We start from the raw sequence: 288,358 nt of genomic DNA, 5'->3' as shown, positions 1-288,358 counted from the left end.
GTATTCAGGACGCCAGACCTTTTGGCATTAGATGGGATGCACCTGTCCCAGAGGGGGAAGAGGATCTTGGGGCAGGAGTTAGCTGGGCTCATTGACAGAGCTTTAAACTAGATTTGAAGGGGGAAGGGGGCAAAATACCAGCCCATCTGAAGTGCATGTATACCAATGCACACAGAATGGAGGAGCTTGAAGCCATGATGAAACAGGAAAATTATGATGTCGTGGCTATAACAGAAACATGGTGGGATGTCTCCCATGACTGGAGTGCACCAATTGATGGCTACAAGCTCTTTAGAAGGGATAGACAAGGAAGGAGAGGCGGTGCGGTGGCGCTGTATGTTAGGGACTGTTATGATTGCTTTGAGCACAAGTGTAGTGAAGACAGGGTGGACTGTCTTTGCGTTAGAATCAGGGGGGAGGCCAACAGGGCAGATGTTGTAGTAGGAGTCTACTACAGGCCACCCACCCAGGACAGATAGGGGGATGAAATATTCTATAGGCATTTAAGAGAAACCTCACAATCACTTGCCCTTATTCTTGTGGGAGACTTTAACTTCCCAGATATCTGCTGGAAATACAACACAACAGAGTGGGATCAGTCCTGGAGATTCCTGGAATGTGTGGAAGATAACTTCCTGACACAGCTGGTGAGTGAACCTCCCAGAGAAGGTGCCCTGCTAGATCTCCTCTGTGTGAACAGAGAAGGACTGGTGGATGATGTGGCGGTTAGAGGCCAAGTAGGGCACAGCAATCATGAAATAATAGAGTTCTCTATTCTGAGAGAGGCCAGGAGAAGGGGCAGCAGAACTGCCATCCTGGACTTCCAAAGGGCTGACTTTGACTTGTTTAGGCACCTGCTTGACAGGATCCCTTGGGAGACAGTCCTGAAGGGTATAGGGGTCCAGGAAGGCTGGACACTCTTTAAGAAGGAAGTGTTAATGGCTCAGGAGCAGGTAGACCCCAGGTGCTGTAAGAGAAGCTGGCGGCAGAGAAGACCACCCTGGCTGAACAGGGAGCTTTGGCTGCAACTCAGGGAGAAAAGGAGAGTTTACAGCCTTTGGAAGAAGGGGCTAGCGAGTTACAATGATTACAAAGATGCTGTGAGGCTATGCAGGGCGAAAATCAGGAGGTCTAAATGCCAGCTAGAAATTAATCTGGTTTCAGCAATCAAGGACAACAAGAAATGTTTATATAAGTATGTGAGCAGCAAAAGAAAGACCAGGAAGAAACATGGCAACAAGTGACGAGGAAAAGGCCGAGGTGCCTTCTTTGCCTCAGTATTTAATAACAAGACTAGTCGTATTGTGGGAGTCCAGCTGCCTCAGCCAGAAGACAGAGACTGGGACAATGACCCCCCTGCAATCCAGGAGGAGGTAGTCAGTGAACTATTGCATCACATAGACATACACAAGTCTATGGGACCGGATAGGATACACCCAAGGGTGCTGAAGGAGCTGGCTGGGGTGCTCGCCAAGCCGCTTTCCATCATCTTCCAGCAGTCCTGGCTGACCGGGGAGGTCCTGACAGATTAGAAATTGGCCAATGTAATGCCCATATATAAGAAGGGTTGGAAGAATGATCTGGGAAATTACAGGCCTGTCAGCTTGACTTCGGTGCCTGGGAAGCTGATGGAGCAGCTCATCCTGAGTACAATCACACAACACGTGCGGGACAACCAGATGATCAGGCCCAGTCAGCATGGGTTTATGAAAGGCAGATCCTGCTTGACAAACCTGATCTCCTTCTACGACAGGGCGACCCGCTTATTGGATGAGGGAAAGGATGTGGATGTTGCCTACCTTGACTTTAGTAAGGCCTTTGACACCGTTTCCCACAGCATTCTCCTGGAAAAACTGGCTGCTCGTGGCTTGGATGGGCACACACTTCACTGGGTAAAAAACTGTCTGGATGGCCGGGCCTAAAGAGTTGTGGTGAATGGAGTTAAATCCAGTTGGCGACCAGTCATGAGTGGTGTCCCCCAGGGCTCGGTTTTAGGGCCACTCCTGTTTAACATCTTTATTGATGATCAAGACGAGGGGAATCGAGTGCACCCTCAGTAATGTTGCAGATGGCACCAAGTTGGGTGGGAGTGTTGATCGGCTCGAGGGTAGGGAGGCTCTGCAGAGAGATCTGGACAGGCTGGAGCAATGGGCTAAGGCCAACTGCATGAGCTTCAATAAGGTCAGCTGCCGGGTGCTGCACTTCGGCCACAACAACCCCCAGCAGCGCTACGGGCGTGGGGAGAAGTGGCTGGAGAGCTGCCAGTCAGAGAGGGACCTGGGGGTGTTGATTGACAGCCAACTAAACATGAGCCAGCAGTGTGGCCAGGTGGCCAGGAAGGCCAATGGTATCCTGGCTTGTATCAGAAATAGCGCGACCAGCAGGGACAGGGAAGTGATCTTACCCCTGTACTCGGCACTGGTGAGGCCACACCTTGATTACTGTGTTCAGTTTTGGGCCCCTCACTACGAAAAGGACATTCAATTACTCAAGCGTGTCCAAAGAAGGGCAATGAAGGTGGTGAAGGGTCTGGAGCACATGTCGTACGAGGAGCGACTGAGGGAACTGGGGTTGATTAGTCTGGAGAAGAGGAGGCTGAGGGGAGACCTCATTGCCCTCTACAACTACCTGAAAGGAAGTTGCAGAGAGCTGGGGATGAGTCTCTTTAACCAAGTAACAAGCGATAGAACAAGAGGTAATGGTCTCAAGTTGAGCCAGGGAAGGTTTAGACTGCATATTAGGAAGTATTTCTTTACTGAACAGGTGGTTAGGCATTGGAATGGGCTGCCCAGGGCAGTGGTGGAGTCCCCATCCCTGGAGGTGTTTAAGAGTCGGGTTGACGTAGCGCTTAGGGATATGGTGTAGTTGGGAACTGTCAATGTTAGGTTAATGGCTGGACTAGATGATCTTCAAGATCTTTTCCAACCTAGAGGATTCTGTGATTCTGTGAAATAAACATGTTTATTAATGAAGAATTCAGTGAAAGAGCCAAATTTAGGTAAAAAGGAATATTGCTATCATTGCAATGCATTTTATGCTTCAGGACAAAAATGAAAACAAGATCTCTTCCCTGATGGCCTGAGGAGTCATGGATCCAGCGAGCCATAAATTGTTCACCCTTATGTTGCCAGTTCAGATCTACTTGAGCCACCTTAATCTTAGTAGCTTGATCCGCCTGTAGGTTGTTCTGATGTTCTTCAGTGGCCCGGCTCTTGGGTACATGAGTGTCTACATGACGTACTTTCACAACCAGATTCTCTACCCAAGCAGCAATATCTTGCCATAATTCAGCAGCCCAGATGGGTTTGCCTCTGCGCTGCCAGTTGCTCTGTTTCCACTGCTGTAACCACCCCCACAGCGCATTTGCCACCATCCATGAGTCAGTATAGAGGTAGAGCATCGGCCACTTTTCTCGCTCAGTGATATCCAAGGCCAGCTGGATGGCTTTCACCTCTGTGAAGTGACTCGATTCACCCTCTCCTTCAGCAGCTTCAGCGACCCGTCGTGTGGGGCTCCACACAGCTGCCTTCCACCTTTGATGTTTCCCCACAATGCGACAGGACCCGTCGGTAAACAGGGCACATCGCTTCTCATTATCCGGTAGTTTATTATATGGTGGGGCCTCTTCAGCACGTGTTACCGCTTCCTCTGGCACCATTCCAAAATCTTTGCCTTCTGCCCAATTTGTGATCACTTCCAATATTCCCGGACAGCTGGGGCTTCCTATTTGAGCCCGTTGTGTGATTAATGCAACCCATTTACTCCACATGGCATCAGTTGCATGATGTGTAGAGGGGACACTCCCTTTGAACATCCAGCCCAGCACTGGCAGTCGGGGTGCCAGGAGGAGCTGTGCTTCAGTCCCGATCACCTCTGAAGCAGCTCAGACCCCTTCATATGCTGCCAGTATCTCCTTTTTGGTTGGAGTACAGTGGTCCTCGGATCCTCTGTATCCTCGACTCCAAAACCCCAGGGGTCAACCCTGAGTCTCCCCTGGTGCTCTCTGCCAGAGACTCCAGGCAGGGCCATTCTTCCCGGCTGCAGTGTAGAGTACATTTTTAATATCTTGTCCTGTCCAAACTGCATGAACTATTTCCTGTTTAATTTGTTCAAAAGCTTGTCATTGCTCTGGGCCCCATATAAAATCATTCTTTTTCGGGGTCACTTGATAGAGAGGGCTGACAATCTAACTGTAATTGGGAATGTGCAGTCTCCAGAAACCGACACCTAAGAAAGCTTGTGTTTCATTTCTGTTAGTCGGTGGGGACATAGCTGTCATTTTATTAATCACCTCCATTAGAATCTGACGACATCCATCTTGCTATTTTATTCCTAAAAACTGGATCTCTTGTGCAGGTCCCTTGACCTTACCACGCTTTATGGTAAAAACAGCTCAGAAGGATTTGGATTATTTTCTCCCTTTTCTCAAAAACTTCTGCTGCTGTATTACCCCATGTAATGATGTCATCAATGTACTGCAAGTGTTCTGGGGCTTCACCCTGTTCCAGTGCAGTCTGGATCAGTCCATGGCAAATGGTGGGGCTGTGTTTCCACCCCTGGGGCAGTTGATTCCAGGTGTATTGGACACCCCTCCAGGTAAAAGCAAACCACAGCCTGCATTCTGCTGCCAGAGGGATGGAGAAAAATGCATTAGCAATATCAATCGTGGCGTACCACTTGGCTGGCTTCAACTCTAGCTCATACTGAAGTTCTAGCATGTCTGGCACAGCAGCACTCAGCAGTGGTGTGACTTCATTCAGGCCACGATAGTCTACTGTCCATCTCCACTCTCCATTAGACTTTTGCACTGGCCATATGGGGCTGTTAAAGGGGGAGCGCATCTTGCTGATGACTCCTTGGCTCTCTAGCTGACGAATCAGTTTATGGATAGGGATTACGGAGTCTCGATTGGTGCGATATTGCCGTTGGGGCACTGTTGTAGTGGCAATTGGCACCTGTTGTTCTTCAACCCTCAGCAATCCCACAACAGAAGGATCCTCTGAGAGACCAGGTAACACAGACAGCCATTTAATTTCCAACGTAGCTATACCAAAAGCTCACTGATACCCTTTGGGTCCTTAAAATACCCTCTCCTGAGATAATCTATGCCAAGAATACATGGAACGTCTGGGCCAGTCACAATGGATTGTTTTTCCAACTCTTTTCCACTTAGGCTGACCTCGACCTCTGTGGTGGTTTAGGCCTTGAAGGGACTCGAGACCGCGCTGCCGCTGTCCCTCCCCCACCCTCGTACCGGACGGGGCAGGGAGTGAAATACAAACCCCGGAGTTGAAATAAGGAAAGTTTTAATACAACAGTGCAACAACGACAAACCGAACAACAACAATAACAATAGCAATAATGAACAGAACAAGAGGTATACCGCAAGGATACAGCTGTGAGGGGACCAAACCGAACAAAGGCCGTCCCTGCTCTTTCCCTGCTCTTTTCCCACGCTTGGGCACCCAGACGTGATGTCAGCATTGTATTGAATAACCCGGCTAGAGCTTCCTCCCCACTGCTGGGGAAACTTAACCCTATCCTAGCTGAACCAGGACAGCCTCCAATACAGACGAGCTATTGAGAGCCCCCTGTCACTCCTGAAATACAAATGGGTTCTGCCCCTTTAAAATTTGATGGCATTAGGGTGCATTGAGCACCACTGTCCACTTATACTGCCGGGGGTCAGATGTGCCAGGTCATCAAATCCACACGGGCCAATAAACTTGATTGTCCCTGTCCTCTGCCTGGCTGGAGGCAGGGCCCCTCCAATGTTGGTCGTAATACCCGTTAACAGAAAATGGGTTAGTGTGGTGTGCACGGGTTTCAGTCTCATCTTGATCACTCTCTTCTTTTGAATACAAATCAGAAGTTCTTCTCATAGGATTGTGAACAAAATTGACCTTTCTGCTCTGTTTGGGCACTTGACTACTGGAAACAGAGCAGCATTTCTCCTAAAAGAACACTGTTCTGTAGTTGTTTTTCCTTCCAACTCACATAGCCGCTCTTCTAGGAGGTAGGTAGGTTTTCCATCCCATTTCTTCATGTCTTCTCCATAGTCACACAGGTGATGCCACAGCTTCCCCTGCCGTGTATACCAGTTCTCTTGAGTAGAGAAACGACTGCTCCTAATAGCTGAGATTCTAGTCCATGCAGGTGGGGAGTAGGACATGTGCTCTTTAAGTTGCTGGAATTCATGAGATAATTTCTCTACAGCCGTGATGAGAGGGGGAGACTTTCTTCATATTGCTGGAGTTGGTGAGCCAGTTCATTCACTGTTGGTCCCTCTTCGTCTCTCCAGTCCATTACTGCTAATGCATTGACATATGATGATGGTGTGCTCTGTACAAACTTCAGCCACATTGGCCGGGTGCATTGGACTTCATCTGGATCTGTGGGTAGCTGTGCATTATCTGGGTCATAGTAAACTGTCTCCTGCACGGCTAGCTCCCTCAAGTATTGAATTCCTCCCTCCATAGTGGTCCACTTACTTGGATGACAACAAAATCTTCCTTGAAGGGATACTTCTCCCTCACACTTGACAGGAGTTGCCTCCGGAGACTGAGATTTTGTGTCCTTTTTCCAATGGCTTTGTCGATGCCCCCTTCCCTAGACAGTGATCCTAGCTGTCTTGCCTCCCTACCCTCTAATTCCAAGCTACCGGCCCCGCTATCCCAGTATCAGTGCAGCCAGGCAATGAGTTGCTCACCTGGACAGCGACTGGAATATTTTTGCATGTCTCAACTCACTCAGGGATAAGGATCGCGTGACTGTCACTGGCTCTGCCTCCTCCTCCTGTTCTTGTGATGGGCCTGGTTCATCATCACCCTGTACACTGCGAGGGGATTTTCTTGTGTACTTCTTATGTATGGGAGCAACTGACACCGTCATGGGTTGGTGCTCTGGTTCAGCTGCAGCACCTGTCCTCAGGCTTGTAGTGGCTGCAGTTTCTGTTACTTGGTTACCAGATCCAGAGCCCTTCTCTTCCTTTTGAGGCTGCTGAACAGTGTTTAATAGCACTAGGCAGGTGTGGGCTAGGCCCCAGCATGTTGCAGTGAGCTGTGTCCATCTGGAATTACCCAGGTGACAACATACTTTTTCCAAATATTTCACTAGTTCTTCAGGATTCTGCACCTGTTCGGGAGTGAAGTTCCCATACACCAGAGGTGCCCACTGTTCTAGGTACTTGCCCGTGCTACTCCACACCCCCAGCCACTCACAATTCTCCAACCTTGGGGTAGATTACCAGGTGATACTCTTAAATAGTTACTTAACCCTGAACAGAACCTGAACCACATGCGGGAACACACATAGCTCCTAGCAGTAAGATGACCATGTTAATGTCAACATTCCAAGGATATTTGAAATTCCTGAATTTCTCAAACACAATTGTAAATAGCCCCAGGACCGATGACTGCACCCTGTCATAGATCAGCATTACACAGTACAGCAAAACCAAAATCTTAACCCAACTCACAGACAGTGAGCAACAGCATGGGGAATACATACGATGAGTGAGGTGATAAAAGCTTAAGGAGGCAAGCAATCAACATTATTACCCGTTCTGTCATTATCGCAAACCTCAAGCCCCACTTTGGGCACCAAAAAGACTGTCGTGGTTTGAACTCAGCCAGTAGCCAATCACCACGCAGCCAGTCATTTACTTCCCCCCCGCCCCCCCCCCCCGCCCCCGGTGAAATAGGGGACAGACAAAACCAAAGAAATTCATAGTTTGAATAAAAAAATTTTAGTAATAGTAACAAAACAACTGTAACAATAGTAAGTCCAAACGGGTAAAATACAGCAGTGGCTCACACTTACCGGTGAGCAGTACGCAGCCCGCCCCCAGCAGCGATCCCAATGGCACCAGAAATCCCGCTGCGCCGAGTGGGAAACCGAAACCGAAATGGGCATGAGACAGCACACATCTGTCTATACTGAGCATGACGTCACATGATATGGAATACTCCAATGACCAATCCAGGCCCGGCCCTCTAGCTGTGCTCCCTCTCAGCCCAAGGAAAGTTAACTTTATCCTGGCCAAAACTAGGACATCTTCATATCTCTATATTAAGACATTTTTGCACTGTAAAGGACTATTAACTACATTTTATAATAATCTTTTCCTAAGCACCATTAATGTAATTAACAGTGTGTTAACCAAGACATTAGATGTTCAGCATCACATAATAAATTATAAGTCCACAGCTGGTAGGAGACCCTTCCAAGAGAAAAACTGCTCAGCAATACAACAGCCAGAACTGTGAAAATCTGTTCAGTTGTGAAGAACTTCCAGCATCATTAAAGAAGAACAAATGTCTGACTCAAATTGCTCAAAAAATGTACTTAAATAAATATCATGCTAAGGAGCTGCACTTCCACCAGCTCCATCAAATTTGGTCAATTATTCTTTTAAAGACTACTTCCTTAAAGAACATAATTTTGCTACAACAGCTATATATTGGGTCATTAACTACCCTTCAGCAACAATTCTGTGATGTTATGGTGAACTATTCAGAGAAACTTTAAAGCAGAGAACAAAGATCTTGCTGGACATTAAGAAGCAGGTAAGGCAAAAGCTATCATGTCCATCCCTCTTGAGATATCTTGAGTAAATAATCTGCTAATAGATAGTATCCTAAAAGTTTCTTTAATATTGTGAAAGTGAGTGTAATAGTCAACAGCTATAATTCTCATGCTGGGTTTGCCATGTAAGTCTAAGTTTATGAATTTTAATTTCCTTCCCCCCCCATTTTAAAACACTACCACACTGTCATAACATAATGACATTAAAGGAACATAGCTCAAGACTCTTTTTCACATACACCAGTGCCTTTTCTTATTTGTCTGGGGAACGAACTGCTGTTAGACCAAATTAACTCACATGGTGTGACACACCTCCCTCAGCCTTTGCCACAGGAGCTGCCACAACAAAAGTTACTGTGCCTTACTTAGGAAATTGGCACAGAAACAAGCAGCATAGTGGCACCGTTATGGGGAACGTTATTAAACTGTCAACCACTTAGACCATTTTAGAAAAGTCTGGGGGCTACATGGATGCCAAAATGATTGCCACTATGTTGTCATAATGTGCTAGAGCAAGACAATCAATATATCTTTGTAAATTTGAGATGAAGAACTGCAGTGTCCATCCTGAGCTTTCCAGTAGACACAGATTCTAACATTTCTCCTGCAAGAAATGATTTGAAGAAATTCTATGTATCAAAAAATACATAATTTGCCTTTAACCATTCTTTTCTTTCCCAGTCATTAAAACAATCAAATTCTGTGTCAATCCACAAATGAGCTGTTTTACATGAAAACTTTTTTTGCTCCTCTCCTGAGCTGTCATGTTTCTCTGTTGTATGTCTTTCATTTATTTTAGCCCAGTTAAGCAGTAAGTAAGCAAGTAAAATTACCAGATTTGCTGGGGCTCGTTTGGTTGGCTTTTTGCAATCACCCAGTGTATAAGCAAACAAAGAATGAATGCAGAGAACAACAACAAAATGAAGGTGGAAAAATAGAAAATGTTGCTTTGCTCTTTTAGTTGCTGAATTTTCTTAGGCAGTCATACTCTTGGTAACTGAACACCATCATTTTGCTAAAAGCATAAAAAGGAACAAGAGCATCTTCTGCTTTGAATCTCAGCTCAGGTCTCCTTACCCATGTTCTGCACTCCCAGTGCTTCTGCCATGGGGTTCTTATGCATCCACTTTTCTTCCAGAAGCTTTCACCCTTTCTTCATTGAGCAGTAAGGAACAAAGCTTTAGCTTCAAACCTGGAAGACCCTCCTCAAGACTCACTTTGTAACTATTATGGACTCTGCAGGTGTGACAGCACCTAACACAGCTAAGCAAAATCCTGATCACAGCCCCCAACACCATCATAACAGCAAACCTAACACATCCATGAACTAAGAACTACAAACCAGGAAGCATATACAGCTAAGACTATACTGTAATTTACTTCAAATTTGTTCTCCAGTATTAAAAAAAAAAAAAAAAAAAAAAAAAAAAAAGCAAGAGAGTTACAGATAAACTGAAAGCACAGTACTCTCAGCCATCACATTTCAAAAGAAGTCAGAGCACAAGGTTCCCAACAGGCTGCAGAGCAGGGAGCCTTTCATGTTACTAGGGCTGTGGATTTGCTAACATCTTTAAGGAAATCATGCAGATCCTATCTGTATATGTTCCCTGATGGTTGCAATCTCATATAAAACTGCAGATTTGTGAGTTAAGCCTCTACCCTCTCCTTGCTCTTAAAAAGCAGGGAGAGATTTTAATACTTAAAGGGATTCAAGGAAGTAAAATTGTTTTCCCCTGTTCCCACATTTCTTAGTCTGAAAATCCAAAACATTTGTTACACTTTCATAAATCCTTCTTCAGGATAGGAATGGAGGATGTGAAGGAATAAAATTTGTAAGAACAGACAACTTTTCTGCTCAAACAACCTGACACCAGATACTGAAACCCCAAGGGTCTGGACCTGCTCTCAAGTTTGCTCACGTGAATGCTGCTCAGTTCAACACAAGATACTATAACAAGGTAATCTGAGGCACATCTCCTGAGACACAAGGCTATGGAGCAGAAAAGCCTAATGAAGAAGGGAAAACTTAGGATGAAACTTATGTTTTGTGGGTTTTTTTCAGAATTGCTTCTTCCATCCATCCTTCTGATATGCAATTGTGTTAAAATTAATGCACACTCCAATCTCTATGGATAAGAGTCAAGTAGATTATTTAGCCTATATTTTTGGTACAACATAATGAACACACCATTCTCTGCCTTGTAAATAACCACAAAAGCACTCATTTTTCAGATTTTCATCACAAATATTATTGTGTCACTTCAGTCCACCTATCTTCCGAGAAGACAAATAATTTGATCTAACAGGGAAAGAATTTGAACATAAACCAGAGTTCATGCATGCAAGGGAAATCACTAAGGAAACCAAATTCATGATCACTGTATTGTGAATAAATAGCTCTTTGCCACATGCTATAGAATGATATAAAAATATCAACTAGTTTGTTAATGCTTACTGCACAGGTAAATACAACATATGCTAAAAAACTGAATCCTTACTGAGGACAAAATATGATTTACCATTAACATGCAGCAAATCTGTCTGTTGAAGCTGCATTAAAATATTCTTACACATCTTGACCTATAGTGATCTATCAAAGTGGTCTATAAATCATTATTTCTTGATCATGATACTATGGCTAGACCATCCATTTCACTGATGTTATCAGTGGTGGAGATTGGGGTCAGATCCAGAGCAGAAGATTCTCACTGAAAACAATTCCCAGCTGAACTGGGTGATGCACAAAGACAGTGAGAGTCTTCAATGATCAAAACCAACACCCTGAGCTGCACTTTTAAGAGGCAGCAGGTCATTTAGGGTCTGATATATGAAGAGTAGATGCTGACTGTAACAAAAAACATAATTTCTGGGCAGGCTCATCCATTGAGATGACAGCAGCCGTCACTCTGCTTCCACAGGCGTGGGCTAACATGGAACAGGATGACTAACTCCCTTACCCTTGGAGACCACACAGTTTCCCAGGAGCAATGTACTGCTCCCACAGCCTCGTGCTGCTCTTCTTTGGTCTCTCTTTTCAACAGGAAAGAAAAGAAGTGATGCCACTTTTGCCCTAGGGGGCAATCACAGGTGCTTTCTCTAGTGAGGGAGTAGGTAAGGGGTAAACTCTCTCCTTGTCCCCTGTGCAGGTCCCAAAGCAGAGCCTGGCAGAAGCACTGATTTAGGACCACAGCTTGGACATGCACTGCTCTGGCACTGCCATATGCCACCCCAAACTCTCTGGAAGGTCCTGGAAGAAAGGATTCACTATGTCCCTGGGAACTCATGAAGTTATGTGAAAATTCAGCTTTATCATAACAAAAAAGCTCAACCAACCAACTGAAAAAGTTTTAACTTGGTATCCTTTATGCTTGTACAGTTTAAATATCGGAATGCAAAACTGTAGAAATCAATTTTTCAAATGCTTTAACATAGCGTGACTTGGGGAGCCAGACTCAGGTTTTTGAACATTTGGGTGTGCACATGGTAGAAAACAGGGCAGTGGCTTGGAGTTTGCCACAGGGAAATTTATGCTGATATTACTGAAACAGAAAATTCATTTGTGTGGAAGCAGTGCTAGGATGCTGTTAGAAGAAGCCAGGGGCTCTGACAGACCAGTAAGTGTGGCTGAGGGCATTATCACCCCATCTGTCCACTCTCCTTTTCTCTCCAAAGTCAGCGTTCCCATAACAGAGGCATCAGAGGCAAATGTACCTGCTGCTCAGCAGAGATCACACTCTGAGCTCATCAACGCTTCAAGCCGCAGAGCCACCTGACTACTGCCACGACAGAGCAGATCACGGTGGCTTCTGTCACCCTGCTCTGGAGTAGCGGCTCCCAGCAGCACGGGGCAGAGGCGATCTGAGGGTGGTAACACCTTGGATCACGGCTGCTCAGTCTGACAGAGCCCATCTGTCAAAACCTGAAGTGAGAACGAAAGATAGATTACACAGGAACTGTGGTTGTATTAAGGGGATATGTAAAGTCACACTTTCCCAGGAAAAATTATGTAATTAAGTCAGTTACCGTGCTTGATATTTGTGCACAGTATCTGTAGCAGCACATTCAATTACAATTAAATAATAGAAAATAAATCTCAGCTGGAGCACTGCCTGGATAAGTGCCCAAGCAGGAAGTAGAGTTGTATTGTCTGAACGATCTATGTTTATAAGCAATTCATGAAACAGATTTTTCTGTTTACTCTGCACTTTTTGCTGATAATTATGGAACATTTTTGGGGTAACGAGCTGCCACTCTAATTGAAACAAATTTTCCACTCTGAACAAAGAGGAGGCAAAAATAACCCTGTATCTTATCAAATTTTTGAGGAGAGAAGAGTGTTTAAAAATTCATTGTCTGTTTCTCATCTATTCTGAGGTTTCTTTTGGTGTTATAAATATGATTTATAATACTTTAAAGTGCACATACTTTGAAGTCCCTACCTATTGCCAGAATGGATGAAAGAGACCCTTGCATAAAACACAGCTTTGACTGTCAGTGCATATTTTTAAACAATAGTGGTCTATGTAACATAGAGCCTGGCACATGCATTCTATTTTTTACACAAGATTTTTACATAAACCTGGGCAAGCCATATCACCTCTTACTGCTTTGTCTGTGAGGGTAGGAAGGTATGGAAAGTCAATATACTCCTTCCTTACATTAGCAGGACACTGAGAGGAGAAAATATGAAGAGTGGGCACATATTCACATATGGTTACGTCTATAGTAGTAAACTAAAGTAAACTAAGCAAGGTCAAGACACAGGCCAAGTTCTGGTCTGCAGTTCTCCATTCAGTTAGCTGTTACTGCAGTCCCTAACTCTGGTTTTGGCTTTGCTCTCTCAGACATTGCCTAGGAAGGGGTCAGGGGTAGTAAGGGCAGGGACCTCTCTTCACTGGCAGCCTGGGCATGGCAGTCTTGTTTTATGGGGAAGGGAAGCAGAATTCCTTCTGGCTGGACACATACCTTACAGCACTTACTGGCCTCAAGACTGGAGACCTGCCCCTGCTTGTTTTATTTACTACTATAGACATAGCCTGTAAAAACCTCTGATAAAGGGACATAGCTTCTGCTTACAGACAATATAAACCTTGATTAATGGTAAGAGTCAAGCACATACTGTTGTTTGTCAATTAAGACCTGCAATTAGATCCACACAGACAGTTTCTTGGCTGCAGTCTTCAGGAAATGAACAATGTTTTGCAAGTACAGCCATAGCCTTTGCAGGGTCTGATTCTGTTGATACATGCTTTTCAAATGATTTTCTGTAAAGACTAGTCTCAGGATTGATGACCTGAAACTCAACAGCATGACCTCCTTCTCTCTAGCAATGTATATGCTGCTGTGAGAACCTCTCCTACTTGTACATTGGTGTGAGTCAGGCAGACCAAACTACCAAGAGGTCCTGCAGAGCTGCAATCCAAACACATTGGACTGGGAAACACATGGACTGGGAAACCTCTTCTCTAGCAAAAACCCAAGGAACAGGCTGGTGGAAGAACTTTTGGTGAAAGATACAGTTGTGTAACAAAGCACTCCCCAAAGAGAGGAAGAGTAAAACTGCTTTAAAAAATTCCTGATGGAAAATTCTGTCCTACTTAAATCAAAGTGCTTTTGCAGGAATGTCTCCATCTGTAGATTTTACAAAAATAGTCTACTCATTCCTTTCTGATATAGCTGAAACATTTCAAGAAATCCTGAGCATTTTCCTTCACTGCTAGTGATACTGTGTTTTATTGCAGAGTCTCTCAGAACTGACAGTCTGGGAGTTGTCTGAAGACAGCAATTGACTGTCCATTCCTCTGCTTTTTAGGTACAATCAACTTAAATACAGTATACTTGGCAGAGCTTTGTATAGTCTAGCTTCAGAAGACTTTTTTTTCATGTGTTTCATCCTGCATAACAGTCAAAAATTTATTCCTAATATCTATTTACCCCCTAATTTTGGAAATATTATAGAAAAATGTCATCAGTCATTCCTTCCACCTGAATATGCATAGAATAGTAGGACAAATAGCATCAAATTAAAGTGTTTGATCCTTATTGAAACAAAGCACCTGTATGTTGTAAAAAAAAAAAATTAAAAATTGTCACTTTTCTATACCCTAAACATTTTTTCAGAATGTTTTTCACAAGCAGGATCATAGTCAGATGCTAATTTCAGTTTGACACTAAGGGGTAATCAGAATTTCCTGCAGAAGGGCCATCTTCCCTTCCAGCTCTGTATTGTCTCTTTGTGATTAAATGTGCAGGATTACCTCAGTGCACATCTGCAAATGTAAGCAGAGGCCATAGGGTGCTTCTTCAGCTTTGTCTCAACCAAAGACAACCTTGGGTGAACTCTCAAGTATGTCACAGGCTGAGCAGGAAAGTGACATCAGGAGGGACCACAAGAAAAGAATGTTACAGAAAAGTTTGAAGTGTTCTTAAATCATGAAGATCTTATTACCATACCAAAAGTAGGGGCAGTGAGAACAGCAGGGAACTCTCTGCAAATAGACCTGAATCTTGGCATGGGGAGATTTGCTATTTACGTGCTTGTAATATAGGACATTGCTGCCTTTTCCTTTTTGAGTATCCACTGGGAGTGCTACATTTTCCAAATTAATGAAAATCAAGAGTTAAGTTAAATGACATAATAAATTCCAGACATTGATTTTTATGTTAGGAGTCATCTTTATGCAAAGCATAATGTATCATCCTAAATGTCACTCATTCAGTAATACTATTATAATGCCATTCCTTGGTGATGGCCAGGAAGAAGGTGTCCAGGGCATTCATCAACACTATCACTATGTCATTTTTTTGTCTACTCTGAAACCTGACTGTAAGAGATCTCAGATATTGGTTGAAAGAAAATCTGGGAGACAGTTGATACCAGAGCTGGTTTAGTTGTGTCTGCTCCATTCCTCACTCTTCTGTGTGCTCAGATATATTTCACCTCTAACAATCAAATAAAGGCAAATAGGGAGTTTTGGGGCCAGAATACTAGTAAAGGGTTTTGTAACTGGCACCTGTAAACAATGCTGATTTAGCACGGAGTGTATCACCACTAGCTCCCAGAGGTGCCTTACGAAATAGTGCATAAACGTTTACAAATGGGGTTTGCCATGATTGGGGGCTCTAAGCTTTATGTCCCTTTCCCAGCTCCACCCCAGCTCAGCCTAGGCAGGGACTAGGCAGACTCTGAGGGAAGACTGCCATCTACTGAACCACAGCCTTTTTCTGGGCTGCTCACCCAAACACAGCTTGTCAGCCTGGGAGTCCCATATGTCCCCACCTGCAGCCTTCTCTGCCCACAGGAGATGGCCTCTCCCCTCTCTGGTCTTCCTTATATACAATGCAAGCAGTAGAAGTCTATAGAAATACCATCAAGGTACAGAAACAGAAATCAGTTCCCTCTTGTATTTCCTGCTTTATAAATTAATTTCTTATATATAGCAAGAAAAATATCAGCTAAGCATACCTGTGGTGATTGGACTGTTCTGGGGGTGATTAACTCAAAGATGTAAACGTCCACATCTCTCAGCAGCACTGCAAAGGAATCATCCTTCTTCATAAAGAATAAGAAATTGATCTATCCTCTTCTAAGACTAGAAAGCATTACATCTGCTGAGCAACGTCCCTGTTCATCAGAACAGTAACCTGCTGTTACATTATCTGGGCCACAAGGGTGCTACTGTATTTTTTCATTTCATTATAATAAATTCGATGCCTGGCTATTAACATGCTTCATGTTTAAGGGAGATAGTCACCAGCTCCTAAAGAATCAGAGCCAGACCGCTACGTAAACTGTCCCAGAGTTCATTTAATTACTGTAGTGCCCAAGTGTTTAAATGAAACTTCCTCCTTCAGATATGCCCCATCAACACAGAGTGAAATCAATAAGGCTCATTTGAAGCAATTTACCCACCATCGTCTATATTCCAGGCAGCGCTTGCATTCATCTGGGTAGTATTAGTTTATCATATGTCTCTGAAGTATTTTCCTGTCAAACTTTCTCATTGCATGCTCATACAGATGAATGAACAGTGTCAAAACAATTTCAATCTGTTTTATCTTTGCAAGAATTTCAGAGCTGGGGGTAGGAGATGGAGGTGATTATCTAGGTCCGTGAGGGCCATGGAACAAGGACAGCATCCTTTCTGATTGTCATGGACACACTTTAGTTGTTATTCAGCCTTCAGCCAGATCACCCTAAAGAAGAGAAAATGGCAATTTACTGTATCATCCCAACAGCCTTTATGGGCCTTTGCTCAGTCAAGGCAGTTGCCTCCTCAGAGTCTTTGTGCCATCTGAATGATATACAAAGAAAGCATATTCCCTTTTGCCTCACTATGTCAAATAACAGTGAGAAAATTGGGAAATGCTGTTGCAACTTGCCTGAGTATCAGTTTGTTATTGTTCAGTTACTTCAACTCCTTCTTTTATTCAGCAATTACAAAATATGCAGGAGATAGGAAGCTGAAATCATCTTTATCAGCAATCTTAATCTGAAAGAAAAAGACATCAGATAATAAAAGAGACAAACTGAAGTTTCTTAGTAGTCTGCTTGACTCACAGAGATCAGAATGAAAGAGACATCTGTTCCCAAGTGACTATTTAACAATTAACCTTTAAAGAGGGCATTTGCTGGATTGAAAAGAAATGAGAATTCATTTCTTATAAAGACGTGGCCTAAACTTGTTCCTATTCTCCTGGCAAGACATCTCCCTTAAAGAGGTTTCCTTTGACTTTCAGATGATTAGCTATCATTCAATAAGACCAATACACTCAAACACACATTTACTAACAAGAGTTGTCTCTTGCCTCCAATCCAGGCATCACTGGCTGTCCTACAGACTTAATATAATTCCAGCTGAGCAAAAAGCTCATTTGAATTTCAACAGCCTGTGGCCACATCAAGAAACAAGCAATTTCAGGTTTCCAGGAATTTCTGGACAAGAAGCATGTTACAGCTGTATAATTACGGTATAGCAATATGTAAAATATGCAGCTAGCTGAGTATTTTAAATGATGCTTGTAACTCAAACTGATGCATCCACTTCATATACAGCTTGACTGTCAATAAGATGGAGTAGATCAGACAAGAATATAGCTGCTTCTGTCTATAATAAGAAAAAAGGTATGGAAGAATTCTTTCAGTACCATAGAGACACTGCCAAGAGGGTCTCTTTCTATTGCATTAATGTATGCACAACAATTACGGAGAGGCTTTTTGTTTGCTTGTTCCAGCTGCAGAATGCAATGCAACACTTCTGCTCACACCACTGTGTTCATGTCTACTGTAGAAGATAAAGGTTCTTTGGAAAGAACTCCTAAATTCATATAGAAGGAAATCCTGTCTTCATATCTCAAGTAAGCATCTGCATTGTGCAGCTAAGGTTACAGTATTCTGATTACATTTTTCTGTTAAATTTCAAATGAGAAAGTAGATGGTCTTATTTTGGGCTGCTTTTCATGCCTTTCTTTTTTTTTTTTTTACCATGAAAATAGATTTTTGCTTCTTGAACTCCTTCACAAACACAGGCATGCAAAGAGTTGAATGTTGATTTTGATCAGAATGCACTCAAAAGTAGACCCTGGTCTTGTAAAGAGATCAGTGCATAAACATCCCTGTGCTTGGGGCAAAAACAGAAACCTCTTTCAGAGGGATATTAGGTAAATCTGCTGCTCCTTTGTTTCAGAGAACAGTGAATAAATGCATTTCCAGGACATTGACTTCCTTACAATTTTGTATGGAAGTGGGCAGTGCACCTGGTTTGTGAGATTATCCTTGGTCTGTAACAATGAGATGTTTTCTAGGCAAAAATATTCACCCCACAAAAGGTGTGCTTGGTTGAGAGATATAGTGGTAAGAGAAAGACCCATCCAGTTCCTGCGTTGGAGCTGTGAAGCCCAGAAATTCCCATAAACCAAACAGCTATGGGCAAGACAGGCAAGGAAACCTAATCACTTTCTTATATAGAACTTCTTCCGATGACTACAAGTGAATTAAAATGAAACAAAGGGAAGTCCATCTTGTGCGCTGCTGAATGACCTTCCCTCCAATTAGTACCCTGGGAGATAAGGATGCTCAGCATCTCATATGTTTCTTGATTTTTGCTACAGTTCATGTGTGGAACATTTTAAAAAAGAACATGACCTTTGCATGCTAGTAGTATGAGCCCAGGACCTTTCCTGAGAATGAGATTCACTTTGAAAAAACAATCACAAAACACCCACTGTTCAACAGTTCCTATACACAGTGGGGTGGACTGAGAACAGTGTGTCAGCTTTAATTTTAGATGTGTCTGATTTTTGTTTCTCATATCATATTTTCCTGGCTATTTATATCGTATTCTTTTCATTTTTCTTGTGCTTGTGCCCTGATTTTTAATTTCTTTTTCTTATTAAAGTCCATGAGAGTTGATACAGTCACATCATAATGTCAAGCATTTGCAAATAAATATTTATGGTATTCAAAAAATTAAATTATGCAAATGTAGTTCAATAAATTGTGGAAAGGTATATTATTGTCCACACTGCATTGTGTGTATCTTCTTTAAAAAAATTCTTTTCAATTGATATTATGAGCTTGATAGAGCATAACACTTTCACTGGAACCATCACAGTTTAATTACGTGGCACCATATGTATTCCAAGTATTTCTAAAATGGGTAGAATTTGCAATAGAAATGCATATCAAAATAGCTATGTGACCTGTGCAATAGCCAGTTTTCAGAGCTATATAGTAATCCCATCCAGAAAACATCAATATGTTCTAAAAAAAAGCTGAGACACCATTTGTGCACATTATGCTGAAAGAAAAGTACCCAGCACATGCAGGGCCAAACATCATCTGCCCACAGTCCTCATTACTCTGAAAGGACCAAGTGGCCTGCAGCCTGCATTGCATCAAGTCCCGGAAGAAGATTTCAGTTTTTGCAAGACAAGAGGAATTTTAAACAACAGGAATGTGGATTTTAAAAATGGGGGTGTTTTATAAAGTATGTACTAATTTCAAAACAGCTTGTCTTCAAGGTATGTTACAGTGATGCCAACTGATACCTAGATGGCATGAATCTGTTAAACATTGAGTAGAGCATAGTTTTTAAATTAGAGAAAACAATAAACCAAGACTACAAAAAGGTGTGGGGTTTTTTGGCTAGAAATCTATGCACGCTGCCCATACTCTTCAAAAGATATAGCTGGCAGCATGTTTTAAACCAAGTCATGTGCCTGACTTCATGTTTAAAGTGGACCTGTTTTCAGAAGAGATCTGTACAGTTTTACCAATATCAGCAAAGAAGCTGAGAATAGGCAAAGAAACCTATTACTCTGGAAAATACAGGCCATTATATATCTCCTCTAAAAACTGAATTGCATAAAAAAAAGATCTTAGCTAATCAAAGTCATACAGGAAGCCTGTGCAGGGTGACTCATGCCTTCCTCTGCATTGTGCTGGCAGAAAATGGAGCTGGTGGAGGCAGTGCCTTCCCTGTCTCAGTGCAATGTACTTATCTGGCAGCTGTGGTGGACTCTGTCCACCCCGAATTCTGGCAGGGGAACAGGCAGGGTGTGCCAGGACCTCACTTTGGACAAGCCAGAAAGTGACAGTGGAAGTACTCCAGCAAGAAGCAGTTATGATTTTCTACAGGGTACAGATCCTGTTACCTACCTCTCTTCTCTTGATTCCTACTAGACATTTTTCCTGGCAGAAGTTGAATACCTCATATAGCCATGTCCATTTTGACACAGATTCTAAAAGGCATACACTAGACTTGTATCTATAATAGATAAAAAACGACCTTCATAGTCAGATTATGAACGCCATGATAATCATAGTGCTCAATTATACAACTGTATATGAAATACCTAATGTTCCAAGAAGTAACATTTTTTAACATTAAATTAAGGTTGTTAGAAATAAAGTATACTTCCTGAAATTTCTCTCTATATGTCAGAATAGTAATGCTGTATTTATAACAAAGACAATGCTGCTATTAAATATTTCAATCAACTAGGGACTGAGAGAATTGACAAAATTCTTTCCACTGTTATTTAGTTGGCTGGCTTTTAACCACAGATAAATTTTACAACAGTGTTTCTCCCCCACCCTTCTTTTATTTGATGTTATTATATCTGTCAATCTTGAACAGAAAGATACACAGAGAATTAAAAAAGTTGGCGTTTGTCTGATCATTCTGAACCTTGATATGCTGGCAAGTATGAGGAACTGATGAAGGCATCTAAGAAAGAAAACATTACAGTTATGACTGATGGAATAAGAGTTATTTGTTAGATCTCACTATGGCAGGTTACTGATCTTTAGTGGTTTGTTACCCTCACTGCACCAAAGACTGTTTTCCATCTACCAGTCCACAGAAGAAAATATGTCCCTATGGCACAGGCACTCAATGTAAGGTCAGCTGTCTATGCAGAAGAGTTTAGCTGGAGATGCAGGACTATGCACAGACATTATTTGGAGAAGAAGCACATTTTGTCCCTGCCAGCTGTGTTCATGAGCAATGGCTCACAAAGGGGTAAAGCAGAAAGTTTAAGCTTGTGGTATGAAGTTTATCAGGATCTTTTTGCTCTTGTGCCACATTTACAGTGGAATTCATAGCAGTATCAAGGCCTGTTTCTTGGGAAATAATTTGCAGGATAAAGGGTTTGGATAGGCTTTTACAATTGTAAATCATAAAAGGTACAAAAAGGGGTGCATGATTTTTCACTGATTCTTTTTCTGGACTATTGAACCTCCTGCAATGCAGCTGTTTTAGCCTGTACACTTCTGGAAAGAACATGGGAAAACATTTTACATTTTCACATAACAGTGATTGTAGGGGAAAATGTTTACCTTTTTCACAAAAAATGATATGCAGGAAGGGATTCATCTCACCCAATTTTAGCCATTTCAAATTTAGTCATTTACTCTAAGTAAGGTGTAGATTCACCCTATAACCAATAGAAAGACAAAAGAATCTCCAGACAGAGATTCCCCTATCCTAACATAATTGGCAAGGATGACTAGTGCAGAGTTAGGTGATTTTTCCTATTAGGAGCACAAGTGGGAGGTAGGAGGATTTATATTCTGTTTTAATGTTTTCATAAGGTACAAATCTTCACCATAAAAACTATTAAGAGAGGCCAGCTAGAAACATACCCACTTAATATTTTAATACAGATTTCCCCAAGAGGAGATGTTTCACCGCCATTTAAGAAATTTGAAAAATGCTTGTTTGAAAAGAAACATTAGGATGAAAAAAAGTGATTTTGTGATGTATTTCAGTAATACAATTGTTAAGTAATGGGATAAAAAGATTGACTGCACACACACAGAGGAGCACAGAGGCACAAAGGTAGGAGGGTGAAGTTCAAATTACACCCTGTCCCACCTCATCCCAGGTCCACCCCACAAAAGCCCATCTCCACATCCATGAAGGAGCACAAGGGGCTCAAGGCAGGTGAAGGAATCCCAGTAACCCAGTCAGAGAAACAGCCCCTGCCTGGCTCCTCCAGGACTGCCCCAGGAGACCCTCAGCACCATGGGCTGGGGACACCCATCACCATGAGGCAGTGGGAGCTGCTCTCCAGCTCACCTGTCACACTGAGTGTGGTGACTGCCTAGGGGCATAGGACACACTGGTGGATGCAGAGGAAGAGCATTTCAGCACTGCACAGGACTGATTATGGGATGTTTAGGGCAGGAAGCAGAGGTGGGAAAAGGGAAGGATCAAGGTGATGTGGGGAGGAACATGCATAGGAAGATAGAGGAGTAAGGGGATAAAAGGGATTGGTCATGTATGAACAGGTGCTGGCCAGTACACATGTCTGGCAATGCCCTGCACCCAATTAGTGCAATCTGTCCTGTCTTCTTGCCGAACATCTTTATAACTCTTTTTTTGGGTGAGGGACTCTCTGGGATGGGTGTGTGGGTGTGCGTATGCGTGCGTGTCTCTGGGAGTGAGGTGGGAGGGAGGGGAAAGTGATGACCCAGGCCAGCTCCTGCATGGACTGTGTGACTGAGTGGAATTTACAGGAGGGATGCACAGTGCTTGTGTGTGAGTGTGTCAGTGCGTGTGTGTGTGTAAGAGGGTCTGTACCAGCGGATGGAGTAAGGCTGCAACCTCGGAGGCTCATGTGTCCAAGTGCCAGAAACTCAGGGGACTGGGATAAAGGGACAGCTACTGGGTGTCAGAGCCCAGCTGCTGGAGAGATCCACATTGCACATATTTCCACCAGCACACCTCCATCCTGCTCAGCCAGAGAGGTGAGGAGAATGAGGAAAGAGAATTAACATTTTAAATTTTATACAAACAAGATATTAACTGACTCAAACAAACTGCGGAATTTTGCTTTAAAGAATATCTTCACACTGTTCTAAATGGGTTTTTCCTTCTGTTTTGAAGGACAGTATTCCCTATGATACCAATGATATGCTTCTATTTATTGCCTTTAGAAAAACTTACTGGTACAGATTCTAAAAGTATTCGCATCAAGAGTAGAAAATGTCTGAATGTCTTTCTGAAACTACAGGTTTGGAGAGTAGTTCAGAAACCACACAGGGGAAATTTTATGGCCTCAGTAATGCAGTAGGACAGGTTAAATGATCATGATGTTCCCTTCTGGCCTTAAAATTTATTAACTTCCTCCCATTTTTCCTGTTGATAGGTTCAGTGATACTTTCCAACTACACAGCTCTCTGTGGATATTATATGGTAGCTGCATATAATTACTTCCATCTTAGAGCACAAAAAACTGAGATTCAGAGGAGTTAAGTGACACAATCATCATGCAAGAGTGCACTAGAACCCACATTAGACCTTAGATTTATTGAGTGGCCTTATCCTACGTGTAGTCCATCAGCCTCCCAGTCTCTGACAAGTTAGTTAAGTCCAGTGTTCCTTTTTCTCCCCTTCAATAAAATAAGGGCAATAACACCATCTTATTTCTATTTACCTACAAACTGCTGTCAAAGGTGATTTCAGTTCATGTGGAATTTCTTCAGCTATTTCCAAGCAAGCTACCTTGGGCAACGTTAGCTGTGTAGCTGAAGTAACATTGCAAAATAATCACCTTAGCATTTAAAAAACATATTTTGCATCCTCTGCTGTCATATCTTGTACAATGATATGAAACCTGTATCAAGTACCTGTACCAGGGTGCTTAGTTTAAAGCTAACAGAGGCATTCAGAGGGGATTCGAGCTATAACTACACACCATTACAGTGTACAGGTACCCCAAGGGCGGCTGTCAAGATCCACTGCAGTTTGTTTTACTTCATGTGTACCTGACATCTGTACTCGGAAGCTTGTGGATTCTTCAGGAGATGTGATCATAACTTGCATATGCACCAATCTTATCTTTGATTGTCATTCTGGGTAAAAGTATTTACATTTTAAATGATGCATACTCATACAACATTTAATACACATAACAAATAATTATGACAAATACTCTTCCTAATAAATAGTAGAGGCAAAAACTCCTTAGAATTTGCGGTTTGAGATATAAAGTAAATTGGATTTTAATACTTAATTAAGTTGTTAAAAATTGAAGAACACTTTTTACAGCACATTTAAAAAATATATTCCATGTGTAATCTCTCAGAAGCAACTTAAAAAAAACATGGAATGGAAACACCCTGCAGTGGCTCAGGTTTCTCCTATCCAGCTGAATTCAAGGGCTGATTACAACGAGCTGTTTTCCACACCAGCTCTGCCCTTTTCTCCATTTTACTCAGTACCTACAGAACATTTAAGAAGAGATGATAGGATAATGTACATAGAATTGATAGCACTACGCAGATGACAGTGAGTACCATGAACCGTTCTTTCAATCAGCTCTCCCAGCAGCAGCCTGTAAGCAATGCCTAAGCAAAGATGCAGAAATCAAAAGAACTGAGAAAATACACTAAAGAACTTGCCTCTGTCATATCAATGCTAAATACGAAGTGCATCCACCCCCAGAAAATGCATTCATCACACACACAGCCCTGGACTGTGTGACAAGTAACACAGCTGTAAAAATGTTGTTCCGTCCTCCAGATAAGATGTTGCCCATCACTGCTTTGTACATAAACCCAGGGTGCTCTGCAGCCTGCCTCAGTCCTACCAGACATCTTAAATCTTGCTAAGTCCCAGACAGCAAACCTACCTACCAACCTTCCTAGCCCCACTTAGTTCTTTACACTTGTTAGGTCCATCTCCACTTCATATTAGATATGCACGCTCATAGGTGCCTTTTGAGGGGAACTGAGTGTCTGTTACCTAACTGGGAACTTGTACATAGATGAACAGGCACTTGGTTTCTGTCTAAATCCCCCAGAGAACGCAAATGGTTAGAGGTGGTCAGAGATGTGACTAACTTTACATCACATCCTAATGACAACTTCCTGCCTAATAGTCTATACATAACAGCATTTACCATATCCCTTCTCAGGTGTCTCTTTTGACTTTTTCCAAGGTCAAAAATGTTAGGCTACTTATCTCTTCTTATCATTCTCTTCCTCTACTTATTTTTTCTGATAAGTTTTGGGGAATGTTTTTTTTTACATGCTTCAAATTATATACTATACTAAAGTTATTCTGAGATCTTTTTTAGTATATACTTGTGCATTTTCTACGGACTGAAAAAGGAACACATAGTGATTTCAATAACCACAGCAAGTACAAAAACAAGTAACTCATCCACTGGTTTCAGTTTTGTTCTCTTACTTTGATTTCTTTTATTATTTTTTTTCTTATTTGTGCTCATTTTTCTTTTTAGTCCACAATCATTAGCTTCTGCTAGGGTGTACTGATCTGTAAGGGGGATATGTTTTGCAGCTGTCTGATACAAAACTGATGCCAGAAGAGGCAAGGAACTGTCTTCTTTCACCCAGAAGAGACAAAGTACTAAATACAGCCACTTGCCTTAAGTTTCTCTGGGAAAATACTTTCACACAAATCCTACTACATTAAGTTAGTATTGGTCTTACAAACCATGGAAAGAAAAAGTATGAGATTTGCTATTATTCCCATTTTTAAGTATACGATATGCTTATTTTATGGAGATGTGGCACTGAGACATATGAGAGAAGAAGGAGAAAAATCTAGGCTGGCGGAGGAGGAAAGTGGATTCTGGGTTGTAAATAGAATATTTAAAGCTTTTATATATGTTGCAGTTTTTTTCTTTCAATGAAGCAAGCTTGAGCTTTGCAAATTAATGATTTTGTGAAGGATTTCACAAGGTGAGAGAATTAATGTGAAAGAATTTTGCATTTAAACCAGAGGGCTTTTACCTCTACCAATATATGAGTTGATGGCAAATTAGACCAAATATCTGCATAGAAGTTATTCTGAGGAAGCAAGGAGAGGAATGGCACAAAGTATTTTGGCAAGTCCTAGTTGCTTGGGAAGACAGCACACTCATCTGACAGAATTAGTACATGTATCTTAGCACAGAAACTTTGGTTGCCTTTTTCAGTCAGGTTTTTTGCCAGTTGTCTCCTCCTTTACCCACAGGGGTGAAAAAAATCTTCAGTATTAACGTATTTGTTGAATGAGGCACATAATTCTGTCTTTCACTGTATTCCATTTCTCATAAGGCACATAAGCTATTCTCAGAGTTCCCAGATGAATGCAGCTCTGAGCTTGTGGAAAGGATTACAGAATTTTATTTGAATAAAAGCTAGTAGTTGCGTTTTGTGCCTCGTACAATTACTGAAATCACAATGTGTTCCTTTTTATGTATGGAGTAGATTTATACCAGTGTATACAGTAAAGGCTTTCTCTGCCATTGGCAGAGAAGAATATCAGTTGGAGCATCTCCTAAGGCCACACAGTTGAAGTACACCTGTTATTACATGTTGTAGTCTTCCTCCACTGCAATAGAACACAAGATCTACATATTCTCATGTGCATAAACTAATGATAGATGACTCATATTCCAAATTACTGTTGTGGAAGCCAAGCCCCAGGCACCAACTCATTTTCATGCAAGCATGCCAAAATGAGATAATATCCTTGAGCCAAAATGGGATTAAAAGCCCCTTAAAAACACTAATAACTCTGACTTAATCAATGATTATTGCTCTTTTTAAATGGAATTTAAAATTTGTGCAGTGGCTTTGATTTTCAATTTTTGTTAAATCAAGCACTGCTTTTGCCAGTATGGAAAATCTGCCACATCGCACTAACACTTCAGGTGCATAAGTACAGTTTAAAAATTGGGCAAGTGTAACTTTTACATGGTGATGGGAACTAATTGTTCTTCTGGTGTAATCTGGGGAAGCTAAAGGCAATTTGCATTTTTGTGTGTCACCCAACAGTTTCAACTGAACTAATCATCCTTCTAGCCTTTTTTCTAAGGCTGTATAAACCCCTTGAGTGTGACAGCCCAGCAGAATTCAGGTGAAGATGGTACGGACAGATGAAATTCATGGAAGAATCATTTATTTCAGAAATTATGGTTTGGTAGGGTGGATTTAACTTGACAGGACATTCCAGAAGAAGATATTTCTATAGAAACCTCTCTCTTTCTCTTGCCATGCCTTTTAATTCAGTCTGAAGCCTTGCATGGCTGTAATCAATGTACACAAAATAAGTAAGCAGGCAGCTGCAAATACAACTGAGGGAAAGAAAGGATGTCATGGGTTTCTAAACAAAGATGTGACAGATTTACTGGAGGGAGAAGAAAATAGAAAAAGCAGAAAGAAACATTACAACCCAACAGGATTCTCTGATTTTACATTCTTCTTCTCTTTTACTTTCATTCCACTAGAACATGGGATAGATGCCAGAGATGCATCAAACTGTCCAAGTATAATTTAAGTAGTCAGGGAACAGATGTTCACAACAGTTTCTGGTCAGTGCAGGGATTTTATTACCTGCCCACAAGCTTCTACCCACTGTGAAAACTGTATTTCTTGAAGATGCACTATATTAGATTATATCAAATTATGTGTATTCTGTAAGGTTGAATGACCCTAATCAACTAACAATGCAATACAATATCTTCTCCCTTCCTTTTATACTTGCTTTCTCCAAGACTGGATAGAAGTTAGTTACACCAGTCTATATTATAATGTGGGCTTCAAATGCTCAAATAGTTTAGGAATTTGACTTTGAACATTAGTGACTTCCTACAGCGTGAACAGGTGGGAGAATGTTGGAAACTGAAGGTGAGCAACAATTCTCCTTCCCTTCTCCCTTGTACGTGCAGCAGAGGTCACTACTCTAATCCACCTCTTACACTTTCAGAGGAAGAATACAATGTGCCAGCTCCAGAAATCTACAAAAACATTTTTCCTTTTTTATTTTTTCCACAAAAAGTAAGAAAATGTTCATTTCTCTAAGTTGATCATCAAGGTATATTGATTCTTCTCATTTAAGAAGAAAAGGTAACCAAACATGCTGATGGGATTTGAACGTATCAGGATTTACATACAGAACCTAACATATATTGACATGAGTGAAACTGGTAACAGAAAGAAGAAATTACTGGAACCTAGAAAAGGATGACTGGAAAAACGCCAGTCTGTGAATCAAGTATATGACTTCAGCAGCATAAAACATTTACTGTGCATTAGGGATAAGCTTACACAACAACTGTAGCCCATACATATACACTTTTTCTAGCTTTACATGGGTCAGCACCAGTGGAATTTTAGTGGTAAAGTATTTTAGTGGACCTTTGTATCTAAAGTTTTTTCCCAACTTCCCTGGAGCCCACACCAAGAATGTGCTATCACAACAGCACTGCCAGCAAAATCCAAGAAAGGCAGTTTTAAGCTAGCTGAGGTTTCTCTAAACATGTCACAGCATAGTTGTAGCCTCAGCCTTCATTGCAGATGGGAGAATTCAAGTCTCTGTCATCATAATATACTTAGTGTGTTTGGGAGGTATATTTGATTTTTTTGTTTTCAACAGTTTCTTAAAGAAGGAAAGTGTTTCTCAGCTAGGTCAGGAAGAACTTCTGGAAGAATTAAAAGATTGGACATTTCCTTGAAGAGTTCTCTGCATATTTGGGATGAAAAGGCTCAAGACATTGTACGCTATGACACATGAACGAATCAGAGCACAGGAGACCTCAGAGACAATGGAAAGGAATTTCCTGAGACCAAAGGGGACTCAACAGTTTTTTATAAGCTAACATTACAGTGTTAACTGTGGTAAGGCTTAGAAGAACTCGTTGGCTGGGACACAGTGGACAGGGTAAGAATTGTATGTAAAACTATTATTTTTCTTGGATTTAACTTCCAGTCTGTGTTCCCTATTTGCTTAGAGCCTTATTTTAAAAAGTGAAGTTCCATTCAAATAAAACAAAATTTTATTAATTTCAAAAACTTCCTGGTCTTTGGAGAGCTGACTTGCAGCCAGTCTGAGTATACTGACATCAGAGCTGTGGCTTGCTTGTGGCACCATCTCGGCTATCCAAGAAAAAACAAACAAATTAAGACTAATAGCCTACCTAGGCAAACAACATTTCTCCATAGAGTGGTGAGGAATACTTCTTTCAACAGAGGTGAAAATATTTCTTTCCCTCTTTTACTTCTTCTCCCACAGAATTTTCAAGCTATGAAAAAAAATGTATATTAGAAAACTTTGTAATTTTTATATATCCTTCACTGTAGTAGAGACAAAGGTTGTACACTTGCTCCTTAAATGTTTATCAAATTGTTTACGAGTGGAAGATCTCTTTTGTCAGTCTGTTATTTTGAACAGGACAATATAATATTGCCTTATGTCATGAGGGTTCATGTGGTACATATGTTCATTCATGTCTAGGAGATCTCTTAAAATAGTCCCAAAACAAGTGTTCCAACCACTGTCATATCACACTAGACCTCTGTGAAGAAACAAAATAAGCATGGTAAATGAAGCTTTCTCTATTTTTTGACTGTCATAAAAGCAACAATGAGAAACTCTGTTCTTTCTTTGTTTAAACCAAAGTTCCTGAAGTGACTTGGAAAGATAAAATAAGGAATACACTAAGTAGGGTGTTTTTTTTGTTCTGGAAAAAAAAAAAAAAAAAAAAAAAGATCTTCAAATATACTCGTTAGGTAGCTAAGAATAAAAAATTTCAAAAAAGAGAGAAACAAAACATTAAGCAGGATCCTTCTTTCCCTGCTTAGAATGCACTAACATTCAGATGTTTTGTAAATGGTTCCACACCATCTGGCAGCTATGAGGAGAAAAACAAAACATCATTTGCAGGTACTGTACTTCTCACATTTTGAATAATATGTACCACAATGTACTACTAATTGTCATAACACGCAGCACAATATACAGAGAAGTTAAAGTGCAGTATGTTCCATCTCATTCACATTTATGCTATCGTGTTCAGGAATGCACTTGCGTGGTGTGCAATCACTATTCTGTGTATTGCCTGACTGCGTAGATTACATGTGATATACGGGAGAGAGTAGATTATACAGAAATGACATACTTTCCACAAAGCAGACTTGCACAAATGGGTGATAATCACAGCAACTCACCCTTCCACCATGACGATACAGGGGGGTTGTCACCACCTCCTAGCTTTCTCCAGCACTCTCAGAGACTGCAGCCTATCCTGCAATTGTTTTCACTGAATCCCTACAGATCTGCATGGACATCAGCAAGAGCTAGCTCCCTCAGCACTTGGCCAAAACCCAGGTTTAATAAGAATCAGCAGATCAGTTTAGGATGTGCTGTTCTCTCTCTAAGAAAATCCTGCATCCATTCACCTGCTAGAGTGATGTTGAATGTAGCTCCAGTAACCAGCACATATATTGTGCTCCATTCAGACACAGGGGGGTGTGTTTCTCTAATTGCCTTGCATGACTATTGCAGTCGCTGGAAGCACTGGTGTCTGTGGAATGACCCAGGAAGGAAGAAACCACAGTTTTCATAGTAGCTCATGCAGGGTCTCATGTTTGTAGCTCCCTGGTTGCTATTTTTGACGTCAGCCAGAACAGTAACATAGCCCTCCATTTCTTTGCAAAAACATGCCTGTTCTTACACAGTTCCACTGACAGGAGTTTAGAGATAGCAAGTAAAGGGCATTGTTTATGATCTAGAAATGATGACAAGCAGGACCTTTCCAGGACTTGGTCCTGTTGTAGTCTTAGAAACTAGATGGTAGCAAATTATTCCTCACAACCTCTTTAAGCATTTTTTGTAAATTTTAGTCTCTATCAGATGTAGTTAATTTGGGAAGGAACTCCTGAAGATTTCTGTCTTCCTGGTTGACTTCCAGTAGACCTCTTTTTCCCTAAGGAAGGCATCATTAAAATTTAGACAGCCAGACAAGTTAGCATGTGTCAGCCAGTCTGGGATAACTTTCCATACGTATCTTCTCAGCCCACACCAAGGCAATTAGTTATTTTAACCTGCTTTCTCTGAAAGTTTACATCATGGAAATGTCTTGCTCTATCAGTTGGAGAAATGCATACGGTAGCGTCTTCCCCAGCAGACTCTTACGCCTTCTGTCATCACAGTTTTTCTCTCATCTTTCTCTCCTCCACCACATCCAAAATTCATGCCTACTCCCTCTCTTTCCTCATCCGCTATCCATCCTACGCAGCTATGCCCCCTTCTTCAGTTCAGTAGGGTTTTTCCTTCATTAAGTGTGCATGCTACCAGGCAGACTCAGCCAGAGTGAAGCTGGCATCTTACAAGGTCCTGCCTCTGCCTTCTGTACATCTTCATTAAACTGAGAAATAAATTATCTTGTTAGTTAACATTATTACATTTTAAGTTGACAAGTAAATCTTATTATAAAAGTGTAATGATACAATAAGATATTTTATTCATGCATTTAGCCCCCTCTCTCTGACACTTAATTATATCTACTGCTGCATGGTGATCTGAAACATTAATTTGGCAAATCAACTAAAATCCTCCATAACAGACTGATTTCCTGCCCTGCTCTTAAGGTTCTAGTTTACTATATACTGAAATTACTTTAAACGTGTCCAGTGAACCTTTGAAGAGCTTGATGGAAAAAAAAAAAAAAAAAAAAAAAGACTGTAAAGGGAGTATTTCATTAAGAACTGTGGAAAGAATAAAATCCAGATTTTGGGTATAGGATGAGAAAATAAGTTTTGCAAAGACAGAAATGGGATCTTTCCTACCATGAGCAACAAAATGCCCATGTATCAGCTCCACCACAGTACAATGATCACAAAGAGTGTTATGCTATGGTACAGGGAAACTGAGGCTGCTTCTCATCTTTTTATGGAGCTTTGGCCCAGGGGACCTTCTTTCATATGCAGATGTGCACACAACCATGCATGTGCAGGTGCACACTGGCCAGGGAAGTTGTGGTGTGAGCTAGACATTCCACACGATAGAGCCCTGAGGACCCTCAGGATCCAGCATATGATATCCAGATTTTTCCCTTCAGGTAATCAGCATTCAGCCTGTGCTCAAGTTCCCTACAACTCCCTTCACCTTAGTGTGGATAGCACCAGAGTTGTCTTGGGTCTTGAAAGGAAAAGCCATGGATTATTCTCCCTGTTATCTAACCGTATGCCCCTTATTTCATTGTAGGAACTGATGGGGTAGTCACAGCTTGTTATTTTTATTGGAGCACTACCTTAATATAAATAATGTGAAAAAAACGAAGGACACATTTGCATCTCATAAACATGAAAGACCCTCTTTAACTAATAAAGCTGACAGATTTTCCCACTTAAAGTAAAGGAAAGTGGAAGAAAAAAGGCCAAGCCTTTCCCTGTGGTGAAGTTAGAGTTCCAGTAGAGTTCCAATAGAAGTTTCAACAGAGTTACTGCATAAAATGTATGAGAGCTTAAGGGACTTTGGCACCCAGCTTTCACTGAACATCAGCTGGAGGTGGATGACTAACTCTCCTGCACTCCTTCAAAAATCCTTCTGAAAATCATAGTCACTTCATCACCTCAGTAAAATTTTGTCTTCTGCTTGCATACCACATATCCCATCAAACTTGAGACTTGCCACTTTAACAGAAGACTTACTGTCAGTACACATGTCTTTTCTAGCCTGACTCCAGCATGACTCTATTCATCAGTAATAAACTCTAAGTATAAATCTTTTTTACTGTTGTACTTCTCTGTGTGTCAGAAATTCATGTACAGAATTGGTACAAGGCAGTCCAACTTCCTTTGGAAGATTAGGAGGCAAACTCCACAATGACAGAAAATTGTAAGTTATATATGATATAAAAACACTCAAGTGACAAAATATACCTATTTGTTATTCAGGAAGAGTATCAAGACAGCAATTCATGCTACACTTTTCAGAACAACTAAACCTCTATAGCTGGGACAAAGCATTCAAAAAATTTCAGATCTCACTAAGACACTGAAGGAAGTGATGAGGTTTTAATAGGAAGTCAGTCCACAGGATGTCTAGTAGGAGCTCAACATTTTCCTAAAGTCCAATTCCAATTGTGATCAACTCTACTGAAATTTCAAAAAATCTCATAAACTCTTTTAAAGATCTATTCCTTTAGATGACAGGAGGACATAAAAACTTTAAAATATACCTCTATGAGCAGTATTTAATTTCTTCTTTTTTTTCCTTAAAAATCCTTTATCCTTAAAAATTTAAGTAATTTCCTGTCCTCCACATTCACAAGCCTGTAAGCCACCATTTCACCCAATTTATGGAAAAGATGATATGGAGAGAAAAGCAGTCCAAACTCATGATTTGACCTGTATGTGCATACTGCTTAACCATAAGCTTGGCTGCAAGTTTACCATACAATCTGCAGAAGAGATGTACTCTAAGTCACACTGTTTCCTTCAGTATGTAATATTTAGGCAAAATGCCTGAAAGTGATGCTGCAAAGCTATGGCTCCCTTAGGTTCTCTTTAAGGGTCTAGCTCAGAGGGTCTCTGAAAATCAGCCATCCGCTGGCTGGGAATAGGTATAAATTAGTCTCATCACATAGGAACAAATAATTGCTTCTTAATACAGTTTTCTTGCACTGATTGTGCAGTAGACAGTAATTCTTTCTTCTTTAATGCTGCTTTAGGAAGTATCTTCAATTAAAGAGTAAAGGACCACTTCTAAACTTGAGAAAAATGACTAGTTCAGTTCCTGGTAGTCAAATTGTCAACTTAGGCAATTATTAAGGACCAATTAGTTGCAATGCAGTTCTGAAAGAAGCTCTTAAAAACACATATAAGAATAGAACTTAAATTCTACCAGTAATAAGCAGAAAGAATTTTATATAGGAATCATGATTCTATTTTTAGAGAATTATATAAAAAAATCTTGCTCTTGAATCTGACAGGTTTGAACAACATGTGTAGGAAAACCACATTTTTGTTTAGTAATCAAAAAACATCATTCAAGAATAATGCAACAATTTGTAAATATACACCATTATCCTCAGTAATTGGCAAAATCAATATCTTACTGCATGAGCTACAGTATCTGTTCCTGCAGGAACAATAAATTGAATCTACTTGGGAACAGCGGTGAATAGCACCCTAAACTTTCCTAGAATTCCATTTGTCATGTATGATTTACCACTTTTTTTTCATTTCATGATGCAAGTGTCACTTGTTGGTCTCATCTTCCTGGAGAAAGCAAATTGTTTTGATGAAGGTCCATTGTATGAGTTGGGAAAAAAAGACATACTGGTCATGATATTTCAATTAAACGGAAAACCATCCTACATGAATGCCATGACCAGTATCCTTCCTAATCAGAGTATCTTAATGCAGCGACCAGAGAAGGGAAACTCTCTCATCTCTGAGATTTACCTTAGGGATATTGAAATGTAAGTCAGAGTGGAGAAGACTGAGTACAGAGCATGTTTCAGCCCTCCTTCCTCAGAGAAATAGACTTTAAAGAAAACAGCTTTTTATTTGTATTGCCAATTATATTATTATGATAACACACAGAATTTTCCCTTCCCCTTAACCCTGTTAAGAACTTATTGTGTCAAATACTGGAGAAATCAATAGATAGAAGTCCTCATGAATTACAGTTCAATTGAAACAAAATACAAAGTGAGAAGGAATAGAGTAAGAAAGTTGGAAAAAAATCCCCGAGTTATTATCTTAGACTACAAACATTACAGAATTTTTGTTTGTAGGAAAGAGATGACGAAAGGGCAATGGATAAATAACCTAACTTTGGGAACCTCTTCTATATAGAATTGATGACATGGAACAGAGCAACATTTTCTGCAGAAGTGCTTAGACAAGTAGTGGAAATTGATGCTGTTGTCAAGAATGAAGGGTATTCACAAGAGACAATATGAAGGAGAAGCTATGACACCCTTTCAGGACAAGAACCTGTGATGTACCTTGACTGGCATTTAAGGTTCAGTTTTGTGGATACTGAAATTACAAGCTTCTTTAAAAGAGATCAAACATACAATCTCTCCTCCAAAGTTCTAGTTTTTTTAGGTAGGGAAAGAAATGTAAATGTTTCCTAAAAAATTAATGCTGTGAAACCTGTTTGTTTTTGCAGACGTCTCAAAGAGATTTGAACTCCACCACAAGTATTATATGCGTCTTCAAAATCCCACTGGGTAACATCAACTTTAGTAAATACAGTGTTCTGGGTGAAGCTAGAAGAGATCTGTATTTTTCACATATGTCTGGTATGTAGAGCTGCCACACGTGATATAAATCATCACATTTAATAAGTCTAACTACTTGTGCTCCCCCTCAGCCCCCAGATTATCTTGAATGGAAAAATTAGATGTTCTCCAAAATGTGAGCCTGTTTTATTAGTATGGTATTAAATCAATATCTCTCTCTAATGTGTTGTGCTACTCAATTTCATTTGTTTTTTTTTTTTTTCCTTTCCCCTCTGTTTTCCTATGTAAGTAATTGTTTTATTAAACAGATTTGATCACCACATAACAATCTCTGTCTGAGGTTGAACTACTACTAATTCAACCACAGATCTTTAGACCTTTCATGTCCTTTAAAAGTGAGCTAAGATGTCTCACCAGAGCAAACAGAATTTGCAAGATGAATTTGAGTGTCCATGTCAAAAAGAGGTAGCAGTAAAATGGAAGATGGATGCATGTAAAAAAGACTGAAGCAGATACTGTTTTATATTTTAGTTCAATACTTAAATCTCTTCTGTACTGAAAGCTGTTAAATCTTTTCCCTTGGTCATGATTTGTGAACATTTCACTTATCAGTTACACAGATATTTTTCATAATTCCAGAGGAAACAGAACTGTCCATATGCTATGATCATTCTGCAGACTTCTGGGCTGCTAATTTTTTTTTTTTTTTTTTTATATATATATTCATGTTATCCTTCTGGGTAACTGTCAGGAAGCAGAGAGGGCTGAGGGCTCAGTCCTGAGCTGAAATGGGGCCCTAGGACCCTGGGCAGGTGGCGCAGGTCGAGTCCTGGGTGAGGTCAGGGGTACTTGGGACCCTGATACTAACAATTTCAAAGGCTTTTCTCCACTCAGGAGTAGCGTATTATCTGCCACAAGAATACATGTGAAACTTGCTCTGTGTACTTGAGTCATCTTGCATCCTAAAGGCCATTGTTTCCCGGTCACTCCCTGGAAAAATTAAAATTTATGAAGCTGTCTAAGGCATTCTGTTAATGGTTTTGGTCCTGCACTTTTTCTTTCTCATTTTTTTCCTCCTGTTTTTCTCCCAGCACATACCTCCCAAACAGGGAGTATTCTCACGAGCTTGATAGAAACTGAAATGTTAAGTTAACTTTGAACTATTCAAAGAAACATGAAAGATTAAAACCACTTACACCTCCAGGTCAGCTGCTCAACTGCTTAAACTGCATTTGCAAAAGCGAAGAGAAGACAGTGCTGTGAGAGACAAAATGGTGCCTGAAGTCACACATTTCAGCTTTCAGGTAAACACTGGGGCCCTAGTTTCCGTGATGGCTGCAGTGTGAAAGAGGGGTGAGGAAGAGCACAGCACAAATTGCTGAAGCGATGTGACAAGCCTGTTTGGAAACAAACAGTTAGTGACTGGCTGGCAGAATTAGCAAGAATCAATCATGCAGTAAGTTCATTGGAAAAAGAAAATGAGAGTAACAAGGGATAAGTTAAACAGCAGGTAAATAAGGTAAATAAGGTGGAGAGGCAGAGTCTCAACAGACTGCTGAGAAGCAGTTGATGGAGGGTATTATAGCCACTGACACAGAATTACAGCAAGTGTTTAAGCATAGTGACACCATCAGAAGGCAGGTCTGAGCTGGGAAAACACTGCCGCTCGAGTGTGGGAATGGCTCTGGTCAGTGCTCATTGCAGCAGAGCACAGCAAGGGGTTGATCATAGCTGTCTGAATGCAAGAAGAAATCTGGTAGACTTAAATTTTTTAGGTGCTGTGCCATGTATGTACCCATTGCCTTGCAATAGAACATAGGTCAATAGTTTACAACCTTCAGGGGCAGAAGGACTCTCATATACATATTTCTGTGGCTCAGCATGAAAACTTATTTTTAACTGCCCAATACAACATAATTACATGATCTTATATCAATGTTTAACCCAGTTATTTCATCCACAATAGTCTCACCTGGTTCAAAAGACAGTAATCGTATAACTCTTAAAAGTATATATCCAAAGGATAACTTAGCCCATTTATTAGTAAGGAAACAAAAGGAAGATAGCATATAACCTAATGGCAAAATACAGATTGCAACTTCTGTTTATTTGCATTAAAATGCTTAATTGTTTTAATAACAGGCTCACTGGCAAACTTCTAACTTGGATCTATTATTTCCCTCATTAGAATTCCAGTGGCAGAGTGAGCACACAGGCTGCTTATTATACAGGAGTTCATTATCAAAATCTACCATAGATTGATTATCAATAAAGTGTTTTTCATTTCCTTAGAACTCTCATCACAGCGCTCTTTTATTTATTATCCTTCCACTCTCTTCTCTTTATCTAATCAGCCTGTGTTGAATCAGCTGCTAAGCATTCAAGAGCAAATGGTTTCTTCAGCCTTGTAACCATGAAAAGTCTGTAGGAGCTATCATTCAGACCAAATGTGTTATTGTTCCTCTAAAGATCCAGCTCTCCTTTCATTTTTAAATACCTATGGATCAAGAGTGTAATGATACCAAATGATGACCAAATGCTTTTTCAGATATATATAGAAAACATGCTTCAAATACAGAGTTTACCCTTCTGATCTGGGAAGTCAGAGTGTGTACATGCACATTGGCACCCTCTTCCTCACTAACCCTGGAGAACAAGTATTGCCTGTGCTGAATTTCTGCTGGGAGAGAACAGGGCCTGAGAAGCGACCCAGGCAAGCTGGAACACACTAACTAGATGGCTGAGGTTCAGTTGCATGCAGCTGGTCTCTCTGGGTGCCTTTCTGATTAACAAGATTGTGTTAGAAAACAACACATGGCATCTGAAGTTCCTGTTCATTTGCAATCAGTGAAACTGAATTACTCAAACCTCCTCTGGGGCTGTGTTTGGGGGGAAACAAGGGAAAAACATGGGTAATGTTTAAGCACCATCTTTTGTACAACAAAGTTGTCAAAGTTCATATAAATAAATTGTAGAAAGAGGCAGCTCTAGGCACTCTTTTCAGTGGAAAAGAGGGAAAATAATCCTGGAGGTTTAAAGGAAGACCTCAGAGCATCCTATGCTACTAAACAGAGCAAAAACTACATGCATCAACTATTTGGACTGAACATACCAGAGGGAACTGAGATGAGTGAAAAATTTGACTAACTCTGACAAAGTTCATTCATATGACAAGCTAGTTACATCCTTTGAGTTTTAGTATTAGTAGGTGGAGATGAAGTAAGAGAAATCTACCTCCATCTACAAGCTAAAGAGGGAAAAACCTAATTTCTGATCTATGATTTCCATCCAGGTATTTTTGTTTACCTAAAGTGTAATACAGCATGCAGTACAACATTACTCAGAACTTTTGTATTTCAATCTTACAAATTATGAAAGTTGAATGACTCAACTGATTTAACTGATAATGGTCCATAAACTGCTCAAAGCACACCATGGTGAGAGTCATAAACTGACTGTGGGCCCTCAGTCATTTTGGGAAGAAGACTTCAAGGGGCTCTGAGATGAATCCTGAAGTTTTCCAGCTGGTCCACAGGATGCTGTGATGGTTGGTTTTCTGGGACCCTGCTGTGCCAAGCAGACCATCCTTGGCTGGTGGAAGCCAATGGCTTTGCTGGCTGGAGAATATGGCACAAAAGAGCCTTCTCCTGACATCTGACAGGTGTTTCTCAGTTTTGACTTGTGAGTGAAGTTTCAAAGTAGATGGGACAGTAGTACCAGAGTGCTGGCCCCAAGCAGCAAAGCCACCTTGTAACTGGAAGATCATGGGCTTACGTCTGATGCCCTGCTGGAGTTTTACTCCTCTGTTTCAAAACAACAGTATATGGTTCATCTGTTTTGCTGAAAAAAAAGCACCTACATATCCTGTTCTCAAGCATTTTTTGACTGGGAGAAAGACAAAGCTGTAAAGACCATTGAGTAACTTCAACATTAAGTACCTAAAAAATGTGAGAGAAATATGTTTGGGAGTGGCATTTATTTAAGAAAAGTTCCTTGTCAAGTGGCATTGTGATGGATTCTCTCATCCCAAAGGCAGGAATTTTGAGGAGACAAAACTATTATCTAACTAAAACCTATCTAAATCTTTCTATCTAAAGCTGTCTTCTAAAGTTATCTTTCTAAAGGGACTGTCTCAGTCCCTGTCTCACCATCAAGCTTTACCAGAACTGACCCTGCAACACTGTCCTGTGTGTTTTCCTGCTGTAGATCTACAGAAATAACTTTCCTATCTATCAGAGAAGATGTTCTTGTTCTTGTTATATCTTGGGCCACAAATCCAGACAGAGTGGGTGAGAGCATCAAATTATTTAAGATTCTTAAGAAAAATATAAGAGAGTCACGTTGAGGAAGACCAAGGTCCACCAAGGCCAGGTGTTATTAAAACCAGTTCTAAAAAGAACCCCAGAAGAGTCATTGTAGTGGGTGACTCCATTCTGAGGGGTGTCCAAGGCCCAATATGCAGACAGGACCCACTTCATAGGGAAGTCTGCTGCCTTCCTGGGGCCCGTGTCAAGGACCTTAAGGCAAAACTCCCCGCTCTAGTGAGACCCAAGGACTGCTACCCTCTCCTTGTTTTTCAGGTAGGTAGTGATGACATTACCAGGAGAAGTCCTAAAGCAATGAAGAGAGATTTCAGGTCCTTGGGGAAAATGATTAATGGGTCAGGGGCACAAATTGTGTTCTCCTCCATCCCTTCAGTTGTGGGGATCGATGAAGAAGAATACCGGAGAACTCAACAGATGAACTTGTGCCTCCAAGACTGGTGTTACCCTCAGGGCTTCGGATTTTTCAATCATGGGTTGGTATTCAGGACGCCAGACCTTTTGGCATTAGATGGGATGCACCTGTCCCAGAGGGGGAAGAGGATCTTGGGGCAGGAGTTAGCTGGGCTCATTGACAGAGCTTTAAACTAGATTTGAAGGGGGAAGGGGACAAAATACCAGCCCATCTGAAGTGCATGTATACCAATGCACACAGCATGGGTAACAAACAGGAGGAGCTTGAAGCCATGATGAAACAGGAAAATTATGATGTAGTGGCTATTACAGAAACATGGTGGGATGTCTCCCATGACTGGAGTGCACCAGTTGATGGCTACAAGCTCTTTAGAAGGGATAGACAAGGAAGGAGAGGCAGTGCGGTGGCGCTGTATGTTAGGGACTGTTATGATTGCTTTGAGCACAAGTGTAGTGAAGACAGGGTGGACTGTCTTTGCGTTAGAATCAGGGGGAAGGCCAACAGGGCAGATGTTGTAGTAGGAGTCTACTACAGGCCACCCACCCAGGACAGAGAGGGGGATGAAATATTCTATAGGCACTTAGGAGAAATCTCACGATCGCTTGCCCTTATTCTTGTGGGAGACTTCAACATCCAAGACATCTGCTGGAAATACAATGCAGCAGAGCGGGACCAGTCTCAGAGATTCCTAGAATGTGTGGGAGACAACTTCCTGATGCAGCTGGTGAGAGAACCAACCAGAGAAGGTACCCTGCTGGATCTCCTCTGTGTGAACAGAGAAGGACTGGTGGATGATGTGGTGGTCGGAGGCTGACTGGGGCACAGCGATCATGAAATAATAGAGTTCTCTATTCTGAAAAAGGCCAGGAGAGGGCTAAGCAGAACTGCCATCCTGGACTTCCAAAGGGCTGACTTTGCCTTGTTTAGGCACCTGCTTGACAGGATCCCTTGGGAGATGGTCCTGAAGGGTATAGGGGTCCAGGAAGGCTGGACACTCTTTAAGAAGGAAGTCTTAATGACTCAGGAGCAGGCGGTCTCCAGGTACTGTAAGAGAAGCTGGTGACAGAGAAGACCACCCTGGCTGAACAGGGATCTTTGGCTGCAACTCAGGGAGAAAAGGAAAGTTTATGGCCTTTGGAAGAAGGGGCTAGCCACTCACAGTGATTACAAAGAGACTGTGAGGATACGCAGGGTGGAAATCAGGAGGTCTAAAGCCCAGCTAGAAATGAATCTGGCTTCAGCAATCAAGGATAACAAGAAATGTTTATATAAGTACATCAGTAGCAAAAGAAAGATGAGGGAGAGTATCCATCCCCTGCTAGATGCAGGAGGAAACATGGTAACAAGTGATGAGGAGAAGGTTGAGGTGCTTAATGCCTTCTTTGCCTCAGTATTTAATAGCAAGACTAGTTGTACTGAGGGAATCAAGCCTCCTCAGCCAGAAGACAGAGACTGGGAGAACGACCCCCCTGCAATCCAGGAGGAGACAGTCAGTGACCTACTGCATCACATAGACACACACAAGTCTATGGCACCGGATGGGATACACCTGAGGGTGCTGAAGGAGCTGGCTGGGGTGCTCACCAAGCCGCTTTCCATCATTTACCAGCAGTCCTGGCTGACCGGGGAGGTCCCAACAGATTGGAAATCGGCCAATGTGACGCCCATCTACAAGAAGGGTCGGAAGGATGATCTGGCAAATTACAGGCCTGTCATCTTGATGTCGGTGCCCGGGAAGCTGATGGAGCAGCTCATCCTGAGTACTGTCATACAACACATGCGGGACAACCAGATGATCAGACCCAGTCAGCATGGGTTTATGAAAGACAGGTCCTGCTTGACAAACCTGATCTCCTTCTACAACAGGGCGACCCGCTTATTGGATGAGGGAAAGGCTGTGGATGTTGTTTACCTTGACTTCAGTAAGTCCTTTGACACCGTTTCCCACAGCATTCTCCTGGCGAACCTGGCTGCTTGTGGCTTGGATGGACACACACTTTGCTGGGTAAAAAACTTTCTGGATGGCCAGGCCCAAAGATTTGTGTTGAATGGAGTTAAATTCAGTTGTCAGCCGGTCACAAGTGGTGTCCCCCAGGGCTCGGTTTTGGGGCCACTCCTGTTTAACATCTTTATTGATGATCTAGACAAGGGGATCGAGTGCACCCTCAGTAACGTTGCAGATGACACCAAGTTGGGTGGGAGTGTTGATCTGCTTGAGGGTAGGGAGGCTCTGCAGGGAGATCTGGACAGGCTGGAGCGATGGGCTAAGGCCAACTGCATGAGCTTCAATAAGGCCAACTGCCGGGTGCTGCACTTCGACCACAACAACCCCCAGCAGATCTACAGGCTGGGGGAGGAGTGGCTGGAGAGCTGCCAGTCAGAGAGGAACCTGGGGGTGTTGATTGACAGCCGGCTGAACATGAGCCAGCAGTGTGCCCAGGTGGCCAAGAAGGCCAATGGTATCCTGGCCTGTATCAGAAATAGCGCGGCCAGAAGGGAGAGGGAAGTGATCTTACCCCTGGACTCGGCACTGGTGAGGCTGCACCTCGATTACTGTGTTCAGTTTTGGGCCCCTCACTACAAAAAGGACATTGAATTACTCGAGAGTGTCCAGAGAAGGGCAACGAAGCTGGTGAAGGGTCTGGAGCACATGTCGTACGAGGAGTGGCTGAGGGAACTGGGGTTGTTACTTCTCCTCTGGAGAAGAGGAGGCTGAGGGGAGACCTCATTGCCCTCTACAACTACCTGAAAGGAAGTTGCAGAGAGCTGGGGATGAGTCTCTTTAACCAAGTAAGAAGCGATAGAACAAGAGGTAATGGCCTCAAGTTGCGCCAGGGAAGGTTTAGACTGGATATTAGGAAACATTTCTTTACAGAACGGGTTGTTAGGCGTTGGAATGGGCTGCCCAGGGAGGTGGTGGAGTCCCCATCCCTGGAAATGTTCAAGAGGCGGGTTGACATAGCGTTTGGGGATATGGTGTAGTTGGGATCTGTCAGTGCTAGGTTAACGATTGGACTAGATGATCTTCAAGGTCCTTTCCAACCTAGATGATTCTGTGAAAAATCTGTGAAATTCTGTATAAACATAAAAACAGAGAGAGGAAAGATCTTGTTTCAGAGAAAGTGCATAAAATTAAATACTTTTTTTCAATTGTTTTGTTTATATTTAGGTAAACCAGGGAGATTTTTTTGTAAGCAGATGTTTTCTCAGCATTGAAAAAGGCTTCTCATATAATATGCAAATAAGCTACACAATATTTCTTATCCAAAATGTTGGTAAAATTCAACCAACATTAAATACACCTGCACATAAAGACCATAGGTACTTTATACTAACTGAAATAAGAACTGTAAACTATGTAAACTAAAGCCTGAGGGCTCAAACTGATCAATGCTGGAAGCCAAGGAGGATTTATATCCCCTTATATAATACTGTATTCCTGTCTAGGTATTTTGTGAGCTTTTTCTGCCCTCTTTGACAAGCTAGTAGGCTTGATGAATCATTGTTTGTTTTCTGATTTGGCAATTCCCATGTTCTTATAAAGAAAATCACATATGACAAGGTCAAGAATATGAACACAATTATAAAAGAGGCTTGACAGATCAGATAAAAGTTCTGGGGTATAAAGGGAAAGAAGTAAATAAGAAGTTTGAGAGTGGACATTAGTGTGGATAGTAGGAACACAAGCAGAAATAGACAGCTCCAGTCCTGGAAAGGCACAGCAGTCAGTTATTTGTCAATAACAGAAAGAAAAAAGGGGAGAAGTAAGCATCGTTACCTGGTGGCAATCTAAGTCATGAATGGTAAGGCATAAGGGGTTTTCTTTAAAAAACAAAAAACAAACAAACAAAAAAACCCCCCAAATTTTAATGAAAGAAAAAGAAGAACAAAATTCTGAGCTGGCGTAAATGAAAGTAAATAAACACTGATGGCAGCCTACCTACAGGGCATGCTTCCTGCAAGGATCTGGTCTGGATACACCTCAATCAGTGTTCAAAACTGCATTCAAGCCAAGAGTGCAGGGTTCATCAGGAAAAGAAAGACTGGGATGAGTAGATTCAGAATGGAGAAAAACAATCAGAAACAGCATATCAGATTTCAGGTAAGCAAAGAAAAAAAAGTCTTCTTGAATGAAAAGCAATTTACAAGTGAGCAGAAGAAAAAATAAGATCTGAGGAATATCAAGTCTTTGGAACAAGAGGAGACAAATTCAATAAAAATTAAATGCTTTTGATATAGATTACAGAAAATATAAAAGAATTTGGTCTTGCAGTAAGAGGTGCATACAGGAACAAGATGTAGAAGAGAGAGAAGAGCTGAGGTGGAAAGAGAAGGTATTGCAGCCCAGGTGCTTGGGTGGGACTGTGATGAATCGCATCTGTTTAATTTTCTGTTTTGCAATTAGCGTTTTTTATGTTCCTTTGAAAAATCAATGGCTGGGCAGCAGGTAGGAAGACTGCTTGTTTGCCTTGCCTTGCCTTGACCACTGGGCTTTGGCAAAAGAGGAATATTTTACAGACAGGGCAGTTGCTCCTTTTCTGACAGCAACTGAACTTTCTCAACAGGGAAAACGGTGCGGGAGACCAGAGCTGGGCAGCTGGGAAGGGACAGACTTGGCAGCCAGGGAGCTGCTAAGGCACAGAAACAGGCAGAGGGGAGAAGAAAACAAACACAGTCCAGAGCTAAAGAAAAGATAATTTTCCGAGATACCTGGTGGGATGGTGGAAGTTGATCCGAACTAGAAAGCTAGACTGAGAACAGGGCTGGAGAGAAAAACCTGCCCAGCCCAGTACAGAAGGTAGAAGGTTTACAGTTTTTTATTTTCAGCTCTTTCTGAGTTTCTCACTTTAAAAAAATACTTACTGTTCTAATCTGTTCTAATAAAAAATAGCATTAGAATTTCAATGTAATCTGGTATTTTTTGCAATAGCCGCTTTAAGACAAAGAGGCAGACAGCTGCTTCTCTTCTTTCTGGCAGATTCTGGCCACTACTATCACAGGGTGAGGACATTTTCAGTTCAATTTCTAGTCCCAGAACAGACTTTTTAGGTAATCTTGTAGAATGGTCTTTTCATTTCTCCTTCAGTTCCAAGTTTCTGATATATAGATGATATGTAGTCAGCATATGACAATAAACTCGTGCGCAATTCTGAAGTTGTACATATCCAGATAAGTCATAAGAAATTACCCTTGCATGTCCTTTAAGAATTTTTACAGTTTGTCTCATTTGACACTGCTGCAAAAGCTTTTTCATTAACAAAATACAAAGATGTCCTAGATTTTAGGTGTAGTATAGTACAATATACTATATAGTATTAGTGTAGGTATGCAAAATAGAAAAGATTAAACAAATTAAAAAAAAGAAAAGTAGGATATCTGTGGTTTAATAAACATAATAGTTTAGGCAACTGTGGCTATTATGTATGTTTGTACCCTACAGTAACAATATGAGAAACATCAAGTGTCCGCGGTTCTTTGATTAGACTCACAGTTCTGAATTCACTCCAAAACATGACTGTAAGCTTTTGTAACACAACACCACCAGAAACCTGGAAACCTCCAGGAAGGTTCTTAGGCTGATCATAAGACTACATCCTTGAACAGAACTGGGATCTAACGCTTAGCTAGGTAGTCTACACTAGCTCAGTCTTAACTCAGGTACTGCACAGCTGCTTTGCAGCATTGCCTTTCTCTACATTTTCTTTAAAGAATAACAGCCTAATTTTCCACAGTTTATCCAGATGAGTAGTCCCAGTGATTTCAGCAGGAATGCATGGGAAAATGAAGTGCCTCAGACTAGGACTAAATTTTAAGAAGGGGAGGGAGCACTGGAGATGGAGTGGCTGTAGCTATGTTGTTTCTGCCAGTTGGAAGTGTTGATTCCTGCAGACACATGACCCTGTCAGCACAGAAAGCAGGGAAGAAACAACATCTGTCATGAGTTTACCAAGGCCTCATGTCCTTCCCATTCTGAAAATCCAAAGGAAGATCTGCTGCTTTCTTCAGCTCCTGCATTAGCAGACCACTGAGCTTTGCTCTGAGCTCTAAGTCATCTTTAGCAGAAAGAGAGAAAAAAATTATTAATTCCTAATCTCTCTAAATGAGAGCTACCGCCAGCATGCGTGTCCTGGCTTATGGACCTGATGCACTGGAAGACACCTAACCCTGAGGCTGGAGGTCTGTCTGTGAGAATGCCTCTCCGGTCAAACAAGAAGGGGACATGACTAAATCATGATGTGGTTGTAGTTTTATAGACTGGTTGGCGATTGGAAAAGGGACACAAGTCCTCAGACTCTGGAAGTGGCTCCTGTCAAGCATGAAGAAAAGTTATCCCTTCAAGGAAGATGTTATATGTCACTCAGGCAAGGGGACCACCATGGAGAGAGGTATCCAGTACCCGAGGGAATTAGCCATGTTAAACATTATTTATTATGACCTGAAATACATGCAGTTACCCGCAGATCCAGACAAAGTCCAATGTGTATAACCCATGAGGAGAAAAGTTGTACAGAGTACACCATCACCAAATGTCAACTCATTAGCCGTAATGGCCTGGAGAGATGAAGAGGCACCAACAATGGATGACATGGCTCACCAACTCCAGCAATATGAAGAGAATCTCTCTTCCTCCCTATGGGCCTGCATCCTGGCTGTGGAAAAGCTGTACAAAAAGTGCAAAAAACTGTTCCAGGAGTTCCATCAACAAAAAGAGGATAGGTTCTACTCCCCACCTGTATGAACCTGTATCTCAACTATTAAGAGCAAGCTTTCCTCTGGTCAAGAGAGAGAGTACGCGCCATGGGATACCCTGTGGTTTTACCTGCAGGATCATGGAGAGGACATGAGGAAGTGGGATGAAAAACCTACCTCAACCTTAGAGGCACAGGTACATGAATTACAAGGAAAAACAATCACAAATGGGGGTTCTTCCAGGAAAATTGCTGCTCCAGTCTCCAGTGGGCAATTCCCCAGACAGAGTGAAAGGGCTGATCTTACTGCTGATCCAGTGGAAGGCAATTCTAATCTGCTTTTACAAGAAGTGAAGAATCCTATGACCAATATTAGAAAGGCCCTGCCTCCAGCCAGGTAGATGAGAGGGACAGCCAGGTTTACTGAACTGTGTGGATCCGATAGCCTGGCACGTCAGACCCACAGGAATATAAGACTGTAGTATAATCCAGTGCACAGTGTACCCTAATGCTATCAAGGTATAAAGGGGCAGAACCCATTTGTATTTCTGGTGTGACAGAAGGATCCCAACTGCTAACTCTATTGGAGGCTGAAATAAGCCTAACTGGGAATAAGTGGCAAAAACACCCTATCGTGACTGGCCCAGAGGCTCCATGCATCCTTGTCATAGACTATCTCAGGAGAGGGCATTTTAAGGACCCAAAGGGGTATCAATGGGCTTGCCTTGGAGACAGAGGAAATTAATCAGCTGTCTACCTTGCTTGGTCTCTCAGAGGACTCTTCTGTTGTAGAATTGCTGAGGGTCAAAGAAAAACAGGAGTCAATTGCCACCACAACAGTGCACTGGCAGCAATATCGCACCAGCCAAGACTCCCTGATTCCCATCCATAAGCTGATTTGTTGACTGGAGAACCAAGGGGTGATCAGTAGGACTCATTCACCCTTCAATAGCCCCATATGGCAAATGCAAAAATCTAGTGGAGAATGGAGACTAACAGTAGACTATTGTGGTCTGAGTGAAGTCATGCTGCCACTGAGTGCTGCCATGTTGGACATGCTAGAGCTTCAATACAAACTGGAGTCAAAGGCAGACAAGTGGTACGCCACAAATGATATTGCTGACGCATTTTTCTCAATCCTTTTGGCAGCAGAGTGCAGGCCACAGTTCGCTTTCACTTGGAGTAGCGTCAAGTACATGTGGAATCAACTGCTCCAGGGGTGGAAACACAGTCCTAGCATTTGCTGTGGACTGATCCAGACTGCACTGAAACAGGGTGAAGCTCCAGAACACCTACAATACATTGATGATATCATGTATGGGGCAACACAGCAGAAGAACTTTTTGAGAAAGGGAAGAGTATAGTCCAAATCCTTCTGGAAATCAGTTTTGCCATAAAACAAAGGTCAAGGAACCTGCACAGGAGATCCAGTTTTTAGGAATGAAATGGCAAGATGGATGTCATAAGGTCCCAAGGATGTGATCAACAAAATAACAGTTATGTCTCCACCAACTAAAAGAAAGGAAACAACAAGCTTTCTTAGACATTGTGGGTTTCTGAAGAATGCATATTCCAAATTACAGTCAGATTGTAAGCCCTCTCTATCAAGTGACCCAGAAGAAGAATGATTTCAAATGGGGCCCTGAACAAAGACAAGCCTTTGAATAAATTAAACAGGAGATAGTTCACACAATAGCCCTTGGGCCAGTCCTGGTAGGGCAAGATGTAAAAAATGTGCTCTATGCCACAGGCAGGGAGAACAGCCCCACCTGGAGCCTCTGGCAGAAAGCACCTGAGGAGATTTAAGATCGAGCCCTAGGGTTTTGGAGTTGGAGATACATAGGATCCTGGGCCTGCTATACTCCGACTGAAAAAGAGATATTGGCAGCTTATGAATGGGTTCGACCTGCTTCAGAAGTGGTTGGTTGCTGCCCTGAAAGACTGTTATGACAGATGGAGCCCAAAGTCATGGACTAAATGAACTCAACAGACATTTTATGGGGATGGCCCACAGACTAAGCGAATGAGATCAGTGTATATATATATCAAGAGACAGGAAAGGTGGTGGTGATTAATTCAGATATATTGAAATTGTGGGACCTGGGCATGACCTAAATAGTACAGAATAAGGGGTAGATATTGTCCTGGTTTCAGCTGGGACAGAGTTAATTTTCTTCCTAGCAGCTGGTAGAGTGCTGTGTTTTGGATTTAGGATGAGAATAATGTTGATAACACACTGATGTTTTAGTTGTTGCTAAGAAGTGCTTATACTATGTCAAGGATTTTTTGGTTTCCCATGCTCTGCCAGCAAGCAGGGGCACAAGAAGCTGGGAGGGAGCATGGCCGGGACAGCTGACTCAAACTAGCCAAATGGATATTCCATACAATAGGGCATCATGTATGTAAACTGGGGGGAGTTGGCCAGGAGGGGCTGATCCCTGTTTGAGGACTGGCTGGGCCTCAGTCAGTGGGTGGTGAGAAACTGCATTGTGCATCACTTGTCTTTTCTTGGGTTTTCTTTCCTTTTTTTTTAGTTACCTTCATTATTATTATTATTATTATTATTGTTGTTGTTATTGTTATTATTATTACTATATTTTGTTTCAGTTATTAAACTGTTCTTACCTCAACCCATTAATTTTACTTTTTTTTTTTTCCCAATTCTCCTTATCCCACCAGGGATGGAGGGATGAGTAAACGAGCATCTGCATGGTGTTTAGTTGTTGGTTAGGGTTAAACCACAACAACTATGAAACCTAAACTTCATTTACAGGGGCACAGCAAAGCAATGCGCTTTTTCAGAAGTCAACATATATACTCATGAGCTAGTGATCACAACAGTGATACCTATGGTTAAGATGATAACTGGCACTGAGGCGAGCTAAAACACAAGATGCTGACACATCATGGTGTGATTTAGCCAGCCATGGAGGTGAAACAACTAGAGGTTGTTTTCTGTGTTGAAACACAGTGTGGACATTTCTTAACCTATATCCTTGTAGTAGAGTTCAACCTGTTCAGTAACAAAACCATTTAAGGAGGGAAAGCTGTTATTTATTTCATGAGATCCTCATGTAATTCTATTACTTGGATGTCTCCAGCTCTGTTTTGGTGCGGATGTTGTTTAGGAAAGAATTCTGATAAGTAGGCTGAAGAAATTCAGCAGATCAGTATGTTAAGTGTCATATTAAATTACGTGTACATTGCATTAGTGGCCACTGTCTTCATATTACCAGGCAGCACCATGTCTGCTTTGTGAGTTTTTTAGTTGACCAGTTATAAACACAGGGAGTAAAAATTTTAAAAGGTGAACCTGTATTGCACCAATAAAACAGGTAATTTTGTGCCTAACAGGCCATACAAATGCACTCTCATGCTCTTGAGGATTTTCTGAGCACAAACATTATTATGGACCTAACTGAGACTGAAGTAACAAATGGTGCAGTCTGAAGCCGTGGTTATCTATTTATAATAATAAACTTTCTCTCTTGAAAGCTGTATCCAACCTGTGACATGATTTCAAGGTAAAATTAAAGAAATGTGTTTCTTCAAATGGAGTTTGGGTCAATGCAATCAGAGTTGGCTGGCTAAAAGCTAGTCTAAATCCTTTGCTGCAGTCTGAATTTCCAGGGAAACACCGTGCTTTGAACCTAAGACCTGTGCAGCTGGAGAATGGAATAAAGAGGCTATAATAAATTGTGTTACTCTATCAAGAGCTAAGAATCTATCAAGAAGCTACAGCAAGTGCCTTACTTTTTAATTATGAAATTTACCATCTTTAAACATAGAGAAAAACTTTGTTCATGATTTGTCCTTCTGCCATAAAAATGTGCAGTATTGCTGGAATTCCAAGGTACATTATTCTTAATGATCCATTTCAGGCCACAAGTTCACAAGTGTTTAAGCTAGCCTGTGCCAACATTGCCACCATGAAAAACATCCTGCTGGCTTCCTCCACTTCTCCTGCCTGCTGTTGTGCTTCTCTACCCCAGCACAAAGGTACATGCAGCTGAGTGGCAGACTGGGACAGGGGATTGATACAAGCTAAATCTGAACTGGGAGTGAGAGAGGAGACAGAAGGATCACTGCACTATTGCACGAGAAATTTAAGCACAAGGGTGAAAGCAATGAACTAACAAGGTCAGATAGAAGCTGCTGGGGAAGGGTGTGCTGCAAGGCTGTTGCTCTGAACACCAATGCCTGCTCATAGCATTAAGGCATGCAGTTATACTGTTCTCTACAACAGACACTCAGCACCCTCCTCCTTCCCTTTACCTCTGACAAATCTTCAGATGCTGAGAGGAGCAGGCTGGACATAGCCCTAACCATGTGAAAGTTGCCTCAAGTGTTTCTTAAATCATTTATGGGTACTCCCAAAACTAGAGAAACTGTAATATACATCCTCCAGAATTTTCTTTTGTACACTGAAAACAAGCCTATTTGCTTTAGAACTGTCCAAGCAAAATATCAGTTATTTAGTGTTAGATTTATGTTAACTCTGTCCTAGGAACATCTTTTCTGCTCTCCTGCAAGACTAACTAATTGGGAAATCATAATACAACTTTGGTCTAGTCTAAGAGCTGTGTGCAATGTGGGCATGGCCTATGTTGCATCCTGTGCTTCCATAGCAAAGCAATTCTACATCCTGAAATACAGTCTGTTCAGAAAAGGTATCACATGAATGCTCTGTGGACAATATTTCTCGCTTTGTCTCCCATCCCAGCACATCAGAGCAATAGCTCTGCTAAGGAATTGTATATCTAAGGAGGCAAAGCAGGATTTCTGATTACCATTTTGATAAATATTCTATTTTACAAGATTTTTTTTTTTAATGGAGATGAGTTCAGAAGAGAGTGCCTTATTCTTCTAGGAGATGAAATAGGAGTGGGAGGAAATATTCATCAAAAGCTGATAGGTGATGATATGCCTTTTTTGGAGTGAGGAGAAAGGAGAAAGGCCTTTGTTTCTTTAGGAGGGAAGGGGAAAACATGTTCAGTGAAACAGAAAACCTGCATGATCATTTCATTATGTCAGGTCAGTGATCCAGTTAGATAGACTGGGATAGTTAGTGCCAGCAAATCTTCTGGCTAAACATGTAAAGGAGCAGGTTACTCACTCTTCCAGGCCTTTTAAAAATGACTGCAGGCATTGCGGATCCTTCTAAGCACAGTTAAAGATGGCAGATGTCCTTTCTGGTCACATAGTTAGGCAACTTGTTGCCTGGAAACATATCCCAATGGTTTAAACACTATAAAGAGTCAATTAAAAAGCTGTCTTTGTTCCAAATTTTAAGCATTCTCCTGTCTTCAGCTTTTGTCTTCTTTAAGGCAACTGTTCTGTATTTTGTAAATTAGCCATAATAGACATTAAACTGATTAAATTCCTTAATGCTTCCCTTAGTAAAAGTAAACAATGATAGGAATGAGTACTTGAAACAGCACAGCTAACTCAGCAGAGGTGTAAAGGAGTGAGCATCCTTTTGTCCATCCCATTTTGATTGACTGAGTAGCAGAAAGATGTGGGATAAAAGAAAGATCACTTTAAAGTGCCCAAGAGGTAAAAGTGAGGAAAATAAAATAGCGATGGAAAGCTATTAAGGGAGCTGTCTGTGGGCAGCACACTTGTGTTTGCATGGGGCCTGTCCTTCAGACAGCATTGTCAGCGTGTTTAGCCCTTTATAGAACATCAGAGACTCTGAGGCTCAATTTAAAATAAAACCTGATCAAACACTGTATGTAATCTATGCCTACCCTGAAGTGAAGGAAAACACTCCTGAGGAATGAGCTATATGCTGCTTCTGAATTACAAACACCTCAGCCCAGATCACAAAGAGACAAGGTACTCAGTCTCACAGTCCCATTTTTAGGAACTTGGCTCCCTATCTGAAAAGGTGCCTCAGGAAAGGATCACAAAATAAACCTGCCGAAGGGGAAGCCGCTTACCAAGCCAAGAGGAGACAGAACACGTTTTTCCTTTGCTCTCCCTGTTCTCCTTTCTTTCCATCTCCTCCCATCTGCAGGAGTCTGCCTGGGATACTTACTGCCCAGGGGTAAATCTTTCTTCCCTGAAAGCAGCAGGCTTCATCCAGTCCTTTCATGCTGTTGCTTAGTGTTTAACTCACCTAGGATGCAGGCCATTTCACTCCCTTCATCTCTGCGTATTTTGAAACACTGTAATTTCAGAACTACCTCCCTGGAGGAGACTAAACTGTTGGCCAGGCTGAGGACAGTCTGTTGCCCTTGTTGAAGATGGGTCACGGTGCAGCATGGCTGCAAAACTAACCAAGGCACAAAGAAAGCTCACAGCAGTGAACCTGGATTGCTACCTTCACTGCAAGGGAATGTATTGGGGAAGGGATGTCCTGCATTTCAGATCCTGCTGTAAGCATTTTACAGCCCAATTAGCATTTTACTCAGATACTGCATAACATATCAACAGTCCTCAGAAAAGGACTGAGACTCAGGATTTTCCTTTCCCCTCTTTCAAATGAGGATCCTGATTTCTGATCCAGGAACTAGGCTGCGAGCATGTCTAATGCACCAAACATCCATGCTGAGACAGATGGCACAGCATCCACTTTGTGAAACCTGAAAGCACTCAGGTGTAACACAGATGCCAAAATGCTCAGTATTGTCAAATATAAGGCATCTGTGAGCACGCACAGAGGCGAAGTTTCATGTTCCTACAGTATAAGGGTTATGTAACAGCTGAGCAAAATGCTTTGGGATTTAGGCATCAAATTGTACTTACGTCCTTCAGAGGGATATAGGATTTGATCTTCAAACCCGTGAGTGGGATTATTGTTTGATACTTTGTCACTACCCCATCTGGAGCCTGCCATTATGGCTCCCTCCGGGAACTCCCATTTTTAACATGTGGAATCTGTCACTATAAAAGAATTAAGCTCATTTAATTTGCAGGATTAGAAATCAGTCACACAGGACAGTGCTTTGTGGGGAAGGGATAGGTGTAGTACAGATTCCAAAGTAACAGAAAAGCCTACAAACTAGTTGCAATATAGGGAAATTAATTAGTAGCTATTAGCTTATTATCTGGCTTATTACGCACTCCAGACTGGAGTCCCAAATGGATTTGGGTATTCCCCGACTCAGTACTGCTACATTTTATGCCCCAGACATGGACTCCCTCTTCTGCACACAAGGAGGAAATGGGTATCTCCGGCTGGAACTGCTGCAGCAGCACTGGGAGTGCTGGGGGCAGGTCAGCTAGCAAGCAAAAAAGAGCTGCTGAAGTGAAACCTGTATCTGAAATATTTCATGCATAACTGCAAAAGGGGGCTCCAGTGCCTGGAAACTTTTCTTAGGGTTAGGTGCTTACATCAGTCTTGATATACAGACAATTGTTTCACCTGTGTGGTTTTTGTTTGTGTGTTTGTTTGTATCTGATAGGATAAATCCAGGTGGGAAGGGAGCTCAGGAGGTCTCTAGACCAACCTCCTGCTCAAAGCAGGGTCAGCTCTTAGGTCAGACCAGGTTACTCAGGGCTTTATCCAGTTGAGCCTTGAAAACCTAGCAGGATGAAGACTGCATAAACTCTCTGAGCAACCCACGCCACTGCTTCACTGCCCTCATGGGAAAAAAGGTTTTCCTTATATGCTGTCTGAACCTCTCTTACTTCATCTTATGCCTGTTGTCTCTAATCTTCCTTCCATGCCCCACCTTCTGTTCAGCCCACCAGAAGCTATCCCTGCTCCAGACTGGACATCCCCAGCTCCCTCTGCCTCTCCTCATAGGTCAAGGGCCCCAGTTCCCCACCATGGTGGTGGCCCTCAGCTGAACTCATTCATGGTTGAGCCCCTGCCTGGGGCTGAGTACCCAAAACTGTTTCCCCTCTTTTTCAGAGTACCCACACCGGATGATGCAAATAACCAGGAAATAGAAAACTCCTCTTCAGTGCCTTCCTCCCTTTATAGAGCCAGCTCCCAAGCCACATCTCAGTGCTCATAAAAGGGCTTCTAGGTAACTGGTGCAGTAGGATGGGAAGGTGTGTGCTCTGCAGATACACCTGGCCTGTACAGCTGGGGATGGAAGGTTAATTGAGCCACTGTGTCTGATTTTTATCTTCCAGTCATTTGGGAAAGGGGGAAAGAAGGGTGAGTTTTTTCCTGCTGCATTTCTTTGTTTTAGCTTGAACAGCTGCTTCATTCAGTTGAGTTTTATCGTTTCTCATCCAATATGATTTTCTTCTCTGGCTGTTTTGCATGGCTCTAAGCCTTAAGTTTCCTTGTTAAGATGAATTTAATTTTCCAACTATTGATCTTACCTTTTAAATTTTTCATTCCCTCTTTGAAGTTGCAGCCAAATAGAAATGTTCCTATCACTGACTGTGATTTTCTCACATGAAGATTAAGCTCAGTGCATACTGGTATGTAAAGATAAAGAAATCAGATCATCATCTGAGAAAAATCAAAGCCTTTACCAAGTAACTTTTATGAACTTATTCACTGTTTTCCTGTACAATGGAGGGCCATAACCTGTATTGCTGACCTAGGTATGGCACTACTCAGATGATAAAGATATTCTGATTCCATATAACTTCTTAATGATTCTGTTTACTCTCATAGATTCACTTTCAGTGGATTAATGATTGTTTTCTTTCTAGAGAAGATGATTCAGTAATAATCTTTTTGGGTCACAAAGAAAAACTTACTGGATAGAATTGCTAATGTTTAGGTGAAATATTGCACAGGACAGAATTATAAATTAATGCCACATACACATATCTGAGACGCCCAAAATTCAGCTGAGAGAATTGTTTGTACATTTACTCTGCTGTGAATGTGGGGAAAGTATTTACAGTCAGGTGATGATCATTAGTCAACTATTAGATTAAGAGGTACGAAATGTTGACTTCATGGACCCACAGGGCTTTGTAATTAAATTTTCTCCTATTTTTAATCAGCGTAACCCTAATTATAAATTCATAAACAAGCTTACCGACCAAACTACTCCATGCAAATTGTTTCTGTGCATAGCGCCTCAGTTGCAGGAAGGATGTTTGTCATAGAACTGAAGAGATGAGCAAGAGTAAAAAAATTTTTCTAGAAAACATTTCTTCAGAGTTCTATTTTATTGCAGTTAAGACAAGTCTTACTTATTACAGGAAAGACATGTCAGCCACACTTTCTAGGAATCTAGTCTAAGCTCTGAAGCCTGATGCAGTACCTCCTGGATCCATCCTGAGGTGGCTGTTTCAGTGTTCCCATAGTCAGTGGAGACCCCTAGAGAACCCAACACCTTTCCCAGAGAGTGGCTCAGGCCAACAGCAGCTCGATGGTGGCAAATGGTTTAGGCACAATAAATGTGATGCCACCTGGAGCCTGCCAGTATCAGAGCATGGGCACTGTGGTGTCTGAGGAGTACACTCAGCACTTGTTAGAGCCCGGTCCACAGTTGTGGATGTCACCTCATGTTCCTGGAGCTTGGGAAGCAAGACTGGTGGCTGCTGAGCTGGGTGTCAGAGGGGTGACACTTCTGCCCCTGCTGGGTGTCTCCACATGGGCCAGCCATGGGGCAAGAAAGGGACAGGCTCTGCCCTGCAGCTGCACAGCAAGAGCATGCAGCTGGGGCTGAGCTGCTCAAGGGCCAGGAAGGGGGGAATAAATCAGGTTCTGGTCTCCAAAGTCAGATGGGTGCAGGACTTATATGGATGGCACCGATTAAAATTTCTCCACTAGCAGAACTTTGTGACAGGAATGCTGGCTATCCTCTAGCACCTCCCAAATTTCAGTTTTCAGCTATCAGTTTTACATGGAAGGCACTCAGATTTCTCAGGGATGGAAAACAGTATAAAACAAGCAAACAAACAATTATATATCATCTTCATCCTCTCCTAATCATGTTAATCACTGTAAATGTTAATACAGCTGTGAATCCTCCATTTAATAATGAAGAGATCTGTCTCAAAACCTGTCTGACTTTTATCAGAAAGCTATGATACTACAATGCGCTGGCCATCCTTTGATCTTAGACACAATGGGACTTTGAAAAGCAGCAGACTGTCCATTTGAGTTTTGGAAATCTCCTCTCTGATCACAGTGTTTTTGTCTGAACAACCCCACTTTTATGCTGCACTTGCAAACAAAGGTCCTGCCTTCTTTCCTCACCTCTTCACATCTTTCGGGACCTATTTCCCACCAAAACTTTGTTCTTTTCAGAATGGTAACTAAGAAAAATTTGCAGTTTTCCTTCATTGCCTTTTTTTTCTTTCCCTTTTGATGCCATTGTGGTGACATGCTGAACTTGGGACTCTGCTGTCAGTACTCCCTTCCTCCCTCTAGCTCAGTTCATGCCATCCCTCCCCACCTTCCTGAGTTCCCTCCTTTTTATGCTATTTGGTTTATGATCTCAATGAATATAACTTTTCTGTTTAGGAAAAAAAGATAATTTTTTCTTTTGATCCACTTCCAGTGTTCATTGTACTAACTCTTATTTCATTCCTTCTACAAAAGTCATTGTCAAGCCCCTTTTTTCCAAAGTATATGCCTTTTTTTGGATTCAAAAATCACTACTTCAATACCTTTTCTTGAGAAAATTTCTCAGTGCTTGTATCTTTTGTGAACTCCCACCACATTTTCAATCTCCCTTTCCCTCAGTATGATCCCTGAAGAGGTATGTTTTATTTTTCTTACCTCTCTTCTCCTCAGTGCTCATTTCAACCAGGTTCCCATGTTACAAACAGCACAGTTGCTGTAATCCTTCATATTTTTGGACAAACTACAGATTTTGTCTTCTGAACATTAGTACATTGAAAGTTGTTTCATGTCTGCAGTTCCAATTCATAAATGTCATGACTTTTTGCTCTGCAGAAACGAGTGGTCATGCAAGTAGTTACATTCACCCTCCACTAATCTTTGGACACAGTTTAAGGTTTTCCCCTTTTAAAAAATGCACATGTTGTGATTTTCCTCATATTTGCGAGGTATTTATTTTCCAGACTGAAGATTCAGCATCTTTCTGACCCATGACTTATTTTTGTGCCATTGTCCCAAGCCATTTAGAGCTCAGGTTTGCAGGATACTAAACATAATGCTGCTTCAGAGCACTTAAACATCAACTTACTGTTCAGCACATGTGCAGTCCTCTCCAGCTGTAAGCACCTGTTCACATATTTAAATTTAAGTAAGAAATTAAGTTCTCAGGTGGATCAGGGTTCATGGGCTTAGTCGCAGAGCTGAGCCTTATGTTTTCCTCTGGCATCCAGAGGTGTTGCTTGGCGCAGAACAGTGTCCACGTGGCATCAAGCTCTCCAGAGCCAGATCTGAAACACAGTATTTTTTGTAACACCAGTGTGTGGGGACTCTGTGCCCTCAAGTGCTGACATTTAATTTCAGTAAAACTGAAGATAATACTGGCAGAAATACCCATCTGCCAATCGTTAAAAAGTAGCTGTCTATAGATGTATCAAGCCACCTTACCTGTCTTCCGTTGAATAATTCCCCCATGCTATTCAACCAGCAACCCAGATACTCCCCAAATTAAACCAGATTTCCTACACTACTGTTGAAATAATTTTCACATACATCCTAGACTGCTTTTCAGTACAATGATCTGTTCCTTGTAACACAGAAGGAAATACAGCCTGAAATATAAATTTGGAAATGAATAGAGTCCAAGTAATTATAAAACCTGATATTGGAATATATTATAGTTATGAAAAGCATACCAGAGAAATTGGAATAAATTGAAAACTGGATGGAGAGAGGATATTAAAAGGACATAAAAAAAGTACAGTACAGGGATTAAATTTACTGATGTGAATATCTGAACAAACTCAAAAGTCATATTGCTACACATACTAAATGGTTAAGAGAATTTTAACAGGAAATAAAAATAATTGTGTATCTCCTACAAAGCTCTCCCATTTTCTGTTTACAAAAGCAGATTATTAGTGTCCCTTGAATATCAACTTTTTAACATGCAAACTTGACAAGGAGTGATTGAGTTTCAGTAAGTTATCCCCAAACCAGGCTTTCTTGTAAATTTATCTCATCTAGTTGCATTCTCTATCTAAACTATTTCTGCAAATTTCCTGAGAAATTTCTATTTTTACTCTGGGTCAGGATATTAAATTAAGCTTTCTAAACTATGTCCCCTTACTGAAAATGTAAAATAAAAAGAGACAACCACACAAAGTCCAAACCCACTCATTCTATCTTTTAAATAATCTGCTATCTTGCAAAGAATAAGTACCAAAAGCTAAATCTAATCTTCAGAATTATGTGTTCAGTTTTACAGCACTTCCAAAACACTAAAGCAACTGAAGGTTGAATAATGCATTTAAGTAAAAAATAATATTCTGAAAACTGATTGCTTAAGAGCAAGTTTTGGCTAGCATTATTTTTAATCCTTTATAAAATTCTGAAAGGATTGGAAGGTGAAGCATGTATCGCAGATTTAAATAATTAAGATGTAGATAGACTAAGGGACTGGATTACTAACCACTGGTGGTTGAAACTCCCAAGTTAAAGTAATACCTACAGCCATGCACTGTTGCCTCTGATCCTGGAATTACTGAAGTTGCTCAAGTTTCCACCAGTAACATACCCCAAGCATCTGGTGGTTTTGTACATCACAAAGTTAGAAGCCTGACTTAGGCATCTGACTCCAGAAAAATAAGAAGCAGATTCAGTCTTGCATTGACTTCCTCCAGGGTCCGGTCCCAGGCAGCAGAAAGAGTGGCTGTAGCTGTGAGCTTCTTTAAAGGTTTCTTAAAATTCAATTGAGAGCTTGGGCACATAGCTCACAGCTGAGTTAGGAGTGATAAGGGCCTGAAAGTCTCTTTTGTGGACTTTTTGGACATGCTCCAAATGCACGTGGCTTCAGTAAGGCTCACAAGTTTAAAGCTACAGATGCTGAGAAATCTGTGGGCCCAAGGCCTACAACAGTCTTTTGGAAAGAGCTGTGGATGTTCAATCAAATAGCAGCCGTGGCCCAGCCCGCCCACCCAGCTGCAGAGATCCCAAGGCAAGCTGAAGAACCTTGTTAAGAAATGCTTCAAGCAAAACTAAACAGAGAAAATCATTGTAAGGAGACAAGGGGAACACTTCAAACGCAGCCTAAAATGATTATTCTGCAAATAAGTGCTGCTTTCAATCTCAGTAAAAATACCTGTTTACGTAAAGCCAGATACCGAAAAGAGCAGTGCATAATTTAACTTGTAAAGCAAGGGCAGAGACTCCCTCGGAGTTACACACCAGAGGGGCACAGCACTGCCTGGGAGGAAACTGCTTCCCTGCTCTATTTCCCCTGCACCATCCCCACAAAAGCCTTCTTCTGCATCTTCAGGGGACAGCTCAACTTCACCGGGACAGGCTGTGGAGAGAAGGGTGCTCAGTCTGCCCCCAGGGCTTTCCCTTGCCCTCATCCCCAGGTTGCTGCCCGGGCTTGCAGGAGACCTGCCAGCCTAGTGGGGCAGCCACCCGGCCGCTGTCACAGCCGCAACTATGCATGAGGTGCGGGCACAGGAACCCCTGCCTGACAGGCCTCCCCGGCCACAGTTACCTTCCTCAGCACCCAATTTCAAAAATAGGAACTCAGTTTTTCAAGAGAGTAGTTTAGGGAATAGTTTCCCAAGCTTCTTTGAAAACAAATCTTAGCTGAAATAGTGATGTAAATGTAAACCAGCCAGCCTGTATGACTAGTTCCTTCTTCCCTTATAGGCACTTTCATTCCTCAGCTCAGGGTGCAGCAGGATTGAAAACAGCCAGCCTCTTTCTTCTCCTGACTACTACCCACCACTGGAAGGGTTTTAGCACCACTCACCACTCTTTTATGAGACCAGGATTATATTGATGTTATCTTTCCTCTCCTTGGATAGTTTTGTTTGTGTAACTGACAGGAATGGAGGCTGAATTTTGTTAGGAGTTGCCAAATCCTATAGGCTGGTAGGGCCAAGGCTGTCACCACTCCCTGTTCCCAGGGCCTTCCCGAAGGGACCTGGAGTCCATGCTGCCTACTGGGGACACATGGGGCTCCAGGGGCCATTTAGACTAGAGCTTCTGGTGCCTCCAGTAGCCAAATCTCAGACTCTCTGGACTCTCCAATGCCCATCCCAGACTGGGGGGCTGTTTCCCTGACAGGGCTACTGGGGCTCACCTACTGCCTTCCCTTGTGTCCCCATGTTCTTTCATGTGTGTGTGGAGATGGGCTTTTATTCCCATAATTTAAAAACTTGGGTTAATATCTGTACTTTTTGCTGAATTGAGAATTTTAACTATGGAAACTATACTACTGGTGGGTATTTAAATTTTACTAGTATTTATGTGATCAGTAAAAATGTGTATCTTTTAGGAATGTCTTCATATTTCCACACTGTAGTCATAACTTGCTTCAGATGGGCTGAGATTTATCAGAAAGGATTAAGGAAAAGATCATGCTGTTTCTACAGCTGTTACCTTATGTCTCTGTTTTCTCTGATGCCTGGCCATGTATCCCCCAAACTAGAAAGAGCTGCTCTTGTAGAGCAATTGAAAATCTTGGGAATGAGATATATGAAGACACTGTACACCTAGCTTTATATTTCAGACATTTTCAGCCGATTCTTCTATTTCCGTTTGGTAGGTCACTTACAAAGAAAAGAACATAAATTATTAATGAAAGACAATAGGTCTTTTTTGGTTTTAATCATTCCTGCTGGGCTCCGATCAATAGAGTTACACCAGAGATGAACTGTACCACAAGCAGGTTTTTTTTACAGTCTACTTTGTACTAATCAAAATTCATAAGGCAAATGTTAATCAAATTATTTCAGAAGTTGCATCCTAGTGTTCAGTGGTTGTTCTAGCTCATTACTGCAAGGCCAGAATCAACTTTCAGGCTCTTGTCTTTCTTTACAGTTGTACAGGAAAAAAATAATGTTGATGTATTCACAGTAGAGATTTTGTGTCTTCAAATGTTACCTGTTTGTGCTGGCATATGTTATTGTTCTTAAATAATCATACCTTCAAATTGTATCCATGAAAGCTTTACCATGATTATTGGAGAAACATTTTTTGGAGCTAAAAACCCACTCTGAAATGCGAAACTACCTACCGTAGGTCTCAACTTACTGAATCCAATGGGACTTAACATAGGTCCAGTAAAGCCAGCAATAAAATTTCTGGCAAATTCGGGGAAAAAAGGATCTGTCTCTTTGATATTACACACCTCCTTTTCCTTCTCATCTGTATAGTTGAAAATACCGAGTTTGTTTCCAATTATCTTTTATTAAGCTTATATAATAAATTGGGGTTTTTAATTACAGAAATAGAAATATGAAAAGCAATTTGAAACACAGAATGATTCTTTCCACCATCAGAGGTGGAAGAGAATTACTACCACAGTAAAGTATTATTTCTAAAACACACCAGGAGAGAAAGAGCTTTTCAAAGTCACAAGTGGCAATTACACACTAACCTCTCCAGGAATCTACATGGCCACTGAGCACTATCAATGATTGTGTGAAAAATCCCCTCATAAGGCATTTCAGCATCTCTCCTTAGAATTAAGACAGTTTATAACCTGTTTTGCAAAACAAAACACTAGAACAACACTGGTAAATCTGCATATGCAACAGTTGACATCCACTGATTTGTGAAAGTCTAACGATTAAAAAAACCCACCACTGCTGTTGCCAGGTGAGCAGTGAAGGAAACATGTCTGTAGACAAGTTTTAATTGACTGTTATGTGGCCTCTACTATGGACTTTGTTGTGTGCAAGAAGCTAATAACTACTTAAAACACTAAGTGTGTGCTTGGAGATGCGTCTTAAACGACTGCCTTTGTGGAAGAAGGTGATACTGGCAATGGAAAGTGACAGTAAAAACCACTCTGGTGTAGACAAAAAGTTTAGATACTACTCAGTGGGAAGCCATGTGTGGTTCAGAAGTGCAGGGATATATTAGATTACAAGAATTAGTGCAGGCTAAGTAATGAAAAACATGCAGAAACACATTCTGCAGTTATGAATCATTTTTCTATCATAACTATCATTTTTATTAGCTACAAAACTAAATTAGTTTCTTTGCAGTTACTTCAGTTCATCTCATTATTAGCAGAAAAGGTATTAAATTGTGAATCAGAGCCTGTGGTGATCTCATGGAGGTAGGTTCATAATGAAGGACTAAAAGCACCCATTTCTGTAGCTATGTTTTGTGGAGCTGCAGGAAGAATTTACTGGGCTTTCACTAGAGATCTTCAGCTTCTGAATCTGACAGGTAAATGTTTACATGCCACAGGAAAATTGGGAAGGGTGGGAAGAAATATTGACATATAGGTACCAGTGATGGTTCCCATACTGCCATGACATTTTCAGACCCTTCTTAGGTGCGAGCTAGTGTACCACAGGCAGGAGCAGTGCCACAGGCCACTCAGCTGCCTTTCGCTACTTAAAGCCATGCTATCTGGTTGTATCCTCTGTCTGCAGGATTTATGAGCAGAGCTCCCTGCAAACCAGATGTCCCCCCACAAAGATGGCTCAGATCCTGAGCTTAGTTGGAGTAACAGGTCAGCATCAGTTTTTCTTTTGCATATAGCACAGGGGAATAGCTGTGTATGAATTCTCAGCATCAAAGCTCTCTAATGATGATCTGGACTTTTTTTTTTTTCTTTTTACTGTAAAATATTTGTATGCATTTGTATATATTTGGTTATTATTTTAAAAGCTTATCAGGAAGTGCTGTCAGTAATTGACTTTGGGGCTAAAAAGTGGGAGGAGACATGAAATGTTAACACTGGAATATCCCTTAGTATCTGGAAGGACTTTGCATGCAGTGAGCTGTAATGTTTGATGTCTCTGATCTCCAATCTCAAGGTTACCTGCTTGCTGGTCTGTTCATTGTGGACATGGCCAGGGTATTTATAAGCTTGGTTTATGCAGGTGAGGAGGAAAAGGAATTATAAGCTCCACTTGCACAAAGTGGTGAGGGAACTGAAAAAAGGTGACTTAAGCTGTAAAATGTCGTTAGTGTCACAGGTGGGCTGAACTGAATGGCTGCCAGGAAAAGACTGGGCACTAAAAATTTTGTAAGCAGCAGGGGAGTGAGAAACTGTCAGTGAGTTAGTTCAGGAACAGGATAGCCTCTATAGGTGAAGAAAACAGCCAGAATCAATGAATCAAATGTATTCCAAAGAGGAGGAGAAAGTCCGTGTGTTTGTCTGTAAGACTGATTTGTTACCTGCATTTTTCTTTCTGCAGAGCCATATGTTCTGTGTTTTGTTGTAGGGCATGTTCTTAGACCTCAAAGTCACAACAGACCTTACATCTTTCAGTCTGTGAAATTTCACCTAACATCTATTTGCATGGAGCAATAACTCTTTTGGGCTAAAACTGTGTCAGGTAAGTATTATGAGCTGAACTATTCAGCATTCTCTTTGACAGTTTGCTGTAAAACATAATCTCATTGTTGAAGATCAGAGCTCTAGTTCCTGTCTCAACTTCTCCAGCTTTGGTTCAAGGCAGTGGTTGCTCCCCATCTTTCTGTGGTACCAAATGTATTTTTCCTGGGAGGTACTTACACACTGAGCAAGTCATCTCTCTGTCTCTTTTGATAAAGCTTGCCATAGCAATCTCTTTAAACTTGATATTATTAGGCCTGTTCTCCAGCCTCAAATCATATTTGAAGTTCTTTTCAGCAGCCTTTTCAATTTTTCAGTGTTTGTTGTTTGTTCAGTGTTTGCCCTAGGACTATTTATATGTATTTGATGAATTTACAGAGAGAAAACCCCTTCTCAGCTTCCCTTCTGTTGAGTTAAAGAAGCTGAGCTCCTGTCTTCTAAAGCACACTTTCCACTCCTCCATCCTACTAGACTTTTCCTGCACCCAGTCAACACGGAAATACTCTTTCTTGAACAGGAGTTACTAAAAATACACACACACATTTTATTCATCATCTTTCCCCCATGACAATGATTTTTCTTATGGCTGCCTCAGAAGTCTCTGTTGTTTTTTTTCAGGAGCTCTTAAATACTAACATTTGTGCCTCTGGGCCACATAATTTTTTCCCAGTCTGAACTTTAGTGTTCCCTCTGTCTTTGGCAGTAGATAAGTTCTAGAATATTCAAGGAATACCTTTTTCAGTCATTCCCTTGTTGTCCATATCTGCTACCTGGTATCCAGTGATAACCAGCAATCCAAGCGTGCTGTTTGTGCCAGCAAGCCCTGCTGGGCACTTCAGATGGATGTGCTCAAGAATGAATGGGACAGAAAAGGGTTCTGCAGGGACTTAAGAAACCCCACTTCAGTTGTCATTTGTAGCTAAATAGAAACAGATTCTTACCTTCAAAAAAATTCAAAATAATAGTCATATTTATTCCCTCTCTTAGAAACTATTAACTAATTCTGCTGTTTAGCTCTCATTATTCACTGAAAGAGGGATCATTTGCTCAAGAACTGAAAACCTTGAGTCACCTTAGAAGTCTAAAGATCTGAGGTTCATGCTCTTCACAGACACAAGGAAACCTCTTTCTCAGGGATCAGCAATGGCACCTAATAGCCAAAAAGACTGAAAAATACACAGGAAGTTTATTTCTTGCAGTAGCTTTTTTCCAGGCTTCTGCATTTGAAGGCAGTCAACTTGTTATTCAGGGAATTAGTGGCATGGGATACGGCTGTTGGATAGTCAAGGTCATTTTGAAATGTGGTTGTCACCAATAGTAGCACACTCAAGCATCCATGGTGCAAAGTTGAGATCATTTAGTGTGACTTCCCAGAGCGCGCCCATTAAGGAATCTGTTTGACTTTTGGCCTCCCTGCGTTTAACTGACTGGTAGCTACTTACCCAAACAATAACAGCATCAGCTGTCAAAACAATTGCTGAGTTCAGCTATGTATTTCATTGGAGTGAAATTGAAAGTCCTGCCAAAGAAATGGAAGAGAGAAGAAGATCTTGTTTTACCATTTCTGTTAACTGTCCTCTTCTAAACAAAGAGAATAAAATATAATTAATACAATAAATCAAATTTTCAAATGAATACCTCTGTATTAACAGTAAACTAATATGTTCCAAAGGACTGTCAGAAGAAAAAAAATCTTACTAAAGAAATAGAAAGATGACATCTTATATGACTCAAAGTCTTAGACTCCTGTTGCAAATTAATGCCTAAGGAGTCATGTTCAGCAAGTAAAAGGGCACACTCCTGTACCTGTTTTTTCAAATATCCTATAGTATGACTTTGAAAGAACCCCTGCTGTGTAACATCTAGACTCAGTGCAAGACCAGCCACTGAGATCAATACAGACACTCAGAACCTTGCAATACTGATAGGCCATTACAGCAATTCTAAAATCAATGGAGTATTTAACAGGGTGCTAATGTAATTCCATTGAGACCAAGATAGTGAGCCTGTCCAAACATACTTGTAACAGATTTTTGTAGAAGTATTTTCAATTTCTGTGTATTTTTGAGAAAAGAATACTCCTGGGAACTGATAAATAGCAGTCATTGTTGTGCATGGCATCTTAAATAACAACCCTACCCCACCCGCAGCCTGCCCCCACTATGCATGGTGTTGTACTAATGATGTTCTGCCAGAACCAGTTTAACTGCTAAACCAGTCCTATCTAGCAGGGGTTCAGCAAGGCAGCTCACTACCTACACCCAGCATCCAACGTTGTTCTAGTAGACTGACAGGAGACGCACTATAGCTAAAGAAAGCAATGCTCAGAGCAACCTCTTCAGCTGAAGCCAATTATTTAAATTCATGTAGAGTGAGCTTTATAAGATATTTCTCAAAGGTCACTTCTAACTTAATGTAGGCCAGTAAACTACACCCTATTAACATCTAGTACACACAGCAGATGTGTGTGATATTGATGGAAAATTCTTTCTCCACATGGAAACGTGTGACCTGTAAATGCTGCTTTTTGTTACCAAAGTGAAAAAAGAGATGAGGGAACTGGAATGACATTGCTGTAATAAATCACTTCGGTCATCCAGTCTTGGGCAGTGACTAGATGTCAGTTCTCTACAGTGAAGGCAGTATAAGAAGTTCCCATTCTGTCCATCTTTCCCCACTGCAATTTTCTGTACCCATCAGTTGTGCAAGTATCTGTTGAAAAAATATTCTAAACTGGACCAGTAAAATGGCTGTGGTTTTTTAAAAAAAGACAAGAACAACAAAAAACCCACAATAACTAGCTAGCAAAAAAAATCAACCTTGATTCTATAGCACAAGTGGTTTCAGTCATGAACAACAGGCAATTGCATTAGTGAAACTGCAGGTTGGGTATGAAAAGTCTTGCACCCCAAAAGAAAATCTGCATGGAAATATACCCTGAAAAAGCATGTGATGATCATCATTTTAACCTGCAGAGCCCTTGCTTCTGGAGGGCTCAGAAATCTGTCCTCTCTTCCACCATGGTCAGCTAGTATAAGAATCTGTTGGAGGAAGCCACTACAGTACAAATTAAGATGTCAGCAGTATACTGATGGTCTGGGGAAAACTTTGGTTCACATGCAGGAAAAGCAGGATCTTTATTAAATCGCCTAATCTATGGAAACTGTTGCTTCAAAGTTTTTCCATGATGTGGCATTTGTACACAGGAATTAGAGACTGTAGAGAGAAAAGCAAAATTAGGAAGTCACTAAAAAAGATAGATGCAGCTTGCAGTGGATACTTCATGCTTTTATCTCAAGAACTGACAGTAAAGCAGAAGAACATGGGCTCCATATCCCCCTTGCAATCTGTATCTGAAGCTGTGGAATTGCACATGGCTCACCAAGAGGGAGATGATTTCCTTCTTTTTCACTCATCCATCTTGCCTTCCTCATTTCCTTTCTCCCCGATCCTAGTCACTTTTATCTGCTTCCTGCATTCTGTCAGCTTTCATTTGAGATGTTTTAAATTCACTGATCCAGTAACTTTTAAACATTTTTTAGGGTTTAGTCTTCTCCTGGATACATTTAATTGGATCACAGATTGATCTGGTGAATGCTAGATCCAGCACAAAGTAAAAGGTGCATAGCTAGGAACCACAGAAGTGGTGGTAAGTACCATCACATTTAAACCACTTTGTCTGGCTCATGATGCTGCATGCAGCCATGCGCAGGGTACCTAAACTCAGGTTCTTTTCAGGTGATGTTCTCAAGCTGTTTTCAATGGGATATGATGCTGCAGTCAGTAGTCATTCAAGGTAACATTGAATCGTGGTCAAATTCTTTGGGTCGTGACTTCAGGCACCTGGAATTATCTACTGCCTGGCAATAGAGACATTTCTGAAAAACAAGCTTTTTTTTTTTCTGGCTGCTATTATTAAATATTAGCATATTCTTAAAGCTTGGCATAAAGTATTTCTTGAAGATTGTTTTTATAAAACATATCCATCTGCAGTTATAAATCAAATAGCTTTATAATTAAAAGACATACTTGGCCTTTTTTATCCTGTGAAGGTTTGCGTGAAATTGGAGCCTTGCTGTGGGGTTTTTTTTTACATAATTGAACCTTTTCACAAATGACTTCTTCATACCTCTTAATTAAAATGTATAACAGCTTTTTATTTAAAGAGCACAAATTCATCAAAACAAATAACAGCCCAAATTGTCACTGAATTGTTGCATCTGTGTTTCCTTGTCACCTAGTTAGAGATCTGGAAAGTAATGCCGAGGTGTAGATGACATTTCATTCCTCTTCACTGGTGTCACTACAGACTCCCAGTGCTCCTCCACTTATTCTCCTTCAGAACAGTAGAAACAACAATTCCTTTGGAGCATTAGTGCCATTTGCAGCTCATTGATAACACCTTTCTACTGAGCTATTGTTTTACCTGCTCTTCACCATTAAAACTGTTTCTGCCTACATTAATACACCCTTTTTCTTCTCCAGAGGCCTAAGAATCATCTGTCAAAAGCATTTCTACTCAAACAGAAGAATACACAATCCTCTTCCTTGGACCACACGTTAGATTAAGTTATCTTTATCTCTCCTATCACAGTACTGCTTAATTTCAGAGTAAATTCATTTTTATTTTGTCATAGTCTCTAACCTTCTCATATTTTGCCTGCATCATAGCATGGTGCAGCACGTCTATGACAAAGCATGAATTAATTTTTTGTGGATGCAGGAAAAACTGTGTGTTTTATAGGCTGCAGTAATTGGCTGATCCTACTGGGACACCCTCATTGTCACTGCAGGATTTGAAGTGGCAGGTGTTTAGGTGTGATGCAGATTCATCCTCTCATGTCTGCACTGCCTAACAGCATGAAGGCAAATCCAAAGCTTTCAAAAGCCTGTAAAACTCTGATAATCCTGCTAAGATTTACTGCAACTGTTCAAGAAAGAGATACGAGCAAGTCCTGAGATTAGATAAAAAAGAAACATTTTTTTTTAAAGATAAGCAAGTCCACTCTGAAGGAAGAAAGTCTGTAATTCACCTTAAGTACTACCCAAGGAGGAACTAATTCCTTTCAGATGCAGGGTCAAGTTTTATGTGGAGCCATCTTGACCTGTAATCAGTTTGGCTATGAATAAACATATGTGCTCTGAGGAACCAGGGCATAAAGATAAAATACGATCACAAACACATCTAGTCCAACTCTCTTGGAGGTCTGTGGAAAGGCTGCCATTGATTTTGATGGGATTTGGATGTAATTCCATCATTCAGCATAGGTGCTTTTATTCAGGACATTTTGGTTCTCTCAGTGTCAGAACAAATGCAGCCCACATTATCATCAGAAGAAACCAGAAAAGCACAGTACTCCTGAGAATTAAGCTAGCAAATCTTTTGGAAAGAAGATGTGTTAACTCCAAATGAGTCCTTCTCTACTGGTGATGAACACAAGTTCAAGTGCTAGCTTAAATGGGAAAAGGGTTTTCAGCACAGCTGGAAAAAGCAGGTAGAGTTTTTTTGAAGCTAGAGGTTGCTACTTTTGTCATTCCATGACTGGCTCTTTGTTTAACATACAAATTCCGGGGCACTCATTGATGACAGCCATCACTAACCAGTGGATCTGCTTCCTAAGGCAGAGGGAATAAAAATACATAATTCCGGTTTGCAATAGTCAGTGCATTAACAAAAGAGTTCACAATTTCAGTGATTTCTATAACTACCAACATAATGTCACAAATAGCTGTTTCTCAGACACATCAGCTATAAAACTGAATTCATTTCACAGTACTGAGATTCATGGGCTAAGTTCTTCCTGGTGCAGAGTCATAAAAAATTCTAAATCATACTTCTGATTGCTAGAGCAATGGAAAAGACAAAATTAAAAAAGAAAATAACGTTTTCCATAACTTGAAATATTTGAATTTCAACTTCTGACTGGACCAGAAGTTACAGGGAAGTTATATGGCCCTTGAGGCAAGGGTAGAATCATCTGTTTAAAGCAGATCAAATATGACAGTCATGCTGATCCACTCTGTCCATAACATCATTGGACAGTAGATCAATGGTTGAGCATAACTTTGGCAGTCTATATAGGCTGTTGCTAATTTTCTGTTACAAAAAATGTGTGTCAGAAAACATTCAGCAAATGAAAGCAAAATTCCTTGTGGAAACAAGTCAATATTTATGACTCTTTCCACTGAGCAGAAACAAGGACTGCATAGACCCTTGTCAGTCAGACTGGATTCCACTGGCTTATTTCTGATTTTCAGCCAGCTTATGCTCAGCCCTCAGCAGGACAATGCCTTGGGGATATGCCCCAGCCATCAGTCCCTATACACCGTTTGAAGTACGTGACCTGGGGAGGCAGGAACGATGGGGATCCCCTGGCCGAGCAGCCCGGGTGTCAGGTCCCACCTGAACCACCCAGAACAGTCTGTCAACTCAGTGCAATGCCAGTTCCTAGTAGTACTGACACCCCTTGTTCCTTCATCCTTCCTGCTTTTCCACTGCATGTCAAATGCCTTTCTTGACTAGTGTTGGCCACTGAGGACCGTTCTTTCTCTTGAACCTCTGCACTTCACTGCTGGGAATAAGCATGGGGGTTCATGATGGCTGAAGAGGAACCTGCTCTCCTGTGCTTACCCAAAAATGATGGAGCCCTGCAGTTTTGCCAGTTACTCTGAAACTACTCTTAGGAAAGGGTAGGAAAAGCCAAAAGCAAATCCATATGCCAAATTCAAGCAGAGAAACTCTGCTTTCTGAGGAAACAGTTGGACAGAAATGAAGGGACACAAAGCATGCTTCACACGTGGCTGCTCTGTCAGCATGGTCCAGCTGAGAAGTTGCCAACTGCTCCCAGCTCTTCTGTTGAGGACACTTTCATCCAGCCTCATGTCCTCCATTTGTACTCTTGGAAGAGGATGGGGATTTAGGAAGTCCTGGTTTCTTTTACAATCCAGCTCCACCTTTGGGTGTAACTGAGATTTAGAACTCTCCCTGATTTGTTGTTTATTATCTCAAGCAGAAATATCTCTACCTCCCTCACACAAAATTATTGCCTGTTACAACCAGTTTGCACCAGTAAAGCTTAGTGCCACTCTCAGCTGGCCATTGCAGACCAGAAGAAACCGTGCCTGGCTAAGCCTTAATAAAGTGTTAACATACCATAAGGACTTTTTCAGTGATGTTAGCAAAGGCAGGAATAAACTTTTTAACATGTGTAAGGAACTGAAAGAAGTAATGCCTCAAACATTCTTCAACACAGAAAACCTCAAGGACAAGCTGTGGCCTTTGGATTACTCTCAGGAATGTCACCCAAGGAAGCAGGAATGTATCGAAGGATGCACCCCCCACTCCCTTGCAGTTGCATTGTCAAACTCCTTAGATAAGCCTCAAAGGGGGAGACATGGACTGAGCGAAACCAAATGTTTATCCCTGGCTCCACCATGCAGCCATTTGTGACTCTATTGTGTACACCAGACACCACGCATACATTGCTAATGAACTGGTAAGAGGTGAGCATTTCTGCCCCAGAAGCCAGATGATTGCTCAAGAAGCATGAAGTCAGCAAAAACCTGTGGGACCAGAGGAAAAACTAAAGGTAGGCAGATATGCTAATCAGCTGATACGATGAACTTAAAAGGCAACAGAAAACTTTGCTGTGTATGCACCCACCACCCAGGATTACCGGACCTGAAACAACACTGGATCCAGGGGTAGTGATCCAGATTCCCTTCCCTTCCCTTCCCTTCCCTTCCCTTCCCTTCCTTCCCTTCCCTTCCCTTCCCTTCCTTCCCTTCCCTTCCCTTCCCTTCCCTTCCCTTCCCTTCCCTTCCCTTCCCTTCCCTTCCCTTCCCTTCCCTTCCCTTCCCTTCCCTTCCCTTCCCTTCCCTTCCTTCCCTTCCCTTCCCTTCCTTCCTTCCCTTCCTTCCCTTTCCCTTCCCTTCCCTTCCCTTCCCTTCCCTTCCCTTCCCTTCCCTTCCCTTCCCTTCCCTTCCCTTCCCTTCCCTTCCTTCCCTTCCTTCCCTTCCCTTCCCTTCCTTCCCTCCTTCCCTTCCCTTCCCTTCCCTCTTCCTTCCCTTCCCTTCCCTTCCCTTCCCTTCCCTTCCCTTCCCTTCTCCTTCCCTTCCCTCCCTCCCCTCCCCTCCCCTCCCCTCCCCTCCCCTCCCCTCCCTCCCCTCCCCTCCCCTCCCCTCCCCTCCCCTCCCTCCCCTCCCCTCCCCTCCCCTCCCCTCCCCTCTCCTTTCCTTTCCTTTCCTTTCCTTTCTTTCCTTTCCTTTCCTTTCCTTTCCTTTCCTTTCCTTTCCTTTCCTTTCCTTTCCTTTCCTTTCCTTTCCTTTCCTTTCCTTTCCTTTCCTTTCCTTTCCTTTCCTTCCTTTCCTTTCCTTTCCTTTCCTTTCCTTTCCTTTCCTTTCCTTTCCTTTCCTTTCTAGATTTATAAGAGACCACATTGCTTATTACCCTTTTCCAAGTTTAAATTCTTCTGTACCACAAGTAAAACATTTACCTGGTCCTTTGGTGTCATTTCACCTTAATTTAACCCCAGGGGATCACAGAACTGTTGCGATTCTCTGGGCTTCCAGTCCGGGTCATGACAACATGTAAACTTCAAGCTCTACATATACATCCACCTTGTTAATCGTATTTAATAGGATGTCACAACCAGACACATGTAGTTTATTACCAACTGTCTGTTTAGACGTGATTGTAACCACTTAAATGAATTCGGGGATCTTCATATAATCCTCTCTCCTACAAGCTTGACTTTAAAGGTTGACTTTGAAGACAATCAAGTGGCATTTTTGTAGGTAACTGGGAATACTTTGATTTGAAAGCCACCTGCATTCATACTGCTGGAATGAAACATTGCAATATTTCAGTGGCACATTTTTAAAGTTTTCACTTGGTGTTCTTGTCACAGTTCTGAATATATTTTTACAAAATATCAAAAAATGATAGCAGGATGGCAGTTAAATTTCCTGGCCTCTGAAAGCAGACACTCAAAGGTTGGGTTTTCTAGGAAGCACCTTTCAAGCCATGCACAGGTATAAATGAAGCAGCTAACTCAAGGCATGGAAGACAGCAAATCTGTAGACACTGTCTGAAGTAGTTGAGGGAAGAAAAACTTTCAGCTGTCCACACTGGGAAATTATATTATTTGGTTTTCACAAGGTACAGAGACACCTGCATTGTTTGCTACTGAAAAATTATATTTACAGTCTGTTTAGGTGAAATAATGTACTTCAATTCATGAAATTTAGAAGACCTGGACGACCACTTTTTAAATAGTATTCTCTGTTGCCCAAAAGTTTTTACTGCAGAGTGTAAGACACAGAAGTAAATGTAGTCTGTCCAGAGCGTGAAAGCCAAAGTGGCAGTGCTGACATACGAAATAGTGAATAATACAATGAAAGTAGCCTGCTCTTCTTCTAATATGAGCTTGGAGATGTCAGTGCTGGTAGTCTTCAGAGTAATAACATTGTGCATTATTAAAGACAAGATCTCAACATCTGCTTAATGTTAATATAAGACCTCTGAACATATTCTAAGCAGCTCCATGTCAGTCCAATATAGGCACTGCAATTTTAATTTACAGTATAATTAACACCTTCTATTACACTCTGAGAGTTTATTTCCTGTTTTTTTCAGGCAATCATTAATCTCGTCTCCTTTAAAAAAAAAAAAAAAAAAAAGAATGTTTAGAAATAACTCCTAAAAGCTACCCATAGTTCTCCATATCCTTATTTGAAGAAAAAGAAAGTTATTTTAAAGTCAGCTAAATCTCCATCCCTTTCCTAGAGCCTTGCCATTCATGTCCCGTCTTCACATTTCCTTGAGTAGAATTCCACTGTTCCTATTTTCCAAGACCGAGCAGTACTGGCAGCAGCTGTGAGTAGATTCGTGAAGAGCCTCATGCAGGATCTGAGTTTAAATTCTAGCTGTTCACATGCTGTGTGCTAGCATATGTTATAAGCAACTATAAATTGTGTACAGATGTGTGCTGGAATTCCAGTGTAGCCAGGCTAACAACACTGAATAACATCTCACATGCTTTGTAATTATACATAATGAATGTGCTGTCATACAACAGAGTCCATGTTTGTGGCAGGATTTATCCACTGACTTTGGAAACAAGGAGCAAGAATTATGGTGTGAATTTTTAAACAAGATTTTTAATACAAGATATGCAAACCAGATAGAGGAGACTGATTTCTGGGGAACGCTTTATGTAAAAGGCTCTGCTTAAATGAGCACAGAAGTCAGGACTTGAAAAAGATTCGGTTAGAACACATTTTGAAAGTCTAGAGAGGAAAACATTTACATATAAGTAAAAAGAGAAAGTATGCAAACATTGTCCTAGTTGGAAAAGCAAACTGCCAACAAACAGAAAATAGAGGGAAGCACAGTAAAGGACACAGAGGGACCAGGCAGAGAAAGGCTGAGCTAAAGACCAGGAAGAGCAGAGCTGAGAGGAGATGAGCATCCTTAAAGTACCTTGTAAATACTCTCTGCTGTCCTCTTGTCCAAAACTGATGATTTTCAGTAAGTGAAGATTAGTACATTGCTCTTTGTAAATTAGTGTTTGAAGAATAAATGCTGGGAATATTGACTATTTTTGTTGTCTGCTGTGTGGAGAGGGCAAACTCTCATTGCCCACATACCAGCTGTGCCCTTTCCATGGGTCCAACAGAACAGCAGTATTGCTTTTCTTTTCTGACCAGTGGCAAACACCAAGCAGAAACATGCTGCCTAGAAGAAATAACACTTTTTTTTTTTTTTTTTTCCCCTAATCTGTGTGAACAAAGCAGTAGAGGAAAAAGCAAGGAAAAGGCCTGAACATACTCTCAAAATGTGAGCCCAGGTTAGCTAGCAGCTGGCAGAAGATTAGACTTCTGTGGCCTCTCCCACTCAGAGCCCTCAGGAGAGGGCTCTCACCATGTATTTTAAACTAATCTAAATCAAGGTTGCTCTGCTCCCACTATCCTGTCCATTTCCAGATTTTTATGCCCTTCTCCTCTGTGACTTTAGCACAGGCACACATTTGATTGCATAGTGAAATGGTTCAGGGAGCTGGAAAAACTGAAAACTTACCATGAAATAAAATAATTAGCTTTCAGCCAGGTGAGTTCCCTGAACGGAATCCACATGAAGTCAGAGAGATGCCAGGGCTAACACAAGAAAGGGTACGGAGGTGTGCAGTCTTGGTCCACAGGGAAAGTGCAGGTTTTAGTTACCGAGTCCTAGATTACCTTAAACTGCTGTGGAAGCACACTATGATGGCTCTCAGCAGGTATCACAAGCTGCTTTGCAACCCCATAGACACATGTTTGCCCCTTTTGGGCAATAGAGAGAGACACCTTTTTTTATAAACTAAGATGTTTTGAGATTTCTCTTCCCCAGGTTGCCATCCTGATCGAAAGAGGACTTGCAGGTTTAATGAGAGTACTCTCCAATAGACAGTAGCAGCTAATCATTAGTGAACAGCATCAGCTCTGACAGAGCCACAGCTTTCAAGATTCATCCTGTGTTTGAAGGTGATTTGCTACATCAAAGCTGAGAAAATATATTAATAAGAGAAAGGAAAAAAATTCCATTACAGTTTGATTATATCTTACATTTTTGTTATTCAGCTTACCTTTCGGTATAGATTTTCTTTCTGCTTGTATTACACATTCCAGTGCATTTCTCCATACACATAGTATTTGCATCATTTGGCAGAGAACATGAAAACCTAAATGAGGATCAGACTTCCCAGACTGTGCTGAAAAGAGTTTGTTAACAGAAAACACATGCAGCTAAATCACATAATATTAAATCAGCAACACTCCTAACCCTGAAGCATGGCATCTTAATATTATTGACTGTTTAGTCTTGACTCTTTGGACTCTTCATATCTCATGAACCTGATAAGCTATATATCTGATGGTTATGTTTTCTTCTCTCTTAACATCCTTGGCTTAATCTGTGCAGGCCATTTTACTTGACCCACTTTGCCCAAACTTGTGATACTGCTTGGTACCCTCAGAGTCTACCTTACAATGTAGATATAGCTTAACACTGGCTGGTCTCCAGCCTTTCTCTGCTGCAAACAAAAAGCTGAATACTCCCATCCCTTATCTGGGAGGGACAGCTGCAACTGTACTTCCTAGCTCAATTTTAATTCTGTATATTTCTGTACATAAAAATTCAAAGTGAATCTTTGGAAAAAATATCTATGGAAAACATGTAAAAGCACAGAAGAACTAACACTAGGAAGGGCTGTGGCTCAAAAATCCCAGATAACATTAGCTTGTCTGCCTACAGACTGTATCAGTCAATGAGCAACACAGTTTTCTGCTATTTTATTGTCCCACTGCCTTTTTTTGCATTGGATGCTATACTATTTCTTTGGGGCTTTTCATAAGGCAGACTATATTTGACCACGTTATGTAGTGATGTTTCCTGATTTTTTTGAAGAACTGGTCTGAATTACATGACATTATACCATATAATGATGGTAAGAGGCAGCAACCTCTGCTACCACTTAAGCAGTTTCTAGGCCAGGATAAACTACAGCGGAGGAAGAGGACTCAGTGACAAGTTATGACTGGAGGAATTTTTGTAAGGGATGGTTTTTCATCTGGGTCTCTTAAACTTCACCTTAACAGAGTGTCATTGTGTTGGGCAATCGAGGAGTTCAGCAGCAATGTGCAGGAATTCACAAAGAGACTGTCATCAGCTTTCAGACCAGAGTCATTATGGCAGACCTGGTATCAAGTATGCAGTATTCAGGGTAACTTGTTAAGGAAGTAAAATATGAAGGCAGTGTATCATACATACAGAATAATCCTGGCCTCAACAATAAAAACAACAACAAAAAATCATCTATTGTTACTGGTTCTAGCCATTTTAATATTTTTTAGAGAAAAACAACATAAGCAGATTTGCTCCATCCCAAAGGATATGTGTTGCTACACCAAAGCACGACTAACTACATTGTTAGGACTTCAGCTGTAAGACTTAACATGCTCCACTGCGTTCCCAACTGGCATTCCCTACTTAACAGATAAGGAATTAGCTTGTTGATTAAATTATTTCCATCAAATGCTCTCCTCTTTCAGCTATGCTGGTTGTCCTTTTGTTGTTTTATTGACCTTCATTTTCCAGGCTATTGCATTTCCAAACAGCAGTCTTCAGATGCATTATCCCATTAAGGAAACAATTAGTTTGCAGATTTTAACATATCTGGGGCCTTACTGGTATCTGGTTTCATTTCTTCATCTGTCAGTTTGTTTCAGGAGGTTTTGTGTACTTTTGTTGCCATTTTAATTGATTACTTTGGTTTATTAGGAGAAACACTGCCATAGTTGCTAGGAGCAATGTCCAAGTACTAGACCACACTGTGCTGATATGCAATAATGCAGCTCCAGAGCTCACCAGACTTCAGAGGCTGAGAGAGAACTGCTAGGAAATTTTTGCTGTGGGAGGCAATTGTCTTGCCTAAGAGCAAGTGAGTTCAAACTCGAAAAGGTGACATAAGCACCATAGTTGAACATTTAGAGGTTGGTCGTGTTTCTGTAAGGACTTTGTCATGGTCTCCCCACTGTAGCAGGGAGACAAGTGTTGTCTTGTGCAAAATATGAGGCAGGAGCGTGACTTTGCTTTTCTCCTTCATGACACCATTGGCCAATATCCGTCTTTGTAACCAAGAAACCACAGAAACTTTAATTGGGATTCATCCTACACTATGCACGTGCTCTTTTTGTCTCCTTCCATTTCAATATTGAACCAAGTTGCAGAGACAATATCTGGCCCTGTGGTATTACTCAAGGTGAACAGCTGAAGGATTCAGATAGTCACTCTCTGAATGAGCTTGCAGAGGCTAAGTAGCTAGATTAGGAGAGTACAGGTGGCAAACCGATAAATCCCACGATCAGAGGCATTTACAACAAGCTATGAGACTCTGCTTTGTGCTGTTTGTTGCTTTAGGCTGGGATTTTTAAATCTCAGTCTTTGTTGTTTTCCCAGCTTTGTTTGCTCAAGGCAAAGTGATTGTTGAATACTTCACACAGAGGCCCCTAATTCTGCCTGGGACATCCAGTAATATACAAGTTAAATGAGGCACAGTACTAGTATGCAGAATTATGTCATTCTGGTCTTACTGCTGCTGGTATTTCACTAATTTTACCATATGGTAGATGTTTCCAATGTGCTATTTCCCTATACAGAGTTTCAGCCCATATGGCAAAGCATAGCATGATGTAGACTAAAGTCCACATTTTGTCAGATTTTCTCCCCTGCAGTTGTGTCCTGTAAGATCTGACCAGTCCTCAAACAGCAACAGAAACGACATACTGGGTTTTCCTGGTTCGGGAAACAGCATCACAGCAGGTTAAGCAAATTTCTTTTGACTGACCCTGAGGGAAAGCAAGTAATTTCTGAAGACTGGCTTGTAATGTAACTATCCCTGTATGGCATAAGCTTTTGGACTGCAGTTATTTTTACCATCATCTTATAGCAAGAGACTCGATTGCTAAAATTTTCTTTTGTATGCTCAGAAATAAAGGGTTACTGCTCAGGCGCTGATTGCGAGGAGTGCGGCTTCTGCCTCTTTGCAATTGTAGGATAGATGCGCCCTCGCGTGTACCAGCTCCGAAGTGTTTTTACAGCCATAGCATTTGGAGACCAGAGTCACCTCTCTAGAGATCTGCAGGTTTTGGGGTTTTTTTAACAAAATTTTGTCAAATAGCAACTCTGCCAAAACTTTCTTTCAATAATCCAGAATTTATCGATAAAATTTTTAATATGGAAGAAACAGAGAAGCTCAGACTTGCAAAACAGATAGCAATAAAAATAGTGGGGCTGGCTCCCCCCACCTGTTTTTTCTGCTTATGCAGTGAACCCAAGTTGGAAGAAACAAATAAGTGCATTCCTCAAGAGTTTTTGCTACTCCAAATGATGGTCTGATAAAATTTTGTACATCCACCTTTCATCAGTAAAATTCCTAATAATCAGTAAAATTCCTATTCCATCCTAAAATTCCTATCAGTAAAATTCCTGTGAAATAGAGCAGGGTAAAGAAAGAAATGTTTCAAGGAAACTGTCACTTTGCATAAACTTCTTTGAAGGACTGTAGCACCAGATGTACATTTGAATTTCAGGGAACTACTAGACTTTAGCTAGAACCAGTGAGAAATCTTTTATTTTTTATATACTTTGATTTAAACACCATAATCCCTGCATCAATTCACCACAAAACATTGAATCAAAATAGTGGCCATCAGTAGCTGTGTCCAACAATGTAAATTACTGCATTTTTCAAGAGTCTGTGTTTCTTCCTGAAATATTAGAGCATATCAGTAAATTGTAAGGTGCCTGCATTACAGAGCTATAATACAAGAGTCTCTAAATTACCAAGGGAGTGTCTTTGTTGACAAGGAGAAGCTCTTGGAGATAATTCTAGTTCAAATGGCAGAAAAGCTATGCCAGCTATTTCTTTATATTTTCCCTTAGAAATAGAGTGGAGTGGGAGGGGGAGGTATTCCTATTGTCCATTTTCATGTAGCTGACTAGTCCATCTCAGCTCTTAGCGTGTCTCTTCCCCAGAGTGACTGGAGCAGGACATAGGTTAGAGGCTGTCAACTGTCTCCGTATCTTTGTCTCTTCATGGTCCCTGGAAGCAACCTAAAGAGATCAGCTAAGTAATGTAGGCAGCAAACTAGCTGCTTAAAATTGGGTATTGTGAATAATACCTTTTTGGGTGACAACATAGCTGCCTCAAAATATGTCTTACCTTCCTTCTTTCTTTGTACTGGTATTCAAGGCAGTACAAATGATGCTGGTATCTTTATTTGGATTACAGATGTATTGGACTGCTTTCCTTTCAACGGATTATCCAGTCAGATTAATTTTTGTCTTCTTTTCCTCTTTTCTTCTTCTTAAAAGAAATAAAAAAAAAGTAGTATTTTTGTCTGTGGATGTTTTTCAGGCTATTTCTCTTCATCTCCAATTGTAGGTTGGGAAATTCCAGATATATTTTGTTTCCATTGATCTATTTTGCCTAGTCACCATAAATTTCAATCTTCTTCCTCTGCTGCATTTATTCCACAAGTTGTCTTAACTGGCAGCTTCTTTAATAGTCCTTGTTCACGTATGAGATTTTCATAGCTTTGAGCTACTTCATTTCTCTAGAGAGGAAATTAATTTGCAATTTAAACATAAGCAAGACTTAGTCTCCATTCAGACACTGGCAGATATTATGCTGTGGGCTGCCTCACATCTATCAGTATTTTTTTTTTTACCCCAATTTGTTTCTTTCCTTTAATAGAAAAGAATCTTAGTACTGGAACCTGATTTCAGATCTTGAAATTACACTTCCTTTCACTCAGGCCAACCGAGAAAGAAACCTACCAATTACTTTTGAAGTTAAAATCACTTGCTTTTCAATAAGCCAGAAGCTGATGCTGTATCACTTCCTCTTTCTGCAACTCCTGTTAGAATGCCTTAAAAGCCAGAAGGGAAAAAAAGCCTATAAAGAAGACTCTGTAAAAGTGGAGATTGAAGTTACTAAATGCCCAAATATATTTACTGTATACAATATAAAGATACCACATAATATGACAGACTAGGAAGATGCTTTTACAGTTCTAACACTTAAGGTTCAAAATTGGATTTGACAAAAAAAATCCAAAAGCACGCACAAATGTTTCCCAGGTTTGTTTTTTTAACCGAGTTTAAAACATAGCTGGTAGTATTTATTAGTCACCAAGAGATTGTCCAAGATACATATTCTCATACATGCTGGGCCTCAGAATCCCAAAACTATGCTGTTTGAAACCAAACTTCTGTTTATTGTAGCTACATTAATCCATTCTGTATAGATACCAGCCAGATACCTAGGACAAGTTCTACAGTACATTACCAGTTATGGCACCTGTTCCCTCTAAACATCATTTTCCTCCAACCATTTCTGGTATCTCCTAAGTTAGATGAAAGTTGGGGCTGTCCTGCCTGGCAGAAGGAAGTCTAATAGATCTACATGAAGAGGTCAGAGCATTCTAATAAATTGAAAGCAGTAATTCAGAATGGAAAGATTCCACAATATTCCTGCTCAATAAAACTTGATGTACTTTCCCCTAGATCTACTTGATAATTTGAAATTGAGGGTACCACTGCTGTCTTACAGAAACTTCCTACATCAATACTTTACAGGAAAGTTGTGTAAAATACAATCAATATATGCAAGTAGCAAGACAAAAGATTACTGTTATTAATTTAGTTGAAGAACAATGATTTAAAGTGGGCTAGTTGGGCTCTGATACAGAGATGGGTCTAACTAACTAAAGAGAAGAAGACATGGAGACTTGGCATTTCTGAAGCCTTCTGTTCCAAAGTTTGACTTTTCTCCTGACATGGAAAAAACAACACAACCCCATTCGTGAAGATGAATGCAAGGTTTAAAAAAGCTTTGAGAACTAGTCTAACCTCTGATATGCAAACACTATATGTCACCTCCTATTATGTGCAAGTACTTTTCAGATAGCTGTTGGACTCATGATAAACTTAAGCAATAGCCTCCAATTTTTCAATTGTTAATACTGTCACATGATATTGGTATTCTTCAACAAACGGTTTAGTTTCACAACAATGAAGTTATTCTGTTTATCCCATGGATTTATATTATGTTACTGGAGGGTTACTAATTTTGGGGGTGGTTTTGTTGTGTTTTTTTTTAAAGAACACATTCAGTCAGGACACAATCAGGCCATTTTATTGCTGACATACTGTTTCTGTCTTCCAGAGAAATACGCAGGTATATGAAGTGAACACAGTTTCACACTATTTGTGGTTTGGGAATCTGGTCAGCTATGCAGGATCTCCTCTAGATATTTCTCAAGTCTTCATTCCCTGCCAGATATCACCGTCCCAGCCAACACTTCCCTGTAGTGTTCAGCAGTCTCGTCCAGGACACCAATAAACGCACATTCTGTGAGGTAGGATCTTTATCTTCCTCACTGTCTGGAAAACAGATTACATAGTTTGGACACTATTTAAATAGAAAGAGTAAACCCTACCATTACTATTACTTTTGGTTAGACAGAATGGGAAATTGTGTCCTATACATTTTACTTAGCAGCCTATAATATTTATTTACATAACAAGTGGTAGGAAGAAGATTCCAGTGCAAAGATCCCATTTTAAAATGAAGCAATTTATCAACATTTCTTTTTCCATTCATTTCAATTTGCATGCAAGGATACTAGGTTTTATCTCTGGCTGTGCTACAGGGCTATAGTTTATTCACAGCATGAAAGATAGCAAATATAAACAGCAAGCTAATGGGCTGAACCACTATCTAACTGTGGCTAAAGCTTACCTAAGTAAGGTTGATGTTACAGTACAGTAACTGCAACAAACAAGTCAATGTGTCCTTCAGATTATAGCTTATTTGGGCCACGTGAACATAAAGTTTGAACGTCAAGTGTGCATTTTAAAAATGTGTCTGAGAGAATTTGTGATTTTTTCCTAATGGATGTACAGAAATGCTGTTTCAAATTAAAATTGCTAGCAGACACTTTAAAATATAAAAACAACAGTGCTGACATCTAGTTTCAGGCTTGTCCTCCACACTCCTTTAGTGCCAGTGGAGAGAGAGAGAAACTTCTTGGGTGCCACTCACTTGGCACGGTTCAGAGGTCTACTCAGAGGCAGGGGTGATCGCACCTGGAAGAAATTGTTTCACTCCATTGACTACAAAAGGAGTGTGTGCCAAGCTCAGATATAGATGTCTACATTTCTGACATACTCTAAAACTGAGGAGATAATAACTTGCATAAATATAACAAAGTAACTACTTAACCAACACTAACTTTTATGTTGTTCCCAGACATCCCCATGTCAGGACAATTACTTTGTGCTTACTACTTTTCTTGGGGAGTGCTTGTTAGATTTGGGTATACTTTGCTGGCTACAATTGCTTTTAGAATCATAGAATGGTTTGGGTTGGAAGGGACCTTAAAGATCATCTAGTTCCAACCCCCCTGCCATGGGCAGGGACACCTTCCACTAGACCAGGTTGCTCAAAGCCCCGTCCAACCTGGCCTTGAACACTTCCAGGGAGGGGACAGCCACTACTTCTCCGGGCAACCTGTTCCAGTGCCTCACCACCCTGACCATGAAGAACTTCTTCCTTATATCTAAACTAAATCCGCCCTCTTTTGGCTTAAAACCATTACCCCTCATGCTATCACTACACTCCCTGATAAAGAGTCCCTCCCCATCTTTCCTGTAGCCCCCTTTAAGTACTGGAAGGCCACTCCGAGGGCTCCCCAGAGCCTTCTCTTCTCTAGGCTGAACAACCCCAACTCTCTCAGCCTGTCCTCATAGGGGAGGTGCTCCAGTTGCTCATCATGGTCCTCCCCTGGACGTGCTCAAGCAGGTCCATGTCCTTCTTATGTTGGGGGCCCCAGAGCTGGACACAGTACTCCAGGTGGGGTCTCACGAAAGCAGAGTAGAGGGTGAGAATCCATCCCCTCCCTCGACCTGCTGGCCACACTTCACTTGATGCAGCCCAGGATATAGTTGGCTTTCTGGGCTGCGAGTGCACATTGCCGGCATAGTCAGTTTTCCATCCACTAATACCCCCAAGTCCTTCTCCTCAGGGCTGCTCTCAATCCACTCATTGCCCAGCCTGTATTTGTGTTTGGGATTGCACCAACCCATGTGCAGGACCTTGCACTTGGCCTTGTTGAACTTCATGAGGTTTGCACAGGCCCACCTCTCCAGCCTGTCCAGGTCCCTCTGGATGGCACATCCCTTCCCTCCAGTGTGTCGACTGCACCACACAGCTTGGTGTCATCAGAAAACTTGCTGAGGGTGCACTCAATCCCACTGTCCATGTTGTTGACAAAGGTGTTAAACAGCGCTGGTCCTAGTACCGACCCCTGAGGAATGTCACTCGTCACTGGTCTCCACTTGAATATCGAGCCATTGACCACGACTCTTTGAGTGCGACCATCCAGCCAATTCCTTATCCACTGAGTGGTCCATCCATCAAATCCATGTCTCTCCAATTTAGAGACAAGGACGTTGTGTGGGTCAGTGTCTAATGCTTTGCACAAATCCAGGTAGATGACTTGACTTGATCTGACAGGATAGTCAATATTATTTTCAGAGTATTTCCATAATGAATACAAGTTTCCACAAACAAACAGATGTCCTTGGATAGGAAAAGATGGACTTTTTTCTTCTTATGCTTTTGTGGATAACAGAATTAATATTAGCCAGCATTATCTGAGTTATCACAACTTTTACATCACAGAGGATGACTGTGCACATTCAACAACAGGCTGATCCTTACCATCGAAACGTTCACATAAAGTTTCTTGAGTAGCCTCTGTACTAAGAATGTAATGGCTGATCACCTGAACGTGAAGATGTCTGCTGCCCTGTATTGTGATCACAGAATCACAGAATCGTTTAGGTTGGAAAAGACCTTGAAGATCATCCAGTCCAACCATCAACCTACCACTGACAGTTCCCAACTACACCATACCCCTAAGCGCTATGCCAACACGACTCTTAAACACCTCCAGGGATTGGGACTCCACCACCTCCCTGGGCAGCCCATTCCAACGCCTAACAACCCATTCTGTAAAGAAATGCTTCCTAATATCCAGTCTAATTATCTAGTCTAATATCTAGTGATGACAGCAATGGAGAGAAATGTATTCCTTTTTCAAACTTACATAAAATTTTCCACTGATACAATGATGGTAAAATATCTAGGAATAAATATAACAACAAAAACTTTTCTTTACTGATATGCCAACTTTATTCATTTGTGTATGCAAAAACTGAATTATTTATCTGTATATGATAACATATTCTATATGGTTGCAGCAAATACTTGTTAATGTCTTAGGATAAATTTTTACTTGATCAGGAAGGTATAGGACTAGATTTTTTTCTCCCCGTATATAGTCTATTTTTAACTACAGTCAAAAAGTGCTTCTACAAGCACTGCTTTGAGCTGGAGTTACTGACTTATTTTTAGACCAAAAGTGAAGAAAAATTGCCAAGTCTATTGACTTGCCTTAGTTGTTAAAATGACATTTTATGAGTGAGATAGGCATCTAACTATTGATAAGCCTGGGCATCTTGTTACCTCCTCTGAGCTGTCATGACAGCTACATATTTTGTATTTCTGCTGCTGCTAAAAGAGTGAAAAGACTTGATCAAATGGGCTGGTAGCAGGAACTGTTCACTGGAAATTGCAATTCTTTCTGGAGGAAGATGGAAATACATGAAAATAAATAACCTGAATTTCAAAAAGCCCTATGTCAGAGTCTGCATGCTGAGTTTGAATATGAAGTTGTCCAAATACCCCAAAATGTGCATTTCCTTATCCTTTCTGGAAATGAGAAATCTATGGGAATAACACTCTTTTGTTCTCCCTGTTTTTGTTTTTTTCTTCTATTGCTCTGAAATCCAGAATGGATGTCTTCCCATGAGGAGGATCTCTGAGTAGGCACAGATAAGAGATGGTTGGATAAGAAATTTCTGGAATAAAGTGGATTTGGCCCCCAAATCCACATCTCACAGAAATGAAATCTTAGTTGTGAAGTACATATAACAGGAAAATCAAAGCAAATATGTACATTAAATCTTGATTACTCTGATAACGAAGGCAGACAAGTTGCAGTAGACTTCTGCTAGAAATTTTTGGCCCTTTCTGACTTATGTTTCTAGATAGTTCTGTATTAGGAACAAAATTAATACCTGTACTGTAGTTCAGACTTCTAAGCTTGTGCCTGGAGCATAAGTTTCTGAGGGTGTCCACATACTGGTGGCAAATTCAGTCTTTAATTTTCTGTCTTGAGGAAGCTTGATCACAAGCAGAAATGTGGAAGTCCAGTTCAAACAACTATGTTTACTGACTGTGCACATTAATTCTCATTTGGAAGCTTGTAGGAAATTCTTTTGTGCAAAAAAATCCTAAGTTTCAGAGCACCTGTCTCTGAAAGGCTTTCTGTAGTATCGCATCTCTCTCAGCCTCTCATTTCTGGCACAGGTCTTGACTCAAATGTGGGGTACATACAGAAGACAGAAGACTTCGAAGTGTTAAAAGGTTCTTTGATATGGTGCCATAGCAATTTAATTATTTACTACAGTGCTGCCTCAGCTACACTAAGCTTAAGGAATTAGATGCGATGCAAGATTTTAGCTTTAACTTACAAAAATGCAAATGATCTGGAATTAAATTGCCAAGGAACTTCACTCTCCATCATACAGTGATTAGAAGCACTTGAGCTGGAGTTCTTTCCCATGGCACAGCATCCTGCCTGAGTGATTGCTGGCCTGGAAGCTCTTCCACCTCACCTCCTTTTCCCATCTCCAAGGAATTTAAAGTACTACAAAGCACTTACCTTCCTCCTCACTCTGTTTTCAAGGAGGAAGTGACCTGGAGTGTGGATCAGATTTCTAGAAAGTTCTTTCTATTGCACTTCACATTTACATCTGTGGGCTATCTGCCCAGGACATAAGATAGATATCCAGGGCTGCTTTCGCACAAGAAAATCAACCAACAAATAGCTTTCAGCTATGTCTCCCAGCACATTCCTCGTGAGACCTTGGGGCCTTTACTCCACCTTCTTGATTTCTTCTGCTTTTGAAAGAGTAATTTGAAAAATCTCCCCTTGCCTATTTTCTGCAGGATCTTCAGAAGATTACAGCAGATGAAGAAACATAAATTTTGTTCAAGGTAAGAAACCAGCATGATTACAATTCATTGTCACTCAAGCACATAACAGAAAGATTGCCCATTGCATCCCTAGGTCTCTTTTTCCCTGAACGCTGTGTGGAGTTTTAAACAAGGAAATTATTAACCTTGCCTTCCATAATAACCAGACCTGTATATTTTCTCACCAGACTCATCTGGATTATTGGAAGTCTCCCACTAGCTTCCTTGACATAAGGGCCTTGAGCCTCCTATATGTACAGGATGTCTCTCCTTGCTTGTTAATCTACTTAAATCATCTTTAAGTTTCCAGATCTTATTGACTGTTATTACTGACCTCACTACCTTTTACTGTCTCCCCCCCAAAGCTTCCCCTCCTTCCTCACCTCCAAAGAGGTACAGAATTCTGTACCTTCTTTGTTCGCTTTGCCCTGATTTGCTACACCTGCCCTTCAGTTTAATTCTGCTGTGGTGTCAAATTTATCTTCATCTGTTTTTGCAGAAAATGCTCAGTACCTTTTATGTATATGGTATATGCAGACATACCTTTGGAAGTTGTCTGTCTTACTAACTTACAAAATCTACAAGATACAAGGGCAGAGAGTTGCAGAAGTGTAACTGAGAACAGAGGTTCTGCTTCTGCGTTAACTCTTGTAATACAGGGTTTTGAGACTGTAAAACATAAAGACACCAAAAATATGCTTTGATGTAGTATGCAATGGACTTGATGAAAACAATAAAAAAAGCTTTCCACTCTATATAGCACTTCATAAATATGCATTTATTTTCTCATCTTTCATCAGTTTTACAGTTTTAACCAGTGCCTCAGTGTTAATATTTGTCAGAAGCATACAATGGAACTTCAGATATTTCTATTCTGTAGTTCTGAAGTTACAAACAAATTCATGGACCTTTCCATAAGGAACTGAGCCAAAAAATAATGAAACTGATTTCTTATAACATATTACAGAGTTACATAAGATTTCAACTTACATTTCTATCCTACTCCATGTACTGTATTTACATAGTTAACTAATTTTATTTACATTTTTCAAATACTGTAGTCATAAATCTTTTTATATTGTACATTCTTGTTTAAATTTTTATTACAGAAATTCTTTAACACGCATTTTAGACACTACAACTTCAGTATTTCACATGAGTTCTAGGAAATTACTGCCTGGTTTCACTGTTGATGTGTCAAGATGCCTCCTTCATAAGAAAATACATACAATAAAGGAATTTTATAACATTTGGAATCTTGAATTCAAAAAAAAAAAGTACACGGTATGTAATAAAGACAACATTATCTCCTTTTCTATGTAATATTTTGTTTGGAATGACATTTTACCTGAGATGTAGAATTTTTAAATGTAAGGGGTTTTTTTTAATAAAATGAAGTATTTTATGTAAATCTTAAAGTATTGAAAATTTGAAATTTTACATAAATGTTGGCCTTCTATTTACTGAAAACAATTCCTGTCTGTATAGATATATAACCATTATTTATATATCTATATTGTATTTTCCAGAAAAGTCTATATCTACATAAATACGCATTGTTATTATATTAGGAAACTTCCCAATATCCTTAAAAAGCAATGTGCTCAAGTACAATACTCAACTTCTGACACAGACACAATAGTAAATGTGACCTCTAATGGTAATACTTTCTTCCAAGGGAAGTAAGAGGTACCTGTTTAATTTGGAAGACGTGGCAGACAACTTATGTGGACCCGATGAAGGAAATTTATATATATCCAGTCCCATAAATGTTATGCAGGAGCATCTGACACAGCAGACAATTTTGGGTCAACTTTCCATGTTACATGTAACTACCTAAATAACATCTTAATAGAAAAAAGTTAATTATAGAAAACCCTTACAACATTGTACATTTAATGCTGTGTGTCTTCTCTCATTACAATAATATGCATTTCTATTAACAAATGATTGTAGATACTAAGTTAAAAGCAAATGGTTGTAAATTTCAGGTTTCTTTTATTCTGGTATTGGTAGATACTCTGTTAGGCACAAGATGACATTCTTTGTAAACATAAAGATAAATTTCTTTACATTAGACCACGATCTGAAGTTATAGAAAACAGTATACGGACATTTAACACAGATCCACTACACACTTGAGGCACAAATGCAGAAACCTAGGAGGCCTGATCTTGTATCCATCACAACTGAAACCCTCAACTGACACCAGTGGAACAGAATGCATCCTAGTCACCAAACACTCCTGCTTCTGAATTAATTATTTTTCTTCTCTTCTACCAAAGATTTCGTAAGATTTTAAAATACAGATCTCATAATCACATGTTGGTAAAGATGTCTTTTATTCTATTTACCCTGAAACACCTAATTATTATAAAGTTAGTGTCAAGAACTAAGGCCCCTAAAACAAGTAATGTAACTAACACATCTAGAAAGCTTTTTTTTAAAATATGTATCTACATATTTAAAGAACTTGAAAATAATTTTCCAATAACAAGTCATAAGAAAAAACCTCTTAAAGATCTTTTAATTCCCAAACTCAAAAGTGCACTACACTTTTCGTGCAACATTGTACAACTTGAGAATGAACTGAGGAAAAACAATTCTGAGCTTCCAGTATATTGCTTATTGCAACTCTCACCCCTAATAACCTGTACGTGTAGGGTAGGCACAAATTAATACGAGTTATTTACACCCAACAGAGCAACATCAGAATTCTTATCGGAAAAGTTTTCTTGAAAATAAATAGTGCACTTAAATTATGTAAGTTTTAAGAAATTATTCAGTATCTCATAATTATATGAAGAAACATTAATTTTATTCTATAAAGTCATAGAGATTCTGCTAATGACACAAGAGTGATCGAGTATTTAGTCACTGTTACTGTTATTGGGAACTATCTTCTCGCTTCCTCTGAATAACCAGAAAAAAAGTATTAAATTATTTAACAAATAAGCTTTGGAAAGATATATTAATTTTCCTTTTCTAACATGCTAGAAATGGAGAATAAGGCAACAACTGAGATAAAAATATATCCTGCTTTGTAAACCTGATGCTTAATACATTTCTTAAAAGTGAACTTCCATGCTGAAAAACTGAAGGCATTGAAAGAAAAGCTTTAATTACTTTGACAAGACCACATCTTCTATTTCATTCAGTATTTTAAAAACACTCCAAAATATATAGAGGGATTTATTTTAGTGTTATAGATGAATCTTCAGCTTTAAGTAACTCCTTTGTATGGCTAAAAAGCTTCTAAAGCACACTGCAAGACTGAATGTTTAGAAAAATGCCACCAATTTCCATTGCAATCTTCTATATTCTCATATTACTGAAGTACTCTAACCTAATTCCATGGAAAAACAACAGATGGTGTGCAAATATCAGTGTCTTCTGAATTATAACCAGACCCCAAAACACAGGCCTTGCTGTCTCATACAGTCTTTACGACTATGAAAAGTTTTTTTCCACTCAAAGTAAGTAACTTTTACTGACCATAACTGGCTGATAAAGTCATTGGCAGGTGACACTGAAGTAATGACAAAATCATTCCGTAAGTATTTTTAAGTCTTAGGTACATATAAAAATTGCTCAACATAAATTAGACAGACTGCAATTCTCCTAATTAAAGAAGGGGGAAAAAAGAAGAAAATTATGTGATAGACTTCTGAACTCATTTTTCATGTTGAGCAAAAAAGTTCACTTTTAAGTTCATTCAATGCTCAATATCCTGCTTTGTCTAGTTCTTTGGTATTCTGTTCTCATTCTGCAAATTCTAACAGAATTTTAATGGTCGTCTTAATTCAAATGAAAGAGAAATGAGCTGAAAGCACAACCAGAACAACAGATGCCATAATACTGCAGAACATGGCTCTTTATATTCATTTCTTGTAATGATTGGGGGCATCCGCAAATGCAAACTTCAGTCTGTAGGCCTCTGCTAGGAGTATGCTGATTTCTTCGTTTCCCCAGTGTACTGTGGGCAAATTTTGTAAAAATATCAGCAATTCCTAGATGGAGAGAAACAAAAAGAATTTTTTTTTTCAAATACCAGTGTAGTAGCAATGTATTACTTATACAATGATTATTTATAAGCAATAACTCATGTAGCACCTCAGTATCCCAAACAAACCTGAGAACCAATTAAGTTTAGTGATTTGCCTGTAATTTTTACAGAAATACTTGCTATTCAATCTTTCAGTTCAGAAACCAGTCACTAATTGTAGATGAACTATGGTTATTTTCTAATGTTGAGAAAAATAAAATTTAAAAAAAAGGGTGTGAACTCACTTGCTCTGTAAATACTATGGGTAAAAGAAAGCAATAACACCCAAGTGTGTAAATTCTATGTACCCGCACTTGCCGTTGTATGATTATACCACTACTGGTTCCCCCAACCATGGATGGAGACCCCTTGTTGTATTCAGACAAACAAGAACTCATATGCCATGCATCAGAACAATTCCATTAGACTTCTAAGAGGTAAATAGTGCTAGCATATCCATTTCATAGCTCATAGGTATTGGAGTCATTAGAAACTACTAGAAATTTAATTCTGAGCTCTGTAAGTCCAAAATGGTTTAATTCTTTTAGATTTGTCATATTTCCTACATTATTTTAGCACCTGGATACATCTTACACACTCGCCAATACCAACCAAGCTCTCGACGTTTTCACATATCATTTTGCATACAGTTCTTTAAAAATTCTACATGTATCTTTCACATTTAAGATCTTCAACCTACTTTCAATTTGTAACATCTGTTGCACAGATCATTTCAATATCCCTACGCTAGGTATGAGCAAAAGGAGCTCTTTAAGGAGCTATAAAATATTAATTTAATTTTTAATATCTTAAATGTTTTTAGAACCTCTTTATCAGATGGGTAAGAGGCAGATAGCTACAGATAAAGCAAAGTTGCTGACTACGTTGCAGAAGTGCTAAAATTCTCCTTCCTAATTAATCTTTTAACATGCAAACATGAATATCTGACTTCTGGTGCTTCTGGTTTCTAGGCGTGCATTGTATATAGTACAGTAAACAACAGTTCCTTCAACGTTAATTATACAGCAATACAGATAAAATTAATCAATAGAAGTAATTTCAAATGGTAATTTAAATTTAATTTGAAAATGTCCTAAAATGTGGATTCCTGCTTTTGTAGGGCATATGTTTTATCGTAGCAACATGGTATCAACAAATATGCCCAATCTCTTGTTGGTCAAAACTCTAGGATTGTAGCTCTATGCTGAACTGTGATGCACACAGTCAAATCCCACTGATAGCACTTTGAAGGATCCTTCAAAAGGGTTACCTGAAAAATGTTTGATTCCTAACTCATCACTGAACGGTCAAAAGGGCATTACAGCTATCTGTGTCATTGACTGTCCAAAGTATTGTTGTGCTCCAGGACACGGAGTTATACGATTGGATACATTCTCAAAATTATGATTGATTGTAAAGTCTGGGACTTCTTACAAAAACTTCCCAGTCACTTCAGTTGTTTTCCTCTTCCCTGATATTCTGAGGAGAAGTCCCTCACACTGATGCAAAGATAAGCTACTTTTCTATTAATACATGAAAAATTATAAAATAAATTATTATTTCAGTCAGTTGCAGTCAGCTCCCACCTCGATTCTTAGCCCTGGTTTCCCACTCTTTTCTGGTTTCTTCTTCTGAAATATTTTCCTGTCTCTTATATCAGGTTTAGACAAAACTCATTTCCAGTCAGCCTTAAGTCCAGTCCAGGAATAGAGGTAATAAGGAGCTCACTGGGACAGTGTCTGTATGTTCAGTTCTGATGATGGCACCAAAATCCATCATGGCCCACAGCAGCACAAAGCTTTAAATCCTCATCCGTATGCTGAAACTTGCCAGCTGTGACAGGACTCTTTGGAAGATCAACTACCGCAAACTCTCTCCTGAGTTCATGCAAATGACAATTTTATAAGTCTCATAATTTGACCACACTTGGGAAGTTAGTTTGTTTTTCTTAAATAAATGGTGACCCAAAAGGTTACAAACCCTCAAAAGAGATGGAAAAGTCACGCTAGGCCAAATATGAAGTTCATGTTTTAAACTTTCCAAAGAAAAGATCAGCTGGAGATCCCCTGTCTCATGCTTTTAATTGTTTTGACAAAAACATTCCTAAAATTTGAGCTGTGCCAAAGCAGCAAAAGGGAAGTTTTTGGATGAGTTACATCACAACAACCTGAACGTGGAATTTTATGATGGCAGTTATAAAGCAATTTTAGGAATAAGTCCAGTTGTTAAATCTGATTGTATCTTCTAGGTGCTCTATTTTTGCAGAAAAAATGCAGACAATTTGTGCACTTTTGTATATATGTATATATTTGTGAGCATGTACATATGTATATTTTTGCATTAATATGTTTAAGATTTATTCTAAAGACCAGCAATGCAATTAAAACTACAACAATTATCTTGCTATAAATCAGAATCCTGCAATATCATGTATAAGTACACAGCAAAAATATTCTTCTTCATAAGGCTCTTATTTTCCTTGTCCCCCCTTCTCCCTCTTCTGCACCTACTTTCATGGAAGATGGCTGTAAGAACCCCTAACAAGGATTCTGTGATTCAGGAAACAGCAAAGAGCAGAAATGAAAATGAAATTATTCTTTTTTTGTATGCGAGAGAATAATTTTGGCTTCATCTATTTCATGGTCTTGATATACTGGTTCTAGTAATACGAAACAAGAAAGGACAGAAGTTGAGCAATACTATATATTTAATTACAAATAATAAGTAGTAATACAACAGAGTTAGCATGAGAATGTCTCTATTACACTTGAGAGAACACATTTTTAATAAAGTGTTATGCAACTGCCAAAATCCCATTTTTTTAAATTTCTATCTACTTATTTAACAGTTATGCTGATAACCATAATTAATAAATTCGCAGTGAACAGTAGGAAGGTTGTGTGGAGGGGTGATAAATGCCTATCCTCATTAATTAATGTTTTTCCTTTTACAAAATGAACTTTCAACTAGCTCTAAGACACAGCAGTTAATCCAGTGAGTTTTATGAAATTAGCTCTTTTACTGTTTGCAGTGCCAAGACTTTGCTGGGTCAGACTTCTGGTGCAAACTGGTACAAATGGTGCAAACTGCTACATAGTGCTTGAGCAGTGTTTTGGTTTTCCTTTGGGCTACTGTTGAAATAACTTTGGCCTAAACCAATCCTCCAGCCACTGGAGAACTGTGAGCCTTCTAGCAGACCTCAGCACCTGTACTTTGTAGAACAGCACCGGCTGCAACCAATACCTGCCTCTACAGAAGGTACTATTAAGTTATTCAATAGCTAGTGAATGAAAGCTAAACTGTTTCAGTATGAGATTGGAAAGCAGGAGTCTATGTTGGTCACACATTTGGTCCACTACACTGCTTGTTTCTGTGGCAATTGTACATGTTTTTCAAACTAGAAAAAGTTGCTACATGTTTCTGAAACACAGGTAATTCTTGTAGATTAATGAATTCTGCTTCTATATTTAGTTTTGATGGTAAATTGATCATATTGGATATGCATATCAGAAAATGATTACAAAAATACAGTTTTATTTTCTTAAAACCTTCTACATAGTGGTCACTTTTATAAACTGACTGTTCAATGACTAAAAAAAGGAGGTAAAATAACAGACATTCATATTAATTTTGTTTCATTTACCTTTCCAAAGCACTGAAGGTACATTATCTTACAGAACAAACCACATCTTCTAAAGTATATTTACAATTTCAGAGGTTTGTTTGGAAATGACCCATGAAGAATCAGAAAAAACACATGATTTTTCTCCCAGGAGACACACCACAACAGCAGGGGAAATCAGGTGCTCCAGGTTTAAGGCTGGAAAACTCAAACCATTCAACCTTACGCTCTTTGTTGAACATGCAAAGACTACATCTTCAATATCACAGAATCATTCAGGTTGGAAAAGACCCTTGGGATCATCAAGTCCAACCATCAGCCTTCATCTACAAAGTTCTCCCCTACACCATATCCCCCAGCATCTCATCTAAACGACCCTTAAACACATCCAGGGATGGTGACTCCACCACCTCCCTGGGCAGCCTATTCCACTGTCTGACCACTCGCTCTGTGAAAAATTTTTTCCTAATGTCCAGTCTAAACCTCCCCTGTTGCAGTTTAAAGCCATTTCCTCTTGTTCTATCCATACTATATGAAATTTAACATGCAGCTCAAATCTGAAATAGAAGTATTGGTGGAGAACTTGTTTAATACTTCTGTGATTAATTGTAAACGTATTAATAATTTTCATCAGAATTGAATATAAAAATAAATTACAAAGTAATCAGTTGACCATTCAAGTCCACTTCTGTTTCAGTGGGCATTTTGCCACTGTTACCAATGGAAAAGACTCATTCCTTAACTGTTCGTCAAAGTCTAAGACTGATGCTGATTAGTGAATATCAGTTATAAATCCAAGTGAAGTAACTAGGCAAAGACACATTACTTTAGTGATTTTCTAAAGATAAGGCTTATCTTCCTGTGATCTATTAAAGAGCTTCAGAATTGGCTCAGATAGAAATAAATCTTATAGCTTGTTAAAAATAAAGCAGAACTTGGCAAAAACCCTACTAAAGAAAATTTTACTCTCTTTAACTGCTAAAGAAAATCATGCCACATTTACTGCTGTCTGAATATGAAGCATTCTTTGAAAACAAACAACCATCCCCCAACAAAAAATCCACCCAAAAAACAAAAGAAAAAAACCCCAATTTTTGGATTTGAAGAAATGTACAAACATATGCTAATTGATATTTACAAGACCACCTGAGAAGTTTATCTAAAACTCCTCAGTTTAGCATTTACACTTACAAAAGAGCAAAGGTGACCACAAGAGTAGTGACTCAAGAGTATTCATTCATTTTAAATCATTATTCTTATTTTTTCTCCAACTGATAAAGCAGGAACCACTAGAATCCATACATAAATAAGGCATCCACACTAACTGCTTAAATTAATTTTCCTATCCACATTCAGAATTAAAATTTAAGACGCACTTTGAAAAATGATGAATCATGAACTTGAATTAATATTTACCATAAAAAACTCTTTGGTGATAAACTGCCTGGTGTATTTCAGAAGAAGAAAACTGAGTCCAAAAAGCAGTATTTGTAAAATATTCCTGCAAGAATTTTATTTTCTGCTTAATTTAAATGATATTGTGATGTCACCTGGCTGAGGAATCAGGGCAGCCAGTAGAACCATCATCAGAGCTGAGGTTTCCAAAATCCCAGTCCACTGTTTGCTTATATTTGGGCTGCATCTACAACAAATATACTCAGAATTATACCCTTTGTATTTGGCAAATCGAGCACCCTAGTTTGACTGGACTCTTACTGTGCTGAATAGCCATATTCATCTCTTGAACTAAGGCCTAGCTGCATGGCCCAGCCTGCCAGCACTCCAGTTTGGTCTGTATGTGGCATTTGCCCTCCTGTGCGACACTGTGGAAAGGCATTTCCAACATCCCCTTCACATTGCCACTCAGGCGGTAGCAGGTTTCTTCCTTACTAGGGAACAGTCATAGGCACTTGAGGTATGTACAATCAACAGTTAATTCCTCATCTATGGAATAACTTTATTAAATAAAAAACAAAACACACCCCCCCCCCAACAACCACAACAACTCCTCTCTCCACCCCCCACCCCCCTTCCCCCTTAATCCTTGTTTACTTTCAATTGGTTTAAAATATAAGAAAAATAAGAGCATTTTCAAAGTGGTAAAAACCTTAACATTGTAGCGAATGAAATGACAGTGATACCTTTCTTGCCTCAGTCTTGACTGACCAAGTCTGCTCTGAGAAACCACAAGTCTTCGTACGCAGGAGCAAGAGTTGGGGAAAGAGGTACTACCCATAGCAGAGGAAGATCAAGGTACTACTTAGATTTACTCCTCCCTCTCACGAAGTACAATAAAAGGGAAGAGATTTTAGCACAGGGCCACTAGCATGGTTAGGGGGCTGCAGCAGATGTTATACCGGGAGAGTGTGAGAAAACTGGGATTTTTCAGCTGGGAGAAGAGAAGGCTAAGGTAGGATCTAAGAGCAGTTTTCCACTACATACAGTGAGGGCTGTAAAGAAGAAAGAGGGGCCAAGAGGCAATAGTAATAAGTTGAAGCTAAGCTGTCATAAGAAAAAAGCGTTTCACAATGAGGGTGCTTGAGCAGCTTGCCAGGAGACCACAGAATCTGTCTACTAGGATTTTCACAACTTGCCTGGACAAGCCCCTGAAAAGCTTGAACTCTGACCCTAGCCTGGCTTTCAACAGCGGACTGCACTGTGGACCTCTCTTCCACATTGAAATTTTCCAGTATTTTATTCTTTTTAAAGGACATGGACTTAATTAGAAAAGAGATCCAAAAGCACAACAAAAAACCTGCTAAACATATACTCGTTTGGCCCTTTTCAGGAAACAATAAAGGTATGTTTCCCAACAAGTAGAAGGATGTATTTTTTTTATTTGGAGTGAAAGGATATAGAGAGCTCATGTACCGGTGTTGCTGGGTCATACTATGAATAAATTAAAAATCTATACACCAAACTGATTTCTTAATATGGCAAAAGATCTAAGCATAAAGTATTTAATATCCTTTGTAAGAGACTCATGCTATGAAGAACTTTAAAATCTATATACTAAACTGATTTCTTAGTATGGCAAAAGACCTAGGCATAAAGTATTTAATATCCCTTATACGAGATTTCTGGTTTATGTTGATGTATTTAAACCACAATTCTGAAATAATTCTTCAGCACATTTGAAATTCAATGTTTTTGTTACCAAACAAACAAAAAACCTCTTTTATACAATTTCACTTGTATTTCCACTACTTTAACTGTATTTGGATTTACATGATACTTTACATACATGTTTTTGTAAGATATGTTAAAACATGCTAAAACACTTTATATAGCATGCTCAACTATGCTACAATATAAAGTACGTTTGAACACTTACAAGCAACTGTATAGAATGTACTTTTAAAGTAAATGTACCTTCAAAATGTCATTTTCCTTAGATAAATTGACATGTTCACCATGTAATAGAGACAAGACAGTGGTAAACTTGCAAGTGCTGTGGTATAAAAGTACCTTTAGAAGTATGAAAAGTATGTTTTAAACACCACAGCAAAAAGATCTGGGAGTAATACTGCCTGTTAAGCAATGGCTGTTGTCAGAAACAAAATTATTCTTGAGGGGAAAAAAATCTTATCACACAAGATACAATACATGTGTCTAAAAGAAAATACCAGACTACCAGACAGATATCGCAAAAAGAAGATTATGTCCAAAGCCCTTATTCTTCAGTGTATTCCTCAGTTTCCTCTAAAATCACAATCGTCAAGGTCTGTTCCTTGTAAACGAATTCATAACTGAATACTAAATAAAACTTCACAAAACACATTTTTAATAATTATTACAAAGTTATCAGCCTTTCTACTCACTGAGATTGTAACGCAATGAAACCTCAGATCATTAAAACAATCTTAAAAACCCCTGAAAGCAAAACCAAGCAAATTTTATCATGTTTTGAAATCTGGTTCATTAGCAAATCCCCTTATAGTATGAAGTCCACTATAATCCCTTTAATCAATACAGCTTTTAGCAATAATACTGGTTATTTGGTAATGGCTATCTATAGTTGTTATGCTATTTATTGTCACCCCCACTCTGACTCCATATGTGGATCTTGAAGGAAGGAACATCAAAACCAATTATAGAACAAATAATATGTTGATAATAAAACATAAAAACGTTATTCTAATGAGTAGAGCACAAAGATCTCTTCTGAGATAATCAAAGCAATTTATTTACTTTGAAAACTCAGTTCAGATTTTTTTGTCTGTGTGAATTATCGACAAAGTTCAATTGCGGTTGGTTTTTTTTTAACAGAAGAAACTTAACAAAACATAAAAACCAGTAATAGAATAGTGTTTTTATTTCTAGTTCGTATAAAAATGGCAATAACTAAAGTTAAAATCAAACACGAACATACTGAGGAAATTAATAGAGTTAGTTTTTAATGTCAAAACTGAGAACTGGTCTATTAATTTAACAAATAAAGGCAGTCCTAAAATACAGTATTCTTCCCGCTGCTAACTGCAATGTAATTATGGTCTGAGTACTTCTGGTCTACCACAGCTCTATTTTGTAGATAGGCAGAACCTGCAATCTTACTGTATTTTATGATCATGAACTTTTCAATGTTATACTTTAGGACTGCATATAACTAAATGAAAGGTAGATTAACTTTATCTATAATATTTTATTAATAAGGAATTGCTAACAGCTACATTTTGAACAAGAACTCTATCTGTTACACATTACACACACATATAAAACACTGCAAAATTTATGGTGGCAATTTGATTAAACAGCTTCTTTATGAGAGTTATTTGTACTTTCAAAAGTTGTGCTTGAAATTTTAGAACACAGCACCTACTTTTAAAGAACTAATGAAGTGCAATACTACTAAAATTTATTTAGAGGAATTATTGAGACAAACTAAGGAGGAAACCAACTATTGCCAGAAAAAATGCCCATTTATCTTTTTAGATAATAAAAACCAGTAATAAACCATATGCATACATACAAAGAATTCTAAACGTTTTTATGATTTTATGAGAAATTGTATAATGTGGTAACAGAGACAGCCAGAACTGGACAATGATTCAAAAATTTTTTTCCAAACAGATGTAACCACTATACAGGCAAAAGGAATACTTCCTATAGGAATGATTTAATTCCTATTTCTTTTACAACATTCTTTTTCACTTGTTTGTATTTGGGATTGTCATGTGTGAAAGGAAAGGGTGTCATGGATGGCTAGTACCAAGCGGGCAACTCATCCATGGACTTGGTCCCTTCCCTGCATTGCACAGTGAAGCAGACAGACAGACAGATGTGTCAGAGCTACTGCCTGGCTGAGACCCTGTAATAGCTGCGGTGGCCAGGCTGGTAATGCCCTGTGCAATGTTAACCTCTAATCCTCTTCCCAGATACTTAGGATGAAGGATACCCACTGCTTTGGGGCTAAGCCAAGCTCAGTCCAAATCCTCCCCCTTCAGCCTGCTGTCAGAGTAGTAACAATCACACTGGATGGTAACATGAATGCACAGGTGTCGTGTCCTAACTTCTCGGGACGACGACTCAGATTTGCCAATTCCCAGGTCAGGATTAAGGTGAAACAACACCAAGGATTCTTCAATTCACAAAACTCCATTTTTATTTGCTCACAACAGATATTGGCATGAAACTCTGTCAGTAATCTTTGCAGCCTCTGCAATGAGCATTAAACTTACACCGACTAGTGGCAGATCTTAAACATACCCCAATAAACCTTAAACATGCCCAAACAAGACTTGCTTTATATGAGGACATACAGAATGAGAATGGGAGAGAAAAGGGGAGAGAGAAAAAGAGTGAGAGAGAATGACAAAAAGGAAGATTTCACCAGTCCTGGTTCCATCGTTGGTCCAGCCAGCCCAGGGGTCCAGTTCCGGTGGGGTGCAGCCACCCGGGGCTTTGACTTGTGTCCTTTTATAATTCCTTGCTCCTCCTTTGGGCGGGCACTTGGATTCATTAGACTAATTAGGCATTATGCGCAGTTTATGCTTCTAGAATTCTCCTTGCTTTCGGTACATGCGCAGTTTGTACCTTCAGGCTCTTCTGGAAATGAGTTGGTGGGCTTGGGGGTTGTTGGGGAGTTACTCCCCCCTCCCTGCTGGTGTGACTTTCCTTTTGGCACATGTGTTGTGAAAATGGCTTCTCTATTGGCTCTTCACAGAGTTGCTCAAGATAGGGAAGTTCAGCCTCTGAAAAGTGTGGTCCCACCTCCATGAGACCCCCTTCTCTTGCTGCATCTTCCTGCCATTACCTGCATTTCCACAGAAGCCATTTCCTTTATCAAAGTTCTTTATTGGATGTTTGAGACATTAACTATGGTTTCATCAGACCATCACAACAGGTCCAGCGCACACTGCAGAGCCCAGCTGACCTTGTTCAGTTGCCTTAGAGCTACTTTTCCCTTCTCTCTGTCACTCGCTGTTGATACGTAGTACACCAAATAAATAGGGCTCTAGCTCTGAGACAAGTTCTCCTTTCTTGAGTACTGTTTTTTCTCTTTCAATGCACTCAGCAATATTCCCTACACTGCTGCCACTTCTTATTTCTCCAGCTGTCCTAACCTGCTACATGGAGTTGCAAATAATGAGCTGTATTTCTGGAGTGCTGTGCATCTTATTAATTACCTATGTCTTGGAGTCAGAGAAAACATTCCTTTCCTGCTGGGCACAGCTGGAATTGAGAAAACTAAGACTTCAAAATTTAACATTAAAGAGATAGTAGGAATAGTCATCTACTGCAGCTTAAGAAATATCTGCTGCAGATACAGGTTAAGAGGAGTAAGTGGACCTGGATGCTCCAGTGGTACAGCTGACCGCTTGTGTTGCTTCCTAAGCATGGAAAGCCACAGTGCCCATGCAGTGTAGGTAGCGATGGCTGAGGTAGCACAGAACAGTCCAGTTTGGATAATAGATGCAATAATGCCCTCCATGTTCTTTGAACCTTAACTTTGATAAGCAGAAGATGGGAAAACACTGGTTTATCTACACTAAGTGGTAGGAGCGTTGAAGCCCGCACTGGGCACAGTCTGAAGGATTTAGGAGAGGTATGTTCTTCAGAAGTCATAAATCAGTGTCACCCAAGAACTCCCACCTTGAATGTGAAAGTTCACATCCTGTCCCATGACAGTTTAGAGGAAAAAAACAAACAAACCAAAAAAACCAATCCCAATATTTGCTGAAATAGTGAACATTCAACTTCATAAATTCAGTGCTAAATTTGATTTTTTTTTTCTTGTACATTTCTTTATTTGATGTTACCTAAATTATGCACCTAGGATTTCTTGAAAGTGTTATTAATTCTTTCCAGAGAATAGTCTATTAAACAATCATTTTCATTTATCTTAATTTTGACCTTTCTTTCATACACTGTGACATCCTAACCAACACACCACAGCATATAGAACTCAGAACAGTATGAAACAAACTACAGAGAAAAAGGTTATTCAGAGTTCTAACTAGATATTTTGCATCTTAAAATGGATACTTTAAAAAAAAAAATCTAAATAGGTTAAAGGTTAATTCCTCCTGCTATCAGCTAACATTCAGCAACTCAAGTGCATAGTGATTCTCAATTAGTATATATTTTTGATTCTTTGATGCAAATATATAATGTATATATTCTTTGATTCAAATATACACTTTTTAATTCTTCATTTCAACTTAACATTCTCCCGTAATCTTCTGAAGCCATACAGAAGTATGCTATTCTTACAATTAACTTCATATTCCCAGTAAGAACTTCATAGAAACACACCTTAACACTCTGAAAATGAAAGCTTGTGAAAAGTTGATGGTCTTATAATTTCCCTTTCATGTTTTTCTTTTCATGACTACTGAAAAAGATTCCTGGACTCAGCATATTAAAATCACTAAAACGGCAATTAAAGTCCTTTTTCATCCAGTATGGATCTCTTCTTACACAAGTCATTAGCAACCTTAATTGCTAATCATAAAATATGTGGTTCTAAAGAACTATGTCAGAGAAGCTGTGCTCACTTAGCTGAAGAGAAGATTTATATCTTCATTTACACAGGTACAAAAATATATAAATTAATATGGTAAAAAAGTACATTAAAGTACATTAAAGGATCACATCTTAGCTGATATTGTAGGTAGCTTTATGTCCTTGTTCTTGGATGAAAACAAAAACCAAAACCACAAGTAATTCTCACCCCTAAATCTTAAAACAGGAAACAAATTCGCATGTTATATCTTTTTCTTCATGAAACTTACTATCTACAACTTTGTAAGATAAGGTTAAGGACATGGACTTAAAAACAAAGCAAGCATTGCCACAGAACCTAAAAGATGTTCAACTCCATAAACATCTTATTTTTGTAATACATTTTTATTCTGAACTGTCTCCAAATGCTTCAGAATTACATGTATGTGAAATAGAAGAGGTTAAGGTACTGATACAGAATATCCAATACTCAGAAAGAAGAAGCTATCTTACTTGAACACTGATCAGGACAGAACAGAATGGTCCTGAACTGATCTGGTTATACATTTTGCCATATTGTTTTATGAAATATTGCTAGATTGATGGTATTTGGAGATATGTGTACTTCTTATGCACCAAAATATAAATCTTCACAAATAAATAAATAAATAAATAAGCCCAAGTATATCACTTGCTAGTAGCTCCAGGCAAAAAATAGCAAATAAAGGAACACTGATGCAAATATCCAGAGTATAAAAAGTCATGAAGATCAGAAGTCATTCTATTAAAAAAAAGTCCAAACAAAACCCATCCAAACATGGAAGCTGCTGTACCAATTAAGACTACAGCAATTATGGTAGAATTTCATTTCTGAAATGAATTGCCAATGAGTAAGTTACTACATTCTATCATTTTTTTCTGTAGTCGGGCAAGATCAAAATATTTGTACAGCAGATTCCAACAGAAAATTTACAATTCTGCCTCTCCATAAAGTCCATATGCTACCCACTCTTAGTTTGGTTTTTCTGACCATAATTTGGCAATGCATTTTAAATGGCACAGTTTGTAAAGCTCCAAAGTCACACATACTCCCCTCTCTACAATGACTTAAATTTTAACACTGTAGTATGAAAAGCTGAAAGCTCAGCAAAAAAGAAGGAAGAAAATCATAAAATACCAATTGAATATAATGAACCACAGGGACAAGAGTGTATCAAAACTTTATATATTTCAGACTTAAAGCAATTAGTATATTTTGACAAAAGTTATTTCACCCTGTAAATTGTTCTGAGTAAAATCTCATCTTGTTTTACAGAAAATATATATTAAGGATTGCTGATGCAAAATTGCCTGTATTATAACTTAAGTAGTACTGTCTGAGATACATAATTTTTACATCCAATAAATACATCACAATGCAGCGGCTACTTAAACTAGTATATTTTCAGAAGTAAAAAAAATTCCTAAACATAATTCAAATGAAATATTGTCAGTATCCTAGGGATATAGGACTGAAAGAGGCCATTTCCATTATGTCGTTCAATCACCAACATCACACGAAGCCATATATAGGTGTTTGGTTCTGAATAATAAAAGTTCCCCATTTGCCATGTCAAAACCCACAAAGCATTTATGCACCTCTAACAGACTGAAGGATATCAATACAGAGAACCAACGACTTGGCAGTGGAAGAGCAGAACCAAACCACCTTCATGAAGATATTGTAATTAAAGGAAAGGACAGATAAAGAACCTGCCCAAAGCCCTATGTCTCTACACTGGCAGGAAATCTGGTAACTGAAAATTTCCAAGTCAACCTGAGAAGCTTCACAAAAATCAATAACTAATCCAAAAGTCCCTTCAATTCTGAGGAGAACACCACTGTTCACATTAAGAAATCGCTTAAGCTTCCTTGGTGACCAACGCATGCAGGCACAAGAGCACAAAATAGGGGATCATACAAGCTGCACAGGTTCTCTCAATGTACAAAGACAACATCACCCCGAAATCTCTATCTATTTTGTGATGTCTTAAGCGAAAAATACACAAAAATGCATTTCCTTTGTAGCTCTTAGAAGAAATAATGCTTCAGTTGGAGAGAAGTTCCAAAAGTGCTTCCACAGACAATCAGACTGAAGCACTAATTCAAATTAACACAACATAATTCAATTGTACCCTATAACCTAAAGAATAAAAATATTCTAAAACAGTATAAATACTGTGCAAGAAACGTGATTAACAACTGTGCTCAAGACATCTTTCAAACTGCTTGGGGACTACAAGAAGCCCAAAGCAGGATTAATCTTACTGTGTCACACAATAACATACATTTATCAAGCTTTGTCAGAAAATATATACTGCTCTTTACCTCCTGATATTTTACATAAAAAGTGCTTCACTTTATCTAATGGTTTATAAATCAAAGTAGAACAATTTATATCTTTTTGATCATTCACCAAAATTGTGTTATGATTTAAATCTTTACCCCCATTACAAAATGATCCAAAAGCATTCTAGAAACTAATCATACTCCCTCTCAAGCTTTGTTTTACAAGGTTAAGTAAACTACATTTTTTTAATACTCTCTGCTAGGGCCAGTTCTTCATTTCCCGGTCTACTGTTGTTGTTAAACATAATTCTGAAGAGATTACACAAAAAACAAACATATAATTCTCATGCAAGTCCCAGAGAGATGCAATTTTTCAAAAGCATATAGACAAAGAATATATTACTGGGACCATGGAAAAATAATTCTAAATTAAGTACATGGAAGCCCTAAGGTACATACAAATATCCTAAGGCCTTGGGATTCTAAGACAAAATACTAACACCTTTTATTTATACAATATTTAATTGCCTTTCTTACATATCACTATACTGATAAAAATAGAAATCTACAAGTTCAGCTTTGGTCAACCAGAATTTGAGATCAAATTTCTATATAAGAAGATGAACGCCTCAACTTTCATCAAAAATATGAGTTTGCAAACCAACAGCTGAATGCAGGATTTATTCTTTGCTTATCTACAAAAGAACAGCCTCCAGACACAAACACGAAAGAACTGAATGTCTTTTCAGTACAGTAGGCAACAATAGGCTGGGTTAATCTTTTCCGACTGCTGATTTTTAAGATTTCCAAAATTAAAGTCCTAAAAGCGCTTAGGCCATGAGTACCTCTTCTTGGTAATTCTAGTCCATACATGTAAGGAAATAAACAAGTTTATACTCTAAACCGTCACAAAAATCTGCACGTTGAAAGCAGTGGCCCCTGTCGTGGTATCAATACTCAACAAAGCAGTTTGTCAGAGGAGCACTCTGACAATTGCAAAGCAGCTCCAGATTGGTCATCAAAGATAAGCAAGTCAATATCCTTAATTTTCCACTACGTAAGGATAAATCTTACTAAAATCATGGAAAATCAATATGGAGAAATACTGTATTCATAAAAATTATTTTAGCATGTGACAGACGCTAGTATTACATAAACTAAATATTAATAATAGCTTGCAGTATTTCTCCCAAGGTGTAGGGTTCTCACACCCATGTGGTTTTGTAAAAATTCAAATTACAGTGACAAAAGGCTTGTGGCCTCCAAATTCAGAGAAAAGCCTCAAAAAATCTGTCTGAAGTGATTACCTAAAGACTCAAAACCACACATAAACCTAACGAGTTTTAAGGAAAACTTTATATCCAAATTTATTTTCTTTGGAGAATTGGGCTTTTGACAAAATTATTTCTTTTATAAAACCATACCTTGTGAATAAAATGCCATTTTGTTTAAATAAATGAACATGACCAAAAGGGGTTTAAAAGTTTGGCCAAAACTGTAAAACATTTCTAGTGGAAAAATACTTCAGTGATGCATTATGTGGTATAATGTAAGTGTTTGATGGGCTGGTTTGCCCACAGTGACTACATCTATCATCTGTTCCTTAGCAGGCAGATGAGAGGAGGAATTCCTGTATTTATCACAAAATCTCCAAGAGGAAACTATAGCACAGTGTGGAAGATGTGGCCTTTTCTCACAGAAGAGAATAAAGACATAAACTACATGAAATATGACTGTCAGAGGTATATACTGGTGGCAATTCTGGTTTTACTTTAATAGGCTTGTCTGCAAGCTGGCAATTCAGAGGCAGCTCCGTGCTATGCCCTGTCATCTTTTCTTGGGGGCGGTAATCTTTAAGAAAGGATGTGGTAGAGAACAACAGCTATTAAGGATTTCAGATGTCCCTGTTTAACCTGTTGTCCTATGCAGATCAGCACCTGAAAGTAAACACATGTGTAAGAATTGTGATGAAAAAAATTCACACAAAGCTTTAGTGACTCAGTTCCTGAGGACTGGATGCAACCATTGCTATTCATTCAGCTAACAGAAAGCAAATGCTACTGTGCAGAAAATGAATTAGGATGGGATAAATAGGAGCTCTTACTATATTTGCAAAGGGATGTCCAATGCAAAAAACACTACAGAGAGCAAACAAGCTGTCATGAATAAAGATCTTGCTCTTTATGGCAGCTGTAAGAGCTAACTAGGAGGCTACGATGGCAATAGTAAATCTGCTATAATGGCATTTCTGGAAGAATTTTAAATCCAATTTGTTTACAAGTAGATGACAAAACAATAGGCATTTTAATTCTTGTTATTTTTACTGGTTGCAGTTGCAATGAGACAATTTTGTTGTAAGATAGCAAAATCTACATGCACCAGCATTTAGGAAACCATAGGAGAGAACAGAAGATTGAAAGAAAGAAAATTAATCCTCCTCCATCTGCTTGTCTCAAAGAAAGGCATATGTCACTTCATCCTATTATTCACCTCATACTCCAAAAGCTTTTAGTTTCTCTTTGTTCTCTTATCAGTAGTTTTGATTGAGTTTGGTAGTCAAGTGTACAGGCTCCTGTGATTTTAGTCTTCTCCAGGGTTACACACTGATAAGGCCAATAATTGACATTGTTATGCAGCAGTTTCTGCTGAAGAAATAAACATGGAAAGAAAACAGTTTTCTTTGTAGAGAGATGTCTCCAGTGACAGCTGTGAATTACTAACTAAATGGAAGCCCTGCCAGTATATTTAGTTTAGCCGGTCACTTAAATTGCTCAGGAAGAACAACAGTTTTTTCTTTGTTCATGAAATCCCTTTTTATATTGAAATGGAGAAAACACAGAGATCCTTTTGTTGTATTTACTAAAAATAAATAAAAACATTGGTTGATGAGAGAAAAATAGCTTACAGTAATCAGAAAGTGCTTTTTCTGGAAACCTACAGGACAATAAAATCAGATTTTCATTGTGTGGAAGATTTGATTTAAAACTTGGATAGCAACAGCATCTCTGTAAAATACAAGCCATAAAGCAAGGTTTACAATCTCTTCAGATTATACACCCTGCATCACATCCTTCCCTTCCTTTAGCAGCAGTCAGATCAAACACAACTCTTGACAACACGTGCAGATGAGAGGGGACCCCAATTTTACAAGGTGTTCCTCCCAGCCTGCTGGACCTGTATGGAGTCTGGTCTCAGCATACTTAAGAGCTGTAAAGCTCTGAACAGAAAACATACCTATATTTCCTGTTACTTCATATAGGCTTCCAAGATAAGGAAGGACACAACTTAGTGGCAGAAAAAAATGAACCTGTTTCTAGAATTCAATTATGTTATTGGTGACAAAAATTTCAATTATTTTATTTGGTGACAAAAATTAAAAAAAAAAAAAATTAAAAAAAGCAGTGATTACTCAACAACTATTGAAGCCTTTTTACACAAAACAGTGCTTTTTCTCTGCAACTAGGCTTTACAGAGACCCAAAATTTTAGACGTATACCTTACAATGGCAGTGTGGTTCTAACCTTATGTGCTGCTTACATGTTAAGGATAACTAAAAATTACTAGATATCAAAACGTTTAAGAGGTAATTGTGTGAAGGCAAAAACATCATACATGTTTTAGAAATGAGGACTGCCATTTCAAAATTGTATTTTAAGGCCAATTCATTGTCTAATTGTTTTGACAGCTGTGAGAACTTCAGACATTTTCTGTATCTATACACAATAGCAACCATGTATGTCAGTGGGAGGATTATTTGTCAAATTCACAACAGAAATTTGGGGCTGATTCCTAGAGTCATAGTTGCTAAAGCCAGGCAAGATCATTACTTATCTTGGTCTGACCCCTTGTGTAGATAATAGGAACTAAACCGAAACCTTTTTTCTTTCAGGTTAAACATCAACTTGAAATCCTCAAGAGATGCAGAATTTCATTACTTATTTTGTTAGTGTCTTAGGATTCTTCTCCTATGAAATTTCTTATATATTAATTCATCTATTGGTTTTCTGTTTGACAAAACTATTTTGAGCACTTCAGTCATCCTCTTTGAGCCCTCTCTATGTCTTTGACTTCAGACGTGAGAACTGGATGCAATATTACCAAAAAAACCCACCCCACTAAAAGGCAAAACAAGTTCTTATGTTCATTAATTTAAGTATCCAATTACTCCCATGTGCTACAGCATCATTCTGTAAGCTCATATAGTGAGCTGTCAGCAATGCCCCCCAGGATCTCTTCAGAAGCCACACATCCTATGGTACAGTCTCTCACTCCAGAGACATGACCTATTCTACTTATCCTGTATTTGCAAAAATTTTTCATTTGACTATATCAAAATACAGCTTGCCTGAAGAGGTCAACTGAATGAGTGATTCGAGACTGGTTTATGTAACTAGTCTGTTCTCCTCACTTGGTCAGAATGGTAAATCTGCGTCATCCACATATTTTTCTTATCTGCTATTTTATTAGTGGAAATCCTGAATAAAATCATGCCAATTACTGACTCCCACAGAAGCTCACTAGACAAACCTCCTCTTGAACAGAATTAATTAAAAAATATTTTTTTAGTCCTGCTGGTAGGACATCATATTATGCTTTTGTTGATTGATACAGTTAAATGCTTTTTAAAAGTAAAAAAAAAAAAAAAAAAAAGGACCACAGTGTGAAATCATTATCTTGCACATTTACACCTATCAACCAAATACATAGTATCACCAAAGAATAAAATCCAGTTTCACTGTCTTGTTTATTATTTAATGTAGATTCACTTTTCAGGAATAAAGATAGAAATAGAAATGAAGCTGTTAGGAATGACAGTAGTGAAAAAAAGTTTCAAGTTGTTCTTGATAGTAAGAAAATTGGGTATGTAACTAGATAAATTATTAGAAAAATACTAAGTAAAACTGATAGAATTTAATACTTATAATTAAAACTGTATCTTTATTATCTTCATGAACATAACAATATTTTCTTCCCACAGAGTCTTCTGAGATAGATAAAACAAAAATTGTCACAGATACAAGGAAGAACTTACATGTTACAGGCTTGCCATTAAAATTCATAAAAGAAAATAAAGACAAAGCTATTTTTGCAGACAATATTAATGACTATTACTATTATTAGCTGGACACATTGTGGTCACTAGAAAATTGCAGTCTCTTTACAGTATTATTCTCTGATACCGTGGAGCTTCCCTTTTTACAGTCTTCCTGAAAATCAGGAAAAGCCTTAGGATAGAACTCTCAAGCATACAATGATGTCTACCCATGAAGAGAATAAACCGATCGCTAAGAAGAGTTCTAATAAGCTGTGTTAGATACATTAACAAAATGTAATTGAGTATTCAAAATCTTTATGGAAGCAAAAATAAATATCCAAGACTATCCAAATGGCTAAAAATATCCAAAATAATTTTAACTGTAGTGGATTTCCTTCTGAAAAGTAAAGAAAACATGAATAAAAGTCATAAAATGTCAAATTCTTTCATTACAGTTTCACATCATGATCTACACTGTATCACTTATTGGTAAGCAATCATGGTGCCACAAGGGAAACGATAACATGCTCAGCAAGACTGAAACAGGACGAGACAGCATCCTTGCAGCCCCAGCGAAGCATGAAGTCAGTCTACTTATGATGACTGGAACCACTCCAACCCTAATGCTACCTCATTTACTTTCGAACATTCTGTTGAGATAGCAAAGTTGCAGTACGGATTTGGAAAGCCACAACAGTCCGTTGCTGATTCATGCTGTTAAATCATGCTGTTAGTACATTATACTTATGCTGCTATCACACTACTTTATGATGGGAGACTTCATTATGGTCAGAGCTGGAGCAGATGATGAACTACATGTCAAGAAGAAACAACACTTGTTTGCCTGCATTAGAATATATAAAGTCTATACATCAGGTGAAATTAATTATAGTGATAAAGAAGCATTACAAATTTCAGATACAGTCACACAGAACTGTATTTCAATGATTAAACAAACATACAGGCATGTTTTGCCAAATGAAAGGTTTCGCTGTTAATCACATGGGGACAGCAGTTAAGTTGAGACTGCATCAGAGTTATTATTTTCCTATGATCCAAAGAGACTGTCTTTAGCTGTGTCCTTTATATCTTCAGAAATTCTGTGGTTTGGATTTTCTAGTGCTTCTTATGGTGCAGCTTCAGCAACTCTATTTAGCAACTATAATCAAATTATTTGAAAAAGATTCCTAGGAACCTGAACAGCAGGGAAAGATAATTAATCATTCTCTTCTATAATTTCACCCTCTGGACTACTGACAAGATTTTATCAGAAAAGCCAAAACTTCAAAGCCTCTGGATTTTAATACCTGATCTGATGTCAAATGGGTGGCTCAGACCATTTCTAAAGAAAACACCTATGGATGTCATCTACGTAAGACACTGATGATATAACACATAACTTCAAAAACTAAAAAGAAATTGTTAAAAGTATGTAACATTTTGAAACTGGTACATCTTAGTCTAGTACCTAACTTGACTTCTAGCAGAGTGTCAAAATCCTTGCCTTGAGTATGATTATGCTTTTAATTCAGAGTGAATGGGCCAAGAAAGAGGACCCATACTAAAGTTCATCAGAGCATCAGCTGCAAACATGACCCGTCTGCAGTTTAGACACACTGCGACAGCTACTTTTAGCTAGTCTTCTAACTGCAGCTGCTCTTTCAATGATTTTGACAATTAAACTGTCTCTTCTCCTCTGTCCCGTCCCTGTATCCAGGGTAAAAATTCTCTTATCACACACTACAAAAATTACTCTAAAATTTAGTATAAGCTTCCAGAAATATTACCAATACACACAAGTCAACATAGCATAATCTGGGATGTTGTATGATAGCACCACTGCTCTTTTGCAAAATGGACTGAGACAAGGATGCTTTAGGTAGATATGTGTGAAAATAATGCAAGTAATGTGAATCTTATTTTTGCACTAAATTTTATCATTTCAGTTAAAGGATCAGGGAGTTAGTTAGCAGGAAACTCTTTTACATTCACAACATGAGTGAATTTTAGTGATTAACTGTAGATTAAAACATACCTAATGAAAGCAAGGCCAAACACTACGGACTGATTTTTTAAAATATTCTTGTACTTCAGGTTTCACAAATATAAGCTAGTTAAGAGATGGAAGACATATTGCATTCAGTGCAGAGTGCTACTAATATCTTTGAAATCCCTTATACTCTTCAGCAGGTTTTTAATGGCGTATGTAATGTCAGTAATGAGAAAGCACAGAATTCAACTGAGTTCTTAGATATTTTGAGTCAGAGATTAACTTTTTATCTTCTTCTGTGAAAATAAAGATTGACTATATACAATCATATGAAGAAAAATGTAGAAATGGGCATTACAAAATAAATGTTAAAACACATTCCAATTTCATGTTTCCAGCATTAGTCATTTTCTCTTGGTCAACTTTCTCAATTCTGTTGGTATTCATCTCCATTACTCTTAGCTGAATTAGTTTCAGTATAATTTGTAGACACACTGATAGTCTGGCATTACTTTTCTACAGTAAATGTCCTCTATTATGTAGATATTTTTATCCTAAGGCTCAAATTAAGACAGGCAACTTTACTGAAGACAAAATATGGTAATTCTGCAATAAAGACAAACTCAATGTTTACTCTGAGAAAGAAGTAATTATGATGAAGCCATTCAAGATACAGCACAATTGTAATGTAGCAAAAATGAAATCTGGACTGATAAGAACATCCAATGGGATTTGCAAGAATCAAAAATCCCCTCCAGCTCCAAGAAGTGTACTGTTCTTTTAAAAGGTGATAATTCAAATGTCATGGAAAGTAACACATTATGTGCTGTTTCAATGCACAAATCATAGTTGGAAGGTATATAGATGAATACATTAAAAAGGACAGTTGTTTTTTTTACCAAATAGACAGCATAGGCAACCTTTTCTGGTTTGGATGGTTTTGGTTGGTTTTGTTGTGGGGTTTTTTTAACATGAATGGATATTTTATACCTTTGAAGTTTTGCCAGTCCTAAAATTTCTGATTGCAATTTCATTTTCTGTTGGTAGAAAGTCTTATCTGGTTTTGATGTTCACTTAAGATCAGCTAAGAACAGCATATCCAGAATGAAACAGCGCTTTAAAAACAGGGATGATACCAGAATAAGGATGTAAAAACCTCAGCTCAGCTTTTCCATCTCATTTTCTGCCAGAATTTTATTATGCAGTATTAACAATGATATGTGTTAGCCTCAACTATAAAATAGAAAGAGAAAAACCTTCACATCTTGGTAAAACACTCTGCAAATTATACTTGAATTGCTCTGCATATTTGCAAAACATTGTTGGTTTTGAAGCCTATTTATTGAACTTATATATTATTGATTCTTAATGTGCCCAAGTGAATATGCTTTGAAAAGAAGTATGACTGTATTTATGTAACAGCAGCATGCATCTGGATCCCTGAGGTCCTACTCAAAATATTCAAAAGACTATGCCTTTTTTCTCTCCTTGTACAATTTAACTCTTTGACAGTAGCTTTTAGTAAAAGTGGTGAGTTGAATTTGTCAAATAACTCAACTGAAGCCAAAACTGAATTATTATTCTGGTTCACTTAAAGCGATCCAAAGACCTGGAGGATTATCAAGGATCTACTTTATGGATAAGTGAACAAAAATCAGTCCTTATTCTTGCATCTTTCCTGAAGGCTTATTAAACAAATTATATTCTTCATACCCGTTGTATTTTATGTATATACTTTTCATCATATTCTTTTTTTCTAGAATAAAGGAAATAGAATTCTATTGCAGTTCTGACATACAATGTGATTTTTAGATGCAATCAGAACTAAACCATTCCAGCTTCTCACATGTAATTACAAAATTGTGTCAAAACCATAATTTTAAAAGTTTAGTAAGTTATTTAAATAAACTTATTGACACAATGACTAGATTTGTTAGAGACTGTCAAGAGTCCTCTGTCCCTAAAGAGGTTTTGTTTTCCTCTTCATGTGTGATTAAAGAGTCGGGGGGGGTGGGGGGTGGGGGTGGGGGGTGGCGGGGGAAGTTTCCTACCAACTTGATTTTGATTAAGCTACTGATTTATGAATTCTAGGACAATATTACATTTTCATAAATTTGGACTCATTGTACTGTTTGCACACTAAGAGCATTAATGATATGTGTTTTTCTGAACACTACAGATCTGCTAACCCATTTTGCCCTTATGTTCTGTAGTTGAACATAACAAAACTGTGGATCATCTTTATCTTGGAACAAACTTTATTAGTTTGTTGGGTTTTTTTAAAAAAACCTATCATCGCCTTGTATAATATCCTAATAATGTAGAGAAACATAAAATACATATGGGTACAGTTACAGTTGTAACAATCTCCAGTGCTGTTTAAAAAACCAAACACTGAACATGTAACCCACATTAGAAAAAGCATTGTAAAATTATTTTCTGATCTCAGTCGGATGACCATGAGTAATTTGCAATTCTATTACACTGTTGTAAAATAACTGCTATAGAATTTCATCTTACTTTTTGTAATCACTTCTGAGTCTTTTATTGAGAAGTATAATTCAGCATAGATTACCATTAGATATAGTGACCAAGACAGAAACTTGTAGAGTTTCTCAAATCACTTTATATGATTGCCATAGGTCCAGTGAGTGACACTTGCATCATTTCTGCTTTGTAGTTTAGTCCAACCACACCACTACAATATGCTACAAAATCCAGCATCAGTTAACCACAGCAACGTTTTGTCCTTTCCAGATTTTCAGAATATGCAGACTTGGGCAAAAGTCCAAGTACTGCTCTTCACCTCAGGAAAATATTGTTATCAATCATTAAATATCTTATGAGTGAATGCTTTAGCAACTTAGCAGAATATATGGATCCAAAAACTAGAGATTCTATAACAGTGTTCATAAAGAAACCTCCTTTAAAACAATGATTACACTACGTTCAGTTCAGGCCAGTCTCATTCACTCCAAAAATTTTCATTTGTTATTTATTTTTGTTGCCACATCTGAGTCTATTTATTGAGTGCCAGTTCATTCTGCAAGGACAACCTTCAACAAAAACAATCAAGTAAGGGACATAAAGCCATATTAAATATTTTCCTGCACTTAAAACAACAACATTAATGAAAACATAGAGAAAAAAAGCACTTAATCTAGCACAAATTTCACCAAGCAATTTCCATTAAAAAAATTATAATTAATTCCTGGGGCAAACAGGAAAAGCTGACCAATGGCATTGTAAGGTTAATGAGATCAACATAATCACATTCAAAATATGCAATTTTCAGGGAGTAGAATGAAATAAAGATTTTGGTAAACTGCAGAACTTTGCAGATATGTAACAAGGTAGTCAGCATTACAAGATTAAAGTGTTAGGATCCTACAGGTTTCACAGTACCCAAAGTTTGAGAAAGAAATTATTACTATGCCACTGTTACTGGAATGCTCTCTAAAGCTCTACGTTCAGGTAACTCTCCATGTCCTCTGTTTTTTGTAATCCTCTATATTTCCTTCCTTGAGAAACTCTGATTCTGAAGAGACTATTATGGTAGATAGTCAGGGACCAAGTGATACGTTGGTAATACCCTTTTTTACGTTGCTCTGCTAATTAGTGACTATAGGAAATAGGTAGCAAGGGAAAGGTTATCCAACAAAATACATTAAATCAATTATTGGCAAGAGTATACAGAATGCATACTATGATTTTACGGAATAACTATAAGTAAAATAAAAATGCACTCAAATGTTCACTCGGTTACAGTAACGGGATAAAATTCACTACTAAACAAGGGTTAAAAGTAACATGTTCAGAAGAGGAAACTAGGCATTTTATTGTTTGTACATTTGAAAATCATTTTCCTATTACTACTACATGGATGTGTTTTCCACCAAACCATATTGTATTCAAAGCTATAATACTAAATTCCTTAAACTCGAATAATAGTAATTATGAAAAAATAGAGCTGCACACAAAGGGGAAGAGCTCAGGACGCTCTTGTAGTCAATAACTGCCCCGAAGAATGAACGCATGCCAAATAAACATGTACCTTTTCTTTCCCATGAAAATGTTCAGAATTTAAAGGTATTTTCAAGAAATATGGATTGTATAAACACTATGCTCCACAGTTTTTCTCCATACAAGAGTAAGTTTTACTAGCAGAATTATGTTCAGTATCTCCTACCTCTCTTTAGCAGTCTCCACTGGATTTGCTCCTGGAGGCTTAAGAGCTTCCCTCCCTCCTCCTTACTGACAATGTCTCTGGTAACAGTCAGCACAGAAAACAATATTTGGGCTTGCAAAGAGACATTCAAATCTTCAAGGAAATCTTCAAAGATTATTCAATATTCAGACCACTAAATGTAGACATTTAACAGATTAATTCTAATGTCTGCCAATGCCATGGTCCTTCGTAATTAATAGAGTGAAATAAATATTTGCAGAGGGTAGGGGGAGACCAGAAGTTACTGATTCACACTCATGTCTTTCCACTGACTACAAATGCAATTTAAATTGACTTTATTTCTAATTTAGACCTGGATCACAGGATTGGCTTTGTTTCATTAAACCTTAAGCCTAACTACATAACGTAACCCATTCTCAATCTAACTGATCTCTGTAACATGAATCATACCTACATACAATATTTGTACTGAACTATGCACCTGGTTAACATCTTTGTTACTTAAAAGATTAATATTTGAAAAATAAGGAAGACAAATATTAGCTGATGTAGTACATAATTGATTTAGTAAATACAAATGACTGCTAATTTTGTCATATAGTTGCTTTGTTCTTTTTAAAGAACAGAGAAAAAAACAGTTACAACTTGGTTGTACTAATAGATGGTATTACAAACTCAGCTGTCAAATACATTAAATCTGTTGTCAAAGATTCTGTTCTGCATGAAGGAAGGGGTAGAAGTTAATGAATTGCTGTGTATTGCACATGAAATCTAAGCACAAAACTGCACTTCCAGTGTTCACACTTGAACCTTTTAATTTGACGCATCATCTAAAATTGCAACGTATTCCCTGACTATTACAAAAGCAAGCTATGCAAATAGTAACTTAATTTGGAACTAGAAAAACACTGTGTAAGTCCAATTTTCCAAATGGTATGAACATTTACATGGAGGAAAAAACACAGTACTCGGGATTATAAATTACTATATCCCTTTTAAATTAGTAAACAAATGTAATGAGTCAAATATGTCTCCAAATTGTTCTGATGGGTGACATAAGACTTCTTAAGACCCTTGCTCTTCAAGCATACTCCCCACCTACTTGCAAGAAAAAGAAGCTGGCAATTGCTGGAAAACAATTCCCTGTATTCTTCTTACCTCTTACACATTTCATCTAAAAACAGCCACTGCAGCTTTTACAGCGATATACCTTGTTCCCTTTAAGATGTTCTCAATTAATGCGCTGGGTAAAGAGGCACTCGTTACTATATCCCAGTACCCTGATTTTCATATCTTTCAAACTCCTGAGTAATAACAGTAATAACAATCATCAGGTTAGGGTGAAAATGAAAACAGTTAGTAAATCTCAACACTCATAATAAAGACTACAATTACAAATATTTATAAAAGACGAAAAAAATAAGAAAATATATTTATTTTATTTATATCAATATTAAAACCTGAAGACCCTTGTCCTGTTTCTTACCACCAAGGTTCCACTTTTCTACTTTTCATGCTGCATTCCCAAGAAGAGAAGTCCTACTGATATAGTATGCTGGCCTTGTAGAGCCAGACTCCTTCAGCGGGGATTTAGAAAATTTCTTTCTGTTTTGGCAATCCTATTTTAGTAGAAATGATTTTTTAAAAAAACATATTCTCTAGAGTAGAAGATGGGTCTGTTAAAAACTAGAGGGCTCTCCCAAGGTAAGTCGTTGATGCAGTAATTCGGTATTTACCTCTTTCCATAAGCAGCTAAATCTACTACCAAAGGACTTCTATTTTTGCTCATTCGCTTTGAAAAGAGCAAGGTTTAATTTTCACTGACTCCTGTGATTTATCTGATAACATTAGATTAGTTCATAGTACAGAGTAACTTCTGAGTTTCAGCAGCAAATATATATATATATTGAATATACATATTGAAGCTACTTGCAATTCAATATCATTGTACTATAACTTGCAATTTTATTATGTACAGTTGTTCCAAATTGAGAAGTAACTATGACTTCTGGGAGAGGAAGCTGGATGGAAAGAGGGCAACAGAAACAGATGTGCAGATTTCAAATTCAGATACAGACCCAAAATTTGTGTTACTAGAGATAAGTTAAGTACTATTTTTAAGAGTCAGGCATGAGTAATGTATTATTGCTATGAACTCTTGGCCTACAAACTCAAGCAAAAGAAAGAAAGAGATGAATTTAGGTATAAAAATATGCACATCGCTAGCTGAATAAAATACAAATCCAAAGTGGTTTTTTTTTTGTTTCTTTGTTTTGGTTTGGGGGTTTTTTTTATGATTACTATTCTCAGCTTTGCACACTTAAAGCCAAGCTTTTGAGGAAAAACAATGTATAAAATAGGCCAAATAGGCCTACAGTCTCATCAGAAGAAAAAGTATCACAGAAAGCCACACTGAAGCTTCAGAGAGGGTAGTGTTGGGAGTTTTATTTCCTTTTTGATGCTTCTTACATAATTTTTAGCGTACTATATAAACTGGTCAGAATCTTCCAATATCTTTCGAGACAGAGGGCAACTCCTCTTCCTAGTACAAGGCATGCACCACTAGTTTCTCAAAGTTCAAAGAAGGATGACATTAGGTCTATCCATCATATTTTAGTTTAATATTAAAATTTTGTGATAATAATTTCTATGGGACAAAACCTGTATTTCTAAGACTGTATGATAAAATGTCTCTGTGTTTAATTTACAATATAATCACATGTGGTGATCAAGTCAGGATATTCATGGTAATCAAAAGATGCAGAGCTTTTGATGAAGCTGAGTAGGCTTGTTAACAGAGCAGTTAAATTGAGACTGCAACAGCTGAAGTCAGGACCAATGGACACACCTGATGTTTTTTCCCCTACAAGACTGTATTTAGATGCAATTTTTACCAGTCAACCTCATTCTCTGTTGATTAAGCTCTTTGCATGCAAAAATAATGTCAATAATTTTATTATTGTAAGTTGGCTCTTCTGAATATAAATGATACAACAGTGCTAGATCCCAGTCATCTACCACCAGTACTCTGAGATTAAGCAGCAGCCTCTTTAGATTGCTAGCTATGATGTTCAAAGTCTAAAAGAGCAGAGTTTCCAGTTTCTTGCAACAAATGACAATATATTGAATGTATTCCAAAAGTGGTCACAGCAGGGAATAAAATCACAGCAATGTTAGTAGTCAGGCTCTTTAAAGTTAGAAAGATTTCCATGTTCACAGTCCTTAACTCTTTACAGGTTTTGATATATTCACAGAAAAGACCCTGTTAGCTTCTATACACAGAAGAGTGAGGGCACAGGATTGAGAACCAGAAAACCATCTAATCATAGAGTTTACAGGGAAGAGGGGTAAACAGTCCTCTGGTCAGAAAACTAATTGGTTCAGAAACTTTTTTTCTTTTTTTAAATTGAGAAACATTTACTTTTACTGCAGTAGCAATGGGAACTAAATTTCTAGCACAGTACACACCAAGAAGCTAAATTAAAAATGTATTTATTAGTTATGCATCATATCATATGAAGTGAGAATTCCTGTACTTTAATGGAGAAAAAGTAACTATTTAAAACCTCACATCATAAACTAGGAATGAGATCACAAAAGATTAAGGAAACCTGTATTACTGTAGTTGGGCATAAACAGATGATATAAAATCATGTTTCTGATATATGACATGTTTCTACAGTAGGTAATCACTAGGAAGAATATTAATATTAAACTTTTTAAACTAAAGTCTGTAACTCTTGCAGACAGCAGTATGAACTGAACTTGTCTTCCAAGCATCTTGTTATTCAGTTGCCTCTGCAACCATCTACTAATTCCATTTTTAGGGTGCAAAGTTACATTATTTAACTTGCGCAGCTGTAGCAAAGACACACTCTGACAGGTGTATAGATTCAGATTTGTCTTTCTTTAAAACCTTCTCTTTCAAGTGATTTTAGCTCACATACAAGAATCTACTTTAAAATAAATGTTTTCATGTGAAAAGTGAAATAAAAAATATAATAAATGTAACAGTCCAAACGCTGATAAATGCAAGCTACAGACTCCTTTGTGAGTGTATACAAAGTCTGTAATACTGTAATGAAGAAAACTGACAGACCAGTCCAAGAATGAAATAAGGAGACAATTTGCTTATCACCTGTATGTTCCTAGAAAACATTTCTAGGGAAGAAACCCAAGCATTTTCAATAGCTCCATGTTTAAATTGTTCTGATCATTTCAGACTTTCATGTTCAATATTAATATCATTTAATATAGGTGAGAAATCCTCTGCAAGAAAGACAATCTGTTTTGTTTGGGTTTTTTTAAAATTTGACATTAGGCCTGAAGTAACACAAGCCAGTAACCTTTAGATGTCAAGGGTTCACTCATAAAAATAGAGAACTATTACTCTATTTCAGGGAATAACATAAAGCTTCAGGAACTTTGGAACCTAATAGGCAGAAAACAGACCACAGGTAGAAACAATTGTTTTCACACCCCAAAAATGCTGACAAATATGAGGAAAAAGACTAAAAGGGCAAGCTCATGTGCTAAATGAGACTTGAAATATCAGTATTCTTACCATAAATCAGAAGATATTACCCTGGGCCTTCTCTTATGAAGGAAGGGGGCAGAGTATTCAAGTGAGCTGAGATTTAGGAAAAGTGGTAGGTAGTAGTGAGTCTTCTAACCCTGCACTGATTCTAATTAAGTGATTATTAAAGAGGAGAGGAAAGGCAAAACAAACCAAAGGTATTGACAATGCTCACTCCATCACTAAGCTAAAGATGCACTTCAAAGCCACCCTGTATCTGCCTTTCATTCAAATGCAGCCACTGTAAAATGTTTCACTATCCTTTGAAACAGGAATCCATCTTAAAACTAAGATATACAAAACCTAAAATTTAATCTAAGAATAAATGTGACAACAGCTTCATAAGGCATAAACATTTACATAAATAATAACAATAACCTGATTTTCCTTAAAATTTTATTGATCAGATGATGTAGAAAGATAGTGGTTCACATTATTATTTGAACTAACATTAGCTTGTAATACTTCACCGTAATTAAACATTTGAAAAAAATAAGAGCATTCATCTAAATTTTAATAGGACAGACAATTGTGCACACATTCATTTTGGTCATGTGGTCAATAAGGCTTACTCTCTAGCATTTATATAAAATAATGATTACAGTATCATTATTTTAAAGATTACATAAATCAGAATAAAGGGTAGTCACTACCCCGAAGAATTTATGGCTCAAGTATAAAACAAGGGACAACAAATTGAGAGAAAAGTAAAAAGAAGCAACACAAAGCTAATCAATGTGACTCTAAGTGCTATTAATAGACTCAAGCCTACCTGTCAAATCTATTCTGGGTATTGCAGAAAAACAGAACTTTTATAAGGATTTAGAGGAAAGTAACTGAATATCTGCATTAGGTGCTCCATTTAAGTAAGACAGTCAACCTGGGTGATAGCACAGATACTGTCTTGCAAGCTCAAGTGTGTGATGAGGATGTCATCACTGGCTGATAAACTGGCAGTCAGCATCTCAACACTGAATATGAGATGACACGAAGGTGTTAGTATTAGTCCATTAAAGGCCTTGAAAGAGAAAGCGTCTTGAGTTTTCCTTGGTGCTGTAAAGGAAAGGGAGCTAAAGGAGATGCAAAGCAAGAAAAAATGATGGACTGAAAAATGATCTTTACAGCTTCTTTGCAGTCTGGGTGAATATAAATGAAGCAAAAATGCATTTGTCAAAGCCAAAGAAAAGGACATTGCAGTAATAAAGAAGTGAGTTGATGACAGCATGGGTGAAAATGTCTGTTAAGACAGACAGAAAAGCTTGTATCATCTAGATCATGAAGAAAAAATCTGCAAGACAGATTCCTTACCACAACATATTGAATATATTTTTATAGCTCGGCTATGTCAACATGATGATAACTTACTTAAATGGAAAATTTGGACTAAATCTCTAATAGTTAAACCTGTATCAGTCCAACATTACTATTAGCTTATATTCAGTTTGACAGATGAATCTAGTTCCTAAAGTCCTGTTTCCTTAGAAATCTTTCAGATATCTTGTACATGACACCATTAAACTCAACAGCCATATTTTCTACTAATATTTTAATTCTAAATATGCTCAAAGTCATGCTTGGATATTTTATCACTTAACAGTATCATCCATTCACACCTCTCAAGAATTCAGGAGAATTTTGGAATTATGGCTGTAGTTAGAAAAATTAATAACAGTTAAGTCAAAGTTTAAGACATGCTAATGAATAGAAAGGTCTTTATTACTTTCGCCTTTAATTACTTAAGCTTAGATAGTAGAAATTAAATGAATTTCACATTTTGCATTCACATCACAACTCACACTTTATCACATTAACAAAACCATTATATTTTTATCTATATTAACTTACTGATTTTTTTCTGACACTAGTATGGAACCAGTGAAATTAACACAGAACATTTATACAATCAACAGAAATATCATAAACCAAGAATGACCTGTTCGATCCTATAAAACATCACATCAGTTACAAAGGAAAATCTGAGTCAGGATTAAAAGGTCTTCCATTTACTGTCTGCCCATTGTGTTCTCTGTTCCCCTACATGTGAAATAAAAACTGCTAATCTGAAGTATGAATAGAGCTACAAAGCTACCCAAACTAGCTTTCTGTACCTGGGTTTGTGGAGCATCCTATGTAGTTAAAGCAGACTCTGTCTCTCTAGGAGTGAGAACCATGACAATAACAAGCTCTAACTATAACTGAAACAATACCATTCTTTTCAATAATATTAATATTTGCATTATACACGGGTATGAAATATTTAAAATGTCTACCTGAAAACATAGCGGTATAGTTTCACTGCTATCAAAAAGTGACCCTGGGAAATTTGAAAACTGCATGTAATAATTTTTGCCCTTATTACATAGCATTGCACCACATAGCTCATTGCATGAAGTAGCAAATTTTAAAACAGGATCAAAGCTTACCAGGAAGGATACTGATACCTTTGTTAAGCAGGACAAAATGTAAGCAACTATAAACTCCTAGCTAAACAAAAACATTTGACGTTTCCCCCCCTCACCAGCTTCCTAAAATCAAGTGTTTTCTCTTGGGACACTGCAGTTTGAAATAATTGGCCTTTGTTCTCCAGTGTACTGTATTTTACAGTAGTCAGACAGGAACAATTTTTAAGGACATGAAATGGACAAGTGGTATGGAATAATCTGTGGAAAGTCAAGAGATGTCAGTTTTCATAAGGCAGAAACAGGGGACAACTTCTACAAATAACGGTGTAAATTACTCTGGATTTCTATATAAAGCACCACCTTTCTCCTCACTTGTCTATTGCTAAAAATTATGTTAACCTGAAAATCTCATGTTTCAGAGGAGGTCTACACTGATATCTTATACTTGACCAAATAGATGGCAGTGAGAGCAATAACTTGTTCAAATAGATTAAAATGAAGACAACTTCTATCATGACTTGATTATCATCTTACAGTGAGAAAATTATTTTCTTACATTCTTTCAAACATGAAAAATGTGGGATTAGCATCATCACAGTTCTATATGCTTGTGTTACAAGTTTGTATATACCTGTTTATTTATATACATGTATACCTATAATATATACACCTGATTATTTGAACATTTGGAGGCCCAAGTTGGAACATTTATTTCTTCCTCTATTTCCCTCATCAAAATTTATTTCTGTCAATACCATAATATTTAATTTCATAGATGTAAACCAACTACCAAGTAGTTTTCAGGTTGTATCGCTCTGTAGTATTAGTCCAGCCAGCCTAACTCCTTTCTTTGCAAAATTTTTCTCTGCTATACAATACACAAAAAACCCCCTAAACAAGAACCACACACATGCTGTCTGTAATAAGGAACTATTATCATGGAGGGCTGAACATTTGGTATATAAATCTATTAATTAATCTGTTCATATTGATGTCTCTAGGATATTTTCTACCCTGCTCATTCTAAACTTGTAAATAGAACAATGACAGGGTAAGTCACCAGTTTAAAAGTGTTGTGATCAAAAGAAGGAACGTGAAGATAAAGGAGTGAGTTACTCCAATTTTGTATAAACAATGCATGCCTGGTTAACTTTAAAAAGATTGATAGGAGGGGATCATTCTGCCCCAGTAGGCACCACAAGATAGATGGTTGTCTGAGAAAAAAAATCAGCAGTAACTGGGGAAAAGAGGAAGGCTGTGTGGGGGAGACTGTGACCACCGACTCAATTTAAGATCAAGAAGATGTGCCCCCCCTGCTTTGAGTTTGCACAGAAGAATTAAAAGACACTGTAACTTTAAATTGAGACGAGGCATGTTGTTAACCAATGAAGGACAAAGTGATAAGAAACTAACCAATGGTCATTACAGTAAATGAGTGTTCATGTAAACTGAAGTGTATAAATACAGTGAAGTTCTTTTGTGCAGTGTGCTAGCTTTGTGGAATTACCACCTAACACCCCACTCTGCGCAGACATGGAATAAATAAATACCTCTGCTCTGTGTGTATATCGGTGTATTGCACATCAGGTAAACGACCCCCCTTGAGGGACAACAATATGAGGAAGAATAAACATTATACTTTTACTGATTGCTTAGGCTCCAGCAAGACATGCTTAAAAGAATGGAAACAAATGTCAAGAGCAAAGATTACTTTCTATCATCATCCTGTCTTTAACATTACTAATAATACACTACATCAAATAATAAGAAAAAAGTATTGCATAACCAAGTCCTTTAAAACTGGTCTTTGATTCAAAACCTGCTCGGGGTCTCATATGCCACATCACCACATCTGATGTTCTGGGGAAATTATTCTGCCTTAAAATTCCTGTGAGGTTTTTAATTCTACTTAAAGAGGTCAAACAGGCATGTAAAAGAAGAGTGTGAGTTTTCACAGCTAGTACTAAAGAACCAGGCCCTCTGATTTACAGTTAGAAGAGATTTCCCTTACCTCTGTCATATGCAGAGAAACAAATACAACACACAATATGCAAAAGAAATGACTGGATGCATGTTTTGATGATTCTTGATAGAGTTTACAGAACAAATAAATTTCAGTACAAAATGTACTATAGCTATGACTTCTCAATAATGTGAATTCAATGCAATCAGAGTACTCCAACAGCACATGCTGAACTTCCCAATTTTCCGAAGTATTTTACATGGCTATTACTTGAGCTACTACTTTGAAGATTTGTCAATGGTCTACAGCTATTATTAACAAAGCAGAAGAATAATGGATTTTATTCTTGCCTGTGGGAGAGAAGCATTATTGGGAGAATTGATAACACTTTAGTCATTTTACAAGGTCGTGTTACTCAATAAAGAAGGCCAAGCCTTTTAGTGATAACATATGATAGTGTTAGAACTAGCACTAGTCTACAGATCCTCAAAATTACTAATTCCATTTCTGTGTGGTAAGCAAGATAAAGCAGTCTGATAAACGTGTTCCAGTGTGTTCCTGATTTATGTACTTTATAGTCTGGTTTACATAGCCTATAAAGAAATTAAACCATAAAGAAATACCTTAATTATTAAATAAGTAAACAAATATGAACATATATAAGGAGAACAAAACAAGTCTTCATAGTATTATACCTTGGGATTATTATTTACTTTAAACATAGTTGTAATAAATTTGGTAGAGAGGGGGAAATTATGAACTTTGGTGCAGGAAATCAACAAGAAAAATTTAATAGGAAGGATTAACAGTGAACAATCGTACTTGAGAGGCATGGCTGCCAACATTAAAGTTGTTTTTGACAAAATACCATAAATTAAGAAAACCTGACAGTATTAGCAGGTAGTATAAATTAAAGTTGTTATGTTGTGCCCTTAGGCATTTATTTATTGCAAAGATAGGCAACAACAGTTAAGAGTGCTCTGAATAAATTGTTTTATGAAGAAAGATAAAATAGATTGAAGCCATACACAAATTTACACAATGGTTCATTTGTACAGGGCAACAGAGTTCAGTCAGATGGAGAGAAAATAAGCTGGTAACGGGCCATTTCCCTGAGGCAGGCAATGGTGGGGGCTTTGCAACATGATTTGTTTACAGCCAGCCTGCAAACAGGACTTTAATGCCTTTCAAGCACTGCATGTGTATCATAGGGTAATATTCAATATAAAATAGTTATATGAAAGTGAATTGTCACCAGTTCACAAACATAACTGAACTTCTACAGGGGTATGAAAATGATTTGCCTATTTACCATATTCAAATCCCATTCCAAACAACTCCCTGATATGCTCTTTGCTGGAAAAATCTAAGGTTTTTTAAACATAGAGACCTGAAGTAAATACTCTTATAGTCCTTTTATTTCCTATTGAAAAACAGGCTCCTTATTTTAAAAGACTGCTTGCTTAGCTTTTTTGAAAGAATGAACATCACCTTGTTAGAGTGTGCAGTTTTATTATCCAGATGAGGAATTATAAATAAATAACTTCAGTGATGCATTTAAGATTAAAAAAAAATCCAGTTATCTTTTCAGATTATCTCTTTGTGAAATACCAAGGCTCTCCTTGTAACAGCATCTCCAGAAATCATCGTCTCAAAGTCTGTCTCAGTTAAAACAGCATTTTTTTTCCAGAATGGACAAAGAAAATACATCTCCTACTGCTTATAGTCCATCACTTCAGATCTAACAGTTTTGGAGCAACTCTAACAAACAGTCAGACACCATCAGTCTAGCTGCAACTGCTACCATTTTGTCATAAATTCATCCCCAAGTAACACTAGGAAGCTAAATTTAATAAATACCACACTGTGCTTGAAAAATAACCCCTTCACTTACTTGAAAATCTTTCTCTTCCAGGATCTCTTTCCTCCACCTGACAAGGAAGGCAGCACAGACGTACAAGTGGAAGTGAGAAAAACCCTCTGGTTCAGACTAGAAAAAATAAAAATATATCATCCTCTCAATACACAAATAATACTTTTGATCACCTTATAACCCAACTGTATTTTTATGGCATTCGCTACTAACTATAAATGTCAGCTAAATATCTCTCTTTGTATCACAAACATGTTTGCATTTCATCTATGCCAAACATATTCATAGCTATTATCTGTAATAAGCATTAAGGTGAGGTATGCATCCATTTCTCATATTTAAATTCATTCTTGTCAGATGTGTTTTCCATTTCTGATGTTATCCGTTAGCTTGTATCTGGCATGAAATACTTTACTGTCTAACTCAATATTGTGACATGAACATGTGCTTCATCTCCATTATTAAGAGCAAGCTCTACTACTACTAGTAGCTTTTTAATTATAAATTCTGCTATAGGCAATTATTAAGCATTTTAAAAATATACAACTTGGTCTACATTTGACTGAATTAGACATTTTTACTAAAGAAAATATTTACTGATTGTAAATTTACATTTATGAAACATTTACAACTCAATTTGTATTCAGATCTATAGCTTTCTGTTCCAGTTCAAGACAGCAGATTTGGTCACTATAAAACTCCCACTAGAAATTAAGATTTTATCTATACCTAAGAGTTTAGAAAAATTTCTGATCCTACTTTTAAAAGACTTCACTAAGTTTTCTTGTATTACCAAATTAATCTTAGATTCTATTTTCTATACCACTGAGAACTGAAAAATATAATTATGATATTTAATTATCGATGTGATGACTGTGAACTAATGCTACATAAAATCTCATTAAAATAACATTTTAAAATAATAATTATAAAATTAAGCTACATAATCTGACAAATGTAGGGATACTTAAATGCTGATATCTAAATAATTTATAAGATCTAGCTGTAGCGCTTTAAAAGTAGAGAAATTTTTTTTCATATTATCTGCTGGTCATTTCAAAACTGCAGTTCCCTCTTTAGAAAAATACAGTATTCTGCTCAAGTAAAGTGAACTGAAAGAACTTCTTATGTAAAACATAACATGATAAAATATCTGTTTCACTGCTATTTAACCTAGAAGAGCATGCTATTTAATATATTCCACATAACATTTGTAACAGTGCAATGAAGTAACCTCACTGCTACCACAAGTGGAGAAGGAAAAATATTCTCCTCCTACTACTTTTCCTTATCCTCTACCCTTGACTGGTAGAATTGTATAGTGTACTACAAGGGGTTGATACAAATACCATGTTAGCAGCTACAGAAACTGCAGATCATCCTGTCCACCAATCGGTAAGAGTTGAGAAAAGAGGTAATGCCAATAATTTCAGAGAAGTTTTAGGTTTAAATGTGTAGATGTAACTTAAAATAGGAATTAGTCAATTTCGGAACCAGAAAGGGATGATTCTGATTATAAAATCCTCTGGTATTTTTCTTACTCTAGGAAAAAATCTACTTGAATAACATAACTTCAATAGCATTGTAAAATCCCAGGACAGACAAAGTATATGGTAATTTCAACTAGACTTCTCTCTAGAGTTTGACTTAATCAGAAAAATCAAAGTAAAGTCCAATTTACAATATTGAAGTTTTACAGAATCATGTACTCACTACCAACCTCCTCAAAAATGCACATCTTTGTCTTTAGTGTTGGCATTTCTCTTGGGATGGAAAGTTAATATATAAAAGATATGTCTCAAGAAGACATACTTGTAAGCAAAGTGCTGGCACCACTTATATCGGATATTATTGTGGCAATATTTAAATAATCAAACACAACTCTAAAAAAAGCAGAAAGCCAATTCTCAGAAAACAACCCTCTTCCTCATTTATTGTGTAAATAAATTTGTAGAACATGCAGTATTTTTTAAATTCAGCCTTTGATAATATTTTATAACATTTTCATCTCTAAAATGAGAAAAAATATTAAAAAATTTTTAAAATTAAATATAGAAACAGTACGTGTGGTCTATTTTTTCTCAGCACTGAACTGCAACCAATTTCTCAGTTTTAACATGAATTTTGAAAACGTCCTTTCAAGTAGCAAACTAATCATACATGAAAAGTTTCTATTATTTTGGAATACAGAACATAATCTTATAAAAGTGACAACCTTTCTTCAAAATTGGAAGGCAAACAGGGTAGGAATGTCCAATGAAAATAGACTGTGTTTAAGACTAATTCAACAGTCTGTACAAGAAAACATCAACACATTTTCCAGAAGCCTACTCTGAAGTATGTGCTGTCACTGGTGAAGACTTTCTGGCATAGTAAGAACCGGCTCACTTCACCATTACCTGGTGAACTATGATCTGTGTTTAGATCTACTTCAAAGAGCAGGTAACTGAAGAGCATAGCACCAGCCTGAGCATTTGCAATCAAACGGGAAAGCAGGGAAGAAGAAAAATGATGGTTATGGTACGGAGACAAATAAAGCTAGATTGAGATTGCTGAACAGATAAAGAAAAATACAGAAATACTGCTGAGAGGAGATTCAGAAAGAGGAAGACTATTTTACAGATGAAGAAGCAGGAAGACTGAAAAATCTGTAGGCAGGAAAATGTCATTTAAAGTAATAACAATTAATCAGGACATTTTATGTATTGGATTATTTGTTATCCTACCTGAATATTTACATTTTTTTTAATTACATGGCATGAGCAAGAAAGAGGGAACTGAAAGAAACTTGGTTTGGTATTAATATATACGAATCCTCCTTTCTTCTTCTCATTCCTTCAACTTTATATAAGCTCTTGAAAAACATAGGGTAGAAGGGGGCAGGATTAAAGAAATCTGTCTGAAAGCAGTGTTTTAACTTTCAAAGTCAATTTGCAGTAGCTGTTGGCAAAATTTTTTATTTTGCCCTCTCACATTGACTCACAAAAAAACATTACATAGCTAATCAAATTAGATCATCAGAGTATTCTTTTTTCTGATAATAACCTAAGATTCTGATTTTAAGCCCAAGATTTCATTCTATTATCACATAATAAAGAAAATTCCTCCATAGCCAGAAAGTCAAGAGAAGTGGCTTAAACATTAAAATAAAAAACCCCCAGAATTCCAATGGTGGAAATTGAAAATGTTTTTAAGGAATTGCAGAAACAAAATCTGGAAGTATATAAGAACCTGTAGTTTTCTTGAGATTTTTCTGTTCAACTTTTTTTTTTTTCCTCAATACAATTTTCTTCAGCTCTTTTAAATGAAACCAAATAGGTTTAAATATGCAATTCATTAGAGAAAAAATGCATATCCCCCTATAGATTTAAAAATCCATCATGTTTCAGAGATAAGTCTAGGCTACAAAGTATTTCCAATGGATAGTTTTAGACAGTTTTGGAAATTGAGTAAAACCACTAATGTATAATTGCTTTTTCTAACACCTGCTACCTATCATACTTTTCCATTTGTAGCTTTTGAAGTTACAAACAGTTTGATCTCTAAATGTACAGAAATGCAGACTATCAGCTAAAAGCTATTTAAAATCAAATATAAACAATGACCTTGATTTAAATATTTTAGCAAAAGATCTCAAGACAGATGTACAACCTTCCAGAAGACTTATTCTGAACATATTACAGACGACTCAGAGCACATTATCTAAGAACCATCTGTCATTACCAATAAAAATCATTTAGATTGTTAACATCACAAATATCTCATTGCCCTGCAAATGCTGGATCTCCTCTGCAGCTGAAATGAAAGGCATTCTTTATACTGCATTCCCTAAACTTCTTGAATTAAACAATCACTGAAAGAATGCAAATTTTGTTGTACGACTAGACTGATTATTGTCAAATCAATGATTAGTCTAACCTGCCTCCCATACCCTGGATACTTCAGCATTTAAGGAGGGCAGTATCTCACGGTATTATATTTTATGATGGAGTAAATATAATATGTGATTATTTCTGAAGTACTCAGAATGATTAAAGCTATGAGATTGTACCAGGGTTAAGTATTAAACCACCACATTTCACATGCAAATAATGGCTCCGACACAAGGACTTCCACACACTTAATGATTACAGATGAATAAAGCAACTTTAAGCAACTCCATTTTTACTACATTACAAAGAGCAGATAGTTTAGCTGTAAAGACATTTAGGTATTTTTTCCAAAATTATCCAGGCAATCTGTAGCAGAAAAAGAGAAAGAAGCCAGCACAGGATCATCATGGAAAGTGGAATGCCTTGGTTGCTCCTCCAAGATTTGCTTTTTCCATCAGCCAGGAACTCTGACTTCCCAGGCACAGACTCAATCTACTGTTAAAACTGAGACTCAGACTTCCAGTCTGAGAAGAAACACGGCACAAGCACACCATGGAGTGGTCCTGGTGGAATGACCAACAGCAGATGACTAAGAGTATAAGAGTGCAAGCATATAGCGGTACCTCCCCAGAACACTCTTCCAACTCTCAATGATTTCATGCTCAGAGATGTCCTTACACAAGCTGTAGAATATGCCCATTTAATAGATGTTAATGGATTTGTCTTATCTGCCCAAAGTTTTTTGCAACTGTAAGCTTTTCTGGTAATCACAAAGTCCTGTGGCAAAGAATTACAAAACCCAAGTGTGTGCTAGTTAGCATGTCTGTTTTAAACCCAACACCTGCTAATTTCATTCAAAGCTGTTCAGTGATTGCATTGAAAGAGAGTATAAGCAATGACTTCCTGTTCACTTTCTTCAGTCCATTCATCTTTCCTTCTCTTTTGCAGACTAGAATTTTTTTTGTCTATTCCACTGTTCCTTACATACCAGTTCTGCCATCTTTGCTGAGCCTTCTTAAGCATCCTTTCCTGTACTTTTCCGATTTTGAAATAAGGTCCAAACTATATATAGCATGTAAGATGCAGAAAGAATGTAACTCTCACAGCTGCATAATGATATTTTGTTCTCCTTTCCTTTCGCTGTAATTCCTAGCCTTTGATTTTTTTTTTTTCATTTTCTTTCTTAACTGCTACTGAGCTCATATTTTCCTCTTGTGCTTGAGTGTAGAAAGCTAACTTGAAGCCCAGTTATACCAGTAGACTTAGGATTGTTTCACAAACACAATATCACTTTATATTTGTACATGTGGAATTTCACCTGTAATTTACTATTCAGTTCTTTACAGCAACATGAAGTCCTGCAACTCCTTCCTGTCAACTTCTCACCTTTACTACTCTGAATAACATGGTGGTGGTAGCAAAGTTTGCTGTCTCATTTACTCCCATATCCCTTTTCCAATCATTTCAGCACGAACAGCTAAAGCCTCATCACAAATTGTAAAAGAATTACATGTAATTCCCTTTAATTTTGAAACCTGCTGGCTTATTCCTACCATCTGTTTTCTATCTTTCAGACAGTTATTATCCTTACAAAGGCATTCCCTTTAATTCCACAGCCATGCTTTTTCTTTAATAACCTTTAGTGAAGAACCTTCTTCACTGTTTTCAGCAATCTCAGTAAGCTACACCAACTTGGCGCATTATGTTCACTGGCTCTTAAAGCTTTGCAAGGTGTGGTTTCTCACTACGAAAATAATGATTTTCTTAAAATGTCATATTTACTCATTGCAAAAGAGTATTATGATTAAGTTTAGAGAACTCTGTATTGAAGTCGCCTAAATCTTGTCATTCTAAAAGATACTGGAATACTTCAAGGATTTCAACTATTTTCATTGTACACAGCAGCCTACCAACTCATGTAGGATCATAACTTTCTTCTGCCTTTCAGTTTTACAGACAGTTATATAACGAAATTTTGACTATTCTGTGGTGCTAAAACTGTAAACTTTAGTCATGATACATGTTAAAAAGTATCGTACAGTTATATATAAAAATACCTATTAAAAACATTTATTTTGGTTGAGTTAGCACATTTTGGATTGTCTTCTATCACTGTTTTTATTTTATCATGACCATGTCCAAGGGGATGATCCTAAAAGCAGTAAGTGACCAGCAGTACTTGCCTAAGCCGAATCTAATCTGACAATAAAACACAGTAAAAAAGATGGAACATTTATGCTTTAAAAAAAAACCCAAATCAAAAAACAACCTTACTTATAGGTAAGGCCTATAAGTAGCTTTCTAATGCAAACATCCATCAATTTATATAAAAATTTATGGGTTGGTTTGATTAAAGACAAATCTGATCCAAACACATTTCATAGCACTTTAAAATCTGTAATGGAAACTAAGTTTCAAGTCACAACAGCAAGTCAGAAGTATCTGGCACAGCCAAACCACCATCTAAAAATTATTATCTCAACACTTAGTGCTCACTGTAAATCCCTTATAGAAGAGCTATTTAAAAAAAAAAACTTTACAAGAACTGTGTTCGCATTTCCTATTTCTGCTAGGAACATTCAAAGAAATTATTTATCTTAGAACGTTCTATTAGATTTGGAGCACTTATGCAGAAAACTAGGTGAAGATCAGTTTTCATAACAATTCAGTAGTTGGCCTCTCTGATCTAGTCAACAACAACTTGGCAACAGTTCCCAAAAGATGACTTGCAATATAAACCTCCACTGTGAAATCCCAGCCACAAGGAACAGAGACCATTGCTAGAATTTTTTTGGATCAATGTGTTGCCCTGTTAGAATGATCCATATGGCCTGCAAAACTCAATGTAAGACTATTAATCAATATCAAATATAAATGGATGCTATTGATAATTACTATTCACTTGATTTATCCAGTCTCCCATTAATCAGTTTTAAGAAGCATCTTTCACATAACTTTGCACATTAGCTTGGATTTTGAGAACAGAGTTTAAATTACTGTCCTCTTCACTTGCTAATATGTTCAATTCAAACAGAATGAAAAATAACTAACTTCAAGTGTGTATTTGACTTTTTTGTCCTACCTTTTCCAGAATAAACTGGTGAAAAAAATTCAATGTTTCTCATTTGGTTCATTTAAAGAATTCATCATGAAGTTTTTAAAGAGTTCATCATGACTAGGATGTCAAGTGAATTCTCACTCGATGAGGTACATCCAATACTGAAATGTGTTTTTCTTTTACAGTTATTTTTCTCCTCACGGGTGGTGGTTTTTTACCTTCACATACAGGACTGTTGCTAGATCTTAGCAAAGGAATGGAGCTTCTTATGCAACCCCATTATAGTCCTTTCTTACTCAATTGAGTATTTACAGAAGGAAGTGGAGTAAGGCAGTTATTGGGACAATGCCTTTGATACAAATGCAAGGTGACACTGAACCCTACACAGGGAGAACAATTAATTTTGCAACACTTACTTCCAAAATTACTTTGAAAATAACCTAGATATACACAGAAGAAATATTCATAGTCAAACTATCAGAAAGTTTATTGATTTCTTTTCTGTAATTTCCCATGTTGATAAGCCTCTTCACATCTGCAGAGGATAAAACCAAAAGTGACAGATTAGTTGCCCCCCACCCCCAGCACAGGTGAAGTTGAAAAAAACAACTTTCTAAAAGCTGCAGACTATTTCTTTAATAGGTTACATTGTAGATTTGAGGGAAAACTTACAGACAAAATTTAAATCTCATCTTTGCTTCATCTACACTCAATGATAGAAAGAACATTTATTACAAAGACTTCTCTTATTTTAAGTTAGGTTTAAAGCTGGGCTTCAATTATTCAGACATGATTGTCCAGCTGAAAAGAAATTTGTTTTGAGGTTTCCTTCTAATTAAGACACTATTCATTCTATCTGAAATCACTAATTTAATCTGAAACATGTAAATTACTTCTCAAGAAGTGACTTGATACCAATTAGTTGGCCAAAAATGTGGTGGAAAAAAGCAAGGCTGTGGAACACCAAAACCAAAAATGTTTGTTGTGACAGAATTCTACTTAAAGATATGATTTACCTTACAAAGCACAAACTAAATCCAGATCTTTAGTAAAAATACGCTGCAACTGATTTAATTCTGAAGAACTTTGCCATAAGGCAAAATATTTTTACATACATGTGAACCTGCTTTAAGCAGACTACTGATTTGAAACAAGGCCAGGCACCATTGATTAAAAAAGAATATGGCAACTTTTCCACCTGTGAGCAGAACTTCAGCAGATCATGTGAATCAAAACAGAACCATATTTCCTGAATACCCTGCTTTTAAAAGGCAAATGAGCACAAATAAGCAGTATGACTAATATTTACTAAACTAATTCCCTATTTCACCTTTCGAATTTCTAAACTATTTACCTCATGTACCATTTTAATTATTTTTGCAGTTCATTCCCAGAGAACCTTGATGCTGGGAAATTAATTAATAGACACAATAGAGAAACTGTCAGCATTGTTTAAATACAATTTCAGCACTAGCCTCATTTACATGTATCCCTTTATTCTAAACAATGGGATTGCTGAACTTTTCGTATGAAATTGTTCATTAGAAAGAGCACAGTGATATCCTTTTCTGCGGATATTCATCGGTTATCACATTTTGCTGAAATACATAATCCATGCTCAAGACATCCACTAGAGCTTTTAGCCCCTGGATTTCAAAGATAATGAAATAGTCATATAATTGTTTGATTAATTGGCTTTAGCTTTATCATATTATTAGCTTTAATAAAAGTTATAAATTAATTATTCAAAGCAGACCTACAAAAAAAGTGTTAGTTTAACACTTCACAACTGAAAAAATCAGTTGAATAACTGTACAAATACATATCACATATTTATACTGAAAGACAAAAACATCTAAATAACGGAATGAGCAACTATCGGGCTTTAATGCTAACTTCTCCACAAATAAAAAGAATATGCTTACTGACACAATGCCAACATGTAATTCAAAGACATCCTCTCATTGAGTATGCTTTAGGTCATATATGTCACTTCCAGATATGGAGGCTTACATGTGTGCCTTTTTGGACAAAAGTTGGTATTTTGACAGCAATGAATGCTTAAATGAAATATTACTGGTCATTTGAGTAAAGCATATGTCATGGTTGGAACTCGGCCAGCAGCCAAACACCACGCAGCTGACCTGGGGAAATGTGTGAGAGAGCTGGAGGGATGAAAGAAGACTCTCATAGGTTGAGATAAAAAAACAGTTTAGTGACTGTAATAAAACAAAACAAAACGATAACAGTAATAGGAAGTACAAACAGCTAATGCACAATGCAATAGCTCATCACCTGCTGACTGAATCCCAGCCTGCCCCCGGTTAGTGATCCCAACAGAACCAAGGTCCTGCTACTGCCAGAGACAACCCACCTCCTTTATATCCTGAGCATGACGTCACATGATATGGAATATTCCAATGACCAATCCAGGCCCAGCACTCCGGCTGTGCCCCCTCCCAGCTCAAGAAAATTAACTCTATCCCAGCCAAAACCAGGAATGAAGATATTACTGAATTCTTGTCCAGTGAACAGAATCTCTACAATCCTGAAATTCTCATGTCTGTAAATTGAAGGGATGATTACAACAATGTAATACGTAACTGTTTTGTGAAGATTTCTTATTAGATTCTGAACATAAAATGATATTTGTATCAAAACCTTGTGTGGTCTAAGAAAGATATATTTTCTTCTTAATTATAACAACTACATTTTCAAGCTAATTATTCCAATGGCTTTTTCTTCCTTTCAAGGAACACACTGTAACAAATATGTGTATCACATTCAGTCACACGTTTTCTAATAGGTGGTCTTGTTGACTAAGAAGATAAGTGAATAGGATAGTGGAAACAGAAATACCAAAAAGGTATTTAGTAACAAGCATGAGCTATTGCCTTCCTTTCCTGTTTTCCAAGCTAATCTTTCCAAGCTTAGTCACAACAGAATCAAGTCATGACACAGAGTCAAGAGCAGCACCCAAGTTTCTAGCAGAACCATTATAAAGACACTCAAGATACACCACTAGTTTTTTTCATCCCCTTCTCTCATTAAACCACATTACATTCTACAAACTAACAACAAAATCCTTAATTTCTTATCACCAGTATTCCTCTAGAGACTAGGAAATAGTTGGAACTGGTATTTTCCTCCACTTGCTAGCCTGCAAAAATCTTAACCCTTATTATTCACGAAAATACTGCTTCCTCACAGAGCAACACTATCTGAATCAGTCTCTACCTAGGGATGGCAATTCAGCTGAGCATTCAATCTTGTCTTGTGATGATGATCTAATTGCACCAAGCTTTTTATGATGATATCACTGCTTAACAACATTACTTGGCCTGCATGCTTTACATTTCATCCAGCTTCTATTAAAACTAACATACTAATAATGCCACAGAAACTAAAGTAGGCAGCTGCTGAATGCAGCAGCATCATCACTGATTAAAGAGAAGAAAAAGCAAAACATCCAAAAACATTATTCAGCTACTCTTCAGCTACATCCAGCACACAGGGTCTACAGTCATGCTTCTGCAAAACTGCAGGTTTATAAAAGGGCTGATGTCAAAAGCAACTGAAAAGCCAACACCAGTAATCATTTCAAGTATCTGAAAACTAGTCACTCAATATCATACCTGGAAATGTTAATAATGTATGTATTTTAATTAAATTCATTAGATACTTGATAGCTATTTCCAGAAGCTTGATCTTATCTGGATGAATAAGATAAGTTGCTTCTTACCTAAACAGTTAATACAAAAGATACACCAGGCTAATCCAAAAAATGCTCTCAGACCACTTCTATTCCCATCCACCAACTGGTTAGCACATGATTGGATGCAGCTCTGCTGAACTCTGATCAGAATGAGAAACTACATACACCAAATATAATTGACTTTATTAGCTTTAGCAAAAATATTTCCTGTGAATAACACTATTGTTATGAAGATGCTAATGTCTCAATAGATGCCACAGCCTGCACAGTACTTAAAATATCTCTTAGGACATTGAATTAAGGTAAATTCTTTGATTTCAATCTTCTCAAAATGCGGAAAGTCAAAACCTGGTGGACAACAGAACAATCAAGTCAAAGTCTGTGCTAACAATCAGTCTTCACACTGGATCACTGATTGAAACAGCAGTATGAAACAAAAGACTTACGTGGGAATGGCAACACCTGCAGTGTTGTCACAATCTGCTTTATCAAGGTTCTCTGGAAGCTAACTCTGATGCTGCTACTCTTATCTCTGAGAACTGAAAGATCTGTCTTCACTCTGAAGAGCCCTGAGCAATTACAAGACAGTAATACTCTCATACTTTTCTCCAGCTCAGGTGTATCTTACACTGAGTGCTTTCCTAAGTAAATAGATTGCAACCACTTTGTTGAGAAAAGCGTCTACGAGAATATCCTGTAGTAGTGTAAATGAAGAAAAAAGTTGCGGAAAGTGAGGCAAATTTTAAGATATTACCACCTGCAAACAAGTTTATTAATTCTAACATTACCAATAACATGGGGGTTTTTCTGGATAACCTTACTCCATCACAGACACAGCACAGTTGAGTATCTTGAAAAGCCCTTGCTCTACAACAGCTTCTTCTGTACTGACAGCCTGAGGTGACCAGTACAGCTTCATGTTTTTCCCACTTGACATGACATCACCAGAGTGTGAAGCTTAAGTTATTCAAATCTCTAACTGCTGTCAATAAACATGGCTTGCTTTTATCTTTTCACCAGCTTTTGTGAGCATCTCTCCACTAATCCATGCTGACATTTAAAGGGTTGAATCTTCAGTACCGGTATCTTAAGACAGACCACAAAGTGAGCAAGAGTGCTCTAATCACTACCTCCACAGTCTTAAGCAGCTCAAAATGGGAGGACAGCACTGATCCAAGTAAAAGCTTTCTGGCTGAATTTTTTAGATGAACGCAGAATCTTCAGCTGAAATTCACAGCTAACATTTTGTATAGTAGTTCTGCAAGTTCCTTAATCAAGAACTATTGACCAAATAATTTAAAAGCACAATACTAGTCCTACTGAAACAACCTGGGCATTGCATACTGCATTAGATTCCTAAACATCACTCCAAATTTTCAGAAACATTTTACAATTTATTTCATTCAAGCCTTTAAAAGAGTGCCTACTGAGGTTATTAACTAGATTCTTTACTGTTCTAAAAAAAAAAAAATAAAAAATATGCCTCTGTATAATTTTCTTCAAATCTCCTTTATTAGGTTGCAACAAGCAACAATAAGACAATCCAAAAAAATCATGCTGCCAGGCTTCAGGATTAATTTTATCAACAAATGATTGTGAAAGGAACAAATATTTAGCAAAATAACAATTCAGCCTCTAGAAAATTACAACAGAAACCAAATAAAAAGTTATCTACCAAAGTTGTGAATTAAAATAATAGATTTATCTATTACAGATGTATCATCAAAATGTAATTTCTTACTGAATCTGTCCTTCAGCTTTATAATATTTTTCAAATTAATTAAAGAGAATTTCCCACACGTGATTTTGCTAATAGCAATTGTGCTGGTTTTGACTGGGATAGAGTTAATTTTCTTCAAAGAAACATAGCTAGTATGGAGCTATGTTTTGGATTTCTGCTGGAAACAGTGTTGAAAACACAGGAATGTTTTAGTTATTGCTGAGCAGTGCTTACACAGAGTCAAGGCCTTTGCTCCTCACACCACCCCACCAGTGAGAAGGCTGGGGGTGAACAAGAAGTTGGGTGGGGACAGAGCTGGGACAGCTGACCCCAACTGACCAAAGGGATATCCCTTACCATATGGTGTCATGCTCAGCATTTAAAGCTGGGGGAAGAAGGAGGAAGGGGAGGGACATTCAGAGTTATGGCGTTTGTATTCCCAAGCATGCTGGAGCCCTGCTTTCATGGAGATGGCTGAACACCTGCCTGCCAATGGAAAGTAGTGAATGAATTCCTTGGTTTGCTTTGCTTGCGTGCGTGGCTTTTGCTTTACCTATTAAACTGTCTTTATCTCAACCCATGAGTTTTCTCATTTTCACCCTTCTGATTCTCTCCCCCATCCCACTGGAGGGGACTGAGCAAGTGGCTGTGTTGGGCTTAGTTGTCAGCTGGGGTTAAACCATGACGACAACGAGGCCTGAAGATGCTGAACTTTTAGGCTTTAAACTCTGACTAGAATATACCCTGAAATGTTGGAAAGGAGGTCAAGCTGTGTGTTCAAACATAAATTTAAATCAATGTCAATGTTTTACTATCTCAGATATTATTTAAACTGGAAATGCAGCTTCATTTGGTATATAGCTACAAGATTTTTGACACAGCATACTCATACCCAGTTACTTTATGTACACTGGTATTCCTTGATTCCCAAACACCCTAAATTAATACCAAAATGGTAAAATATATAGAAAAATTAAATAAAAAATAAATCAGATTTACTGCAATGACCTTTTCTATACCTTAAAAAATGCATGCCGAGATTTTATGATGGCCAATACTGATCATCTAATACCATTTTAGAAAACTGTTTTCTGTAGATGTTATTTTTCAGGGTAGTATTAAAAACTTATCAGTATAAAATATCTGCTATCACAGAATGGCTCTGTGGAAAGATGAAGCTTACCATATACTGACAATGTCTCTAGCTCGTTCCAATCAAAATGATGGCAGTACAGTGCTATTACTTGGAAGAAACATGCTCTAACCAAACAATGTGCATTGCAAAATGACCTACTGCCTCTGTTTAAGCCCAGAGGGCAAGTGAGCACCAAGCAGAGGTTCACTCACCCCTTCCCCTACAGCACTGGGAAGGAGAAAATGAAGCAAAAGGCTCAGGAATAGAGATAAGGACAGAGAAGGGTGGCTCACTCATTATGGTCATGGGCAAAAAGACAGACTTGTTAGGGGAAGAAAAATTCAAAACACTAACACCACCACTACTTAACAGATAGAATGGGACAGTGAGAAGCATTACCACATCTTAAAAACACCTCCTCCCACCTCTCCCTTCTTCCCAGGTTCAGTTTTGCTCTCAATATCTCCACCTCCTCCTCCCAGCGGCACAGGGGCAGGGGATGAGGCTGCAGTCAGTTCGCAGCTTCTTCCTCCAAGGCGGAGGAAGCACTCCTCTGCATTCTTCCCCCTGATCCATGTGGTTTCCCTCTCATGGGAGACAGTCCTCCACAAACTTCCTCTGTTGTGAGTCCTCCCCATGGGATGCATTATTCTCAAGATGCTCTGGCGTGGGTTACCCCCACGTGTTGCAGTCCTCCCAGCGCTGAACTACAACAGTGGGGGCTGCTTCTTCCCACAGAGTCCCAGCCTTCTTCAGGCACTGCCTGCTCCAGTGTGTGGTCCTCCACAGGCTGCAGGCGAGTCTCTGCTCCACCAGTGACCTCCATGGTGGCAGGGGGGCAGCCTGCCCTCTCACCACGGGATACAGGGAAGTCTCTGCTCCGGCACACCTCCCTCCCTTCCTCCTCCTTCCTTCCACTGACCTCGGGTTTGCAGAGGTGTCCCTCTCATCACTTGTTCTCAAAGTCATCCACCCATCTTCCATATCCCCCCCCCCCCCCGCCCCGCCTCAGGTTTCCCTTCTTAAAAATGTTATCGCAGAGGCTCAGCCACCATCGCTAATTGGCTCGGCCTTGGCCAGAGGCGGGTTTGACTTGGAGCTGGGGAGCTTCGAGAAGCTTCTCACAGGGGACCACCACTGTAGCCCCCTCCCCCTGCTACACAAACCCAGCACAGTTCCAAAACAAAGGCATCAGCTCATGTGAAGTTCTACTGAAGATTTACACACTGCAGAGACTCCCAAAGCCATACAGAAACTGATTGTCCAGGCATGGGGATAGAAATAGTGGTGTCAAACCATTAATTGATTCCAGAAGTTTTACAATTCTCAGGAATAGCAATGAGCTATTGAAAATGGATCATGGACACCTTTCAAGAATCTGGATTTGCCGCATAACTTTCAGACCAGCAAGGACTCTATCATGAACATTTCTAGGGCTGTTTATCTTTCATGTTACCTCAATAAAGCGTGGCTAGTCTCAGAAGCCTGTGAAAAGCCTCTGCATCCTTGGGGTCTTAAACTATAAACCAAATTAATACTCATTTCTAACAAATGACAAGATGCTGCTGCTATGGAAACAGGCGGGAAGCAAAGGTTGTCACGCACTGCTCACTGAGAGCCTACAGGGATCCAAACTGCAGAGTTCTGCTTCTGGACAAGAGATAATTTAAAACTAAAAGAAAAAAAAAACCAACAACATAGTCATAGCCCAATCAGAATAAAAGAAATGAACAATCCATACATAATGAAACAGGACTCAGTACTACAGGAGAAGGGAATCTACAAATCAGAAAACTGGAAACCTCTTTACCACATCCCTAATTTACACAGCAGGTATTCAGAAATTATAATAATAATCACACTTAAAACTTTAAAAAGTAAAAATATACTACAATCATACAAACATTCAGTCTGCACTAAAATATTTAACTTCTAAAACTGATATGGTATCATGCAACAAAATATGTTTCAAATTGTATCTTACAGAAATCTCAATAAAATCAAAGTTTTTAATTATGAAAATGTTTTATTAAAAAGGTGTTGGATTATTTCAAAATTAAACAACAGCACATCACCCCCATAAAAGCAATTTTTTTCTGAAATATTAAAATGAAGTTAAAACATACCTAAAAGACAACTTTCCTCTATCTGCAATCTAAGCTGTAAAAAAAGTATCATTAATGAAAGTTGTTTATACCTTTCAGAAAGGACAGATTGATTTGTTTTCCCACTAACACACTGCTTTTCCGCAGGTTTGATAAATTACTACAAACAAAGAAAGAATCTAGTTAGAAAGAAGAAAAACTTGTTTATTAACAAACAGGAAGACTATTAGAACTTAAAGCCTCAATCATGAAAATGCTACTTTTAATTTTGTGGAGATGTATTTGAGCATAATGTATAAGAATTTTTTTCAGCTACCTGAGAATTTATTAAAGGATAATCAGAAGACACAGTGTTTGTTGAGCTGATTTGTATTTAATAATTTTTACAAAACTTTCAAAAAAATCTCGTTTTCATTTATGGAAAGAAAAGAAAACAGTAGACTGTTGACATCTGGAAATTTTCATTCATAACCTTTTTGCAAAAGTGAAAAAAAAAGAATTGTCAGTATTTAAAGGAAAAAGAAAGAAAGCACAGGCATTTCAACTGTTATCACTATTGTCCTATCTACTACACCATGTTTCCCCTCCAAAATAAACTATTTATACCTGCCTAGAATGCAAAAAACCTGCTGTATAGTTTTTGATATGTATTTAGCTTATTCAAGGTATTATTACTATTTCCTAAGTCACTACATAAAACTTGCATTTTCAATACTATTTATTGTGTTTCATAAAATTTCTATTAGAAACAAATTCAAAGCAAATACAAGTTGGAGGCATAATTTCCATTTATTACTTTTCATAATACCTTTTTCACTCAGAGGTATCAACACAATATATGGAATTATTGCCATTGTTCTCAAAGACAGATAAAGGACAACAAAATCACAGCATAGTGTCTAATTATTGTCATCTATCCAAAAAAATGGAATAATCATCAAAAGTTATACAATACAGTATATACTAATCATATGGATATTGATGATGATTCGATTTAAAACTATCGTGAAAGACTGTCAGTTTGATATATGTTTTCAGTTTGTGTGGGTTATATTCCTTTTCAAAAACAGACACCAGGAGGTCAGGTTGATGCCTCTGGAGGAAAAGTGAGATTCCTCAAGAGCTTCCCTTCAGAGCAACTGAGGACACCTAAGAAGGAAAGTTCCAGTGACCACAGTGAAGACCAGAAGAAAAATTACAGCAAAGAACTGGGGGCCTGCACCAACCAGAGCCAGAAAGACTGATGAGAGGATCAGGAAGCAAAGAGAATTTGAAGAAAGAAATCTTGTAGAGGCCAGAGTGGACTCGAAAGAGCTTGCTAGGATTCAGAAAGTCATTAAGGGCACAGCTACTGCAGTGTTTTGGTTTGAATTGCAAGCATTCTTTTGAAATACATTCTCAAGTACATTCATTACTGAATCATGGCTTGCATCAGAGTTTCTCTCCACAGCTGCACTCCTATTGCACCACACTATTTGCCAATGCAGATACTCAAAGTTAGAAATCAACCTGGAAGCAAACATGCCCAATAAGGATGCACTGAATAGATGTAGAGTTGCCTACAAACTCCTTTTACTTCTGCTCTCTCATAAATAGAAAGAATTTTGTGACTAGTAAAGAAACTAACTATTCTAACTTCTACTTAACAAAAAACAGCCTTTAAACAATTCAAAAAGCATTTTTGGAATGCTATCAAGTGAAAGAGGAGGAGCTGTGTTAAGCCACCTCCAAGGTCAGGCCAACCTGAGGTTTTACTGAGTATCCAGGGTTCTGTCAGAAGTAGTACAGGTAGCTAAGAATGAACCCCTTCCACATGAAAGACTTTCTGCAAAGTTTTTGTATCTTCTATTTCCATCATCACTTACACGCACAACAGAAAAAAAAATGAGTCAGACTGGGAATTTGACGTAATGTTTTCCCATATACTCCCTCTCTGCAGGAAAAGACAATCAGACACAAAGTATTTTAGTTTCAAAAACATTCAGCCAAACTAAACTACAGAAGAGTCTGCTATTCTATCGCAGCCATCTGCTTTGTTTATAAGCAAAGAATGTTCAATATACTGCAATAAATTCAAAGCCTTCAATCTGTCTCCTGTCACGAGAAAACAGAATGTTGCAGTGCTAAATATGGAAAAACTGAATTTCCATTAATTCCTGAAGTGGCCAAACACCTTTTGACTCTGGATTAAAACAAAGTTTCATGCCCAATTTTCTTTATGCTGATATTCAGAACTAGAGAAATAATACAGCTACAACCCCAATTACCACTTAAAAATTAAGATTTCTCAGAACTTGGTAAACATTTATCACATAATTCTTAGCAATCTGAAGTCAAATGAACACCACCATCTTCCCTCTAGAAGAGGAAAGCATAGCTAATTCATAATTATTAACACACGCTCTCTTTCATTATCCACTCTCTATAAGAAAGCATGGACACGCACAATTGCTAGTCCAACCTCCAGCAGTAATGGTATTCATCAGTAATCTTCTTGTGAGCCTTTACAATGGCCCTACTACTTGACTTCAATCAGCTGTAAAGCTCCCTTATTCTGTTATCACATCAGTGTGAGGGAATGAATGCCAAGGATTGAATGCCCTCCTAAAGGAGCACAGTCATGCTGTTAGAATAGCAATGAGCTTCATCTGACACTGCTCAACACATTCTTTCACACTCCCTCACTCTTGCAGAGGGATGCATGCATGACAAAAATATCTGTTGCGTGCGAAAGCTAAGAAACATATCTACAGAATAATATACTAAATAGAGCATATCACAGTTTAATAGAAAGAGTTGGAAGTTGATATAAAGGATGCTATTAATAGACTTAACTGGCAGCAGTTGTGTTCCATTTGTCAGAAGAAAGGGATGGGCAAAATAATTATTCTACTGAGAAAGATATTCAGAATTTCAATACAGTATGTCTCATCTATTAATACTCAATTCTCCTTAAACTCTTTTTACTTTTGCTGATACAAGGACCTAAGCATAAACTTATTCTTGCTCATCTTAATAAAGAGAAGAAAACAAGAGATCCAGATCAAAAAATGGAATCTTTTGGTAGCTCAGCCTCTCTCCTCCCTGTACTGTTTACTGTTGTACACATTACTTCATCCAAAACAAGGGGTTTAGCCTGATCCAGTATCTCTACTAGTATGCCCACAGAATCTAGACTACAAAGTTATCAGATAGCTCAGGCAGGAAACTGAATTGTCATCCATAATTTAATATTGCTTTTAGGACTAATTCAGAGGTTTTTTTATTTTTGTAATTTCAAATACATCATCAGCACTCCACCATAAAAGTAAACTATGCTTTCTCAGAAAGAACAAAAAAGATTGCAATTTTCTAGCTCAAGTATATTGGTGGATTTTCAGTAATAAATATATTATAAAATGCTTTACAAAAGTTTATATTTCTACAGTTAGTAATGGTAAACTCCACATTCTGACCAGCTATAAACCAGTGTTTTTCCTCTAGAAAGGTTATTTCTACTAAATATTTTTAAAATATTTCAATCAAAACCTATTTTCATAAAGATACTGAAAAATGTACAGAATCTTGCAAATATAAGATAGAGTGGCTGAAAGGAGGAAAGACATCAGAAAGCTTGGCAAACAAAATGCAGCAGCTATCCTAAGAAAATTCATTCTTTTTTAGGACATTCTCTTTTACATCAACACTAGGCTGCAAGTCCATTAATTCTGTAAATCTTACACTATGCTTCTATTTCCTGACATCCATTAAGACATTCTGATTTTTCCTGCTCAGTTAAAATTTTTATATTAAAAAAAAAATCTTCCTTGCATGTGAGCTTATTTAAATTCCTGTGCCGTTCTGTTAAGGATGAAGAGAAAGTATAGTGCTGTAGACTGTGAAATGCCTTTGTGTTATTTGACCAGAAGCAGATTATTTCAATAGTGCACTACACTCTACAGTCCATTTTAGAGCAAACAAGAATACAGTGAAATCTTTCTGCGATAAAGTATCTGTCAGCATCGACTCCTGCTTGGAGAAGCAGAGAACAACCTTTGTGTCCCTTCTCAGGAATAAGGCATTGATGTGGCAAGTGAATGGGGCTTCTGAACACGGTTTTGGGAACATGAACTGACATCTCTGCATACTGGAGATACATTAAAACTAATGAGTAACTCAACTGCTGATGTTTTCTTGAGGAGCTACAAATGAACCAGTGATATAAACAACAATTTTTCCAGTAGGAATGTTTTAAATATTGTCTCCTGCACCTCTCAGTCATGCTTGTAAAAAGATCAAAACTCAGAATGGAGGTCTACAAAACACCTTCCCCAGAGAAAATATATAGCTGAAATTGCATCTGCAGTAGTACTAGACTTTAGTATACAGTATTTGGTGACACCCTTTCCTGGTAATGTAAGGAAGAGAAGGCACCAACAGAAATCAGTAAAGAGGCGCTTTTCTTTTTAGTATAGGTGAGCAACAAAAACCTATAACTTGATCCACCCTAACTGGTCAGGCAGTTGGACTAGATGTTCGTTGTAGACCACTCCCAACTGAAATACTCTATTCTATTACACTAATTATATCCTAACAAATAGTTATTAGCACATGCAGGTAGTGAAACTGAATCACATCACATGTACAAAGTGGCCAGAAATGATTGCTTCTAAGGAGGCCAGACAGCCATCCCCTGCCTCCTCTCATGAGCAACAGTGCGATATGGAACTGCCCAGCTCTTCATGCCTTGCTTAAGCTTAATTATGTCTAATAAACCATAAAGCTAAATTAGAACAGGATCCTATTCACAGCCATGGGCAGAAGGAAGGAAAGGAATGGCAGCTGAGATACCACAAGTCCAAAACCCCCACTAACTGGAGAACAAGAAAGCACTCATAGCTCACACTTGGTTTCAGCAAACAACATTATTTAAAAGAACTAGGCTGTGCCAAAAGTAGATTGCAAGACACATGCTTGATGAGCTAAAGACCTCTGAAGGTTGTTAACACACTGTTTATACACAACATTGATGAACTCCTGAACATCAGTTTCAGGATTAAACATGAGATTAAGTTTGTAGTTAACAACATGTGCTTTAGTACAGGTATGCATACTTCCACACGTGCTTATCTTCATACTTCCAAGAACTCTTTCTAAATATGAAGAGTTTTCTGAATCAGGATTTATTTGTATTCCTGAAACCAATGAAGCAGAATAAGAGCCAAAAGAAAAAAAAAAATTACTGCATTGGTGAGTATAATATTTAATGAAGATTTAACTTCACAAAGTCTACTTTTCTACTGATGCTATCAGAATTTTTGGAAATGACACTAGGAAAAAACATTTAAAGCAAAAACTCCTTAATCTATAAAAAAGCTATGGTGATAAAATACATAGAGTAGCTTAAATCATACAAATATAAACTCAAACACATCTAAAAGAAAACATATACCCATTACATTTTAATACCAAAATGAGTAACTGTTAAATTCGTCATTAAAAAGTCCTTTACGGAGACTAAAATTTACTACAATGAAAGCACCTGCAACATTACTCTGATTTCGCATAATTTTCTGTTAATGACCTAGACTTAGCAATATGATGGAAAACCTAATAATGCAGTATTTAGTTCTTACATAAATTAAAAAAAAAAAAGGAAGAAAACCAAAATCATAATGGTTTTAAATGACTCAAAAAGATAAAATAACTTCCTTAGTTTCCCTTGATTTTACAATCAGTCCTTTAACGGATCAAAGCATGTTAGCACAACTGTTTTATTTAGAAATATTAAATACAACTCATTTCTCCTACACTTTGTTCTCCCCACTCCCTACCTGCTCCCCTGCTGAAGGAATAACATTAGTTTTTGCTAATGCTGTTAAACAATATAAATGTCTTGTCCATAGTTGAAAGCTATCATGTTTAAAATTAAAGAAATACTTATTTCCAAATATATGTGCTCCTGGCATGTAAACCCATATAGGACTGACATTAATGTTTTGTGAAGAATAAAATGCTTCCGATATCTATCTTGTAAGAATGTGGAACTAAATAAGATACAAAATAATGAAAAAATGGATTACTGGAAAAATTGAAGGTCAAACCTGATGTTTGCCTGAGACCAGGAAAAGGAAGCAGTAGAGAAGTAGTAGATGAACAAAAAGTAGGCCTTGTCTCAGTGAGCAATGCCAACATCTGAAGGAAACCACCTTGTACTTTGAGTAAGAGTTTATTCACACAAAAAAGGCTGCCTATCATAATCCTACTAAAAAATACAGTTATGATGAATAATTGTTTACCTAATTAAAGGCTTTCTTGGCTTAACTGGAAAACAAAGACATAATTTGCCTTTAACACAAATCAGATTTTGTGTAAAATATCTGTATCTATTGTCTTCTTGACACTTCACTTTGCTCATTTATTTGTCAGCAAATCAGGCAACTTGCTGAACCACACTGAACAAAGAGGTCAGATCTCCTCATCTCCTCTCCAAATGGAGACCAGAGGAGGAAGTTAACTTTCCCTACTGGGTTATAGTGCCAAGTGCTGGAAAAATGTATGTGGAAGGAAGAGCAGAAAAAAAATATATTTGAAAAACAAAGGATGGCACATTTCAGAGTACTGTTTTTAAAGCAAAACAAGATTTACGTGGAAAATGCAAATATTGATACCTTAGCAAATCAACATCTTACATTTTTCTATTTAAATATGTAAATTAGCAGAAAGCCTTCATTATCAATACTGTAAATTAATAAATACTGTGAAGGGAAAAGTGCTGCCTAATTCTGCATGTCCACATTGCATTTCTAACATGAAACATTCCAACTCTGATGTGGGTATGAAAAAAATACAGTGCCTTGCAGAAGAAAGACATCCTTTCATCACATGTAGTTTGTAAAAAATTGTTAAAAATAATACCTTTTTCAACCTTTCTAACCTGTCTAGAGTTATCCTTGTGCTCTATAGGACACCCTATGGAACTCCTATATGATGCATCTGAGAAACTTTACAAGTGTCCAGTTAGTTTGGAAAAATTTAGCTAACCATCTTTTATTATGTGGAGAGTATCCAAATGTTATCAACATATCTTCAGTCTCCCAGTATGGCTACTCTGAAAGTATCTCTACGTTGAATACCTTGTCTTTGACAGTCATCAGCAGTAAGGGAAAATTCAAGAAAGTGTAAGCTTTAGGTAACTTCTTCTCCCATACTCCAGCATCTTGTCACAGAGATTTCTTGAGCCAGATGTTGGAATCTGTTTCAATACCTAATGATGGATTTTTCTCTCACAAGTTTGCTCAGTCACTTTTTGAATCCCTATAAAATTCAGGACCCACAGAGTCTTGTAGTAAAGTGTTCCAAAACTAAATTGTCTCCTGTGTAGAGAAGTATCTTCTTAGGCTTGAACCTGACACCTCTTTTTCAATGTCACTAAACCTTTCCCTATGTCACGCATATTTTGCACACCTCTAATATAGTCCCTTCTCAATCTTTTTTCCCCCAGGCTAAGGAGTCTTCAGAAGAAGCAATTTTTCATTCTTACTCATTCTTGACTTCTTCCAAGGTTGCCCTTATTCCACAGGAACACCAAGGATTTATACAATGGCAAAATTAGGCTCTCTTTTATTTGCCATTCTAACATTTTCACAGAAGTGTTATGACCTCAAGTTCTTGTTCCTAAGTGGCAACACACAATTCATGGTTAATGATTATGTACAAAAACATAATTTCATTTTTCTCCTTAAATCTTTCCATGTCACTTTACACTTTACATGAATGGGAATTTCAAGTGCTGTTTTATCACTGTCATTGTGTCTCAGAAGGTCCTTCTGCTTTCCTTGGTTCATAAATTCATTTCTATGCTCATTCTGAATGAGCTGTTATCAGCTGCAGACTTTCTCAACTCTTCTTCACCTTTTTTTTCCTGATCACTTGTGAAGATACTAAATAATGACACGTTCAAAACTAAATAAGTAACATTTATGTAATGTAAATACAGATAGCACATGCAGGAAAAATACACAGATGTCTGCAGTGCTTTCTGTTCATCAACTTAAAAATTTTATTTTAATCTGAAAATTTTCTATTTCTAATGTGGAGTTTGTATGAACCACTGCTAATTACCTATCCTCAAAAAGAAAAGTACCTTCGATTGAAATAGTATATTAAAAAGTCTAGAAAAAATGTACCTTAGTTATTTTTAAAGTATCAGCTGTAAGTTTATGAAGTATATTTTAACTATTGTGGATGAGCAACTGGCATCATATGGGTTTGCCTGTATATTTCCCACAGCTACATATCAGCTTGCTAGTTGAATCTTTCTGAATATTCTCATTTCTAACTCCTTCTCCTTTTGTGATCCATAGTTACTTTCTGCTGAGAAAAAGTCACAAAAGGCTTACAAGTTCAAATGCTTAATGGTTTTATAAAGAAGAATGTTGTAAGAAGGATTGCTTTGACAGTTTGATTAGATTAACACAATCAATCAGTTTCAACAACATACGCAGCCTTTAAAAATACAGGTACTGCAACTTCCTTAGTGGATACTACTGCATTTAAATTGAAAAGCACAAATATCACATCTTTCCAATGCAAATTTCCATGGAAAATGAACTGAAACACACTGAATAAGGATGACAGCATTTATAAACACATTCCTCTCACCAAAAGAATAAATCAGCAAAACTGAAGCATAGATACATGTATATGTGTTTGTGAAGACATATTTATATTATTAAAAAAACCCATGGAATTTGTAACTAGTTTGCATGTATCAAAAATAACATAACAATTATTAGAATTATTGAGCTATACAGGAAAAAATTACTAAGTCACAAATTAGAATATTTACAACATAGTCAGCATGGATTTATGCAAGGCATACCCTGACTAACCTGATCTCCTTCTACGACAAGGTGATCTGCTTAGTGAGGGAAAGGCTGTGGATGTTGTTTACCTAGACTTTAGTAAAGCCTTTGACACCATTTCCCACAGCATTCTCCTGGAGAAACAGGCTGCTCATGGCTTGGATGAGCATACCCTTTGCTGGGTAAAAAAACTGGCTGGATGGCCGGGCCCAAAGAGTGGTGGTGAATGGAGTTAAATACAGTTGACGGCCGGTCACAAGTGGTGTTCCCCAGGGCTCAGTACTGGGGCCAGTTCTGTTTAATATCCTTATCAACGATCTGGACGAGGGGATCAAGTGCACCCTCAGTAAATCTGAAGACAACACCAAGTTGGGCAGGAGTGTTGATCTGCTCAAGGGTAGAAAGGATCTACAGAGGGATCTAGACAGGCTGGGTCGATGGGCCGAGGTCAATTGTATGAGGGTCAGCAAGGGTAAGTGCCGGGTCCTGCACATGGGTCACAATAACCCCGTGCAACACTACAGGCTTGGGGAGGAGTGGCTGGAAAGCTGCCTGGTGGAAAAGGACCTGGGGGTGTTGGTCGACAGCTGCCTGAATATGAGCCAGCAGTGTGCCCAGGTGGCCAAGAAGGCCAATAGCATCCTGGCTTGTATCAGAAATAGTGTAGCCAGCAGGACTAGGGAAATGATTGACCTCCTGTACTCGGCACTGGTGAGGCCACACCTTGAATACTGTGTTCAGTTTTGGGCCCTTCACTACAAGAAAGACATGGAGGTGCTGGAGGGTGTCCAAAGAAGAGCGATGAAGCTGGTGAAGGGTCTAGAGCACAAGTCTTATGAGGAGCAGCTGAGGGAACTGGACTCGTTCAGTCCAGTAGCTGGAGAAAGGAGGTTAAGGAGAGACCTTATCGCTCTCTACAACTACCTGAAAGAAGGTTGCAGCGAGCTGGGTATCAGTCTTTTCTCCCAAGTAATAAGCGATAAGAGAAGAGGAAATGGCCTGAAGTTGCATCAAGGGAGGCTTAGATTGGATATTAGGAAAAATTTCTCACCGAAACGGTTATCAAGCCTTCAACAGGCTGCCCAGGGAAGTGGTTGAGTCACCATCCCTGGAGGTATTTGAAAGATGTGTAGGCGTGGTGCTTAGGGACATGGTTTAGTGGTGGACTTGGCAGTGTTAGGTTTAAAGTCGGACTCAATGATCTTAAAGGTCTTTTCCAACCAAAATTATTCTGTGATTCTGTAAATAAAGTATATTCTATATTTTATAGCCACATAATATGCTGTAAATAGGAATACATAATGTTGTAGTTCTGTCTTCTATTAGAATTATCCAGAAATTTCAAAAGATGAAAGAACTGACCAAGCATGTCTGGCAATTATTAACAGGTCTGATTCAAAAAACTGCAGAAAAGGAAATTATATATTATAATTTTGCCTTCTTCAATTTTTTGTTCTGGCAGTCATAACATTATCTAGACATTGCTTTATTCCTCCCCCCCCGTCCCCGAATTTTACTAAATTTTATATTTCAAAAGATGATTCATAATCCATTCATGAATAAAATGAATGTGCAAACTGGTACAGCTATAGCACAAACCTTGCAGATTTATAACCATCCTGCCATAACCAATCTCACCTTGGTATAAAGAAGATCAGAATACGAGGTTAGTAGCAGGATAGACATCTCCTATGGTACTTAAGTAGGAATAAGGATAGGTCCTTATTTTTCAACTCTGGAGCTTGTGAAGTACAGGTCCTTCTTATTTTCAACTCTATTAATCAAGACAACACAATATTCTATATCGTGATCAAACTTGAAAATTTTTGTATACAAACACTACTTTCTGTAGTAACGATAATAATGGACTAGGTTCTGATTTATGTTTGAACAAATACATGATTAGTTTTATCTTGTATAATGATACAATTATCTTGTAAAATGATACAATTCTATCATGATACGACAGCAAAACTAGACATATTTGAACTTTTGTTAACCAAGCACAAATAATCTGAAATTACTACAGAAAAAAATGTTCACAACTTTTAAATCTTTTCAACACACGTTGAAGATGCACTGAGTAACATTAAATACAGACTAAGAGGCATCTGATAGGCTGTAGTGATCTCCATATAATAACAAAATGCACTATTGGCCTTGAGATAGTGCCTACTTAATCCAGGACTGTGTGAGATGGACCAAGTGAGGTTATCTGAAAGCTTATATCTTAATTTACATTAGCAAGTAACTCAGGGCAATAGGAGATGATGAGATTAGAGCAGTTTGGGCTGACGCTTCTACAGCTACAGTAAATGCAATTTGGATTTATGTCTTCATGCTCAACTTAGTCTTGGATTTTACTTCAGACTAGATTTAGCCTTGAGCCCTCAAATACAATGTTACCACCACATTCACAGGGTTCAAAGGTGTCTAAGTCATTGCCCTGAGAGATGTATGTCCCCGTGAGGGGACATTATGTGTAATAAAACATATATGGTATTTGTTATTCAAATCTCAACGGGAAAAAGAAGTTGTAGTCAGGATGTTGTGGCCGAACAGTTTTGTAATTCTCTTATGTAAATAAGAAATAAGATATATGTATATAGTTTCTATTGTTAAAATCAGTTGTTAGAAGGGAGCTAAAATGGCCCCCATCTTCAAGCCACTACAAAAACACTTGTGCTGAGTCATCCCCCCTTCTGTGACGGAAACCTGAGAAAAGCCCGCGAAAACAGGAGAAAAGCCCGGGAAACTTGTTTACACCTTTGCAGACCCCTCAGGGTACGCCCATCATGAATATGGATGAAGCCTACACTATAAAGGGACTCAGTTCTGTCATGTAAGGTGTGTGTCCTGGTAGAGCAGAGACTCCCGGCACACCCAGCGCTGTTTTGCTCACTCGCCGCTTGCTAATAAAATTTTATTCACCACTAGAAATTGAGAAGTGGTTATTTCCCACTAAATTACAATTAATCAATAACATTATGTATTGGAGCCTCTTTGGTGCGTAGCTGAAAAAGAGGTTACTGTTAAATTTCCTCAGAAAGGGATTAACAACAGAAACATTCTGTGAATGAAACCAATAGAAGGCAAGTGAGGACAAAAGGGGAATTTGCTTCAGAACTGCACTACTATTCCAAAACAAAATGCAGACATGCATTTGCTCTGTGTATACGCACACTTGCATCTAAATCTTGCTTCTCAGAAGAAGAATTTGGAAAAAAGTGCCTAATAAACACAGAATGCAAACAACCTAGATGGTGTTATCAAAATGGTAATTGAAGAATATATGAGCTGCACATGCTAATTTATATAATCAAGGTCCCCTCACATGACTGCAGGGATACTACTGCCTATAAGCACCTACAAGTACAAAGCTGCAAAACTAGCAGCATGCCTATTAACACAAGATTGTTCAAAAAAGCTGGAAGTTCTTATTTCCATGTCTGTGAAAATCTTTTAAACAACAGCTTAATAGTTCTAGAAAGAGAAAACATCTTTCATTTCAAGGGGAAGGAAAGAAAAAAAGAAAACTATGAAGGTTGCAAGTAGAGGACTGGGAAACAAAGATAGGAATGTTGGTGAATTGTCAATGCTGATTAAGACAATGGAGAAATAAAAGCTAGGTAGGGTGAAATTAAAGCATTGTGAATCCCTACAATTTGAATGAAAAGAAATCTCAGTAATCAACTAAATACAAGTGTACTTTATTACTCTGCTAAAGTGGGCTGAAGTATCCTTAGTGTAATATTCAACCATTCAAAAGAACAGTAGCTAAATTCAGCATATAGCACACTAAGCATTAGAGAAAAGGGTATTGTTCAACTTCATGAATTACCAGTTTTGGAGTGTTCAACCAGAGGCACTTTAAAAAAAAAACAAAAAACAAAAAACAAAAAACAAACAAGTATGATTTTCTTAACTCATTTCATAAGCTACCTTCAAATGAAGTTCCCAAAGGCATTTTTGGCAACCTTTGTCAGCATACATGAATGACAAACTTTTGCCACTGGCAACACACAATTCAACTTTTATCTGATTGCATGAACTCAGTATTTCTCAAACATCACGATTAATATGAACTGAGAAAGCTATATAAAGAACCCTATTTTTTCTTTCAATGCACTTTTTAAATAAATAAAAATAAAGTCCTATTTTTCCCTCTCTACTGTGGAAAAATACAGTTCCAGCATTTAACCCAAGTACCTCCAGCTTGAACTGAAATTTATCTTCCTTCAATTACCACCACAGTCGTGGCTTTCAAAAACTGCAACAGATGCAGAGTCACCTTCTCTGAAAGATGTTCCCACAACAGCTATTTTCATTTTATTTGTAAACTCTTTCATTGTTTACAAAGTAATGACAGTACTGCAACACAGTTATGAAGCTCAAGTTGTGATTCAGACATTATACTTAGTCTTGAGTGAGTGCTTTAGAGAGATTTATTTTGATTTTTAGCTTCACTGAAAGATATTACTACCCTATGGAACGTTGTTGAAGACAAGTGAGTTACCTGAAATGAATCCTACCCACTGCTTCCCATGCACGAATTTGTTAACTGCTTTATTAAACACACAGTGAAAATGGATTAGGGTGTAGGCAAAAATGTTGAATATAGAAATTAATGTTCTTCCACAGACATATCTTTTCAAATAGGTGAATAGACTAGGTAAAATTTTTAAAAAATTAATAATTTAAGAGACAGTAGTATCAAATTAATAATTAATTTAAAATGCGCAGGCATTTTTAGTTATAACTGATTTGTATACTTAATCAGAATAACCACTACAACAACCTAGTATTTCACACACTGTACTTTCTATTGCATGTTCTATACTCTGTTCAGAGATCTGCATAATCAGAAGGACAACTTACTTTCTGAACCAGTGCCAAACTGAAGATTCCTAAGCTGAAATTTTCTGTTGTTTTGAAATGAATCTTAACAGCTAAAGGCAGCAAAGATTTAGTGGAATAATGCTTACTAATGACAGTCCAGAGGACAGCTGAAATCAGATTTAACTTGAAAATCACTATCCATAACTGATGCCACATTAGGCAATGCTTTAGAACCTCTTCATATTTACCTACATACTGCATAATATGTAGCATTATTTCAGTTTCACACTACAAAAATATTAATTCCAATTAAGCACAGAACAGACAAAATGTAGCACAGATTTATATACAGTTTGAAATAGTTGGACTTTTTGATCAGTAATTCCTGAACTATTGTTGGGAGAAAAAAAAAAAAAACTAAATTGAGATAACCACAAGAATATGTACAGAGAAAAACGGCAAGGAAATGAAGGAACTGAATGATGGAAGATCTGGGTAATGACAAAAGCAGCAAATGACATATTCTGAGATTAATATTATTCATATCAGACAAAAAATTCAAAACAAGAATAGGAATTGGGCTTCTTGAAATTCTATGAGGGGAAAGTAGAGTACAGATAGTCTGAAAAATGTAAGAGAAAAATATGTTGAACAAAAAAAAACCTATGCAGGATTTACTACCAAAAGTTACAAAATAAGAGAACCAAGAGCTTTCAGAAGAAAAAAGAAGAATTCTTGGTATCAGTAATTGTCATCAGCTATCTAGGGAGAACTGTCATATAGATGCTCTGAAATGCACATCTTAACTAAGGGAGTCAGGTCAGAAAAAAAAAAGTAGATATGCAAATCATCAGCATAATCTGACAGTGAAGTTGTAGGAAAGCCTCAGATCACCCATGAATAGGATGGAGAAGGAAAAGTAAAACAGGACCAAGAACCCCTGTGAGACTGGAAAAGCACAACAGCTCTCAAAATAGACAGTCAAGGGCAATGCAAGTGGCAGAGCAAAGCACAAGACTGTCATGTTATCAGGAAAACAAGAAAGGCCAGAATATTAAAAAAGAAGTGATCATTACTAGGAGCTAAAGCACTGAAGAGACAAAAGAAGATAAAGTTCTTAATATTTCATCTAGTTCTAATGATGCGCATTGCAGAAACAAACTAATTATACTGATTTCATAAACCCCCTACAAGTATCTATGCTACTATAAAGAAGGTATTTTTACTGGATTTGCTGAATACTAGTTTGTCCTTTCTTTCCCCCCTCAAGGTTGTGTTTGAATTTAGGTACTATGTCTTACACAGTGGAAGAGAGTTAAAAATTATTTTGAAAGCTTAATAGATTTTCTGTGCAGGCTGCTTAAAAGCTTTGTCACTAAAATAGTCTGCTTCAAAGCCAATCAGGTTAATCTGTACACTTCAACATACTAATCTTCAATGTAGTAGAATGTTCTGCAGTTCACAGATGAATTTTCTCATGAATATGTGCACATTATTTTACATATAGTAGTGAGGCTGCCTTGTTTTGTAAAGTGGTATCAACTGTAGATTTCTGAATTTCAAGTCTATTTTATAGTAATTTATTTTGTTTCTTACCTGGATGGAGTTCTGCTATTCAGAAACTTATTATGCAAAATAATATAAACCATATATTCAGTATTATTTCCAATTTTGTTCTTCATTTACAGAAGTAACAAAATGTTTGTATTTTTATTCAACTGTTCATCTTGCATCTATTTTAAATTTTTACTGTTCAAAGCTGAAAACATCATGCATTCTCACATTAAGGTAATCTATATCAACTATGTGTAAAGTATGAATGTTTTAATAAATTTGAAACAAGGAACCAGAGAACTGTACTGCACATTAGGATATTTTACATTTGTTCAGGTTTTAACAACAATAAGGTATCAGAAACAAAAGGAAAAATATCAAATGGTGGTCATGGTTTAGTCATTAGTGTTCACTTCTATGAACACCAATAACCAACATAACAACAGGAGCTTGAGAAGAGAACCAAGTAGATTCCAGCTTTAAAATATTAAACTAAACAACTTGAACTTGTAGCATAGTCTCTTAAGACATGTAAGTGAAACTCAGTGAGGAAGGTCTCTGTGGGAAGAAGGAGCAGCTCTATTCTGCATTGCAGGGGTGTCCTGCAAAGTTCCTGTTGTGCTCTGGCTCCTTCCCCTGTGAACTGTGAATTACCCACTGACTCCACATCTCTGCTCACAACCTGCACAGGAGAGTCCCTGCATCCATGACACAAACACAAGCACAAACAGCATGCAACAGTATTGTGTCCAATAACTCATGTTTAAAGAACATTAGGGGCATGAGAAGAAAACCCTGAATCAGTAAGCTCAAAGAAGTTTCAGATAAGAATGCTTATAATGGAGTGTTTCCCTTGTTTCTTTCTTTTTTTCTTTTTTTTTTTTTTAATAGTATCTAAAGGTAGAAAAGATGAAACATACATGCATAACATACACTGAATCAATTTTAACTGAACACCCTTGCAAAGACAGCAGCAATTATTTTGCTATATTGCATAAAACAGTGCTTACAATGGGTTGGAAATCTTTTTCAAAAGTGTTTAAGATCTGATAATAAAGATCTGTTTATAAAGTAATGATGGAAGCTTACTCTCCTACTCTCCTTACTCTAAGTAAAATCCACGTGGCTGTGGAAAAACCATGCAGCTGACAGCACTCAATAGCTTGGATCTATGCTTCTTCATGCATCATCAAAGGTACTTCTCAACAGTGAACCAGTTTGTCATGAACAAATGCCCTGAAAGCAAACTTATGGCTATCTATTACTACAGCCGTCATTTGGCTTACAGAATTTTCACTGTGTATAGCTAAAATTAAGAAGTCTCTTTCATTTTCACATACTAGTTTTTAGATTGCTGTATTAACAGATATAAAATGAAATTTAATAACTGAAAATAAACATTATGTTGCACAGATACTGGAACAATTTTGATGAGATAAACCAGGAGTAACTGAACTAAAACAGGTTACAACATTTAACAATACTGTATGTAGAGAATGACCTACTTTTTGGAAGCACTGATATTACTTATCTGTTTGCATCTGGTTTACGCAAATCTGTGTGACTCAGACTATGAAAATAACAGAATTAAATACCGATAGTGTCATATCCACTAGTGATACTTCGGGAGATGATCATTCACAGGACTTAAGTTCGGTCTAACTACACTGAGAGAATACCTATTCCATCAACAGAAACTGTGGAGCACCATTTTCAGACAACAGCCATACACTCAACACCAGTTGAAACAATAGTCAAAGGAGATTAAAATCTGATATATATAATTAACCTCACCTACTTTACTGAATATCTGGGATAACAATAAAGTACATTAGTATAGCAAAAGTACACAAGGCTTTCTGAACAAGATTTTAGTATTTCTTTCTTCAGCCAAGTATATTTCTACCTTTATCCATGCCATTTTATTTAAAAAATACCCAGAGCATAAAATCAGTTAATCTAGAAACTGTTGGCCTATTCCCATAAGTAGCACTAACAAATGAGTTTCCTGATTAAGGAACCATTAATTCTTCTTTTAGAGGAACAGGAAAATAAATTTGGAAGTAGAACCAAATGGTGAGTTTAAGGAACACCTACAATAATTTATTTGCTATGTAATGGGAAGTCATTTAATGCCACATTGAACTCAATAAAATATCTTGTATTTGAATGGTGCTTGATAATACTTCACCTCTACACAGGCATCCTTGGTCTGACAATTAGTTCTTGTGCCTACAGGATGAGGCAGATGGGCTAAACAGTTTTGCTCACATCTCCACATGAACAGGAGATATGGCTACACAAAATCCCCTCCACATGTGCAGATTTCTTATAGAGGGGGGAAAAAAAAAAAATCCACACACAAAGACAGCTTCATGACAAAATTCACAACATGGAGTTCCACAGCTGCTTTGAACAAAGTAAGCATAGGCTGCTGCTGAAAAGGTAGTTTAACCTAGCTCACCGCCTTGCACATATTTATGCAATGTCATTTATGTCAACATAAAGCATTATGTAGCCATGTAAGGAGCCAGATCATTAAATTCATCTAGGTGGAAACTTACCCAACACAGAAAAGTTACATCATCTCAAAGCAACAGTGAAATCACAGTGAAGATGGATAGCTCAGCATGCCAGGAAATATCTGACAGCTCACTCATCAGAAAGACATTCACCTTTGCCATTCTAGATGATTCAGCCCATTGTGGGGCAGGAAAGCATGAGATCAGTGTAAGGAAGGTTGTAATAATGGACAACAGCATATGTGGAAGCAAAGGCAGAAATATCTGTTAGTGGTTGCTTCACTTAGCTGTCTCAAGTAGAAAATGTGGACACATATCTTCCAATCACTTGCAAGAAAACTCCTTTTTGAAAGTATGTGATAAATTTTCAGTTCCTGACTTCCCAATCTTCATAGGCAAAACACATGTGAGCAGCTACTCTTAATACATACTCATTTAAATTATGTCTAATATAAATCACAGAATCATTTAAATTGGAAAGGACCTCCTGAGATCATCCAAGATCATCCAGTCTAATCACCCTACTAAAGCAGGGTCACCTAGACTGGGTTGTCTAGGACCATGTCCAGCTGGCTTCTGAATATCTCCAAGGATGGAAACCCCATAAATTAGGCAACCTATGCCAGTGTTTGATGACCTTTACAGGACAAAAGTGTTTTCTTGTGTTCAGATAGAATTCCATGTGTTTCAATTTGTGCCCATTACCTCTTCTCCTCTCACTGGGCTCTGCTGAGAAGTTTTACAAATATAAACATAATTCAGAGACTAAGGAAATATATGGGGACTAGAGATACTAATTTTAAAACTACCTTTGAAATCACAGGAAACTGTTATGAAAGTCTGATTTGTACAGAAAATAAAAGATGCACAAAATTAAAGAGCATATGGATGTGAGACACGCAATTTTCCTTTCTCTCTTCTTGTATAGCAACATGATTATCTTTCAGAGTTTGGCCTTTAAGAACAATATCAATTTTAATAAAGCCTTCTAGAAACACTGACTATTCTGAAGTAGCTAAGAAACAAAACAAATTATTTTCTAGACTGTATCTAAAATTCTATTATCATCCTATAGAGTCACGCATCAAGATCCTGATCAATAAAGCACTTTTAGAGTACCTGCTTAAATAACTAAATTCCTGAGTTGTTCTATTGAAGTCAATGGGATTACTCACATTCTTTAAGTTAAGCATAAGAGAAAGTACTTTATCTCATCGTCCCTACACTCATAATCAACTTCTATTTAACCACAGAAAAACTACCATCTATTTCAACAGTGCTGGAAGCTGCCTTAAGAACTTGAACCTAGAAAAACCTACAGGCTTCCCTATACATACCACTGCGTTTTGGTTACGTATGATTTTTGGATGTCTAAATACCTTCCTCATAAAATAGCATGGCTACACATCTTTTTCCTTCTTTTATTTTCTACATTGAATCCTCCCTGATGTCAGTGAAAGCTACTAAAGAAAAATGGGCAAAAATTGCCAATACACAAACATATTTGCAATCCACATTTATTTAAATTAAAAACAGTTGATCTAGTGGCCCAGAATTTCACATGATAAAAAAGTCCTTTTGAATATTATAAGAGGAATTTTAACGCACTTTTTGCAGAAACTCAGAGAGCATCCATTCTGAGATTACAATTTCTAAATTTAAGTGTCGCTCTGTACTTAACCTACGCAGGTAAGGAAGATGTACTCAGTGTGATCAATGGAGCCTAAGAAGGGATTCAGCTGTCCAGCCACTCTAAGCCATACCTAATCTATCTCTAGGCTCCTCTGAGTTCATTTACTAGGTCTCCATCAGCTATCATGGAAGCTTAGATACCTGACACAGCAACACACCCACAAACTTACAGTAAGACAAGTGTATTTTCACATTTATATCTCAGACTGAACCCCACCTCTGCCTACAAGTAAGAAAGCCAGAGACGAGGAACCTGGGAGTTCCAGATCTGGCAGACCTCTAAACCCAGAAATTCCCATGTACTTGCGAGTAATATGCAAACTCATTTGAAGACATGCATTTCTACTACATGATAACTTCAAATTTATGGGGAGTCATATTTAAGCATCTCCTACAGGCAGCTACTGTAAGTTTTATAATTGCCAGTGTAAGTGTATATTTCTTGGGAGCTCAGGTAAACACCATTATACAGTCATTGACTCCCGAGAAGTAACCTGATACAGAATCACAGAATCATCTAGGTTGTAAAAGACCTTGAAGATCATCTAGTCCAACCGTTAACCTAACACTGACAGTTCCCAACTACACCATATCCCTAAGCGCTATGTCAACCCGACTCTTAAACACCTCCAGGGATGGGGACTCCACCACTGCCCTGGGCAGCCCATTCCAACACCTAACAACCCGTTCTATAAAGAAATGCTTCCTAATATCCAGTCTAAACCTTCCCTGGTGCAACTTGAGGCCATTACCTCTTGTTCTATCGCTTGTTACTTGGTTAAAGAGACTCATCCCCAGCTCTCTGCAACCTCCTTTCAGGTAGCTGTAGAGGGCGATGAGGTCTCCCCTCAGCCTCCTCTTCTCCAGACTAAACAACCCCAGTTCCCTCAGCCGCTCCTCGTACGACATGTGCTCCAGACCCTTCACCAGCTTCGTTGCCCTTCTCTGGACACTCTCGAGTAATTCAATGTCTTTTTGTAGTGAGGGGCCCAAAACTGAACACAGTAATTGAGGTGCAGCCTCACCAGTGCCGAGTCCAGGGGTAAGATTACTTCCCTGTCCCTGCTGGCCACACTATTTCTGATGCAAGCCAGGATACCATTGGCCTTCTTGGCCACCTGGGCACACTGCTGGCTCATGTTCAGCTGGCTGTCAATCAACACCCCCAGGTCCCTCTCTGACTGGCAGCTCTCCAGCCACTCCTCCCCAAGCCTGTAGCGCTGCTGGGGGTTGTTGTGGCCGAAGTGCAGCACCCGGCATTTGGCCTTATTGAAACTCCTACAGTTGGCCTTAGCCCATCGCTCCAGCCTGTCCAGATCTCTCTGCAGAGCCTCCCTACCCTCGAGCAGATCAACACTCCCACCCAACTTGGTGTCATCTGCAAACTTACTGAGGGTGCACTCGATCCCCTCGTCTAGATCATCAATAAAGATGTTAAACAGGAGTGGCCCCAAAACTGAGCCCTGGGGGACACCGCTTGTGACCGGCCGCCAACTGGATTTAACTCCATTCACCACAACTCTTTGGGCCCGGCCATCCAGACAGTTTTTTACTCAGCGAAGCATGTGCCCATCCAAGACACGAGCAGCCAGGTTCGCCAGGAGACTGCTGTGGGAAATGGTGTCAAAGGCCTTACTAAAATCAAGGTAAACAACATCCACAGCCTTTCCCTCATCCAATAAGCAGATCGCCCTGCTGTAGAAGGAGATCAGGTTTGTCAAGCAGGACCTGTCTTTCATAAACCCATGCTGACTGGGCCTGATCATCTGGTTGTCCCGCATGTGTTGTATGATGGTACTCAGGATGACCTGCTCCATCAGCTTCCCAGGCACCGAAGTCAAGCTGAAAGGCCTGTAATTTCCCGGATGATCCTTCCAAACTTTCTTACATATGGGCACCACATGGGTTAATTTCCAATCTGTCGGGACCTCCCCGGTCAGCCAGGACTGCTGGTAAATGATGGAAAGTGGCTTGGCGGGCACCCCAGCCAGCCCCTTCAGCACCCTCGGGGGTATCCCGTCTGGTCCCATAGATTTGTGTACGATGCAGTAGGTCACTGACTATCTCCTCCTGGATTGTGGGGAGAACGTTCTCCCAGTCTCTCTCTTCTGGCTGAGGAGGCTGGATTCCCTCAGTACAACTAGTTTTGTTATTAAAGACTGAGGCAAAGAAGGCATTAAGCACGTCAGCCTTTTCCTCATCACTTGTTGCCATGTTTCCTCCTGTGTCTAGCAGGGGATGGAGGCTCTCCCTCGTCTGTCTTTTGCTGCTGAAGTACTTACAGAAACATTTCTTGTTGTCCTTGATTGCTGAAGCCAGATTAATTTCCATCTGGGCTTTAGATCTCCTGATTTCCACTCTGCATAGCGTCACAGCATCTTTGTAATCATTGTGAGTGGCTAGCCCCTTGTTCCAAAGGCCGTTAACTCTCCTTTTCTCCCTGAGTTGCAGCCAAAGCTCCCTGTTCAGCCAGGGTGGCCTTCTCTGTCACCAGCTTCTCTTACAGCACCTGGAGACTGCCTGCTCCTGTGCCATTAACACTTCCTTCTTAAAGAGTGTCCAGCCTTCCTGGACCCATATACCCTTCAGGACCATCTCCCAAGGGATCCTGTCAAGCAGGTGCCTAAACAAGTCAAAGTCAGCCCTTTGGAAGTCTAGGATGGCAGTTCTGCTGCCCCCTCTCCAGGCCTTTCTCAGAATAGAGAACTCTATTACTTCGTGATTGCTGTGCCCTAGTTGGCCTCTAACCGCCACATCATCCACCAGTCCTTCTCTGTTCACAAAGAGGAGATCCAGCAGGGCACCTTCTCTGGTCAGTTCACTCACCAGCTGTGTCAGGAAGTTATCTGCCACACATTCCAGGAATCTCCAGGACTGATCCCACTCTGCTACGTTGTATTTCCAGCAGATGTCTGGGAAGTTAAAGTCTCCCACAAGGACAAGGACAAACGATTGTGAGATTTCTCCTAAGTGCCTATAGAATATTTCATCCACCTCTCTGTTCTGGTTAGGTGGCCTATAGTAGACTCCCACTATGACATCTGCCGTCTTGGCCTTCCCCCTGATTCTAACACAAAGACACTTCATCCTGTCTTGACTATACTTGTGCTCAAAGCAATCATAACAGTCCCTAACATACAGCGCCACTCCACCACCTCTCCTTCCTTGTCTATCCCTTCTAAAGAGCTTGTAGCCATCAATTGGCGCACTCCAGTCATGGGAGACATCCCACCATGTTTCTGTTATAGCCACCACATCATAATTTTCCTGTTGCATCATGGCTTCAAGCTCCTCCTGTTTGTTACCCATGCTGTGTGCATCGGTATAGATGCACTTCAGATGGGCTGATGTCCCCAGCACCTTTTCGCATTTAGAGATCCTAATTCCAGCCTGACCTTTCACAGGTGTTACCACGGTTACTGATCCATCAATATCCTTTGCATCTTTGTTGTGCTGCATGTCTCTATCCCTTGCCTCCACCAAGATGGCAGGGTGAGGGTCGTTGCTGGTACACCATCTCACAAACTGTGGTAATCTTCCCTGGGGCTTATGCCTGGGAGTTCCAGTTTTGTCCCCTTCCCCCTTCAAATCTAGTTTAAAGCTCTGTCAATGAGCCCAGCTAACTCCTGCCCCAAGATCCTCTTCCCCCTCTGGGACAGGTGCATCTCATCTGATACCATAAGGTCTGGCGTCCTGTATACTAATCCGTGATTGAAAAATCCAAAGCCCTGAGGGTAACACCAGTCTCGGAGCCACAAGTTCATCTGTTGAGTTCTCCTGTAATCTTCCTCATCCATCCCTGCAACTGAAGGGATGGAGGAGAACACTATTTGTGCCCCCGACCTCTTAACCAGTTTCCCTAAGGACCTGAAATCTCTCTTCATTGCTTTAGGACTTCTCCCGGTAATGTCATCGCTACCCACCTGAAAAACCAAGAGAGGGTAGCAGTCCTTGGGTCTCACTAGAGCGGGGAGTTTTACCATGAGGTCCTTCACCCGGGCCCCAGGGAGGCAGCAGACTTCCCTATGAAGCGGGTCCTGTCTGCATATTGGGCCTTGGACACCCCTCAGAATGGAGTCACCCACTACAATGACTCTTCTGGGATTCTTCTTAGAATTGTTTTAATACATGGTCTAGGACGACCCAGCCTTGGTGGACCTTGGTCTTCCTCCTTGTTTGTCTCATTTTCTTCATCCTTCTCTGCTTCATTCAAAAGTTCCAGGGCCCCAAATCTATTGTGAAGGGACACCATGGAAGGTGAGGGAGGTCAGGAGGGGATTTTCCTGCCTCCCTGAGCAGGGACCTCTTTCCAGTCTCCCTCATCTCTTAGCTCCCCTCCTTCTGCCTGGTAGCAAGAGGGTGAGGCATCACCTGTCTCTTTTGGAGCCTCCATTTGCTCCTGTTGCTTTAGGGGTGCTAGGGTGTTACTCCACCAATCAATTTCCCTTTCACACTCCCTAATACTTCTTAATCTTTCAACCTCTCCTTTGAGCTCAGCCACCAGGCTGAGCAGGTCATCCAGCTGATCACAGCGCACACAGGTGTTGTCACTGCTGCCCTCCAGTAGGATTGACAGACTCAGGCACTCCTTGCAGCCTCGGACCTGGACTGCTGCATGTTTACATGGCAGCTCTGTCTGGGTCGATACGCATCTCTCATGATCCCCAGCCTGCTCTGCTGTACCACAGAATTTGAGCAGAGATACAGAAAGTGCCAAGATTGATTCTTCCTGCAAGGCCAGGCCAGAATGTGAAAATAAAGACAGGGCTAAGCAGATTAGATGTATTAAGTGATATGACTAAAATCCCAATTATGAGAAGAGATGGCACAGATATAAAGCTGATTTTATTTGATGGAAGAAAAAAGTTAACTTTTTTTAAAATCCTTGTCGAGGGAAAACATACATGACAGGATGGGGGAAGGTGAGGATATATAACTGCAGATCACAGTTTTGGATCCGTTTGTGCATGCTTGCTCAAAATCAGCACCTGCTTAGTCTGCTTTCACTGGGAATTGTGGAACCCTGTCTCTCAGTAAGAAACTGCAAACTAACAAACTAGACCTGGCTGTACAACGAAAGAGTACCAAACATATATACACATCATTATAATTCTAGAAAAAGCATTTGCGTTTCTTCTTTTCTAGGAGAAAGCCTGAGAGCTTATATAAATGTGAATGAGTGTATTTTAAGGTCACATTGAAATGCTGAATTATTGTTTAAGAAACTTGGTTCTTCTCCATTGTGCACATAATCCTTACGCACATTAAAGACTGTACATAAAGTTACATAAAAAGTTCAAGATAAAGCAGTCTGGTTCTTTTTTTGACTAACATTCTTACCTTCTCTTCTTTGAGTTTTATGTTATTTCAGATTGCAGTTAGTACAAGATAAACAATAAGAGGTCACTGACTTCAGTGCTATACCACTGAAATGTAATTGCCTGCCACAATAAAGTCCTAATGAGCACAACTATTGTCAATGGGAGGTTGCCTTGGCAACAAAGTTACACCAGAAGATAATTATCCAAGTGGTGGAAGGTGACGCAGTCAGTTGCCTGACAAAGGTTCGAAAAGTATAAAAACTTTTCAATTGCTCAAGTTGAAGAGAAGCTTTCTATATCAGGAGTCTACTGACATAAGGGAAAATACTGACGTGCTGAACATGAAAGGATCTGGAAACTTCCAGAGAAATGCAGAGACAGAATAAGGACGTTTTGTTTAAACAAGAACACGTTTCCATTGCCAGTCTTGCAAGCAAAAGTCCTTGTCTCATGTGTTCCCATTTTCCTATGGTGCCCAAGAACTATATTTGATTTAAATCATACTTTTAAAGAAAACAATGCCTAAAGGTGTTCTTGAATTGTAGTGCAAGTGGGTGAGATCAAGGCTGAGTTCAGTAGACAGCAGGACAGTGAATTCCAGCTCTCCGGTAGGAAGCTAAAAAAAAAAAATCCCCAAGAAAAAACAAGAGCTGGAAGAATCAAAGGAGAGGCATGACCTGAGTACAGGCTCCAGAGGCTGCTGATGCTTTTTAATCCAGGAGCTGGTTTCTCTGATGGTATATGGCAAGTGGACAAGAAGAAGAATCACTATCAAGTCACACAGCATTTTTACCTTTCCTAAGAAAAATGAACTTTCACATTTGCATTTTATGTGTGGACAGGAAAGGTTATATCCCACTACGTTTGTCTCCCCTACTTCAGAAACATTTGACCTGCTGGCCAGTTTCAATCAAATTGACAAATGCCTAGAAATCTTGAAGACATGATCCTACCCACATGTTAGTAATTGGATATTAAATATTCAGATGTCCACACACTTTTAACAAGGTCACTAAGCAAGACTGTAAAATTAAGTTGTTGTCAAACAAGAAAGAAAGTGTTCATGAATTAAAAGGACAAAAATAATAGAATAGTATCTGTGTTGCTCACTAAATTACTAAGTGGTCTTGAAAAATAATAGTTTGCTAGAGATGTAAAATTTTTCAGGATAGCTTTTACTGGTAAAAAATAAAGCTGTCTGCATAAAATTGCAGAAAGCTGTCGTGTCACTGAATAATAAAATGGCAAATGAAATTCAGTCTGCATACATGCACAGAGGGAAAAACACTGCAAAGCATAGACACACCTGATGTCGTCCTTGACATTAACCACTAAGACAGAGAAGCTGGACTAACTATGAACCTGAAAGCACTCATATTCAACAGGAGAAAAGGCATGAGAGACTATAAATACAGAAATAAAGAAAGAAATAGAAAACAACTTAATCTTCTCTATGAATCTATGGTGTGCTCATCTCTTGAAGTTTTCATTTAGTATATGACAGAAATAAAATTTATAGTAAAACTATAAAGACCACAGAGAAGAAAGAGAAGCACAAAAAGTGGATGAAATGGCTTCTGTAAGTACCGATATTTTCTGCTTGGAAAAGGAGTGATTGCATACAGAGACAGAAAACAGTTTTGAAACAGGTGATGGGGAAAAAGTGAATAAAGAATGATTTGACACCATTTTTCATAATCAAAGAAATAAGTGGAAGTGAATTCAAAAAAAATCTTTTGTTAAATCAAAGGAGGATAGTTTTTTTTTCACACTGCATAAAGAAATTGCAAAAAATCACTGTCATGGGATGTTTTAAACATTATATTTTAAAAAAATTAGATACATACCTAATAATACTCAATGGGCATTTAAAAAACATTTATAACAGATAGAGATATAATAAAGCTTCTGAGTAGCAGAACATGGGAGGGTATATACCTTCCCCACTCTTTCGCTCTCACTCTAAATGTTTGTTGTTGTCCACTTAACCTAATCTGGTTCAAGGATATTTATAGCCCAAACCATGCTTCGTATAAAAAAAGACCAGACCATTGGGACAGTGAGAGGTCTTATGCTTATGCTGAAGAAAAGAATGAGAACAATTGTCTACTTAATATCATGGACTCAATATGGAAAAGAGCTGTTAGAATTGCCATAAAAAGAAAAATATTCCTGGCCATGAAAAATTAAATCTACTTTCAGTAGATGTATTTTGAGTCTTTTGCCTCAGGTGGCTTAAGGCTTTGACTGAGACCGGAGTAGTAATAATATCTTTCTTGTATAGATTTTCCGGTGTCTGTTGAGAAATGCACTCCTGTTTCAACTTTAATTGATTTTTTTTTTTTTAAATAAATACAAATCACAAGACAACTCTACTGAAAAACAGATTTAAATCATTCTCATATTCAGGGAATCAAAATCTCTGATTGAGTCTATGTAAAAAATGGAAACACAGGAAAAAACTACAGCTGTGTTTTTGAACATTTCTTAAATTTCAATCACTGATGGCCAGACAAATAACATTATTACATGTAACCCATTTTCCTCCTCTTTTCTCTCTCTCTTTTTTTTTTTTTTTGGTGGGAGGTGATGGTGTTACAATTTCCGTAATCAAACTTTTATCATAATATGTCCCTATAGTTGGGCCTCTACTTTTCCATTTGGATAAAGACAAAACCTGTGCTTCTGCAGTTCTTCATGAGCTTCAGTAAGATTCTTGAGTCCTCAGCACTTCTGGAAAATGACATTTTTCTTATTAAAATATAACATTAGATGTCTTCTTTCAAACAAAATCTTCTTGATCAAAAGCTAATAATGAGCTACATAAATGATACCAACAAATAAATGGAAAACAAAGATGTCTGTTACCATATCGGTCAATAGTGTATATGAGGTCCAACATGATATACATGTCAATAAAAATTAACACTAAGTCAAAAAGAGGGAAAAAAACTTCAACCCTCCTTGAAGGAAAGGATATAAATCACTGGTCAAGTACCTGTGAAGACACATTTACATTTTCCAGAAAAATGAAAAAATGTTTATTTGGAGAAAAGGAAGTCTCTGGGATTAAGAAGAAAGATTAAAATTCAAGGAGGAAGAAATACATTTTTCTGGACCCACCTGCAGGGCTTCAGTAAGAGAGACATAAGCCAGTAGGTTCCACCAGCAATGGGTGCTCTCTATTGAAGTTTGTCTAACGGATGCAACCTGAGAAATGTGCTATCTACCAAGAAAGAAAATCTTCTTAGAAAAAGAAGGCAAATAAGCTGGAAAAGGACAAGCAATCATTCTGATTTAACACCAGAGTTCAAATCACAGCTCTACTTTCTCATCCTCTCTCCCTTGCACTGGCTGTGGTACTCATCAGCCCCCTCACTGGGCTTATCTGCAGAAAACTAACAGATACTGCCAAGAAGCAGGGGGTAACAGGAACTAGGAAAAAGAACTATATTCAGCAGTGAGACAGGAAATCAACTCACCAGTATTGTCAAATTATGTCAGTTTTGTTATTTGATTTTTCCTATACATTTTGTAAATCTTTGTAACTGTTTTGCATTCTACATGGTAGATTATATGCTTTAATTTGCATTTATTTTCCATGGTAAGCCTTAAGATACCTTGGTAACACTAAAGGTTTCCTCACACAAGAATAGGGTCAAGCTGTAAAGTAGGACACCATGGCACTGTAAACCATACCCATCTCACCTGCCTCTTTGTGGTGTATCCAAAGTCTGAGTGTGTGACTCATTTTAACTACATCAGCCTACTGGTGAGCTGGCAATACAGCAGTCAGCTAAGAGGTACTAAACAAAAAGGCTTCCTGGCAGGAGAAAATATTAAGCTGTACACCTGAACTCTAAACATTCACACGGCACTTGCCACCATGTATTTAAAACTGAAAACTAATATACATAGCTGCTACAATTTTTTTCATTTTCTTTTTTTTTTTTTTGTTTTCTGAACAAGTTTTTAGCTATGGAACTTGTGTCAAGTGTCTCTTCTACAAATTATGTACTACTACAGAGATACTTACACAGAGAAATCACTGCACAAAAGACAGCACAAATAGGTAATTTATGTAAGAACATCAGATCGTAAGTAAAACACTGTAATGAAAAATACATGCACTCCATTCTACATGAAAAAATAAATAAAATTAAGTACTTATATGCCAATAGAAATTCTTATCCTATTTAAAACAGCAGTCAGTATAACACCATGTTATCTTGTATCAAGACGATTTGATGGGATTCTTAAAGACTTTCTTCCAGCTCCAAACTGCCCAGAAATCAGATGTACTTTTGAATTCAATATTTGTGTGGTTTAAAAACACTGATAGTTAAAAATAAACACTGTTCTGCTTTAAGTATTGGTATACAACCACTGATGTTCAAGACCTGTAATTTCTAGTCAAGGATGAAGAACTTAGAATGGATGCCATCACTGTAATGGCATTGCAATGGCATTGCTTCCTTTCCCACAACAGAGATATACGCAGCTGCACAAACACAGTGGATCTTAAAAGTGTCTCAACGACAACACACATTTTAAGAAATAAAGTAAACCAAAAGAAATATTTGATGCAAACTTCAATAAAATGTCTTAAGCTGAAGCAAGGATACTTTCTGCGGTTTTGATGGTAAACATTTAAAATATTTATCTAGAGTAGAACAGTACAGCTGCTGAGCATGGAGACATCCCCACCGTTTTTAATACAATAAATCTTTTAAGTCAGAGTTAGAAGCCAACAGAAGTCAGTTTCAAATACACAAAGCAATCTTCAAATTAGTGTCAAAACACCCCTCTGGCAAGGAACAAATATAAAACTGACTTGCATTTCATAAGTCCACAGAAATATGTTAAACACATATATCCTGAATAATTCAGCCATCATGCTATCTCATTTTACCAATCCTTTATGCCCAAAAAGATGACAAAATGTAAGATAAAAAGGTAAGAGATATTAGAAAGAAAAAACTGAGATCTTATGCTAGACTATTTTGGTCTGTGGAATCTTTCACACTTGACAAAATCTCTGAACATTCATATTAATCAGTTTTATAGATTTAAAATTTGAGTGTCTTGGGCGTAACATAACAAGCAATTTCTATTTTGAAAGAATTTACAAGGTATTTACAGCATTTATCTTTACAAAAACCAAACAACAACAATAACAAAGCCCGAATCAAATGAAAAAGTGGGATAATTCACTCTTATTAAAATGCAATTCAGGTTAAAGAATAAACAAAACTGAGTATTTATGGCTAAGAAGCTCTCTCTTACATATACTTTGTAAGCAAGATGCATAAAGTCTTTAATTTTTCTGCTTTACAAAGTTCTGCTCCAGAAGACAGTGACATATTTTAGTGGATTTCAATAGATACAGTTACAGAATACCACAGTATTCACTGAAGCGAAGGATTTGGGAACCTTTCCAAATTTCTCTTCCCCTCGACTCTAACTAGTTCAAGTACAGGTATTTTGGATTATGTTCAATGATTTACTTCACAGATCCTAACAAATGACTGATGAATCCTAAATTGAACTAGACAGAAAATATGACACCTACTGTACATACTGAAACAGAGGTGGACATCATTTAAGTGTCCAATCCTATCCTCACCGAAGTCAATGGAAGAACTGCAACAAATTTTGAGAGACAGAATGAGGTTCTAACAACTCCAGACAACAAGTTATCTATCACACTAGGAAATATATAACAGCAGACTATTTAAGTGTGCTGTCATTCCTCTGAAAACCCCCTGCTGCAGTTCATGAGAAAATAGGACCTGCTCTGAGAATGACCAATCTGGAATTTAAGATGGAGACAGCACAATATTTATCTTTCCACTGCAAACAGAGGAAAACATGTAGCTCAGCAAGACAAGGCTTTGATGGGGAGAGAGGAGGACAAAGGAGATAAAATGCTTTTTTATGTGAAAACATCATCATCAGGATCCTCTCTTTCAAGAGAGGCCACTGTTTTCTAATCCTTGGGAGGGGAGGGAAGCCATCCACCATCGTCCTGGATTTCTGCAGGAAACATGGGAGCCAGAACGCACCCCTGGTGCAGACATGAAGAAATCCTACTGTCCCGCCTGTCTTCCCATTCCTTCAACATGAAGGAACCTGACTGTCCCACCTAGCCTGACTCTTCTCTGGCCCAACTCCTTTGCTGTTCCAGAATCATGCCACGCACTGGGACTACAGCTGCCTGTAAACAGTGCCTTGCAAGATGCCCCATCCCTTCCCAAGAGCTGTAACGTAGGTAAGAGTCTGAGCAAAAGCCCTCACATCAGCAGTGCGGGGATGCCTATAGTACCTCCTGTGGCTAATATTACATTGCAACATGATTAGTTCACCTCTCTGAACTTATACTGGAGTTAAAGGTATTTCTGTTTACAGTAGTTTGAAAGTATTGGGGGGAGGAGGGGGGAGTCAGTACATGTACATCCTGAGTAACCACTAAAATAGCAGCAGGCATAGGTGTGGAAATCTAAGTAGAATCCTCATGCTTTCTTATTTTCCTGCTTTAGGAGGCAGGAGGTAGCAAAAGCAAGCCTGATAACAGCATAATCAGCCTTTGAGTACAGTGAGAAAAGCATCTATCCAGGGCCTTACATTAGTAGGATTAGTCCTTCCATCTGTATCTGGGAAGCTAAATTTCTCTCAAAAATAAGATCACCTATTATATTTCTGCCTTTACTAATTTTACATCTCCTTCAGATCCAATATCACAGGTCCATCCACAGCTAGAACCTCTGAAAAACCTCTTTACCAATGTATCTCTAAATGACATTTTGACCTATAGCAGGCTTTACAGTTAAAAATATATGAATCAGAAGATAAAACTAACTGAACAAATACCACCTCTAAAGTGTTTTCCATTTCGAAAGCAGCACTGCTAATATAGTTGTAAATGATTAAGTTAAAAATCATATGCAACAGAATGACTTAGTGACAAGTTATTTGTGTAAAAATCTGTAATGTTATTGCTTAACACTTTAGCAAAAACTTTGCACAAACTTTACCAGCTCTTGTAGGTTCACTGCATTTATTATCTACATTATCAGGCTGGTAAGATCTATATTATAGGTTGATAACAAGTTTGGTATAAGCACAACTGAAATCTGATAAGCAACTTTTGGAATCAATCGAGGTTGTTTCAGAAAAAGGGTTGGTAATATAGGTGATGGTCTAGATTAAGGTATGCTTTAAATACACTGTTCACCAAGAAATGCATACAGAACAGTCTGCTAAATAATGAAACCTAGAAAACAGTACAGATCTGCTGCAGCTGCTGAGTCAAAATACAGAATTACTCCTTAAGCATGTTTAATATACAAAAATAATCTCACTCTAGGTATAAGAATCCCATTTATGTATAAAAAAAACATTTAAAAGATACATTTGAAAATGCCATGTAAATACATAAATATTAAGCTTTTTAAATACAATAGAGAATTTCCATAAAATAGCAAAATTTGCTAAAAAAGAGTTACATTGAAGTGTAACTTGAGAGATGCATATGGACTAGCAATGAGAAAGGGTTCCTTTCAGCATGGCAATAGTTTGAGAAAGTAACCACATGCTTGGTCTTCAAAATAAATTTCTCAACATTATCGTAGAATCATATCTCACAGATGAGCTCAAAGGGAACTTTTGGCAAAACAGCTATTTCTTGGGCACATATGGGTGGCTGGCTGGATTAAGGAAGAGCGTTTACATGATTTTAGCACATTGATGAGACTAACGATCAAGTACCAAATGCAGTGCTAGAGTTAGCATGGTAAAAACTGCTTCAGGAATTAGAAACGATGCAGTATTAGGGAAAAAAGAATTCAAAATGAGAGAAATAAGCTACAGCGAAACATTTCAATACCTCAGTCTTTCAGTTTATCAGAAGGATCTTACAAAGAATAAATAATTTCCACTGAAAAAAATAACAGGTAAAAACAGATATTAAAATGAATAACAAATGTTATTGTGAGACAAAGGAGGTAAAAGGACCCCAAGATGGAAGCAACAGACAATTTCAATTCAGAAATTTGTTGAAGATGAATAACCAAATAAAACCTGCAAGGATACCACTTCTTAGGACAGATTAACAGTAGAAGTAATAGATCCTTCATTTCTTAACATTTCCTTATCAGATTTGGATACCATTCTACAAAACACAGTTCACTGAAACAACTTTCTGGACTCATTAAATGAACAGCAAACAATTCTTAACCCTCTATTAGAAGTTTTGATAGATGGTCTAAGTGGACATTAAAGTGTATGAAACTAAATATTACTACATAACGAGTAGATGTAAAGACACTGATATTTAAAGATGTTACATCTCTTTATAAGACAAATTATGAGTTATTTTCATATTTACTAAACTAAATCAGCTGCAAATACTTGTGGAATTTAAAATATTTCTACTTTTTCCCTTTTTTTTAATTAACTTCAACCACGAAGGTAGTAGATAGGGATATATTGTTTAAATACATAATCAAAAATCGCAACCAGAAGTAACTGGAACATTAAGTAACACAACTAAGAATGGGTGAACAGTTTTGTTCTGATATCAATTCCTTCACTTGACAGTCAGGCAAGAAAAAAATTTCCTCAGTTAGAGGTCAGTAACACAAGGAGTTTTGTCTGGACAAACCATAAGACAGAAGACATGACAGAAGGATGAATGCCAAGAACTGGAGACTGGAAGCTAGTATTGGATTGAATAGTTAAGCAGACGGGCAGTAAGAAGCCTGGAGCTCAGAATCAATGGAGGGCATTGATTAAGCACAATTCAATGTTTTGCTTCTCTGACAAGACAGAAGGGAATATTGACATTAACCCATGCTTTCAGTGAGTGTTCATTTTAGTACTATAAACTATCATGACATCAAATGCTTGGTTTTGAAGGGCAAGAAGACCGAAGATATTAAATGCTTCTAAGTGGTCACGATCACTGAAGGCTTTTTCTCTTAGCATAATGATTCTCAGATGACATTAAAAAAGGTTCAAGAAAAAACACACAGAAACATACTGGCATGTCCAAAACACAGTATCAGAGTTATGAAGGTTTAAAAAAAGTACTTACTTGGTATGTGTCCCATAACCTGATGGTACACTGTAAAGGGACTTCTCTCATCAGCAAGTTATTCATCCAACGGAAAGCAAATTGCAAGTATTTCACCTCGTGCTGATCCAAGTGCCTATGAACTTGTTCTGAAAACAGAATAAACAGACATTTTACTGCAACTTTTCTGAAGTTCTTAAGTATCAAATGCACTATCTGAAAAAATAAAATACTCCTCTGATTGCAAGCAAATAAAATGTGGTGGTGCATACAAACACTTACAACTGAATGAAAAACTCTGAAATAGAAATGACTAGTTAAACATTACATTGGATTTATTTTTCTGCCTCTAAATAGCTTAAACAACTGCTCTCAGTTGTGCTATATTAAGAAAAGATTAAGGTCAGAGCTTTACAATATGCCACAAAAAATATACAAAGTTATAAAGTGAAATGATTAGATACATATATCCTCACTAATTTCTTAGCCTACAAATTATTTGGGGCAAGACTGCAAGAAACAAGGTTTACAAATAACATAATGGCTTCCAAAAATAAAGTGTTGGTAATAAAAAGAAGACAACATTAAATTAACAAGGCAAAGAAACATAAGGAAGTACATGTAAAGATTGCATTCACTTGAGACCAAACAAAGCGAGATAAATGTGTAGAAAATACAGTTAGCAAATTTAAGTAAATTGCAGCTTAAATAATTTTTTAGTATAACAAATAAATACAAATAAAAACCAGTACAAATCAATGGTTTCTAAAGCATACTCATACACACTGTGTTTATTGTAGCACGTTTATTATTTGAAAGCTGTGATAATCACTTGCATAGGTTATTGCTAGAGCTAATAGAACTAATCTGCTACATGGCTTTTATATATTTAGCAGAATTTCCTCCAAAAAGGATCACAGACATTCTGTTAACAGGTTTCAGCTAACAGGCTCAAGTATGCCATTGCCATGGTATAAATGACAAATACTGCAGAAATACCAATGTCTTATTTTGGATAAACATATGACAAGAAGTCTTTGTTAAAGCCTAAATAAGACATTCCTACTGTCTTTCTTTATACAAATACATTCTTGGGAGATTTTGCTACCCAGATCTTCCTTCATCCACATTCACAGAAATGTATTATCAGCTAAAACAATGAGTACATACTGATCTTACAAAGTTCACATTTCGCAGAAAGATCTAAAAAGGCACTAAAATACTAAACAAACAAACAAAAAAAAAGAATCCCAAGAGTATGGTAGCTCTGTTACAGGAAACATTACCTAAAGATTAAGGTAACAGAAGTTAAATTATACTGCAATATAATATAGACCAAAGTTATTCAATTCCTTTTTTTCTAAAGATGTATTTTCTGGCTATATGAAAGTGTCAGCCAATATGATACAGTTGTTTCAATATGGAAGCAAGTAGTAGAAATTTTTTTAGATTCTAAAAACAATCAACAGTGAGCTTTTTTAAAAATAAGCCCAGTCACAACACATTACACCACAGGTCCACCTATCAGATACAACATCCTGTCTCCAGTGGCGTCTGAATACAAATACCCACGGAAATATATAAAACATTGGTATTTCTCCATGGCAGTTCTCAGCTTCTATCTATCTATGGTTGAAGCACTCTTCAGCAGACCTGTTATCTATGTTCCTAAAGTCATATCCTTCTGTAATATAAATACGGGCAAGTATATAAAATTGTATGCACATCTTAAAACTATCTGTTACCTCTCCTGGAAACTTTTTTAAATTGTAGCTATATATAAAGATGTGTGAATCTTTAAATGATCCATTTCATTTCTATGTGTAACACTAACCACCTAATTAGATACTTCTGCTATACAACAGACTGAACTGCTACTATGGGATGTGAAAAGGTAGAGAATGAGGGTGGAGAGGTAACGATCTTGTGCTCTTTTAGGCAATCTCATCAAGTCCTGAATAATCCCTCTCCTCTGTCACTATGTGTACAGGAAAAGTACTACAGCATTACCACTGTATATTGTGCCTACGTATTGTCAATATCTCTAAAATTACATGAGAACTTTGTGATAGATTTTCCACTACCCATAAATAGCATCAGCCTTCCAGTCTCAAGACCCTGTGACTAATCTTCCTTCCTCTAAAAGCCTAATATCTTCCCATCACCTTCATACCCTTCTTTCCCAGGCATTCTGCAAAACTCATCAGCTGCCCCACCTGGGAGACAACAGTCAATATCAAGGCTAGTTCTGAGCTCTGCATAAAGTGAGCAACCTATGCAAGTGTGTCCTGGTTTAGCCAGGATAGGGTTAAGTTTCCCCAGCAGTGGGGGGAAGCTCTAGCCGGGTTATTCATATGCCATGCTGACGTCACATCCTGGCGCGAGTGCGGGAAGAATTGGCGATCACGTGGGTTGGCGCAGCCGGTTCTCTCTTTGCTGTATCGGTATATACTTTGCTCTGGTCATTGTTATCACTGTTATTGTTGTTGTTTGTTGTGTTGCTGTTGCTCTGTTGTATTAAACCTTTCCTTATCTCAGCCCCGGGGCTTTGTATTTCACTCCCTTTGTGAGGGAGGGGCAGCGGCCGCGTGGTCTCAGACCCTGGCAGGGGCTAAACCATCACAAAGTGCAATGAGTATCTAACCAGTAATCCAAACACAACAGCTAACTGTGGGGCTCCCTCTGCAGCCCTTCCTCAGCAGCACTGCTCATATGGATCACTTTTTTTATTTATTTACTTTTAAATAACCAACAAATGAGCTTTATAAAAGTTGTGGAATTCTGCACAGTGGACACTTTTCTCCCTCTGTAAAATGCTGATGAAGCAAGTCCTCAGTTTGAAAAGTTATTGGAAGGAGAAGACAGATGTGGTAACCATATATGTTCTGCAACCTTAGAGAACTAGGTTTAAAAATGAAACAAGGCAGTTTGTATGTAGAAGTCCACATTTTGAAGATGGTATAAGCTTCAGAAGCCTCTGTATTTTCACTTTCCACACAGAGGTCTTGCATTGCCTCTAATTTCTAAACAGAAAATAGAATAGAATTAGAATAGAATAGAATTAGAATAGAATTAGAATTAGAATAGAATTAGAATTAGAATAGAATTAGGATAGGATAGGATAGGATAGGATAGGATAGGATAGGATAGGATAGGATAGGATAGGATAGGATAGGATAGAATTAGGATAGGATAGGATAGGATAGGATAGAATTAGGATAGGATAGGATAGGATAGGATAGAATTAGGATAGGATAGGATAGAATTAGGATAGGATAGGATAGGATAGGATAGGATAGGATAGGATAGGATAGGATAGGATAGGATAGGATAGGATAGGATAGGATAGGATAGGAGTTGGAAGGGACCTACAACAATCATCTAGTCCAACTGCCTGACCAATTCAGGGCTCACCAAAAGTTAAAGCATGTTCTTACAGGCATTGTCCAAATGCCTCAAACACTGACAGGCATAAGGCATCAGCCACCTTTCTAGGAAGGCTGTTCCAGTGTTTGACCACCCTCTCAGTAAAGAAATGCTTCCTAATGTCCAGTCTAAACCTCCCCTGGTGCAGCTTTGAACCATTCCCATGCATCCTCTCACTGGATACCAGCAAGAAGAGATCAGCACCTCCCTCTCCTCTTCCCCAGTTCAGGAAGCTGTAGAAAGCAATAAGGTCACCCCTCAGCCACCTTTTCTCCAAACTAGAGAAGCCCAAAGTCCTTAGCCACTCCTCATAGGACATTCCTTCCAGCCCTTTCACCAGCTTTGCTGCCCTCCTCTGGACGCATTCGTGGACCTTCACATCCTTTTTAAATTGTGGGGCCCAGAACTGCATGCAGTACTCCAGGTGAAGTCACACCAATGCTGAATACAGTGGGATAATCACCTCTTTTGACCAGCTGGTTATGGTGTGTTTGATGCACCCCAAGATGCAGTTTGCCCTCTTGGCTGCCAGGACACACTGCTGACTCATGTTAAGCCTGCTGTTGACCAGCACTCCCAGAGCCCTTTCTGCAGGGCTGCTCTCCAGACACTCATCTCCAAATCTATACTTGTGCCCAGCATTACTCCATCCTAGGTACAGAATCTGGCATTTGTACTTGTCAAATTTTCAACTGTTAAGTAAATCACTGATGACTGTCCAATGCTCCCATCTATCTAGATCCATCTGCAAGGCCTCTTGTCCCTCAAGACAGTCAACAGCACCTCCCAAGTTTGCTATCATCAGCAAACTTGCCAATGGTGCATTAAACTCCTGCATCCAGATCACCAATAAAAATACTGAACAGAACCAGCCCTAGAATTGAACCTCGAAGGACACCGCTAGTGACCGGTCTCCAGCTAGATCCAGCCCCATTCACTGCAACCCTTTGAGCTCTGCCCTTCAGCCAGTTCTTCACCCAACGCACTGTTATTAGGTCAGTTATTCAGAACAAATACAGAATTAACACTGTGTGTCTGCCTTCACTCTAGGCAAATTTAGCTCCAAGTTAAATACACTGAAGTGAGATCCTATGTTAAATTTATATTTTAAATTTCACACTTAGATACCTATATTGCAGACTATAATCAGATAATCCACTACATCAAGCAGGATGCAAAAAAGTCAGGTTTATTTCTAACTAAAGTTACTAACTTGTAAACATTTTTGTTCTTCACACAGCAGAAACAGAATTTGGTTGCTTGCAGCCATTGAAAGTAAGTAATAAAGAACAATAAATTGTGTCAGTTGTGATATTTTAACTACAGTTGTTAATAGGCATAATGAATTTCTTCAAAGTTGCTTTCTAGTCTAAACAAGTTGAAAAATAGAGTACTAAACTCTGTGCATTATATAAAATTGATGCAAGACTGGAATAGAAGACGCTTTGAGTAAAAAAGCTAATTCTTCCTACTTTGTAAGTAATCGTGAGTAGAGGCTATTTTGCTGATAAAAGTAATTTGGACAGTCATAATCTAAATTTAAATTTTCCGTTTCAATGAAAATAAGTACGTGTGTGCAATGAACAAGCAAGATATATAATTACTGTCAGCTCTCAGACTTCAACTATTTTATAAAAAATACTGCTACTGCAGTTTCTGATAGTAAAATTATTTTACAGTTTAAAAAAAAGATAGTTCATTTATCAAAATTCAAAAGAAAGAATAATGACATTTACTAAGTTTCCCAATACTTTCAATAAATCTATATATAAAAGTTTTGGTGAAGCACATCTTCTGATTAAAGAATAAAATATATTATATAGATGCATTCCAAAGTAGCATCCCGTCAAAAATATGTACTTCACACATTTATAACTATTTATAATTTTAATACACTTATTGGATATAATAGTTTGAATGATCACATTTAGCCACCTTAAACAGATGCTTCTCATGGCAGAAGAACCTACACACATAAAATATTTACCATTAATGCTTAATGTCAGCTTCTCATGCTGTTTTACAGATTTCAAAATTAATGTTGGATGTGACTACAGAATAACAAACTAAAGCTACAGATAAGGACAGAAATAACCTGTACTAAAGCATGACTTAACTACTGTCCTGACTGGGGGATACTGAGTGCCTAGCCAAGTTTACATATAAGCAAAGAGAAACCACAAAATAATAGTAAAATTATGTGTGAATTGACAAATTACAGTGGCACAGTATGGTGTCACCACATCCATCTGTATAATTAATTGCTTCAGAATATTAGCCTTTTGGTGTTGACCTTTACTTAAAGACTTCTATCAACTCTTGCAATCTTTTCTGATGTTTTACTTTAGAGCTAGTTTTGACACTTCTAAAATTATTTAAAGTTAATTTTTTACTCATATTTCATACTCTGGGAACTTTATTTTCAACTTCATGTTACCAATACATTATACATATTCCATTGTAAATATAAAAACCACTAACTGTTAAAAATTATCTGAAATGCAGTTCAGCAAAGAATCTTTGATAAACAGGTCTTTTAGTTCAACAAAAGGAAGAAAAGTATGTATTTCTCATGAAGATCCACACAATTCTTGAAAAGCGTACACTAGCTACAACAGTAACTCCTCTGGTACCAATCCAAAATGAACACTAAAATAATGAATTTACTTTTGCCACAGATGCTTATTGGCACTGCCATTTAAACACAGAGTAAAGTCTGTGAATTGCTCCTCAATGTATGAAAATATGCTGAAGAAATACGCTAGCACTCCAGAAATATGCTAGCACTCCTATTCTCCATGGAACCACAGATTCACTTCAGTTGGAAAAGACCTTTAAGATCATTGAGTCCGACTTTAAACCTAACACTGCCAAGTCCACCACTAAACCATGTCCCTAAGCACCACAACTACACATCTTTCAAATACCTCCAGAGATGGTGACTCAACCACTTCCCTGGGCAGCCTGTTCCAAGGCTTGATAACCCTTTCGGTGAGAAATTTTTCCTAATATCCAATCTAAGCCTCCCTTGATGCAACTTCAGGCCATTTCCTCTTCTCTTATCGCTTATTACTTGGGAGAAAAGACTGATACCCAGCTCGCTGCAACCTTCTTTCAGGTAGTTGTAGAGAGCGATAAGGTCTCTCCTTAACCTCCTTTCTCCAGCTAAACGACTCCAGTTCCCTCAGCTGCTCCTCATAAGACTTGTGCTCTAGACCCTTCACCAGCTTCATCGCTCTTCTTTGGACACCCTCCAGCACCTCCATGTCTTTCTTGTAGTGAAGGGCCCAAAACTGAACACAGTATTCAAGGTGTGGCCTCACCAGTGCCGAGTACAGGAGGTCAATCATTTCCCTAGTCCTGCTGGCTACACTATTTCTGATACAAGCCAGGATGCTATTGGCCTTCTTGGCCACCTGGGCACACTGCTGGCTCATATTCAGGCAGCTGTGGACCAACACCCCCAGGTCCTTTTCCACCAGGCAGCTTTCCAGCCACTCCTCCCCAAGCCTGTAGTGTTGCACGGGGTTGTTGTGACCCATGTGCAGGACCCGGCACTTACCCTTGCTGACCCTCATACAATTGACCTCGGCCCATCGACCCAGCCTGTCTAGATCCCTCTGTAGATCCTTTCTACCCTTGAGCAGATCAACACTCCTGCCCAACTTGGTGTTGTCTTCAGATTTACTGAGGGTGCACTTGATCCCCTCGTCCAGATCGTTGATAAAGATATTAAACAGAACTGGCCCCAGTACTGAGCCCTGGGGAACACCACTTGTGACCGGCCGTCAACTGTATTTAACTCCATTCACCACCACTCTTTGGGCCCAGCCATCCAGCCAGTTTTTTTACCCAGCAAAGGGTATGCTCATCCAAGCCATGAGCAGCCTGTTTCTCCAGGAGAAAGCTGTGCAAAATTATGTCAAAGGCTTTACTAAAGTCTAGGTAGAGAACATTCCAGCAGCACTCTAGGATTTTCTTCTTTCCAGACCATGTCAATAAAGGCAAATGTTATAGACTAATCATTCAGAGATTAACATAATGGAAGACAAGCCAAAGAAAGCAAACAGCATGAGGCACTGACACGTTACAGAAAACATTTCCACATCTACTACAGATGAGAATCTTCACTGTCAAATTCTCTACATTTTTTTAGTTAGTCACGTTGCTATTTTTAAAAATGACTGACATTGCAAATAAATAAATAAAAATAATCTTCTATAAACTTAAAGATAATAACACAGGCACCTACTAAGAAAGCATGACATCCAGAAGAACCATTGTCTGGAAACTTAAAACCCTTTCATTTTGAAATACATAAAGATTCTTGCAGAATTAACATAGGAGCCTGTCTTTCTTTCAATTCTCAAATAACTCTTTTGGAAGGTTCCCTGTACGAAAACATGTATCTAACAATGACAAGAAGTCTTTTAAAACAAACAAAAAATTTCTTTGGTGGGTAATAAACTTATGGAGGAACTTAGCAAAGACTGAACTACTATGCAGAACTAAGAATTCCTTCAGAGATACTGAAGGTCTTCAGTCACTATTTTATTATTTTTTTCCCTCAGTTAACTCTTGCTATTAAATACAACAACATCTTCCCAGACACCTTTTAAAAAACCGATTAATAGACCAGTGTGATACAAATTTCTCCTCCTTGCTTCACTCCATTGGTAAGAAAGACAAAAATCCAGCAAGTTTTCAGCTGCAGAATCTGATAGAAATTTGATAGAATTTGTTCTTTTCCTTAGGAAAAGTTATGAAAAACGTAATCAGCTAAATTTAAAATCCAGACACCTTTGATCCCATGTTAGGTCGAATAAGCCATAAATAATAATTTCTTACTATAACTCACTCAATTTGACAGTTAATGGTGACAATGAAGCTTCATAACTTAGGTTATAGCAAATCCATATTTAAATTTTTAACATTTCCTGTGACAGTCAAAATATTACAATGCCTGGCATTTCATTACCTCATGGTTGATCAGATTTCTCCCATACACCACTGTGCAAATATTTACCTTTTACTAGTCATATCAGATTATCAGTTAAATTTTGCCATTGACTATTGAAAGGATGAATTTTAAAAAAGAAAATCACATGGTTTAATCTCAAATTCATTCACAAGGGATGTGTTTGCAAGCCTGGAATCTGTCTGACCATTAGATTAAAACCAGTGAACTGCACTGCCACAATTTGTGTGATATTGAGTAGGCAACAATGATGTTTCACTCCCTGTGCAACATTGACATTTCTAGACTACAAAAAAGTTTTCATGGCCCAGCCCATTATAAGCAGGGTAAAGTAATATTTCTTTTCCAGTTTCTTCATAATGCTGTGACTTGATACTTGACTTGACAGCTTCCCAGTACTATTTCCCATCTATAAAATTTGTTTTCTGTACTTGTTTTTCAGTAGTGTTTAACTGTGCAAAGCAACCAACCAGCTAGATTTTACTCTAGTTAATGCAGTATTATAGTAGGCATTTGTTTCTACTTAGCTGAACTTTCTAAAACTGTGGCTAGCTATTAAAAAAGACAGCGTTGTAACACGAATAAACTACATAATCTAGAGGAAGACTGCATACTAGAAACGGTGTTACCCACGAGGGTTATCCCTGCAAGCGTGCACTCGTAAGACCAGAACCTTCTAAAAAGCAGTGACTGCTTAAGATTCTCCTCCAAGTTACCACAAACATTTGGTAAAACTGGTTTTCACAAGTACTGCATGAAAGCTTCCAGATGTCCTTAGGGAACAAGAATCCCTTTGATTGTATCAGCCCCCATATGGATATGGCCATCCACGCTCATCTTCCATCATTTTGCAGCACATTTTACTCCAGTCTAGACTCACAGACAGTTGATTAACATGGAGCAGGTCATGCAACTTCATTCATTCAGTTAGGGACGCCACAACCAACATATCCACCACCAGCTCGTGTGTGCTATCCATTTAGTCAATACAGTAACAAAATGTTGAAATCTTTTCTACTACTCCTAGATTCTTTAATCACGGCCATTTGCTTAAAATTATAGCTCCTACATACCGAACCTTGCTGTCCCAAAGAAGGAACTATGTCATCAGTAAATGACTGCTCTCTTTTTGAGTATTCTACCTATTGAAAGCAAATTTTGTATTTCATTCTCTCTCTTCCTGGATCATTTCTATATTGTTCAAAGTCAGTATCTTTAGGGGAGACAAAGATAAGAGTTTGGAATAAAATCTCAACACCAGATGTTGGCAGATGCAGATTACGGTTTACAATAGCCCCAACCTGAATTAATGAATGTCTGAGCAAAAATAATTCTGTCAAGACTACAGTTTAGCGATGACTTATTAAGTTATGTATATTCCTTTTTATTAATATACATTAATAACAAAAGATGTTCCTGATGACTGAAAAAGACAGTCAAAAGATCATAAATGTGCACTTGAAGACAAGATCTCATTATGATACACGATCTGCTTCAAGTAATAGTAGGTATCCAAGTAAAAGATTTACATGCTGATTATATCTTGCTCCAGAATTAGTTTGCTTTTTATAAGTGGCTAAAATCATCCATTGTAAGAATTATAATAAAAGCATTAAAAAAAAATAAATTTGAGAAGTCCTGTACAAAATGAAAAAATGACTGGCAGAAAACCAGAAATATTATCAAGTTATATTCTCCTCTTGGCCTACAATTTAGAGATAATGGTCTATTTGATTTTAGATCACTAAATGTACAGTTAGTAGCTAAGACTGAGAAATATCTTCTTCATAAACAAAAGATATGGCCAATGGGGGAAAGGGGGGGGAAAGGGGGGGGGAAAGGGGGGGAAAGGGGGGGGGAAAGGGGGGGAAAGGGGGGGAAAGGGGGGGGAAAGGGGGGGGGAAGGGGGGGGAAGGGGGGGGAAAGGGGGGGGAAAGGGGGGGGAAAGGGGGGGGAAAGGGGGGGGAACGGGGGGAAAACGGGGGGAAAACGGGGGGTAAACGGGGGGGTAAACGGGGGGGAACGGGGGGGGAACGGGGGGGGAACGGGGGGAAAACGGGGGGAAAACGGGGGGGAAACGGGGGGGAAACGGGGGAAGGGGGGGAAACGGGGGGAAACGGGGGGAAACGGGGGGAAGGGGGGGGAAACGGGGGGAAAACGGGGGGAAAACGGGGGGAAAACGGGGGGAAAACGGGGGGAAAACGGGGGGGGAAGGGGAAAACCTAATTGCCTTAGGGAATGAAATGTAATTAATTCTCTGGTATCCAGTGCAAAATGGAGGAAACTACTAGGAAAAACAGTTAGGAGTAATCAAGGAAGATCTACAATTCTAGCTAAAAGTTAAAAATATATCCTGTTTTTCCAGGTGGAACGCGAACTTAATATTCAAAGTGCGACAAACAACAGTGAGAAATATGTTTGATGAGACATTTCTACTTCCAGGTAGCATTCATTAGACTTTGTAGCCTGTTGTAAACCATACCTGTGTGCATTCATAATAGGGTTTATGCCTAACACTTCTAAAATTCCCAATCATGTTAAAATTATTTTTCCTTCCCTTTTTTTTAATTTGCCATGAAAATAGTAAGTTTTGGCTATTTAAAAGTTAGAGTGCTTACAGAGGTCAGGCATTTACAAATTATTTTACAGTCAGTCTCAACTCTTGCTAAGATCTCTGAACTCTGTAATAGCATACAAATATAATCTCCATGGTAAGACATAAAAATATGATTTAAAAGTTATATTAAATAATTATAATGCCCAGTGAGCCACACTTAAGAGTGTATTAAAGTATAATACAGTAATTACAACCATAAAATCAGATTAAAAAATAACTACTGGTGAGCCAAATAAGCTAGGTTTGTTAAAATGAAAAAGAGCTTTATGGCACAAATTAATTAAACAATTATGAAATGCTTACAAGATTTTTAATCACTTCAGCACCAAGCTGACATATAAAGATGGAGTGACAGAGAAGGTCCTTATTAATCACTAATTTTCAACAGCAGCAGTAAGGTCTAAATAAATTCTATGTCCATTTCCAATTCAAGGTGCTTCTGCATGGTTAAAGAATACCAGTCTTTTCAACTATTACAATTAGAGCTCTGTTTTACTGATACTTCAACACAATCCTAGTTCAGAATTACAGGTGTCAGTAAAATGTTTTACAATAGAATTAAACAAGAACATAATTTTGCACATACAACTAAGTATTCTTTAATCATACTTTAAAAAAATCATTAGCATGATGGAATACGTAACAAAAACTGATCAAATGTCACCTATTACCACAGTTTCATCATCAGTTCATCCTATGAACACCCAAGATTCAAATTAAAAACCAAACAAATTAGTGAATCTATATCTATCATGGCATATTGAACAGATCACTTGTTTTGTGAGTTCTTATTAAAGAACAGCAAGTTATTTAATACAAAACCACGTTAGTTTTGGTTGATATTTTGCCTTTTTGAGATTCAAATTTTCCTAAACAAAAAACCCCAATTCTTCTCTGCAGTTTAAAAAGTTCAATCGGCACAGAATCTGAATGTCCTTTAGAAACTATGGAGGTACCAAAACTACTCACTAGGTATCTCTAAGTACTTTTTGGCCTTAACTCATCACATGAAATTAAGTTCTGAGCAGAACTGCAAAATACTTGTGTTTGAAGCACTGAGCAGTTCTATGGGAATAGGCACCTTTATCCCTTGGGATGAGAGCCTGCTCAATGTCAAACAGCAACGCAACAGTCAGAGGAGTAACTGTAGGATTCCCAAGTGAAGTCTGGACATTTAAAACTTGAGCAGCCCAGAAAGAACACACAGCTCTTCAATCAGCCCAGACATTAGAAAGGATAATTCCACTGGCACTGAGCCTGTTCTAATGAAGGATATTTTACAAACATCTCCAATTAAATAAGAAACTGTAACATTATACATAAATATTAAGAATTATATCAATCAACCTTTTAGACACATCTACAACAAATATTTCAAAGCATGAGAAGTACACAGAATGGTGTAATTAAGCTCTTTCACTGTGGATAACCAAAAATATATTAAAAAATGAAAATTTTTTTAATTGACTACATTTCATGAAGAACTTCACATGCACATATATACACATAACACATACAGATATATACAAGAGTTTCATATTTTAAATTTCAATATGTGCATAAATAGCAAAAATATATGCAAAGTATAAATTTAAGGCCATGACATGAAAGTACTTTATTAAAAATCCTCACTTGTAGCATTATCTACAGAACTGCAGACAACTGACCAACCAAGACATTTATAGCACAAGACAGAAATAAGTAAATAAAGTGTGATTAGTGGAGCCAATATTAACTTCTTCAGAACATTAAAACAAAATGCATTATCTAATTTGTATTTTGTTTGAAGTGAATGAAACAAACACATTTACAGTATGGCAGCAATTTTAAAAATTACTTGTAAAATTGTTAATATAATGTGGTTTTAAAAGGTGAAAGGAACATTTTAACTGCACCTAGGCATAAGTAAAAATATTTGCCCAATCAGTACTATGTAGTCTTTAAGTCATTCTTTAAAACAATTTGAATATAACAACTTTAATTTTGCACTAAAAATAACTTATTTTCTCTTGAAAAATTTGTAAATTTTTTTTTGCAATATTAAAATGGAAATAAATCACAAATTATCCCAAGTAAAATATCATATGTAAGAATACCTGTGGTAACTCTCCAGAACAGATGGACAGAAGATGTGTGTCACAGTGGACACAGCAGAAATATTGAAATATTACTGAACCTTTGAAAAACGTAGCTGAATTCTAAATTAACTTCCTTATGGGAAAGTCAAAATGCAGCACTCCTTTCATGTTCTTACGATATTTTTCCATTACTTCCATTTTCAAAAGAAGGGGAAAAATATACACAGCAAGAGTAAGAGCTTTTTTTTCTTTTTTTTTTTAAATAATTTTCTGCATTTTTATTTTTCTATTTCCTTTTACTAAGATTCAAGGCCCAATTCTACAGAAATATTGGTTATTACTGGTGAAAGAACCTGGAACACTAATAACACAGAATTTATTTAACTACAAGAAAACATAAGCACAGATCAGGCTGTGCAGAACACAGATGCAAACCTCAGGATTTGTTCTATAAAACATGTAGAAAAAAATCTTCCTAAACTTACCCCCACAGGAGATGCAGAATATTTATACTGAGTCATCAAAACAATACATCGATCAATTTACAGAGAATGCCACACAACTTTAACATCTTTTATCAATGTTTATGGAAACCCAAGACCATTTTTATCTACAAATGCTCAGCCTTCTCCAAATGGCTACCTCAGACTCTAACATAATTGCCGGATGGCTCACAGTAAACTGAAGAAGCTGAGACTCCCAAGCATGAAACCAGTCACCTGTAAATTCTGGAAACACAAATCCTGAATTAATTTTGGCATTCCTATACCATGTCTCTTTGCTTTCAAGCCTAAATGAAGCAAAAGTGGAAGATGGCATGCCACGTGAGCGTGACCTTTTACAAACCATTAGAGATGGTTCATGATTTAGAGCAGAAAAGCTCTACTGACATTACAGGAAACAGAAAAGATAATTAGTTATAACAGATTCCTAATATTATTGAGCTATCTATTGATCCTCCCTCTCCATACTTTTGTATAATTCCTAGAACAATCTGAATGATGATGATAAGCAGATAAATGAGACTGAATAATGTTTTATCTTCAAATGCCATCTCATCTATAACAACATTCTATTAACAAACTCAAAAATTCCATTAAACTCAATTCATCAAAATTATTTTCTGGAGTATAAACAGACTGAGATTATGATTAAACTAACAGAGTAGTTTGGCTGTTTGAAGTCTACTGTAGTGTTCCGCAATATACGCACAAGGACAGGTACTTTGAGAAGAGTTGTGATCCATAAGGCTGGGTTAATGAAGGTCGCTTGAATCACTAACATAATGCATTAACACTCTCTGAAGAGTGAGCATCACTTTTCATACACTGGTAATCCATTACTATCAGCAAACAAGCTGTACAATTTTCATCCACTCACTCAGCTACTATGTTAAGATTCTCTTCACCATGCAGTTAACCAGCATCAGGAAAGTAATGTGACACAGTAGCAACAGGAGTATTATTTTCTTCCACAATAACCTTAATTAGCACTTAGCATATTTACAGTAAATATAGACCATGATATTTCTTTTTAAAAAACAAATTGACTGAATTTGTATCAGCCATACATTTGCCTTTAGCTACAGTATAGCAGAACCAGTACAAAGATAAAAAGACAAAAGCAAAAAGAAATGAAGAAAAGTAAAGCACAGTAACATATTGTCCTCTTAGATCAAGAGAGACAAGAGCAGAGGTTTGGAACACTGACTTCCAGAAGCCCCATATAACTTACAGTTCTAGGTTCCCATAATGTCAATTACATCCAAATCTCACTGGCTTCCTTTTCAAATTGCAATGTCAGCTTTTTAAAATACTTCATAGTTTCTACAATGAAAAAATGTGTAATGAAATGTCCCTCACTCTGAAGCGTTATAACCCTCGCTATTTTTTAAAATAGTTTCCTTTAACATCTTTTCTACACATGCTACAGGTATGTCACACAGACAACTTGCAAAATATACCTGCTATGAGATGATCAATTCCTTAAAGTTAGGATTTTGCTTTGCTTTCTCCAACTATGCTGCTCAAAACAAGGAAACCATCCTCTACTACTCAATCATGTAAACTATCTAGAGTTGAGATTAATGTAAGATGTTACCTTTTAAGTATTTTGGACAATATGAAAAATCAGCATTAAGTAGCAAACACTCATGATGTCTACTAACAACTACCAAAAAAATTTCTAGTGTAGAAAAGGTATTGTTCAGCACCCATCTGAATTTAAAAAAAAATCTTGGCAGTTATCTACAGTCACAGACATAGATACAAAATCTGCCATAATGTATTAGTTGCCTCATTTACTAAATGCTATACAATTTAGATCAAAAAACATTCAAGAAAAAATTGGATCCAGATTTAGGAAGATAAATAAACAATTACAGTTTTTAATGTAGAACTACTTCAACATGTTCTATCCAATACATTCCTATAAAGACCTCACAAAATTATTTAAAATCAGATAAAAATCAGGAACCCCTCACTTTAATTTACAAACCCTGGTAAAGGACAGTTTAAGAAAACACATTTATTTGCTACAACAGCCTGTCTTATTTTCTTTTTAATTTAAGCATGAAGCCTTAAAAATAATGCCTCCCAAACCTAACAATTGAGAAAAGTTATTTAACTATATCCCTAAAGCATTGACAGTACAAATAAGCATTCAGCTTTTCTTTCTGTCTTAGAAACCAAACAATAATATACCATATGATATTTAATATTTTTATTAAACCAAACAATAAGGTTGATTATCAGAATAGTATTTTTCATTTTAAAAACTTGGTTAAAGAATTTTTTTAGATAAATGTTCATTGACCGAGTTCAGAAGGTCTATTTATAGGCATAATTATACATTTCATTTAATATACAATCAGTTGTTTCTATAAGTAACTGAAATGTAAAAACCAATATTGATATAAGCATAAAATAACAAAGTCACACTGCAAGTAGTTAAATTATTTCCGAAGTAACAAAATACAATGCTTTAAAAATATTTTTAAGTATTTTGCTATCCTTTATACAGAAGTATCCCCTTATATTTTTCATATTCATCTACATTTTAAACAAAAAATACATCTGCAACGGAAAGTTTTACATATATTTACATTTATAGTGTAATATTATATAAACATTGTTCTCCTGCCCTTAGTTTTTGATCCTTAAAAATACTTTAACATCCTAAATGGGCATAAAGAGCATTATCAAATATTCAGGATGTAAACATGTGCAGGCCAACCCAAAATCTGCTATGATAAGCACTGGCACAAAAAAACCTCACAGTACATGTAATGAAAAGATGGAATTAATCTTTCCAAGAAGATTATCAAATATTAAGCTACACAAGAAATATTTTTTCTATCTCATCATTGACAGGCTAGTGTCGCAAATATATGCCTGGTTCTGCTTGGCAACATTTTGTTAATACTCTGTTCATTAATTTAACAAACTATCAAGGGAGTATGTTTAGAATGGGCAAGCATTATCTCTTGCATTTCATTTAATTAAACTCTCTTCTAGCAATATGACAGTCAGCATTTCATGAAGGGAATTATTTTAAGGATGAAGGTAGAAAATATTTCAAAGTGCCCTGCTAAAACATGAAAGCATAATCTAAAATTACTCCTGCACACACTGTAATTTATCTATAATATTAAAGATGTTATTTCCAGAGTTCATAATTAATTGGATTCCACAGAGAAATTATTCAGGCATTCCAGATAGCAAAATGATGCACAAAGGCACAAAACATAGTGCCGAAGGACAACCATAAACAACCACTGTGACTTGCCCGAATTACAACAATCATTGAGCTTAATGTGAAATGAATACTGGATGCCTTTTGTATGTGGTCATTACTCTGCTGCAAAGAAACTGCCATTGAATTTTGATTATATTGCCTTAATAAAAAGTAATGAAAGTGGCTCATGCTCTAGTGGCTTTCTTTTAAATGATACACGACAGTGATCTTACAAAGGCCAGTGTGTCACAAATTGATTATAACACCTAATCTGAGGAAGGCGATGTTACCCCACCATTGTAGGTAACTGCAGTGATGTTGGCTTGACTTCTTGCAAACACTTCTAGCGAAACTCTTCCAATGAAACACCAGTTAGAAATTAGGTTAGCTTTTAAGACTTACCATCAATCCGACTAACAAGTTCTTCCAACATTTTCACTTTCTTCTGAATTCCTGGCTGTGCAAACGTGTAGTTATCCTGAAGAAGAGAGGATATACAAGTATAAGTTTATGAAGAAAAAAAACCAAAAAGCTTATTTTCCTTCAATTACTTATCTCAATCCATGTATTTTTCTATGCTTTCTTAAGGTGTTTGTGCTTTGTTTTTACGTTTTCTAGGTCTGCTTCTACAGTCAGGCAGTAAATCATCACATTGTATAGTCCTACTTCAAGTCCCCATCTCTAACACTATACCCTATGGCTACTATTGGATCAGTTGCTCTTTACTTGTTAATCTAGTGTCCCTGAAGTTATAGCTTTATTGCAGAAGTCCAAGGAGCTTTAAAAGGCTGTCATCTTAAATGCCAAAATGTGCCACACCAGAGATTTTTTTTATGGTGATTTTTTTCTCATAAATTTACAATTCTTTCACAAATAATGTAGGAAATATGAAAATTTAGGTCCTAATAAGTGACAGGGTAAGAATTTGATCTTTGGCAGTTCAGAATAATACCTTCCAGCAGCATAAGAAATCAAAAGTCTATTTCAATGGAGTCATGACTGTTCTGAACCCAAGGTTACAATTAATATCATGAATCAAAATCTAACACACAAGCTATATAGCTAAAATGGTAGGGTATTTGCATGTGTTTGTTTAAATGTATTAACTCTAACTGGATTTTTTATTTTTGGATCGCAGCTCTATAATACAGACTAGAGTTTCAAATAATGAGAAAGATTTCTCCACTTCAATCCCAAAGTGATCAATCTTTTTAAATAAAGACAGTATTTCTGACTGTTTCTAAATATTTGATTGACAATTCCTCCACTCATTTTGTATGGTTTTCTATACAGAGAGATTCAAGAAAAGAAAATTATCGATACAGATCTTAAAAGACAGTTGCTATGTAAAATTGTTTTCCTGTAACCACTACATACACAAAAAAAGGGTAAAAGATTTTGTGTCTTAACTCCTACAGTTTGAATAACTCCTTTATGAAAGCCAACAGGAAAGCTGAGCAACTATCACAAAAATCATCCTAAAAAAATTTTCATTCATGTTGGAAGATTAATTTTTCTTGACTTGATTTCAAATTTTAACTTGGCTTTAGAGTAAAAGGAATGAATATCAGTTCATTTTTGTGTCTTGAGACACTTTGCTTTTTATTAAAAAAGATCATATTGACTTTCTTGACTATTTACAAGGGTTTTTTAATTTGATTTTTTTATGAAACTGAACTGCAATTTAATCTTTAAATTCTATAAAATTGCCATAAAGTATGAAACCTAAAAGTTCCCAAGGGAAAATTATACCCTAATAATTTTTATGGTTATAGTACATCAGTCAACAAGTGATTTAAAGTATCAAATAATCTATTATGTGCTCTGATCACTTGTAACTGACCACAGTAGTAGCTATTTAAAAAATTATAGCAGAGTTCTCTACTGCAGTAGCACTTTCACAGTATTTCATATTAGAAATCAATGTATAAACTGAAACAGTTTTGATGAGAAAGCAAGGATAATTCTCTGAAATTTGAAACAAGAATCACCAACTAAAATGGGCAAACATTTCACCTCCTTGGCGCTGTCTCTCAAATAGAACATGAGCATCCTCACTAGTGCAATAAGGCATAAATATTGAAAGAATGAAAAGTCTCACAGAATTCAAATCTACTATAATCTTATTTTGGGAACAGAGAAACTATCCCATGCACTGGAACAATACCTTTTATACAAGTCTGACACACTCCTGTATTAATCATGTATCATGCCCAGGATACAGCATCTTTAGGAAATAATATATTCATTTTCTTTACAAAATCTAACAATGAAAACTGTTTTTTTTTTCAAATGTTTATATACTGTTCTATTTATTTACAGAAAGTTAACTGGTATTTCTAAAAGTAGTACTATACTCAAAGTACAGCAATATGATACTGAATTATTTAATCTATAACATCCTTTGTAAAAGTATCTTCGTGCATTTAACACTGAAAGACAACACATAGCTAAGACACTACTACTTCAATCATTAGTCTCTCCCCAGGTGGTGCAACTCCCAACTGTGATCTATGAATCTGAAACTGTTTTCTTTCTCAAAGCATCATTTATTCTGTACACACCTGGAAATGCAACCCAAAACTGCCATCTTGGATTTGAAAACAGGTAAGTTTGCTCTTCACTACATTTGATCTTGTCTATTAATTTATTTTTCTGTTCATTATTTCAGCTGCTAATGAACACAGCTGGGAGTCACACTTCTACTTGTGCTGACTCATTTAACTGGAAAGACCTTTGTTGGCTCCCCCAGTCCTCTCTTCTAATTAAACAACACTGTACATATTCCCTCCTATGATACTTATAATTGACTTTCTGGAGTTTGCAAAATTGTGAGAAAGACTTTGTAAACATAAAAAGTATTCTGTTACCTACTATTCTTATTCCTTCTGTGCTTATATGTGGAGTAAAAAGCTAGTAACACAGTTAAAGAAAAAAACATAGCAAACTCATGAAACTCATGAATTACTGCTCAGGACAATATAGAAGCACAGTGGTTGAGATTGTAATTACTCTATCATACAATTTAATTGGCAATACTGGCTTCAAAATTTGACTCAACTTTACTCCCAACTCTTCTACCTCCTCCCCACCACGAGGCGCAGGGGAATGGGGGTTGTGGTCAGTTCATAACACTTCATCTCTACTGCTCCTCATGGGCCCTATGTCCTGCCAGAAAGCCTGCTCCTGCACAGGCTCCTCTCCACAGGCTGCAGCTTCTACCAAGGCATCTCCACTTGCTCCAGCATGGGGTCCCTTTGTGGGCTGCAGGTGAAGATCTGCTCCACTGTGGACCTTCATGGGATGTGGGGACCACAGCCTCCCTCACCATGGTCTCCACCATGGGCTGTAGGGGAATCTCTGCTCCCGGAGCACTTCTTCTTCCTCCTTCTACACTGACTTTGGTGTCTGCAGAGTTGTTTCTCTCACGTTTTCTCACTCCTTCTCCACAGCTGCTGCGCAGTGGTTTTTACCCTTTCTTAAATATGTTATCACAGATGAACCACCAGCATTGCCAATGGGCTCAACTTTTGCTAGTGACAGGTCCATCTTGGAGCTGGCTGAAACTAACTCTGTCCAACACAGGGCCTCTTCTCACAGAAGACACCACTACAGCTCCCCTGCTACCAAAACTTTGCCATGTAAACACAAGTTCTCTGCTAACTTTTGCAGAAAAAAGTGATCCAGTATTCAACTCTCCTACCTATTCTTCCTCACAGTTCTGGGCCCTCACATGAACATTTCATTACTCATCCTGAAAAATTTTGTTATATTTCCTCATTTATTCCTTCTGTAACTTTGACCATCGATATTAAGCAAAAGACAAACTCTGAAAAGTCATAAGTAACTGAGAACAGGATTGTCTTGCCTCAACAGATCTTCAGCAAACAGGTCACAGAAAATGCCTTACATTTCTAACCACTGCTCTTGACACTTCCTGGTAAGTATCCACATATGACAAAGTATGCCTGAGTACACAGTAGAATCCATGATAAACATAAAAAATTCATGCATTGGTGTGCAATACCTAAATTCCTCGACGTTCTGCTCAGATAGCTTCCAACATACTTTCAGTGAACTATGCTAACCCACTTCACAGCTGAATGGTTATAATATCTAGTTCAGACTCCAACACATAATTAGTTTCACCTTACAATACAGAAGGTTAAGACTTTATAATGTCATGAGGGCTCAAAACTTGGTTCAGTCTCAAATCTTTGTGTCAGCAGTCTGTACTTATTCTGCAGAGGATAGTATAACCACCTCACTGCCCTGCAACTACAACTAGGTCTGGCAGGACTTCTCAAAAAATAATCATTATAATATAAAATAAAATATTTCAATTATAGCCTTCACTAAACATGAAAAAAATATTAGGTAATTCCTGATTATTTTTTTTTTTTAAGGTTATAGAAATTCTAAATGGAAGAAACTATTAGAAAGTGAAAATAAAGAACGCACTGAAAAAATTTAACTGCAACAATCCTCAGGGAGGATATGGGGGAGAGGGGAGAGATCACAGTTTCTAAAAGCGTGTTTAACCACTGAGTATCAAGTTCCATCCATTTTGCTAGCTCTATTCTGAATGCAGATATAACTTGGAAAGGCGTTTACCTTGAAAGGTAAGTCCTAAAGTAGCCTTTTCTGTGGATACATTAAGAAAGTGATATTGAGTGAACTAAGGATGGTCCTACTTGGATTCTTAATATCTTCCAAATGTTGCAGTATCTACACCATACACCTCTAGCGTTTTTTGTCTATCAGGCACAAAATAACAAAGTAGATTATAGTATTTTCAACCACATATATCAATGAGATTCTGATTAGTCACTCTGATGCATACTGTAAGATAAATACTCCATTTCCAATCACCATACACAGCCACAGTACTGACAGCTATCGGTTTAAAATATTACTAACTTATGATGGAGTGTTAAAAAGAACAGATGCTTTTAAAGTGCATGTTAAACATACTTCCAAAGCAACTGTTCAGTAAGTTCAATATATCTCCATGTTATTTTCATTTTAAATCTCTTCCAAAATACTACAGGTACTTCACAACAATCAGTCCATAATAAATCTGAAAATTTTTCTTTATGACTTCGTCAATTATTCAATTACATACGGAAAAAAGGAATGTAAACAGCATTTGTGAATGCCATCTGGTGTACAAAGTGTACAAAGGTAGCTGTAAGCATACACAGAAGGAATCAAATACATACTGAGTATTATATATACATATAATAACATATTATTAATTATACATTGTAAATGTGTACTATAGATACATATATATCTTTCTATGTGTGTATATATATACACACTTCATATATTTACACACAAATGAAAACACTATTACTTTTTCTACTCATTCTTTAGGAAATTTTTTCAAGTTTCAGAATGCAACTTTTCTTATCTACACATTAGAAATTTTAACATTTTAGATCCTTCGCCCTTCTGCACTGATTTCTATTATTTAAAAATATAAAAAAATTTCAGACTATTAAAAATTGTTTCCCAGGGTCAAAAAATGAAATAAATTTGCAAATCTCTAAGCTAAGAACCTCAGGGAGACAATGCCCTCTGAATGATACAGAGCATTACCGCACCACTTAATATATTGCACATACGACCTTTACTACAGTTATCATTATCAGGAATACTTTCCATTTTGAAAATTCAGACATTGCAGGGTTTAGCTAAACAAAGTCCCCCATCTTTTTTTTTAAATAGGTGATGATGGGATAATTTTAAGAGAAGAAGAAAGCTGAAGAGGAAAGGAAAACAACCTTTTATGTCATCACAGAAGAAGAAATAGAGCCAGCCAAATTTAAAAGAAAAAAATACTGTCAATAATTTGAGAATAATGACTGCAGCCAAGTGCAAGTATAGGCACAGTGTTTCTCATCTTTTCAGGTCACACAAGCTGTTCACCAACAAGGTACTGATGAAAATATCAGAACCATTTACAGAAGCAAATGGAAAGTTCTGACACAAAGTCTTCATGTGTTGTTTGTTTGTTTTCAGTAAGGTTTTATCAATCAGATCAGAGCTTTTAAATGTAAAGGATACATTAAGCCATCTGTATACAGGATACCTAGACTTCTACTTTCTCTACTGATATATATTTAAGAATTCCTATACCTAAATTCATGTATGGTCAAGTATATTATCACATGAACAAAAGAGAAATGAAAGAAAAAAAGCTTTCTTAAGTTGTATATTTATCTCATTAAGTCAGAAAGGTATCTTCTCAATTTTATTCTTTAAGCTCATTTAAGTACTTTGTTGACATATTTGTGAATCCTCTGCACAACCTCCTATTAAAAAATCTTAGTTCACCTTGCTCTCAAAGTTATGTGAAAATGTGGGGGCAGGTGGGAAGGTAGCATGACACTTAGATAATGATAGCCAACATGTATATTAACATTGTCAATGGCAGGCACAGTTTACCCAAAATGCTTCTTGAAGCTGGAGATTATAATGTAAATTCAACCTTAAATACAGTTCAGGAAAGAGAGAGTGAGCGTGCATAAGAACAAACACACAAGTGTGCTGGAGTATGCTGTTTGCACATATTCCATAGCATGTTCCATAATTACTCCAAGATACTTCCTTTAAAAGAAAAGATCTTTCAACCTTTGTAATTATTAAGCCTGACTTTTGAAAATTTAGAATTTCTTAAGCAGTAGGAAAGAGATTTGCAAAGCATTGCAGCCCAGAACTTTCTACATGGAAAACAGTATCTTACTTATTCCTACATAAGAGGATGGAAAAAGCACACCTTATTAAAAAGTAGGTACTGATTCTCATAATAGTATCCACAGGCTCCTAATCAAAGACCCAATCTTCTACTGGGCTATGTAACCAAACCTCAGTCTTACACAAGTGGATGTATTTTAAATTACAGAAACTGTTAAAGTAGCAATAAAAGAAGTGCTCAGGGTATATTTTTGGATTATGGGATAGGCCAGACAACAGTTCAAATCTGCGTAAGAGCTAGAAATCATAAATATGGACACTTTCAATCCCAAAAGCTGATCCTGTAAATTTTAGGTAGAAGATAAAATATTTTTATTCTAAAGCATACTGATAGCACAGTATATTTCATCTAAAATACAGAAAACAATGCCTTTTATATAAGTATTCAGAACTGATTACAAATAGGTTTGTTCTCTTCCTGAATATTTTACTCTCAAGTGACAGGCTAGAAAACTGCATCATTGGCTTCCAAAGAGATGCAGGCTCCTTAAGAGCTTCTGGAGACACCTGTCCTGAAGAAAAAACACAGCCCTCAGGGTAAATCCTACTGATGCCCTCAATTTTCTATTACCTGAAGGCTTATATTTACAAACTTAAAATTGGCTACTGGGCCAAACAAAAGAACCACTTTGTTTCTTCCCTTGTAAGAGCAGTCAGCAGCAAATGACTGCAGGGGATGATAAGAGCAAAATAAACCCACAGTGATATGAGCATTCTTTCAGTTTACAGTGCTGAGACTTCCCTAACTCAAGGTGGTATCTTAGTAATTAAAGTTGTTCAACCAACTTCAAACTGTTCAGGTTCTAAACCCATGCAAAATGCTTTTCATCCTTTGACAAGTAGCCCCCAGCTTAGTTACTCAACCTCTATTTTTTTTTTAAGCCTACCACTCAGCAGTATTACGAGATACTATCTAGAACTTGCATCAGAAGAGAAGGAAAGCAACTACTCCCTATTCACCTTCTTCATGCAGCTCATCATTTTAAAGACTTCTATTACATTCCTCCACTTAGCCAAGTCATCCAAGTTGAAAAACATAATTCATCACCCAGAAACTGTTCCGTATCTTTGATGTCACTTATCTTGTTCTATTATTATTTTTTTTAACTTTCAATCCATCATTTCAAAATGGGATGAACAGAAGGGATTAGAACAGCATAACATACCAAGCAGAAACTCATTTTAAGTTTTAAAAGTAGCAAAGTGATGTTTTGTCATTTGAGGACTACTTATATAAACCCTTCTCCTCCCTACATGGTAACAGGCAATGCTTCTACCATGGATGCTTAGCTTCTTTATGAACTTCTGATAAAGGACTTTATCAAAAAGCATTTTAGAAATGCAATTAAACTGTATAGTTGTTCACAGGTTCACCGATTCCTTCCAAAAGCTGCCAGATTTGTGCTGCTTTACAGGAGTTACAGAAAATATTGAATAATATGGTTTTTATCCTTTAAGCACTAATTCTGTTTATTTTTATACTTTCTACAAACTTTCCTAATGTGCATGTCTAATTGTCTGCGCTCTCCTGAATCTCCTTGAAATCGTTCTCAAAATCTGGTATCATATCCACCCCATTCCATTCCTCTCCTCTCTTACCAAAGCAGTTTTGAGTATTGATCTTCTTGTTTACCTATTACCAGAGACCCTCATAGGAGGTAGCCACAGACATATTTAAAACTGAGCAAAGTTAGCAACTGCCTCTGAAATTCTTACTAGGCATCCTGATGCACAGTATCCTAGTGATGACTTCAATCTTCTCAAACTGATGGGGAGGAACATAAATCCTCCAGTGACCAAGCAAGACACTAGAAATTTCAGGAGAGTCCCAAAAGACCTCTCGTGGACAGGCGCTAGTCCAAACTCAGCAATTTTCATGTAAAGCTTATTGTTCTGGCATACGCCTACTATAGAGTTCAGTGATATCCAATACCATAGATTCAATTGCAATTCTTCTAAACCAATGTACAATTTATACTTTTCAAAGCATACACTGAGGCTATATGACTCATTGTTAATGACAGTCTCAGTGTAGATGAGTTTGAAAGATCATTTATTCCAAAAATATAAAATGTTGACATTTCAAATCTCAGTTTTTGGTACATCAAGAGTTTCAGGATCTACTTTAAAACAATCTGTGTGATGCCAGGCCATCAACAGCCATGATACAGCACTTAGCTGCTCAGAGTATATCTTCTCAGAGCTATACAGGAAGACCACAACAGATACGCTTTTTTTACATTATAATTAGTCCAAGTTTTGAACAGATAAGAGCAGACATGCTTTAATTACTGTCACATCAAAAGAATGGGACTAACATATCAATTGTGTTTATTACATTCCAACAGCTTGTAGTTACAACAACTCGACTGCCTGAGTTTGTTTATTAACTTCCTAGCATTGTTCAATAAAATGGTGTGGGTTTGTTTTTTTTTTTTTCAGGTACTAAGAAAGTCTTCAAAGAACTTTATAAAGAGGAGCTTCAAACAAGACTTTGAAGATCTGAACGTCCTTTGGAAAAGTCACAAGAATGACACAATACTGCATGTGTTTTGCCCTCAAAAAAGTCTGCCCTTAATGGTATTCATTCTTAACAGTAATTTATGTGTAGTCTTTGTAAGAACATTCCCTTGAATTGAGAAAGGTAAGACCTGCTTACAGAAGAATTTCTAGACTCTTGTTCTACTCTGAATCTTTTCCTTCACTCTAAGTTTAAAACACCATAAACCAGTATTTGCTCCAACAGATTATGTAAGAAAAATAGAAGCACAGATCTGTGCATGAATACAGAAAGGATTCAGGATAGAAGCACCTGCTGTGGCCATGCTAATATTTCAAAAGATTTGAGTCTCACATGACATGCAGATAGAGTAACAGAAAGATAAAACGTAGGTGTATCATTTGATAAGTGATTACTAAAAATGTTGAAATCGTTCATTTCTCATTAGAAGAAAAGACATTCTAGAATCCTGAACAGACACAAATGCCTGCCCTAATTGCAGAACCTACTTATGAAATTTCTCATGTTTATGACTTTCCAATTAATATCTACATTTGAGAAACTAGATTTTTGAATTTAAAATTGTTCGTTAAAAATAGCTTTATGGAAGCCAGTTATAATTAAAAGAATAAGAGTAATCCCAAGCTACTGTTTATTCACCAGAATAGAAGTCTCCATTCAACAATAAACTCACTCTCGGCAAGACAGAGCAATCTGTTTGCAGTCATCAGCAGTCACCCCTATAATTACATACATTACCATTCATAAAGTTTTACAACACAACTTGCACTTTATTTCTAAAATAAAAAGCTGTTACTTTTGTGTTTTAAAACACATTTCTAATCAAGCAATCCATTGTTTTTCCTTAGAATAGTTGTAGCTTCAAGAAAAAAAAACATGTTCTGTCATCCTCAGGATCCAACTTGGACAAGAAACTAGCATAAAATGAACAGTCTGGATTTCTGGAAATTACTAAACAGTTATTACCATATAGAAGTTCTATCTCACAGATGGAGTTACAGCGACAGTAGCTGCAGAAACAGACACATAGCATGAATATGCAGTTCAAACATTAAGAGAACTATGTACAGAAATAACTACTGCTAGCATTTCTGACAATCCCTGACAGGACTTCCACATTTCTAAAACACACATTTCTGACTGGTATCAGGATCTGTTTACACAGAAATTGGAGCACGACTGCAGTACTGTCTTTCAGTATCAGTTATATGATGTTAGTGGAGACTCTGAAGACTGCTTAGGAGACAGTTATATCATGTATCACATTTTCCCTGAACACATCACATTTGCAGTGCTACACTGAGCTGAGGAATGGGGGAGGCAAGATTACTTTCTCCATTTAGCTAAGCTTACCAGAAGTGCTGGGCTGATGCATACCCAGAAATCCTAGGCAAGCTATCATTGCATTTGCACAGGTAGACCCCATGGTACCTGTGATAGAGAAACTTGACCCGTGCATGAAAGCTCATATGCAACAGACATGCGGTTCACATAACAGACAGATAACAGGCAGATGCAGACATTTACAGTACATATTGCTTACATTTATCCCAGCTAACGAGCCCATATTCTCAGGCAACAGATCTGCAATTTATCATAACCCTAAACTAGCTACCCAAATGAACTGCAGACATTATCAAGAAACTTGTCTTGCAGGAGTTTAATGAAAAGGTACAAAGAAAGCTATCTTTGACCTATTTTTTCTTTAAAAATAAATCTTTGGAAGGTCCTGTGAAGAATTTTCAGAAGAGTTAGTGTCAGTTATTTCTGTACACTCCTCTCAACATGAGCTGCGTATTCACGCTACTTATCTGTTCCCACAGACCTCTGAAAGACTTTCCAAGCAGCATTCCATCCATCCATAATTCAGACTTGAGGCACATGTTAGCAACAGCTTCCCATAACTCAGGAGTGAGAAAGAACTTTGCAGGATTCCCTCTGCAGATCATAAATCTTCCTATTTAATCAGCCATAGAAATAGCTAATATATACCTCAGTATACTCCAGTCCCTGGAAATGAATTATCTCCCTTTTATTCTAAAAATTCCCAGGCCCTGATAAATGATGATATTAATATTTTATCGCTATTTTTAATACATCTGGTTAGACCATTATGCAATGCATATATTTCCCCTTTGGTTATTTTATTACCATTATACTTGAACTTAAAATGAAGAGTTATACTCTATTTTATACATGAAAATTACATTTTCAGGTGACACAGATCAGCATGAACTTTTTACTTGAATGTTAACAGGACTCTGTTGAGGAAAGTGGTATAAAGGACGAGTTAGTAATAAAAAAAGCTAATTACAATGGATATATGGGAATGTCTACTTAATTAAGTGGAAAAAATACTTGTGGGATAACTTCTAGTTTTCCCATATGCACAGCCATTATTCCTACAGGTGAAAATGCAAAAATACTCACATGTCACCTGCAGTAGAAGTGTTGTAAAGACAACCAGCTTTATCATAAGCATGGCAGACTGACATCTGAAACATTCTATCTTTTGTTTGTTCAACTTGAAATGCAAAACAAAATAGTTTTCAAAAGTAACTAGCTATAAAAAAACCTAGGACTACATGACTCTTATTCACAATAGGAATGCACCAAAATACTGCTATATAGATTACAAATGTAAAATTAGCAACTAATGTGTTGAAAATAATCAAAAACGGTGGTCTTATTTAGCCATATTTTGCACATGGCCACACACACCCCCCCAGAAACAGGTTTTTATAAATCAGCATTACAGCATTTGGCAAGAATACAGGCTGGAGGCAAACCTGCTGGGGAGGAGTTCTGTGGAAAAGGACCTGGAAGTCTCAACAGACAGCAAGCTCAGATGGAGCCTGTGGTATGCCCTGACAACAAAGGTGGTCAGCAGCCTCCTGGTCCATTAGATGAAGGGAAGTGATTATCCACACTCAGACCTCACTGGGAGGTCTTGGCAGGGGCCTCTGAAGACCATCTAAGTTCAACCACTGTCCAAAGCAGGGTCAGCTGGAGCAAGATGCTCAAGGCCATGCACAGTCAGGTTTTAAACTCCAAGGATGAAGACTCTACAATCTCTTTGAGCAAACAGTTACAGAATTCAATCATTTTTACTGTAACATTTTTTTTTTTCTAATGTTTAAAAATAATGGCTTGTATTTCAAGACTATATCTAGAATACCACATCAGTTTTAGGGACCGCAATACAAGAAAAACATGAATAAACTGGAGCAAGGGCAAAAGGTCACCAAGATGCTCAGAGGTATGGAGCACATGCCCTGTGAGAAGCTGAGGGAACTGGGGTTGTTCAGCCTGAAGAAAAGAAGGCTTCAGAGGCCTTCTAGAAGCTCACAGAGGCCTCACAGAAGCCTGCTGAAACCTATGTAATCAAGAAGATAGAGCTCAGCTTTTAATAGTGGTGCATAGTGGGAGGATAAGAGACAAGCAGCATAAACAAACAAGAAGTGTTACATCCGACTATAGGGAGAAACTTTTTCAACATGAGGACAATCAAGCACTTAGAACAGGTTAACCCCAAGATTGTGCAGTCTCCATCCTCAGAGGTTTCAAGATCCAAGTGGACAAAGTCCTGAACAGCTAAATCTGACCTTAGACCTGACCCTACTTAGAGCAGGAGGTTGGGCTAGATGACCTGTAGAGGCTCCTTCCTACCAGAATTATCCTATGTTCTTATGATTTTAGAAGTTCTCATTTGTTTTATTGAAATAAATAAGAAAAATGTCAGTGAGGTATAGTCTTTCTGGGACAAAAGCTAAAGCAAAAAGTTGCAGCACATAGTCATGAAGCACTGAAAAAGAAAAACCATTACAGCATATTGTTATCCAACACTGACTGCTATAAGACAGTGTATACAGCTACAGATTACAAGTTTAACTGACATGTTAGAAAGAAAAATTCTCCTAGTATTTCTATTTAAATCAATTTTTTAAAAGTTTCAATCAAATTGTGATGAGACATGTGTAGCTACTTAGGAGCCTATAACTACAGAGAACAAAATGTGAAAGAAGATGCAAAGTAATCTGAGAACACAAAATAGATTAAACTATCGTGCAATATCAAACATTAACTACTAGAAAAGATCTGCAAAACTCTCTAACTGCAGCCAAAGACACACTTGCATAGAAACCCCCATGTCTTGGTTTGAGCCCAGAGGGCAACTGAGCACCATACAGCTGTTTCATCCCTTCCCCCTCAGGAATGGGAAGGAGAAAATGAAGAAAAAGACTCAGGAATCAAGATAAGGACAGGGAGGGGTGACTCAGCCATTATGGTTATGGGCAAAAGACAGATTCATTAGGGGAAGAAAAAGAACACCAATTTAATTCAAACACTAACAACAACACTTAACAGACACAGTGGGACAGTGAGAACCGTTACCACATCTTAAAAGCATCTCCCCCCAACCCCCTCTTCTTTCCCAGGCTCAGTTTTGTTCTGGATCTCTCTGCATCCTCCCCGCAAGCAGCGCAGGGGGCAGGGAACGGGGGTTACGGTCAGTCCTCCGCTCCTTTCTCCTCAGCAGGACTCTTCCTCGCATTCTTCTCCTGCTCCACTTGGTTCCCCTCTCACAGGAGACAGTCCTCCATGAACCTTCTCTGGTGTGAGTTCTTCTCACAGGCTGCAGCTGTTCCCGTGCTGCTCCAGCCACCCCCACGTGTTGCAGTCCTCCCAGCGCCAAACTACAACACCGTGAGCTGCTTCTTCCCACAGAGTCTCGGCTTCCTTTGGGTGCTGCTCCAGTGTGAGGTCTTCCACAGATTGCAGGCGAGTCTCTGCTCCACCAGTGACCTCCATGGGGGCAGGGGGGGCAGCCTGCCCTCTCACCAAAGGATACAGGGTGGAGCTCTAGTGCAGCTCCCCCCTCCCTCCTCTTTCCACTGACCTCAGTGTTCACAGTTGTGTTCTCCTCGCAACTGCTCCTCACAACTCCCACTCCCCCTCCCAGGTTCCCCTTCTTAAATACGTTATCACACAGCCACAGCCACTATTGCTAATTGGCTCAGCCTTGGCCAGAGGCAGGTTTGACTTGGAGCCAGGGGATCTTTGAGAAGCTTCTCACAGGGGCCACCGCTGCAGCCCCCTCCCCCACTACCAGAAACCCCAAACAAACCCAACACACCCCAGATCACAAAAAAACAGCATGAGTGAATCTGCCAAAGCAACAGATTTGACCAAGTTTTTCATCTCTTCTCTAGGCTAAGAACTGTAAGCATGGCAGGGAGTAATTGTCATACTGCTCAATGCCAACACTGTCTTCAGTTCCACAGGTCCCTGTGGTTCAAAGATGTGCTGTTATATTAAAAATACACAGTCACATTAGATAAAGAACAGGGGTTAAGATGAGCAAGAGAAGGAGAAATAATAGATACTATGTGTAGCAAAACTTGACCAAGAATTACATCTTTCTTAGTAACACCTTTGACAAGTTGGGATGGGTTGGAAAAATAAATGAGTTTTCTGTTAAGAATAATAAAGGGATATAAATACAATCATTCTCTCATTACACTTTTATGTGTTGGAAAGACAAACACACCAAAAAAATGTATCTATCTCATATTAGACAAAAATTTCACAACAGGACCCTAATTGTCATCAAAGTATACTCTTTAAACTTATCCAATACTGGTAGGCCAACATCAAATGGAAGCCTATATTGATGAATAAATTAACAGAAATTCTCTGCAGAGATTCTTAGATTGTAGTTATCACCACACCACATATTACTCTTCTCTAAAATCCTTGTAGAGTTTATTCAGACATCTCAGACAAAGTATCAGTAGTCATACATGAGTCTCTTAGGACATTTTTTCACAGAAAAAAAGAAATATAATAGCACTAATCTTGCTTGGGATTCTTCTTTGGTTTTATATTTTTACGTTGTCTGGTTTGGTGGCTTTGTGAGATGGAAGAAGTTTTTCCTGGTTGGCTGTAAAGACATTCCATTATCTATAGTAGATCACATGGAGTAGCAAAAACTAACTTTATTATTATTTGCAAGAAACAATCAGCAGTAAATATCTTGAGAAGTAGAGAGACTTAGATCATCTAGACTACTGCATACTGGCAAAAAGCTTGGTAAATTGAGAAACTGTATGTCTCAACTGACATAATCCTGCCTTGGCCCTACTGTGTAGTTCTACTAATTTCTTTGCTATGATACCTATTCAAGGTGTTCACCCCTTAAATCAATCAGTGTTTTGTTGTTTTATTGCCTTGTCAGGCAGTTCAGCTCTATGAATCATCTCACAACAGGTAGGACTCAACAAGGGATAGACAGGAATGAGAATTCAGGTGCAGGCAGGAGCATAGGATTATTACAATTTGATGTAAATCAATTTATGCAATTTGGGGCATGATCTGACCTTAAATTTAATGATTCCAGGTGCTACCTCACCCATCCCCTTCTAGTTCTTGCCCTCCGCCAGTGGATTTGGTGATCATGCATCCAGAATGCAAGTCAGTTAGAATCACAGAATCATACAATGGTTTGGGCTGGAAGGGACCTTTAAAGTTCATCTAGTCCAACACCCCGCCATGGGCAGGGATATCTTCCACTAGATCTGGTTGCTTAAGCCCAGTCCAACCTGGCCTTGAACACAGCAAACACTTCCTTGAACAACTGCTCTGGGGTCCTGCATCATAAAAAATGTACTCCTTCTGTTCAATCTAAATCTACCCTCTTTCAGTTTAAAACCATTGTCCCTTGTCTTGTGACTACAGGCCCTGGTAAAAAGTCTCTCTCCAGATGTCTTATAAGCTCCCTTTAAGTACTGAAAAGTTGCAATAAGGTCTCTCTGGAGCCTTCTCTTCTCTAGGCTGAACAACCCCAACTCTCTCAGTCTGTCCTCATAGGAGAGGGGTTCCAGTCCTCTGATCATTTTCATGACCGTCCTCTGGACCCGCTCCAACAGGTCAATGTCTTTCCTGTACTGGGGACTCCTGAGCTGAACACAGCACTCCAGGTGGGGTCTTGCCAGAGCAGAGTAGAGGGGCAGAATTGCCTCCCTCAACCTGCTGGCCACACTTCTTTTGATGCAGCCCAGGATACGGCTGGCTTTCTGGGCTGTGAGCGCACATTGCTGGCTCATATCCAATTTTTTGCCCACCAGTATTCCCAAATCCTTCTCTACAGGACTGCTCCCAATCCATTCATCCCCCAGTCTGTATTGACACTGGGGATTGTCCTGACCCATGTTCAAGACCTTTCACTTGGTCCTGTTGAATTTCATGAGGTTCACATGGGCCCACTCCTCAAGGCTATCAAGGTCCCCTCTGGATGGCATCCCTTCAGTAAAACAATCTTTATTCTCTGGCTTTTTTCATCCTCTTCCTTTCAATAAGCTAATTTCTTGTTGGGTTAGTTCTCCCAAACAACTTAACCTGCAACTATATGACTGTTCTATCTGACATGTAAAGTGGTATCAACATAGAAGGGAACCAAAACAGGAGAATGGGAGGAAAACAAAAAAAACAAGCAAATCCTTTCATTCAGCAGCACTTTGCAGTTGCACTGAATTAACTGTAACATCATTAGTCACACCACTAGCATAATATTTCAAGCCTGCTTTTGATAGATGAGTGCATCCCTGAATACATCCAACTGATAACCAGTTCATTTATATAAGAGTTTAAATTTTCATTGATGCAGTTTAATTCCATTACAATTAATTTCAATATTTTGCTTATCAGTACTTGATGAGTTTGCATGAAAACAGAATTTTAAGAAGAAATTATATACTCTGAATTTCCTTTTCTAGAAAAAAACAGAGCAGCAGGCCTGAGAGAAGACATTTCAGAAAAATGTAAAACAGTTGGAGGGCTTGCATTTCTTTACCTGGCTTTCTTCCTTTCAAGTAGATTTCAAGTTCTCACTTTTCTTCTTTACAAGTTTTCACATTTTTTTGATATGTGTTCAAATATTTTAAAATGTAGTAATTCTGAGAGATTGAAATTAGCAAACCAGCATTTTTTAGAGGAATCCACATGAGAAGACAACTATGCTTTTCAACAATGCTACACAAAACATTGAGATACTGCTCATTTGACCTTTAACCAGGAGAAATACACTTAAAATACCTTCAAAGAAATTAAAGGCTTCTGTTTCTGAAAACTTTATAACAATTTTTCAAAAATGAACACTGTTACAAGTTAAATTCTCAATATGCCTTAGCCAACATGTCTTAGCCAATGAAACATTCATAGTAAAACATAAGTCATAGGCACAAATATGTTAAAGCACTTTTAAAAATACTAGGTACCATGAAGAAAGAAATATCTGTCAAAAAATGTAATCAAAATAAAGAATATGGAAAACATTAATTTAGTTTCACTGAAAAGTACAGCTTCAATTCATAGGATTTTTTATGGTTATTCACATTTTATGATTTATTAATGATTGGAGGATAGCCATTTTCCACACACATAAATTCAATCTCCAGGGTCTTTGCTACATTAAAACCACTTGGAGAAACAACCTCAAATTTTCGAGCATTTGTCCAAACAAATAAAATTTGAAACAAATAAAGTTACATGGGACCTATCAAAAGGATTGAATCCAACACGTACAGTAGAAGCACTTGTCCATCACCTTATTTTTTAAGTGAATGTTAGGAATAAATCAACCAAAGTTTTACTATCCCTGTAACAATTTCTATTGTCACCAAAATGATACTGAAACAATTTCACAGAAAAGATCCTCTACACTATACAAAGTAGCTCATTTGAAAGCAGGGAATAATCAGAAAGAGAAGGTATGAACATTAAAAAAAATAAAAGAAGCAGCAGCAATCTGCTAGATATTTGTAACCATAATTTATTTTCTAATCAGCTCACTGAAAACAGCAAATGAACCCTGACTGCAAACATCTGCCTACCAAACATCACTAAAAACAATTTTTTGTTGCCAGTGCAAAATACAAATCAGAAACTTTCACATTTCTAGCAAAGGTCAATTTTGGTCCCATCATAACCCAGGAATTCATAATGACTATTAGTGCATATATTCTGAGTTTTCAAAATCAGATTATTTTTACTTTCTAGCAAGATTCAAAATGTTTGTCTCAAATGACATAGATGTGAAAAAAGATATTAGATAACTATTATCTGATGCCTATTGCAACACAAAGTCTGTAAAATTTAATTCAGGTAAGTTCTTTGTAAACTCAAAAGTCCAAAGTTTCTGCTTTACGGTGTGTCAGCATAGCAGCACAAAGTGTTTAAGATGTTAAATATCAAATGCAGATGTTTGGACTCCCATTTAATCTATGGTATACTGTATGGCTTCCTCCCTCACATAAATGCAAGATATTCAGCTACATATTTAATATTTGTTGTAGATCCTTCTAATCTTCATAATTTTATATGGCAATGAATGCAAATCACACAAATTTGTACACACAAATTCACCATTCTTAGTCTGTAATTTGTTGCATTTAACAGAAAATTGAGCCTGCACTTATAGCTTCTCCATATAGAAAAAATTCAAACGCTCCCTGAAGTAGCATAAGTATCAAGTTTTAAATGGATGTTATAGAAAACGAATTTCAGGAACTATTAAGACAGCAATTGTTTATAGGTTGCTATATTAATGACTTAAAAATTAATAAATAAGCCACCTTTTCATCACCTCAGTGAGACCATTTTACTTGGGAGACTTGAGCAAACATTCTCCATGCTTGGTGACTGAGGTGCACAACATGCCTCTAGAATTGGAGATTTCACCTCTGCTCTAGAACATCATACTACAATGAAACATGCAGACTTTTTGATGAAAAGAAGCTGCATGATTTTTTTTTTCTTTTCCTCTCTTAATACTATGCCAAATTTGCAACAGATTTCTCCAGTGGGAAAATCTACTTCTCCCCTGTTTTTCATAGATACACTCTTTCTCAACAACCTTAAAGTAGTTCAAAGCCATGACATTAATCAGTTAACTCCACTACTTGCAGACAGGAAAAATCAATTTACCTGAATGCCATCAAGCAACTTGCTCATGCACCAGTAACTGTCAGCTTCTATGTTCTGCAGCACTTCTTCAGGCAGACTGGAAACATCAAAATTTTCCACTTCTTCTTCTTCTGTTTCAGAAAAAGAGAGAGAAAGACAAGTCAATGAAGTGCACAGAATAAATAAAGCAAAGACGAGGAAAATAATTGAAAACAAAGGCAACCACCACTTATCTTCTAGTCAGAAACTTCAACGCACATTTACTTTAAGAGGGACTAAATGAATCATTTATCGCTCAACTGTGTCATCTAATGGCTTTAAATGTTAATGAATACTTAATTTTTTGCAGACTGTGAAAATCTCCAATCATGCCTGATTAACCAGAATTAATATATAATAAATTACTTCATTCTAAACATTTCACACCTGAAAGAGGATCATCAGAAGCACTTTGAGAGCCCTCAAGCTACGTATGAACATTCTCTAAGAACATGTCTGTGTTTGCATCATGCACCGCAAAATACGTTGCCAGTGTTAACAGAAGAAAAAGCCCTGAAAAATACTTTTTAGAAAACCAGTGACATTTATTTAGAAAGCTGACTATAGCTTTTCAAGAAAGATTTGTTTTTCAGGCAAGCATTTGGAATCAGAAGGAAATCAGACAAAAGGAAAGAGATGATTCCCACTCCCCCCCAAAAAAAAGCCATGATGCTCAATACTGAAAAATTATGTCTAATTCATGGAAACTGAGTCTTTCACACAAGCGTGTTAGAAGAAATTCACATTTCGCTATGAACTGAAATTTTACCATCTAAGTCACACTGATTTATTTTTAATCCATTTTGAAAAGAACACAGAATGTGCAGCCTTGCCAGCTAACTCCCAAAGCTTCCATAAAGCTCCAGATGAGAGTTTAACATGAGCTGGGAATGCTCTGAATAAATGCTGTAGCTTCCCTCTTGCAGCAAGTCACAGTGTCTTATTGTATCAACATAAGACTCAAAGAAGCATCTTTCCCAGCTGTGGTTTCTTCTCAAGGAAGGGTAGGTGCAGAAGAGAGAGATGTTTGATTCTACTTCAAACAGAGCATGATACACCAAAGAAGGAATTTCCTCCATTACACAACTGCAAGGCAGCATAGAATAAACAGTAAAAAGAAAACCAAGAATATGTAATATCTTAAAACTCCTCTGCTATCTGTCTCATAGCTTTGCAGTATATCATTACAGAAGCTGAAGTACATCTTTAAGTTGTCACATTTGATTATGCTACTTTAAAGCACTTATTTGTCAGTTGGTAATAACCATGAGCATTACACATTATAAAATAATTTTAACATACCAGTGATTTTACCACTACTAGTAGACACTGGTAGCAAGATGTTACCAAGCATTCTTGTTTGCCCTGGTGTCTATGTAGGTGTGCGTTTTCTAAGGGATCATTGGTTTTGGACTGTGAAATATTAATAGCTGTAGGACAGGAGATTAGGTGATGCTAATAAAACTTTAGTTAAGATATTGGGGAACCTGGTAAGTAAAACAGGGGATTGCAGCGGCGACTCAATAAAATAAAAGCACGCTATGATCTCAGAGGTGGCAGGACTGTAAACAATGCACCAGTAGTTACTTACTGGTTACTAATGGAATGCCACCTTTGCATTGGAGTACAGTTTTAAAAACCCAGTTTCTAAAACAAGATCAACAAACAAGTACCAACATATTTTAAATACCCTATATATTAAACACAGGTATAACACTGCCTTGCAAAACAATGAAGAAAGAGTGAGTAGCAGGCTGTAACAGCAAATTTTTTTAATAGCAGATACTTTTGTGAGGAAGAAAAAATTCTTCACCCAATGTCAGCAGCATATTCCTCCAGGCAAAAAGGAGGACGGACCCCCCCCCCAGAAATCAGTATCATACTCCTCGCTCAGCAATGAACAGAAAATTTGCACAATGCTTTGTGGAAAACAGGGGTAACGTAGGCAGTAATTAAGAGGTAAAACTCCCCTCCAATATCTTTCTGTTCAGTTCCCATTATTTTCTCTATTAGACTTCCCTTGTTAAAGACAGCCTCTAGAACAAACCTGGGTTCATTTCACGTATTAAATCTAACCCCTTCAGAAAAAGCATGTTAAGAGAAAAGCCTAGCATAATATAAAAGATAAAAGTTTTTTCATGGTAAAGATGCTTGAATACAATGGAGATAACAAGAAAGAACTAAAGGCAAACAGACCAATATCAAGAAAAAACCCAAAGCATCTAGCAATGAAGAAACCTACCTCAGATTAGACAAGTAGCTAAAGTGATGTACATTTGGCAAAATTAATCCAAACTGAAATGCCAGTTCTGCAGCTCAAAAAGACGAAAACAGAAAGGTCCCTCAAAGTCCAGAAAAAGTAGCAAATAATTAATATCAATATGTCCAAAGTCCACTAACAGAAGAATTACTAAGAGTACTCACAAGACATACTCACAATAAGACTGAAAGTTATTATACTTAGCATGGACAAAAAAAGTCAGTTTAAGATGACAACTTTCATATGAACTCTACCTCCAATCTGATACGCCTTGAGATTTTACAACAAACAAGAAAATCCCACAATTTTCAGCAATTAGGGATTAAAATTCCCCTTAATTTAGAAAAGAAAGACTTTTCTAGACAGAAAATATGAATGATGCATCCTCTACAGCAGGAACAATTTTTTTGGTATACCCTATACATATTAACTCATAAAAATGTCTTACAGTTATACAGTTTATATTGACTATATATTCATAAACCAGTGCCCCAGTGGAAAAAAATAGTCAATATTTTTAATTTTCATTTCAGCATTCTAAACAGTGAAAAAGGAGTAACCCATTCTCTCCCTGACTCACAATGTCTACAGAAAAACCAATAAATGAACCAGAGTTCCTCATACTTACATAAACCACAATCATTCACTGAACTTTATTCCCCTCGAAAGACGCAATCTTCAGGCCCTCCTTCACCAAACCCTTGCTGAAAGAATGAGATTACAGCTACTCAGCTAGCATGCTCCTTTGCAAATTTCCTGCCGTTGAGCACCTTTCTTTTCATGATACTGCTATCACATTCCTGAACAAAAAGGAAGTTATAAAACACAGCACAACACAATAATGCTTCTACACGGGGGCAAGAGAAGATAAACAAAAAATCCTTTTTATCTTCTCTTTCTCATCTTTCTTATCTTTCCTCTTTTTTGTCCTTCTCCTTCAAAATCTACCATTTCACACTCTATTCTCATACCAGGACTTAAACCAACAAAAAAGCTGAAGATACACCTAACCATCGAAGGTGGGCATCCTACCTCCCTTCACAGCCAACACAGAAAAACAAGTAGTGACAAAGTATTAGCTGTCTTGTTTTAAAGTAGAAATCTAAAATAAATCAGATGAATCACATCCAAAGAAAATCCTATTTCTCAATATTAGCTATAATTTGAATTTAAAAGATTGCCTCGACGGCAGTTTGAGAAGCAAGGCTGAAGAAACTTGGACAGCAAAGACAACCCAGAATTAGTATTTTGGAAAAACTAGATTCTAATTGTTCTAGTAAGGAAGGACTATCAAATTAGAAAGACAATTTTTTTTTTTCCCCAAAAAATAGAATATAGCTTTTAAGAAACATCTTCCAATGGTTCCAACTACTTTTCATCATCAAGCACAAAGATACAGATGGCATTTATGAACCATCCAATTCTTTCACTAAAAGAATCCATAGTCCCTAAATATAATGTCACAGAGTTGCAACTCAACCATTGCAGAAACAAAAATAGCACTTTTTAAAAGTACTCATCCAGATTTCTTGTTCTGTCTCTCCCTTTGAAAGAGACATTCAAGAACATTATGCTTTTGTTGTAGCTTATACTGAATGATCTCTAGCATTTCCATAAGTTTCTTAAACGTAAAATAAATATTCAGGATTTTTTTTATGTTCTTCAAATATACAAGCTACTTCCAGTCTAATTTTCATTTTCACTGTGTTTCTCATGCATCACTAAGTCATCTCTTCTAATGCCAGATAATAAAGTTTTGAAATACATAAAAGAAATCTTACGTGTAAGACAACTCAACTGTATCTTAATTAATATTATAAGTATTATAACTGTGTTTTAACTAGTAATATTTACCCTATGTAAAACAACTGTCTCAAACTTTGAAATATTTGATTGCAAAGTTTTAAGCTAAAGAGTAAATCTAATTACTTAGAGATATATTAAAATACATTTCTCATTAGATCAGCTAAGTATATTTTGGTATGTTATATTGGTTGCATCATGGTTTGAGCCCAGAGGGCAACTCAGCACCATGCAGCAGCTCACTCACCCCTTTCCCCCCCAGTGCTGGGAAGGATAAAATGAAGCAAAAACCTCGGGAATCAAGGACAGGGAGGTTAAGACTCAGAGACAAAAGACAGACTTGTTAGGGAAAGAAAAAAAGAATATAAATTTAATTCAGACACTAACAACACAACGCTTGACAGAGTAGGACAGTGAGAAGCGTTACCGCATCTTAAAAACACCTTCCCCTCCACCCCTCTCTTCTTCCCAAGCTCAGCTCTGCTCCGGATTTCTCTACCTCCTCCCCTCCAGCAGCACAGGGGGCAGGGAATGAGGGATGCAGTCAGTCTTGCTGTTTCTTTCTCCTCAGGGGGGCAGGGAACTCCTCACATTCTTCTCCTGCTCCAGCATGGTTCTCCTTTTGTGGGAGACAGTACTCCATAAAATTTCTCCAACATGAGTCCTTCCCACAGGCTGCAATGCTTCCCTAGCTGCTCCAGCACCGTTTCCCCTGGCGTGTTGCAATCCTCTCAGCACCCAACTACAGGAGGAGCTGCTTCTTCCCTCAGAGTCTTGTCCTTCTTCAGGTGCAGTCACCTGCTCCGGTGTCAGGTCCTCCACAGGATGCAGGTCGGCATCTGCTCCACCGGTGACCCCCATGGGCTGCAGGGGACAGCCTGCCCTCTCACTGCAGACTGCAGGGGAGATCTGCACCCACGAACCTCCCCCACCTCCTCCTCCTTTCTTCCACTGACCTCAGTGTTTGCAGAGGTGTCCTCCTCGTGACTTCTCCTCACAACTCCAACTCCTCCTCCCAGATTCCCCTTAAATATGTTATCACAGAGGTGCAGCCACCATTGATAATTGGCTCAGCTTTAGCCAGAGGCAGATCTGACATAGAGCCAGGGGAGCTTTGAGAAGCTTCTCACAGGGGCCACTGCTGTAGTCCCCTCCTCCACTACACATGCAAACCCAGCACATTTAAATGTGTCTACAGTGAACAAGGAGCTATACTGTAGAAGCCATCCAGACACTAAATCTAACAAAGGCGGCACAGCATCACCAAAGCTGTCAAACAAGCAAGTGCTCAGCAACATCCAATGGTTTCTGCTGCATCAATTCACCTTAACTTGCTCCACTTTATTGAGGAAGTTCAAAAGTGACTCTGAATATCTGAATGACCCTTTTCCACAATACAGCTGAGATAAAAAAAGGCCATCCATTTTCATAACAAGCTCCAATTAAGGAACATTTGATGGGCAGAATAATACGCAAAACAATAGTTTACATCACACAATGTTTATTCATTTCTTTGTGTAGGCACATAGTGCAAAGTGCTGATTCTTCCATGCAGTTTTAAGGAAAAAGCTCTGTGTTACTCCCTCTTTTTGACTTATTAAATAACTTATTTAATGACTTATTTCTTTACAAGAAATAAACACACTAGAGAAGTTTAGAAAAGAAAGAGCAGAAGTGATTTCAGGACAAAAAACAGAAGTAGCAAAAATGACCATCGGAAAAGTACATGAGATATTTCAATTTAAGACTTCTGCTTGAAAAAATAATTGCAAATTCTCCTTTTGGATAACTTTAAATTTATTTTCAATGAGTGAAATCTGAATGGACAGTAATATAAAGATTAAATAACAAGAATATGTGGGAAAACAGCAGACCAACATGTACACGTATCAGTATCTGAAGAAAAAAAGATCACCACATAAAATTTCCCGATTACAAAGTCTCACAGCAACGTTTCTCATTTTCTTCAGTTTCCTGCGGAGATCTTTATCGTGTTATCTATGTAATTGTAGAATGCAGTAAAATAGTTGCCTGGAGGAAAACTGCTGTAGCATAGAGTCAATGACATACAGATCTGAATATGTGCATTCCTGTAAGCATGGTATTAGCTGTTCTTTACTCATTCCCAGGGTATGCTTCTGAAACATCCCACAGTGCGAAAAGAATGAGTAACTTTTTAGAAACGGCTTTAACTGTATGCATTCCCAAAGGCAAAGACATAAGGATAAAATGAAAAATAAAAACATTCTTACAACTACTTACAGATTTAATTTTTCCAGTGACCCCTGTTTTTAAAATGGGAAAAAAGGAAGACCTGGGAACTACAGGCCAGTCACTCTCACCTCTGTGCCTGGCAAGATCATGGAACAGATCCTCCTGGAAACTATGCTAGGGCACATGGAAAACAGGGAGGTGACTGGTGACAGCCAACATGGCTTCACTAAGGGCAAATTGTGCCTGATTAATTTAGTGGCCTTCTACAATGAGGTTACAGCATTGGGGGATACGGGAAGAGAAACTGACACCATCTACCTGGACTTGTCCTGCCAAGGACTGACACTGTCCTGCATGACATCATTGTCTCTAAATTGGAGAACATGGATTTGATGGATGGATCACTCAGTGGATAAGGAATTAGCTGGATGGTCACACTCAAAGAGTTGTGGTCAACAGCTCGATGTCCAAGTGGAGACCAGTGATGAGTGACATTCCTCAGGGGTCGGTATTGGGACCGGCACTGTTTAACATCTTTGTCAACAACATGGACAGTGGGATTGAGTGCACCCTCAGCAAGTCTGCCAATGACACCAAGGTGTCTGGTGTGGTCAACACACTAGAGGGAAGGGATGTGCCACCCAGAGGGACCTGGACAGGCTGGAGAGGTGGGCCTGTGCAAACCTCATGAAGTTCAACAAGGTCAAGTGCAAGGTCCTGCACATGGGTTGGTGCAATCCCAAGCACAAATACAGGCTGGGAGATGAGTAGATTGGGAACAAGCCTGTGGAGGAGGACTTTGGGGTATTAGTGGATGGAAAACTAACTATGAGCCAGCAATGTGTGCTTGCAGCCCAGAAAGCCAAACGTATCCTTGGCTGCTTCAAGAGAAGTGTGGCCAGCAGGCTGAGGGAGGGATTCTCACCCTCTACTCTGCTCTTGTGAGACCCCACCTGGAGTGCTGTGTCCAGCTCTGGGGCTCCCAGCATAAGAAGGACACGGACCTGCTCGAGCAGGTCCAGAGGAGGGCCACAAAGATGATCAGGGGCTGGAGCACCTCCCCTGTGAGAACAGGCTGAGAGAGTTGGGGTTGTTCAGCCTAAAGAGAAGGCTCCAGGGAGACCTTACAGCAACCTTCCAGTACTTAAAGGGGGCCTAGAGAAGAGATGGGGAAGGACTCTTTTATCAGGGAGTGCAGTGATAGGACAAGGATAACGGTTTTGAACTGAAAGAGGGCAGATTTAGGTTAGATATAAGGATGAAATTCTTCACTGTGAGGGTGGTGAGACACTGGAACAGGTTGCCCAGAGAGGCTGTGTATGTCCCCTCCCTGGCAGTGTTCAAGGCCAGGCTGAACAGGGCTTGGAGCAACCTGGTCTAGTGGAAGGTGTCCCTGCCCATGGCAGGGGGGTTGGAACTAGGTGATCTTTAAGGTGCCTTCCAACACAAACTATTCTGTGATTCTGTGAATGACAGTAGAAAATAAACACACTAAACAGATAATAATGGCTTGTCTCCATTAAAAATAGGTTTTAATAGAAAATTAGGCCTAGCTGATGATTTTGGGGGAGGTTGTTCAAAATGTTTAAGTTCATATCTGTTCTCTGTCTTTTAGATGTCCTTGATTTCTTCTAAAAAAATGCTTGAATTTCACCATTTCATTAAAAATTATGTGTAAAAACATCTGCCATTACAGACAGATGGAATCATATAGTACAAATTTTTGCATTAATGAACTGGAAAACTTCAATTTCACAGAGAATTTTATTTATGAAGAAATCATATCCTGAAATAAAGCTAAAATACTGAAAAGGTATGATATTATTAAAATGGTTAATGATATTGCTACAGTAACTAGCAGCCCTCACAATGCATCCAAATAGCCATCTGTGTCCATCTTTGTTCAAATGCAACCAACAAAAAGGCAACCTGCATTCAGAATTTCTCTAAACCTGTTACACCAGCACCAATACTCAGTCTTTATACAGTGGGAAAGAAATTAATCTAACTTGATAGTTTTACTACTTCATTACACTAAGCCAACCCATACAAAAAAGAAAAAAAACCCTGTATTAAAGAATACATTCTTTCAAAGGAAACCAATTTTTAATGAAACAGGTATTTAATTGCCTTATTAATTTTTTAATTTTAGCTTTTTATCTTGAAATGGTGTCTCAGTACTCAGAATCAGGCAAAAAACTCAGATGAAATCACTGGAATGGGAGGTAGAGGACGTAATGGATGGTGGTATATGAAAGATCCAGTGCTGAAGCCTAAAACAGACTGTAAGATAAATTATGATTGTTCTTTACATACACCCAATATACAAAATTAATACCTAGAAACATTAGAAAGTTTAATTATCTGAATATCTTTAAATTGTTCTTTTTTAGCACTGATTTGCATAAATGTATTTCTCATCTAATGTATAAAAAGTATTACCATATATTTCAAGTCAATATATATAGCACTTGCAGAAGTGCATGGAAATCATTCTGAGTACATGCACAGGTACTTGTCTGTAAAAGTTTACTTTGTTGTAATCTACCTTAGATGTTGTATCTTCAGACAGACCTAATCTAAAAGTTATCAGCTAAGTATACAAACTGCAAAACTATATGCATATGACTGCAGAGGTGCACAGTAATATTTCTACATCTAGAATATCACACATTCCAGTTCAAGCTCATTTTTCAAAAAGCCTTATGAAACAGCTCTTCAGCCACTGCTGCACTAAGGCATTGTTTTTCTAAGGAGATCAGGACATAATAGAGCATTTAAATGTAAATTCTTACAGTAACAATTACCTAATTAAATATGTACATAACCACATCAACATCTCTTATTGAAAAAATTCTAATTACATATTTATCTGATAGAAATAGCTTTTGAGCCATTAAGGATTAATGACCCAATAAAAACTTCCCTTTCTTTATGATACTGCAGTCACAAAGGTAAAATTAAAAAAAAAAAAAAATTCTCAATCATCTCATCAGTCTAGGCTTAGGTAAACGTGACCTTACTGCATTTCAAATATTCCCCTATTACCAATCATGTACTCACACACACGATGTTTTGTGGCTTGTCTATTTTAACACAATTAATAATCTTACACTTCTTTTCAGTTGATCTGCCACAATTTCCTTAAGATGCAATAGAAAGAAAGATAAATATCTTTATACATCTGTCTAAGAATGATTTTTTAAACATTAATCATTTTATTTTATTAATATTAATTCTCTAAATAATTTTACTGCACATGGGGAATGTTATAATCTCCTTTGACCTGGAGAACAAGGTAAATCACCATCTCCAAAACCACTGTGAGCTTGATTACTTTTAATTTTTATGCTCTTCAAAATTAATGTATGACCCTGCAAGTACTCTCAATTTGTTCTATCACAAAAGAGTAAATACTTCATACACTTATTCTCTAATTCCATATTCTACATAACAGTAACCAGAAAATCAGTGAGAAACTTCCTTTAGTGGGCCTACATGCTTGCTTAATAAGATTTTTCTACTCAGGCTTTTTCTAAACTAGATTTTAATGGCAATTTTTTTTCTCCACACTAAGTAGTCCAGAACTTGGCCTTAATTCCAATTCATAACCCACTGCACACATCTACACAGAAATAGGCCTGTTTTTAAGAATGATTAATTTATTTGAAAAACAGGGAAATGGTCATGTTATGTTGCAAATTCAACAAAAGACTTTAGTTTTTCATAGGCTGCAGACCAAGATTACTGCTTAACAATTCAGATATAAGAAAGATGAAAAACATCTTTACTACTTCAACAGCTCTACCACCAAAACAGGGTACAAAAGAGAACCAAGTAAACCAGATGGCACCAACAGGTCTTTGGTCCACAGAATTTGTATAATGCCAAATACAAGACTGGCAATCTTACACAGCTGAGAAATCTGGACAGTAAAGAGAGTTTACATTTAGAAAAAAAAAGGTGTAAGCCACATCCTTAATTATGACATTATTGTGAAGCAGGAGTCTTCAAAGCTTGTAACAGCTCTTCTTAAAAACGTATTTTAGCAACAACAAAGAACACAACATTCAGCACAAATTCTCTAGAGTAATCTTCAGTAGGTTTGCTACTGTCAACCAAAACAGATTGCCAGGGAGAAGTGGTGCATGTGATACCAAGTTACAGAACTAGTAATTAGCATCCAGTATGCATGATGAGCACAGGATGCTCAGGAGCATTTTCTTAGAATGTCTGATAAGAGAGCTTCCTGAGAAATCCAAAATGTGCTTGGAGAATAAGAAATGAAAGATTAAAGGTTGAACATATCTCCCAAATCACATTTTTTAATTATCTAGTTTGCACTTATTTAATTTTTTAAAGCACCAAGCCTACGTATGCACATACACACAAACATGCAGAACACAAACCAGCAAGAGTGGGATAAGAGTAAACCATAGTGTGGTCAAACAAGTCTAAAGCAAGCCTCAGGAACACAGGCCTTGCCTGTGTTAAGGTATGCGATTGATTACAGGGCTATTTTAGAGACAGCCACTCTAGCACTGTATTTTTTAAAACGGAAGAGCCTTCAAAAAGAATTTATAAACTAATGTAGATTTTAAAAGGAATTATTTACTGGACAGGGAAAAAAAATCAACTGCCAAAGTGTATTTAAAAGATAAAAAACAGTCAACATATCTGAGTATGCAAGGGTGAATTTTAAAAAGAATGAAAATTAATACTTTTTACCTGAAACTATTAAAAAAAAAAAAACTTGTCTTGCACATAATTACTTAGGCAAAGTAGTAGGCAAAGGTAGGCAAAAAGAACTCATTTGAACAATCCCATAAACAGTAATATGTTTAATAAGTTACCTGGATAACTTAACCAAGCTAAAGGTTCAACTTTAACTGTAAAATGTAACAACATTTGAACAACAAAATGTTCAACTTTAAATGTAAAAGTAATAAAAATTATCCAAGAAATTGTATGCAAATATAAATTTTTCTTTAATTCAGAAGTTTAATTTTTTCAGTGATGAAAAACTGAAAATTTTGCTGCTGTCAAGTAAGCTCAACAACCATTTACATATGACAATAACTCTATACAAGTATAAATTTACACACTCATTAAGAAATTTTTACTTTAACCTATTATTGTCATTGAACTGAACAACTAAATAAATTCTCAAAGAAAAGTGGATGGCAGGGGAAATAACTGTTCTTCAGCGACATCATATTCACAAGTCTATGACAGTGGCAGTTTGCTGCAAATCCAAATTATGCAATATTGGTCCAATTTCATAATCAAAATGACATGCTTCCTTATTTTATAAATCTCCCATGTCATTCAGAGCTAATAAGAGAGAAACACACCTTATAGACTTCTTGCTTTATGTCAAGAGAACATAAGTACCATCCATTATTTGGACTTTCTATCACAAATTGCATACACTGAATTAAAAGAAGCGTATTTGAGAAGAATGAACTCTGACTGCACAGGCAACACTACTTACGTTGCTTAACTGTTGAATGCACTCCTTAAGTATCTCAATCTGCTGTGCAATTCCCTAATGAAACTGCTACACATTCATCTGTGGCAAAAAAGCCATGAGATTCAATAATATTTTTACATACTGTATGGGTATTTATCATTAAAATAAAAAAATAATCATACCACATGGTACAATCTCTAGGAAAAAAACCTGCTCTATCTATTCAAAAATAAGAATATTGTTTCTTAACTTTTCTTCCCTTATGTTACTGTAAGAAAGGTAGTGTCCTTAAATTCCAGTTGTACTGTAATAAAATAAATTTTTATCTCATGATTAAAGATGGAACACGCAAATCAGTTCAGAAACATCTTTGACGAAAATAAAAAAATATTATCTTATGAATTTTAAGTACTGTGTTATCAAAACTAATGTGCTATAAAAGCATTAAATATTTTCTATAAAATAAGGCAATTAAAACATATACAAGAAAAATTGTTTTGCAAAAAACTTACTCTTTTTTCCTTTTTTTGGTTATTGTGCTCAAGTACTTAATTTTTCACTTCTGCTTTATAATTTGTTTTCCACATCTTAAAGTAGAAACTAAAAATTTCAGATTTCCCAATTTAAAAACAAGCAAAAAATCCCCATGCTCTTGAAATTACTTTATGATTACTATGATTAAAATAGGTTTGCAAAAGCCTATTCAAATCAAACAGTTTCAGCATACAAACTTCTGACAACTGTATCTGGATTGGTTTGAAATCTATACAACGTTATTAACTAACCATATATCTCATTGAAAATAAGTCAAAAAAGCTGTTTACAGCTATGTTTAAGGCACTGGTTCATCTAATTTGAAAACCTTCTCTTAGATCTTCAGATGCTACTGATGTATACAACAGTATTTGAATGTTACATTCCTGACATTTGTACAGTATGTTATTGTTGCTTAAGTAATTCTTTTTTTTTTAGCTTTCCTTCCTGTTACTTGATAATAAACATACAAAGTTGTGATATTTGTATGCCAAAAGCCATTAAAGTAATTTCCCAGTCTGTTGGAAAGCATGCTTGAGAAGATTTAGATCTGAAAGTATAACCACCTCTGTGCTGCTTCACTACCGAAAGATGATCATTAATTATAACTATATGGAGACCATGGGGAGAGCAAAACAAATGCACAAGCCAGAACTAAAATATTCTGCTCCCTGTGGAATAAATGTCTCTCCTATACTTACATTAATTATAATTAACTTTCTCCTTTTCACAATTTTTTCATTTTTACACCTGCAGAAATCTTTTGGTTTCTCTTCAATTTCATTTTACTGCTTCTACCATTATTCAAGATCTTGTTTTCCATTTATTCCCATGACCCAACATTTCCAGTTTGTAGTTTCAAATAACATACCTTTCACTAACCTCTCATAACTTCCTCACAGTACAAGCCTATTTAGTTTCTTCAAAACTTCAAAAATGAAACAACATAAACCAAAAAAGGTATTTCAACTTAATAGAAATGTATTACTTTTTAAGGTAACATTCATATTAGCAAATTCATTTAATTCTTAAAATTCTGGAAGCGTGCATTAAGCATCGTGAAACAACAAATCTTGTTTAGACAGATGCATTTAAAAATTTAGAAATACACATACAGATGCAAAACAAACTTTAAAAATAGATAATTAAAATCCACATCAGTCACCATATTTATACACTTAAACACATCATCCTATGCACTAAAACAGGACTTTCATTAGCAGAATTTTATTTTATATATGGAGAATAAAATTCCGTTTTCCTCAAGAACTTTTTACCATACCTCGGAGAGAAAAAAAAAACCACAAAACACCGACCCAGAAGAGCTAGAAGTAAAAATGCTTGAATAATACAAAAAGACTGATTTAGCAGACAAATCTGAGAGCTACCTGAAAACCTCAAATACTTAAAATCAATAGAAATTACTAGTTCTGACTTATTCTGATTACTAATGACAAAGGTTTTGAGCTTGCTTTTTCTTATGAAACTGTAAAATGATATTTAATATAGAGTACAGTTACACACTAGGCCAGAAGAAAATCCATATTAAGCTCTAAACTACCCCAGGCACTTGAAGTAAAACACAAGCAAGATCATGGATCACCATCTGAAGAACAGTATAGAGTCACAGAATGGTTTGGGTTGGAAGGGACCTTAAAGATCACCTAGTTCCAACCCCCCTGCCTTGGGCAGGGACACCTTCCACTAGAGCAGGTTGCTCAAAGCCCCGTCCAACCTGGCCTTGAACACTTCCAGGAACGGGGCATCCACAACTTCTCTGGGAATCCAGTTCCAGGATCTCACCACCTCACAGTAAACACTGCTTACCAAAAAAAAAAAAAAAAAAAGTCAAGTAAAAAAAAAAAAGTGAGGTAAAAAAACAAAGTAAAAAAAAAAAAAAAATCACATAGCCAATGGAGCAACTGTTCTGACCTCACAGACTTTCTTGGAGAGAACGGAAATGCCTGGTAGTAGTAATATGATGTGGAATAAACTTTCAGGAGGAATAGAGACAGCCGAGACAACCTATAGTCTAAGAAGCAATGCTGCTCACCAATCAGCAGAAATAGAAGACAAACTAGTATAATTATGCTACATCAGCTCTTTCATAACGTGTGCATTTAATCACAATATAAAATTAAATTCAGGAAACTTAAAGGTCTTGAAGACTACCTCTAGTAAAACACAGAAGGTAGCATGGTGAATAACTCAAACCGGATGAATCTCTTAGTGAGCTGATACCGTATAGGCAGAAAAAAAACCAAGGCAGAGTTTGTAGGATGAACATGTCACACCAACTGGTTTATTAGGGAGAAGAACACAAAACATGTTTACAGACATAAAAGCTGCTTTCATGGTCTGTGAGATATTACCATATTACAGAAACATTAATTTCATCTTAATAGAAACCTTTGACTAGTTTATTTGACCTTAGAAATTTCTTATTAATTTAAAGATTTGTTCTATACATCTCCTATAGCAAAAGTTCCAAAGAATTCCCCTGATTCTGTCCATAATACAGGGTTTGGAGAAACATCTAAGCAAAGAATCCATGCAGTTCCCTTGCTATGAGGTGACATTTCAGAGGTTCCCTTCACACCTCTGTCAGACTTTTTGACTCTGACAGGCTTCCTCACACTGATACAATGGAAGAAATTTTTATTAGTAACTTTCAAGTCTCTACCTGGCTGTTCCTCCAAAATATAAAACCATGATAGTCATCTAAAAGAATATTTAGCATCCTGGGCTTAATAAACTCCTTCCCATTCTTCACATCTTGATTCTGCTTTCCAAAAAAGTCTTCACACCACAGCTTTACTGCAGATAATAAATAGAGGCTGGACTGTACATTGTAATATACTGATCAGTATTCTCAACACACTCTTCTTTCATATGATTTGGAAGCATGCAAAGATTTAAAAACAAAAAAACAAACCAAACAAACAACCCCCCCCCCCCAAAAAAAAAAAAAAACCACCAAAAAAACCCCAACACACCAAGAAACCCCAAGCAAAAATCTCAAACCACACCTGCAGATGCTTCCACTCACAATAACATGGAGAACACAAAAACAGATAGCAGGAAGCTTTACATTTAAGGAAATATAAACGAGTTATTTTTGCCCTAACAGCCAATAAGAAACTTTTGTACCAGAACAAGATACTATGTTAGGAAGAGTAGGAAGATTAAGGTAATCCTATACCTACAGTCATAAATGACTCAAAAAAAAAATTATATGAAATGGCAATTGCCATTTTTTCAGTTACTATCATATGTCAACAGAGAAAAAGATCAAAAATTTTCATTTATTTCTCTATTTAACAATAAAGCCAGTCATATGCAGCAACATCTCTAAGATAAAAACAATGAAATCAAATAGCAGTACCTGGAAGTAATTACTACCAGTTGTTAGAAATCATTAAATCTGATAAACCCTTCTGATGTTTATTTTAATAATAGAGGTTTGCTTCTTCAATAGGTACTCTTATAGTTTTCCTTTGTAGTCAATGTTTCTTAATCCATTTAGACACTTTTTTTTAAAGTCTGTCAGCCAAACACAGATCAAAAATAGAGCAACTGTTGCTTACTACACTTTCAATTAAAAATAATGCAGTATGATAATTAGATATACCACTGCTTTGAAATACTTATTTAGGTTAAGTTAAAGTGACAGCTTTAGGACTCAGAGCACACTGATTTAGTATGTAGATGCCACTCTGAAAAAGGAAGAGCATTTTCTAACATGACAAGTCTGAAAAACTCAGATATCTTCTTCTTAAGTACATAAACGTCCTTTCCTTTGATTCAAAGTCCTACCAAAATAATGCTGACATTTTAAAACAAAATTAAAAAAAAAAAAAAGGAAGTTTGGGGGTTTTTCCTTCTTTTTTTTAAACACATTCTTCCCCTCTCTTCTCCTGAAGAAAGGGGAAGTTACTTTTTAATATAACACAGTTTTCCTGTGAAGGTATATTCATAAGAAATCATCTACTTTTTCAAATATGAAATACCTGAGTAACCTCTAATGTAGTCTTAGTACAAATCCACCACTTTCCATTTTGTCTAACTTTTCTATTCCTCTTATTACCATATTTAATTTACCTCAGAACAACCAAAGTTAGGAAGAGCTTTTAAAACAGATGAAAGCACCTTTCCTTTAACACTTCTTTACTTATAAAAATTGGATCAAATTGCATCAGATAAATCAGAGAGAACTGTTCTTAGAGAAATATATCATTTCAGTTTGTTTTAGGACATAATGAAATTAGTATAAGCACAAAGGAATAAAGAAAATACTTCATAAGTGAAAACAAAAACAAGTATGTACTTCTCTTACTTATCAAATAGAATCTCATGAGAAAAATTTTAAACCAAACTGTCATCCTGAATTATTTTGCTAATTTTCCCACAAAAGTATGTTGAATATAACAGTTCAGATCTATAAAACTCAGACAGCATTACTGAAAACCATTTGACTAAAAAAATACCATTAATATCCAGACTGCAAATAGTAACGTTATAAATCGGTGCAACAATAATAAAGTCTACTTTACTCTTTGAAAATAGAAATCAAACTGTTTCAAAAAATAAAAAAATGCAAACTTAGAGAAGCTTCATAAAACTGTACTAGATGAATACAACTGTGACAGCTGTTCTCTCTCCCTTGTCATCTAGACCTGAATTTAGATTGATAACTGCAGTATGAAAGAATAAATGCAACAAATTTCATTTAATTATAAAACTGAAGTATTATTACTTTCTTTTCCAACAGGTCGTAGGTTTGGGGTTTTTTCCTTCTATATTTTTACAGCATAAAACACATGCAGTGTTATGGTTTCGTAAGCTGCATTCTGACACCCCTGGTAACTACTAACATACAAAATTGCACACATTTTAAGTTCTACATCAACATAACAGAGACTCCTTGTTAATTATTTACTTTTTTTTTTGCAAAGGCATCTTTCATATATACTTTACATACTAGGTTTTTTCCATTCAGTATTAATATTCAAGAATCTATGCTTTAGTTATGTGGACTGCCCTTTCTTTGAAGGCAATTTAAAAGCTTAAAAAAAGTCTGAAAGACTACTACACCTTAAAATTTCAGGGTCTGAAGTTGGGGGTGGGGTTTGGTTGGCTTATTTTTTCTAAACCAAAATTCATAAGACACTACAAGCAATTAATATCATTACTCAAAATACTAATTTTCTCTCAGATAACTAAAAATACCAGGCAATTAAGCAATTAGGTATACTTACTAGGATAATCTTAATGTCTCTTTTTCACTTCTGACAGCAATTGTTAACCACAGCCAGATAATTCTAACTTTAATTAGGCTTGTTCCACTTCAAATAGATAGGAACCTTTCTTAAAAGTATCCACAAAAAAGTAAAACACACTAATTTTTCCCTGACAGTGAAGCTGAGAGTACATCCTATTTCGTCAACTATCACACTCTTATGAGTTAAATATCCAGTACTATGACTACTATACATCTGTAATCAAACTAAAGATATTTTATCACAGCCCACAATTTATTCAAACTTTATTCAAATATGTGCCAGTTTGTGAGAGTAAGAATTTTGATTTTGCAATTTGTATGGCTAACTGGATGGATTGTCAAGAACTTAATTTTGTTTCAGTGGAGGTCATGAAGATGGCTGGAGTTATTTTCCCCATCCCATCAGTATGATACAACTTCTAACACTTTGGTTATAAAGATCTACGGAACCACTTAAAAAAGAATTAAGATTATAGAAAACATAACAGAAGTAACATTAAAAACAATTCTAAATATGATAGGGAAAAAAGGCAACAAAGCTTAGGCTTTTAGGGGACTAAAAAAAAGTGCGTGTATCAATTTTTTTTTTTTAATTTTAGCCTTGAAGACAGTTACTGATAAAAACTTGTTCAGTCTCAAATCTTTCTCCAAGAAATCTATTGGATGCAAGCACACATCCACCGTGCATCCACTGTTTCAGATGAACTGTTATAATTAGCTTGGAAAACTGACAGTATATTGAAGACAGTGAAATCAAAATTGAAACACCGAGTTAGAGGATTGATTTTGTAAAACAGTATTGTCTATTATAACAAATCACGGCCATTCGAGACAGCACTAGAAAGTAAAAATAGTAGAAAAGCAGGTGGCCATACCCTACATCTGCCCATTGAGATGCTTTTATGAGTGCTCCCTAACTTGCTAATCAAAAAATAGGTGGAATTCACCATGACTTATCATGAGCGTGCAGTTTAATAATACAGCTAAAGCAGTCTAAGAGCTACCTGTCATTAAACAGAGATCTGGCTTCTCCCTTCTTCCCTAACATGCTCCTATCCCCACATCAGCACTGATCTTCATCTCTGATCCTCAAGATGAGAACAGAAAGCTAAATTATTCATTTCATTACAGGGCTATTTTCCTGCCAGTTTAACTGAACTGATCCACTGTGCCAGAGAAAAGCCAATGTTCAACAAAGAGAAAAGACAGAAATGCATGTTTGGGGTTGGAAAAGAGAAAGCAAAGCTACCCATCTTAACAGCAGCAAGCCCTGATTTAGCTGGGTGATCTAAGCACATGGCAACCCTTTTCTGTCCAACTAAACCTGATTTGGAAATACTCAAATATGCAGTTCCACTGTGAAGTTTAAGGAGCAATGAAATAAAGCTAGAACAGGCAGGGTACATCGACCTCTTGAAACAGCAAATGGGATCTGAAAGATGAATTCTACAGCACATAAGAATCTAATTCACACAGTTCCAAGCCCTTCCTAGGAATCAAATATATTAAAAAGTAAAATATACAAGGCAATATACTATCACCCAACTACACCAAACAGTTACTTGTAGTTGTGTGCTCAGCTGCTCATTATTAATACATTCTCAATGTTACTATACTCCAAGAAATGCCAGTAGCACTAATTGGGTTGGTACTCCACTAATTAAATATGTAAATCACCTCATTTTGACCAAAGCAGGAGAGAGCTTATGCAAACAGATTTCACTCATATATTTGATGCTAAATGCCACCACTGACTTGCAGTAGGTTAAGCAACTCCAGAAAAACAGTAGGGAATAAACTCTAACACTAGTGAGCCACACACAAAGTGCACACCTGGGCTCAACTACATTCATTAGGGCTTTTACTATTTTAACTACATGAAAAAATAATCCTTAACTGAAAACATTATGATAACTCTAAGCCAGAACTAAGTGTTCACTACAAGATCAGTCAAACTGCAACTAAAAAATTAATATTCCAACAAGTCATGCTGAAAGATAAAGATGAATTTGTCCAGGTAAATAATTAAAATAAATATCCAAACACAAAACCAAAAGGAACAAAAGATTAAAGGCAATTTATAGTTCACTGGTCCCCTATTAATCAATTCTCTCAATTCCTCAAGTCCTGCAGACATATTTGCCCTCCTTCATTCTCTCTTATTCCCTAACCCTTCATAAACTAAGAATAAGATGTTCTCTTAATACTATCCAAATTTTCCTTACAGTTTGAAATGCCTCCAAATACACTATTTTATTAACCAGCCCTAGACACAGCAGTACCTTATGGCAAGCACTGCTAGCTGACAAACAATTCAGACAATTCACTGCTAGTTATTTTCACATGGATTCTCCTCCTTGATTAAAGTGAATAGAAGGATGTAAAATAGTACATTCTTTGCCCAATTAGGCATGGAAAAACTACATTATATATTAATAAAGAAAATTGCTCAGATATTGTGAATGATTCATTTTTCTTAAGTGAGACATACATAAAAACAAATGAACCCTTTAAAAATATAATCTAGCCAAGTGCTTCAAAAGAGTGCTAACATTTTTTTAAAGCACTAAAATTTAGGTCTATATTTTTATCTCCTTTGATGCGATATAATTTACCTGAAGGAGATTTGGGTTTTTTTCACTACAACCCAAAAATATTTAAATGAACAGGAAAAAACCCATAACCTTCTGAATTACAGAAGGATACGTACGTATCTTTAAGTGATTACAAATTCTCAGAACACACTACTGCTTCCTCACAAAGATCAATTATAACAGGATTACAAACATCAGAGTCTAAAATTGCAGTGACTTAAAAATGGGGCAATTAGTACTTTCTCCACAAAAAGAATGGTTGAATTCCAACTGAGGAATCTGCTAGGTGGTATAAAACAGAAGATGCAAGGAGGAAATGAGACCTATAAAAGGGTCTCAGGAAGCTCCTAAATAAAGTAGAACAAGCCAAATCATAAGAAACAAACAGGATACAACACAATTTAGCTCCACAAAGTCTATTTAATGAGTTAGGAAACATCCTGTTAGGACTCTCTCTTTCAGCACCTATCATTTCTATCTGCTTCCCCACTGCATTCAAAATCAGTGCAGCCACACAGCACAGAAGTACCAAGTCCTCAGCGCTGTGCACAGGCAGAACACACGTCTCTGCCTACTTGTGGACCTTCTTCACCTTTTCCATGGTGAAAAGCAGGAACCACCAGTATCTAAAACCAAATGCAAATGCTGTTTATCTTACCCAGAGTCCTCCCTTTCCTCAGCTACTCTGCACCACTTTCTAAATACTTTCACTGGACAACAGATTAACACATCAACAGGGCGTGAGTGGGGGAGCATATTCCTAGAAATTCAAAAAGTGAATAGAAGTTATCTCAAAGCAAGCTAAGATAATGCTGAACAATTTCTGTGTCATGTCATAGTTATGTACATGTATGTGTGCATATACTGCATTTCATAATTTGTGAAAGCAAAGAGTGCTTCGAAGAATTGACAGGTAAGTCAAAAGTTTCAGATCACTAAGCAGCTCATGTATGTTGCATATCTTTTATAGAGGAACGCATATGATGCTTTCTGGACTTACGTAGAAGATGGAATTGGGTTTTCAGTACTTTCAAGACTTTAATTCAAAAGTTTTCTGTAAGCTGTCTTCATTTCTTGCCCACCCAAATCACACAGACCACAATATTTCATTCCATTTTCAAATAATATTTCAAAGAATATTGTTTATGTTTATGAGAACTTCAGTCAACTTCACTGATGTCATGAATATTACTGCAAAAAGCCATGGAAAATACTAAGAAGCAGCACTGAAATATACTTTTGTACATAGAAACTACACTACTGGTAATCTGCATTACGGAGAGAAAATTTAAAGTGATCAAATGGAACTTGTGGCATTGAATTCTCATATGACAGAAGAGTGATTTAAATTATTTTTAATAGTTTTTCATTCAAGTATTACAATGGTTTTAAAAAAATGAGGGAATATCTTCTTAATACTTTTACAACTTGCAAGAAAATGTTAAGATATCATTTATGCTTCACGTTAGTGCTTTTCTGCAAATTTAATTTGTAAAAGTTTCGTAAGTCATTTTAAACAAATGTGTAATTTAAACAAATGTTGTATGAGGAGCGGCTGAGGGAACTGGAGTGGTTTAGTTTGGAGAAGAGGAGGCTGAGGGGAGACCTCATTGCCCTCTACAACTACCTGAAAGGAGGTTGCAGAGAGCTGGGGATGAGTCTCTTTAACCAAGTAATGAGTGATAAGCCAAGAGGGAATGGCCTCAAGTTGTGCCAGGGAAGGTTTAGACTGGATATTAGGAAGCATTTCTTTACAGAATGGGTAGTTAGCCGTTGGAATGGGCTGCCCAGGGAGATGGTGGAGTCCCCATCCCTGGAGGTGTTTAAGAGGCAGGTTGACATAGCGCTTAGGGATATGGTGTAGTTGGAAACTGCCAATGCTAGGTTAACAGTTGGACTAGATGATCTTCAAAGTCCTTTCCAACCTAGATGATTCTGTGATTCTGTGTAAATAAAAACATTTTAATACAGTATTGTTCAAAAACATGTATTTATTTAAACAAAGCAAAGCATTAAAACAGAAGTTTGTTACAAAGTGTAATGCCAAAATTATCAGAAAAGTTCAAGGGCATACAACAATTGCAAATAAAAATATTTTCATCTCTCAAACTGAAGAAATACCTCATATTCCTGAGCACTCTGTCCTGGGAGATTTTCCAGTATTGTTTTCCTGGTAAATCAGAAGACAGCAATGATGATTCTGTCAGTCTCCAACCACTTGAAGGGCCTGGGAGAGAGAAAATCCAGTTAATCCAGTTATAGCTCCTCGGTTTCACTCAGTCTCTTCTAAATAGAATAACTACAATTTTACATCTTTTCTACTTTATCTCCTCAAAACCCCAATGCACGAGCCCAATTCATAATTCTCCACAGACTAGTGAATTGGTGGAACTGAGTAAGAAAGATCTAGGTGTTTAGATAGCAGGATTAATTATTGCAGATTAATTTATATACTGCAGCAATCAAGGTTTCAGGTTGGTCTTGTAATGGAAATAATGCATGCTAAACAAAATTTTACCTTCTAACCCTGTAAATATGAGAAAATCTTCTAACAGCTCTCTTGAGTCAGTGGATTAACACTCTTTGCTCTCTGGCTTATTGCTTCATCATTCAGAAATTCAGTTTTATGTACATTTTAACTAAATTTACTTATTGCATAAAAATTACAACTCTCCTAAAAAAAGTCTCTGCTAAATTGACAACACTGTCATATTTTACAAATAAACACTGAGGAATTACCTCAGATACAGCCACAATACAATGCTCTGAGACATTACTCCAATCATACTATGAAAATAACAAACTTAGATACAGCATTCAACTATCCAAACTATGGGAAAACCAAAATTAATAGTTTTAAATTTAATAATTCACAGCAGATATCCTGAGAAGGAAGGAAAGAAGACAATAAGCAGTATGAAATCTCATTTTAAGGACAGGAAGACTTCCTGTGACACATGAGAGGGAATGGAAAGAAAGCTAAGCAAGGGAGCTAGAGGTAGATGATGGCTTTTCCAGAAGCAAAAAACCTTTATGTTCTCATAGTAACACTGGTCTGGGACTAAATCCCATCCCAGTCCCATTAAGATTTGGGCCTGGGTTAATTATTCCACAGTCATGGCAGTATCAATTTAAAAAACACTAGGTAACAGAATTTGCATTTAATGTCTTCTACAAAAGGATTTAAGATTACAAGTAAAATACTTACAATGGTAAGACACCTCTTTCCAAAGTTTTCCGTTCATGAGTTCTTGTAAACATCCTCAAATTGTCTCAAGGTCCTCTATTACAAGAAGATTGCAGACAATATCTCAATCGCCATTCCAGTCTTCAGCAGCCTCATTTTTCTTGACATTCTTTACCTGACATAAAATGATGAAGTGCTACGATAGTGTTCATTTTCTGCCCTTGACTTCCTACTAACTCCTAATTTTCTCTTGATCCAACACTGCTAGGGATCTCAAAGTGATTTCACACAGCCATTCCACTCAGCAAATGGCCTGACATGCATCTTTATTATGAATGGTGTTTCTCTTGAGCTTTCATCTCTCTCAATGGTGAACAAATCCAGGTCCTCTCCGTGGTTCTACACACAAGGCCCAGTGAATTACTGAAATGCAGATGTAGTACTGAAACCTCAGATGTAGCGAAGCATAGCTGACTCCATGAGCAAGAAGACACAAGCAACTGTGCAGCACAACTTAATACTTGAAAACATTGTATACCAACAGCAACTCAGAGCAACAGGAAGGTCTACAAGGAGAGCAACGTGTGTGGCAACTTGAAATAGGACTTGCAATATTTCCTTGTCCACATTAAGTCAGCAAACAGTGAGCAGTCACATGGTATATCTTACTAACAAAAATGCCTCTGGAATTGCATCCACGTGGATGAGATTCATTTTGACACAAACTAATACACTAGCAAGACACAGAGCTTTCAGGAAAACTGCCCTGATGGTAATTACTATTTGTTCTGACAACATGTGTTATACCACTGCTATGTCATGTAGGAGGTTAGAAGTAAGCACAAAATAGTTTTCCCATACCACTAGCGTTTGAAATTCCAAAAAAGCTGTTATGACAGAATAATCTTAGAGATCTCTAACATTTTTCAGGGAAAAAAATGTTGAGATTGACAACACACAATCACCTTGTATGAGAAACCTAAGTTTTCAATTCCTCTGTCTCCTAATTTAGACAGAAATTTTAATCTGAAACTACTGCATTCCATCAGGGGCCGGTATCTACCCCCTCTGAAATTTTCTTTAATTGAGGTTGTGCCTCTCCTGGCTTGGTTTGACAACAAAGTTTTATCTTGCTGAAAATGTTACAGTATTCTGCTTCTATTGCTGAGTGGGGTACTAATGAGACATTACCAAATTACACTTTCATCATACTTACACTGCTGAAAAGGTTAAAAGAATGCTCTCAGCATTTAACATTTTCAATTTCTAAATTCAGTCAATCTATTCTAAATGTGTGAACCTATGTTCTGAAATTAGGTACCTCAATCCATACTAAACCATCAAAACATCTATGACTTCAGTCCTTATAAAAAGATCCACAAACCTACTTTTTGGTTCAGATTTGAATGAAAAATATTTTACTAGACAAGTAAATTATCACTTCCATACATGTCATTTGTAACTTCAAAAGTTCTTTAAAAACACTTTTCCAAATGGTTTCTGTATGTGTTCAGCAGAACAGAAAGACTCCCATCACTAGAATCAATGCATCATACACTTGTTATGCAAAATTAAGGATTAAGGGCACTCTTAGTTGTCATAAAGCTAAAATAAACATGGCTTTCCTCCCACCAAAATATTTGACAAAACTGCAACTGTGTGTAAACATTATTAGGACATACCATCAGATGATCTAATCAGCACAGATTTATTATTACTGGCATTTTTAATAATAATTTATTATTAATCTGTAATAATCCTGTAAAACCTCTTTCTTAATTCTAGAAAGAGCTAAAATAAAATGTGGCATGAATCAGGACCCAAGTGACTCAAAAATGCAATACAAGGTTTCAGTTACATTGAGAAAAATACAAAAATCAGTTAAAATAAAGCAATAAATGAAGCAATTTAAGATACAAATGAATATTCACTTAAAATCAGAGCAAGAAATCAGATCTAGAGTAAAAATATAAGAGAAATAAAGAATATTACTGGAGTAAATATTAAATACGCTAATAGCTTAAACATTTTTGCTAGGAAACCTGCAATTCTGCATTTACTTCTATCTAAATTACTTAAGCACAATTCACAGATTGAGTTTTGAAACCTTCTATAATTTTATTACAGATCCCAGGATTTTTTTAGGTACTTCATAAATTTAATGTCTCCGTCTCCAGTTCAAGTAAAACGTACATTCTTACTCATTCTGACTTGAATGCATCACTCAGTGTAACTTGAATATATTAGAAAGACTTAAATCAAAAAGTTATTTAAAGACAAATCTCAGAAAGTTTTTATATGCCACCAGGAGAAATAACTGCTCTTAGCACTTAGCCAGGACCACTACTATATTAAAGAAAATACCTTCATTTTGACATTTTTCTTACTATATTGATATTAGCTTTTAAATGAGCTTTCAGAATACAGTTTTCTGAGTTTCATACATTTTCAGTGGCAAAATATCTTTTACAGTTGTTAGTTTTTTGAGTTTTGCCTTTCTTCACTGGACACTGACTGGAACGGCTATGCTCTCCAATACGAAAATACTGACAAACTGGCAAATAGGTTAACAATCACCAGGGTCACCAAATATAAGTTAGTGGTAAAGACAAACTTATTTACCATATTAATTAAATGGTCTATTTAACATGGAATATCAATTCTCTAATCACATCTCATTTGAACTTCTTCATTCAATTAACAACCCTAAAGTCTACTAAAGACCCTACTGTTCTAGGATCATTAAGAACATTTTCATTATCTGTCAAATGAGGGAGTAAAAGGCAGAAACTGCAAGTACTCTCAGGAGTAGGCCTCTACCCTAATTAAGAGATGATTAGGGAGAAGGCAGCAGTAGTTCTCATTAGTTACTTAGCAATGAAATATCCCTCTATGAAACGAGAAATGAGCAAAGCAACAGAGGTGTTGCCATGCAAATGAGTAAATGGATACTCTATCATCCACTCAAGGATAGTCTGTCCTTCATTAAATCTAATCAATCTGGATTAAGACACCAATGGATATCTTGCATAGAGAAGGTAGGAAGAATCCACTATACACAGCCTCACTGAAGTAGCCAGACAATACATTGCTGAAGTTTACATATATACACATGTACTTTCATTGCATATGTGTACAACAAATAGAACTACAAGGAAAACAGTTTTAATTCAAGCCAGATTTACATTGTCACTTTTACTGTTTAACCTTATCTTTTATATCCATAGTTATAGCCAAATTAGTAATGAATTATCAGTAATGGTTAGCCATACTCTTGTCTATAAAGACTTAAATACTAATCTATAAATTTAAGATCAGAATAATGTTCTAGTAACAGATGAGCATTTAATCAATATCAGAGTTAGCCAAATAAAAAAGTTTTCAAAAAGTATACTCACATATAAGGCCACAAACCCAACAGAAATACAGCTGTTTACACTACTATCGCTACTAGTGTTGTAAGTCACAGCAGAGTAGAGTTCTTAACTAGAGAAATTTGATTGGTGGTGCCTTAACTTTCAGACCCTAATTCCAGGTTGCCATTCCTTCAGTCCTATATCCAGTTTAGTAGGTTCCCTCTATGTTAATCTCCCTGCCATTCATTTAAAAGCTTTCCTTGTTTCATGGGGGTTTTTCCATTGTTGTCTGGGTTTGTTTGTTGTTTTGGGTCTTTTTTTTTTTTAAACACCTGCTCATTTTGTATGTACAATTTAGAAGTTCTCACAAAAAAATCTGAATTAGAAGAGAGAGAGAAACAGAGAATAAAACCACCTATGAAGAAAGAAGCATCAGGAGTGCTGAACACTTCTTAACTAGAAATCAAGATCAAGGCAAACCTTAGATTGTGTTTCTTTCCCCTGCTTCCAGATAACGCTGTCTGCAACTTCTACAGAGGTTTGGTTGATTTTTTTTTTTTTTTTTGGGGGGGGGGGGGGGGGGGGGGGGGGGGCAGTAGTGAAATAAAAAACTGAGAGATTCCTGAACTCCACTGACTACTTAAATAAACTCTCATTGGTTCTCAGTATATATTTAAAGGTAACTATACAGATTTAGAATTTTATCATGAATTCTTGTAATTAATGTATCAAATTATGCTTTGATTAGCTCACCCAAATCATTATTCAGATTAAAATGAAGATGCTGTTCCAAAACTAGTACCAATTCATAATTCCGTATTAAGACAAATCTTACCTATATATTCACAAACGAAGACTACAAAAAAAGGAGTAACGAGATCATTTATGCCCTGAACATATCCACTGGCTGGATGACGAATTGCCCAGATAAACAAAATTCTTTCAAAGATCTGAAAAAGAGTTAAAGAACCTATGAGATAATTTATCAAGTGATGAGCACATTTTAAACAAGGCACTTGAAAATTATACAAGGACAAATTTAATATCATACAGTTACTAGTGTAAAAGCATGCATACAAAAGCATAAGTGGACACTGGTATTCATAATTAACTTCCAGTGCTAAGTAAGCTTCTCAGTTCTTCAAAAGGAAGCATTCTGAGGGTATTAGCACATGTTAAAACCAACCTAGTATATAATTCAGATACAGTAGTTACAACAAAGGAGCATTTATTCACTGGAGTTTTTCCAATAAAATTCCTCTTTCCTCAAGAGACAGAAGAAATATTAAATCATCATGATTCTTCACCTCTCTGAAATCAGTATTTTATCAATATTCTATTTATTCCTAAATAACAGAAAAAAGTACTTCATATAGCTTAGATTTCTTAATAACATGCCCATAAAAAGAGATTCTGTGATAGTTAAGCTCGCCTAATACTGCAGCATAGGGTTTTAGACATCAGAAACATGTCTATTGGTTAATAAAAGATCTGAAAAATAAAAAAATCAGGAAATGTAAGCACAAGGCAACTGCCTGCCATATCACATAACTTCACACTCTCAGCTCTGTAAACTGTACCTTACGTAGGAACTGCAAAAGCTCCTAAGGCCACACAACATATCTGGTCATAGGAAGGACAGCATGAGAAGAGTATGGAGCAGGGAAATCTCAGAACTTATCTCTGACACAATTTAGGTCTGTGACAAGCTGTACTTCCTCTCAATTACTTGCTTCTGCATGTGCTACATGTCTTTAAAATGCTGCAAATAAGTAGCAAAGTGGCTACATACTTTGCCCTAATTACAGGTACTCAAGCAGGTATAATCTTCTGAAGCAAAAGAACATTTCCTCTTTCCCTGAAAGGTCTTCCCAAGAAGCCAGAATGTAGAGTCAGGTAAGTGGAGCAGAGAAAGGAGACCTCAAACCAAAGGACTATGTCGCTCTTAAAATAAGGCCTCAACACTAATAAAAAAAATGAGAGACTTTGAAAGGACCCCAAAGGAAATTGCATAGCTTGCTGCAACCTCAGAGGTTAATGAATGCTCCAGCTTCAAAAAAGTCTGTAAAAAACCTGCCCTGAAAGGAGGTAATAGGGAGAGAAAATTTAGTTTATGAAGGTTGTATTATTTCTATTCAATCTCACTTCAAGTTCTTCTTAGATTAAGAAGTTGACTATTCTAATTCCGTTTTAACTGAAGCTGAAACACATTTGTACCTTTTGCTTTGAAAACAAGTCCCAAATATCAACATCTACATTTCTCCCACAGGCTTTCATTTGAGAAACAACTTTCCTTAATCTCCGGGTTTTGCATTTCCCTGGCATTCTGAACATCCACAGAACAAGGGAGACTGCCAACAATAAGTATGAAAACCTTTGGTGGGCACTGCGACACAAGCATCTCATGTCTGATCCGTAACAGCTGCAATTAAGATTCAGTTTTTGCTCAGGGTGATTTCAGTTTGGGGCAAAGATTAGACAGAAATGGAGGTATTCATAACAAATTCTACATAAAATCCTGTAGTTATAAATTCTTCTTCGTGCTAGTCCTGTCACCTCATGTTTTTTAATATCCTGTGCATATTAAACTGAAAAAATACCAACCTCTGCCCATCAAGCAACAGCCAGTGGGGTTTCACTGCCTATCAACAACTGTATACAGACCTTAAGTTCTGCCATTTATAGCTTGGTTTTACATTTATCTTTATAAAACTACAGTTGTTTATGTCGTATTTTTACTATTATTGACAAACTGCAAATTTATGTAAGTTAATTAGCTCACAGCCATCCTTCCTGCTTCTGTCAGCCATTTCTAGTTTCAGTAACGTGAGTTTTTCAGTATTATCAGCGTTATCATTCTGTGTTTCACTTCAAATAAAGGGCATGTTTAACACACCGCAAATACAAATAACTTTCTTGAAAACACGTATCAGAGGTGACTAGAAAAACCTATTTAAGTAGCAATTGCAGAATGTAGAATGGTGTTATACACTAAGCTAAACAAAAAACTCCTGGTGTGATGGGGTTACAGAATATGCACCATGAGAAACAAAAACAAAACCAAAAATCAGTAGTTCAGTAACTAACAGCTATCAAAATACCCGTTGTACAAACTATAAAAATAGTGCTTTTCATGAAGGTATGTCTCAAGTCACACAACCACAAATTTGTACCACCAACCTTTCCTTTCCTCAGAACCTGATAATATACATAGTTTGCACTGCAAATTGAGATGCCTATGGATTTCAAAGCATTTTAAAAATCCAGATATGAAAACTAAGGGGGGGGGGGGGGGGCACATATGGGTTTTTTTTGTTTGGGTTTGGGGTTTTTTTTAATAATATTGAGCAGGAAGGATCACTCGGTGATTGACATATCAGCTTTAATATCCCTAAATGCATCTAATCAGAAATTCAACAAATACACACTGAAATAGTGTTTTCAATTTCCTACCCATTTTCATAAACTTTCAGTTACTGTTCTGAATTGAAAAAAAGTAAGCACTGAAAACCTGAAAGGTAGACTGATTTAAGTTTCTATACAGCATTCATCACTCTGTTCAAATAGGACTCATTAAAAAGGCCACTTTCCCAAAAGGTTTCCTTCTTGATTTCTAAACCAGCAACAGAAACTGGAATTACTTTTCTACTATGAACCACTACATCTCATGAGATGTCATTACCAATCAATTATTCTTTTGAATTTAACTTTTATTCATGATAACAGTAAGAACTATATTCATATACACAAAAAGAAGAATCCATTAGCTTAAATGAAAATTTTGAATTTCTTATGGGTTTTGCCACCTCAGAGGAACTCAAAAACCCCCAAAGCTCTAATCACAAAAGCTTTCAAGAATTTGCTTTTTGTTTTCTAAGCCGGGGGGGGGGGGGGGGGGGGGAAGGCGGGCAGGGCAGTGTAGGGACAAATTTATAAACTATTTTTAAATTGTGTTGTTTCATTGAAATGACTTCTCCCATACTGTGCAAGCATAGAGGGGAAATACACAGACACGTACTGTCCATTTCAACAAAACTCAGTAAAAGAGAAAACAGAGATTAATAATAAATTACAGACTACTCCACATCAACTAATCAACTTTATTAAACCTAAACTTACAGTCACTAGCCTTTAAAATAAACTTGACTGAACTATATGGGGCAAGACCTCCAACATCTCTCTCCTCCTCTTTGAGAGCCACTATTTATTTATTCTCAGTCTTTTAAGTTCTCACTTCAACATTACCTTCCCCCCACCCACAATCCACATAACTCCCATAAAAAATAAACACTTTTAAAAAAGGAACATATAATAATGAGTTATTTCCACACAGCAGACTCAAACCACATTTTTCTAAACTGAAACATTACATAAACCGATTTCCAAGTTCAGATAACAAATTAAAACAGCTTTATGAACTGTAATGAAAAGCTCTTGGGGAACAGAGACTCAGATAACACCAAAAAGAACAAAAATCTTGGAATAGTAACGTTTGGAAATTGAAGTCAGAAGACATTGTGAGCTTTTCACTTGCATTTTTCTCCAGCTTTGTCATCTACAGTGTCTTCACCTCATTTTAAGTGACATTAGTCCCAGTGATGGTATCATTATTCTAAATCTCTGCATCATGAAAAAATTAATATGTACAAAAAACATCATATGCACAATAACAGTCTTGCACACAATGCCACCCTTTAAAACCTGTCTTTGACCCACACTCTAATTCCCTTCTCTTCTTTATAGCTCTTGCCATCTCGCCTTCAAAAAGGGGAAGTGACCATTGCTCACCTGAGACCAGCAACATCTTCCCACTCCCTAGAAGGGAGTCAGCTCTGGGAACAATGCAAGGCTCCTGTCTGCATTGAGCTCTTGGGAGTAGGAAGGGATCCCCTGTGAGGATAAGGGACCAGGCTGTGCTAAGGTAGGGCTCCAAAAAAACAGAAAGGGAAAGGAAGAAACAATGGAGAAGTTGGATGTTATGACCCTTCCAGCATCATTTGCCCTAGTCTTTTTAAGATGACATCAAGCAACTTGGGCTTTGTTCTCTTAGATCAGACAGAGAGCAAAGGCAAAAACATATACAATCTCACCCTTCCAGTAGTCCACACATCTACTCAGGAGATCAGTGGAACTCTAAAAACATCTAACACATGAAGATCCTGCGAGTCTGTAAAGTTCAGGATACTGATGGATCAGTAAAAATTAAATCAGATCTCTATCACTTCTCTGTAACTCAGATATTTCCTAAATTTCCCCTTATCCCACTGACTTCTGCTACCCACGCTTTTCACATTCTTATTCTTCTGTACCTGAAGACCACTCACTCTCAACTAATCAAATATTATTGAACTACACCTTTGTTTAACTACACCTTTGTGTTAATCAGCTGTCACATCCCACTCCTCCAAGGTTTCTATCATTTTTCCATCCATTTCTTTACTACTCACTAGGGAAGAAAAAAGGTGTTGGAGTAGAAAAAGTGGATGCCATAGGGTATGGACAGGGGTTGGGGGGTGGTGGTGGGGTGTTGTTTGTTGTGTTTGGTTTTTTTTAAACAAGAAAGCAGTGGTGCTCTAGTTGTACAATGCCTCGATCACATTGTCAAGAAGTGTCCATCTACTTTGTGTGGTTTAATTATACTTGTTACATGTCTCAATTTACTAAACATTCAAACTAAAGAAATGTAAGTATGATCAGCAAGCAGGGATATTGGGCTGTATTCAAGAGACTAAATTAATTTAAGGAGCTGTATACGTGAAATTGAATTACCTTCCAACAATATTAATTCTATGTCACTTGAAGAGCAATCAGTTTTTAAAAAGTGTGGATTTAAAATACGTTTATTTTAAGGCAGTGCTTAAGATGCACATATCCAATAAAGCATTACAAAAACATACCTTTGGACAAGTTTAACAAATAACTAGAAATGTAAACAATGGTAATTTTATGAAAAAATATTTGTAAATGAGATCTCAGTAAATCACACTAAATGAATATGCTACCTGAGCAATGTTATCTGCCAAAAGACATTTAAAAGCTAAAAAGACCTAAATAATTTCACGTGTTTAATGATCCCACAAAATTAACTGAAATTACATTCCAGACTCAAACTTCACCGAATAATCTTTGCTACTGAAGTTCTATTGACATACAGGATTTTATTTAGCAAGAAGTTATCTAGACATGGTGTTTCCTTTTTATTTTAATTACTCCCAAGCAATAATACGTGAAGTATTTTATTCTGGGAGCATCTACTAGTTCTGAAGTTGACTGTCAGCATTTTCATTAAGCCAACCTATTTTCAGACTATTTATAACTCAGCTATTAAAAAAGAAAGATCTCCTTTCAACTGTGACTGCTTATAAAAAGTACTGCACTAATATCTTTTTCACATTAATATACTCTCCAAATTACCAAATAAACTCTTTAGCTTTAAGTTAATCATTCAACCAAAAAGGGATTGTTAACTATCCTGTAACTCTGATTCCTTTCAATGTCTTATTATAGGATGCTCTCGCCAACACACTAAATATTTAACAAAAATACACATTTCAAATGCTGGAAAACCTTGACCATATATCTTCTTGAATTATCAATACAAGTTTACTCTAGTATTTCTAACTGCATTATGGAAAAGGCAAATATCCATGATAAATAAAAAGTTGTGTTCTTACAAACTATTATCAAGTTTGCATCTAGTCTAAAGAAATGTATTAACCATCTCAAGAGCAGTCATATAAATATATCTTGTCTCATGCATAATCAAATAAACAAAAAACTAGTCCAAGATCCTACAGGTTGCTATTTCTATCTTATCACTTTACTAAATAACACTTTACTTCAAACTACTCCCCAATGAGAATATTTTGTTTCTCTTAACATCATTTTTATTAAGCTACTTGACTTCTCATCTAAATAATTTGGTTAAAAGCCATTAAATATATTCTACAAAGGATACTTACCTGGAATTTCTATTTTAAAGTTGGTTTTACAATTGTTCAGCTAATTTAAAAATTACTACACTGTCTATCAATCATTCTTGAAGAAGTGTTTTGTACTTTGCAATCTTCCTTTAAAAACAAGATTATACACAGATTCTTACACCAGACAACTTAAACAGTTTCTAATTTCTCCTTCATTAAAACACAGGGTGAAAAAAACATCATCAATTTTGGGGTTTTTCGACCCAAACTAAGAACTACAAAAACACAATCATTGTATATCTGGACCACAGTCATATTCACTTGAGACACGGATCTTTACTGAAACCTTAAGAAAAGCTTGCTTCCTTGTAATGCATGAAATAATATTCACCTCCAATTTCATTTATTGACTCATTTCTAGCTACAATACTGACACTGATCTTACTCATTTCTTTAATAGTGTATTTCTTCTGGTATTGTTTCCCTGCTTTAGTCTTTGATTCATCCCTAGAAAGCCCAGGTAAAACATCACTGTGTAGAAAGCAGATGGAAAGCAGCATTTTTATACCATTCTATTTCAAAAAATTGTAATAGGCTATTTCTTCAAACTGATTTCTACAACATATGTGGAGAAGCACTTCCATTAAACAAATAACTACAAGAGCAGAAAAACAAATGAAAGCTAGTTCTGCATTTCACTTCTCGTACCATCTAATGAACTATCAGAAGATGTTCTCTGTGGATACTAACAGAACCTTTGAAGATCTAACTAGAACCTTTAGAAATGAGAAGAAATTAAAGGATTAAAATAAATAATTGAAAGAGGATAATTCACGCCATCTATACTATTTATGACCTATATACTTTACAAAGAAAAGTCCCCATGGCATTCAATTACCTAACAATATAGACCAATTAGATTAACATATTTATCATTAATTGGTGTATATTTACTACAGTAGTAAAATAATTTCAATAGTGTACTCAACATATAAGACTTACAAAGAAACAAAACCAAATAAGGAACACAAACAATTCATGCTACGAATCCACAAAAAGAGGATTTTCCAAGTGTAAGACCATGATAAAAACTTCCAGACCTTGAATGCTTTTGACAAATACATAGAACCATGGGAACTATGCTCTGGACTACTTCAAACACACGTTATTAACAAGATATATAAAAAGCAAAAAAGGAAAAAAACCCCTCAGAGCCACAAGACTGAAGAAAAGCCTGACAGATTCAATGCAGGTGATTAACAATTAATTTCCTTTTACTACTCATGTTTACACTGTTGCTCTTAGCCTATACTTATAAATTCTAACTTATTGGACTTTAATAGCTAGTTCTCAAGTCAAACCAGCAAGTGTTGTCAAATTAATTATTAACCAATGCTGTGATATCAGAGTCATTAATAAAATGATTTCTCCAAAAGAAATAATTCTTTAGCTATCATTCTTACCTCTGTTACTTTGGGCTGAAGTCTTAAAACTTCAGGACTCATGCGTGGGATATCTATATGGATCTAATTAGAAAGAAAGAAGAATACTGTAAAAGGAACCAACAGCACACTTTTTAAACAACACAATAGTTAAAACAATCCAATGGTTTTACAATATTAGTTATAATCCCATTGTATCACTATTTTTGGAATAACATGGATTTACCATATCTCAAAACATACAGCTAAATCTTTAAGTCATTGTTAATCTATCAGCGAGGCAAAATTAGAAACCATATACTTTGTTCTCATATTTTAGGATACTTATATTTTCACTGTTTGCAAATTATACTAATATTGGCAATACCCACTACCTCAGGGTAATTGTGAGTACATACTACTACTTCTGTAAAGTCATGTTCAATTGACACTGTCACATATACCTCTTGCTACTAAGGATCTTCTTGCTACTGAATTCTTGAAGCTGAAAGAAAGATGTCAGCTTTTTCTGTCCTAAGGAAGGCTAAAGTAGTATTGCCTAGTCTATACTTAGTGATACAAACTATTCGTTTTAATACAAAACTTGAAGAAAAATTATCTGCTTATCTGAGTGGGTAAGAAAGTTTGCCATGCCTATTACTGCACATACAGAGTTTCAAGTTCTTAAGCAAAAGTATGAAGCCCGTAAGAAACAGTCACTGTTATACTTTTCCTGTCCATCCTCACGCATCTGAAGGAGGGTCTGAGCAGGAGATGAAAGATTTGAAAACCATACTATTCTTAAATGGAAAACCATGGCAGCACCTAATGCCAGCATCACATGGCATGACTAAAGTTGACATTAAAAGACTCACTATTTCAAATTTCAGGTGAAAATAGTCTGTATTTTTGCTTCTGAAATGTAGGAAAACAATTTATTAGTGACCTGTTTATCAAGTAAAATTAAAGAAATAGAGAAAAACAGTAGCAAACTTCAAAAATAATCTAAGTTCTTCAGCAGTTATCCTGTACATAAAAGTCACTTCAATAAGTGTTCTACCTGTCTATAGGTATCTTGGTGATTTTCATCATTTCTGGAATCATAGTATTGTTCAACGAATGCAAAATACTCTTTGCGCTTTCTTTGTAAAGTGCTTTCTCTTCGGTCCACATTTGCAGGAAGATAGCCCTGAAAAAACAGTGAAATGAAAAGGGTATTACCCTTTGCCTTACAAAAAGCACCACTGGCATTTGATTACATGTGACAGAAAAGCTAATAAACTGATGTAGTGCCATGCAGTCCTACAGGGATCTGAATAACCCTTTATCAGATCAGTTTTCTAATCATTCCAACTGATACAAAAGACACAAACATCTTATTAAAAGCAGCCTTTTTTTACGAAAAAGTTTCATGTTTTTCCAGCTTTAAAAAACAATTTCTCATCAAGAATTCTAAGATGATGTTTGCCTTCCAAACAGAAAAGCTCAAATAAATAAGTTCTGATGAATGTAATGTTATATGAGTTCATCAATTTCTGCATTCCTATGTGGCCATTACTGAAGAAATTTTATTAATTTTTTTAACAAAATGCATATTATCTATGTTTGCCTTCACATAGGAATAATATACATTAGCACACATGTTTTAATTATGGCTAAATTTGTAATACAATAGACTATTAATTCAAAAGCTTTAAAAACATTCTAACTACTTTATTTCACTGTTTCACATGAGAAAAAAATAATTTGAAGCTTGTATTTCATCTCAACAGGTTATTAAAAGTTTCATCACAGAAAAAGACTCAGCAGCAGTGACTGAGCTCTTAGATGTAAGAACACTAGCTGTACATTTGCTTAGTTGTTTCCCAAAAGCCATTTATAAATATTATCTTATTTTGCATGAGGTATGGACACACTAGGAAAGTCATGTGTCAGATATGTAGAATTATACGTTGTTGCATTAAATACATAATATATCTGAATAGTTCTTCACTGAACTCATTCACATATACCAGAAAATCCTAATCTCCCCCCCGCCCCGCTCCCCAATCCATTCTCATTTTCTTTTGACCAGTTTGATCCCCATTTCTAGCATGTCAGCTTACTTCCCATTTAAAAAAACAAGCTAAGGTTACTATTTCAGCATTTCACAAAAGGAAATATCATGAATGTTATTAAATGTTCAGTTTATATATAAAGTACACTTATTAGAAACACCATTATTCATGTAACTGGCTACCAAAAAGTTTCCTGAATACTCAGAAATAGTTAACGCTTTCTTGTAAGCGACTATTTCAAACGATCAACACCAATATATCATAACACTGCAAAAAAGAAAGCTAGTTCATATTTTACTTACATGGCAGTCCTGAAAAAATACTTTATGTAAGAATCATTCTAAAGATAGATGGCTTGAAAGAGATCTGGACCTCCAAGGCAATATAAGAAAAACCTAATAATCATATTATTCATTAGTCGGGTCAAATTAAAATATTTCTTGACAATATTACAAAAGCTCTCCTTCCACAATAACAGCTTTCACCATACTAATGGTAATTAGTAAAACAGAGAAATCAAGTCTATGTTAAATTTAAGTTTCCTTAACAAAAATAATCCTCATAACATCAAAAAAATCCTATACTAGAAGTGCAGCATATATTTGCACTTATACAATGAGCTCTAGGCACTTCAGTTAACTTGCTGTGCATTTAACTACAAAGGCAACTTTCTTATTAACACTACAAGCAAAAATGGAAGGGTAAACCTAACATGCTAAAATTGTTAATTATACAATAACATTAAATACTCTAATAAGTAGTATATAGGTTCTATCACTCTCCTGCAACAATCCAACATCATATCCTATATCTATAACTTCTGTTTTGCTCAACATTTAGGGAGAAATAAAAAATACACACCATACTAAGATAATCAATAGATTTTTGAAAAGACCTCTATATTAAAACCATTTAAAATGTAATTCCCATGTATTTTAATTTCTTAGTTTAAGATGACAACAGAATAAGTATAAACCATATTACATTCCAAACACCTTAGGAGGTACTTGCTTTGACAAAACCGTATCTTTTAAGAGGTACTGATGTGTGTCTTGTTCCAGATACTTTAAACCGCACCAGCTTAACTTTTGCCTCAAGAAATTTAATATCCTGTCCCAGTGTTTTATATTTGGTTAAATATTAAATTCTGTGTCCAGTTTACTCTCAACAGTTGATTGTTTTTCCTGCAGGATATCTTGGTTCCATTAGAAAAGAATTAATTTGCAAGATCAAATGCGATTGTTCGAAGGATACCAATATTTTCTCAAGTCTTTTTGCCATTATTCAGTTCCAAAGACTGAAGTAATCTTTCAATTGGACATGTCTTGTTTCCTGTTCACTTTACAAATTAGGTTTTATTTTTAAAAGTTGGAAACTCTTGAAACACATCATCAGGGAATAAACTGGTGGAGAGTTTAATCCATTCAGTCATTAATTGCTTCCAAAGGCTTTTGCAACCATATCCTTAGTTTTGTTATTCAAAAGAGAAGTGAGCCTGAATAGTTCTGCTTGCTGTTTAGGTACGGTATACCTAACATTTTTGCTATATTTTAAAAATAATGTAATTTTTTTTATATACTGTTAGCAGCAGACATGCATAACACCAACAGCCCCTGAGTGTTACTTTGATTTTCATATGCTTTCCCTTTGAAAAATTTTATTCATAGAACACACTTTAACATTATTAACCTTCTGACTATGTAATAAATATCTCAACTCTTCAATTTTTTAAATAATTTTTAAAAATCCAACTTCAATGCTGATTTTACAATCACCTTTTGCCTCAGATACTACCAATTGTACTTAGTTCCCCAAAGAAGCTATAGTTTGGCCTTTTTAAGTAAGACTCCTGAATAATTCCAAAACACACACAGTCAACCTTCATTTGGCTCTAAATATGCTATGGTTTCTTTGGTTTTCTGGTCTTTTTGTTTTGTAACTAATCTTTACCCAAAACAGTTTTGCTTTTGTACACTTATTTCCCCAATAGCTCCCAGTGCACCTTACAGCATAAAAGATTATCACATTACCCCCTCTTATCTGGAACATACATTAGCAGTAGGTAAAATGTTTAAACAACTACTGTGACTTAATAATCAATTGCCATCAGAAAAAAGCATAATGGAGTTTATGATCACAAATACTCAAAGCACTTTTTCTTCCCCACTTCAGAAACAAGATGAAACAAGCTGCTGCATTACAGTAATGATCACTTAATGACTCATGTTTGGGTTTCCAAAATGTATTAATTGAGGACCAATTAGTAGATAAGAAATCATGGTAAGAATTACATAAGAACAGCTGAGAACATTACAAATATTGCTATTTGGTGACAGAAGAAAAAAACCCACACTTTCGAGGTCTTTTACTCAAAAAAAAAAAATCCACTTAGTTCTTAAAACAAGAACAAAATAATCTGAAGACAGTTTCTTTGCAGAGCTATGGCAAGACAGACAAAGGCAAGAATTGAACTGGAATGGATCCTGAACTGGAGCTGTTAAAACAACAGAACAAGGGAACTCTACCCTCAGGAATTTCTCTGGACTGGGAATCTCAGGAATACTAAACTAAAATCAACTTACAGAATATAATCATAGAATGGTTTGAGTTGGAAGGGACTTTAAAGATTATCTAGTTCACACCCCCCTACCATGGGCAGGGACACCTTCCACTAGAGCAGGTTGCTCCAAGTCCCATCCAGCCTGGCCTTGAACACTTCCAGGGAGGGGGCAGCCACATCATCTCTGGGCAACCTGTTCCAGTGTCTCACTACCCTCACAGTGAAGAATTTCCTCATTGCTTCTAATCTCATCTACCCTCTTCCATTCTAAAACCATTACCCCTCATCCTGTTACTACACTCCCTGATAAAGAGTCCCTCCCCATCTTTCCTGTAGCCCCCTTTAAGTACTGGAAGGTCACTATAAGGTCTCTCTGGAGCCTTCTCTTCTCTAGGGTGAACAACCCCAACTATCTCAGCCTGTCCTCATGGGGAGGAGCTCCACTCCCCTGATCATCTTTGCGGACCTCCTGTAGACCCACTTGAGCGGGTCCATGTGAGACTAGAGGGCAAGAATCACCTCCCTTGACCTGCTGGTCACAATTCTCTTGATGAAGCCAAGGATACCGTTGGCTTTCCGGGCTGCAAGTGCACATTGCCAGCTCATGCTCAGCTTCTCATCAACCAAGCCCTTCTTCTCAGGGCTGTTCTCAATTCACTCATCTCCCAGCCTGTATTTGTACTTGGAATTGCCCTGACCCATGTGCAGGACCTTGCCCTTGGCCTTGTTGAACTTCATGAGGTTTGCACAGGCCCACCTCTCCAGCCTGTCCAGGTCCCTCTGGATGGCACATCCCTTCCCTCCAGCGTGTCAACCACACCACACAGCTTGGTGTCATCAGCAAACTTGCTGAGGGTGCACTCAATCCCTGGCACCAACAAAGATGTTAAACAGCACTCGTCCCAGTACTGACCCCTGAGGAATGCCACTCATTGAATGAAGGTGAAGCTCACGGAAAGTCCATGCTCTTACTTGAAAGTAAGAAAGTGACTGCAGTTAACTTTTCCATAATTCCAATTCTCTAAACCTCAGTGTCAATCCTCTGATTCAGAACTTAACCTATACTTATGCTTTAGCTTATTGTGTTTCAAAGTCAATTTTGAGTTAGCCATAGTTTTTTTTTACTTTGAGCGTTTTAAAACAGGCATCCTGAACTTCAAGAGAAAAAAAAAAAAAAGAAATGCTCTTTTCGTTACCAAAATCTCAGACAACAACTTTGGAAACAGAACTAAAATAAATTGTACACTGCATGTTTAATTTCAATTACAGCAGGATATTTGAATATCCACCATTAAGAAGCTGCATCTGCATTTAGCTTTAGAAGGAACTAAGCTGCAAATTTAGTAGAACTCATCAGCAAGAGAGACTCTTTCAGTCACTGGAAATCAGTCTCAATCTGAAGTAAATACTTCGCATCCCCCGCTGAATTATTCTATAAAAAGCAACGCTATTTAATTCTACTCTCTGAAAAATTCAATAGTGTTAAACTGTTGTGTGTATAACTCAGAATTTTAAACAGTTCTTAAATGCATGAAGATTTGCTGATAAAGTGTCTTTCCATAGCCTCTGGAGAGTAGACAGCTCCTTTTTTTAATACAAACATCTTCACAAGTTCTTCTCCTAACCACGGGCAGACAAACAACAGCTAAAATTCACAACCGTTTGCCATCACAAGTATTATAGCTGAAAAAATTGACATGAAAAATACTCCTATGAGGAATCCATTGTATTTTTGCAGAAGAACATTTTAAATATAGTGCAAACACTGAGATTAAAAAAATCCACTTCTGTAACACCAAACCCAGTGAATCCTAGATTCCTGCAAGCTTGCCTCTGATGCCCAACTGAAACATCTGTGTCCTGTTCCATGGTATTTCAGTCAACCTACTCCCAAGCTACTGCCATTGCAAAACCCTTTGACCACCAGGCAAAGTTCAGAGAGCCCAGCCTGACAAAAACTCACGCTACAAAGAAGTGATTAGCTTTTTAATTAGCTTGTCTCCCTTAACTGACTCACAGGTCTGACATCAGGAGAGCCAATGCCACAAGGTAACTGACCACAGCAGTTCAGATCTGTTCACCTTAAACCACTATAGAAAAATCAGCCAAAAAACCCATACGATCCTATCACAGCTTTTCCTCAGTACAGTGTTAATCCTTTCTTGTAGTAAATGTGAAGTCAGAAAGAAGCCTTTCATAGGACACCGATAGGCTTCGTTTCCTCTACTGTGTGCCTATTTTCAAGAAAACTGTAAGAATGTACTTGTCTTTGACCTCTCCACCACTCCATCAAAATTGGTTGAAAGAGGCTACTGTTATCACATAAGCCTTTCTTTCGTAGAAAGCCAGGCTGAAAAATAAAGATATACAGCTGACATGATTTACTACTACTTCTCATTCCCCTCCTTTCAGTTTGACAAATTAATCTTGAAATTGAGCAAAAGAACAGAACTTTCATTACAATTCAGAAACAAGACACAATGTTTTCAAGTATCACTGATGGATTACAACTCAAGTAAAATTATTAGCAATGCTTGAAAAAAACATTACTACTAAATGCAAAGGAAGGAAAAAAAAAAAAAGCCACCACAACTTACTGAAAGAAGCTTCCATGCACTTGGACGAACCCGTTTGGGAATGCCAGACCAACTCAATTTCCGTAGTTCTTCTATTAAAAGAGAAGTATTTCATGAGTACTATGGGAACTACTATCAATTAATATACACAGATATAATCAAATTAATACAAAGTTGTTTATGACAGTGATCATGTCTTCTTATAAAGTCCAATGAATTCAAGAATTATGTAGCAAGTCTAACAAATTAATAAAATACTGGATAATTACTATCCATAGAGATATCTATAATAGGTACTGAGTGTGATAATGTAACTTTCTGAAGTATTTCTCAGCATTACTTTTTAGTATACATGCCTTACATTAACATGCAAGAGATACTCAGTCTTATTGTATAATATGCTTACACAGACCCTAATTAAAAATGAGATTTGCAGTTACAGAAACAGAATGATATTTTATGTCTGAATGCTGGAATTTAATCCCATGCCATATTCTCATTCTTCATGTTGTACTCCTTTCTCTTGAAAGCTGCTTGTCAGATACCACACCCAGCTGAACAAATCTGTGGGACTTCACACATTTTTTGTGAACACCGTTTATCATGCGAAAAACATTATAGAAAAGTCATGGAAAATGTAAAGACAAAAGATGCTTAACAGTGTCCGTAAGAAATAGTATTTTTATATCTACTTGTAGCTCTTTCTCCTCTTACCGAGTAGAAAATATGGGTTAAAACTGCACAAGTTCAAATTATCAACCTGCTTAATACAGAACAACAGAATTCTACATTTTACTTTGTATATACTTTTTCCAATAATTGAGTTAACTATGTATATTCCAACAAATTTGGTCTCTATCATGTGCATATATTTTCCAAATTCTACACTTCGACAAAGCCTTTAAAAACATTCTGTCTTATCTACCCACCCCAAGAAAATGAAGCATAAAAGAAAGTAATCAGACTAAGAACTTTCTGAGTGGATATCACAACTGACTGTCTTTGGTCATTTATAGACAAATATTCTCTTTATTTTTTGTTAAGACAAGGACTCCGATTAGCAACATCTGTCTTCATCCTCTGACCCCCACCTTCTTTCTACTGCTCTGAAAGAAATGTGCATCTATAATACCAAGAAATGCATATTATCGTGTTAGTTGTGGCATGTTATTGTAAAAAAAATATTTCTAGACACATTAATAACTTTTTACCCAGGAATGAAAAACAGTCCATTGAAACCAGTACAATATCTAAAAAAATATATAATATATTCCAAGAAAAAGAAATCTGATTTAAAAAGTGTACCAATGCTAAATAGTTAATGGAAAAAAAAGAATTCTTTATTAGCAATTAAAGTTTCTCAAAGAAGCATCAACTAAAGCAAACAAAAAGCTCTAGTAACCTGGATTTTCTGGTATGAAGTTACTTGTTCATTAAGATGCCCTGTTTTTACATTAGATACATGCTAGCAAAAATGATATTAGCAAAATCCATTTTGTCTTAAAACGAGATTACAGAATTAATATGAAGTTAAATAAATCGTGGCAAAAAAAAAATCCAGCTGGATGAATTCATACTTCCATTTCTTTTTCTTACAGAAGATAAAGAGAGAAGAAAGTTGGCAGGAGGCAGAAATGAAAGGCTGTTATGGTCATAGTTAGATGAGTGGTTTTATGGTCATCACTTCAAACCAATCATGACTATTCCAAACAGATATGGGCTTACCAACAATTGTTTAACTAAGAAAAACTTTACAGTAGTGGATATACTAATTCAACAAGTTATGTTTTCCCTCTCACTTTGACCAGCAGGCTCAGCCAAGACACCAGCGGCTACACAGAGGTCTCACTTGGAACAGTAAGGCTATGTCACCAAAATCCAAGCAAACCAGATGCTGCATTAGGATCAAAACAAAGCAAAAACTCAGAAAAGCAGCGAAAAAGAACAGATATTAAGAAACTAGACATTAAAAGCACATCATATCAAAGTGAACGAGTCTATCACGTCTTGAATCCAGCCTAAGGAAAAAGGATGACTTTCTTATAACATCAATAAAACTTTCTTTCATCTAATACTATTGTATTTGGCAAAAATGTTTCATTAGTAGAAGCTTTTTTTTTTTCTATATTTCAAACCCTTGAAAGAGTCAAAATACACTGAAATGGAGGAGAAATTGAAAAAAAAAATCTGAACATGTTTTTGGCTTAAAGTCATGATTTGTTCTGCAGTTTTGTTTTTAAATGAACTAATTTATATCTTTCTTACAGAAGAAGAAATACACAGACGTCAAGGTGACACCTTGTTAAGCAAGAGTAGATAGATATATCAACATTATCTTCTATCAGTACAAATTATATTTAGACATGTATTACTGTGTAAGTGTACCAAAACAGCATAATAACCTAACCATTTAGGAATATCATATTGAGCATGACCAAAGATAAATTCAGTCATATATCCCGGGCAATCCAAAGACTAGAGTACCAAATACTAAAGGAAAAAGTATAAGACCACACCAAATATGAACTGACTTACTTTATTTCCAGCAAACAAAAGATTCCTCAGCCCTGTATTTCCTTGTGCTTGTAGTCTATCCACATCTATGACAACAGTAAGATTAAATATACTACAGAGTTAATAACATAACTATGCTCACTGTAACTGATTACATTTTATTTTCTTTCTTATTTACAGTCCATCCCTATCCAACATGCTGATCACTTACAGTACAGTAAAGCATGCTTTGCACAAAAATTCTACTGTCAGTTAGGCCCCTCTCTCTTTATTAATTAGCATTGGCAGATTATTGCTTGATCTTTAATCTAGAAATAAAAACATATACTATCAGGCAGAAACAAGTTTAAACTCATTTTACCCGTCCCAACTTCAAAACAAAACACTCAAGGGATCCTCAGTCAGGGAAACCCAATCTGGCAGACCAAGAGCCATTTCAGGTTCAAGAGAAGATCTAGATATGGCAATGCAGTGAAATTTTTATTTCCCCTCTTTAAGCACAGTGTTACCTCACAAGGAGAACCTACTGAGGTACATACAAAGTAGTAGTAACAATGACAAAGTTCAGCTTTACCAAGGTCCCTTGACAGCAGCATGACTACAAAACCAAAAGAAAGCCTTTGTCCCTTCTAACACTAATTTCCTAACCTCTACTTCCTACTTACAGATTACTCCTGAGTCCCATTTATCCATTTCACCCTCTTCTCCAGACTTCCTTTTTCTTTATTTTCCTCCTTTGTGGCCCTCATCCCTATATATTTCAGCTGTATCTCTCCTCAAATCAAGTGAAATTCCACACCTCTCTTCATTGCTGGCCAATAGAATTCACTGTATCATTAAGAAAACCTTATATTATTAAATAAAAAGTGGTACCATCTTTAAAACAGAACTGTAGCTTAAAAAAAATAAAATCTTAAGTAATTGCTTTAAATATCTTGAAAGAAACCTGGTTTTTGTTCTTTATCTCAAAATAATACCAGAGACTGATGCTCTCTTGCTTTCTTACTTATACCAAACTGTAACAATGAATTTAACTACGACTTTTATAAATTTATAGGAATGTGCATTAGAAAGGAAAAAAATTACAGGGTATACAGTATATCAATATCAGGAAAAGCAGTTGTAATATATTAGAGTCTAAGCAAAATGTAAGCAGCAGCAGCATATGCTTTCAAAAAACATTAAGACGCTCACAGTACTTCTGCACACTAAATATGGATGGATGGAGGAAGCACAAAAGCATACTTATATACATAACTCCAAGGTATTTGGTGGTATCCCAATAAATTCCTCCCTTATTCTTCGTCTCAATGAGTTGATAAGCACTGGAATAATGTAGGATGACCAAAAGATCAGTAACATGAGAAAAATATGATACTACTGAAGTTCACTGTAAACAGAAGTCTCAAAGAAACAATGAAACTATAACTAACTTGTGCAGACTATAAACACTGATTAAGAGAGAGAGTGAAGTTTAAGTTGAACTACATACCACAGGCTGGCACAACAAAAATACTTCATCATGAGTATGCTGTCACAGCAAACATGAGGGATTCAGTGGGAAAGAAATATAATAAGCAACTGAAATTCTCTGACATTAAATAAGTGACTCCTGAATCTCACTGATACTAAATAGGAAATGGCACCCAACATTGTCCACTCACAATAAAAACCTAGGCTCGGGCACAGAGATGCTATTACAACAGCAGAGACATTTGACTGCTGATACACTGAGGACAGAAAACAGAAGCAGCTCTAAAGTCAAAGACCCATGGGATGACGCAAACAATGGAAAACGGCACTAACGGATTCTGAAGAAAACCCAGGGATATGCATGACAAAAAAAACATGCAAACAGCTCTGCCATGACACACAGCAAGGCTGGAGTACAGAACACAGCTGGACAGGAACAGGCTTCATTAAGGAGAGTTTCAAAGGAGAGCAGATGGACACTACTGAAGTAAAAACCAAGAAATAGGATTTTTTTTACGTTGGAAAAAGATGAAAAACAATCTGCTACTTCAAAACAGAACAAAAGTCTGAGTACATTACTATTTGGAATGGGCTTTTTGGCTCTTGGGGATTGGTTCTTTATGGTGATAGCTTTTAGGAACTAGTTTTTCAGGATGGGCAGAACGGAGATTGTGAGCAACAAAATGAAGGACACAAATTCCCAAACACAAAAATTATGTTATCGTGGTATTAAATGATCACCTTTAGAAGATCCTGATATTTGGCCTTAAACAGACGTCTATCCAAGAAGTTCAAGCTAAAACAAAATCACTGCATTCCAAAGAACAGAAATAGTCAGCTTCATAATAGATGTCTGAGATCAAGAACAGTGCTGCAATTAAAAGGCAAATTTGTAAATTCATATGCTACAGTTTTAGGTCATAGCAACTTTAGCAATTTTCCCTGAAACAAGCAGAAGATGGATCTATTAATCTGATTTACATGCAATTCCAATTTTCCAGTCTACAAAAGCAGACAAGATACAATTCAAATATTACAAGTTCTCAATAACTGTCAAAAGCAAGAACCACCACCCAGTCTAATAGTATTGGCAGTGAATGACCAGAGGCACCATAAATCAGGTATTTCAATACCCACCTTGTTATGGAGTAGTGGCTCCACAACAGTCCTAGAAGAAGCACAGTGATAACAGGATTTGTGTTCCACCAACCCAGGTGTCCCCTTGCCAGCCAAGGAAGCCCTCCTCCCCTAAGTCCTCCTGGCAGCTGACCAAGTTTGACTTGTTTTGTATGGTCTTAACAGGTTTAATTTATTGTCAGACTCCAGCTGCCCAACAAATCAATCACAAGCTGACCAACAGGTACCCCTGGACAGCACCTGCTCACATACCTTACTCTTTTTTCCATTACCTGATCTTTTTCCACCATCCTACTATCTCCTTTTCTCTGTCCCAAATTAACTAACCACACTTAATTACTTCTTCCCTTAGTGGTCCCAGTTTCATTACAGCCCTACGCAAATTTGGTATTTCTGAAATGATTACCTAAGCACTGCTGGTCTTGTCACACTGCACCTTTCAAAGTGGCCCCAGTGCTCCCCTCCGTGCAATAGCACTGTTTGGACATTTCTCACTTCCTTTACTACTTGTGAAATCCAGGCATCCCATAGGGTGCTATCTATAACTTTCTGTCAGCTTCTCATACTGCTGTTTGTTATGTTCAGCAATTTCTCACGTCACCTCCAGTAGTTCTCCACACCCTAGGGAGTTAGTTCAGCCTCCAAGCAGGGGAGTCAGCAGTTTAGATATTTGCCTGCAGCCCTAACACATCTGCAACAAGTTTCAATTCCACCCATGATTCTGTGTCAAGTAAATCCCCAAGCTACCAAGCACTAAATCGTAAGTAACAGTATCACTGGTTATATTCTTCTAAAAGCCAAAAAGGCAGAAAAAGTTAAAGGAAAGTAAGCATATATGAACAACACTAGAAAAATGGTATTTTGTACAGTTAATGAATAAAAAAAAAATTTAAAAGAGAGATAATATCTGCCTTAACTAAACACATCTACAAATTATATACGTGTTTCTCCTGTACCCCAGAACATGATTATAAGCTCCAGTGTTGGTTTAATGACAACGTAAACTACGAAGGCCCCAAGTCTTCAAAAGCAAGTGATCTTCAACTGTATCATACTGCTCCACTAGTCCTTGGGCAGTATTTAGGAACAAGTATACTTTACCAGGTTTGATCTATGTTACTGGTAGTCTGGCTGAAAGGAAACAGATCTTATGCATTAGTTTATTACTTCGTTACACAATGATTTTGCTAAAGCTTCAAGCTTCAGCTACTGTTACACACAACCACACCATTTACAAACTACATAAGCACAACATATGCAGAAAATATAAGTTGCAACTCAGAAACTACTTTTATTACTTTCAAGTAACATCAATTCTCAACTCCATACCTCACTGAACCCTCTGTAATCTTTCATCTTACTGGTTTTTTTCTCCTCCCCTAACTCAACCCAAAGAGGAATCTATGCACAAATATGGGTACCAACCTCTAAAACCATGTAAAGAGAAAGAAAAAAAAAAAGGCATAAAACAAGGAAAGATGCAAATCTACTGTCAGAATCAGAAATGTGGAGCATACGATTAAATCAGTGACAAATCATCCAGGACAAAAATTCCACTTACTCTTAGGTAACTCATTAAATGAGTTACTTAAAGGCCAAAGATAGGAACTATGCAAACAAATTAGAATATAGCTTATTCTAATAAAACTTTTTATCCTGTGATGCAGATGAGATTCCCTTCTATCTTCATGACCAAAGACAGTTTTGACAATTTAAATTATGGCACTCTTTCAAATGAAACCTCTGCTTCTAGGTAAATATAAACAACTACTTGTAGGACCCACTGAACTACAGAGTCACTCTTTGAAAATTAACAAGAGGAATATTTATTTCAGTAAGTTTCACAAGAAATCAGTTTTCATTCCTGATGCTATTCTGCAATGAACATACATTTCCTTTAATTAGGGATAGCTTGAGCTGTCATGTAATTCTAAACAACAATGTACATATCCTGTGAGACTGTGTTTCAAAGAACTGCTCTTTCTGGAAGAAAATCTCAGCACTGGACATGGAAGTAAAAGTGTACACCAAGGACAAAACATCTTTGTTTTACAACGTAACACTTACTTGAAACATATCCTCTGACTAATGCTCCACAATATAGGATCTGGGAGTGAATATATCCCTATGTTCTTCCATGCTGAACACAAATTAAATAATTATTTACATTCCTCTACCAGAGCCTTATCCTCTCTGAGTGTTCCTTTTATTTCTGGATTGTCTGCTGGGCCTACAGAATCTTTGGCAATGTTCCTTCTCCCAGTATATTTGAGAAAAAGCACTTAATGCTAGTTTTTATACTTTTTACAAGTTGTTTCTCAAACTCTCTTTCAGAAATGTTTCCATGGATTTAGCCTGACAGGATTTATATTCTCTTCTACCCTCCTTGACACAGAACTTTACCTTTTGGATTGTATTTAATAACCTCCTATTGTATTTAATAACCCCCTCTACTCTGTTGTCATGTCATACAGCATTCTTCTGAACTTTCTCAAGTCTTCTGGTTTTGCTTTCGTAAGTGGTACGGTAATTGCTTTCAGTACAGAAACTGTTAGACAGATGATTGCACATCTGAGAGTTAAGTCAATTCCATCACAAACCATTAGTCCTGGGTATGTGATAATTCCATTTCTGCACCAACACTGACTGCTGTCCTATATCACAGTTCTCCAAAATTCCAGGATCTCAGACTACTCCAAAAATCATATAAAATTCTGGTCCTAACTCTTCACTACAGTGAGCTCAACTAGCATTTCGTCAGTGACAAACAGCACACATTACAACTGAAATAGGCTATGCAAGAATTTTTATCAGGTGCAGTAGCAAGCTTTCATGATTATCACCCCAAAAAGCATACAGTCTGACCCTCGTGCATCGCTACTGTTAAAGCATCGATTTACATTATGCTTTCCTCTGACAGCTCAACACCAAAACAAGAGGAGAGAAAACCAAGAACCTTGCCCTTCCCAAGAACAATTATAAAAGCAAGAAAAAAGTAACTCCTAGAAGACTTAGTCTAACACTACTATAGCACAGAATAAAAACACTCCTGGTGACAAGACAGGCAAGAACAAACTGAAGCATATACATTGAGTGTCATTTTAGATCTATGTAAAAGACTGTCAGTGAAGCTAAGTTCTAATAATACTTTCAAAATATATGAATTGCATGTACATTTTATTTTAAATACATGCATAACTTTTACAGCAAGTGTATTTTACTGTTTTTAAGACAGGCTTTATTCTTATAAGTGACCCACCAGATCACTTCCTAAAATCAAATGATAACACATAATTGAAATACTTGCATTCAAGTTCTCAGGTTACCTTGAGACGCATGAGTCAATTAAAAAGAAAAAAAAAAAAAGCGCGCTGAGGGGGATGAAACCATTCTAACATTTCTATCTCAAATTTAAAATACTAAGTTCATAGAATAGTTTGGGTTGGAAGGGACCTTTAAATGTCATCCTGTCCAATGCCCTTGCAATAAGCAGGGTCATCTTCAACTAGATCAGGTTGCTCAGAGCCCTGTCCAACTTGGCCTTGAATGTCTCCAGGGATGGGGCACCTACCACCTCTATGGTCAACCTGTTCCAGTGTCTCACCACCCTCTTTGTAAAAAATTTCTTCCTTATATCTAGTCTAAATCTACCCTTTTTCAGTTTAAAACCATTACCGCAGTATCCTGGTTTCGACCAGGATGGAGTTAATTTTCATTGGAATATTTCATACCATGTGATGTCATGCCCAGGTGGGCGGGATCGCTCTGGGGGTCTCTTTCTCTGGCACCCACGCTGTGTCTGCTCCTCGGGTGGTATTGTTGCTGTGGGGGGCGGTGGCCGCGTTCGGTAAGCCACTGGTGCATTTTACCCATTTTCTTTTTGAACTCACTATTGTTACTGTTGTTCTCTTGTTATATTTAGTAAATTCTTTCTTTTTACTCAACCCACGAATTCTCTTCTTTTGTCCCTCCCCTATCTTACCAGAGGGGGGAGGGGGAGGTGAACGGGCTGACCACGTGGTGCCTGGCTGCCGGCTGAGTTCAAACCTCCACAGGCAGTCCTATCACTACAGGCCCTACTAAAAAGTCTGTCCTCATCTTTCTTATAAGCCCCCCTAAAGTACTGGAAGGCTGCTATAAGGTCTTCCCTGAACCTTCTCTTCCCCAGGCTGAACAACTCCAACTCTCTCAGCCTGTCTTCATAGGAGAGGTGTTCCAGCTGTCTGATCATTTCCATGACCCTCCTCTGGACTCTCTAACAGGTCCATGTCTTTCCTGTGCTGAGGACTCCAGAGCTGGACACAGCACTCCAGATGGGGCCTCACCAGAGCAAAGTAGAGGGGGAGAATCACCTCCCTTGACCTGTTGGCCACACTTCATTTGATGTAGCCCAGGATATGGTTGGCTTTCTGGGCTACAAGTGCACATTGTTGGCTCACATCCAGCTTTTCATCCACCAGTACCCCCAAGTCCTTCTCCGCAGGGCTGCTCTCGATGCACTTATTCTCCAGCCTGTATTGATACTGGGGGTTGCACAGACCCATGCGCAGGACCTTGCTCTTTGCCTTGTTGAACCTCATGAGGTTCACAGGGTCCTGCTTCTCGAGATTGTCCAAGTCCCTCTGGATGGCATCCTGTCCCTCAGGCATGTCAACTGCACCACTTAGCTTAGTGTCATCTGCGAACTTGCTGACAGTGCACTTGATCTCTCTATGTCATCGACGAGGATATTAAACAGTACTGGTCCCAATATGGACCCCTAAGGGACACCACTCATAACTAACCTCCATCTGGACATTGAGCCATTGACCACTACCCTCTGGATGTGACCATCCATCCAATTCCTCATCCACCAAACAGTCCACCCATCAAATCCATATCTCTCCAATCCAGAGAGAAGGATGTCGTGGGGGTCTGTGTCAAAGGCCTTACAGAAGTCCAGATAGATGACATTCATAGCTCTTCCAACAGAACTTGCCCTTGATGAAGCCATGCTATCTCTCTCGACCACCTCCCTGTCCTCCATGTGCCTTAGCATAGCTTCTAGGAGGATCTGTTCCATTATCTTCCCAGGCACAGAGGTGAGGCTGACAGGGGAGCACTACCAAGGTCCTCCTTTCTATCCTTTTTAAAAATAGGTGCAATGTTTCCCTTTTTCCAGTTACCAGGGACTTCACCTGACTGTCATGACTTTTCAAATATCATAGAGCGTGGTTTGGCAACTACATCAGCCAATTCCCTCAGGACTCTGGGATGCATCTCATCAGGTGCCATGGACTTATGTCTGTTCAGGTTCCTCAGGTGGTCACGAACCTGATCTTCTCTTACAGTGAGAGGGTCTTTGCTCACACAGTCCCTGTCTTGCAGTCCATCTCCTTGAGAGGTGTGGGAAGAGAGGTTGCCAGTGAAGACTGAGACAAAAAAGCTGTTGAGTACCTCAGCCTTCTCCTCCTCTGTTGTTACCAGTTTGTCAGTCTTGTTCATCGGGGGGGTGGGGGCGTATGCTTTCTTTGGCCTTCCTTTTCTGGCTGACATATCTGTAGAAACCCTTATTATTATTCTTTGCTTCCCTTGCCAAGTTCAGGTCCAGCTGCACCTTGACCTTCCTGACCCCATTCCTACACAACTGGGCAGTGTACCTCTATGCTTCCCAGGATACCTGTCCCCGCCTCCACTGCCTGTGCAAGTTCTAGTCTGTAAGTTGTTACAGTATCAGGTTTTTTAATCCAATTTTCATTAGCTTTTCTTTTAAATACCTGGTTCTTCCCTTTTCCTCCCATGTTTCCTACTGAATATTTAACTTTCCCACCAAGAAGTGCTAAGTACATTCATATTCCACCGTATCTTGTAATAGAGAATCCATTTAAGGCTGAATTTTCTCCATATAACACATGATAAAAAGACTTTTTTTAAAAAAGTTCCATACTGGGCCAATATGTAACACACAGCACACTCAAGGGAGCAAATCATTAGAAAACAATGTTTGATTAAACCTCTGAAAACAGCACCTTTTCAAGAAACAGAAGAAAATGAGACACTTGACAAAACATTGTTAGAAAACAGGTATGCTATGCTGCTCTTATAAACAGCCTTGACATGATAAAAATAAGGACAAGATGTCAGCTCACACAACATCCGATACTGAATCCTTCCTGGCATCCAAGAACAAAGAATGCCCTGCGTTTATCTGCTCATGTCTGAGTGTCCAGCCTTGAAAGCTGTCACCAGCCCCACATGGCTCCTGACAGCCACAGAAGCTCCAAACCCAGAACCCACGTCACAGCTTCAAAGAGACTGGATAGTTCTCACCTACATCCACACACGCTACGTTTTCAAAGAGAAGGAAGAGAGGCTGGAAAAGGAAGCACTACTTTTCTAACTTCTGTCAGCTTTCCATATGGGGAATCTGTTACCTCTTTCAACCTGTTAACCACCAGAAGTTTTCGCTTCCTTTCCTGAAAATTTTTTGCCTTTTCCCCCCTAGAAGGTGTGACTATTCCAATGGATTCACAAAATTAAAGGATGAATGCCAACTAATGGAAAGAGATGCCAAATATAACTTGCTGAAATCAATCAGGTAAACTGAAAGACAGAAAGTCCAATGATATAGCTGGAGCTGTATGCATACCAAAATACTCTAGCTGTTCGACTCATAGTTAGCCCTTGAAATTTGAGGGGGTTTATTTCATTTTAGCATAAAGTTTAGTATAACATCCAAAAGAAGGGAAATTATATTATATACTCTGTATTATTATAAACCTAATATATATTTCTTGCTGTTAATACACAATGTACAAGCCTTCTCTGATCAATTTCCAACAAACAAAAGTATAACCAGGGCCTCTCTCTTATGATTAACACCTACGCGCTCTACTCTTATTCCAGGTCATCTTTAGTAAGGAAGATCAGTAGAATATAAAAGAACCATCAAAAACTTTTTCTATACACCATCAAATGCAGAAATACCATACAATGGTCAAAACGAAGAGTCTAGGTGCAGGTTGTACTTAATTTCTGAAATATTGTTACTCATCTATTATTGTTAATAATTAAGGCAAAGGATGAGTACAAAATCCAATTTACTTGGTATCACTTCTTTGAGGGGAACATTCCTAGAGCACCTATCCAAATGCAACTAAAATTGGAGAAAACAGAATTTTTGCTAACTACTGACTTCCTCTACACTGATTTCTATAATTGTTTACACAGCAGTAGGAATGGCTAATATTTTACACCAAAAAGGCTGAATTTTAGGTTTTTCTTCCAAAGAAACACTCATCTGAGCTTCACAGAGTTGTTATCCCTTTTTCATTCACAACATCTTGGCCAAGCTGATATCCCTTCACAAAAGTTCTGAAGAAAAGACCTGCATCATTAAAGTGCTGGGGGCTTTTTTTGGGGGGGTGCGGTTTTGGTTTCATTTGGGGGTTTATTTGGTGTTGCTTTTTTTTTAATATTCACAGCATTTCTGTACCTGCAATGTCATGGACATGCCTTTTTTCCCCAAATTACTCCTTGGCTATTAGAGTATTCTCAATTTTGTTTTTAATAAAGCTAAACAGGAAAAAATGAAATTAGGGCAAATAAAGAACAAACTTAAAGCTACCACATCTCTGCTGCTCCAACCACACAGTGATTTGATTAGTTTTTATTTCATAGAATGAGCAGTATAGGAGTACAGGTGTCAAGATCTCAAACTTGGAAATCACCATCTTGTGGAAACTTACTCGACTATAAATGTCTGGCCCATAGTTTGCAACACTTCAAATCAAGGCATCAGAAGAAATTCATCCTCAACCAAGACTTTTGAGAGTACCAAGGAAATGTACTTGCACGTAATTACATTTGAAACTTGTCCTCTATTTAATATCTAATTTAACGATTAAACTATTTGTCATTGGTTTAAATGTTACATTCTTCCTAGTCAAAGCATAGTATCAATTTATTGACATCATAGTAACTCTTTCCCGTTGCAGATTTTCCCAAGGAATTAGACATCCTAGTTATGAGCTGGAGAACGTCTTCCCCAGCACAGGATTTCTACAAAGGAGTTTTAATGACACCTACAAATCAGACACATATTTTCAATCAAGATAATACAGAAAAAATATCCTTGCTTCAATTTAATTAACATTTTCTTAAAATTCCAGAACAATTATTTTGCAAATGAGCCGTTGTAAAACATTCATATCACAGACATGATCACTTGTTAAAAATGTGAGCACAGAATTAAGTTTAACCTACTGATTCAGAGCTGAAATTAGCCAGATCCAAAACCATTATTTGTAAAACCTTGTCTACAGACTCTGTCCCAGATTGAAAAGATACTTTCTGAAGCAACACTCTGAACCCCAATTACTACTCTGTCTTTCAGTTGTCCCATGATTTTACATAATTCTGTGACCAGTAAGTATCAAAATATTTATAAATCCTTGTAGATTTTAGGTCAAAAATATCTCCATTTGCTAGCACTAGCCAACTGTCACTTCCACTTAGAAGACAGCATTTTATTTTTTGCAGAAATATTGTTGGGTTAGAATATCTTATTATGAAGGGATAATGTGGTATGTAAATGCTTCAAACTGATACAATTCATTTAATTTTGGAAAAATTTGTTTTATCTTGTTTAGTACAATATATTCAGACATACATTTCTTCCCTCTGAAGAACGGTTTAAAGCAACTATTCTAGAAGAAATCTTAGGACAGTATCCTTTTACTGCAGTAGATTTCCAGATTCATCATATTCAATAAATACTTCATGGGGCATTCTACAAAGAAAACATGCCATTGATTTACCAGCTTTCTAACCCCACAAGCTATTACTAGAGCTATTACCCATTACACCTAAAACACATGAGGGGAAACAACCAAGTCTACAAGTATTTTTCTTGTAACTACAAGCTCATCATTCCATCACTAACAAATAAATAATAAGTCAGTCAAGAAATATTAAAGGACTTCAAAAATTCTCTGTATGCATTATTCATTTTTGATACAGCTGTTATTTCATTGCGATTACTGTAAACGGCTACATGAAGCCTGCATGAACAACTCCACAATAGATATGATAAACCAGATTTACATGTTTTATGTTCCTATAACATAAATTCCTTGGATAATTTAACTATACAAAGCTGGAAAATTCTTTCAAGAGCATAGATGCACAGAACTACAGCTCCCCCAACAGCATGTTATAATACAGGCAGTACATACAGAAAATAGCTTTAATAGAGGGCTTGTTATTACTATGGCAACCACAGCAACTGGTCTCCAAAATGAATAATAGCTCTCTTAGACACTTCATTACATTTTTTTAAGCAAACACTGCCCTTTATCTTCTCAATGAAACAAAGAGTTATTCTGAATGCATGCAGAAAATAGGAAATAAAGTCCAAGCCAATGCTGCAAATACAAGTTAAGACCCTTTTCAGGACCTTTGTTAGAAAAAAGCAGGAAAGTACATCTCGTCTGCTATTCCACGTAGAAAGTCAGAGAAGCAGAAGTAGATGAGGTTGGTGTTCGAAGGTTGGAGAAAGCAAGTCAACAGAAGATTAGGAAAACTAAAGCAAAAGGAAGGTTAATAAAACCGCTAAGAAAGGATTGCAATAAGTGAAGCCAACGATGTAAATTATGAAATTAAGTAATAGAGAACATCTATGCTGGCAGAAGATTTTAAATGGCACTATAGCTTTTCATAGCTCTCCTGCAACATTCAATTTCTGTGCATCATCAACTGTTTTTATTTTTACGCTGAAGTCATTCAGTCTCTAACAAGCTTTCCAAGTGGAACTAAGGTATCTCTCTATACAGAAATAGAGAAAATACAAAATACCACTTACAGTACCAGTTAATTAAAGGAGACAATTTTCCCACTTATTTAGAAATAACAGACAGTATTTATTTCTCCTGTTTGGGGAGAAGATGGAAATTTGCAATCTGTTTGACCAATCAAAAGAAAGATCCAGTTTTAAAATGAACAGCCAAGTAATAACTATTTACTATTGCACAATGTCATCTATGTTCCATCCCCCCACAACTTTTCTTAAAAAAAAAAATATTCATACACATTTGGAACAAATAACCAAGGCATGAATTTACTTATTATAATATTAAAGCTTCATGTAATTAAGAAAAGACTCCTACAAAACAGACTTTAAAAAAACCACTATTGCAATATCTACCTACAAAAATGCAATCTGACACTGGTCCTTCATAGTGAAACTATAGTACAAGAAAGGCACAACTAAAATAATCAGGATTAATAGATACAAGTCTAGATTAGAGCCACAAAATTCATGCAATTATTCGCAAGAGCTAGTACTAGAGAGCTTCCTCCATTAAAAAAAAAAAAACCCAAACCAGTAAGTCTACCTACAATGTACATTCATTTACCACATAAGAAAAGAAAAGACTTAATTTCTTTTTATAATTTCCCTCAATATCTTTGGTTTAGGCAGAAAGCTGCTAATAAACTCCATGATGTACAGATTGAAGAGGACCCTGATCAGGCAAAGAATTTCACATGGAAAACACCTAACGAGCTACAGTTCTGTTCTTCGAATGCACACAGAGGAAGTGATCCAAGTTGAGTTTGGGAAAGTCAAATAAAAAAAGCTGGGAATCTTGCAAAAATGAATGAATTGACTTAGTCATCCAAAGTAGTTTACAGATTGCCTTTTAACTACTGAATTTGGCTCTTTCTATTCATACCAATATAGTGAGTTCCATGCCATATTCAGGCATCTGACATTTTAGTATTTCCTGCCTCTAAGGAGAGCTAATGTCTGCCAATCAACTCAAAGTGAGAAGAGTACTGGTAGCGCATTCCTCCTAAATGTTTCGTGGATTTGGAAAGACAGGAAACAAGCCTGAATTTCAGTTTGTGGTCAAGCACTAGGGAAGGTGGAGAAGCGCATCTTAGCTCGCAGTTCACAAAAAATGAAAAATTGCTAGTATGTACAATGAAAAATCCTTTTACTCTCATTTTAATTGTCAGCATTAACCAAGAACAAACACCTAGCTCTCAAAGAACCTCATCTATACCTAAAATGAAAATAACATTTCCAATACAATCATTGGAACAAAGACTCACAATTAAAACCAGTAAGAGCCACAACTTCTTTTAAACATTCAGGATAGGGTTTAGAAGTTTTATCCCTAATTTCCCACCTCTATTACATCAAATTCCTGTGAAAGCTGTGGGGTTAAACCACAACAAAGGCTAGCCCAAAACTTCTAATCCACATAAGGTTTTCTCAGTTAACTGCAAACATGCTTTACATCTTCAGAGTAGTTGCCCATTACTGCTAAAACACGTGAGGGCATATCTAACCAATAATCAGTATCAGGAAGGCAGCATCGCACAAGCATACACAATGAAATACGCTCCACTGCAATTACCTTCTCAGTCAACAACTGCTTTATATGTATCTTCCAGTTCTGGACTTCCTCCTAATGAAGCAACTAACTATGACTTAAGTTTCTATTTTTTTAACAGTGGAAGAGATGGTAACACGAATTATACTTCCTTGAGCCTTGGTAAACTGACTTACAAGCAGGATGTGCCACTCATTACAACACGTAAATTGTTAATCTTGACATTCAAAAGCTTCAGGGCCCATAGAAAGTTCAAAGTTCTCAACAGCCTTGTAGGTGACATTCCTAGTAAGTTCCTCCCCTGCTGTGTGGTCTGCAGAATGATGTGGGAAGCAGGCAAGGCTGCTCCCTCAGAGAGTCTGCGACTACCACAGAGAACACTGAACTTCTCACCCAAGTCTCTTTTACTACGATAATGCAGATTCCACATAGCGTCTGTGTAAGTTCAGTTTTCATGATGCTAACAGGAAAGAAAGGGAGACAGCACACCGAAAAAAAAAAAAAATAAAAAAAAGCACACAGAAAAACTACACCTTTCATTCTCCCAGCTCATTCAGAGTAAAATATCCCTCCAAATCATATTGTGCACCACATGGCTCAGGCTTAAAGATGATTTTTGAACATCTGATTACAAATCAATACAATGAGAGGTAGGTATATGATCTCCTAAGAACTCTGCTAGAACTTTAACTGACATGAAAAAACTTTTAATTAGTGAATTTTGCAATTTGTAGTAGAATGCTAATTCCCCTTTGTTTTTCAGTGATCAGTTAGTGATAACTACCAAGACAGTTTTGTGTGTACACAGGAATTTGGATGATAATTTGGGGTTTTTTTAGTTTGTTTGGTTTTTTTAAACAGTAATCCCTTCACATCAGGTGAACTTATGGTCCCACTGTAAAGCTCTACCTCCAAACCCATTTGGAAACAGAATTACTACATAACTCCACTCTTGCTGAAAGGAACCTATTGCCATGAGTATAACATGAGAGTTTTAAAGACTGCGCTGAGAGCACATTTCTTTTTGAGTGGTGTTCAGATCAACGGTTTTAACCTAGAATGCTCTCTGTGGACTTCAGCATAAAAAGAAACAGTTTTACTCACTATGCCATGATGCTGCAATTGATATTAACAAAAATCAGATAAGATATCCTTGATTTATAGGGAAGTATTTCCTGAAAGAAGTCCGGAACCTTGGAACTAGGGCTCTTTTCTATGGTCCACAAAGTCTCACCTCCGTTCGTTAATCAAGTCATACTTGAATACCAAAGCTTCTGACCAGAAAAAAAATGAAACAAAAACCACAAAGATTTAGGGTATAGGCTCCTCCTTCAGAGCTGAGAAAAGGGGAAGATTATTTTGTTCGTTAAGACGATCCGCAGCTGTTCAATCTTAGTCTTTGTGGGTTTTTTGGAATAAAAACTTAATTCAATGATAGGTGGTGTTTGGAACCTGAAAAAGGAAGGAGTTGCTTAAGTCAAAATTAACAAAACTTTGCTAAAAGAAAACAGTGCAAATCTACAGTTTTTCTACTTGAAGGCATTGATTCCAACAACAATTCCTCTCTACGGCCTTTGATACCGTCCTCCACAATGTTCTTGGCACTAAACTGGAGAGATATGGGTTTGATGGATGGACTGTTTAGTTGGATAAGGAATTGGCTGAATGGCCACATCCAAAGAGTTACAGTCAATGGCTCAGTTCTGAGTGGAAACCAGTAACGCGTGGTGTCCCTCAGTGGTCCATACTGGGATCAATACTATTTAATATCTTCAGCAATGACAGCAAGGTTGAGTGCACCCTCAGCAAGTTTGCAGACAACAACAAGCTGAGTGTTGCAGTTGATTTGCTGGAAGGGAGGGATGCCATTCAGAGGGACCTTAACAGGCTTGAGGAGTGGACCCAGGCAAACCTCATGAAGTTCAACAAGGCCAAGTGAAAGGTCCTGCACCTGGGCTGGGGCAATCACCAGTATCAGCACAGGTTAGGGGATGAGTGGACTGAGAGCAGTCCCAAATTACTAAATTAATTATTTTGAATGGTATTTTGAATACTAGAAAATAGGGGTATAAAAGAGGAGCTGGAAAACAAAACAAACAAAAAAAAACCAAAAAAACCCAAACATAAAACACTCAAAATCTGAGATCAGAGAAGGTAGAGAAAACAGAGAAAAAACCAAAAAATTTACTTTAAAAATTTAAAGACTGGTCCAAAATAGAGCAAACTAGTAAAAATGCCAACACTTACTATGTAATGCAGTGACTACTATATCAACAAAGTATCTAAAGAGAAATACATCCTCACAGAATCCTTTAGGTTGGAAAAGACCTTGAAGATCATCCAGTCCAACCATTAACATAACACTGACAGTTCCCAACTACACCATATCCCTCAGCGCTATGTCAACCTGCCTCTTAAACACCTCCAGGGATGGGGACTCCACCACCTCCCTGGGCAGCCCACTCCAACGCCCAACAACTCGTTCTGTAAAAAAATGCCTCCTAATATCCAGTCTAAACCTTCCCTGGTGCAATCTGAGGCCGTTACCTCCTGTCCTATCGCTTACTACTTGGTTAAAGAGACTCATCCCCAGCTCTCTGCAACCTCCTTTCAGGCAGCTGTAGAGGGCAATGAGGTCTCCCCTCAGCCTCCTCTTCTCCAGACTAAACAACCCCATCCGGAGACAAACTATGCAAAATACTCTCAAAATTGTTTCAAGAACCTATTATCACCTAGTTACAATGAAAACCAATAGGTTAATACCTTTAAATTGAAATATCCCACTAAAGAAGCAATCAGAATAAATGCTAATTATTACATGAAACCAGAAGTTACGGGACTAAGCATAGAAAATAGAAAGACAAAATACTAATCCTGCAAAAAGCAATTAATATAAGGAATCATTTACAGATACTTAGCACTGATTTCTTTCAGAAGATTTTCAATTAAAAAAAAGATGTTCAAAAGCCTACTGGTAGAGTACTGACTTCTTTTACTAGTCTTGTGTATTAGCTGAAAAGGCAAGCATGTTTCACAGCTAATAAGCTGACTAGAACAGAACAGGAATCAGAGAGAACATCTTTTGGTGATAATAGTTTGAAAAGACAGATATGACTAATGGCAAGTCACATAAAGTGAACATGTGTCCTAGTACTACTTCATGCTATATATCAACAAACTGTAAGAAGAATAAGCACAAAGTTAATCAACTACAGATAATTTAAAACTGCAGGGGGCAATAAAATTCTAAATGACATGGATGGACTAGGAGCATAGAGATAAATCACTATGCAGTTAAATTAATGAAGCTGGGAAGAAAATGAATAAGTTCATTTCAATTAATGCTTTTTATAAAGTTATTGAAATGTTTTAGTAACATCAGTTTGACAAACAGTTTTAAAGAAAATAATAGATTGCTGTTACAGACTATTATATTTATCAACCATAAAAGCTCATTACTATATTTAATCAAGTTGAATATACACCTAGAATGTATAAAAAAAAACTGTAAGCACAAGTAGGAAATTCCTACTTTTCAAGTTGCTGCAAAAATACAGATGACCACTATGATGTGAAAAAGACATAGCTATTAAGTTTTCTTTCCAAATTTAATTTCTGGAAAGCCACCCTAGAAATCTTTTCTTATAGCACACAGAGGCAACCCGCTATTGTTACGAGATAATCTGAGATTACACCATATGTAGTGCTTGTACAATTACAGAATTAATTTTTGCCATCAGATTAATCAAAGGCTTAGTTATTCTTTATATGTTCTGTAAGTCTTTACAGGGAAGTGCTCCAGCCACACCACCCAAGACACAGAAGGCAAAAGAAAGAACTGGAAGAATGAAGAACTGCCCACTGTAGGAAAAGATCAAGTTTGATACCATCTAAGGAACCTAAAGATGCACAAGTCCATGGGACCAGATGAGACACATCCATGGGTCCTGAGGGAACTGGTGGATGAAGTGGCTAAGCCACCACCCATCATATCTGAGAAGTCGTGGCAGCCCAGTGAAGTTCCTGTTGACTGGAAAAAGGGCAACATAATCCCTATTTCCAAAAAGGGAAAAAAGGAAGACCTGGGAACTACAGGCCAATCACTCTCACCTCTGTGCCTAGCAAGATCATGGAGCAGATCCTCCTGGAAACTATGCTAGAGCACATGAAAAATAAGGAGGTGACTGGTGACAGCCAGCATGGCTTCACTAAGGGCAAATTGTGCCTGACAAATTTGGTGGCCTTCTACAACAGGGTTACAGCATTGGAGGATAAGGGAAGAGAAACTGACATCATGTAGCTGGACTTGTGCAAAGCATTTGACACAGTCCTGCATGACATCATTGTCTCCAAATTGAAAAGACATGAATTTGATGGAGGGACCACTCGGTAGATAAGGAATTGGCTGGATGGTCACACTCAAAGAGTTGTGGTCAACGGCTCAATGTCCAAGTGGAGACCAGTGATGAGTGACATTCCTCAGGGGTCGGTACTAGGACCAGCGCTATTTAGCATCTTTGTCAACAACATGGACAGTGGGATTGAGTGCACCCTCAGCAAGTTTGCTGATGACACCAAGCTGTGTGGTGCAGTCAACACGCTGAAGGGAAGGGATGTGCCATCCAGAGGGACCTGGACAGGCTGGAGAGGTGGGCCTGTGCAAACCTCATGAAGTTCAACAAGGCCAAGGGCAAGGTCCTGCACATGGGTCAGGGCAATCCCAAGCACAAATACAGGCTGGGCAATGAGTGGATTGAGAGCAGCCCTGCAGAGAAGCACTTATGTATATTAGTGGATGGAAAACTGAGCATGACCCATCAATGTGCTCTCGCAGCCCAGAAAGCCAACGGTATCCTTGGCTGCATCAAGAGAAGTGTGGCCAGCAGGTCAAGGGAGGTGAATCTCCTCCTCAAGACCCCACCGGGAGTGCTGCATTCAGCTTTGAGGTCCCCAACATAAGAAGGACATGGAACTGCTCGAGCAGGTCCAGAGGAAGGCCATGAAGATTATCATTCTGTGATACCACAAAGGGAGCTGCTGGAGCACCTCCTCTACGAGGACCAGCTAAGAGAGTTGGGGTTGTTCAGCCTAAAGAAGAGAAGCCTCCAGGTAGACCTTACAGCAGTCTTCCAGTACTTAAAGCAGGCCTACAGGAAAGATGGGGAGGGGGACTCTTCATCAGGTAGTGTAGGGATAGGACAAGGGGTAATGGTTTTAAAGTGAAAGAGGGTAGATTTCGATTGGGTATTAGGAAGAAATTCTTTACCATGAAGGTGGTGAGACACTGGAACAGGTTGCCCAGAGAAGATGTGGATGCCCCCTCCCTGGCAGTGTTCAAGGTCAGGTTAGACGGGGCTTTGAACAACCTGCTCTAGGGCAAGTTGTCCCTGTTATTTTGTTCAACTTGGAATATGTTGTGACTAAGTAGAAAGAAAAAGTCACCTTAACACACAGAACAACTTTACATCTTAAGAAATGAGTTGCTTTGACTTTGAAAAATTTGATATGTTTGCTATGTTGCATAACAGCAGCATTACAACGTTTTGAAGCTTTATTACATCAAGAGAACACAGTACACCAAGCTTACTGTTGGTTGGTTGTTTTAAACATGTCTCTGACATTCAATTACATACTCATTAGCTATATGTGTGTAAAAAAAGAAAATTAGTTGATTTGAAGATAAAAAGGGAGTTAAGGAAGTGCTTTAATAGGTTATTCTTTAAATTGATATTACAAAACCCATCATACATCTGCTATGCCATGGTTATGAGATAACCTGTTTGTTGATATAAGTCAGTCTGATTTTATCAACATAGTTTGCTTACATTGTGTTTGCACAGTAAACAGCTCCCTAACACATTGTACAAGACTACTTAAAAACACAAATCTAACAAATTTAGTAGAATTAAACTTAAATTGGAAACCTGATAGCAATAGCACTACTGTCGCTCTTAAATATGTAAGCAGTGGTCTGTTCAAGGAAAGAGGAATTTCTTCTCAGAGACACTCCCCCTAGGCTTCTTTGTTAAAGCCCCATCCCTCCCTCCTCTTAAAGCAACCAGTTATTTGCAAAAGATTCTGCAAACACAGAGCCCATCTTCATTCAGTAATGCAAGGTCTATTACAAGGAAAGACAAGGCCTGAAACAAAATAAATCTACATCAAATTGACTGCAAGGCAAGCATAAGCAGGGGTTGATTGCACAAAACAACTAGTGCAAATTGTTCTCTCTGAATAACCTGGCATGCAGTACCAGGAGTGGGAGACTATGCAGACACATAGGCCTTACAGTCTACACTGCAGCTGTACTGCCGTCTCCAGTCCTATTCCTCTTCCTGAATTTGCACCCAGTATACCTCAATAAAATCTAATTGACAGGGGTCAGTCCTCAAGTTCCTCTTGAACCAAAACTGCTTCTTAAAACTGGCTCTTTCTACCAGCTCACGCTTCTTGTCATAACATGCTTCAGTTTATTTAGCAGCTTTCATTCTATGATTTTAACTTTATGAGATTATCTCCCCATTAGTTGCATTATATTACTACTGGAAGGTATATTGTCAGGGCTCTTGAATACCTCTCTCCTGAAGCACAAATCATATACCCAGAAGTAACATTTCTATAGAAACTAGCTTTTTCCATATAGTTAACTACTCTTGACACCCAATTCACATTATACTTTCCCCATTTATATTAGAGGTAATAACAGCATAGTAATAGTCAAATAAAAAGTGCCAAATGGACATAAGACATATTATTTGCATCTGTTTATCACGCAAATAACAAAAATGCCTGCAGGGCAAAGAAGTATGTTAGGAGGGCTTAAGGGAAGACTCGGAACAACTACAAGGGCAATTATAAATTACAAGAGTGAGTTTATTAGTTCAACTCTACAAAATACTAAAAATGAGTTAAGGGCACTTTTGAGCCATGGAAATAGGCTCTTTATTCATACATTAGCGTTAAGTAATCTAAAAAAATTAATTCTTTTATATTTTGAGAATTCTGGGGTGGATTTTTTTTCTTCCTTTCCTAGTTCATGTTCTGAGATTGTGCCTCACTAATACCTGTTCGTGTATGTAAGCATCTGCTGGATAAAACTTTACACAGAAACTTTGAGAATGACTCTGTCATCATATATTTATGTAATATTTACCAGTGGATTCATATCCTAATTGCAGTCTGTATCTCGTATATTATTTTGCTCAGCATATAATTTGATGCTGTGGATAGAACCTACCTATTTCCATAACTTCACAATATCCAACCTATGGACCAACGCAACTCCAAAATCTACTACTGGACTTCAATGGCTAAAATAATCTTCACTTCCAAATTTATATGCATAACCCATCTTTTTGAGAATTTTCTTGTGAAAGAACACGCTCTTTCACAACCTCTAGCTGACGTACAAGACTAACATTGCATTTTACACTGTCTTTATGGGATAATGATTATTCAAGCGTGACTGAAACAATTTCAAGGTTATTTGTATTACTTTGTGTTCTTTGCCCATGTTCATTTCTCACATTATGATAAGAGAAAAGCCTCGAGTTGAGTATGTGCATGACATTGTTTCAGTTCCACAGATTAACTTATTTTTATATTGCTTTGAAAGGATTTGTCACATAGTCTTTCAACAATATGCAAAACTATATCAAGAAAACAAAGTTAACAGTAACCTTCTGCTACTACTACTTCGAAGCAAAACCAACATTACTACATGCAGAAATGAACAGAAACACTTGCTAAAATGTCTGCAAGACAACTACTCACTATTTCAGTTCATGACCAACAGAACACAACTATCTGTGGATCTAACACAAAACAAAGACCGACACATACCACAACATCATACACACACACACACACACAGAGAATGAGCCAGCTGCAACAGAAAAGCTACCTTTTTCTTCATTACTCACTACAAATCTTAGCTTGGAGCCTGTTACCTAGTTCTACCTTAGTCCATTTTCAATATTACTCTGAAGAAAAAAAACATATCCCAAACCACCACAGTATGGTCATATATATGTTTGCATATGTATATATGCATACACACACTTTTCCTAATATATACATGTGATGTAGTCCAAGGACTACCATCACATATGATCTACTAGTAATAGCTTCACGATCATCAAGAGTTTGCGTGTAATCAATAAAGAGTTCATTTCTTTCACCAAGAAAAATCATGTATTATTTATAGATACGTTAGGAAATGCTACTGGATCTATCCCAGACACAGAAGTCAAAATATTTATATTTAAAAAAAAAAAATCAAAACTGGACTTAAAATTCTAATTCACACAACTTCAAATTTTGTACTCATTACAGTTTGTACAGCAAGAGAAAGAACAAACTTCCTATAAACAGACACAGAAAAGGCATTACTTAGTGTTATCTACACGAAAGAATATTGAGAGCTTATTAGATATTTTTCACATTTTGATAATATCAAGAGCAACATACTCAAATTTCATATTCCTATGTACATTTATGTGTGAGATTTAGAAAGTTCAATAGGGAAAAAACAAACCCAGTTTGTTTAAAGGACATGAACTTAACTCTCACCACAATCAGGGTGACTGCACTCCTAATAAAAGTGGAAGTTTTCTTTCACTCCCTTCCAAAATATTTTATTTTAATCACTAAATTCAATTTACTGGAAAAATATTTCCATCTAGTTAGACAGCAAAAGTGAAATAGATAGGTTTAAATTAAACTTTGTCTTCCCTTTGACTTCGTAATGTTATATAACAAGGATTTCTACCATTAAAACATTCTTAAGAGTTTTCAGATCAGTCATAATCACATAGCTCATAACATCTGTTAGATCAAAGGAAGAAAAAGTGATATTTGATTTTTTTATAAGCTTGAAAATGATAATATGTAATCTGTTTTAACACCTCAGTTTATTCACAGCTGCATTTTACAACAATGTCCTATAACTCACTGAAGTGTTAAGTCTCATCTTGTTAGTACTGTTTCTATAGTTCTACTTTACTAGCATCAATCTCACAGTAAGACACATCACAGAAAGAAAAAAAAAAAAAAAAGAAAAAAGCCAAAACTTTTACTACATTATATTGAAAAAGTCTCATAACAACTACAGGGCAGGAAAGCATGAATTCAAGAACTGCAAACATGCAGTTTCTACTTCCTTCCAGAAAAATTTCCTGTAGATTATCTTCCAGTATGGTCTAACTCAAAGCCATTTTCTTTAAACTATTTTGATGTAAACTCCTACTTCTAAGCGATCAGCCAAGTTCTCCAAATGCAGTGTACTATATCTACTTGCTCCAGATTTTCACTTGGGATACAAAGCCATTTGATTCTGTGATACCCTCTCAGCGCTCGTATTTACTATTCAGCTGTTAAAATCCAGTGCACAAAGGGAACAGTCAAGTTATCTGACAAAACATTTGTTTTCACATTAACATGTTGTCAGCATTCACAGATGAGACACGGAACTACTGTAACAGTCTGTGAACATGAAGAATGCTCACTGAGTAGGCAAGCAATAATACTTCCACACCGCATCATTTTTCACATTCATATTTCTAAGCATGAGAATCATTCTTATACTGCATGCTGTTCCATTATCAGGCATTAACACTAAACATAGCTAATTATATTTTGTTTTTTCTCCAGAGGTTAGTCCCATAGGAAGAAATCATGTGAGAAAGAAAAGAACAAGAAGCCATCTAACACCCTATGTATTAGTAGGATGTATGCAAATTGCATATTACAAGCATGAATACTACAAGCATCCAATTTTATTCTGTCCCCCTTTTCCAAGGTCAGTTCCAAATATTGAAACGATTAGATCCTAACCAAACCATCAGGCAGAACAGTATATCAAACAGGAAAATTTTACACTTAAAGGATAATTTAGATGTAATTCAAAGCTCCTATAAGAAATACTCACCAAGATCTGTATTGGGGCCAGCCAATAGCTGCTTGAATTTGTCTAACCGGGATGCTTCTCTTTCAGTTAACGCAGGAGTAACTGAGGTATTACAGTCTCCCATTCCACTCACCAAGGGAGGTGTGGAAGTTTGTGGAAGGGACTGTGATCTCTGCATGGAAGAACTTTCACTAGCATTATCTGAAGGGAAAAAGAAGCATAACAGCCTCAGCTAGTGACAAGGCTACCAACAACTTGAATTTAATTTGTAAATTTAAAATGAAATTATGTTTTGAAGTAATGTAACCTCAAGTATAGCACAAGTTTGGACTTCAAATGACTTAGATTTAACAGGAGGAGCATTCCTCTTCCAAGCAGTGTTCCACAATTAAAAACACATCCATTAGAGATCGTACTAACAGCAAGGCTAACTGATTTCTAAAATCTCTGTGCTACTGAAAGTTGTTTCTATCCCCCTCACTGTTCTAAAAAAGAAATCATTGCAATTGGTTAAAGTTTTATGTATAAACACAGACCAGATCACAAGGATGAACTTTTCAGTCTACATGCATGGTTTTTCAATATACTTTATACAGTAGCATTTTAGTAACAATTTTTCACAATAGTAGGAATATTAATTGCATACATCCTGGTGCAGTTAACTGTTAAAATACATTCAATATTGCAACTTCCTCCCAAAACAGAGGATGTATTAAGGCTGAAAACAAAAAAGTTTAATTATTCTTCCCTCACCCGTGTATTTCTCACACACATGCTTTACAGTTTAGTATAGCATGCAGTATCTTCCTCAAATCAATACTAATTAATAATATTTTCCTGTGGTATTAAGAAAAGGTTGGGAAGGGGTTAATGTCTTAAAGGGCAAATATAGCTCTCCTCATGTGATTTTCTACATTTTTTTCATTTTTTAACATACCTGATGAACTCGATGTATGACCTTCACTGACTGATTTAACAAGCCTATTATCCATTGAAGTCAGCTCTGCAGATTCTACTTGCTTTTCTTCCTGTAGATGTTCTTCCTGAAACTTATGCTGTTCTTGTAGCTTGCTGTGATTCTGAATTACTTTGTGAGCTGTTTCCATGACCACTTCTGTATTTAAGTTTTCAGCAGCTATTGCTAAGAGTTCATCATCATCATCCCCAAGATCCCAAGCATCACTTGTGTTACTTTCAAATTCTTGGAAAGTGCTGACTTTCTTTAGTTTCACTGGAGTTGTAGGTGGCTTTGAACCTGGTTTTATCAAGCTGTTCAAAAACAAATAAACAATATTTAGAGAACTAGTAATGGAGTAAGCAAAACACTATGGATGGGACCAAAAAATAAAACTCCATGCTTGACATTATACAGGTAGAAAATATTTAGATCCCTCAACTCATGTTACTGATGCATCCACCCATAACATACAGCTGAATATGTCTGAGAACAAGGGCAGGTAAAAACTGACTCTTCTTGGCCTTGAATAGAGGTTGAACAAATCCTTTCTTCCCTTCTCTTGAAAAAAAAAAACAGAAAAAAAAAAAAAAAAAACACCCCAGAGTCAAATAAAAGGAATACTACTGGAATAGTTTGCAAGATAGACAGGCCACATTGCACTTCTCTTGCTTCATGAACTTCTGTACAGATTTCAGGCCTTTCAATGCAATTGCTACATAACAACACAGGAGCAGTAATCAAGTCATCAGGTATACTCCTAAGTCATCATAAGCAATCATGTAATATAATCACTGTCATAAACAAATCAAGTCTCACCTTAAAACTCATTGAATCTATCATTCCTCCCCATTCAGGCACACCAGCACAGACTTGCTTCAGAACTTTGCTCTTCTCATAGGCAGGATATTTCCTCTAGTTACTAGTCTAAATGTACCCTGATCAGCCTCTGATCTTTTGTCCCTCTGCCAACACACAGTATAAGAAAGATGAAGCAAGTATCCTTCCCTAGCTTGGCACTTGTCACTTACAGTAATGCAGAGCAACCACATTTCCCTTCAGATTTCTGCTAAATAAGGCATGAAGTTGAAAGAGTTTCCCAGTCTGCTCTCAGAAGAAAAAAAAAAAGTTACTGCCATTAACTCAATTGCCCTTTCTGACCATCGCTGTCTTTCCACCTGTGCTAGTTTATCTTTTTTCTTTTAAGACAAGACAGCCAGAATCGGAAATCAGAAAAAGTTCTCACACAGCCTTCATACAATGTCAGTAATGTTTCTGTTACAGGGAATATCTTTCCTAACAGGTGCTACAACAGTTAACACTTTCACCCAACTTGTCATCACTGTCTAAAATAGCAAGGTCTTTCTCCTCTTTTGTCATCATTTCAAGCAAAAGGCTTTTAGAGTTTTTTTTACTGGGTCTTTATAACTCCACATTTTGAACCAATTCATCCCATGCCTTTTCCTTCAGTCCTCAAGGCATTTCAACTGCCTTCAACTGTATCATCTGAATATTAACTAGCACGTTTACTTCTTGTACCATTTCAAACCAGCCCTTGAAAAAAATCCACTAGGAGTATGACCTCCTTCCAAGCCAATATTTTTCCTTCTAATATTTTTTGCCCTTATTGCCTTGGGCCATTCATTTCATTGCTCATAGTTTTCCCAAAATTTTCACATACACCAGCATTTTAACAGCAATGCTGGTTTTGAAGGAGCTGTGAAATCTACCAACAAACCAGAAACAACTTTGTAATTGACAAAGCTTAAAACAAATTGTCTTTCAAAAAAAAAAAAAGACAACAATAAAGCAAAATATAAAGAGCAGCAGCTGTCAGAATGTAGCATTTTGCTAAACACCTCAGCCATAAGGAGACAAAAATCATTCACTCACATTAGTTGTGCATTACCAGCACGAAATTTATTTGGTTACTACTTATGTTTAACATAATGTTGCCATTTTCATGTACATTGTGTTCTCATATCCAATAATCACGATCGAAGGCAATAAACTTTTACATCACTGTAAAATCTATTATACCTACTGTACACTCACAAGTAAAATGCCAATCTTTGCCTCAAAATAATCTACACCACAACCTGACTCTCTTCTCTTATAGATAGATAAATAAAGCCAGCCCACTAACAGAAACATGCATGCAGGAAAGCCGCTTACACCCAAGTTGTAAGCTTCACCCACTTAATTAAGATTAGTATTTACCATACAGTTTTCAATGTATAAAGCACTGCAAACAGATAATAAAAGCTGGTAATCTATGTTAGTTAAGAACTGAACAGCTAATTTGTTGCTCCCAATATGATAAGCATCAGGAAGTCACAAAAGAGAAGTTAGAACAGAGAAGTCAAGATTATGACAAAAATTGAAAAAGGAATATTAACAATAAGCTTTATAGCCAACAGGAAAGAAAAAGAGCAGAGAAGGCAGAGAAGATCCAAATTACCTGGAATATTTAAATATTAGGTTAACTTACGTTCCATGCAATAATGGATCAAAAGGCGGATGCTGAGCTCCATATACATGTTGAATACTAAAGAAAAAGAAAGAGAGTTATCAGAAAAATAATAAAACATTCGGGGTTCTTCTGGGTGTTAAATAAATAGTCAATAATAAACATAACTGAAGCGTTCCAACAGTTTTCCATTTCAAAGAATCCCACATACTACTAAAAATAACGAAGCTGCAATTGAAGCGTCTACTAAAAAGTAACTTAATAAAAATCATAGATTGGCCAAACAGGAGCTCTTTTTGAGGCCTAGGCTAACTTACACTGACTTATTTTTCTGATCAGGAATTAAACCAGGAAAAAAGTTAACTCCACAATACGAATCTACACTGCTCTTAAATTCTCTTTTCTGATTTATCATTTCTTCATTTATCTCTTGCAAAAAAAATAAAAATTCTCAAAGAAACATCTGTAAAGATTTAATCTTCTATGTACCCTTGTTACTCAAAATCCCAGTCAATTCTTGACTGTTACTAAAGTACAAGGCTGATAAATTTAAAGAAAAATGCAAAAGATGGCATGTTCGCGAATAAAAGCCATGAGAGTATTAAAAACAATGCTTTGAAATAAATAAGCTTACGAAGACAGATTTATTCACTCTAACGTTACAAAACAGCTTGTTACTGTGTGAATAATAAAACTCTCTATGAACTAAAAGTTAACTTCCTCCCAGTTTTCAGCTATAAAATTATTTCAGAAGTAAAAAAACTCCACAGAAAACAAATCAAGATTTACAAATAGCTTTATAATGGAAATTATTACTACAAAACTCTCTGATTGCAAGAGGAGCAAATCATTTACACCAGTAACCTCTATCTAAACCTGTACTAAAAACCACATAAAAGGAGACAAAGATGTCCTCCTGAAAACTCAAAACCAGTCTCCACACCATAAATATAAATAAGTTTGACCTTAGTAAACCTGAGATAGAACCAAGCCAAAAAGACTGCAGGCATAACAAAGGCTTAGACTTATACTACAGAGGCAGTACTAACAGTAGTGAAATTAACCCTAGAGATGACTACAAGTGGTGGTTTATAAACTCTATCGATTTTTATGCAATCTCATGCAAATCAAAAAGTCAGTCCACAGTTTGGCAGTCCAAAGTTTGTCCACAAACACCACCAGTGTTTCTACTTGACTATACACTACATGCTCCATGGTCAAGACTCCATGCTCTCCCGCTCCACATTCACAAGGGTCAGATATTACTTTCCATTCTGGCATACAGACAAAATCTGCCTTTTCCTTCAGACACTCTATGAATGACCATAATGGGAAACCACCCAAATATAAAGCAACAACAATCCTCTTCATGCCATTAAAAAAGAAAAAAAAAAAAAGAAAATCAAAAGCACATTCTCAATGTTCCTGTTTTCCAACACACACCTTCAGCTGCCTGCAAATTAACTGCAGCTATTCATAGACTCTGTGTAATCAAGGAGGGTTAAAAGTGTTTTACCCACAAAGGACTCAGCAAAGTTACAAAATAAGAAGTTCAGAGAGATGAGAACAGATGGACTGAAAGAGTTAGTTTATAACTAGAGAAATAAAACCACTGCCAGTGAGTGCTTACGGGTAACTGAGAATGAAAGAGTTAAATGATGAGCAGGATTACTTTGCTAAATTCTGGTAAATAAGATGAAGTATAGGGTTACTATTCTCTGAGAACCAAGAATACACATCATTCTTATAAAAAGAACATACAAAACTGAATTACTCTACTGTGAGAGCAGTTTAGGGATGAGAGCAGAGAATGTTGTTAAATAATTTCTCCCTGAAAATTTCTGAATGGAAGAATGTGTTTGTTTCCGGGGAATACATCCCCAAAATCACGTTAACGCTTCTGACCATGACATCAAGTTGGGAATGCACGTTCAGATAATTATTTCACAACTTTCCTGGTACAAGTTATGACTACCGCTTACTGAAACCACCAGTGGTCTTCGATCGGCTAGCCCAACACTGAAACGCTCCGGGCACTGAGCTCACAAGAGAGAGCCGATGGAGGGCTAGAGAGGCCCTACATCAACCTCCCGGCTACAGGCACTGACCGACCGGACACGCTCCCTACGGAGCGCCCAGGATCGACGAGGATCCGTTGAACTCAGGGGCCGAGGCGGCAGACAGACGGTGCTGGGGAGACAAGGAAGCGGGACGGGCGCGGCGGGGCTGGGCAGAACGGCTCCCCACGGCCCGGCACCCCCGGGCTGGAAGCTGGAAGCTGGCCCCGCCGCCCTACGCTCCAGTTAGCGGCGGGACGGGCCTGCCGGGAGCCTCCGCCGGCGGGCCCCGACCTTCCCGAGGCCCCGCTCACCTGCCCGGCACCTTCGCGCCGCTCCGCTTCCAGAACTGCTTCCTGCCCGCGTCGCTAGCCATGGCGGCCGTCACCTCATCCCCCTCCCCGCAGCGCGGCTCCCAGCCCCGATCCGCTCCCTCAGGCTTCACTCCCCCCGCTCCCTTCCACAGGAACGGGACTGAGCGCCGCCATCTTGGGACTAGGAAACAACCCCGCTCCTCATTCGCCCCCCAAGGTGGCCCGGAGGCTTCAGCCAACCAGAAGTGAGAGTGCTGCCGGGTGGGTCAGGCTGGGCCAATCGCAGCGAGGGAGTGTCTGGCGGGGGGCAGGAGGGAGCTTGGGCTCGGTCCGTCCTTCCCGTCATGGAAGGCCGCGCTGCGGGGTCAGCGTCCAGCCCCGCCTACCTGGGGAGGTCGACGCGGGTGGGCAGAGGCCCGAGAGAGCAGCTGGCAGGCGGCCTGTGCCGGGAGCCTTGCCGCGCCCTGTCCCGGCTGGGTAAATCCAGGCTGAGGCTGCCGGCGTCAGGGCGTCTCCCTCCCCCTCCCCCGGCCTTGTCGTGGTGTGTGAGGCACCAGCCTGTAATGGTACAGAGACCCGCTCTTGGTTCCTGTCTGTGATTAACTAAAGTATTCCTGTAAAGTTAGTTTTTACTATATGGTACTTCGAGTATGATGTTTTCAGGCTTTAATCGAGTTTGATTTAGCTATAAAGAGTAATTCAGAGTACTCTTTAGGATGATATTCAAAACTTACCGTGTTGATGGAAGGAGACAGTAATTAAACCTAAGAGGACAGATTTCAATCGCATTAGATCTAACATGGTTCTATAACAAAATATGTCAGGTTTTTTCTACTAATTTTTTTCTTATTATTTACAATTGTTCTGATGCATGGAAACCAACTATACAACTCTGATAAAGTTATAAAGCAGGTATGTTTATTCCAACTGGGGTGCAAGGGGATTTCTCCACAAAGCTTGCACACCCTCTCTGGCAAGTAGCCAAATATTTATTATACCAAAGCATACATATTCATTAGGAAAGGCCCGGTTATTACAATTAGTTAGGGGAATAGGCATGATTATTATAATTATTTCTCCGAACTCATTTGCATAGTCTGAGCATGCATAGTAGAAATAGGGTGAGGGTCTTTGGTGGTCAAGGGGAGAAGTACATGGTCATCTTCATGGTGTCCGCTCTTTCCAGGGCATGCACTGTGAAGCAAAGTCCAGGTGTCTTCTTCCTAAATCAGCGAGATCATCCTCCCTAGATAGCATCTCTGAGTCCTTTTGTTCAAGTTTAAGTTTGCCTAAGTGCCCATTGAGGGCTTTGAGTCTGCTATCAGTGAGTTATCTTTTTACTTCATACCCCAGGGCTACCTGCTACTTTTTGTCATAGTCAATCCCCAAACTATCTGGTAAGCCACACTGATTCCACAAAACAGTCTGGGCAAGCGGGATTCTTAGGCAACGTTCAGAAATCATCATATGTTGCTATAAGTAAATAATTTGCAAGGAAAGTGGTCATTTCTCTGTATCAGTTCACCCAGTCACCCAGAAGGGGGGTTTTGATCTTTCTCAGCTTTAAAGTTCTCCTGAAGATTGGACTCATCCAGTCATTGTATCCACTTTATTTGCTTTGAGGTGATACAAGATTGAGAAACTTTATACATATAAGTAGAGTTCTCAGAAATTCTGATCCAAGAATGCATCACTTCCGCAAACAAAATAGGCATGGTTTTATGTTACTCTTTGAAGTATGGCTCCTGAGAAAACAGTGCTGACTTACAGAGTTTTTTTGCTGCGTCCTAATGCAAGGCAAATTCGTCAAATATTGTTCAGGG

At 37.8% G+C, this 288,358-nt stretch overlaps 1 protein-coding gene across 4 annotated transcripts; it reads right to left on the bottom strand.

Annotated features, from left to right (window-relative positions):
- Positions 1-87,310: 87,310 nt before the first annotated feature.
- On the bottom strand, positions 87,311-286,722 carry TBC1D22A (TBC1 domain family member 22A). 4 transcript variants are annotated; one of them, XM_074870048.1, is made up of 13 exons: positions 286,536-286,722; positions 284,186-284,242; positions 281,677-282,008; positions 280,761-280,940; positions 254,352-254,422; positions 248,198-248,326; positions 247,180-247,242; positions 239,629-239,743; positions 212,074-212,183; positions 193,209-193,284; positions 175,994-176,121; positions 126,542-126,637; positions 87,311-90,563 (listed from the first exon to the last, which is right to left on the bottom strand). In XM_074870048.1, exons 1-13 carry the CDS (start codon positions 286,595-286,597, stop codon positions 90,435-90,437), a joined length of 1,548 nt encoding a protein of 515 aa, XP_074726149.1. In that variant the 5' UTR covers positions 286,598-286,722; the 3' UTR covers positions 87,311-90,434. The 4 variants fall into 4 exon arrangements, with proteins under 4 accessions (XP_074726149.1, XP_074726150.1, XP_074726151.1 ...); XM_074870049.1 differs by lacking the exon at positions 126,542-126,637; XM_074870050.1 differs by lacking the exons at positions 87,311-90,563; positions 126,542-126,637 and adding an exon at positions 142,380-142,597.
- Positions 286,723-288,358: the final 1,636 nt, after the last annotated feature.

The sequence above is a fragment of the Strix uralensis genome, chromosome 5 (genome assembly GCF_047716275.1).
Source record: "Strix uralensis isolate ZFMK-TIS-50842 chromosome 5, bStrUra1, whole genome shotgun sequence".
Lineage (NCBI taxonomy): Eukaryota > Metazoa > Chordata > Aves > Strigiformes > Strigidae > Strix > Strix uralensis.
Note: the sequence above shows the minus strand (reverse complement) of the source record. Positions and strands in the feature narration are given on the sequence as shown.

Bases quoted from the DNA above. Each gene is read 5' to 3' on its own strand.
- TBC1D22A (XM_074870048.1), bottom strand. From the start codon at position 286,597: ATGGCTAGCGACGCGGGCAGGAAGCAGTTCTGGAAGCGGAGCGGCGCG. The intron at 280,941-281,676 runs GTATGTTAAAAA...TTTTCCCTTCAG, and splicing joins TCATACATCGAGTTCATCAG to ATAATGCTAGTGAAAGTTCT. The intron at 248,327-254,351 runs GTAAGTTGTGGT...CTGTTTTTTCAG, and splicing joins GTGCATGGAAGCTTCTTTCA to GGCTATCTTCCTGCAAATGT.